This window comes from Pituophis catenifer, unplaced genomic scaffold (assembly GCF_029215685.1).
Source record: "Pituophis catenifer annectens isolate HBS135680 unplaced genomic scaffold, rPitCat1.0.hap2 SCAF_2, whole genome shotgun sequence".
In the NCBI taxonomy this organism is placed as follows: domain Eukaryota; kingdom Metazoa; phylum Chordata; class Lepidosauria; order Squamata; family Colubridae; genus Pituophis; species Pituophis catenifer.
Genome location: NW_027256882.1, coordinates 129309396 through 129597753, shown reverse-complemented (window position 1 = coordinate 129597753; position 288358 = coordinate 129309396). Strand labels below are relative to the sequence as shown.

General features: G+C 39.2%; 1 protein-coding gene across 2 annotated transcripts; it reads right to left on the bottom strand.

The window, feature by feature from the left end:
* Nucleotides 1-57290: 57290 nt before the first annotated feature.
* Nucleotides 57291-244194, bottom strand: SEPTIN9 (septin 9). 2 transcript variants are annotated; one of them, XM_070937510.1, is made up of 11 exons: nt 243879-244194; nt 159371-160012; nt 85442-85633; nt 77996-78124; nt 77680-77761; nt 75376-75513; nt 65881-65998; nt 64879-64974; nt 63717-63813; nt 60972-61023; nt 57291-60393 (listed from the first exon to the last, which is right to left on the bottom strand). In XM_070937510.1, the coding sequence occupies exons 1-11, from the start codon at nt 243898-243900 to the stop codon at nt 60255-60257; spliced, it is 1707 nt and encodes a 568-aa protein (XP_070793611.1). In that variant the 5' UTR covers nt 243901-244194; the 3' UTR covers nt 57291-60254. The 2 variants fall into 2 exon arrangements, with proteins under 2 accessions (XP_070793611.1, XP_070793613.1); XM_070937512.1 differs by lacking the exons at nt 159371-160012; nt 243879-244194 and adding exons at nt 106649-106718; nt 109046-109080.
* Between the last annotated feature and the right edge of the window lie 44164 nt (nt 244195-288358).

Here is a 288358-nt window from a genome sequence, read left to right as displayed (position 1 = left end):
AGAGTAGAATAGAGTAGAGTAGAGTAGAGTAGAATAGAATAGAGTAGAATAGAGTAGAACAGAACAGAACAGAACAGAACAGAACAGAACAGAACAGAACAGAATAGAATAGAATTTATTGGCCAAGTGTGATTGGACACACAAGTAATTTGTCTTCAGTGCATAAGCTCTCAGTGTACATAAAAATACATTCATCAAGAATCATAAGATACAACACTTAGTGATAGTCATAGGATACTAAATAAGCAATCAAATCATACTAGGAAACTAAATAAACAATATAAATCATAAAGATACAAGCAACAAGATTATAGTCGTAAGTAGGAGGAGATAGCTAATTGGAAGGATGAGAAGAATAGTAGTAATACAGTCTTAGTAAATAGTTTGACAGTGTTGTGGGAATTAGTTAATCCTGAAACAGTTCAGAGATCTTGGATCACAAAGAAATGCCTGCCAAAGAAGAAGTGGGAAGTAATATTGGGATGAAGAATCTGGCTTGTAAATCAGAAAGACTTCCTTACTTAAGCCAACCTAACAACCGACCCAATCTGGTGACCTTCAAAAGCTGGATTGTAACTTTCACATTCTCAGCTACCATGGGAGTGCCCAACACCAACTCCAGTAAGATACCTACAGTCCCTCTTTACAGTCTCTCCAACATGTTGTTTTGCACTAAACACTCTTAGAAAAATCACCACCTCTTAACTTCAACTTTTCACCAGCACTTAATTATATAGACTGATAAGAGCATAGCGCATAAGAGTGCTTCAGGATTGTTATAAGCATGTCTAGATAACATAAGCCTGTTACATTCTCAGACATTCAAGGTATATATCGTATTATAAGTGGGTATGCTTTGAATTATCTTAAATGTGTGATAAGTGATATTGTTTAGGCAGCTGAAATGCTATGCCTGTGTTCCTTGTCCATTATTAATTCTCACATTCAACTTAAATGTTAAATGCATAGATCCATAAGCAGAATAATTTTGCACCAAGGAGTTCAGGTCAGAAGAAAAATGAAGGAACTGTTCCTTTATCCACAGATGAGTCAGCTTTCTTAATACAATTGTTAAAGGTAGCAGAATCATGTGAAGATACAGTATAGGTCAAAAGATGTTTCATTCCTTAAGAATAATTGAATGTGTCTTTCTTAACTCTAATATAGTAATTGTGTATGCAGGTTTTTTTTAATACTCACTTTTCTCATTTTGATGTTAAGGTGCAGTTAGGTCCGTGACAGGACAAATGAAAAAACAAAAACATAAAAACACTGAATGGATTATCAGAATCCCTGACTGTATTTCTTATGTATGGTTTCTACTCTGAGAGAATTCTAAGAGTTTCACTCAACTCACTTGACTATGTTGTACTAAAAATTTATAGCTGGTGCCCTCAGTACATTACTGTATTAAGTTTATTAAGATACTTGTCTTCCATGTGGGCTGACCAAATTCTACTGAGATAATTCAAAGACTAGAGTAAGCTCCTGTTCCTCCCAGCCTCCCTATCAACATCTATGGCTGCCTTTTATTTGAAATCTCAAGGTGTATTCTCCCATAGCTCAATCTCGCCTTGGATCTTTATTGGTAAGAAGAAAGAGAAAGAGAAGGAAGGAAGGAGGGACGGAGGGAGAGATATTGTGTGTGAGAGAGAGAGAAAGAGAGAGGGAGGGAGAGGAAGAGGGAGAGGAGAGAGAGAGAGAGAGAGAGAGTGTGTGTGTGTGAGAGAGAGAGAGAGAGAGGGAACCCAAGTGTTTCATTTAAAGGTGGAGAAGTTTATTTCAAGTCCTCATAACACAAGAATATTTTCCAGGAGGAGGAGAAGAAACCAATAAATTTTAAAAAAGCAAATATTTCTAAAAAGAGAAAGCTTGCTGCCAGTGGTGCTACCTGGCAAAGTAATTAGGAGTGATTATTTACAACCTTGCTACCATTTTAAGGTTGTTTTGCATCTGTTCGTTGTGCACTCAGAGAACAGCCACAGAGGGGAACATCTGTTTTCATCTACAGTCAAATGCAACATTCCCCAGCCAGAGACCTCTCTACTGTTTCCGTGGGCTTTAATTATGTCTGCCTCTGTACCCAGAGTCATCTGCCCTCATGCAGACAAACAGAAGCTGGGGCTTGGCTGGGAGCAGTTGACATAGCCTGATGTCATTCCACTTGCCTTTCTTTTACCTTAAATCCCCTGTTCACCCGAGTAAGATACAAGTGATGTGGAGATGTCACCTCTACTTTCTGGAGACAGGAAGGCACAGCAGAGAATAGGAAAAGACACCACAAAGGGGTGGGACAGAAGCACTGTAATCAAGGTCTTATCTCGACTGACAAGATAAAGTGTACAAGGGGAAGGAAGACTCCTTGTGAATGAAGAGGCCTTGTCAATTCCACTCACCAATACAATCTCTATAGAAATCTGTCAGAGAAATTTGGTCAATGCTGGAAGGAAGCTTTACAGTGGTCTCTCTGACATGTTCCAGTGTGTATACGGGGATCAGTGCTGTCCTTAAAGTGAGGTCATTAGGTAGGGGAAAGAGAAGGGCCGGATGGATAGTTGAATAACTGAATGGAAACAATGTCCTTCGCTGAAACCTCAGAGCTAAAGACAACCTCAGGGTTGTCTTTAATTCCTCATAGACACTATGCAGCTCGGGTGATCCTTTCTCTGATAATTAGATTAATAATTGTTTCTGAACAATGACTTTCTGCAATGAGAATTATTTTATTTGCATATATTAGTGGTGTGCTGTTTTACTAATAGCTTGATTTTGTTTGTCTCTTGTGAAACCTTTCTGTCTCCCAATGAAGAGCTGAAACCTCTAGAAACACATCTTTATGCATGATAAATCTCATTACAAAAATTATTTTATTCACCCTCCATTCCCTGTTTTTGTCTTTCTAATTGCCAAAAAGCATCAGCCCTCCAGGGTAGACCAGAATAGGGAACCAAAGTCATGCAGAATAAGGCTGATTCAATTGCAAATTCAGAAGCAAGAGTTAAGATTAGTGGAGATGAGGAGGAATGCATACAGCCAGTCTCCCCTCCCCACCAATCACCACCAATTTTGCATTCTTCTAACTATAAGTTTTAGAATCTTGGAACGTCAGAATTCTAAAATTACAGAAAGCCAGCATAAAGTTCTCCTTTGTAGACAAGTATGTCTAGAAACATTGCAAGAGGAGAACTTTGCAAGAAAGAATGACTGCATAAAACAATGTTTTGGCCATTTGGTAATAAAGTTATCAAAAGAGATATGGTCCTTTTTTTATTTGTGGGGAATGGGGTTGGGGACTAATTAAAGGGGAGGAAGGGGAAGGCTTTTCAGAGGTCCCCTGGTCTTGTACCCAGTCTTAAAATAATTTAATCCCAGAAAATGAATAAAAAGACCCACATTGTTGAAATGGATTCATTTTGCCTTAAATCAGGAGATTTAAGAGTAATATCTTGCAAATATCTCAGCAAAATTCTTAGTTGATGGAATTTGAGCAACTGCATGCTGACTGGTGAGAAAGTGTCCAGATTAGAAATTCTAATGTGAGTATGCTTGGAGTGAAAATAGATTTGGATTTTACCATGGTCAGACTATGCCAAAACTGATTGGTACTATGGTTGCTTACCATTTGCACAGAATATAGTACTGCTTGTGATATGAGTATGATTAAGGCTGAAGCTCCCACAACTTCTGTTCCATTGGTTGATTGTACTAACTGCCAGAAAACTTCTCCTTATTTCCAGATTGAATCTCTCCTTGATCAGTTTCTATCCATTATTCCTTGTCTGGCCTTCAAATGCTTTAGAAAACAGGTTGATCCCCTCCTCTCTATGACAGCCCCTCAGATATTGGAACACTGCTATCATGTCTCCCCTGGTCCTTTTCTTCACTAGACTAGCCATGCCCAGTTCCTGCAACCGTTCTTCATATGTTTTAGGCTCCAGTCCCCTAATTATCTTTGTAACAGATCCATAGTCTGATCTTCTGATGTGGAGGTGATACAAGAAATGAAGGTGTCAATTTAATTATGAATGAAAAGGATAAAAACAGAAAGTATGCGTAACTATCACCTGAGCTATTGTAAGAAATGAATGTTTGTTGAAAGAAGCAAAACAACTGCATATAAGCCGCCCTGAGTCTCCGGAGAAAGGCGGCATATAAATTGAACTAATAAATAAATAAATAAGACCCCACTTTGTTATTTGGAAGCGAAAGATGTGAGGAGAAAGAAAAGTAAGTTGAATGCAGAGGAAATGGATCCTTCACAAAGAGTGTGTGTTAAAACACAAAGAAATAGGGTCAGGAATATATGGGTACCAAATGAATGCATACTGAATACAGGAATGAGTGACAGTTCGAAAGAAGTACAGCCAGTGATTTAATGATATCGAAAGAATGAATTATTGATGCTCAAAACAAATGCATAAAGGAAGTGTGAATAGATTGAGAGGAAGAGGAAGATCAAAAATAGTCGTGATTGGATGGAATCAACAAGAGCATGAAAAAGAGAGAGAGAGAGCTGAGAAGCTGAAAGAAAAAAGGTAATGTACGAAGCAGTTTATGGGCATAGGGAAAGCAAGGATGATTTGCAAGGATAAAAAGCTATGAAGAAATATAGTGAATGGTTTTGGGAGTTAACTATATTTAGCTATAGCTCTGTTTTATTTTTTCCTTATATCTTGCTTCTAATGTCTTTGGTTTACCATCTTTTACTAAATTTCTATATTTTGCAGATGAAGAATAGCTGTAGCTCAGGGTTGAAATGAGGGGTCCTTGGTGTTCTCTGAGCTTCTTCTTTTTTTTTTTTTTTTGACATTTCATTACCCAAACTAGGTAACCTCATCAGTGCATTTGCTATAGCCTGTGTAGCATTGCTTGCCCCCCCCCAAAAAAATTGTATGACAGGTAGGTAGGAAGGTAGGTAGGTAAGAGGAGTCTGTCTAATAAGACTGTAAGCCTCTTCTGCTCTCTTCCTATTTATTATTCTATAATATACGTTGAATAGAAATAGTCTCCTTGTTTCCTAATGATATAATTGATATAGCTAGCATTATAGTTCCCAAAATTCTTAACTGAGAATTATCTGAGGATGTCAGATTGGAAAAGTTTTATTTAGAAAATAGAAACAAAATGTGTGTTTGGGGAGAGATTATTATTCCAGCAAATTTTTCAGGAAGAAGGAAAAAAGGGATCTTACATTTTAGGTTTCACTAAGTTTCTGGCGTTTAGAACATAAAACATAGAATGATAGGGTTGGAAGGGACCTTGGAGGTCTTCTAGTCCAACCCCTTGCTCAAGCAGGAAATCCTATACCATTCTGGATAAATGGTTGTCCAATATCTTCTTTAAAACCTCAAGTGATAGAGCACCCACAATTTAAGTTATTCCTCCGATTAATTATTTTCACGTACTGTATGGTTTTACCACACAAACATTGTTTATTCACTCCAACGAATTATAAGAAGATTCTCACTGTTAACATGAAATCATTGGTAATAAAAATGAACATTTTAGTTAGAGTTGACATCACAAATATACAATCATATACTATAGAATATTAATCCTCTCAGGTAGCATGCTGGTATCTTATCTGTACACTCTTTCATGAAGCCAACTGGTCATTATGTTTCTGTGAGGCTACTTTTTTTTTTTGAAAAAAGTTTTATTTTTAAATAAAAAACAACAACATAAAAATATCATCCTTACAAACAATTAGTCAGCATCTCGATCGGTTAGAATCATTTCGTATTATTTGATATGGGAGATATTTTATCAATGGTTAGACAATAGAGCATGGAGATGAGATAGCATATATGAAATGAAATTTCGATGAAATATCTTCTGTTCGAGGTAAGAATATTTGTCATATGATGAGATTTTGAAAATCTGTGAGGCTACTTTTGACACTACTGTTATTAAAATCTATGTATCAGGCCAGGGATTATTATAAACCCCTTCCACAATTTTCCCCTACTATCACATTAACAGAACAGAGAGAGCAAACATACAATGTCCCTGTTGAAATAAAACATTTTCACATAAATAATAGTTGAACTTTCTGTAGAAATGTCATCAAGGAAACAGGGATAAGGAAAATAACTAAAAATAAAAACAGCGAGAGCCCTTCAAAAGCTTCGTTAGCTGTGCACACAAAATCAATACAAATACCTTTCACGTGGCTTTAACGTTCACCACAAGATGGCTCCCTGTGCACTACTTTTAACAGCCGGTTTACTCTCTCCAGGTGACCAAACCCGTTATCTCCATGAAAGGGAAATCAAAACTAGCTGCCTGTTTCAAAAAAAAACAAGCCTGGGAAACAAGTGAGTTTTATGTTTTAAAATTGAGGGCATCAGTCATTATGCCATTTTCTCTTTAAATACAGGCATAGCATGACAGCTAGATAACATGGCTTCAGCATAATCCCAAGGTCTCGGTGCATTGATAATTAATTTCATATGCTTTGATTATTGCATATGTTCAATGTGCCTTTTCAACAGCTGCATATTTTAAAAAAGAGAAATCTATGAAATGGGAGCAGAATAAACAGGTCAAAAGGCAACTATTGTTTTTATCATTTCAAGACTTCTAAGAAACTTTTGCATACGGATTTGAGATGACCACTATTTATTTCTCATTGTCAAGAAGAAAAGCACTGCCCTGATACAACGTGCAGGGGTAATTCTAGCCTAAAGCCCTTGAATTTTTAAAAAAATTTCTTTAAAAATATAGGGATGGTCTTAGTTGAAAAACTTAAAAACAATGTTTAAAATCAGGGATTCTTAAACTGCTATACTCATTTTATTTATATAGATTATTTCAGCTAATGCTCGGATTTTCAGAATTAAATGTATATGAAAATACAGTAATTATAAATGAAGATACGAAACCAAGTACAGGTAGTCTTCAATTTACAACAGTTCATTTAGTGACCATTCAAAGTTGCAACAGCACTGAAAAAAGTGACTTGTGACCATTTTTCACACTCACAACCATTGCAGCATCCCTATAGTCACAGATCAAAATTCAGACGCTTGGCAACTGACTCATATTTATGACAGTTGCAATGTCCCAGGGTCAAGTGATCACCTTTTGCAAATTTCTGACAAGCAAAGTCAATGGGGAAGCCAGATTCACAAAACTCACTTAACAAATGTCTCACGCAACATACATTTTGGGCTCAATTGTGGTCATAAGTCGAAGACTTATTCATAGTGGGAATATTTGCATCCAAAGCAGATTCTTAAGAAGAAAGACATTTTAACTGCAGCTATTCTACTAAATAGCAATCCTGCTTTCAGGATTGCTATTTAGTGGAATTAATTAAGCAGAATTTAATCCTGATTTAAATTCCATTTTAATCTCAATCAGAAGCATGATATTAGTACCGTATTTAATTGGTGTCAGTCCTATTTAATAATTTCTCCTAAATCAACTGGACTAGTATGAAGACTAAGAACTTCTTTGAGATGTTTTGTGTGACTCTTTATCAATATCCTTTAATTTATTAAAGGATAGCCTATCCAAATTAACGTCTAACCCTTTTACGGCATGAAATTTATTTCCTGCAGTAAATCTCTGACTAGATTTTAAAGAAAAAAAGTCACTTCGTCTACAAACACATTAACTACATGGTGTTTCTAGTCTTATATTAACAACTTGTAAGTTTTAATTTTTCCCAATAGTCTATGTTAATATTTATTTAATAAACTTAGCCATAATTGTTGGAAATGGATTTTGTTTGGAATACCTATTTGTTTGGAGGAAAAGCGCCTATTAATTATTATTAAATTAATGACAAATAAAGCTTGTGTTGAATATTACTGATTAATTATAGAAATAGTATTGATTATTATTAATGTGAATTAATCACTAATATTAATTAGCACAATAATTTCTATATTAATTATTCTGTTTTCATTACAGAAATAATATTATATTGAAATATCATTTCCAATAATACATTTTTAAAGATTGAACAATATGTAGCAGTTACACAGCAATACTCTTCCATTGTGCCCATCTAATGGAGCATCCTTCCCTCCAAAATTATACTAGTCTCATCCTGATCTGAAGTCATTAAATGAAGACTTGTCTAGATGACTCCATTGTTGAAGAGACTATATTTTTTATTCTCCCTTCAGGAGTGGCTCATATTTTTTTTATTTTTATGCTATTTATTGCAATGTTTTTAATATTTGTATTTACTGTTCTTAATCTTCCTTCCTATAATCTGACTGGGGAGATATATGGAAACATCAAAAACTTTCCTACAACTTTTTCATGCCTTTGGTTAACCCTAACAAAAGTATTGGCTGTTTTTTTTTTTTCCTTACAGAATCCCAATCCCCCCGCCCCCCCAGTTTTTATAAGATTTTCTTTTTCCAGCACAGCAGACCCAAATGGATACAGAGACATATAGATACAGAAAATGTTGGAATTTTCATTGGAAGAACTTGTTCAGCACTGTCAAAGACTCAAATGTAACTTTGGTGTGATTCAGCAAGGAGTTCATAGGAGTTTGTCGTGTGTCATTGTATCATAACCATAGAAATGCACATTAATATTTTGGCCAGCATTTATAGCAATAGCATTTAGACTTACCGGTATATACCACTTAATAGTGCTTCACAGCCCTCTCTTGCAATCTTAGTGTCCTTAAAAGGCTCTGCCACAGTTGCAAGCAAAATGGCTGATCCCTTCCTGTCTCAGTGTTCAAGCTCATGGAAAACTACTGTCCTGTGGTCTGCTCATGAGGAGCAGCTGTAAGGAGCACATGTGTGTGATCTCCTGTCCTCTCCTTGCTGGAGTGTTTCTGAGGAACCCGTCTATTCATAGTTACTCATTGCTGCAGTCATTTCACAGAAGCATCTTCAGAGTTCACCATAATTTCTGAGAAAATCCCACCCTTCTTATTTTCTAAGGTTGTTTATAAGATCTGTCTGTAGTACAAAGGTACTCTTGTACATAAACATGAGGGGAGAAAGAAAAATTAGAACTGTAAAGGAAAAATAAAGGCAGCTAAGGCAAGCAATGCACCAGATTCAAGAGAAAAGTTGCCTTTTTGTCAGTCATTATGGGACAAAGAAACACTGGCTGACCTCCCATTTTGAAAATGCATCAATTGTCTGTATCTCTTTATTTCCTACCTTTGCCAAACTGCACAAATAGGACAAGAACCTTTTTACTTCCCCGGTCACATGTTTTCCTTTAAAAAGGGTGCAAAGGAAATATAACATATAAAGTGTTTTGTTGTTTGTTTATGGAAATCCAGATTTCCATTGTCTTGATTTGCTCAACCAAAACAGCTACATGTGGTTTGTGTTATGTGAGTTTTGCACACTACAGCTGTGATCAACCCTTAAAGTAAGATTTGATTTCTATGAGTTGTGAAAATATTGGAAATATGAAACTTCAAAATACCATCAAATCTCCAGTTGTCTGAATTTTCAGATCTAACTTTTTTCATTATCCATGCTATTTTTCATCCTTCCAACCAGCTTGGTTTCTTAACTATCATATCCTCCACTTTAAACATCTGGTTATATATTTATTTTGGATGTCTCCCAAAGTTTTACAATAAATGAAAAACATACTGTATATATATATTATCTTGGAGCATATAAAGGTATTTATTTTTTTATCACTGAATGAACTTGATTCATTGTATAATTAAAAATGTCATGACAAGTTCTAAAGTTTCCAAAATCTAATAAACACTAACTCAGCTGAAGAGACAATAATTTAATAAAGCAGTTAGGATTACAGTCAACAAATTCATACAAAAGGGAAGTTGGGATCTATCCAATATTAGCTATAAATTCTGAGAACATCAGCAATCGATCTGAATGCAGAAAAACTGTCCAGCTGGAAATCATGATATCTATTTTCTTCTACAACAGAAAATTGAACATCTATGGCATCATCAAGTTTCAATAAAATTGGGCGATAATCCTAGTTCATATAATTCATTTTACCTGGTTAGGTTGGGCTGCAGAATCTTTGATGCTGACTTTCCCACGAAAAGCCATTCAAGCCCATCCTCCATGAGGAACTTCCTGGAGATTAGTGGCTCTCCTGTGTAAGGAAAACAAGACTAGTTTCAATCATTTAGAAGAAGGAATACTGACTGGATATTACATCTCATGCTAAATCATAATGTGGTTTCTTTGGTTTAACTTGGTAAGATGTGGGAACCCACTTACTGATCAATTAGCATGCTGACTGGGGAATTCTGGGAGTTGAAGTCTGTACTTCTTAAAGTACAGTAACTGTTGAGAAACCTGTTCTGGAGTATTCCTAATTATGTTTCATCTAAGATATTCACCCCTCACAGAAGCAATGAAATTTCTCTTTCCAGCATGGAGGAAAGCAATTAGTGCAGAGGTTCTATTGCTTCAAGATTTTGTCCCTACAACTTGCTGAATATTATGTGCATTGCTTTACTGGTGCTTATAATAGTTGACTGGAAAAAGTCTTGTCCAGCCTTGAATTTGCTGAAGAGGCAGGAGACCATGTTGTTCTTTAAATAGCTTTGAAGTACCTCTTAACACTTTCTTAGTTCTATAAACTGTCTTGCCCAATTCTGTACCACCTTTAACCTTGTTAAGCATTCTCTCCTGATTTTCATCAAAATTATTAACGAAAAATTTGAAAAGTATTCAAGAATGAAAATCCACTTAATACTCCAATCCAGTTTGATAAAGACCCTTTGAACTATTATTCTCCTTTGAGTGCAATTTTCATATTTGCTGAGGACCCATAACGGGTACCATATTTTTTGCACTATAAGACGCACTGGACCATATGATGCACATTAGCTTTAGTGGAGAAAAACAAGAAAAAAAAATCTGCCTCTGCCTCCCAACATCCATCCGGTATTCATCTGGCTAGTGTCCTTGCAGCAAACAGCAAACAGCCTGGTCAGCTTCTGCATGTTATTGCAGACCCAGCACATGGCTCGTCAGGTTTCTGCTCTGTTGTGCCTTGCCGCCACCAGGGATCACTGGAACCTTCATTACTGAGCAGCTGATTGCCGTTTAGATCGGCCTCTTGGAATACTGCCAATCAGCTGTTCTAGGCGGTGGCAATTGGTGGCAGCGATTGGTGGTGGTGGCGAACAGCAGCAGCGAGCAGAGGTGGCAATCCCCACCACCAAGGAACGCTGGAGCCTTCCTGGAATACTGCCGATCAACTGACCTGGTGGCGGCAAACAGCGGCGACAGTGACAGGCGGTAGTGACAGGTGGCAGACAGGCGGTGGCTGTGAATGCCGCCGCCGCACATACCCCTCTCTCAGCCACAATATTTGCTCTATAAGATGCACAGACACTTTTTTTTGGGGGGGGGGTCTTATAGTGCGAAAAATATTGAGTATATATCCTGGGACTAAAACTACTTCATGGTTGGTTCATATTTCTGCCTAATCTCTGAATTGGGTCAGTTTTCCAATTCCTTTGTGGGCTGGCTAGCTGGAGAAGTGACTTAATAATCAGGAGGTATCTTCATTTTCTCAAAAAATTCTAACTCACTTTTGCAGGTAACCACAAAATATAAATACAAACAGAAAAAAATTACATTGATTTTAAAAATACTGTATATTGGATCCTTTCACAGATCAATACAACTGTTTCTCTGTCTTAAGGTGGAATGCGTGGGGCTCTGAGTAAGATGTCTGTCAGGACACCATAAATGCTCCATTTCCCTGATTTCTTCTCACTTATTCATCCAATCCTCACTAGACAACAAGAGATGTCTATTTGTCTATCTTGCTTGCTTGAGAAAACTTTACATAAGAATGCTGTATCAATTGAAAGTTGTCTCCAGATCACTCTTATTCCAGACCACATGCTGGAAATTCAAAATTCTCCTTTTCATTTTCTTCGAAGTACTTTGCCGAGTTCACAAGTAGGCATCCAGTGTTTTACTTCTGAATCACTGAATAGTCTTCAGCAGCCTTGGTATAGCAGCTAAAAATTTAAATTGCAAACAGAGCGCATAAAATGCAAATGCATTCTTTATTTATGCTCACATTCTACTCTCACCATTCTCGCTGGGTTAACCTAACCTTGTTCCTACAGTCATTTCAGTGTTGGTGGGTAGCATATTATTCACAACCTTGAAAGAAAAAAACCCCCTCAATTCTGCCTTCCGATTTCTTTAGATTTTTGTATTTATTATTTTGCATATGATGATTATTGTGTTGTTCTTTCTTCATGTGAAAACAATGGTTATTTTTAATTGTGGATGGATGTAGAATATAGTACTTTTGGGCGAAGTAAAACATAAAAACATTATTGTCATCTGTATTATACTAATTTCCTTTAGCTGTGCTGTTTGGGGTCTTTTTTGGGGGGGGGCTGAGGGGGCTGCTAAATTATTTACATTAGATCAGAGGACTTCAAACTTGGCAGCCTTAAGACTTGTGGACTTCAACTCCCAGAATTCTCCAGCCAGCAAGTCTTAAAGCTGCCAAGTTTGAAGACCTTTGCATTAGATGTTTATGCTGGAAAATTGCATGAAAGAGTGTCAGATCCCAGAAAGGGATCCTGCTGAATTCAGAGATGCAAGCAGTGAATATTCAGCACATTTACCTATTTACATGTCTATCTGTGCATATGCATACAAACACACATGTATCAGTGGTGGGTTTCAAATTTTTTTACTACCGGTTCTGTGGGCGTGGCTTGGTGTTTGTGGCATGGCTTGGTGGGTGTGGCTTGGTGGGCATGGCAGGGGAAGGATACTGTAAAATCTCCATTCCCACCCCAATCCAGGGGGAGGTTACTGCAAAATCCCCATTTCCTCCCAATCAGCTGGGATTTGGGAGGCAGATAATAGATGGGGGCGGGGCCAGTCAGAATTTTTACTACCGGTTCTCTGAGCTACTCAAAATTTCCACTACCAGTTCTCCAGAACTGGTCAGAACCTGCTGAAACCCATCTCTGACATGTACATAGACATATTCCTTCTGTTATTCTTTTCTATTGGTCAGCAGATTCCTCCTGTTCATATTTTTTTATTGGTACTATATTCCACCTGTTTCTTCCAAAATGCATACACAGATTTCGTTTTTCCTTAGCTAGGAAGCAGATTTATGTCACCTTCCACTAGCTATGATAGATATTTCCCTCTAAAGGGCAAATTGTAAGAATTATCTCTCATAAGAGATCCTTTTGCTGTCCTGAATGATGTATATATATTAATAGGGTATACTGTATTTTTTTTTATAGAGATAACATAAATTCTGAGGTTTCAATCAGACTTCTACCTAATAAAGAAAAAGATAGTTATAAATGCAGACACACACATTAAAACTGTGCAGTGTTCATTCTCTAAAAGATGCTTCAAAATGTGCAAGAGGGCAGACAGGACATCTCTGGATAATTTCAAGCAACCATTACAGTAACAGTAACAGAGTTGGAAGGGACCTTGGAGGTCATCTAGTCCTACCCCCTGCTCACGCAGGAGACCTGTACTAGGGATTTGAACCACCGAACTGCCGACCTTTCTGATCAATAAGCTCAGTGTCTTAGCCACCGACCCACCTAGTCAGGCAAATACGTGTCCATTCCCAGAGGCTCATGAATACCTTTTATAGCTACTTCACAATCTTGAAGCAGTACTGTACTGCTTTACAGTAAGGTGGGCAGGTGCTCCATTCACACTTTGGCATATTCCAAGATATCTTTAGATGTTTGATTTCAATGTTCTGCATACTCTATGTGCATATAAAATTTGTGTCTGTGACTGCCATACCTTTCAAAACAAATAAAATAAGGGAAAATAATAAGGATTACCAGATTTTAGAGGGATAATGCTATAAGCTTTGTTGACCTAATAATAAAACTCACAGATAAACTTCAAAATAGTGTTCCTGGTTTAGCAACCACTATTGTGACTAGCAACTTGGTAATTAAGTGAACTCACAATTGTGTTTGTGATCTTACTTCAGGTTTCCTTTGCTTTATAATCCTGTAAAAGTCATAAACATGGGGATTGGTCGTAAAGTTACTTCTTTATCATTGTCATAACTGTTGCAATATTTTCAGGATCAGACTCAATAAGATTAGTGAGAGTTAGAGGTTTGAATATATTTTCTTTTATTTACAACAGGCATTCTATATTCACTGAATATTCACAGATAGAAGCAAGGAAAAGGATGCAGACAGCTCCTTATATATACAATGGGAGGAGCTAGATGTGGGAGTGGTGAATTGTGAATACATTAAGAAGTGAAGAATAAATTAACCCCTGATACCCCGTTCATATACTATTTACACATTGGAGAATAAGGCATTTACATCTGACAAATCCCCCTCTAAATGCCGATTCGTTATACAACACCAATTACATTCAGATTCAGGACAATACAAAACATACAATTTAGAAGTTAAATATTTATGCTGCTTAGAAGGTAAAGGCTTTGTCAATATGTCAGCTAATTGTTCTGAAGTATCACAATGCACTGCTTTAATAAATCCATCCTGAGATAATTGTCTCACATGTTTAAATTTTATATCTATGTGTCTGGACCTTTGTCCAATGGCGTCAGATCTAGATATTTCAATGGCTGCTTTATTGTCTTCATGCATAACAAAAGGCAAAGCAGGTTTTTTCCAAACATCTGAAATTAAATCATTAAACCATACAAGGTTATTTGCAGCTTTGGATAAACAAACATATTCTGCTTCTGTCGTTGAAGTGGCCACTAGTTCTTGTTTACCAGTGTACCAGTAAACAGGACAGTCATTTAAGAGGAATATATAGCCAGATGTGCTTTTTCTACATGAGGTGTCTCCAGCCCAGTCCGCATCTGCGTAACATGTAAGCTTTGGTTCTTTATTATCGTTAGGTTCTAACATTAAACAAAAGTCTAGTGTACTTTTCAGATATCTTAAAATCCTTTTAACAGCTTCCCAGTGATACATTGTTGGCTTGCTGACATGTCTGGATAATAAATTGAGTGGTAAAGCGATATCTGGTCTTGTCCAATTAGATATATAAAGAAGTGAACCTATGATTGATCTATAAAATGTGTTATCTTTGAATTCGGGAGAAGATTCATCAGTATTTCTTAGAAAGTCAGTTTGCATAGGAGTATCACAAGGTTTGGCATTATTTAGATTGCATTTATTTAAAAGTTCTATGATCTTATCTCTCTGAGTAAGTTTGAATCCTCTTTTAGTCTTATTAATTTGAACACCAAGATATTTGTTTACTTTGCCTAGAGATTTTAACGAGAAATGTTCATTTAGCTTAGTTACAAAAGTTTCTCTTCTCTCTTTATGTTTTCCTATGTATAAAATGTCATCCACATAAATCAATACAAATTCTATGTAATCATCACCCTTTTTGACAAAGAAACAGTTATCAGCAGTGGTAGCATTGAAGTCCATGGTTTTAAGTACTTTTACTAAACAATCATACCATTGTTTACCAGATTGTTTTAACCCGTATAAACTCTTGTTTAACAACCAAATCTCATTTTTGTTTGTGTATTGACTGTGAGGTGCTCTTACATATATTTCCTTATCTAGTTTTGCGTGTAGATACGCAGTCTGTATGTCATATTGGAATACATCAAGATTGAGTGCTGATGCTACCACTAGAGCTGTTTTGACACTCTCTGTTCTTACTGTGGGGGAATACGTGTCAGTATAGTCCTCCGGATATTTCTGTGCATAACCTTGTGCAACTAGTCTAGCTTTGTATAGGGTATTGCCTCCCTCTAAGTTCTTAATTTTATATATCCACCTGGTACCAATAATTGTTTTATCTTTAGGTGCAACTGCAGGTGTAAATACATTTAGTCCTTGTAAACTTTCCATCTCTTTTTTCATCGCTAATTCCCATTTTTCTTTTTCTCTACTAGGGAGTTTTAACACTTCCTCATATGTATTAGGTGTTGTAGGCTCACCACCCATATGCATTATATAATCCTTGTATTTACTTGGTATTTGATTTCTGGTGTTTCTAATAGTTTTTTTAGGTTTACTATCGTTATCATGCAAATATCTTGCTTCCTTTTTTGTTAGTGTATCTGTTTTTATTTTGTGTTGGCTATTTGTCCATGTTTTGGTTTTGTTTTTATATTTGTTGATATCTTGCTTTTCTATAGTCTCTTCCTCATGAGATTTTGTATCTTTGTTGTTATTTGGAAATATTTCATTAAGATGTATTTTAGACCAGTTGGCCTGTTCATGGAACACAGCTGTTCTGGAGACTATAAATTTGTTATTATTATCAATGAATCTGTATCCTTTAGTGCCTGTCTTGTAACCCATAAATCTGAGTCTTCTGGATACGTTTTCTCCCTTTCTTCTTAATTGCTTAGGTATGTGTACGTCTGCAGTGACTCCAAATATGTGCATGTGTGCTAATTTTGGTTTCCTATTATACATCACTTCATATGGTGTCTTATTTACAATGCTGGACCAGGTTCTATTCTGTGTGTAATTTGAATAATGTAAGGCTTCTGACCAGAATTGTTTGCTTAAGCCAGCATCTTCCAATGTGCATCTAATCATGGTTTGTAATGTTGAGTTCTTCCTCTCCGCAATCCCGTTCTGGAACGCAGAAAATGGGCTAGATGTGTAATGTAACATTCCTTTGTCTTTTAACCATTGGGAGAATTCTTTAGACATGAATTCACATCCCCTATCTGTCATGATTTGTTTTATTTTGATATTGTGTTGTGTTTCTATGCGTTTGTAAAATTCCTTAAATTTTTGAAAGGTTTCATCTTTGTGTTTTAATGTATAAACAAATCCATAGCGGCTATAATCGTCTACTATTGTCAAGAAGTAACGTTTTCTATAAGTGATTGATGGAGTTAATGGACCAACTAAGTCCATGTGTACTAAATCAAAAATTTTGTTGGTTGATCTAGTAGATTTTCTTGGTCTGGGACTAGTTTTTAGTTTTGTAGATTTACATACTGAGCATTCCAAATAGTTTTCACAATTTTTTATTTTAACACCTTCTGCGTGTTCAGTCATTTTTTGTACTACAGGAAAACTGGCATGTCCTAACTTCCTATGTAAGATGTGAGCACACTCATCATGAATTGGCTTACCTATTTTTGGTTTTTTTTCATTGTGTGTATCTATGTGATCATGAGATATTTTACATTCATCATTGTCACTGTTGCTAATATTTTCATTATCTACTTCAATACAATCTTCCATATTTGAATCAATGTTATGCAACCATTTTTCCTTTGTTATCAGATAAGGTAGGCCTCCTTTAATCATCACAGTGCCTATATTTATTTTATTCTTCTCCAAAGTCGCTTTTCCTTTAGAAAAAACAATGTTAATGTCAGAATCTCTACTTAGTTTTATGGCACTTAGTATGTTATGAGGTATTTCAGGTATTAACAATACCCCCTCTATTTTTCCTAGACCAGGCAGGGTTACATTCCCTCTACCTAATACTTGAACCTTTTCTTGGTTAGCTACCTTTATTACAAATTTATCTTCTATAAATGAAGACAATATATTTTTGTTATTAGTGGTGTGATTAGTTGCTCCAGAATCAATAAGCCAATTATTGTTCTCATTTTGCTGTATGTTAGTGTTGTCTTGTTTATTTAATCCATTTAGTGAACCAGATTTTCTATCTTTTGAATTATCTCTGCCCCCTCTATTCTCTTTGTAATTTGGTGGGCTTCTATATCTATGTCTATCTATGGAAGACTGTCTATAATTGTATTTGTTTCTATATTCTGACCTATGTCTTTCTTTTGAAATCTTGGGGCAATCTCTCCTATTGTGTTCCCTGGATCCACAGTTATGACATTTAAATGTTTCATTATATTTTTCTTGGAAAGCTACTTTCCTATATGGTTTGTGTTCTATGTGATTGTTAGAACGATTCCTTCTTGAATTGTCTTCTGCTATTAATTTATTGGATAGACTTTCTAAGTATCCTAGATTGATTGTGTCTAAATGTGTTATATAATTGTCCCATGATGGATCAAGTGAGTTGATAATAACACTTTTCATTGTTTGGTCTGAAATCACCTCCCCCCTCAAATGCAGCTCAGCTCTTATTTTGTTTAAAGATATTAAGTGCTCACTTATGGAAACCCCTGGTTTTATCCTAGATGAAAAGAAATCTTTAGACATCCTTGTGGTGGTAGCTACACTGTCACTGTGAAACAAATTAAACATGCATTGAATAATTTCTGAAACAGTCAGATTTGGCTTAATGCTGTGATACATTGCAGGAGACACACTAGATATTAATAAGAAAAATGCTCTATGGTGTAAACAATCTATTTTTAGAGTCCAAGGTCTTTTGGGGGGACTAGTGATAAAAAATAGTAAGTTTTCCTTCATAAAGACAACCTGGAGCTGTTGATACCATTCTTGCAAATTAATGCCATCTACCCTTAGCTTTGGGAAGTCACTGGGTAAATTTCCGACATTATTAGGTCCATTACTTACAACCTGAGGTAGTCCGTGGTCTCATAAATGCAGAAAGTTACAAAACGGCATGGGGATGCTTGCAACGAGCCTGCACGGTCTCCTCGCCAGTTCATGTCTTCCCGGGCCGTCTGCGTAGTTTTGCGCATGCGCATTGTCCATTTCTTCCTTGGAGTCGTCGTGAAAGGTTCTCCTCACTGCGGCTCGCTCGTTCCGCTCCTCCTCAGATGAATCGGTCTCTGGTTCGATTTTGGGAGTCCTGACGACGGCGGCTGTTCTTCCTTTTCTTCTGAGGGCGTTGGTGCTTGCTTCGGTCTGTGGCGTGGGGCGGTATCGGCAGGGCTCTCTGGGTTCGGGCGTCGGCGCTCTCGTAGTCAGGATGGGAGCGGGCAGGTCTTGAGGCATTGGCTTGCTGGCTCGCTTCTTCGTTAGCTTTTTAGTAATTTTTAGTTTTGGCCCAAATGCAGCAAAAAGCGTTTTCATTGCTGATTTTATTTGGTAGTTTGTTGAATCACCTTCACTTTCTGATTCTGATTCTTCTGAGGAGTTTGAATCTTCTTTTTCATTTTCGTTGTCTGATAACGTTTTTCGCGCCAGAAATTTTGAATTGAGCTTTTTGATTGGCTCTGCTTCGCTCACCTTGGAGGCCTGTTGAAACCAAGATGGCTGCCATTCAAAATTTCGCGCTGGATCACCGTTTTTCTTCTTCACAATATTTTTTTTTGCAGTCATATCACTCACTATTTTTGGGTCTTTAGACTTTTCATTAGTGATGTTTTTCTCTCTCGCTGCTCCGCTGTTCTTCAGCATATCTTGGAGGTTCGCGATGAGGCTTTCATCGTTCTTCTGGCTCTTTAATAGTTTTAATATTTCTGACCTGAGTTCGTTATTCTCTATTTCGATTTCCTCCTGGTCATCATTTTCATCTATAATTTCTTCGTCTTCAGTGGTGTATTCTTCGGATTCTCTCGAAATTGCGTTTGTGGATTCGTTGGTTATTTCTTGTTCTGTTTCCATTTCTTTGCTGTATGCCCTGGTGTTGGGCCTATCTTTCTTAGACATTTTTAAGTTTTTATTGAGTCAATTAACCATCCTCTGCTACCAGCTTGTTGCAATATTTTCAGGATCAGACTCAATAAGATTAGTGAGAGTTAGAGGTTTGAATATATTTTCTTTTATTTACAACAGGCATTCTATATTCACTGAATATTCACAGATAGAAGCAAGGAAAAGGATGCAGACAGCTCCTTATATATACAATGGGAGGAGCTAGATGTGGGAGTGGTGAATTGTGAATACATTAAGAAGTGAAGAATAAATTAACCCCTGATACCCCGTTCATATACTATTTACACATTGGAGAATAAGGCATTTACATCTGACAATAACTGTGAATGGCAGCTAAACAAGGCAGTCTCTAAATGAGGGCTACATATAAACTGTGGTAAATACTTTCCCCTTAGTGCTTCATGAGGCTGGATATTTGTCTCCTGAGGAATTCAAACCTGTTAAATAGAGTATTCCTAACCTTAACGATTATGCTCTGGTTTTAATGCAGCCATTACAATAAATGCAATTTATGTGACTAAGGGCTATTCATTAACTTTTCTAGATGGAAAGGTCCATTATATATTGGCATTAAACAGAGAGTCCTTTTGAGCTGTGCAAAATCTTGGAAACCAACACATTTTGGTCCCTGAAACACAGTTGTAAATGGTTCCAATTCCTCTTTAATTCACCCTATACAGCAGTGGTGAAATCTAATTTTTTTTTTACTACCGGTTCTGTGGCAGGGCTTGGTGGATGTGGTGTGGCTTAGTGGGCATGGCTTGGTGGATGTGGCAGGGGAAGGATACTGCAAAATCCCCATTCCCTCCCCACTCCAGAGGAAGGATACTGCAAAATCCCCATTCCCTCCCCACTCCTGGGGGAAGAATATTGCAAAATCTCCATTCCCATCCTACTCTGGGGCCAGCCAGAGGTGGTATTTGCCAGTTCTCCAAACTACTGAAGTTCTGGTATATAATTGCCAGTTCTCCAAACTACTCAAAATTTCCGCTACCTATCAGAACCTACTGGATTTCACCCCTGGTATATAGGCCACATAATATCCAAAGACAGGCTTGGGGGCACTTTCAAGCCTCTCAAAACTGCTCCATGGAGCTTTCAGTGCAAGGGATCCTAGTTGTCTGAAAGCAGCTTCCAGTGGGGGTGGGGGAAGGTGGTTAGTCATCAAAAGTCAAGATAATGTTTCTGGTTACTGCAACCGTTTTTAATTTGCATTTTATTTATTTTTTGAACAATTTTTTTTTATTTTTTTAAAACACATAAACATACAAAAATCTTTTCAGAACGAGCCATTGATCCAGTCATAAGTAGGTACACTAATTCCTCTTTAACAAAAGCTTTTCCCAAATCCCCGCTAATTACCATAAAAAAAAGAAAAAAAAGAAAAAAATGTTTTCCCTTAACTTATATCATTTTACACAAATCAATTACCTTCTATTATTTCACCACAAATCTTAATTTTCAAATAACACAACTTAATTTTCTCTAACATTATTGCTCTAAATTCTATCTCGTTTTTAATTTGCATTTTATTGTGCTGGATGCATAGAACCTATAATGAATTGTATGGCATACAAGTTTCTAAGGAGCCACATAACTCTGCCTGATAGTAGGGCCAGGTCTTTAACTTGGTTAATGAAGCAGGGTTTTAAAGTCACAGTTATTATAATCTGCACATTGTTCTTTTTTGGACAATGTTGGTCAGCTGTTGCTGGTCAGATAAATGCATTCTAACTGGCCTGGGATACCCAAACTTTTCAGCTCATCAACCCCTTCATAAAGGCGTCCGATTGTTCATTGACCTCCATTTATTCTATGAAAATAATTTAATGAATTCTACTTTATTAAACCAATAGTACAACAACGACAACAACATTGGCCCCTTGGATAGTCCCACTGACTTTTGTGGGTCAGCAATGGCCACTCTGAAGAACCACAAATTTGACTTTTGTACTGAAACTCGTGCCATTCTATAAAGGGAGAGACTGACTGAATTATTGAATCTAATTGCACAAATTAGATGGTGGCAGTAGATACACCCAGGCTTTTAGTCATGGGTGATTTCAACTTGCCATCTGTCGGTGAAACGTCTGAGGTGGCTCGGGAGTTCATGGCTTCCATGACGGCCATGGACCTGACCCAGTTAGTTCATGGCCCTACTCACAGGGGAGGTCACACTCTGGATCTGATTTTTGTCTCTGGCCAGTGGTTGAGTGGTCTTGTTATAGGGGATATAGACATGGAACCCTTGTCATGGACTGACCACTCACTCCTTCGCCTAGATCTTCGAACCGCGACCCCTCGCCGCAGGGAGGCGGACCCAATTAGATGGATCCGCCCCAGGCGCCTGATGGATCTTGATAGGTTCCAGACGGAGCTTGGGCCATTTCCTGAGGATCTAGCACATGACTCGGCCGAGGACCTGGTAGCCGCCTGGGATCGGGCGGCTGGTGGGGCCTTGGACCGAGTTGTGCCTTTGCGGCCTCTGACCCGATGCTGATCCCGGGTGGCTCCTTGGTTTACTGAGGAGCTGAGGGAAATGAAGCGCCGGAAAAGACGCCTGGAGAGCGGTTGGAGGGCCAGTCTCGCTGAATCTGATCGAACACTGGTAAGGTCGCATATTAAGGCCTACCTAGTGGCGATAAAGACGGCAAAGTCTAACTACTTTTCCGCCTCTATTGCGTCATCAGGGAATCGTCCGGCCGCCCTGTTTAGGGTGACCCGCGCCCTGCTCCATCTGGGAGTGCGGGAGGATCCCTTAGAAGGCAGGGCGGAGGATTTCGGACAATACCTGTATGACAAAATCGCTCAGATCCGGGGGGATTTGGACTCTGACTGGGTAGATCAGGGCAGGGTGACGAGGAACAGTCTTGAGAATGTTATCTGGGAGGAGTTTGATGCTGTGACTCCCGATGATGTGGACAGGATTTTGGGGAGACTTAGTGCGGCCACATGTTTACTGGACCCGTGTCCCTCCTGGTTGGTACTGGCTTCCCGGGAGGTTACACGAGGCTGGCTCCAGGGCGTTATTAATGCTTCCTTGAGTGAGGGTCACTTCCCCGCTGCCCTGAAAGAGGCGGTGGTGAGGCCTCTCCTCAAGAAGCCGTCCCTGGATCCAGCAATATTGGCTAACTATCGTCCTGTCTCCAACCTTCGCTTCATTGCGAAGGTTGTTGAGAGTGTGGTCGCGCAACAGTTTCCACAATTCCTGGAGGAAACATCCTATCTGGATCCGTTCCAGTCAGGTTTCAGGTCTGGGCACAGCACGGAAACGGCATTGGTCGCGTTGGTCGATGATCTCTGGAGGGCTCGGGACAGGGGTTATTCCTCTGTTCTGGTCCTATTAGATCTCTCAGCGGCTTTTGATACCATCGACCATGGTATCATGCTGCACCGGCTGGAAGAGTTGGGGGTGGGAGGCACCGTGTTACGGTGGTTCTCCTCCTTTCTCTCCGACCGGTCGCAGTTTGTGTTGGCAGGGGGGCAGAGGTCGACCTCGAGGCCTCTCATTTGTGGAGTGCCGCAGGGATCGGTCCTCTCGCCCCTTCTGTTCAACATTTATGTGAAGCCACTGGGCGAGATCATCCGTGGCTTTGGGGTGAGATACCACCAGTACGCTGATGACACCCAGCTGTACATCTCCACCCCAGGCCACCCCAACGATGCCCTTGAAGTGATGTCCCAGTGCCTGGAGGCTGTGCGGATCTGGATGGGGAGGAACAGGCTCAGGCTCAACCCTTCCAAGACTGAGTGGCTGTGGCTCCCGGCATCCCGATATAGTCAGTTGACTCCATCACTGACTATTGGGGGCGAGTCTTTGGCCCCCACTGAAAGGGCTCGCAATCTGGGAGTCCTCCTGGATAGGCAGCTGTCTTTGGAGGAACATCTGACGGCTGTTACCAGGGGGACCTTTTATCAGGTTCGCCTGATTCGCCAGTTGCGGCCCTTTCTTGATCGGGATTCCCTGTGCACAGTCACTCACGCCCTCGTCACCTCTCGCCTTGACTACTGTAACGCTCTCTACATGGGGCTCCCCTTGAAGAGCACCCGGAGGCTCCAGCTGGTCCAGAATGCAGCAGCGCGGGTAGTGATGGGAGCAACATGGCGCTCCCATGTAACACCACTCCTGCGCGAGCTGCACTGGCTCCCGGTGGTCTTCCGGGTGCGCTTCAAGGTGTTGGTTATCACCTTTAAAGCGCTCCATGGCATAGGGCCTAGCTATCTCCGAGACCGCCTGCTGCTACCGATGACCTCCCATCGACCCGTGCGCTCCCACAGAGAGGGCCTCCTCAGGGTGCCATCAGCCAAACAATGTAGGCTGGTGGCCCCCAGGGGGAGGGCTTTCTCTGTGGGGGCTCCCACCCTCTGGAATCAGTTGCCCACGGAGATAAGAAGAATCCAGGACCTCAATGCCTTCCGTCGTTCCCTGAAAACCTATCTTTTTCAGCAAGCCGGGTTGGCTTAAGAAGAAATTTTTAAAATTTTTAAATCCTTTTAATTAGTCTGCGATTTTAATTTTTTGGGCCAAATTTTATATATATTTTTAAATGTTTTAATATTTGTATTCTATGTTTTTTATCTTGGCTGTACACCGCCCTGAGTCCTCAGGGAGAAGGGCGGTATATAAATTCGAAATTAAATTAAATTAAATTAAATATATTCAAGAACTGCGGGAAAAAAAAAACAATGGGGATTTTCTTCTTGAGGAAAGAATAATATCTTGGAATGTTAGGAATCGTACACTTGAGTCTGGTTAGAAAAGATTGTTCTAAGAAGAATGCAAGAGGAACAAAAGTTATCCATATTATGATGCAGTCCGCAGGCATTTTTCAGACTCCGTCTCCTATGGTGCAGCAAATGAACGCTCGCAAAAGGTTCCAGTATCACATCATTAGTTAAAAACAAGCAATTACTATGCAGCGCAGGCTACAAGAATGAACTGCATTCTGCATACTTGTCTCCTCCGTTCTTCCTACCATCTTATTTTCCAGATCCAATGGCTATGATGCCTGGGAATGATGGAAGGGACAATAGAGCTGGAAGGCACCAGGTTGGAGAAGGCTACCCACTTTTCTCTTCCCTTTTCCAAGAGTCAAATTGTTTAAATGTGCTACAGCTGCCAGGTTTGAAGTGAATCACCTTCAGATTATCGAACATTGGGTGCTATACAACAAAATGAAATTCAATGGTGAAAAAAGTAAGATTCTACATTTAGGCAAGAAATTCAAAATGCACAGGTACAATATATGCGGTACCTAACTCAATAGTAGTAACTATGAGAGAGATCTTGGAGTCCTAGTGGACAACCATTTAAATATCAGTCAGCAGTGTGCTGCAGCTGCCAAAAAAGCCAACACAGTTCTATAAACAGAGATAGAATCAAGATCACGTGAAGCATTAATACTACTTTATAATGCCGTGGTAAAGCCACACTTGGAATACTGCATCCAGTTTTGGTCACATTTGGTCACAGTGTAAAAAAGATGTTGAGACTCTACAAAGAGTGCAGAGAAGAGCAACAAAGATGATTAGGTAACTGGAGGCTAAAACTTATAAAGAACGGTTCCTGGAACTGGGTATGAAAAGAAGGACTAGGGGTGACATGATAGTACTGTTCCAATATCTCAGAAATTGCCACAAAGAAGAGGGAGTCAATCTATTCTCCAAAGCACCTAAGGGAAGGACAAGAAGCAATGGGTGGAAATTAATCAAGGAGAGAAGCAACCTAGAACTAAGGACAGTTAGAACAATTAATCAATGGGACAACTTGCCTCCAGAAGTTGTGGGTGCTTCAACACTGGAAGTTTTTAAGAAGAGATTGGACAACTATTTGTCTGAAATGGTATAGAGTTTCCTGCCTAAGCAGGGGGTTGGACTTGAAGATCTGCAAATCTCTTCCAATTCTGTTATTCTATTCTATTCTATTCTATTCTATTCTATTCTATTCTATTCTATTCTATTCTATTCTATTCTATTCTATTCTATTCTATTTATAGATTAAAATCCATGTAGTGTTGTGCTGAATTTTTCTTCTGCCATTTTAAAAAAGTGTTTGTTCACTTCAGTGAAAAAACTGTTTTTTCTTCAAAAATATTGGAATTATCTAGTCATTTTTATGACTAGTGAATATAGTCCAACTGAGATCGGCATAAGTGTGCCTGATTGGGGTAGATTGCAGGGGTGATATAGAAATATAATTTTATGTCATTTTATTCTATTTTACATATTTATGTATTAAATTATTGTATTTTCTGCTATAACTATTGTATTTTACCCTACTATCATTTTAAATTGTTTGTTTAGAATTTAATGGTACTATGTGTTTGAACCAGTATGTTGATATGGCCTGTAGGCTAATCAATCAACACACACACACACACTTTGACTAGTGGATATATAGGACCTTGCCTTTACCTAGGTCCATGATGGTGAACCTATGGCAGGCGTGCCACAGGTGAAATGCAGGGCCCGCTCTGTGGGCACATGAGCCGTTGCCCTAGTTTAGCTCCACCGTGCATGTGCATGCGCCTTCCGCTGGCCAGCTGGTCATTGGAACTCTGCTGCGCATGTGCGGGGGCTGCACATGCATGCATGGGTGTGTGTGCGGGCATGTGGGGTGTATGCGTGCATGCACGGGGGTAGGGCAAGTGTGCAGGGGGTGTGCATGCATGGGGGGCACACATGTGTGGGGCCCGCATGGATTGCATTTTGGGGGTTCAGGCGTTCACATTTGCACACACACACACACGCTTTGGGAAGTCAGTCTGGAAAAGGTTAGCTATCACTAACCTAGACAAAAAAGGTGACCAGAGCTGTGGTTTCAGTCTTCTTTTTAGAAAACTGTAACCTCCCTGGATTCTAATCTTTTAGTTAAACTCCTGGGCAAGATGCTTTTAAAGAAAAAAGTCATCGGTTTCCAAGGATTTTATTTTATTTATTTATTTTATTAAAATTTATATGCCATCCTTCTCCCGAAGGACTCAGAGCGGCTCACAACAATAAAATCACAATAAAACAGCAATAATAAATAAGATTAAAAGATTCAATTAAAATCCCACAATTAATTAAAACTCCCAAAACAGAATCAGACAATTTGCTTAAAAAGCCATGTCTTCAGATCTTTGTGGAAGGAACGGAGATCAGGGGCCATCTGGAGCCCGGTGGGTAACTCATTCCAGAAGGTCGGTGCAGCCACAGAGAACGTCCTCATCCTGGGCACCATCAGCTGACATTGTCTGGCCGACGGCACCCGGAGGAGGGCAGCCCTATGTGAGCGCACTGGGTGGTGGGAGGCTGGTAGGATGTCATCCTGCAAGTACCCCGGGCCCATGCCATGAAGGGCCTTATAGGTGAGAACCAGCACCTTGAAGCGGATCCGAAGGACCACAGGCAACCAGTGCAGCTCATGGAGGAGAGGTGTAACCCGGGAGTATTGGGAAGTTCCCGTAATAACCTGCGCGGCCGCATTCTGGACCAATTGGAGCCTCCGGGTGCACCCCAAGGGCAGCCCCATGTAGAGGGCATTGCAGTTGTCCAGACGAGAGATAACGAGAGCCTTAGTGATTGTGCAGAGGGCATCCCTGTCTAGGTAAGTTTGCAACTGGCGCATCAGGCGAACCTGTGCAAAAGCCCCCCTGGACACAGCCGTCAGATGGTCTACTAAAGACAGCTGCAAATCTAGGAGAACGCCAAGGTTGTGAACCCTTTCAGAGGGAGTAAGCAACTCCCCTCCCATCAAAAGTGGTGGGGCCGCTAGATCCTGGAATGCCGGCATCCACAGACACTCCGTCTTGGAGGGGTTGAGTTTGAGCCTGTTCCTACCCATCCAAACCCCCACTGCCTCCAGGCACTTAGACATCACGGAAAGGGCATCTCTGGATTGGTCCGGGGTGGAGATGTAAAGCTGAGTGTCATCCGCATACTGATGGTAACTCACCCCGAAACTATGAATGATCTCACCCAGCGGCTTCATATAGATGTTAAAGAGGATGCATTTCTGGATTCTGAATCAAGGGCTGCAGAATAATAGACCACCTAAATGTGCATCTAAAATAAATACCACCTACAACAATGTCTAACTAAATTAACATCTCTACCAAACCAGCTCAAGCTCAAAAAGACAATGAAAAGGATCAGAAAAGAAATTCCCAAATGCCTTGCTGATAAAGACAGACTTTTTCAGAGAGAAAGAGAGAGCTTTTAAGAAGTAGAAAACACAATTTCCGGCACAATATTCAGACACTATGAAGCTGGCTCAGAACTACCGGTAGTGGTTCCAGAAGTTGGAACTAAACATTGCCAAGTCTATTTCATTGATATCTCTCACCGTGGCCTAATTTTCCTGCCATCATGTGGCTGTCATGTGGCTGTCATCACCACTTATTTGCAGTGGGCTGTAATTAAAATCCCGGGTCCGTGATTCAGCATTCTCCGAAGGCATATCCGGAGTATCCCAGGCTGTTTAAAACGTCACCTGCTGTGGCATATCATCCCCTCCTAAATAACTATGACAGTGATCAAACTTGGGCTAATTACAGTGACTTCATTATTTGTTTGTATGTTTTAATATTTAATTGCTTTCATGTTCATCCAATTACGAAGCAACAGCAAATAGAAATTAACTTTTTATCAATCTGCTCCCAGCCCAGCTAAGTGGCACTTCAAAGGACAAGCACAGTGGGAGTTTAACCAACCTGAGAGCGCTTTATAACACTTCAGTCAGTGAAGGGATCCTCTGGCTAAAGGCAAGAAGAATTGCTGAGCTGAGAACTTCCTTGACACTCTTTGACATTACTTTTCCTGAATCCCTTTTACATTAGTTCTGCACTGCCAATAATCCGCATTATTAAGTCCCTGGCCAGTATAGTGCATTTCAGCTGCAAATGGCTGCCATGTAACCGCCCCAAGTGGCCAAATATCTTCACGGAGTTATACAACTGTGCAAAACTTTTAATTAGATGTGCTGTTTTATTGTATTATCATTTTTCCCCTTCCCCAATAACAAATTACTGTATTAAACTATTTCCCTTTTTACAGGTGGTCCTCGACTTACGAACACAATTGAGCCCAAAATTTCTGTTGCTAAATGAGACATTTGTAAAGCGGTTTTGACCCCTTTTCTTGCCACAGTTGTTAAGTGAATTGCTGCAATTGTTAAGTTAGTAACAGGGTTGTTAAGTGAAACTGGCTTCCCCATTGATTTTGCTTGTCAGAAGATTGCAAAAGGCGATCTTCACATGATCCCAGGACCCTGCAATTGTCATAAATATGACCCAGTTGCCAAGGATGTGAATTTCGATCACATGTCCACGGGGAGGCAACAATGGTTGTAAGAGTGAAACCTGGTCATAAGTCACTTTTTTCAATGCCGTTATAACTTTGAATGGTCACTAAGACTGTTGTAAGTCAGGGACTTACAACACCTGGAACACCGCATCCAGTTTTGGTCACCACATTACAAAAAAAGATATTGAGACTATGGAAAAAGTGCAAGGAAGACCAACAAAGGTGATTAAGGGCCGGGAGACCAAAAAAACAAAAACAAAAAAAACATATGAAGAACGGTTGCAGGAATTGGATATGGCCAGTCTAGAGAAAAGAAGGACTGGGAATGACATGATAGCAGTATTTCAGTATTTGAGGGGCTGAAACAAAGAGGAGGGGGTCAATTTATTTTCCAAAATACCAGAAGGCAAGATGAGAAACAATGGATAGAAACTAATCAAGGAGAGAAACAACCTGGAACTAAGGAGAAACTTCCTAACAGTGAGAATAATTAACCAGTGGAACAACTTACCTTCAGAAGTTGTAGGTGATTCATCACCGGAGGTTTTTAAGAAAAGACTGGACAGCAAACTGTCTGAAATGGCATAGGGTCTCCTGCTTGAGCAGGGATTGGACTAGAAGACCTCTGAGGTCCCCCCAGCTCTATTCTGATTGATTGACTCCTGTACTGTACTCTTTTATTGTAAAGACTAGCCCGAGACCATAATAAAGATATTTGGTACTTAACTCACTCAAGCACATTGGATTGTTTGGTAGGTAAACTTTGGGTGAACCTCTCCTTTTACACTCCCTGTCCGTCCCTTTCAACCATGGTTTTGATTCCACTTGTTTAGTATGGTGAGCCCCAATCAGAGTCAGACTGAAGAAAGGAGAGGGTCTACAGAGAAATAAAAAAGGAAAGAAAAATGAAAAAGCTTTCCTTTTCTCACATTTTTAAACTTCATAATATCTATAAGACTGTTTCAGTCTGCAAAACCTGTGTTAGTTATCATTCCTGATCCTGGTATCTTACTAAATATATTAATTATGAAAATATTCAGATTGAAGCATTTCAATATTATTGTAGGTCAATACCTATTTGTTCTCTGATTTTCTTTTTCTCTATTCTTTTAGCTTACCCATGTTAATGTACTGTATGTTATAAAGGAAGCCAGAGATTTTCTTACAAATTTCAGGATGAAAAGGAATAACAAATTTCAAATGAGAGATCTGAAAGAATTGAAAAGAGTTGTATTTGAATATACCGTAGATACAATAATGACCAAATAAAGCAATTTCAGCTATTGTTTAGAAGTACTTAGCAAACATTATGATTGCATTTAAGCCTTGGGAATTTTGATTATATGAGAAGCTCTCTTTAAAAAAAACACTTAAGTTCCTTTCATAGTAAATTATTAAATACTAGACCATCAAGAATCATAGAAATATTCAGGACAAAGCTGTATGATTTCAGGACTGTTCATTTTAGCTTCTCTTCTGTTTTTGAGGTATCATAGAAATATGACCTTGTGAAGTCCAAACTATTTAAAAAAAAATATTTTTTTAAAAAAGTTTTACTATTAAAACAACCTCAGTTGCATTGTTATATATTTTCTAGCCTCTCCTAGTGTGTCTTATTTTCATATAAATATTTGATAATGTTTTGAAATATGTAAGATTTTATACAAATTGTATTTTGTGGGTTTACTTTCAATATTTTTACAGCGTACAGACTTCAATATTACTTAATGAGGATGGTGTTATCCAGTGGGGAAATCCAAATTTTTTTACTACCAGTTCTATGGGCATGGCTTGGTGGGCGTGGTGTGGCTTGGTGGGAGTGGCAGGGGAAGATACTGCAAAATCCCCATTCCCTCCCCACTCCTGGGGGAAGGATATTGCAAAATGTCCATACCTACCCCACTCTGGGGCCAGCTAGAGGTATTTGCCGGTTCTCCGAACTGCTCAAAATTTCCGCTACCGGTTCTCCAGAACCTGTCAGAACCTGCTGGATATAGATAGGTTATCTATATCTAGACAATCAAAATTCTAAGATAAGTAGCATTGCCTGGTAACAAGCATAAGAAAGATATTTGTTCCTATTCTATTGTTCCTAATGGAAAATGAAGAACTAAGGCAGGCTAATTAGATAAAATCCAAAATATTGAAAGTTTCTATGATTTCAGTTATTGTGTTTCATTGACCAAACCATGCAGTACCCTTGCACTCAAAAATACCAGAATTGTCATTTTAATGAAATATTTTATAGATTCTAATTTAAAGTTTGCCTATTTACTGTATATGGAACTCAAGGCCCAGGAGTTTTCAATCTTTCTGATCCATAAGCAGTTTAAAAGACTTAAAAAATATTTCAAAATTGGGCACTCCTAAATTTCTTACTGCAACAAAATATCCATTGCAGGCATGGCAATGGCAATACTAGAGCAGAAGAGAAATGGAGTCACAAAGACAAATAATGAAACTGTCTGGTTAAGTCAACATAACTTTCTATATTTGCCAATAGATGATCATTGAACTGTAGCAATTTGCCCAAGTACCTGACTTTTTTTTTTTTTTTAATTTGATTTATATGCCGCCCTTCTTCGGAGACTCAGGGCGGCTTACAATGCGTTAAGACTTCAAGGTACAGATGAGTTCGGAGCCACCAAATACAACATCACTTTTTAAATTCTGTTTGCTGCTTTACCAACCCAACTAATTTCCTCAAATGATCTCTAATTAATTTCCCCTAAAATTAATAAGATCATCCCAAATCAATTTTCTCCAAGAGTATTACTCAATCCAGTTGCATTTCAGTTTGCTCTCAATCCACTTATTTCTCAACTTCTTAACTTCCTAGAGTGGTCTTTTGGGAAGATTTTTATTGTAGATATTTCATTCACACCATTTGTTTGCTTCTGGGTTAACAGTTGCCCAGCTTGGTGAGTTGCTTAAGAGGTTGGATAGAAGGTGTTGGTTCCTAATTTAAGCTTTCAAACAAAAGAAATAGATGTATTCATTTATTTATCCAATTTTGAGACCACTCAACTCCTTAGTGATGCTGGGCAGCTTATAAATAAAAGAAGAAGAGGAATACATATATTGTTATGAAATGTGTGGATAAACTTGGAGGATGAGGGGAAAAGATGCTGCCTAAGAAACAATCAGACAAGAGATGGAGAGGCCCCCAATGAATTAATGAGCAGAAGAAGAAACTTAAGAAGGACCCATCCCAATTAATCAGGCAGTTACAAATGGTAGCAGGAACTTTGTACCATGAAACTTGCAAGAGTGATGTCAACTCTTCCTCGTAAACCAGACACAAAACACAATTAGATGAGTTAATTCCACTTTATTATAAGACTACGTTAACAGACTCTTGCAAGTCTGAAAGTACAAATTTCCCACCACCACTTTCACAGGTTCATATTCCTGACCGCTGTGAAGGAGGGCAGGGCTGTCAAACTCGCAGCCCGTAGGCCGGATGCGTCATGCGCTGGCCCTCCCCATGTCCGGTTTAGCAAAGGGGGGGGGAAAGTCCCAATATGTCATGTGACACTGCCGTGATGATGCGAGTTTGACACTCCTGAACTAGAGCATCTCCCCTTCCATTTTTCCTAGAAATGAGCTGAAGGAATAGTTCCTTGGTAGAAGAAGAAAAAAAATCTCCAATTTGATAGATTTGAGTGTGTCAGAAGATTCAGCCTAACTGTGATACTCTGTTATAATTATTTCTTTACAACACCTGAAGAAAAGATTGGGAAGACTTAAAGACTGCTGACAAACATTTTTTTCTGAATTTCATGGGCAAGAAAAAAGGCATTAAGACCACCTTACTTTTAAAGTCATTTTTCAAAACATGTCATATTTTGAATCAACAAAGTGAATTACCTAAGTCTTCTCAGTATAAATTTATGCAATTAAACTATTTCTTAATAGTACAATTTGAGCCAGATGTATTAGTTACTTCTGACATTTCTAAACAAATACCAGTAGAAAAGATGTTTGAAGTCCTTAAACCTACAATTTATTTTTATTCACAATTGCAAAAGATGCATTGAGATGCACCAATTTGCATGTATTGGAATAATGAGTTAGAATCTATTTTAGCAGATAAATGGGCTAAAAGTATGTGGAAGTAGTTTTATATGCCCCTAAAGCAGGGGTGAAATGCTACCGGTTCGGGCCGGTTCTCCTGAACCAGTAGTAAAAAATGCTACTGGTTCGCTGAACTGGTAGTAACAAAAGGTAAAAAAAAATTCTGACGATCAGCTGAGAGACGCGCGATCATGGGAACTTTTTTTTTTAACTTTTAAAGCATTTTTTTTACTACCGGTTCTCTGGAACCGGTAGTAAAAAATGCTTTAAAAAGGTTTTTTAAAAGTTTCCCAAGATCGCGCGCCACAGCTGATTCCTTGCTGTTCTACTTATGTTCCCAAGCCTCCTTTTGGCGTGTATTGCGCATGCGTGCAAGCACATGTTTGGTGCAAACTGTGCATGCATGTGCGCAGCACCCATGTGCAGTCACCGAACCGGTAGCAAACCGGTTCAGATTTCACCACTGTCCTAAAGTAAAATTAATTCAGCAAATTCTTGAGTATATTAGGCACCACAGAGGAGCATAGTAAGGGTTGATTCTGTATTTTGGAAGTGCAATCTATTGGACAGGACTCTGACTCATATATAGATCAATGGGCTTGCTCTATATTGATATAGCTTTGATTTATTATTCATACAATTGTACACAGAGCTTTAGAAAAAATAAAGATCAAAGATTGGAATATATTGTTGAATAATACAGTATTCCAAAACTTTGGAACCTATCAAAGTATGAAAAACTTCGGAGTTATTGTGCGTGGGCAGAAGCTAAGGTTAATACTTTACTTGGATGGAAAGTATTCATGGTGAAAGACACTCTTCCATTTTCTACATATGAATTGACTTTTTCCCACCTCTATGGGAAATTTGATCAGTTTGGAATAGATGATTCTTGTGGTTCCTTCCAACTTTATGATTCGATGATACTATGGGGACATGTGATATAAGTCCTACATGATGAAGGTTGAATGTCATTGAGTTTTGTTCTACCATTATATTTTATTATTTTATTTTAATTTATGATTTGATTTTTTAAAAAATATTTTATTTATTTTCTGGTATATTTTACTTTGTTTTTATGTTATCATTTATGACTGTAGATTAAAAAGCAATAACACATTTTTAAAAAGAAGGAAAGGTTCCCTCTTGGTAAGCTAAAATTGACCCTTTTTTAGAACTTGTAACAGGTAAACAGAGGAAGAAGCCAGCAGGTGCTATGTGTTAATCAAGCTTTGTGTCAGCCAATGAGAGTGTCACGTATTCTTCATTACACCATCTTCCACCTGCTTCAGAAGCTTTCCATATGGCTCTCCCATACTGCTTTTCTTAGCCTTGGTTAATTTGACATGTTTCTAATTTCTCCTATAAATCCCAGCAGGGGGTAGTATCTGCAGAAGGAAGTAGACTGAGATAACTAAGGAATATCAGATGACAGGCACCTAAGCATTTTTGGTGGTACTGTATACATAAACCTATCCACTTAAATAATATAATAAATTGGGTTGGCAGTGTTTCAGATTCATCTGCCAAAGATGTAGCAGTTCTGATCAAATCTCCCCACATTCTGAAGCACATTTTGGAGATCAAGTTTAAAGCACTGCACAAAACCCTAATAATAAATTAACAGCAAGTCCCTTGGATAATCAAAGCATAATGGTCATCCCTCCCAGTCCCTTACAGTAATCTCAGAAAAGTATGTAATCAGGCATTGATAAGATATTTTTTTAAAAAAAATGTCTTTTAAGCACGGGGCAAGGGAAAGGGTTTAGGAAAAGAAAATGGCAGGAAAGATTATGACCATGTTCTCTGGTCACCTAGTTGGAATGCCCAATATAGCCAATTTATTTCAAAATCTATGGTATAATGGTTAGGGTACATAATTATTTTTTTATAAAATATGCTACTTATTTATTACAGGTTAAAATTCCTGTTAGTCAAGGCTTGGATTGGAAGAATTCCATATTAATAAAAGGGAAAATGTCTTGTTGGATATTGTTCCCTTTCCTTTTCTAGGAACCTGGTCATCAGCAAAGAGATAGAGAAAGAAAAACAGAGAAAAAGAGGAAAATTGGGACAGAACAGTTAGCTAGTGTTCAAATCCATTTCATGTTCAGAAGGCAAATGGACCTCTTTTGTTCTTTCCATTCACATCTGCTTGAAGAAGAAAAGAAGGAAGTAGAGAGAGACTTAACAATATCATCATCTACCGTATATGACTTAGCAGCACAAGGAAACAACAGCCAACAACTTAATAGCTAGCCAACAGCATCCCAATCAACCAATAAAAAGCCATACACAATCAGGCACCACATAAATACTATGCATAGAGTAGTCCAAAGTACACATTCTGGTAGAGAGAAGTTCCCTGAGGATGGGCTCCGGCACAAGTCCCAAACCTTGGAAGACTTAACCTCTGGTCCTGGTGACCGACCCAGATTAGATCCTGTAATTAGAACTCCACAAACGTTATCCCTTTTCTACTAGACATACATACATTGCATATACTCTAAATCCACAATCAGGTGGCACAAAGCCTTCTTTGATCAATTTTTAATTAGAATTACATGGAATTGGGACTACTTATTTCCTTATTATCCACCCTACTCTTTCTTTTCAATAAACAATTTAAAAATATCTGTTCATTAGCTGCTTTGGTTTTTTTTTTAATCAATTACTTTCAAGAAATTGACCAAATTTTATTTCTCGACAACATTTCTTGTTTTCTTTATTTACTATTTCATATGGCCCAACTTAAACTTTAGGTTGGGACCATTCTCTGAGCTCATCATTGTCATTGCCTTCCTAAGAAGCTGGGAGTAGATTCTAAGCAATCAGCATTTAGTAATGAATCAAGCCCAACAGGCTAACAACCCCATACATTTTACAACTCATTTTCTCTTGAGGGAATTCCAATATGTCTTCATCGAGATGAGCTGTCTCCACCACTGATTTATAGAAGATATCATAAAGCTGTCCATATCCAGAATTTATTCAGAGTCATTGTCAGAATTTCAGACTCTATTTAGGAAGTTACCTTTTTAAAGGACTAAAAATTTTTCTAGACAACATCCCTGAACTCTAAGTGATAAAGAAACTCAGAAGTCTGACCACAGTAGCTGTTCTGGGACCCTGCTCAGTGCCTTATTCTTGCAAAGTTTCTTACAAAGAAATGAAGGTATGGTTCCAATTTTCAAGTGTAACATATTTCACCGGATGTGACAGCCTGACTTGCAATAATTGATCTGTGGTGTGCCAGACACCTGATGACCTAATGTTCAGAAGATATGGGTTTCTCATTTACAAATATACAAATACACACATCCCTGTGCACACATTCACAGATGGCAGGGGGGAATCATAATTAACTTTATCTAAACTTATAAACAGATCCTAAATCCAGGCAAGCTCAGAGGCTTGGCATTAGCCTCTTATAGCCAGAGCTTGTCTAATCCAGACCAACAGGACTATGCTAGGTTTATGCAGAAATGCACAGAACAGAAAAGCAGGGAAGATGCTTGCTCAGCAGAAATAATTCAGTGTACTTTTTTTTTACTAGCACCAAGATTAACAACATGAAATTAATTAGAATAAACCTCATGCTAATACAATAGGTCAAAGTCTAACCATGAAAAAGGAACCAATACTAGATATGACTTCAAGAACAGAATATAGAGGGATTTACTACTCTAGAAATATGTGATGTTAATATCTGTGCAGGATCAGTAATGATCAGTGAATATTAACTTGATTCAATGAATAATCATGAGTCAGCTACAAACTACATTTTTATTGCCCCACACATGGTATAATCTCAACAGGTAACAACATTTAGTCACACTATCTCAGCTCAGAAACTATGAGGGGCTATGCGTTTCAGTAAAATTTGATTGGGAGAATGCCAGGGAATCCCAAGGCTGGATGAGTGATGGTAGAGTCAGGAAAATATCCTGGAAGGTAGGTAAACACACCTGTGACTGTGCAACTAAAACTACACTGTTGTGTTCATATTGATATCAGGAAGTGAGTTGAGGGCACATTTAATCTCTACAGAGCATAAATAATAGGAGGGACCCGGGTAGATTTTAGATTAGATGAATTTTAGATCCTTTGGATAGTTTAGGGGTTGAGAGAAAATCTTCAGAGTTTTATGAGGAGTTTGAGTAGGTCAGTGAGGTGATTTATTTTTTTTTATTTGAAGTAGTTTCCATATGGAAGGCATTCCCTGATATTACTACCATCAAGTGGTATCTTCTAAGAGACTTGTTCTAAAATGTTTATTTCCATTTTCTGTTAAGCTTGTAGGCATTATCCAGCAAGGTAGAATCTCCAGAAATATAGTATTTAGATTATATTGGCTGTTAAGAAAGACTCCAGAAACATCATTTCTTCATGTTTATAAGAGTCTTAGTGCCAAGACTGAGTTCTAGAGAATGGAATTCACATTCTTAATTGTGAAGCCCAGCAAATCAGGTAGAGATTTCTACAGCATCTCTGAATTAGCAAACAGAAGGATTGAGATACAGAAACTGATATTTCACTTTTGAGAAATTTCCATTGGAAAATGTCAGGCTGGTTACAGGTAAATGAAGAGAGTGAAGAGTGCATGCTTTCTTCTCCCTTAAAAAAAAAGTTTTGAGGGGAAAAAAGGTTTCAGTCCTGCCTGATTTAGCTGGGTCATCATAACCTATGGTTTTTTTTTGTGTGTGTGTTAATCACTCTACTCAAACTCCCTGATTTTTGCCTCCAACTTCCTCTAGGATACAAAAGGCTAAAATTTATGCAAAGAAAGGGAAGCAAGGAAGTAGGGCCTGCTTAATGCTGGAAGAACCTGTAATTCGCCTCCTTGTATTCCCTCTTCCCTTCGGCTTTCCCTCCTATAAGGGAAGAGAAGGCTTCTCATCATGTGGTGGCAGAGTTGCCAATGGCTGGAATGACTGAGCTGTGGAGGTTGGCCATGCCATCCCTGTAGAAATGAAATACCTGTGGAATTTGTTACTTGCCAACCTTGAGGGAGAAATAACCCTCACCTTGTCAACCAATCAGCATCTCAGCCTTTCCAGTTGAGGCAAGTTTTGACTATATCTCATCATTTACCACAGAACTACAGTGACTGTGATGATGTCAGAGTCAGGGCACATTTCTCCATTATCCTGAAGGGCCCCACTGAGGAAAAATGAGACAAGAAACCCAGAGTCCTATACACCTTTTAAAAGTAAGCTTCCAATTGCATTTAGATCTCCCAGCCTCAACTTCCAACCTGTTTCCAGTGGAAATTATTCTGGGCAAACCAAATAAAAAAATCCCCTGTGCATTTGGCTCAAATGTGCTTGCTTTCTCCTCCCTCCTCCCCCACCCTCTTCCACTGCTCATCTTGAGGTATAAAAATCTATAACCAGAGAGCCAAGGAAGAGAACTTGATGAGAAATTCGTATGCCAGCCTTCCCACCACTGTAATTTCATTCTGCCTTTGTAATTGCCTGATATTACATTGTTCCCTGCCGGAAGATTAATTAGCTAGTCTTACCGTCCAACATACCATCCCTCTGAAACCCTCAAGGAAGCTGGCATGGTGCCAAGTCTTGCAGATTTGCTATGCAGGCTGGCAGCTGCTTCTCTTCTCCCTTAACAACAGTTGCTGTGCCAACATACACCCCCCTTTTTCCCCTCCCTAGCCCTCCGCCAAAGAGGTAGTGAAGTTTTAATGCCATCGGCTGGGCAGGGGTGGGGGGCGGGTGAAGAAACGAAAACCCCAAATAATACAACAGCACACAACCCGAAAGTCTGATTGGCATAATTACTCACACTCATTAAGTATGGCTGCACGGCATATGCAAATCGGGCAACTCGAGTACACGAGGCGCATCAAGCGGCTGGAGCATCAGCAATGCCTTTCAGATTCCTCAGTCCTGGCTGGGATGGTCGGGAAGAATGCGAGCGAGATGGCATCTTACAGGGATGATGTGCCAGACGGACAGAAAGCAGCCTTTGCCTTCAAGCTCAGGACCTATGACGTTCCACAGAGGGAGCCTTGAAAAAAGGAAGGAAGGAAGGAAGGAAGGAAGGAAGGAAGGAAGGAAGGAAGGAAGGAAGGAAGGAAGGAAGGAAGGAAAAGGAAAGGAAAATAGGGCAGAGGAAGTTGAAAGTGGGCAGTCATGGGGGAGCATGACCAGCCATTTTGGATTTAAAGAAAACAGTGGGGCAAAGATAAGACAAGACACCAACCTGTCAAGATAGGTATTCTGCTTTCATCTTCTACCCATCCCCCTCTCTCTCCCCATAACAAGTCACCCTCCACAGCAATCAAGAAATGGTGGGGTTTCTTCCGCAACCATTAGCTAAGACAATGGCATTTTGCATACACATTGAAACCGCGTATTGTGAATTCACTTGGCAAGGAGCCCGATCCAGCACTGAATATCTCAGCATGCCGGGCACTATATTTGCTGCTTTTGTTTGACTCAGTCTTTGTTTTTGGCAAAGGAGTTTTTTTTTAATTAGCCTTTCTCTCCGCCTCCATTATTTCCGCATTTTAATTTTTTAAAAAAATAAATCGAACCCACTCTATTTTTGCTTTATTTGATGGGTGGTAAACAAATACAATTTCCCAATGCAAAACAAGAAAAAAAAATAGAAAAAGGAAAAAGGAGGTCTTTTGATGATTTTTTTTTTCTCCAATCAACTTAAAACCACATTTTTAATCAATTAAAAGAAAAACCCTTCCTCCCCCTTCCCTTTGTGACTTCTCTTATACACTGTTGATAAATGAATTGTTGCAAAATATTGGGGAGGGGGGGAGGAGATGGGATTAATGAAATGAGAAATCACAACATACATAGATCCTAATGCCCTCGGTAGACCAATGCTAATTAAACGACAGGCAATTAGTTATCTTGAAGATTAGATGGGCTTGTCGAGGGTCTTCAAGGCTCTATGGAAGTCTCTGAGCACTTCATATTGGTCAAGATTTAAGGTTTTTTTCCCCCGTTAAAACTTCATTTGTCTTTGCTGGAGTGCTAAGGTTGGGAAGAGAGAGATGCCCATTAGTTTCTCCCTTCCCATAGGCATTTTAGCTCTGGCCCCAGTTGAGCTTGGATTATTTATCTATCTATCTATCTATCTATCTATCTATCTATCTATCTATCTATTTATTTATTTATTTATTTATTTATTTATTTATTTATTTTTCAATTCCCGAGTAGTTGCTGCTTCTGAAAATAGGTGATTTAAAAACCAGAAAAAAAGGAGAAAGGAATCCCAGCAAGACACACATGAACAACTACTAGACATATTGGGGGCTTGTTACAGTCTGATTGTGGTTTTCACTTATTTCTGCAAAGATGCTACATCCAATTACAGTGGGAAAACCTGGCAGACACTACGTTGCTCTTTGCAACACCCATTCGCCTGTTCCTGCTGGCAATCAGGAAGATTTTGGAGGCACATGTTGTCGTGCCCTTGGATGCGCAAAAGCAAACTTACCAACTCTGGGAGGCAGCAGTGGTTGTCAGATCCAGACTGGGAGGGGGTAAAATATTTCCCAAGCACATGAAGTAAGGATTGGGGATAATGATCTGATGGCATCCTACAGTCTAATTAAGCTCTGCCAAACTTCATGCTTTAAGCTGAGGTAGAAGACCAAAGCCAAGAGATACCCCTGCCAGGCATTGCCTGACTATTTGTTGTTTACCTCCTGGCCATTGTGCATCTTTGTGCACTGCGTGAATTAAATTCTGATGAATGTGGCATTAGTTAATTACACAAAGATGCACATGGTAGGGGAAAGGGAGAGCTGCACTATGCAAATAAGCCAAGGAAGCCCGGCTGTAAATTTGCTTCAGTCTGCAATGCTGTTTGCCTTTCCCTCTTGGTCCACATGGCTGAATGACAAAACTGAGCACTAATAAGGCAGCACGCCTAACCTGCAGGTGCCAAATTGGCATCCAGGAGATTTACAGCCATCTGTGTCAGGATGACAAGAGAAGAGACAGGAATGGTGTCACTGCAAGGAAGAGAGAAGAGCCGTAGACAGTGTTCAGTGCCGCCATTTTCTCGTGCTTGAGAGGAGAGGCAAGGAATCGTCCATGCATCTTTGAAATGGCTGTTTGAAAAGGGAGTGACCTCAGATTTCATCCTGGTTCATTTTCTGCAGAAGAAATGTTGCCCCTTTTTCAAAGGAAGTGGACTGCCTGCTAAGATGCTATTAGCGAATTACACATTTTAATAGGAATGCTTGAGGTGCCTAAATGAATGTTTCTGATTATAATTATCAGGTGGGTCGCATGGTTTTTCCTATGATAAGGACACTGAAATACCCAAAGCTGTGACTATGGTAGCTGAGAATGATGGGAATTATAGTTCCAACATCTACATGGGAGTTGGAGAAGACTGCCAGAGACTAAAGACTGTAGAATATCCATGCACATACTGAGATATTTTTTCCGGTTTTAATGGGAGAAAGAAATTATATCTCAGCTTTCCTCTGCATTTAATATTTCCCCTTCATGTAACAGTTGGATTACAGTAAACCAGAAAAGTACATCATCCTTTATGAAGTGTTAATATCACTTTATAATGCCTTGGTAAGGCCACATTTATAATACTGCATTCAGTTTTGGTCACCATGATGTAAAAAAGATGTTGAGACTCTAGAAAAAGAGCAGAGAAGAGCAACAAAGATGATTAGGGGACTGGAGGCTAAGAATGTTGCAGTAATGTTGCATATGAAGAATGGTTGCAGGAACTGGGTATGTCTAGTTTAATGAAGAGAAGGTCTAGGGGAGACATGATAGCAGTGTTCCAATATCTCAGGGGTTGCCACAAAGAAGAAGGAGTCAAACTATTCTCCAAAGTACCTGAGGGTAGAACAAGAAGCAATGGATGGAAACTAATCAAGGAGAGAAGCAACTTAGAACTAAGGAGAAATTTCCTGACAATTAGAACAATTAATCAGTGAAACAATTTGCCTCTGGAAGTTGTAAATGCTCCAACACTGGAAATTTTTAAGAAGATGTTGAATAACCATTTGTCTGAAGTGTTTCCTGCCTGGGCAGTGGGTTGGACTAGAAGACCTCCAAGGTCCCTTCCAACTCTGTTATTCTATTCTATTCTATTTACCTAAGATCTGCAAACATAAAGCAATAACTAGATTGGCAAAACTTTTGTTTAGCATTCATACTATTCCATCCAGTTCAAGTGCTGGGATGTAGGTGACTAAGCAGTAGTGAAGGTTGCCCATCTGCAGCTCCATCTTTTGTTGCTTCTGAACATGTTTAGAATCTGGGAGTGACAACCAAGAATTCCATGTTCCTCTATAAAAAGAGAAGAAAGTAACATCTTTGTATTTACTTTCATCTCTTCTTGCCACCCCTCCACCCACAACTCCCTCTATTTGTCTGTTATAAATTCAGCAAAAGCCCCTGGGAAGCTAGCTAGTAGGACTGCGTGAATATCCAGTTAAGAGATCCAATTTATCGAATGCAATTTATTTCCAAGTAGAATTGACTTTCCAAGCCATAGAATAATCAAACCAGGTACAGCTCAAATCATTTGGATTGCTCAAAGGTTTCTGTGCATGTGTAGCACCAGGTTTTTCTTATTCAAACTGGAAACCCACAATGAAATAATTTGACAATTTCATTCAAGCACCCAAGTTGAATTGATTTTCAGAATTGGTTCACATTTTTGAACTAGAATAATTTTCTGAGGAAAATCATCTATTCAGATTAGATTTTGCCTGATTTGTACAGACCTACTGGCTAGCATGTCAAATGATTAAATGGAAAACTGAGAAGTTCAGGGTTTTGTTGGATGGAAATGATATGGTAAGGAATTGCAGAAGTGTGGATAAACTTGTAGAGGGGAGAATACTCGGGAAACACTCCCATGGAATGGGGGAAGAAGGTCATTGAAAGACCATTTTCATAAGACTCTGCAAATCTTTCTAAAGTTACAGAAATGACTGTAGGAACTGAAAGCATGTCTCTGGGGAAAAAAAACCCTACCTTTTTCCACGAGGGAAGAAAAAGTGATACACCGAACGTTTGGATTCCTTCCCACTGGATTATGACATTGTTAAAATGATGGGGGTCACACAGGTGCTGAAAAGAGCTGTTGAAATGGCCTCACCGTGGCAGCTGTCAGAGACCAGAAGCAGAAGGAATGGTTTTAATATAAAACTCCACAGGCTGCTCTATTACTTATTGCTTGCTGGCTTTGAGTTCTCTTGGTCACAGACTTTTCTTGCATTATAGAAGTTAATACTCGTTTCATCTCAGCCCCATTTTTGAGAGGTTGAAATAGAAGGAATGTGTTAAAATGGCCTTTCAAAACACAGGTGCACTTGTGGTTGAAAGAAGTCCAGATTCCCTCATGTCCTCTAGCACCTGTATCTCAAGGTCACTTCACAGCCAATATTTTTGGCTGGAAAGTTGCCAGAAGAAATAATTATTGCAGTCGCCAGTTGTTACTCTCCATATCTGGCCTCCAACGGTTACATATATCACCTCAAAATGTTCCCTGCCTGCCATTTAAATTTCTTCAACGTGCCAGGAGAGCATGGAGCCACTAGGGCTTCTGCCCTACCATAAATCTACCAAGACTTATTGGCAGTGATGGGATTCAAATAATTTAACAACCGGTTCTCTGCCCTAATGACTGGCTGGGTGGGTGTGGCTGGGTGGGCATGGCCAGGGTGGGCGGGGGCAGGGGGCGTGACAGCACTCAGCCTCCTGCAGCACTCTGCCAGCCAAAACTGGGCGCGGGGGTTAATTACAAAATATGGGCTTTGCCAGATATCCAGATCCAGCGAGCAAGGGGTGTGAACTGCACAGACAATACACTTTTGTTTGGTTATGAAGAAATATCCCCAAAGTCAGATGTACACTAAATATAGATTGACTTTTAGCTACACACCTCCCCAGCAAACAGCAAATTTTGAAGCTCCAAGTAAAGAGGATTCATTTTAGGATGAGTAACCACAGTTTGCTTGGTTGGAGGTTCCTAAGGGAATGCTGGGAAATTCTGTATTTTAAAGAACATTTGAGGGAGAGTTTATTTATCTACCTGAGGCTGTAGAGACCCGGCATCAATCAAAACAATTTTTGTGAAGCAACTGATCAACACTGACAGGGTAAGCCCTAGTATATGAAAATAAGAGCAAACTCCAATCCCTTCTAGTACTGATGATGTTACCTAGTTTGGTAATGAAACATCTGCAGGAAAACTATCAAGCTCAGAGAGCACCAAGGATCCACAGTTTAACCCTGTGTTACAAATATTCTCTTCTATCGATAAACACTTTTTGGTTAGAGGGACTCAGGGCCTGTGTTATATGAGAGGGCTCCCAGTGGATTTCATTCTAAATTTTGATATGATTTCTGTAAATAAGGAATGTAGAATTATAATGGCTGAATATTTGATCTCTTATACATCAAAAAAAAAAAAATACAAAGCTAAGGGATAAACACTACACGCAAAGCGTGTGCTCGAAGAGAACCGGTGGTAACACTGGTCGGAACCCACCACTGAAAAGACTCCATTATTTTATAAAGGTCTGTCTACCTCCACACAGTAGGAGACTGCCAATGCCAGGATAGGCCCAGTTGCCTGCTTGACGCAAAGAAAAATTCCTCTTGCTCTCATGTACTCTGAGTAGTTTCATCCACAGGAAGAAGAGTTCCAAGTTGGAAGGCTGCAAGGATTTTGTATGAGCCATATTCCTCTACAGAAGTCTTCTACTGATATCAGCAGTATAGCACCAAGTATAAATAGAGGCTCATTTCTAAATGACTGGTTAACTTGACTGCTAAGCTTGAAGGAATCACAGCTCTGAATACTTGAACCTGTCGGAAATGCTATTGAAAGGGATAAATACGTGTTACTGAACAGCAGGGGATAAAACATTGCATTTAAGTCTCCTAATACCAACTCTAGCTAATTACACTTCATTCCTCAACATACACGTTGCAAGGTAGGTAATAATTAATGACCTGGTACAGATGTGCTGTGTGGGAGGCTCTAAGAGCTTAAGATGACTTCCTGGAGGTTACACAGCCAATCCGCTCTCCCAGCTCCCAAGCCAGACCACCAAGGACTCTAACCAAGCCTCTTAGTTTCCAGGTTGTTGGATTAATTGTAACCGTTCTCTCCCTCCAGCCATTAGGATAACAGCCAGCACTGAGTGGGTTAAAGGCAGCTTATCAAATTAAGCATTAAACTAAGTGGAGAGAAAGCACGGATAAGAGTTTGTACAAAACCATTCAAATTGCAAGTGTGGGTTACAGTAATTGCTAAATTATAGTGTGGCTGCTTCATTGCACACAACCCTGACCTCCCCCCCAACTTTAATAATAGGCAGGGGCTGACTCTGGCAGACAAAACCCAGGGAGTCCTAAGTTATAGTCTGACACTCTTATTATGATGATTATGATGATTATTACGACTACATTAGCACCTAGAGGACCTAGCCAAGGACTATTGTGCCGGGAACAGCACAGTTACAAATAATAAAAATGTTAAATCTGACAATTTAAGTAGTCACGCGAGATGCAAGGACTGGAGGGCCATGATCTGAAAGTAGCTTATCATGGAGCAATGTTGGACTCTGAAAATAGAGGTCAAGTGGCAGGCAAAGTGGAGCTACCTTGATGGCCATTTTATGACCAGTTCTGGAAAAATGCAGTTGTAGCACTCCTAGACTCCTCTGTATGCCCATCATTTGACAAGTCTGGAAACTTGCGTGTGTAAACAGAACACTAGCAAATGTGTTCTCCTATTGCTATCTCATTAGGCAGAATAGTTGACTGTCATTTGTTTAGTGACTGGACAACATATGTTTATCAAGGTTAATGACATCTTTGGACTCAATCTGCCCAACATATCCCACAGAAAAGCTTTCTCCAACTTGATGCTCTTTGGGCTTCAGTCTCATTGGTGATGCTGGCTGGAAGTTGATATCCAGTACATCTGGAGATCCCCAACTTGGCAAAGACTACCTTAACAGTACCATATGCAATGTGTGTTATTCTAAAGTATATTATAACACTAAAAGGGACAAAATTTCATACTCTCGGGTCTTGTGATACCAGAAAGAATTTAGAGTTGGAAATTTATTTATAGAATAAATAAATTTATAGAATAGAATAGAATGGAATGGAATGGAATAGAGTAGAATAGAATAGAATAACAGAGTTGGAAGGGACCTTGGAGATCTTCAAGTCCAACCCCCTGCTTAGCCAGGAAACCCTACACCACTTCAGACAAATGATTATCCAACATCTTCTTAAAAACTTCCAGTGTTGTAGCATTCACAATGCTCTGTTGTTCCACTGATTAATTGTTCTGTCAGGAAATTTCTCCTTAGTTCTAAGTTGCTTCTCTCCTTGATTAGTTTCACCCGTTGCTTCTTGTCCTGCCCTCAGGTGCTTTGGAGAATAGCTCTACTCCCTCTTCTTTGTGGCAGCCCCTGAGATATTGGAACACTGCTACCATGTCTCCAATAGTTTGTTGGTAGATCTAATTTTCAGCGGGGTTCACCAGCAGACATAGGCAGTATGAAAACTACATTCCGATAGGCAAACCTAAAAATGGGCCAAATTCTGGTTCTGAATTTTTAAACTGGGTTTACATAGTCTGATAAGAAATGGTTTGTTTTAGCCATAGTTCATTGAACAAGCTACATATGGCTGGGCCATATACTGCAGTTTAAAAACTATAATTGGGTGAGTTCATATACTAAGCCAAAACCAAACTGCATTTCAGTTTAGTGAAATATGTGAACCCAGTCACTTAGGGATAGGTACCAGACCTGGGCAAATCAGCTCCATTAAGTTGAATTGGAGAGCAAGATCTAAACATGGAATGATTCAATTAAATATTGCAATTTGAGATTATAAAGCAAACTGAGATGGTGCAATCTGCTTCAGGGTTTGACTCAAAAAATTCAGCCATATGCTATAATGGGGAAGCATAAAAATGTTTGCAGCTGCTTCACATTTGGCCAGTTTGAGTTGGAAGTATCAGCAGTGGGGGATATTTTAGAGGACATTAACCCTGCAAGTTTCAGCAGGATGCCTTCAAGGGGATCATCATAATAAATTGTTGAAATATCCCTTCTGCAGTTGTTTTGGAGGCAGAAATAGCAGGAATGATGAAAACAGAGCACTGCAGCTTTCAAATTGCCAACAAAAAACAAAACAAAACAAAACAAAACAAAACAAAACAAAACAAAACAAAAAACAAAACAAAACAAACCCCCAAACCTAAATTCAAGCAGGGAGCATTCTCCTCAGTGTTTAAAATAGTATTTTTCCAAAACCGGATTAAAACTTTTTAACCCTCTTGCTGTTCTGAGATGTCAATTTTGATGTTACATTCATGTTACATTTACCCATGTGGATGGTTGTCCACAGGGTATTTAAAAAAAGTCACACATAAAAGACAGGCAGTAGCACAGAAATAGGAAGCCCTAGTAAAAGAAGTTAGTACAATGAAAATGTCATTCCTAACCTTTTCCATTCCCTATCTTTTTTTAAGTAAATAGCCAGCATCTGAAATGTTAGTCTGAGAAGCTTTCACAGCCTTAAATCCAATCCAAATATGCCCAATTTAAAATCAAGATTTGATCCATGAGTGTCTGTTGAATTCATTCTACTGGAGCCTGTAATCTTCATGCTGCTGAAGTCTTGTTTGGGTGGAAGGCTCAGTGAAGAAGTGTCAGAGATTGCAAAATTAACGATTATGGCTGCCTTCAGTTCAAAGGTCTAAGAGGTAAGGGAGAAAATAAAGCCCATCACAAGGTAAGCCTTACTGGCCCCAAAGAGCTTTGGTGGAGAGGGTTGAATGAGATGACCTGATCTCTCTTTTTTTTTTTTAAACAAAACTTTATTATTAAAAAAAACATTTAAAACATACAAGTTTCTCTCAATCAAGAAACAAATTTATATATACAGTGCATAAACTTCACCTATTGACTAATTTCCATTATTTTATATACTTATATTATGTGTATTATATGTACATATATACAAACATACAGTAAAATATTTCATATTCTATCCCTCTGACAGTGCTGTTTTTTGTTGTATCAATTTCTTCTAGATTCATCTGATCTCTGATCTGATGACCTGATCTCATTGGCCAGCTGCTCATGTCTGTTTCAGAGAGCCCATCCCACCCATCTCTGGCCCCCACTGCGTTTGTTATATAAGGAAGTCCTGAACAACGACGCTTGATGACAGAGGTGGGTTTCAGCAGGTTCTGACCACTTCTGGAGAACCGGTAGCGGAAATTTTGAGTAGTTCGGAGAACCGGTAGTAAAAATGCTGAGTGGCCTTGCCCCCATCTATTCTCTGCCTCCCAAGTCCCAGCTGATCGGGAGGAAATGGGGATTTTGCAGTATCCTTCCCCTGCCATGCCCACCAAGCCAAACCCACAGAACCAGTAGTAAAAATTTTTGAAACCCACCACTGCTTTATAAGTATAACTTTATAAACCTCAGCAGGCACGAGAAATGTCACCGAAAGAGCAATGAGCTTTGAAGTATTTCAGAACCCTAATTCAACTCGTTGTATCCAATTGGTTTTTCTACCACCACTCCTCCAGTTCCTGACTCTTTCAATTGGGGATTCAACCAAGTCTTCATTGCACTTCAGCTTCCTTTCAAAGTTTCATACCTTGTTGATAAGGTTGTCATTTAACTTCCTGGAGTGGCAAAGGACACTAACCAAAGGCTATACTCAAGGGCAACATTTTTATATTCATTTTCAGGGAATTGGCTGATTGGATTGTTGCAGCAAAACGTTACCTTTTGGCTCTTGAAAAGCTAGCCAATTTATTATGTTTTAAGCTTTTACGGGGTACATATTGACCTGATCTGATCACAGTTGGGTTTTTTTAATGAAAACTACATTCCTGCTGTATTATAATTAATTATATTGTCTGAGGCCATGACCAGTGTGGCAAATGGCTACAGGTAGTCCTCGACTTACAACCATAATTGAGCTCAAAGTTGATGTTGCTAATTGAGACATTTGTTAAGTGAGCTTTGCCCCATTTTATGACTTTTCTTGCCACAATTAAATGAATTAGTGCAGATATTAAGTTAATAATCCGGTTGTTAAGTGAATCTGACTTCTCCATTGACTTTACTTGTCAGAAGGTTGCAAAAGGGCATCACATGATCGGGGGACACTGCAATGGTCATAAATATGAACCAGTTGTTAAGCATCCAAATCTTGGTCACGTGACCATGAGGATGCTGCAATGATCATAAGTGTGAAAAATGGTCATAAGTCACTTTTTCCAGTGACGTAAATTCGAGTGATCACTAGAACTGTTGTAAATTGAGGATTATCTGTATTTTACTGCAGATTCCAGTTGACACACTCTCTCTCTTTGCTTATTAGGAGTAACTGCTACTGTTTCCCACAAAATAAGACATCCCCTGATAATAAGCCCAATTGGGCTTTTGAGTGCATGGCAATAAGGCCAAGCGCTTATTTCAGGGTTCAAAAAAAATATAAGACAGGGTCTTATTTTGGGGGAAACACAGTACTTCCAAATCTAATCCGCAAACTTCTTACAGTCGTGCAAGCTCTGTGCTTTGTGTATAAACTCTATAAAAGTTGAGCCAACCATTTCTTTAAAAAAACAACAACACCCATCTCTATTAACTATTAAGATAGGGCATGCCATCATTAAATATAAATGATAAGTGGGATGGAGTTAGGGAAAGGGGAATGGGAGTGAATGGAATTGTTTGTGCAATTTTAGTTGTAGTGATCTGCTGCCACACTAATAATGAGTAGATGCATTATTGATAGCAGTGTTTATTCTTATAAACCCAATAGAGCAAGTTAATATTTAATTCAAAATCTATATACATGTCATCCCACTTACCCCTTTACAGAATGGAACTGTTTTTTCTTTACAAATATTTTAGATGGAGCATTCATCTCTCTCTCTCTGTCTTGTGTGTGTGTGTGTGTGTGATGTATATATATGTGTGTGTATCAGTGGTGAGTTTCTACCGGTTCGCCCCGGTTTGGGTGAACTGGTAGTGGTGGCGATGGGAGGCTCCACCCACCCGCACGGATGTCATCACAGACACTCTGTGCATGTGCAAAGCAAGCACACGCACGCATGCCCTCACAGTTCCAAACTAGTAGCGAAGATAAGTGGAACCCACTACTGGTGTGTATATATATTATCTATCTATCTATCTATCTATCTATCTATCTATCTATCTATCTATCTATCTATCTATCTATCTATCTTATTCTATCTATCATTATCTATCATCTATCATCTACCTAATCTATATCATCTCTATCTCTATCTAAGAGCCAAGGTGGCACAGTGGTTAGAGTGCAGTACTGCAGGCTACTTCAGCTGACTGCTAGCTGCAGTTTGGCAGTTCAAATCTCACTGGCTCAAGGTTGACTCAGCCTTCCATCCTTCTGAGGTCGGTAAAATGAGGACCCAGATTGTTGGGGGCAAGATGCTGACTCTGTAAACTGCTCTGAAAAAGCACTATGAAGCGGTATATAATTCTAAGTGCTATCTACTCTCTCTCTCCCTATCCTCACTACATTTGTATCTAAACTTGCACTAACATGATTTGGACCTCAAATGTACTATGCCCTTGTTCCTGTTGGTAGGAGTATACTGCGGGAACTCCCAAATGTGGTGTCACAATGGAAGTATTCTGTTCTACAGACTATCTGCCATGATGGTCCTGACTGCACTAAATACTCCTTTACCAGAAAGCCAAATGAAGATATTGTATTGTTATAATGTGTCCCCACTCTGGCTTATATTTATAGATTTGTTGGTTTGTTTCTGAGCAGATGGACAAACCTGATGGATGTCTTTGGAATCCATCCACTGTCTTTTACTTTCCAGAAGTACAGGATTCAGCAATGTGTGTGGAAATGATAGTGAGGGTTGGTGTTTTCCTTTGCAGAATTGCCCAGAACTCTCTGATTTAGCATCCCTGGCATGTATCTGTTGAGTTTGTACATGTCAGGCCCCAAGAACCAAAAATGACACACAGAGATACTTCTGAATAGTTTATCATTGTTCTGATTAATGCCAGACTAAAGCAACTCTCTGCACAGCTATAGATATACCTGAAGTGCCAGGGAGGGGATGTCTTATTATTCCTCTTCCTGCCTATCAAACTTTCCAAGCTTCCCTGTTTCTTTGCCCATTGAGAAGCAGCCTCTCCTTCTGGAAATCAATACTATATTTCATCACATTACAGGAATACAGCTATTGTATAGGCTGGCTCAGCATTCATGCTTTCCTGCTTAGTTGTCCATGCCTGTTGGGTGTTGGGATTGCCTTATTGCCCTTCTCAATTCTTAGATTCCATTCATATTGTTGGGCTTAGTTCTAAATACTTAATTTTAGCTTAAATACCTTTTAAATACTACATACGAAACATATCAACATCAGACTTTTTTTAAAAAAAATGTTCCAATTCTTCTCAAATCTTCTATAATTAGGTAAAATAACATCAGAAGGTCTGGCTTTTCTTTCCACATCTTCTCAAACATCCTTCTTAGATGTATCCAAAATGTCTTCTCCAGCGTCATGGTCTCCATTGGATGTTACACAGTTTCTAGGGAATATAATTCCAGCACATCCAGGCAGCAGAAATTTAAGGAAGGCTATATTGATACGGCAGGGGTGAAATGCTCTCGGTTCGGACCGGCTCGGGTGAGTAGGTAGCGATGGCGGCGGGCAGTTCGGAGAACCAGTAGCAAAAATCCCTTCCCCTCCAGCCTCCAGCTCGCTTACCTTCGCTCTTTGAATCCTGAGCTGCTGGTTGCAACGCCTGCCTTGCTTCGCTTGCTGTAATCCCTGGGGTTTTTTTTAGTTGTTCTTTTTTTAGACCTAGCCATTTAAAGTTTAGGAAGTTTTAAATTTAGCTGCTTTTATATAAAAATAAATAAAATAAAATAAAATAATATTTATGCAGCTTTCTGAGATTTTGTGTGTTTCTTTTTATTTTAATAAATTTTTATTATAGTTCAAAAAACAAAAACAAAAACATATATATAATAGTTTTTCTATCACGATGTAACATCATCAAAATATCTATGTATACATACACCAATAATCAGAAAGTAAAAATAGAAATTATTTACATATTCTTATATACAAATTTACATTTCCAATACTTATTGATTACCATAATTATACCATCATCTATAATTATAATCCAACATTAACCTTTATCTCTCTCCCATCGTTTCCCACATGTTCCAACTACTATAAAAATCTGAATCTCTTTTACCTTTGATCAGTTTTGTAAGTCTGTCGGACTCCGCACATTCCATAATTTTATAAATTATTTTTGAGTCCGTTGGTAAGTCCTCATTCTTCCATTCTTGTGTGAATGCCAGTCTCCCTGCAGTGATTATGTCAGCATCAGATACCATTTAATCAATCCAATATTTGCGGGTCTAACCCCCAACAGAAAAGTTTCAGGTTTCAGTTCCACTCTACAGTGTGTAATTTCAAGCAACCATCATCATATTTTCATCCAATATTTGGCTGCCAGTGGACATGTCCACCATTGTTGGAAGTAGGTTCCATTGCTATGTCCACATTTCCAACACTGTGTGTTTCTGTAGTGTTTCACTCTAACTACACAAACACACAAAATCTCACAAAGCTGTATGTGGAATTTTGTGTGTGTGAAGTGTGAAAGTTGGTTTTTTGGACTTTTTGTGGCTGTGTGAGGTTCCTGCTTGTTGCAGGGGCCATTTTGGGTCTAGCACAGCTCCTTTTACATTGTGGGTGAGCCAGTTGTGTTGTGCTATGTTTTGTAGGTTAAAAAAGGGCAAAGAAATGATGTTGACTTGGCCATGCCCACCTGACCACCAAGCCCCACCCACCCAGTCACCTGACCACCAAGCCCCACCCACTAATTAAGCCACACCCACAGAACCAGTAGCGAAAATTTTTAGATTTCACCCCTGTGATACAGGCAGTGGTGGGTTGCCCCCGGTTCGCACCGGTTCTATAGTGGGAGACTCTGCCCACCGACCCCGTCATCAGAACGCTTCTGCACATGCGCAGAAGAGCGCGCAGCCCCATTGCAAACCGGTAGTAAATAGGACCCACCCCTGGATATGGGGCTAGGTCAGAGGTGGTATTTAGTCAGTGAACTGGTAGCGGAGACTGCAGATGGTTCCACCCATCCGCCCTGGCTCTATGTCATCTTATTTAGGCACAGTTTTGAGGCCGGGCGCATGCGCGAAAGGTGCACACACGAGCAAAGCGCATGCATGGAAGGCCGGGCGCATGCACGCGGCAAAACGGTAGCAAGAAAATATGAAATCCACCACTGGACTAGGTTCTCTCTTGCACACCTTCATGCAGATGTAGTCTCAACACAGATCAGAATGGGTTCTTAGATTTAGTGTTTCAAAGTAAATCAGCAAGGGGTTTCGATTTTCTGTTGTTTAGCACAGGGCCACATTAATGCAGGTTTTCTCCCCAAAAAAGGTTCCAATTCTTGTGAGAGCACAAAATTTCATGACATTTTATGATTGTACACATGATCTTGTAAGATTTGTATATTCTCATGCCCAGGTATCACAAGATTGCACAGGCTTGTAAAATAAGACCTTGTAAAAGCACTAGCACATTTGAAATTATTTTTGGCCACCTGGGAAGATGGCAGATAAGGTGGTCCCTGCATTATCAGTCCTAGTTTCTCTGCGGCCATTTAAAGTGTCTGAATTTTGAGTACTGGGATCTCTGAATTGTAAAACCTCTGATGTAGATTTGTGGGTTTATGCCCCCAATTTCCAAAGCCACCATTTTGGATCTTACTCATTTACCAAAACTGGAGTTTTAGAAGTCAACCCCTTGGACTGGATCTACCATTTCTTCCCATTAAATTTCAAACTTGTCGTTTTAAATGACAGAGAATTTCCTTTTGTGTCATTCCACATCATAGTTTGACACCCCTTTGTTCTGATAGTGAGAATACTGGCTGATGGGTGCCTTTAAAAACTGAAAACCCCTGGCTCCTAGATTGTTATTTCTAGTGAGGATTTATTGCTCTTTGACATATGACTCCAATGAAGTTATTAATCAAGAGATGGAAGAGTCAAGTCCAGTTTATTGTCTGCAAGCGATAAAAGATAATCCTGAATACTGATGTCCTGGATAGTGATTAGGGGATAGAAGGATCTGGCAGGAAGGGAGGAAGGGAGGGAGCGGGAGAATGGCACTGTGGGTAAAGGTATGCAATTTCTGGTGATGATTACCTTCCAAGTAATTAGTTTTTAAATCAGGCAGACGTTTTGGGAGCCATTTTAATTATTTATGTTTTCTTTCACTCTTTTTTTTTAATCATAGATTCTCACATACAGGCACAGTGTGGTGCAATGGGGCCACTCATCCTGAACTGAGAACCATCTCCATCACATGTCGCCCTCTCTCAGAAATTTTCTCCCAGAATTTCCCTATTGGCAGTAGCCACAAGGTAGGATAGGAATTCTTTGGCCACATTTTCCCTATAATCTCTCCTTTGGGACTTCCATCAAGCTTCTTTATCTACATCCGCTTCTTACTTTCTCCCATTCATTATAGGCAGCAATCAGCAAATTGGGTCTCTCCTCCCACTCCTCAAAGCTACTTTCCTTAAACATATGCTTAAATATTCCAGCCAAATCTCATGGCACTAAAAACACTTTTCATTTTGTGAAACTGCAGTTATAGGAAAAAAAGGGGGCAGGGGAAGAAATGACTTGAACAAAGTTGTCCCAGGGGAGAAAAATGCACTTCAGCAAATTACTGGATTCTCATCCTGAATTTCACTTATGGATTGTCTTGTGTGTGCTGTTCCCAGCATCTGCTCAAGTGCAATACAAATACCATCTTTACACACATTTAACAGTTTTCCTGTAAAGAATGTAATGTTCTGTGAAATTTCTGTTGGCTTTCTGTTGCTTGGATGGTTTACCCTGGTTTGTTTATTCAATTTAGAGAGCCACCTTCCTTCATGATTTTGAGAAAAGCAGTTTAAAATGTCCTAAAAAAGGTTCTAAAAGTCAGCAGACCTTATAAAGCCAGTACACAAAGCCCAGTGAGAGTATAAGTGATGGTGTGCTAGGAGACATTGTTTTCTAGTCTCAAGTCATCCATGAAGTTCATTGGATGACTTTGGGCCAATCACTCTCGGCCCCATCCAGAGTATCGTGATAGGAATAAAAGTTCCATTATCTTGAACTCTTTGAGAAAGGTTTGAATATTCATTCATTCATTTTTCCTAGCGTCTCATTTCATCAGCTTTTGGTGACTAATGAGGAAAAGTTCAACTAACACAGTGGCCTCATGCGGCCTCGAGTGTCAGAAAGAGCACTAACAACCAGATTATATAGGATGGAAGGAATATAAATCCTTCCATCCTCCATCTTTTAGTCAGAACTGAAGAAGCTTCTTGGATGTCTTCAAAGAAAAACAAAGTCGAGATTTTAGGCAACCATGACCTTGAGTGTTTGTGAATCGCCACAAACATTCAACTAATACAGCCTTTAAGTGATGGTAGTGAACATTTTTACAGTTCAAGGACAAAATACAAGAGCCTTTGCTATTCTAGAGAAACCAACATTTTCTTCCTTTCTTGCAGGCAGGTTTAGGCCTCAAGGCTTGTGAGCAAGTGAGGTAGAGAGAAAGCAGGGGTAGATTTATTTTTTCACTGTACCAAGATGGCTACATTTCATGCCACAGCAGAACTCTACCTCTAGGCCCTTTACGAAAGCTATCCCATGCTTCCACAGTTCACATTTCTCTATAGGGGAAATCACGTGTTGATCACCAAAGCTAGGCTTTAAGAAAATACAAGGAATTCAGAATATAGCCCCAAGAAATCTGTAGAGCTCAGTAGTCCACTAAAATAACTTGACCTGAAAATAACTAGCACTAGGGGGTGAGCCTACAAACCTAGCTGTCAAAATGGATTAGGTAAAGTACTAAAGACTTAAACTCCTATATTGATCTTATTAAGGTTATTTTAGCAGGATTTGATGCCTTTGACTGAAAAGCAACGTTATAGAGGGTAAGTTACTTTGTTCCTGGAAAAGCAATCATGAGGCTTCATAAAAGACTTGACCGTGTGGCATAAACTTTCATAGACCAGTCTACTTTGCTGACATAGTGGGTGCTAACTCAGGAAAAAGTTTGCCACAATAAATGTACCACAGGATCTTTTGCTGCTTGTATTAATCATGAAGGGATAAACCAGTGGTGAAATGTAAAATTCGTTACTACCAATTCTGTGGGCGTGGCTTGGTGTGTGTGGGGGTAGTGTGACTGGGTGGGCATGGCCAACTTTTTTTTTTTTACTTTTAAAAGCATTTTTTCTACAACCTCTTCCGCTGAAGAGGTTGTAGAAAAAAATGCTTTTAAAAGTAAAAAAAAAAAGCCTCTGATGATTGCTTGGCTCAGCTGGGCATGGGGGGGGGGGGGCGCACAGGGATTTTTGCTACCAGTTCGCCGAACCATCCGCTGCCATCGCTACCGGATCGGGTGATCCGGTCCAAACCAGGAGCATTTCACCCCTGGGATAAACACACCCACTGACGATTATTCCTGGAGTCATATTTGAATGGTTCAGCTCAAGTCGGCAAAAAAACGTCTACAGCGTTGCATATGACAATTCTGAACATCTTTTCTAAACTTTTCCTGTGGAGGGCAAGGATACCTAGAAATAGACTGGGACATTACTGTAACAGCTAAGGCTCTGTTTGGTAGCTTTATCATCTGGCTATCTTTTGAATTTAGCTGAGTTGGGTCTATGAACCCATCTGATTTGTAACCTTGGATTAGCTTTGGTCTGTTAACCAACTGTGGAATCATGGGATATGGAATTCAAATTCAGGCTTGGCAACTTATCGTTCAAGAGCAGTTTGATTTTGAATAAAGGTATCTTTAAACTGGAACTGAATACCACGTAAAGTGAATAAACAACAGTTGGATGATTTATATCTGTGCAGTGAGGAGAATCTTCTAATCTTCCTGAGAGTCAAGATACTTTATTCAAATATATGCTCTGTATCCATGTGTAAAATATAAAGCACTTCCAGCTTTCTCTTCAGTTAAAACATAATTTTTTTAACTGTCCTCCTTTAATGACTTACTTTCTTCTTCTTTTTTTCTGGACAGCCACTTGTCTGGAATGGTCTAGGGTCTTTTACTTGCGCAGGGGGTTGGATTAGAAGACCTCCAAAGTCCCTTCCAACTCTGTTATTCTGTTATCATACCGTGCCTGTGCATCCTGAACTAATGTATGTAGAAGTGTTGGGAGAAAAAAGGATTTACATATATACCCTTTGAGCCCAATCTCCCCATCACCCCAAAAAGCCTCATCTGATTATTTCCATTTGAAACATTTATTTTTGGAAATACATATTAAACACTATTATTATACAAAACAGGACTAAATTTATCATAATGCATACTGTTCTCAAAAAGGCCATTTTTAATTATTTGGGTGAACTTTTTTGGTTTTACTCAGTAAACACTCCTCCAAACATACAATATAAAAGGAGAAAGCTGTTTTAGTCCTGCTTTTGCTGGCTGAAAAATACTGGCAAACATGGTATAATGATACAACTACTTTTAATTTTTGTTTTACTGAAATGCATGAAAAGGGGTGTGGAGACTTTCTCCGTTTCTTAGTTATCCGTTTCATAAACACTTGAAATATAGATATTTATATATATTTTTAGATAATGCACAATTTTTATTTTGCTAAAATATAGCAAGTCAGCAAGTAAAAAAAATATTTTTTTTCCTCAGCTTAACACAGCTCAGTAAAGTTTTTCCATTTTTCTTCTCTTTTGGCTTGGGAGGGACAACTTAAACTTAAAAAGGGTAGTTTAGATTGACTTGCAATACCAAATGCGTAACAGCCTCAGAGCAAAGAGTACTTGAAGACATATTCACCACGGGCAGAAATGACAGACAGACAAGAATCACATCTCCTGACAGTTTGGATTCAGGGGGGAAAAACTGCTCTGGGCAGGAAGGACGCAGTAATAGCTCACAAGAGGTCTGGGTGGAAGACGACTTTATACGCTCAGAAGACCTGCATGAAGATGTGTTCATCTACTGGCATCCTACAGCTGGTATTTGATGTCTTATCCTGAGGCATTTCTGCCTGTTAAGAATGGCCACATGGGTGCCCAAATAAGCAAGAGGAAATCAGAGCACTTAATGTTGAAGGAAGTCAAGAATCAATACATAGGCTGTTCTTTTCAGTGTGTTCCACAAGAGGGCAGTATTGCTTCCTGGTTTCAAAAAGGAGCAATTGGGAGTCTTAACATCATGTGGTCCTTCAGAACTGTCTCTTTTGAGTCTCTGTTCAAACACTATAATGCTATAACCTATGGACTTCTTGATTAATCATAAATACTGGCTAAAGCCTGGATCAGATTAGCATTCAGTTCTCACCCCACATTCATTGTTATGGAGAAATTGCCTCTGTCAGCTTCCTCAAAGGAAAACATTTCCCCCATTAGGAATATAGATATCCCTCTCTACTGCATAAGGACTGGTTGGAGAATATGTGAATGACTTCTATATTAAATGAACTTCCTCACTAACTTTCAGCATACAGCATGAGAGAGATTTTTACGCAACCTTTTGCCCACGTTTGCAGAGTCATGAGCGATGGGTTGGATATCCAACTTAATCCTTAAAGTTTGGAGTCATGGGGCCCGAAACCCAATAAATCCGGATGGTGCCAAGCCAAGAAAAAAAAAAAAATGCAGAGTGTGGCTTTTCAGACTGAGATGAACTTCCCGGATGATATGATTTCGGATGCATACCTGGGATGCTTTAAGCGTAAGTAAAAAGATTACACTCAAAAACTGAACCCTGAGATAGTTTAGCCTATCCGGATCTCAAGAATGTCTTCGGTATTTTGAAGAGAGGAAAAAAAGGAGTTAAGCTCAACAACATTAATTATTGGGGTCTTCAAAGCATATGGACTTCCACCATAGGAAAGCCTACACCAAAACTGCTTGAACGGAAGTCTAAATCTAATGTATGATGAACCCCTTCACTTCTGGAAAGTCAAAAGTTTTGGGGTTTCAGGCCTGATGAAGGCAGAGATGGGATGAGGGGGATGAAAAAGGAGCCTTTTTAAAGTCAGGGTGATCTATGTTTCCAAAAGGTGGCTTACTCTTAAAATAGAGTCACCATATTATACCATAGTAGATCATCTCTTTCTATTGAGTCTACTAGCTCTCTCTACTATTGTTGTCATTTGAAGGGAAAGGGGGAAGAAATCAGGCATGCTGGAGTAAGAAATGTATAGTGCTATGTAGAATTGTGCCATGCAACCATCATACATTTTTCTATCCACTCTACCATGTCTTTGAAAATGTACCTAGTCATAACAAATTTCATCTGAAATGGATGGAGTTAAGATACATAAACCAGAAAAAAAAAAAAACAACCCAAAACAAAACCACCCTCTCACACTGGAAATAAAACAGAAACAACTCCCTGTTCTTTCCAAGGTTTAGAAAACAATAAACTTTGGCACGAGATAAACCAAGTGGCTTGCAAAAGATTTGTATGGATCCGAGGCACTGAAGCAGAAAAAGAATAGATTTTTCTTTAATTATCTTCTAGTGAAGAAGATGATCCTGTAGCGCATTCATCCAGTCTGTTTGCTAAAGAAAGCTGCCCTGCCCAGATCTGATTTTGCCCCTTTCAACATTGTTCTGATATACCATTGCTTAATTGGGAACAGAAGCTGCATGGAGAGAGTAAGAAATGCATAGCACCTTCTTTTCTTATTAACATAGCTATGCTTCATATTTACTAGATTGGCACAATACTAGCAATCATTTCAAATAATTGGGCCAATGATACTTGGCTTAAACGATAGCATAGGAATCTATGAAAAAGATCTCTTGATTCCCGATTAACAGAAAAAGAAAATTTCAATCATTGCTCATCTCAGTTTCAGGAAACTCAAATTACTGTAATTGTTTGAGACTCTCTTCCTTAGCTCCAAGGAAGGAACATGGACCAGTCCTGGTCAACAACCTATGCTAAAGTGGTCACCATTCTATCAAAACTCAAGAAAAGCCCCACCTGTTGAGTTCATCCTGAAGCTGCTGTCCCTATAACAATTCATTACTATATCTTAAAAGGAGAGATGTTTCACATCACAGAGACTGGGAAAGAGCAAGATACGATGTTTGTTATGGAAAGCACTGTTATTTGGTCAATTAACATCAGCAGCCTGGATACCACTGGCAAAGAGGAGGAAAAGGACAATGGCACCAGCAAAGGATTTATAGAATCGTGTTTTAAAGAAAGTAGGGTGGAACAGGGAAGGGGGAGGGGCAACTACAGAGCATTACATTTCATTGGCCACCAGTTCTTCCTTGTCAACCACACCATTGGAGAGTGCGTTCTGGCTTTCATTTAAACGCTTAACTCTGTAGGCTTCAAAATGGATGCTGCTAGTAATGTCTTTGATGTTCTGCATGTGTGTCCTAGGAAAAAGAGAAATAATATTTTTAAAATAAAGGCAAACAAGAGAGAGATCTTCAGGTCCAAAGTTGGAGGTAAAACCAATATTATACTGGAATGTAAAAGAAGATCTATAGTACAATAGTTTTTTTTAAAAAAACCATATGTTTTACCATACCCACATCTTGCCATTTTCAGGAGATATGAAAATTAGATGTGTTAAATTTTTGTGTATCTTAAAGTTGGCAAGATTGCAATAAATTGACAAATGGTGTCTGATACTTTTGCAAATTTTGACTTGTTCACACACCATATTTTAAGTCATGATTTAAGCAAGGTTTATTGAATAAACCACTGGATAGCTGGCTATAAGCCATGGATGGCCAATGCATACAGAAAGAGGCAGACCACGAATGCAAAACCAAATCCCACTACAGTATCTTGAGTTACATGTACCATATCTCCAACTTTGATAGGAAGAAAACCAGACTGGAGGATCTCTGATGTATCTATGGAATGGTGCAATCTTCCCCACAGTCCCAGTCTGAAAAGTAAATTGCCTTGACGCATCCAAACTGCCTTTTAGGAAATTGGCACCCACCTGATCAGGAGATCTCTCAAGTAAGCAAACTCGCAGTGTGTTGTGTTCTCGACTGTCAATGCAGAAGAAGGAACAAACAATTAGCACAAACTCTTTTACCTGCTAAATTCCAGAGCAAAGACAGGGTTCAAAATGCCATTCAGTTCATAAAGTATCTGCAGCACTAACCATAGTGCAGTTCCCTAATTCTAATAGATTAGAAGAGCTGGAAGGATTTCTTTCACAGTGCTCCAATTATATTGTCTTATGATAGACTGTACCTCTCGCTATTCCACTGGATGACATGTTTCCAAAATCACAAAGTTTGGCCTCCCAACACTAATTTCATGAGATACAAGAACTGGCCACAGGGTGGAAGCAGAAGGCTTAAAATAACTTTCCTTCCCCCCCCCCCCCCTTTCAATTAAAAAGTGCTTTATTTCAGTGCCAGGTTGCTTGTCCATTCCAGTCCTCTGACGTAGGAAATCTTCTTTTTCCCCCCAGTTCAACTTTTAACACTTGGGACTCCTTCACAGGATTTTAAAAATAAACATCCAAACCTTGTAGTAGAAGCAATATATGCTGACATAGAAATGCCAAAAGTATTTACAGCAATTGTTGGAAAAGCTTCTGCCATTCCTGATCAGCTAAACAGGCTTAGATATGTTTAGCAAACATGCTTCTGCAATCCTGTCCTTTCAAAACTGTTTCAAGGAAGATGGAAGATTATTATGATCTCAAAGATTCAAGGAGAATTAAAACACAGATATTCCTCGAGTTACAACTGTAACGGAGCCTGTCCATCAGGATCGTAACTTGCGATGCTCATATAATGTGTCACTCATGTTACTGACCTGATTTTTATATTTTTTGCACTGGTTGTTAAGCAAATCAATGGTTTATTACGGACATAGTTTTGCTGAAAAAATGGAATTAATGCTGATTGACAATCGTAAAATGCAATCACATGACCACAGGATGTAGCAGGTGTACTTGGACTGCAGTCACGTGACTGTGTGGGATCCAGATAGGTCCAGTGGAACTTTGAATGGTTGCTAAGTAATTGTTGATTACCTATACATCTTTCTACTCTACATAAAGCCATAATAGAATCGCAATCCAGTTAAAGAAAGTAATAAAATACATAGTACAAAAATAATATAGACTCTCTTTGTCTCCTTTGCTTGACTAGACACAAGAACAGTTTTTCTCCGAACGCCATCACTCTGCTAAATAAATAATTCCCTCAACACTGTCAAACTATTTACTAAGTCTGCACCACTATTAATCTTCTCATCTTCTCATCGTTCCAATCACCCATCTCCTCCCACTTATGACTGTATGACTGTAACCTTGTTGCTGGTATCCTTATGATTTATATTGATATTGTTTCCTGATTGCTTATTTGTAACCTATGACTATCATTAAGGGTTGTACCTTATGATTCTTGATGAACGTATCTTTTCTTTTATGTACACTGAGAGCATATGCACCAAGACAAATTCCTTGTGTGTCCAATCACACTTGGCCAATAAAAATTCTATTCTATGCTATGCTATGCTATGCTATGCTATTCTATGCTATGCTATGCTATGCTATGCTATGCTATGCTATGCTATTCTACTCTACTCGCTGCTACAGAAAATGGGATAATTGTAGTAAGTTTTACTGTCAATAATTAGAGAGGTAAGGGATGCTACCCTGAAACATCTTCTTCAACTCATTTGGTTCCACAGCTGCCAGTTTTAATATATTAAAATCTCTACAGAGCATGGATTAAATCCTACTTATGCATGGTTAATAGTCTGCATGGCACTTCCCGGTATAGAAGGAGGGGTCTCTGCCATGAAAAATTAGCAATTTAAAATTCAGCAGGAGGGAAAAAGAGGAAGGGAAGGGAAGAGGGGTGAGGGAAGAATGAATATGGGGTTATTGAATCTGTTGCATGTGCTTAAGATCATATGGCAAGTCTTCACATAAAATATAATGAGGGAGAGAGAAGAAAGAAGAGATAAATGTTTGGAAGAAAGGGCATCACCCAAATGCCCTGGGAAACCACTGCAACCACTGTTCTTTTAATAATTATGCTTGCTCTTTAAAACAGTATTTATGGAGTCTTTCACAGAATAATTGTGTTCTCCCCTGAATGCAAAAAATTATATTATAACTTGGTTTTAAATTGCTAAGATCTAGCCAACAGAATGGATATAACTGTTTACATAAACCCAGAATGACTGCCACTTGCAGCTAACGTATGTTGATCCAAGCTACAACCCACAACTATCTTTCGTCTAATCTCCAAAGACTGCTGCTACTGCGAGTGATCCATCAGAAGAAAACCTCTTGTGCTTTCAGAAAGTCTCAGGATGCTGTTTCATTTCAACACCGACACGAAGTCATTTTATCTTCAATAGTTTTGGGCCAGGCTGGGATTCTGAAAATCTCCCCTTTGCGTCTTGTATTTCTTCAGCTTCTAAAAGCTGAGAATTTGGGTGAAGATATAGAATTAAACGTGAGGTAGTGGAGCTTTCTGATGAAGCAACAAATCAAAGTTGTTTTCTCCTACTCTGACAATTCTTAAATCCCTTTTCAAGCGATCACCGAGCAACCCAACCCACAAAACATGACTCTTATTCTGCCCAGCAGAGGGCAGCAGAGCATACAGTCTTGTAAAAATGGATGCACACATTGCCATCTTTGCACATTCAAGATGTTACTTTAGCAAATCACAATAATGGCAAGAAAACAACAAACAGGAATTCTTACCTTCGATTGTGCCCCATTTTGTTTTCCTTCCCAGAATTCGTCTTCCATTGATCTGGTATTCTTGGTCACTGCCCACCACGGCAAATGGAATCATTTCCTACAGTGAAATGTTAGGGTCAGAATGGAGGGTGAAAAAATCTGGCAACTTTTTATTGCATTAAACAATGCACATATTAAACAGCTAAAGCAAATATCTTTATGTTCTCCCTCTCTCACTTTATTTTTGGGGCTTCAGTCTTTCTACAAGAGTTGTCCTATAGCTGGGGATTAACAAAAGTCCAGAGTCAAATTAAATATAAGGCGGTTTTATTTCTAAAAACTAAGCTTTTCTTGTGAAGCAATGATGAGGAATGGTAAATTCAGAGAAAAACCTCTTATTTTCCTCGGATTAACAATATGGTAGCAGGACTGCTAATCAGAACCAGGCATTGTGGCTAAATTAATGACGGTCTTTTTTCACTTGCAGTAGCTCACCATCTAATTTAAAGTTACGTGTTGTTTTTAATTTGATATTTATTTGTATAGTTTATTCCCAATTATATATTGGGAAGTTGTACAACACTCCAAGTCAGCTGATTGGGGTAATCCTAAAGTCATGTAAATAAATAAACCAATAAAATATGTCTGAAAGAAAACTTAGATGGTCCCCCAATGTAGAGGGCAGAGGAAATGGCCATGAAGGACAGGAGGAAGAACCTCTTACTAAGTCAGGTCAAGAATGTTATGTGAGTAAACATCTTAGAAAAAAACCCTTCCTAGTTCACCCAAAATAAAAGAAAGGAGGAGGGAGGGAGAGGGGAAACACATTATAGCTTTACAATACAAGTAGTACTCATCTACATGACATTGATTTGCTAGTCTGATCTGCCCTGGAGGGCTAACATCCTCTCAACCATAATTGTGAACATGTCTTCCACGATCTTCCTTGATGCTCACTTTAGTGTGTTTCAATGTACCCCTAATTGAAAGATCCCTTAAATCAATATCAGTTTTATATCAATCATAAGGAAATAGACCAACTTGCATATTTTTAAGAGTGATTCAGAAATCTAATAGGCAGAAATAATTAAATATCATTGAGATGAATTCTTGGAGCCTGAAAGTCTGCTGTAAATCTCTGACCACGAACAAAATGTGTATTAAAAGAGATCTCCACACTTACTCTAAATTTTTCATTTATTAATCGGTCTTCAGAATCCTCATCAAACTGTTTCTGGGGATATACATCTATGCCATTAGCAAGAAGATCTGCTGTAATCTAAGAGGAAGAAAAAACATCGAACATAATAAGACTGTGATTCAGACAGCTATACCAGTAAAAGATTTTTAGTGACTGAGCTATATAAAAAAGAATGGCATTGGCCTTCATATCTGGTCACATTCTTATCACCCACAGTGAACCTGCAAAGTATAGACTAAGGCAATTTTGCTGAAGTTAAGAAGGTGTGAAATTGAAACAATGTTTAAATAGCCTGGGATATTGAATACACTGCCATCCAAAAAAAGAGATACAAACTGAAGTAAAGACACCAACCAGTCAAGCATGATCATTTGTGAATACAGTTAACTAGATAAACACTGGAAAGAAACACACAATATTCAAAGAGCTCTCAGTACGCCTCTTGGATTTAGGTTGTTTAGAAAAGTCCTTGTGCACTGACATGATAGTACACTATGGTATTTAAGCCATCCACTCAAAAACATCAGTGTTGGGAAACTGGTCCCAAGACTCAACTTTCTCCTTTCAATTACAGACAAACTGTAATTCATTTGTAGGCTGGCCCTAACTTCCTTTAGGCTGTCAAGTCAATGGGTAAAATATTGAAGACTAGCCAAGTTATTTTTGGCATCTGTGGTAGAACCAGTGGCCATCTTTTTTTCCATGTTCATAAGGATAATGCAACGATTAAACAAATCAGAAGCCCTTTAACAGCACTGAACAATATAACCATTAATGACAGGGTCAGAACAAAGCAAATAAAGACAGTCAGGATGATTAACTCCACAGGATGAGAGCAGAGATATATCTCTTCAAACAGGGCCGGGCATGTGGGTGGTACAATTATGAAATGAGAATTGCTACTGACCAGTGGTGAAATCTGAACCGGTTTGTTACCAGAAAAATCAGGAAGGGCCTTGTCCTGTCCCATCCCATCCTGCTTACCCTTTGCTTGAAGGCATCCCTCTCCTCCAGGGTTAATGTGTCTGCTTTGGCGATGACAGGCACAATGTTAACTACTTTGCTCAAGCGTCTCATGAATTCAATGTCAAGCGGCCGGAGGCTGAAAACAAGATAGAGAAGAGATTTCTCAAATGAGACCAGGAAAGTGGGAACCTTCTGGCTTCAGAAATGCCAGAAAGAAATGGCTCCCTCCCCTGATAGGACCCTTCAAAAGTGTGTGTGTATGTGTGTGTGTGTGTGTGTGTGTAAAAAGTCAACGAGCAGATTTGAATGTGAACACAGCCATTCCTGTTTCTGATCCATCCACTCAATATACAGTCAGACCAAGGTCTCACAAAGTCATGGAGATGCCTAAGAAAAAGCCACGTGAGAGCAGTAGTTCATGTTCATCAAGAATTGACACCCAGAGGCAGGCTGCCTAGAACACTGAAATAATATCATCCTGATTAAAAAATTATCCTGGCAGCAATTGTTTGGTAAATTGTTTGGTAAATGTCTTCAATCCCATTTTAAAGTTGTCCACATCAGAAGCCAGAGCAATATACTGCTAACTCTCTCAGCCTAACTCATTGCAGCAATTTAACAAGTGAAATCAAACGACAAGTCCTTGGATGCTGCCCTCAACTCTTTAGAGTTAAAAAAAAAAAAAAGCAAGCAAATACAATTTTAGCTTCCTACGTCCCCTTGTAACTCAGGACATATCTGCATTCTGTGAATATGTCTATGCATGCATGCTTGTACAAATACAAAAATGTATACAAAGCTTACATTGTATACCAGCAAAAATAGAATGCAGACAGTTCTTCTTTGGTCTGTGTTGTGATTTATAGTGTGGTTCCCTGCTCAAAAATCAGATACAGAAATGCACACAATTGCATGCAGAAGGAATTCTTAAAAATGTTTTTAATATTGGCAAATGTATATGGAATCGGATATAAGAGCTGTGGTGGCGCAGTGGTTAGAATGCAGTACTGCAGGCTACTTCTGCCGACTGCCTGCAATTTGGCAGTTCGAATCTCACCAGGCTAAAGGTTGACTCAGCCTTCCATCCTTCCAAGGTGGGTAAAATGAGGACCCAGATTGTTGGGGGACAATATGCTGACTCTGTAAACTGCTTAGAGAGGGCTGTAAAAGCACTGTGAAGCAGTATATAAGTCTAAATGCTATCGCCATTAGGATACATTTTATACAAGAGAAAGCAGGGGAGCCAGTGTGGTTGGAAAAACAGGCATATTGTGACAATATACTCCAGAGAAGCAGCTGGCAGGGTTAAGCACCTTGGTCTAGTGATTAAGGTGCCAGGCTTGAAACCTGGAGACTGTGAGTTCTAGACGTAGAGCCAGCTGGGTATTTTGGGCCAATCATTTTCACCTCAACCCACCCATAGGGTTGTTGTGGTGGGGAAAAGAGGAGGAGTATGTTTACTATCTGGAGTAATTTATAAAAATAATAGGAGGGATTAAAAAAATCTAAATAATTAAATGTTCTGACTTCAGTCCACCATATCGCAGACGGAGAAAGACGGAGCCAGTTTCTTGTGGAAATCACTTACCTCTTGCAAAGAATGCTTTTAAAAGCTTTGAGAGGCTTAAAGTTCCAAGTTAGCTGTATTTGGCTTTAATTAACTGAACAGCAGCTATTCTGCCAAGTAATTTCCAGGTATTTCATATTATAACAATTGCTTTCTCCCCTGAGAACCATGTTCTGGAAGGTGGGTTGTAAATCTCCCCAGTAAAATAAATAACTAAAATGTTAGTGAAACTCCTATTTGCATTCTGCTACCTATGACAGAGCTTCCAGCCCAACTGCTGTGATCTATGTGGGTATGCTGATTGATTCCAGCATTAATCACCGTGATATCTAGAAAATATATATTAAGACGCACTCTCTTGTGACACAAAATGCTCTTGGTTAAGCTGATCATTGGCTCTTTAAGAACATGCTGGAGTCCTGCTTAACAATTGCAGCCTTCATTTCCTTTCCATGTTAACGTGTTACATTCACAAATGAAAGTAAATATACGTGTCCCAGGATAATGTTGCAGGATCCAATCTGGGTTGGTCACCGAGACCAGAGATTTTGTCTTCTGAGCTTTTGGAATTGTGCTGGAGCCCATCTTCAGGGAACTTCTCTCTAGCAGAGTGTAACACACTCTATGTAAACACATAGAGAGAGAAGTTCCCTAAAAATGGGCTCCAGCACGAATGGTTTGTCGTGAATGCGACTGCTTGAGGGCTCCTGGATTGGAGCTGAAAGGCAAAAGGGATGCAGTTTGCTCCCTCCCACATGCTGGGGTAGACCAGGTGTCTCGATAGAAAAACACACACACATATATATATCTCAGGGGTGGGTTTCACTTACTTTGCTATTGATTTCCTTGCTCGCGCTTGCTTTACTCATGCACCACGTCTATGCATGCGCAGAAGCTTCTGCGCATGCACAGACCGTATTTGATGATGTCCGGGCAGGTGGTCACAGCCTCCCGCCACCGCCGCTACCGGTTCGCCCGAACTGGGGCAAACCGGTAGCAGCTCACCACTGATATATACATATATACAGACACACACACAACCCAAGTTGCCTTCCTACTGGAGAAATCAGCACAGTGACAGAAACCATGTTACTTCTCATTTTTGTCATAGTTATCTGCATCCATATGCAAATGTGAAACACAGACATCCAAGAAAAATCACGAAGCTGAAATAGTTGCAAAAGATTCTCCCGAAGCATGAAATTCTACAAAGTAAACAATGATAGTGTTTCATCTCTTGCCAATAAGCAGCTTTCTAGGCCTTGCTGGGTCAAAAGGGAAGCCTGGGTGGGGGATGCCAGGATGCTAACTAACGGCAGTGGCCAGTGAAATAAGATTTTCTCAGTATACTCAATTTAGATTACACGCATGGGCATTTAGCTCTTCGTTTTAATTATACAGATCACTTGCTTGTTCCTGACCTAGAACAGGAATTGGGATGGGTTGCTGGAAGAAAAATAACTTGTATTCATTCCAATAGAAACCCAGAAACAGAAGTGCTAAGGGTAACATCAAGCAATGCTTGATGGGAAAAGTTTAATCCCGAGGAAGCAGATAGAATCCTTTGCAAGATGAGCTCTGTCTCATGTAGGTTTGATCCCTACATTGCCAGGGAGATGATAGGAAACTGGGTTTTGGTGGTTATAAAACTTTACTGTGGGAGGGTAGAGATGTCAGTATACTTGGAGAAGGCTTTGGTGGAATCAATCCTTAAAGAACTGAGTCTACAGTACCCACCCAATATCTAACTTCCCTTTTGGGGTAAAGGTTATTCATAAGGTGGTGGACCTTCAACTGCAAAGGACTCTGAAAGAAATGGATGATCAGAACTTTTTCAATCTCCATTCAGGCATGGGCATGGGATGGAAACTGCTCTTGCTGAAAACACACAATGGATCTTAGATGGAAGATGCATGCTCCAGCCTTCAATGAAATGAACTATGGTATTGTTCCAAATTAGCAATGAGTGATATGAATTGAAAGCAACTAAAGGCTGAAGCAAAGGATTCAAAAGTTCCATTTGGAACATAGATTGATATGCAATAAATATATGACTGTTGAAAAAGAAAGTGTGTGTGTGTGTAAGAGAGAAAACTAAAGGGAACTAAATACAATCCAAATTTGAATATTACACTGCAAGCTGGTCTCCATGTCCCAAAGAAAAAAATATGTATATTAACCATAGTAGAGTAAACCCAAATGCTGTAGATAAAGTCAATATTTTTGGGTGACTTAATTAGAACCGAAAGAAATCTAGAGTATGTCTAGAGCTTATTGGGCACATTGGGCTTTTGTTCATAAACCTTAAGTTCTATCTCCTAATTGATGGAATACAAAGAATGATATGCTGGCTTACAAAATAGTTTCTATGGTAGAGAACCCAGCTTGCATAAAATAGTGTGAGTTTGGCATAAAACCTGGGCTTTGGTGTGCATATAATATATTGGCCCAAATGTGCTCAGCCATCTTTACGGTTAGCAGGCAATGCTGTATATGGTAAAATCAAGGCTGGTAACCACCTCCTCTTTCGTAGTAAAAACGTCATGAGAGAGCCTCAATTGACCAAAGACACAATGGACACCAGTACAAGTCAGTATTTATGGACCCTTCTGAAGACTGTAATGATCTATGGAAAACAGGAAGTTTAAAGGACTAAATGATAAAAAAAAAAGAGTATAAGTTAGTATAATGAAATGAAAGCAAGAAAAGCTGTGAGTCAGTAAAATAAAAAGGTGGAATATGTAATGGGTTTGAATATTCTGATCTTACAGAGTAGTGTTGATGAATACAGGCAAGAAAGTGAAGATACAGGTTTAATTATGAATGAAAGGTCTAACATACAGTTCTTTCTGGGTTGGTGGCCCAGAGCGGGGGGGGGGGGAGGAGGGACAGGCGCCTTTCCGAGTGCAAGCACACGAGTGAACAGGACTGCGAGTGTGATGCTCGCAGCACCAGTAGCGTGCTCACACCGATAGTAGCACCCAACATGGTCCTCGTGGTGATGGTAGGGCACGCACGATGCTAGAGCGAGTGGAGGGGTGAGCATGCACACACATGCTCACTGGCCACCCAGTCATGCGGCCCTGTGGCCAAATGGCCATGGCCAGTAGTGGGCCATGGCCAACAGGTTGGAGTCCCTGATCTAACATATATGAACCGATGCATTTGGATGTATGTAAGTACAAAATCCTAAGTAGGTGATATCAGTATCTTACACCCCAATGAATGATGATAATAAAAGAATCAGGAGTGAATTTGAGAGGAAAATTGCACAGTATTCTGAATAAACATGATCCAGAAAAAAATGATTTTTTTGGGCTATATAATAGGGATGGATGAATGGGAATGCAATGAACAAATATAGAAAAGCTAATTGGGACATTCAGAGACTCAAGAATGATTAATAATGTTAAACCAAGTGAGTGATAACTTAAAAATAGATCTCTTTGTTCTAAATACTTTGCTTATTTATAGGTCTATTAATGAGTACACATGCAAATGAAATGAATATAAATTTAAAAACATGATGTATTTGATGGTTAATTAGAATTAATGAAGACAACACAGGAGATGAATCTGAAAAAGAACAAATTTAAGTAGTGTCAAAGGGAAAATATTGGGAGAAAAAAAAGTGCTGTGCTAGAGAAGCATCTGTACGACTTGAATGAATTTTTAAAAGGAGAAGTGAAAAAAAAATAAAATAAAAATTATTGCACTCCCAGCAGAATGAATACAAAGTGGGTAAAAGGGAAAAAAAGGATAAGCTGATTGGCACAAAGTTTGTGGAACAAAACAAATGGGAAGTATGAGCAAGGAGATTTAGTGGAACGATAAACTGAAAGTGATATAGTGCATCAGAAAAAAAAAATCCATGTGGTAGAATAAAGGAAAAAACCCCCAAGAGAATGATAAATGTGTGTGGAGATATAAAAAGAGCTGCAAAGAATATGACCAAAGTTTCCAAGGAAGAGTTAAGCTTGAAAAAGGCAGAGAAAATGCAGAGCAATTTTAATGGATTAAAAAAAAAAATCTGAAGAGGACTAAACAAAAAGTCTGAATGGTAATAAAAATTAAAGCAATGGAATCATTTAGGCTGAAGCTGAAATTTTTCAAAAATGGCAGAAAGAATATTTTAGAAATCTATATGTGGGGGCTAATGGTATCTCGAAGAAATTAATGCCATAAATATTCATAACTGTAAACAGAATGATGAAGGGTAAGTCATAGATACTGTGAGGGTACTGGAAAATGTTACAGTCACAGCTGTTGATGATGCAACTAGAGAACTTTTAGCTGATGGATGTGATGGAGTGGCTCTGTGACTTGTATAATATGCATATGTAAAAACTTCATGCATGCCCAATGACTGGAAAAACGTTATTGTTCCTTTCTACAAAGTAAAATGTAATAAGAGTAAATGCAAAAGTTATAGGAGGATTAGCTTCTTAAGCATGCCTAGGAAAGCATGTGGCAGAATTCTCACTAAATTTTGACCAGAAGTACCGTCTGGCTTTACGTTAAGACAAGGAATGTGCTGACCAAGTTGTGGCTCTTTAGCAAGTCATCAGAAATCTATGTATGTGTAGAATTATGTTTACAACACATTTAGTGGTTTAGAGAAAGTCTATGATAGACTTGAATTATGGAATATAATTATGAAATATATTGTAAAGGTAAAGTCCAGTTGTTTCTGACTCTAGGGGGCAATGCTCATCTCCGTTTCTTAGCCGAGGGAGCCAGTGACATTTCCGTGGTTATGGGGCCAGCATGACTATATGCCAAGGTGCATGGAACGTTGTTGTATATTATAAGAATATATTGTATATTGAGGTTTGGTTACTGAGTACAGGAAGCATAGTACACAAGAGAAGCACAGTACTGTAGGTGTGAGAATAAGTGAAATGTTGTGTTAATAGTTGAACTTTGAACAAGGAATAAGAAAAGTACGATTTTATGCACGTTCTAAAACACTGTTTATCTCGAAAGTCAATAACATGATGAGCAGGCATGCAAGTTAATACGGCTCATATCTTTTACCTTCTTGTAGAAACCTCCTAAGGAAGAGTCATGTTAAACTTTTAGGAGTAAGAAAAGAAATTCCTGTTCATAAAACAACATGCTTGTCTCTATAACTCAATGAACTGAACTGTTTGTTAGTGACAACAAACTCTTTGCTATAATGTGTAAGGCATCCTATTTGTCTTATATACATATACACTAATTCAAAGGCCTAGTCGTCTTAACGTTCTGCCATCCAACTCGACAAATCAATGTGCAAAGTAACATCTAAACAGAGGACCATCCCCAAAACAAATTCAATTGTGTTAGGATGTACGGCACAGAGCTGAATATACCAAATAAATAAACAAATATCAAGAGAGGAATCAAGAAAAATATAGTCTTTGGCAAGAGTATACTTCCCTCTCTAGTACACCTAGAGAGTATACTTTGGGGGAGTAGATTGTCCTCACTAGGATTTAGTGGAAACGCCTGCAAATCAACTCTTACCCATCATTTTAATGTTGAAAAATACACTCGAGGGACAGCTGAAGGAATATATAAGTGGTGAAAAGAATTTTGCTCTGACCTCAAGAAGAAAATGAGATGAATGATTCCTCAGCTCTGGGAAAGTAGGAAGGCTGAAAAAATGCTCAGAATAACCCTACCTTGACTCTGTTCTCTTGAAAAAGGGGGCTTGTGAAGTGAAAGTTATGTACATGCTTTCAAGATTCATCTAATATATCCTGCAACAATAAAGTAGCATTCCTGGAATCTTGCAGTGTGTTTCTTGGCCTGGCCAATCTCAAAGGGCTGATATTCCCTAAATTATGGCACTCAAAACTTCACCCAGTAAATTTCATTATGAATAGTCTTCAATGTATGACCACAATTGGGTTAAAACTTTTATTATCTTTTTTTCCATGCTATTAAGACAATGACAGCGGTTGTTAAGTGAAGCATGTGGTCAGTGAGTGAATCCAGCTTCCCTCAGTCAGTTACTCTACTTCTTGGGAGCTGGCTGGGAAAGTTGGAAACAGTGATCAAGTGACTCTGGGACACTGCAACCATTATAAATCCAAGGGTCCGAATTTTGATCACATGAGCATGGGAGATGCTGCAACAATGGTAAGGGTAAGAACCAGAGGTGGGTTTCAGCAGGTTCTGACCTGTTCTGGAGAACCGGCAGCAGAAAGTTTGAGTAGTTCGGAGAACCGGTAGTAAAAATTCTGCCTGGCCCCGCCCCTATCTATTCTCTGCCTCCCAAGTCCCAGCTGATTGGGAGGGAATGGAGATTTTACAGTATCCTTCCCCTGCCATGCCCACCAAGCTACGCCCACCAAGCCACACCCACAGAACTGGTAGTGAAAATATTTGAAAGCCACCACTGGTAAGAACCAGCTGTAAGAAACTTCTTTCAGTGTTGTCCTGAACTGTCAAACTGTCACAAAGCGAATGGTTGCAAGTCACTGACTATCTGTACACTGATGCAGTAGAGCACATGCAAGCAGGGTACTTCCTTGTGTACTTAAAGGGTCTGGATGGAACTCTGATGGAGGTGGGGAAGTAAAGCTTTAAAGGAAAGTAGAACAAAGAGCAGACTCAGCTTCCCCATCTCCTCCTCCCTGATGCACAAGAACAGAAAATTACACTGACTGGAAGACAGTGCCAAATCATTTCAGAGTGGAAATGGGTGTGGGCACACGTGTCATATATTATATATGCTCACAGAATGTAAAGTGCCAAAATACACCCAGAAAATTGGGTTTGGCTTATCCATGGACAGGCTTAACCACAAGTATATTCAGTAATACTTTTAAAAAAGTATTCACATATTTTGCATATGCACATGGATAAGCAGATTTTAAAAAATTTTTTTAAACCAAAATACCATGAAAAAAACCGTGCCACCACATATAAGCTGATTGTGAAAATTAAAACACAAAAAAATTCCAAGGATTGGCTTACTTCATTTTAATTTTTCATGGTGTTTTGGTTAACACGGGATCAGTTTATCTGCAGATGGGTTTATACACGAGTATATAAGGTGCTTAGTTAAACTTGAAAGTTTTCTCAAAAGCCTTACGACACTGAGTACAGTATCACAGACCAGAAAGACTCACAGTGTACCCTTAACTACCAGGAGCAATTACGGAAAAGTTTAAAAGGAAGCAGAAAAAGAGAAAGAGGGGTTTTTGGGGTGGGTGGGGGACAAAGAGAGACTGGGGATGTCCATGTTTTTTCCCTGACTCTTCCCACATCCTTTACAACCTGCCTGCAAACTGCAACTCGACCGGCCCCATAAACTTGCTAATTCTTGCCAACTCCCCTTCCCCCCCACTCAATCCATATGTCTTTCTTTGACATGGGATAGGAAAGCAAAGCCCTAGAATGAACTGTCTGGGGCAGAGGCCCAAGGAACACCTAGGCCTAACCTCCAGCAGGGATATCAAGCTACATGAAAGTCAAAAATGATGTGTCTCACAGCTTCAAAACCCTAGCCTTATATTGGAAACACATGTTTCTGGGAAAAGAGGAATACACTAGGCAGACTTTTAGGCACCGCTTACCACTCAAGCAGCAGGGTGAGAGGGAAACCGTGGGGCGCAATTAGAAAGCCTCTCCCAGGCAGTCTAATGTTTCAGCGGCTATAAGAGGGGAAGAGCTAATACGTGGAAGTATGTTGGTTCTCAAGGAAGGATAGGTCTCCTTGCCAGACAAGCTGTGAATCAGCACCTATGTCCAGCTGCAACTGAAAAGGTGGGTTTGTGTAACTTGCAAGGGGGAAAGGAAAACAAAGCTAGTAATGATGCAAGGCTTATTTGAAGGCAGGGGCTGAGCAAGCACATATTTTCATGGATGTCTGGTTCCAGGGAAAGGTGGCAATCTGTGCCACTGAGCTCGTCTACAGAAAATTGGGGGCTATAGTTCGGAAGCAGAATACATACGAGTGGCCAGTGGCAGGGATGAAATATATACAGCAGTGAACTCTGCTATCCGGGATCTGCTTCTTCCGATTAATATTTAGTTCTTCCTGGAGATACTTTTCATATTGGTCATTGATGAACTTCATAATCGGTTGCCAACTGTTGCAAGAAAGAAATATGACATATTAGAGGCAAATGTCTCTAGGCAGAGATTCCCTTAAAAAAAATCAGTTCATTCACTTTCTCAAGCTTTGAAGCACTGATTGATTGCCATCGAGTCGTTTCTGACTCCTAGCGACCACATAAATTTTCTCCTAGATTTTCTCTTAAGTACGTCGAGTTTAATAAAAGGAGAAGATGTTGGCTAATTATAAATGTTTGTTTGTATGCCTTTGTATTTTTGCTAGCACTTCACAGGAAAAAGTGCATGGGCAAGGAATCACAGAACCAACTCACAGCCTGCTTTAAGTATACTATTATGAGCAATTACAAAAATCAGCCCCCTTCATTTTGACAGAATTGCTAGGAAGGATAACATTTCCATTTTGGACTTTTCCAGGAGACACAGCAGATTATTGCTTGCTGGCAGCCACCCAGTGTTGACAAACAGAAATTCTCAAGTGCTTGCTATGAAAAGTTAGACAGGGTAGATACACGCCAGGTCCCTACCCTTAATGTTATCATTTGATGGAACCTTGAAGGTGCATCTTCATGTTGGCCAGACAGCTCTTTGGACCAGCCCCTCACCTAACATCCAAGAGGTCACTATGCTTTTAGCTTCTAGAGGGCTGTGAAGCCCTGACTCTTGCCTTGACCATTGGGATAGGAAGGGGGTTTGAGCTGGGAGGCTGATTGGTCTTACCACCTGGATGAGGAAGGGAGGTATTTCTATTTTAGCTGTGTTTTTATGGACTGACCTACCTAGAATCATATGAGATAGATGACCATATAAGTTCTCTAAATAAGTAAATACAATATATATTCAAATAAAGGTAGTTTCCCGAGCATGCAGTGTTCAGTATCAGGATCTCTTTATAGCAGAAATATACAGCCTTCAGCTCTCCCTTGTATTTCTATTTATGTTCTTTGACAGGCAGGCCCCCTTAAAGTTAAGAGAGGAATGAAATCTGAAGCTAATTTGCATTTGCTGTATTTGGAGGCATGCCACCATTGTTTTGTTGACTTTGGAAGGTTGATGTCATTTGATATTCCTTATTCCAGATGATCCCTTGCAAAATAGTAAGGAAACAGTAAGATGTATTCTCAAGAGTCCTTTCTTTCACTCATATAATTCACATCAACCATGGAGGTGACCCTTTGCTAATAGTGCACCATGGCATCACATTTTCCTACACATTATATAAGGCATTCCATTGTAGTTCTTTTCTGAGTAATTTAAATTGGTAAGCCAATCCTCATGAGAAAAGATGTATAAGTAACTGCAAATCTCCATGTCTGTAAACTACAGTTTGGTTTAGAAAATTTCCTAGCTTTTGAAGAATCAATACATTTTGGCATAATTTTTGCTCTTGGTCATCTAAAGCAGAGTAATTCCATTCCATTCTTCCGTCCTCCTAGGTGAAACATTTCTTGGGAGGTAATCAACAAGACTAAATTCAATTGAAAATAATTTTGCAATATTGGCAAATATCTATCCTAACTCTCATCAAAATAATCTCCTTATTCTTATCCTGGTTAAGCTCTTATCTTGTTGTTTCCAGCCCACAGATGGAAGAGTGTTTAGCCTGAACTGGTTTGGCACCAAGTCAGTCAGTCAGTCAGTCAGTGTCAGTCAAAACAAAACAATATCAATAACAGCAACAAAAGCAGACTAGGCCACATTGTACTAATAGCAGTGGTGGGTTCCTCCCGGTTCGGTAGAGCCGGTAGTGGTGACGATATGACGTCACCGAACCGGTTCTCCCCCCCCACCTACCCACATTATTCTTACCTTTTATTTGGTCCCACCCCCAATCTATTGCTGCCTCCTGAGTCCCAGCTGATGACTAGAGGGAAAAAACTGTTTAAACTCTTGCCGCGGGGCTTCAAAGGGCCGTCCTCAGCTGATCAGTGTTAAAAGCAAACAAATGAGTTGGGTCGTAAGTGCGAGGACTGGTCGTAAGTGCGAGGACCTTCCAGAAATGACTCTGACCAGCTAGCCATGCCCACCTAGTCACATGACCTCCAAGCCACACCCACAAAATAAGCAACGCCCACAGAACCGGTAGTAAAAAAATTTAGAACCCACCCCTGACTAATAGCTAGAGTTTTTGAAGTGCCAAGTTCCCCTTGTCCTGGTGCATTTCTCCATTGAAAGTCCCTTACCAATTCTCATTGTTAATGTGGTCCCCAAATCCAGGAGTGTCAATGACAGTCAGTTTCATACGAACACCTTTTTCCTCAATATCTGAAATGGAATGTGAAGACATTAAATAGCAACATATCACTTTGGGATGAACACAATGAGTATGTGGGAAATCCCTCTTTACGTGTATGCTTATCAAAGATGGTCTTGATAAAGATGTACATTTTAACATTTCAAGGATCTCCTAGTCAACCAAAAGATAACTCCCTGGACCCTCTTTCCTTGGCTGCTAACTTTCCACAAAAAACAGACAGACAATCTCTTGACAACACTTACCATGTGTAATGGACTTGATTTCAATTGTCTTGGGAATACGCTCTTCAGAACTTGGTTGCACTGATTTGCGACTGATCTTGGATTTGAAAAGGGTATTGATTAGAGTTGATTTTCCCAAGCCACTCTGACCTAAAAGGTAGCAGGAAATAAATTTCAGAAACCCACATTTTGTTACTGAAGCCACCCCATAACCGTGAGGTCCCCACAGTCTGAGCACATCCAGACTCACCTCGGAAAACATGTGATGATACACACAAAGATTGCTATTGTTTGATTTCTGACTGGTTTATATTTTTATGACATTTATTTTGTTCTGTTTCATGGACAAAATGATTGTTTCCACAAAAGAAGCATTAAGGAAAACTGTACGCCAGATATAAGGCATAGGAATTACATATAGAAGACCACATTACAAGCAGCTCTTTGTTAAGTTTGCTTTATGGGCCCGAAACAAGCAAAAATAAAAGGAATAATTAATAGGATAATTAAGAAGCAAAAGGGAATCTATTTTTTATAATACATGCTTAATTTCTGGTCTTTGCTTCTGCTTACAACCTGGTTTATTCTCTTCTTTCCAATTCTGTAATTTGCATGACTATCTCTAACCCTATTTTCAAAAAAGCAAACAATATTCTCTCCAAGTTTTCTTACATTAGGAAAATCATTTCAGTCTTCCCATCTCTTTATGAGAACTTCAAAGCGAAAGAAGTACATAGTTTATAACTCAAAAAAGGAGTGTGTTTCTGTTTGAGTTATATCTGCATGCCTTCTGTTATCTGAGAAGCTCAAAGTGGCACTGGAATTGGTCATGCCCAACTGGAGCTCTTAGTGGCTCTTCAGCAACATTTGGAGTCCATAGATTTCCTGCTTCAACTCTATGGACTAATTTTAGAAGACAAACAGTAATGTCAGTTTGGCTTAAATTAAGTAGGTTGTGCTTAATTCCCAGTTAAATCGATAACTTAAAAAATCACAATAGCATTTCAAATGAAGTTCATGTTCAGCTTCTTCCAAGTCAATATCCCACCTTCTTCATAAATGAGCACCTTTTGACTTCCAAAATTTGTATTTCAGTGCCCCACATTGGTTGACAGGCATTAAATTATTTTCTCCTAATGCTGACAGATTATAACCTATGGAATTTTTACAAGAAACCCTACAAAAAACATCTTGCAATTTATTCTTGCCATTTAACAAGAATTTCAGGCAGTCAATTGTGTGCCACCCTGTCTCCAATTCCCATTTTTTTTCTTTTCCAACTTAGAATGCCACAGTTGTCCATGTATACTGTGTATGCTCAGTATTCATGGAGTTGATCTGAAGACATGTCATTCCCTGCTTTCAAGGGAAATTTAGAGATTTTATATAAATGGGGAGTGCATCCAAATTTGCTTGTCAGTTTCAGAAATCCCATTCTATCTCTGTTGCTATCGGCATGGGAGCACTATGTTCGTTATTAGTGGAAATAATATGCATGGATGACAAATAAATATATCTTATTTTTCAGAGAACGGTCTGAGATGAGTGATGGAAAAATAAGCTGTCTTTTATTTAAAAAAAAAAAAGGAATGCAAAAAACATTGTTCTCCTTTCATTGATACTCTGCTTGTATAGTAAACCTGTGCTTTTAAAAATGAGAGAACACAGCTCATGTTTCTGAAAATTATTCATGAATTCTGTTTTTTAGCAAGCTGAAAACGAGAACTAAGTGTTAGACCAAAATGCTAATTCTGGGTTTGAAAGTCCAGACATTCTTTTAAATGAATTCAACTGTCTTCTGAAACCACAACTTAAACCAAAATTCAAAGAAGTTAAAAGATCAACAAATGTCAGTGAAAAAAAATACAGGAGCATGCCATTATTTAGATAAGAGGTGTTTAAGGCGATTGCCGTAGTGGTTAAGTCTTGCACAGAACACAGGAAATGCAATCTGCATGTATGAGTTACAAAAATCTCAACTGTCAGGTCCTTTTAACATCAAAACCAAGAAACGTTTTAAAATGCCTAAGCTTTACTTCTCTCTTCTAATTAAAAACAAAACAAAACATTATGAATGTGTATTACCACACCTTGCTGGAAAAAAGCAATGATCTGGAAAGCACTAGGTGGAAGAAAGTTGCTTTTATTGTTTTTCATTGTTAGGTTATTAATGCGTGAACGCTGAATACCAGTATACAGATTTCCCAAAGGGAATGTGGTTACAAAAGTAAAGAAATATTTGGTCTAACTCAATTAATCACATAAAATATGTTATACTTTAACTAACGGCACAAGTTTTATTTTACTATAAAAAGTGGGTGGGGAATGAAAGGAGTGCAGAATGGTGAGAACAGCCTCAGTCACAGCAGACAGAATACCAAATGGGAGATAAGGAAGATAATAGACCAGTGTTTCTCAACCTTGGTAGCTTGAAGATGGGCGGACTTCAACTCCCAGAATCCCCCAGCCAGCGCTGCTGGCTAGGGGTTTCTGGGAGTTGAAGTCCGCCCATCTTCAAGCTACCAAGGTTGAGAAACACTGTAATAGACCATAAGCAAATGAAAACAACACTAAAGCTACCCCAAGAGGCCCTGTGCTTATAAGACATGAGCCCAAGGTCCATATGTTGTTTTAACGTTCGATTGGGAGCCACCCAGAATTTGTTAGAAAATGGGCAGCTACATAAATGGATTAAATATATAAATAAATCATTCTATGTGAAAGCATGACACAGAAAGGTTATAAAATAAATGAAAGCCCCGTTAGGAATAGTAGATTGGATATTTAGTTAAAGAAGTTTATTTTTCATCTTGCTTAGTTGCAAAGGGTAAGCCAATAAATCACATGTTGTTTCTAAAACTGTAATATACAGTATTTGTCCTTGCCATGAGGCATAAACTGCTATAACCAAGCACTCATTTTTAAAGGGCCAGCAAAACTCTTAATTCTTTTGCAGAGACATCCTACAGCACAAGGCCAACTGAGGAGTAATAAAGCTTCATACTTTAATCCAATTTAATTCCAACCTTCCTCCTGTACTTATAGTTATGTTTATATTTATTTATTTAGAAATTTACATGGCTGCCTTATATTATGCAAGATCCTCTTACATTTGCTAGGCTCACTTGTGCCCTATCCAAAGCCTGGGTGAAGTGCCAAGTTTTCACAGCCCTCTGAAGGGCTAATAGGATGGGGCCCATCTGAAAACAGCCACAGAAAAGTTGTCCTGATTCTATAGCCTGATCTAATACACTGTACATGTACATAACTATATAGTATAAACAGTGAGAAGATTATAATGGAAGAAATGCTGGTATAAGAATTGTACAGTTTTAATTTTTCACACAATTTTGTTCATCCATAAAAATAAGCAGACACAGAAATGAATCCAATCTTCCTAGGAATATTAAAAAGCAGTAAGAGAAATGAAAAGTTTATGGGTGTCGAAGAAACCAGGAAACCAGATATACGGCTAGATTTCCGGCACTGCCTTCCAAACAGCCACAAATAAAGACAGAAAAATTCTACACTGAACGCTTCACTTCCTAAGCATATTGAGTCTGCTTGAGCCAGGACTTTTTGAGATTTTATTAAAAACAGTGCACCAACCCCTTCAAGGAAATGAAACAAAATACCGTATTTTTCGGTGTATAAAACGCACTCACCCCCCCCCCCCCAAAAAAAATGGGTGGAAATGTCAGGGCGTCTTATTGAGCGAATGTTGCCAAAGCTCTGCCCACCCCCACCCTTCGACCTCTGCCTCCCAGCAATTCTTGTAGCAAACAGAAAACAGCCTGGTCAGCTTCAGGACAGACTGATTTAGCACAAACAGCTGATTGGCGGTTGGATTGGCCTCCCGGAATACCGCCTAATAGCTGTTCCAGGCTGCGGGAATCATCACCGCCCATCGCCGCTGTTGCTGCCACCACCTATTGCCACCTCCATGCGCCCCATTTTCGGCCTTTGCATGCCCCATTTTTGGCCCATTCCAGGTGGCAGGGATAGGCGGCAGTGGTGATTATGGTGACAGGTGGTAGCGATCCCCACAGCCTGGAACAGATGATAGGCTGTATTCCAGGAGCCTGATCCAACCACCAATCAGCTGCTCGTGCTAAATCAGGCTATACTGAAGCTGACCAGGCTGTTTGCTGTTTGCTGCAAGGAGGCAATTGCTGGGAGGCAGAGGCAGATTTTTTTTTTTCTTGTTTTCTTCCCCAAAAGCTAGGTGCGTCTTATAGTCTTAAAAATACGGTATTTTTAACAGTCAAGTATTCAGTTAATATGTACATCAAAACTGCAGTTTTAACCACTCTCAAATAAATGTCAACTGTCTACATCTGTTAATCTGCTAACCATCTGGAGCTAAATATTTGTCAAATAGTATATGCACCCAGTCTGCAATAAAATCCTAGAAAAAGAAGAATAATTTTTTTAAAAATGCACTACAACTCTTTTTAAAGAAGTTTAGAAAGATGGCACTGAACTATTGGGCTATAAAAGATTGGGGGAACAAAGCAGGAATTTTTAGTTATCTTCATAAACCATTTCACTGATAGGTCAGGGTGAGCAAGAATTACCAAAAGGCAATCAGGCAAAGTAGGACTGATTTATAAGTTTGGAAATGAAACAATTCCTTCTGTTTCCCCAAAAAGCAAATTTAATTATTTTGTAACAGAAGTTGCAGCTCATCTGTCTCTGTTCCCTGCCTTGGCCTGTTTTCACAAAAACATTTTGACCTGTAATAGTCACAGTTCATCATAGTCACAGTTCATCATAGTACTTTCATTCTGTATCCCCAGATCATTGGGAAGTTTTAGCCATCATTCCATGTTTGATCTCTCATTTCTTTTTCACTTGATAACTTCATTCCCCTCCAAAGACCTGGTATGGCCAGCCACAAATCATCTATTTTCCGAAACAAAAACTAATGAGGTTGCTCAATTAAACTGGCCATAAGGAGGTAATAAAGGTAAAGGTTCCCCTTGCACATATGTGCTAGTCATTCCCGACTCTAGGGGGCGGTGCTCATCTCCGTTTCAAAGCTGAAGAACCAGCGCTATCCGAAAAATGTCTCCGTGGTGATGTGGCCGGCATGACTAAATGCCAAAGGCACACGGAACGCTGTTACCTTCCCACCAAAGATGGTCCCTATTTTTCTAATTGCATTTTTTATGTGCTTTTGAACTGCTAAATTGGCAGAAGCTGGGACAAGTAACAGGAGCTCACCCTGTTATGCGGCACTAGGGATTCGAACTGCTGAACTGCCAACCTTTCAATCGACAAGCTCAGCATCTTAGCCACTGAGCCACCGCGTCCCACAAATTGCCCATACAATACCAGTATCTCCTGTTGTCTTTTTAATCATGATGAACAATGTGTCACTGTAACAATCATGAGGGGGTGTCACTTCAGAAGATTTTTTTTTTTAAGAAAAACCCTATTTTCTAAACAGATATAGACCTGCTTAGGGAAATTATTATTATAATATCCCACTTTTTTAAAATCTATAACTCCAAGGTAGCAAACATGCTTAATTTTTCTGTCTCCTATTTTCCACACAACAACCCTGAGGTGAGTTGGGCTGAGAGGAATTGGTCCAAAGTCACCTAGCTGTCTTTTATGCTTAAGGTACAACTAGAACTCACAGTCACCTGGTTTCTAGGTCAGCTCCTTCACCACTACACCAGACTGGTTCTGGCTCACAGTCAACCACTCACAGTCAAGAATGTAGGTTCTGATGCAACAAGGGCTCTTTTTATTTGTTCCTATATTAGTCCTTAATTCAAAGTTGAAAGCATTGAATGTAGAAGCAACACATTTCCTCCCCCTCTCCAAAAAGTGAAAGAAATCCTTTGTTCCCATGGAAGAATATTGGAAGGAAAATACTTTCCCTGAACTAACATACACAAATGGGGGTGATGTTATACTTAGCAGGCCAGAACAGTCAGTGATCAGCAGATTCTTCTTCAGCAACACTTACTCTTCCTACTATGTGAAGTCTAACTATAGAGTAAATGCATAAATTGAAGGATGTCTTTATTCAGGCAAACACTTTTATCTTTCAGACCTTTTCGGTCATTGGTCTTTGCTATTGCCCTTAAGAAACATGTTTTACCCTATCATCAAAGCATCAGAGAAAGAACTAGCTGCAAGCCACAACCTAACGAGGGAGTGGAAATCAACTTTTGCAAGGAGTGTACCATGTGATCTTCAAGAATCAGAAGTTTGATGTAGCATCAAGTGCTAGACTTGCTAGATTTTTGCAAGCACTTTAAAATTCAGGTTCTTTAAACATACCCTTAATGTTGAAGGAGATGAAGCATGAACAAAAAGAACAAAAAGTGTGGGGTTTAGAACAGAGGGGCAAGAATGAAGTCAGAGCTATGATGTTGGGTCAACAGACTTGCATCTAATGAGAGCAAACTTTGAATTAACTATCCACTCTGCCTGGTTAAGAAGGGACTAAAGCAGGGGTGAAATGCTACCGGTTCGCATCGGTTCGTGTAAACCGGTAGTAATAAAAGCTACTGGTTCAGGCAAACCGGTAGTAAAAAAAATGCTACTGGTTCGTCTGAACCGGTATTTCCGACAATCAGCTATGCCACGTGATTTTTATTCCCTAGAAAGCAGAAAATCTTGCTTTCTGGCGAATCTAAATCGCACAGCACAGCTGTTCCCCCCCCTTGCTGTTCTACTTACCTTAAGCCTCCTTTTCGACATGAAGCGCACATTTGGAGTGCACTGAGCATGAGCACACATGCAGCGTGCATTTGGTTCACACTGCACATGTGCAGGAGCATGTGTTTCATGCACACTGCACATGCACATGTGCGGTGCGTGTTTGGCACACACCGCGCATGTGCGCACAGCAAATTAGTGGCAAACCTTGGAGGATTTCACTACTGGACAAAAGGAAGTAGGTCATTGTTTAGGTAAGAAACGCTTATAAGCAGTTTTTTTTAACAACCTCTGTTACTTTTAGAAGATTACAGAGTGATTTTTTTTCTTTTAAAGGAGAATTATACAGCACCTTCAAATAACCTTCAAGAATGGCACAGGCAAGCAGGACTTTGTTTTGTTTTTAGTGGAAGAAATTCAATGCCAAGCAACATAGCTGCTTATCAAAGTTAAAATGGCTGATTAAAAGCCACATGTCCTTGATGTTTGATGCTCCAGTCAGGACAAAGAGGCTTATTAGAGAAAACACATAATCACCTTGACATTCAGAGTATAAAGTATCTATTTTAGTAATCTACAGAATATTTTATCAAACTGCATTACCTAAATAACAAATGCTAGTTACCGTTGTTCATACACATAGGTAAAACGAAAACCACCAGGAGTGGACAGGTAAAAATAGAATGGTGGAAGGAAATCAAAGTACATACTTTTGGTACCCTTGTCAAGAATCTTACCTAGCATGACTAATGTAATCTCTACCCAGTCAACCAAGGTAAGGAGACTTACCAACAACCATGATGTTGAATTCAAAGCCTTGTTTCATGGCTTTCCTTCGCATCTGTTCGAGGATGGCATCAATCCCAACATAGGCAAAATCGGCAGCTGGCTTCTCTGTCCTTGCTGGTGCAACTGGCTTGAGGCCAGCATCTCGAGTGGCATCCATCACACTGCTGGGATAATTGGGAATGGTCTCTGAACCTGTTAGTGAAAAATCAAGCCACCAGTCAATAAAGTATATCCACTGGTCTCTTAATAATGCACATAACTAAAATAATCAAAATATCTTCATAGATAGAGGAGGAAAGGAAAGGAAAGGAAAGGAAAGGAAAGGAAAGGAAAGGAAAGGAAAGGAAAGGAAAGGAAAGGAAAGGAAAGGAAAGGAAAGGAAAGGACAGGACAGGACAGGACAGGACAGGAAAGGAAAGGAAAGGTTTAAAGGATAGTGCTTGTGAGAAAAAATAGGAGATGCATTTCTGTACAATACTTCACTTTATATAAAAAGTGGGATATAAATTTAACAAATGGGATAACCACCAATAATCTCTTTTCAATCTCTTTTCTCATTCTTTTCTCTTAGTTTAAGATTTTAGCTTGCTTTATCTTGTAGCATGTTACAGACCAGCTTTTTTTTTTTTTTTAAACTGTTTTATCTCTGGGTATTCACATCACTTACTGAGGATAGTTTGCAATCTGATTAGCTCGGTACCATGTTAAATGCTAAGTTATCAAAAGCATTTTAAAATGTGAATTGATAGAAACCCAGGTCCTCAACATGCCTTGTGATTCCAGATTTATAACATAGAGTGGTGGTAATACTGTTAGATCAAAAAATGAGGGAGGGAAGGAGCTATTGCCAAAATTCCTCTCAATGATTGCTGAAATAACTACATTTTAGTCATTGGTGGGGTGGGTGGGTGGGGTTTCTATCTATTGATTAAAAAATCTGGAAAGTATAAGAATAGTTTTGTATCTGAAAATCACACTGCAGGTACTAAGCTTTTGACACAGAGCAAGGTTAGCTGAGTTCCTACTTGCCCAGTTCCTGATGCTTCATCTCTATCCAGTTTGCCACTTCCTGGCCTTCAAATTAATCTTCATGCTAAACCATATTTTGATTTGAACCTTTCCAAATAGTTGTGGATTCTCTGGCAATGCTGGTGGTGATTCCTACTGTAGTTAAGCTTAGCTCTATTTTGGTTCTCTGTAGCCCCTGTGCTACAGAGGGATGAACAGGCTCCCCCAAGTTTAAAATATAAAGGAGACAAAGTCTGAAAAAACAATTTTCATTTTTTTCTCTTTGTCTATATACCTAAGAACAGTTATTTACTCATCACTGTAAAATTAAGGGCCTCTTATTGCAAAATGACATAGTATTTTCAGGTTTTTAAAAACTTTGCAAGTTGTCATGGATTCAGCTAACATCCTTAGTTCTTTTCCCCGTTGTTGGCAAGGCCTCTTTGTCATGATCTCATCTTATTCCTTGATGCAAGAATTCGTCTATTCAATAAAAGCTTTGAAAGACTTGGCTCCTGCAATATCTTAAAACAGGGCCATTCATTACAGCCACTAGGGATGTGAAAATCTATAAGCCAATAACATGAATTTAGCACCCAAGGTTCCAGAATAAACTGAGTGTAAAAGCAATAAATGACTGTATGGACATCATGCCAGACTCTTCCATTAGGAAGAAAAAAATATATCGCTGTTGTTAATCACAATAAGGATGCCAATATATTTCCAAAATGCTTCACACCACCCCATCAAATGAACATAATTGTAAGGATATTTACTCAAAATTTTCACATCTGATAACCCTTTCTCCCTTACCAGTGTGTTATGGATCAAAGTCTTGATGCAATTCATATACAGACAATTTTTAACCCTGGTGAAAAATTTTTATGGAATTGTTGTCCCAAACTAAGAAATTGACTATTAGCTCTTCATCACTGGCTCTTGTAATTTCTAATAGTATAGTTAATCCAGGCTAGAAGTTGTATTGGTCTCAAATTCAGAAACTTTGTGAAGCCAATGCAGGATCAGATCAAAAACCTGTTGGAAACCTGAGAGCTGTCCTGTGGCACAGAATTTCAATTTTAACCTCTTGATGTACCAATAAGAACTTTCTAATCTGTTCAGTATCTCCCAATCTTCAGGTTCATTCAATGAAGTTTCATGACTCCTTTTTAAAAATCTTACATTGGCTTCTGAGACAGGAAAGGTTAAATCTGCAAGCATCAATCTTCCCCCAGACATCTGTGTTGGTGGCCACCAAGCTCCCTGCTCCTGTTTATTACCAAGTTTAGCTTAATTCAAAATAATTAATAGAAAGGCAGCATTTGCAAATACCTGCTTTAGTTGTTTGGACCCCTCTGTAATGGTAAAGAACATTCCAGGGGCTACTTTGTGTTCTGGCAAATGGGTATTTTATGTCTATGATGGCAATCATTCTCAGAGTGTCTAAACCCTCTGAACATTTCAGATGTGCCTCTGGCCCTAATCTTGTCTTCCTTGCTAACCTTCAAAGGTTTTCTCTCATGTGGAAATTGTTCCAGCAATTTGATTACCAGTGTTTACTTAATTAAGTCAGTTAAGTAGACCTAGTAGTTGAATACACAAATTCTGTAAAATCTTTATTAGTATTAATCTGGTTAAATGTTTCATGCATGCTTTTTTTTTAAAATTCTACTCTCCCTACATAATCTGTTTTGGTCCACAAAATGTGGCCGTCTCCTAGCTCTTTCTTAAATCCAGATAAATTTTGAACAAATTAAAAAGCACAGGTTCCAATCTAGATCCTCAGGGAACTCTACATTTACATCTACCTATAATGAGAACCATTCTTTTATCCCTATTCTTTGCTAGTTGCTGGTATATGTCTACATGAAACTCTTGAATAAATACTCATGCATGACATAAAAAGACAAGGGGGAAGTATTAGGTATTCACATAACTTTTTATTTTTATCTGTGCCTTTTCAGAACCTGACTGCAAAGTACAGAAGAATAATGATTTCTACTGAAAGTTCCAGGAAAAACTAGGCCAAAACAAATGTAGGCCATTTAGGCCAAAATTAAACCATATTTTAAAAACATGGCATCCATTCAAACCTGCTTAGATTTCCCAATTTCCTCTTGGGAAGTCAGCTATGCAGGTAACTATCCAGAAAGGTCATCAACAAGAAGTAAAAATACAAAAATTTGAAACAGATTTAGAAAATGATGTTAACACCCTTGCAATATTGACATCCAGGAGACAACAAGGACATCCCACATATCTCGTTGCCACAATGTATGGAACATTTATAGCCTTAATGGCACAAAAATCACTTTCTCAGAATTAAACTCAGTTTAAATGTAACGTCAGTAAAACCTTAGAAGACCAAGAAAGCTTCTAAATCACAAGTACATTTCTCTGTCCACTGGCTCAACACTGTATCTGTTGCCATGGATGCATTCTCCACATTGTACCAACAAGACAGTATCTTTATAACAGGCAGGATTCTCTGTTTGAACTCTCATCCAGTAAGGAAGTATTGAGGAGATTGTTTTTACGTGATCTATTGAGGACTGTCTTACATTACATTATATAGAGCAATTGCAAGGAAATTCCATGTAGAGAATAACTTAGAGTCTCAAGAGCCTCAATCAAATCCCTTGCACATAGGATATCCACATAGGATATCCACTGTTTGTAAGGGGGAGTTATTCTTAACTTGCTAATTTTCTATATGAAAGGAATTCTGGGAAGTAAAAAAAATGTAGATGTGTACTCAATCATATGAACAAAGCACTGCTTGGAGGCCTGTAATCCAGGCATAGGATTAATTCAGAATTGTGATTTAGGGTACTGTAAATGGAATATTAGCAATCCCAGCAGAAACACATATCTTTCCTTCTCTCCGTCACACACATAACACACTTGAGACATGAGCAGCAGAAATTGCTGTTCAGGGAAAGACTGATTCCAGCTGGCTAAGAAGAAAACATTCCACCAGAAAGGAAAAGGGCAAGCAAGAAAACCTTTGCATATCCTGCCTCTAAAACATTGAGCCTACTTTGGATTCATTATCAAACTACTGTACAGAGAAGACTGTAGTGCAATTACATTAGTCTTTGCCGCCATGCATTTATTCACCAGTTTGGGATGGAATAAATTGCTGGAGACATCTTTAACTTATTAAAAAATGATATATATAAGCAGATAACTCCCCATCTCAATTGATCATCATATGGGAAATTCTACCCCATATCTTTGCAGCAAATATGTGTTTAATAGTGAAGGCTGGGTAGAAGCTGTTTGTTATAGAGTGAGGTGTTTGCTTAAAAAAAGAATAGTTTTGCAAAAAGTAGAAAATCGAATCCTTCTACTGTTCTCTGTTGATGGTAGAATTTCCATCGCCTCTCCCATGTCCCATGAAAGGAACTCATTACTAACTAGCATTAGCCTCCAACTTAGAACAGGAAGTCCCTGTGGGAATTTCTTTTGAGTCTCTCCCACTCACCCCAATTTTATAAGGAGTGTATATACATCCTTAGTCTCACCCTTCCTGTAGGCTTGGAGATCCCTGTTGTTCGGGGCTGGGATGTGTGAGCGTGAGAAAAATGGGAACTGAGAGAAAGGCACTCTGCAACAATCATGCGAGGGAGAGATAATGCAGATGCAGAGCAAATACTGGCCTCTTCCACATGTTTCTCCTCAAAGTTGTGGGACTTGATTGGATGTTGGAAAATTAACTAAGAAACATTGCAAATGCCTGATTGAAATGCCTTCTCTGGAACTATGGGGAAGGGCAGTTTCCCACTATCAGGAGTTTCTGCTCATCCCATCTCCTGGGAATTATATCTCCAACTGTAGCCAAATGCAATAATGGCTTGCTACTATCCTACCCCACCTTTCTTAACTGCTCCAAGGAGCAATTTTCCCCCTTCTTTCAATTGGGTTTCTTGAAAATTTTGTTCTCTTATTACTAAAAAACGTTGTTAGGAAACAATTGTGGAGAACAGAGTACCAGCTGGTTGCTAGTTTCCTACATCGATTGGCCAGCTAGAAGGAACACTGGCCAGGTTTCATAGGAGAATTTTATAGGGATATTAGTACAGAAGCTTATATGCTGATGAAAAGGGGGGAGAAGGAAGGGATTTTCCCCATTAAAACTAAGCGGCCCATTGGATTGGTGAAGCTGTAGAGTGCACAGGTTGCAATACAGCAAAGTCACAAACTGAATCAGAGGCTGACTGCAAGCGCATATGTTCAAAGAAAATATAGTTTGAATATTGTGTATGTGTGTATTTATATATGCGGGGGAATCTGGAGGTTCCAGTGTTTTAGTCAGTGATAAAAGCAAGGTTTTTCCCTCACAATGCACAATATAGTCCTTCTGTATGTGCACACAACACCACAATATATATACAAAAGAGGTGGAGCTTGCATTACATTGGTGCAAGAGAGTACTGCTTTCATCATTTGTTTTCTCCTGGGTTCTCCTGCTGATGCCTCTATTTGAATGTATAAGAGAAAGGGTCTCTGATTAGCACAGTTAACACCACAACAATCCTTTGAGTCATTAAAATATAAGTTGAGTCATCAAAATATGAAAGATCTCTGTGAGGTGAAAGAGCAGGTCCATTTATTACAGTTCAATTAACTGATTTATTTCTAAAAGTCTACGTACAGGAATATTGACACTAATGGGGTCAACACCTAGTGAGGGTTAGATAAGGGTGAACAGCACTCAAGGGGGACTTAGTTCACTTGCGGCTATAAAGAGATTCTAAGCTAATCCCCCTTTTCACTCTGCCAGTCCTTCTCCTACACCCTCCTTTCCACTCGTTTTTTTCAACTTCAGTACAACATATTTATTCATTAAACCAATTTATATAGCCACTCAGCTCACAAACAGTCACAAAAAGATAAACAAAACAAACTAAAACTAAGCAGAGACTAGAAAAAGACAAACTAAACAAAGCCATTTATATACCTGCTCAGGCCTTCAACTCAAAGGCTACAGTGTGTCAAAGATGATACAAAAAAGAAAAGGCTCCTTCAAATTGAGCTTGACTTAGGAGACTTCATGAACAATCTCATTAAGCTTCTGACAACAGCTAAAATCAGGCCAAGCAGTGCTAGCTTCAAGAGTCTTTCTTTGAACCCATAATAATTAGTACACCAACTAATTATTCTACAGAAAAAGCAAACCACAGCATACCAATTAAATAAACTGAAACGTATTTGGTGATTACATCCCAAACCCACAATTGCTCCCATTTATCACAGCTGCCTATTTAAAAATTAAGCAGGGAACACATTGCAACAAACAAAACTATTTCCCTGACCCCATGAGTCTGGATTTTCATGTGCGTTTCATTGTTATACACAATGAAACACATTTTCCCTCTTCAACCTCAAGAAAATACTTTCAAACCTGAAAGAAAATAGGAAGAATAATAGTACCTGCCCACATAATGCAATTCTTCGCCTACTTCCATGCTCTGGCTATTGTTCTCGGAGAAACTGAAACTAAGTAGAATCACTGAGAATGCATTTGGTAATGATTTTCCTAAATATTGTAGGAAGTTAGCACCCACCCCTCTCCTAGAAGAATGAAATATTTAGGAAATATTAAAAAGGCAGAATATATTTCCCTGGATGAGAAATGGAGAAACATGTTTTAAAGACAAAGCAGCTCCCATCTTCCTGCCTCCCCCACCACCTCAATGGACCATCATCTGCAACACAATAGGACCCATTTGGAACTGAAACTCATCACATGGCACCTGGGAAGATTACATCAGCCAGCAAGGCTAGCTAAGGCCCCCACCCACTGGGAGTCTGACAACCAATCAGGATACTCTTCCTGTGCCCCAGGAAGTTCAAGGCCCAGAGAGTATAAAACCCAGGGATTCGCAGCGTCTCTGCCCTTTTCTGTTCAGGAACTCAAACCATGTGATCCTGTCCACCATTAAACCATCTTTCCAAGCAGTCTCCATGTTTCCAGTGTCTTTTTCCCCACTTGGAGCTGAACCCAGATGGATATTTCTTCCAACAATATCAAGCAGCCAAGTTTAGCAAAATCATAGGTCTGTATTTAGGAATTTGGACACAATGGTCTTTACAGATATTCTACCTGAATACCTATTCTTAGCAGCTCAATTAACCATGGCAGGAATGTTGTAAGAATGAGCACATCTTTTTATTTGATTTGAAACAGGTTCTTTGGAATGGACAGGAGGACAAATAAAACACCAAATCTGTGACACTTCAAAATAGCATGGTATTTTTCTAGGATCAAACAACTAGAGTGGAAACCTCTCCATGGCAGTTGTGCTACTTGCCATTATTTTAGGGATTTTCAGCAAGGTGATGCATTAACATTCTTGCACATTCTGAAGCACTTCTTTGATATCAGATACAAATAAGAACCCTGATTCTAAGCAAAATGAACAAGGTTAGACAGTCAGAAATAATTAAAGTTGACAGCAAGATAAGACAGGCTTTTTAGTCAAAAGAGCACAAAGATGGGCCAGATGAAGGGAAGACACTACTCTCCATGCAGAAGAGTAGACATGACTAGAAAAGACAAGTGACTATCCAGCCAAATCCAAAGTCACCATGCAACTTTTTCATCTTTGCCACTTCAACAGACATCTGTGGTAAAGGAATATATGAAGGAAGTGATAGGAAAACACAACCGTAACCCTTCACTAAAATCATAGGATGAGACAGGATGACCAATAATATTTTATTTGCTTACAAACCTAATATTTACTCTCTCAGAATTCAGTCCATGTATGACAGGATTGTGGAGAAACAAAGAGGGGAGGAGAGAATCTTCTACGACACTTTGAGTGACAAGAGAAAAGGCAGGAAATAAATATATGGATATCTATAAGAATGCCTGATGTGTGCTAGTAGAACACTCTTGTTAAGCGTTCCTCCCCCAGGAAGATATGATGGGAGAAGACTTGGAGATGAGCATTCCTTGGCAGGGTTCCCCTCCCCTCCTATGCAGCCAGCTATCACCAGAAATAAGAAGTGCATCCTAACTACTAACATCCAGAGAACAGTTAAAAACTTGGCTCTTTAAGCAGACATAGGGAGATAAAGGATGTAACCAATAGACATCTGGGATGCATCAATGCCATTTATTACGGTTTATGAAGATTATGTTTGTGACTGAACTGTAATTTAAATTGCCTGACATAATTTTGCCTGTTCCATGCTATATAATTTGTTTTATTAATTATTGTAAGCTGCTTAGATTTGCTCAGCCCAAAGCAACCTAAAAGTGGAAGGAAGGAGCAGAAATTGCTAACCTGGCTCCAATTAAAACTGAACTATATATCCATTTGTTAAAGATGTAAGACCCAGATCTGCAGTCTGGCTAGAGGCTTCTTCAGCTCAAGTGACTGTATTTGTAAGTAATAGCTCATTTCATTTACAAAGAGTATTAGACTCATGTTTTGTAATATTCTGTGTGAACAGAAATGGCTGATAAAATAGACACACGGGGGGGGGGGGGGGGAGAAAGGATTACAATGTTGAAGCAACTATGGAGTTTAAAAAGAGAATGGGTGCATGCAGTCTGCCCAGTTCTGCCTCACAGAAAAGTGACACAAGCTAAGCCACAGAAAGATTCATGACCATGGTTGAAATCTCTAGAAAAGAAAAGAATTGGATTGGAACCCAGAAGGGAGGAGATAGAAACCTTGCCTGGGAAAGTTACTCAATGGATTTTACTTTCTCTGCTTCCCAAGGTACTGCTGCAAGAAGGAAGGAAGGAAGGAAGGGCATGTAGGAAGATGATTTAGAAAGCAAACAACAGAATTTTGGTTCTAACTAAAGAAAAGTCACAATAATTTTATATAGGCAAAGAGGGTACACTTCCATCACCCCGGTTCAGGCCTCCGCTTCAGAAAGTATCAATCTCACCATTTCAGAAATGTAATACGTAGGCTGTGCTTATTAGTAAAGAGTACTAATGCTAGGGTAGCTTTCCACAATGCAAACCCACCCAGTTAAGTTTATTCATGAGAAGCCATGAATAGCTGGATCTCAAGAGGTTTTCTTTTGGTCAAGAGTGGACAGCTATTAATTGACTAATAGAAGTTTGGGATAGATAATGTACTTCAGTTGCTGTAATGCTTTACATAGGGCACCCACTAACCTCAAAGCAGAATCAAAAGTAGAATTTAAAAACTCTGAATTTCCCCTGTAGACCACCAAAAATAAAAGATATAGAAAGAGTAAGATGGGGGAAAACTTCAAAGGAGGACTCCTTGCCATTATTAGAACTGTACCAACAGAAGTGTTGATCCACTGGCTATTTTTAGCCAGCACAGAGGCCCTTCTCTTTTCCTCTGCCAAGGACACAGACAGCTCATTCATTCCCTGGTAAACAATATGGAGCATCTAAGCAAGCCTTCAACCATAGGGGGTCATGGATTGGGAAACAAAGGATCTTCTTATGGTGCTGGGGAAATTAATTATATAGACAAGGCAAGAACAAAAGAGATGGAGCTTAAGTACTCCCCCCTCTTGGATCTCATGTGTAGCTTGATGGATTTTATGTGTGACATGTGACAGAAAAACATTGAATGCTTCCATCTGGGTTACTTGTTCCTGGGAAGAATTCTAGATTAACAATCATCCCATAGTTTACTGACCCAAATTAATATCCATTGTACTGTCCTTTAATGTGGACTCTTCTTTTACAAACAGAATTGCCTGGGATACATTACTTTGGATAGAATCTTCTTTTTCCTGTCCTATTTGTGTATATCTTCTATTGGCCTGCTGATTTGGGTTTTATTTAGATAACACACTTCTAGATTATCAGATATGCCAAAGATCCATTGCTTAAGGCTAAAAGCATGAGTTATTAGAAAATAAGATAGACAAACTTGCTTGAACTCTTCTATTTTGACAGTTCGGAAAAGGACCTCACTGCCCCAAGTTCCAGCAGAAATTGGTCAGAGGGCAAGTTCTTCTATGATCTGGAGTGATGGCTCCAGTAACTGGGATAGTAATGGGAAATTGCTGAACTCCAAGTTAAAAAACAACAATGGTGCAATGGATAAACACTGAACCAACAACTCCCAATTCTAAAAATTGTGAACTCAGCAAGTCACCCTGACTTCTATAACAAAAGAAACAACAAGGTTAAAAGGGACAACTAACAAAAGATAACAAACTAGTTTAGTTCAAACTAAACACGGAATACCATATGGTAAAATGTTACATACTGGAAACTTTTTGTACACTTTTTAAGCTCCCTGAAAGGAAAAGTGTTGCTACTAAAGTTACAGAAAGGGGTAGACAAATTCCATAAGGTATTTCTACTCATTTGTCTACAGAGAATCAAACTTCAACAGCAGATTACAGTACCATTATATCAGTAAATGTGTTCCTTTAACTATATAAACATACCACTGCTTGCAGTGGAACAGAACACAATCTTTTCACAATCTGCTCAGCAAAAACCATTTATAATATCTTGATTGGTACCAATTAGTATCTGGTAAAAGGATCCCAAAAGATGTGATACACACTTTGAAATCTTCTAGAAAAGCTCTAACAACCTCTCCTAATCTAGAAGGGTCAAATAAGATTTTATGCTTCTCTGTTATTTTAGAATATGAACCTTTTTTTATCATTTTACCTCCCTAACATAAGAATGGACTGATAAGTTGCCATATTAAATCTAATTAATCAAAATAATTTTGGAAATTGCAAAATTGGAACAGATGTTGTATATCCGATAATAAGAAGCAGCTAAGGATACAGTATTGAATTCTATCTCTGACTTCTTATTAATAACATCCACCACATTATTCTGAAATAAATTGGGGTCCCATTGGTTTACATTGGTAATAATGCCACTATTAATTTTGGGGCCAATCAGCCTTATTAAGTATTGCCCAATGCTGATATTGATTGCAAGGATGTTTTCCACAGCTGATGGGTTAAAAAAGCAAATTGGGATGGATATCCCAGTGTTGAATGCATAAAACCCAGCTATTACTCTGCAATGTCTCCATTCTCAGATGAATATTGTTCTGACCAGATTTCTTGACATCTGGTCAGAACATAAATCAAATAACTAAATGTATAAATAAATGAGTTGTGGGCACAACTCCTCTAGCAATATGAACCTTTCAACACTAACAAAGCTGGAGATAATCTTAGATGACATACTCAATAAAAATTCAGAACTTACAAAATTAGATCAAACATTTATTTTTTTCTCAGCAGTCTTTTAGGAAGTTCAAGATGTAGCCTGATATCCTATCTGCACCTGATAAATTAAAATTCTGCACTTCCTTGTTCCATCCATATAAATAGTCCAAACTATAAAATTTAAATATCAAGCTCTCTCCTGCTTTTATAACTAATCTTATTTCAATGAAAATCTTTGGAGAATTTGAAAGCCTGAAATATCATGTTGGCTTAGTAAATATAAACACCGTCCTTCATTCAAAAAGTAACTATTTCAAACATTAATAGGAGCTTTAGTTTACATAGTATCTCAACAAAAACCTTGACTTAGTATTTTCATTTTCACTTTCACATGTATCCTGAACTTCAGTTTACCTGCTCAGGTGTTTACTTGGAAATCTGAATAAACTAAATAGGGTCTTCCATCTCTAGAGTTAGTGAATGCCATCCAACACATATATGGTCAAGATGAAATTTGGACACTAAATTCAGGCACCCAGCTAGGTTACACCAAATGAGTTGGGTCACTTTGCAATACTAAGTGCCACAAACTGTCTTACCCCTTTGTATATTCAGAATTTGCATTCCTTCTCCATGATGAACTGCTGTTAGCTGTCTTATTTCCCATGCCCACCCGGGGCTCTACTTTGCACTCATTAAAAATTTGGGTCAGCTCAATTGGATGTTTTCCTTTCCATCGTTTTGTTGCCAAGAGTTATGGCATTACAAGCTTGTCATTGTTAAATAAATTAGATCTTATTTTCTCAAACAATAAGGGATCATATATACAACAAATATAAAATCCACTGCCACTGTGCTGTAAACCAGACTGGAACTCCAACTTCAATCTGGCCATTGGCATTGTTGCAACAAGAAACTTTTAGATGAATTACAACCCTTTTTATGATTTGACAGAATTTTATCCACTGCAATGGGCATTAAAATTTATAATCTCCTTAATCTTAATCCACTCAATGCCAAATATGAGACTTGCCTACAAGCACCTGGTTTCACTTCTTTCCAAACTTGGTTTAGGCCAAGCAGGAAAATAGAGGAGCTAGTAACCCAGATTTTATTTTATTTGCATTTGACTAACCAATCCAATAGGTTCTTGCTTGGACAACCATAAGCACAAAATACTACCATTCAAAAGTCTCCTATCCTACCACCAGTTACAACAAGCTGCTTATTTTGCTGAAATATGGAAACAAATGGGTAGATAAAATGTTTTAATAGGAGCTTTAGTTTACATAGTATCTCAACAAAAAGAGTCTCTAAGTCTCTTGACTTAGTATTTTCATTTTCACTTTCACATGTATCCTGAACTTCAGTTTACCTGCTCAGGTGTTTACTTGGAAATCTGAATAAACTAAATAGGGTCTTCCATCTCTAGAGTTAGTGAATGCCATCCAACACATATATGTTGAAGAAACTGGGTTCCTTCAACATAGATGATACTATGGGAATAATCTCTTTTCACAGTGATAGGCTCTGTGCAAACACAAATTTCCTTTTGAATTATGCCATCAATTTCTATGTTTTTCGTTATTGTTGAAAAAAAGTTGAAAAAAATAAGCTTGCTCCTATTCTGTATTTTACTCCAAAGCCATCTGCAGTAACTCACCCATATAAATAAGTGGATCAAAGCATTTTCAAACTTACATGCTTGTCCTGTTCACACAGCCTCTCTTCTGTCCACTGTCCATTTACTTCCTTCCCAAAAGAAATTAAGAACATGTATAAAGCTGTTTTATTGAGTGCAAACATGTCACTTTCATTATTTTACATTGGATTTCAAGAATTTCTGAAGTAGAAAATGCTAATCTATAACACTACCATTTTATAAAATGACAAATATGCATTTTACTGTGTTTTTTTTTTAAAAAAAAACATGGACTATAAATTGTGAGGTACAGCTGTGGTGCAAATTTTGTTTCATTGTTTCTTTACTGAAACACTATACAAAACAGCCGTTTATACAGCTGAGGTTATTATATTTTTAGTTGTTGCCACATTGGCACTTTGAAACCCTGAAGCACGAAATCATAGTTCATTGCTGATTAGAAAAATAAAGCACCTCAGCTGGAATTCAGTGTTATGCAAGTTCATCTCCACATGTGTATAACTCAAGCTCTATCTCCATTTTTGTCTATAGCTTTTATGAAGATATTTCAAAGCAGTTTTTAGGAATCACTGCTCCCACTTTAGACTGGGTAAAACCATCTGTTTCTCAAGATGGAGAATTTAGATTCTACTAGGGTTACAAATGACTAATGGTTTTTGGTTAATAATCTTTTTTAAAGGATTTTTTTTACAGGATTTTTTTTACAGGAAGATGGGGAAGTGGTGGCTTAGTTGCTAAGATGCTGAGCTTGTTGATTGAAAGGTCGGCAGTTCAGCGGTTCAAATCCCTAGTGCCGCATAACAGGGTGAGCTCCGTTACTTGTCCCAGCTTCTGCCAACCTAGCAGTTCGAAAGCACGTAAAAAATGCAAGTAGAAAAATAGGGACCACTTTTGGTGGGAAGGTAACAGCATTCCGTGCACCTTTGGCATTTAGTCATGCCGGCCACGTGACCACGGAGATGTCTTCAGAGTGCTGGCTCTTTGGCTTTGAAATGGAGATGAGCACTGCCCCCTAGAGTCGGGAACGACTAGCACGTATGTGCGAGGGGAACCTTTACGTTTGCGTTTTACAGGAAGATTTTCCATTTCCCAGCTGATTAACAAAATGGGTCTTAAACTGGATCTTAAGATGGGCAACTATATAAAATTAATAAATAACTCTTAGTCGCTGCATCTCGGAACTCTCCATCTTTCGTAATTTTATAATATTGTTTTACATTTTTAAAAGTTTCATCTTAAAGTATTCAATTTGTAATATTTCATTGTATTAAATTGTACACTGCCCAGGACCCATTTGCGAGGGAGATTGGCAGTTAAAATGTTTGATATATAATCAAATAAAAGCTAAACTAGAAGGGTGAATAGATTGACATGAATACAAGGTCGATTTCAAAATTGCAATATTTTTACCACACCAAAAATCTTGTATGAAAAATTATAACATGCAAATGTTGACATACGAAACTCTTTTGCACATATTTCAGAGACTATTAATGTTTTTCTGAGGAAAGAAGGAAGGGGGAACACATTGACTGTTGACATCAAGACTAACCCTTTTCCAATGTCTACAAAACACCTGTGCTTTTGAAGAGCTGTATCTTTAGTTTTTCTGCCTATCCCTGTTCCGTGGAGAAAACTGGATCGAAGAAAAGTACAATGTGGTCTAATAATTAAGTAATAGCAACATCACCTGGAGACCCTACAACACTGCCAAAAAGAACACACTGAATGTTAAACATTCCATCTGGAACAAGCTACTGTTACTTTTATTTTGTCCTAGACTATGGATATGCACACTGCAAATCATCATATCATGCATTTGTCCGCATTCAGAAACATTACAATTTTGACAGAGCACTTATGTTAATATTTCAGAAACAAACAAATGAACAGCTGTGATTGCATCTCAAGCATTCATTAATTTTTGTCTTTCATTTTAAGTAGCCAAACCCTCTAGAATCTAATGGGTTTGATATTTGTTGTACTGATTTATTAGCTTTATTTTTCACATTCTTATCACTGAGGGATTATTTTAATAAATTCCTTAGAAATATTTTAAATAAATGAATAAATAACACTGTGGAATCAATCACAAATCACCAAGAAGGAGTGGTTTAATGCAACTATCAATTCTGGACCAATACATTGCCATGCAGTAATTAATGCAAACCTTAATTGCAAAAGCTAAATCTGTCCATTCTAGCCAATAAACACACCTATCATTCTGCTAATGTTACTTTTAGAACCAAATACACACACCCAATCCAGCAGTATTTATCTTTAATGTAAGAAAATAACAGTAGAGTGATTACATCATCCAATAGTAATGAAACTGGCATTACTGTACCAAGATTAGTTTCATAATGGGACTAAGGCTGTACCTTGGACAACTTTGTTGACTTATGCTGCTACTTAAGTCTAAAAGGTTACACTATAAAGTCTTTTCTTTTTACAGTATTGCTATAGAAATGTTATCAGAACCAGCAGCAGCTATCAATTAATTAATTAACCATTAATTAATTACTTAACTGTTTGTTTTATTTTAAAATAAGATTGGAAAATAATCTGTACTTCAGTTAATTGGCTTTACCCAGGATATATAATAAATAGATTTAACTAATCTAATTCTGAAAAATTACTAGGTTTGCTCTTAGTTTCTAGCCCTTATATCTTCTATCTCTAAACATTAAAGAAGATGAATATAGGTTAAAAATGTATTTTTCTGTGACCTTTTCAAGCTTTATTGTCAACTATAACCTAGGAAGAAATTTTAAACAAACTGGAATGCAGATTTTTTTTTCTGGGAGTCTACATTGATAATTACAGCAGTAGTGATTTTGAGACTTTTGATTTTACACCAAATATATTAAATAGCACTGACTTTCCAATCTTTAAATCTGTTAATTTCAAGCAAATTATCTTCTGCTGCATCCATCCCTTCCTAATAACATGACCACTTTTTATTTTCTTTACAGGTAGTTCTCAACCTATAACCACAATTGAGATAAAAATGTTCATTGTTTTAAAATAACATTTACAAAATGGAAACAAAAATAGAATGCATTGACCGCTTTCCCACAATAATTTTCTACTTGTCACTATTAAAAACAGTTTAACATTTTCCATATTAGATTGTCTACAGTTTTCTATAGCTAACAATAGAACATTTTTCTATGTAACATATGTCCTTTATCCTTGGCCCAATGCAGCCATTGATATTTATGGGACCACAATACACAGATTGAGGAGCGAAGCCTAAATCTGAACTGTGTAATCATGTTTACAACTGTAAATCTACTTCTGGAACAAGCAAAATTGCTTAAAACATTTAAAGGCTATGTTAAGAGAAGGAGAATGAGGAAGAAATTAATTTCTCTTAAACAATCAGAACCCAGAATGTATGACAATTGAGTGTTAGTAAATGTGAGGTCAACTTACCCAAAAATATATTACAGTTGCTTGGAAAGTTTGAATGTTGAGGAATAAAACAGAAATTTGGGTGGTTTTATTTTAATGTTGCTCTTATTTAGGGATAATATAGCAGCATTTGGAGTCAGATAAACTGCTCGGGGTGGATAAAAATCGATGATTTAAAAAAAATGGTTTTGATTTAAATTGATTCTTTTTGTTTTTTATCAAATTTATTTTAATAAAATGCTTTTGGAGTAAATATCTATATAAATATAGTTTTCTATTTAAGATACATTAATAATTTAGTTTATTCAGCATGAAATGGAGCTTAGTTGTGTAGCATGAGGCTGTATATTCTGCAATATTGGGACTGTCGGTGAGTCAACAGCGAGTCAGAGGAGGAGCCGCTGCGGGACAGAGATGACAGTTGCTCTTTAAAAATTATGATTTAAATCGAGTTGATTTAAATCAAGCCTTTTTACTAATGATTTAAATCATGATTTAAATCGACTTGATTTAAATCAAATCTACCCTGAAACTGCTAAACTTGGATTAAAGAGTACCCCTATCTTACCTGGGTTTAATTTCACTTTATTAACCCTCATCCAAATCATCACTTCTTACAGACATCAGTGAAGTATATTTATACTCCCTACTACCATGTTTTCCCGAAAATAAGACTGTCCTATATTTTTTTGAACCCTGAAATAAGTGCTTGGCCTTATTGCCATGTGCTCAAAAACCTAATTGGGCTTATTATCAGGGGATGTCTTATTTTGGGGAAAACAGGGTAGGAGCTGTAGAGAAACAAGATATACACCTAGATGTTATCTGCATACTGATGACAACCTAGCAACTTCATATAGTTGTTAAATGTTATGATAAAGCACAGATTACTGTGCATCCAAAGCCATTTCAGTACTGAAGGAAGGGCTAAATCCTAATGGAAATACACTGCTCAAAAAAATAAAGGGAACACAAGCAGAAGACATCCGAGATCTGAATGAATAAAATAGCCTTATTAAATACTTTGTTCGTTACATACAGTAGTTTCGTGTTCCCTTTAGTTGTTTGAGCAGTGTATAAACTACTGTATGTAAAGAACAAAATATTTAATAAGGCTATTCCATACATTCAGATCTCGGATGTCTTCTGCTTGTGTTCCCTTTATTTTTTTGAGCAGTATATATCCACATAATCAGTTTCATCCAGAAACAAAAGGAACTGTGATGTCATCATATACTGCATGAATTTGCCCCTGAGACAGGCTAGAATCTGTATTTGAATTTAAGAAGAGTTTTATTTTAGGGAGGGATAAAAAATATCCTCCCATCTCTAACTACTTTAATTGGCCAGGATTGACAAGAGTCATTTGGGACAAGGACCCAAACAGTTAGCCTCAGAATTCCAAGAGATCTATCTGTAACCTCAAATTCAATGAACTGAAAATAATCATATAAGAATGGAGAGGGGTAGCCATTATCATTTTCCTAGATTTGGTTCAGAACCACAGCTTTCTGATATGAATATAAAGTCTGGGGCTTCATGAATGAGCTTTGCCACGTGTCTAGCTGTTTTCATTTGCAATGATAAATTAGTTGTTATATGTTTCCTGTTTATCTTTATGGGCAGAACTGAATGCTGAATTTGTGCTGTCTTGCGTAAAACATTTTTCCCACCCAGTTCCTTATTAAGGAAATGCTTCCCTGGGAAACCAATATAGACTATCCTTATTACACATTTGGTGCCAAAGCAAATGTCTCTCAAAGCAACCTGGACCTAACATGGCAATGATGTAGAATATCCTTGATATTTGATAGATTACTCACTTTGTTTTCCTCTCTAATTCATGAGTTGCAAATGCATACAGTTGGTGGATTTTCACTTTATCCAATCCTCTACTTCAGGGGTCTCCAACCTTGACAACTTTAAGACTTGTGGACTTCAACTCCCAGAGTTCCTCAGCCAGCAGAGCAAAGCTGGCTGAGGAACTCTGGGAGTTGAAGTCCACAAGTCTTAAAGTTGCCAAGGTTGGAGACCCCTGCTCTACTTGTCTTGAAAGACCAAGGAGACAAAAAGCAAGGGAAGGGCCTCTTTTTCAATTGTACTCCAAATAGCCACCTTGCCTCCACCATTGAAATATACTGGAGGAAGGAACAGCATTAACATTTATTGCAGTCTTTTCTCTTCACAACTTCCAAACACTTCTCATTTGAAACAGTAACAGAATTGTGCCTGTATTTGCTAAATGAACATTTTTTGTGGGAAAGACTTCACACCCAAAAAACCTGTGTTCTTAATATCTGAAATCAGAGAACCAGACCCAGGAACAGCTTCCTCAGAATAGCCATACAACCAACTGTAAACATGGTCAAGAATCCAGGTTCCAGATGTTCCAAGCAGCCCATAGAATTAAGAGTGGAATCCATTCTATAGTACATCAGTTAAGATCTACATTTGACATATCATGTTCAGTTTTCTTCCAAAGTGAGCAAAGCAAGATGTCCCATACTTTCTCAAGATATCTCATTCCATACCTTTTCACAACCTGAAAAGTTTCACTTAACTTGTAACTTCTGTAATTTGAACTCCCTCATTCTTGTTCTATCTGCCTCACAAACTGTCAACTCTCAATACTGAATGTATGCATACATAATAATTTAGTCCTTCTCCTAAACCCAGGTACCTAGTTCCCAATCCCAAATTAATTAATATCCTACCTTTATTATTTTTGTAAATAACTCAAGTTGGTGAACAATGCACTTTCTTCCTCCCATTTTCCCCACAATGGGAGGAACAATCCTGTGAGATGGGTTGGGCTGAGAGAATGACTGGTCTGAGGTCAGCTGGCTTTCATGGCTAAGACAAGACTAGAATTCACGATCTTCTGGTATTTAGTCTGGTGCCTTAACTACTAAACCAGGGTGTCAAATTTACGTCAACACATTGTGGTCACATGATGTATTGCAACTTTTCCCCCTTCACTAAAATGAGGGTGGACATGGCCAGCGTGTGACGCATCTGCCCCTTGGGATGCGAGTTTGATCCCCCTGTACGAGACCAAAGTGGTTCTCTAATTTTTGCTCTAAAATTACAAGCACTTTTTAGCCAGCCCTTCTCCTTTCCTTGCTTTAGAAAGGTTAGCAAATATAATAGGTCCAGCATTATATCAAACTTTATGTTCATTTTTTTATACCCACTCTTTTGTGCATTTGGTTCAGCTAATACACACAATTAGGTTGGAGGTCAGAGTGTGCATTAGGTTTATTAAAATATATGTATTGTCTATATATTACTTTTTTAAAATTTTAGCTGCCTATATATGTGTGTGTGTGTGTTTTAATTATTAGTTGCCCAAAGTCATTTGTTTGAAGATGTATAGTAATATAAACCGAATGAATAAATTCTTATCTTTCTAATCTTATTTTGCAAGACCTGAAACTTTCAGAGAAAGACAGCTACCTAGCCCACTTCCTTTTTGCCCGACCACAACAGAGTTGTCTTTCATTTTAAGGCCGAAATGTGACTGTGCCTTTACTAATACAGCTTTTGTGGTCTTCCCTGAAGTTGTCATTCATGTTCCCATTTGGAAAACTCTGCTGGAGGCTAAAGCACATCTGTGATTTAAGTCTTTGTATATCTCAAGCCTCTGTTTAGGTAAAGAGTTTCCAATGAGTTTGTATCTTTGGGTTCAGAGATCCAAGTTAGAAATAATCAAGGCAAACAGAGTAGCACTATCATCTTGTGTTCCTGCTTGTACCATTTCCATTGCATTCCTACTTCATATCCACACTGTGAAACAAATACACAACACTATACTTGCATCTTCATCCCATACACTTAATTCCATTTTATCCTATTTTAATTTTGTTTGCTTCCTTTCTAGAGCACCCTGTGTAATATTTTGCTTGTCTTGTGTTTTTAAAGCACACAGAGGAGAAAACTGAAAACCACTCATGTCAGATGCTGGCCTTCATTTACGGAAGTAGCTTGCCACTTCCTTCTTCTCTGGTATTTTCTTTTTTCATTTCTCACTCTAGTCTATAGCCCTGGTATATCCTGGGGGATAGTGTCACATTCTGAGTATTAACTTGTTCCAACTCCGCTTAGCTTTTCAGATCAGCCAAAGTTATACCACTCACTTATCTGGGCAAGGAGGAAGATTTAACTCAACTGCTTGTCACCACATGACCTTTCCATGCAGTTTATTTGGCAAAATAAGGATGAAATTCCCATCGCCTTATTCTGTTTTAACTACCCACAGCACTAGGATTTTCTGAGTTTCCCATCTAAATTCAAACTATTTTCAACTCTGCTTAGCTTTTCTGAGAGCCCATTAAGATTAGCTAAGTATTATTGGAAAGTAGTAACGTTTCACAAAGAATACAGATAAATATATGGAAAAAGTCAAGGAATGTATTTTCTTACCGCTATTAAATGTTTAACCTTTTTAAAATCAGGATTAGTATTATTACTTCTGCATACTTTTAGTCAGATAAATCTGAAGCAGAATACAAATTATTATTCTGGTCCTCCCCCCTGGTAATCTAGTTTGCAAGCATCTTCAACAAGAGGTTCCTTTTCCCAGGTTATTCCTGGGCATGCTTACTGAGGAATTACCCTATGTTCCCATAGGCTGAATGCATGTTTAAAAATCCTTGATAGGAGACTGGTGTATCATGCACCAATCACTTTCAGATATTGAATCATATGGTATTTCCTGGCAGAACCTCTTCTAGTACTAGAATTAGTCTTGGAAATTATGCAGAAAGCCCATTATGAGTATTATGCTATTTGTGCCTATTATTATGGAGGTTTTCTATCTCCTGAAGAACCTGCCATTGCTGCTTTGCTAGAAAAAGTTTGTAATTATACCTGCACACTCCACTCACTGAACTACTACCAAAGCTTGGAGATTAGCATGTATGTAACAATCTTGAAATACTGTATTGCCCTTGACATGCCTTATTTTCATTCTCTTCTTTGTTCAGTAGCCCCTTCACTCAAGAGGTAGTTTCTTCCATGTACAGAAAACTGGAAAACAAAAGTGCACCTTGAGTTTTATTAGCACAGACTTGAACTATTGTTACATAAAAGAATCAGAGCATTCTCTCTGTGAGGTGTGGGACCTTCTCAGACGTGTAATTCAAATCTCATAAAATCAGAGAAATCAAGAATAAGGAAGCTAATATTTATTCCACTGAAGCATGCTACTTGAAGAATGAGCTCACTACTGCTTGTGGGGCTTGAAAATCCAGCATCTTATGTATGCCCCTCTCCTTAAGAAGGGGCAAATGGTAAGCAAAGGTATCTAGATTGTTGGAAGAACTAGAGAGGGTGCCTCAAAAGAGTAGCCTTGTTCCAGTGGTCTTTTTCAAAAAACACTCCACAGCTTTGGAAATACAAATTATGCTCCGGCAATCAAAACATTTAGGCAAATTACAGATGATGAATATACCCTAGCATATGACCTGCATCCCTCTAGGACATCCCATGTTCATGAGCTAAGTATATATTTCAAAGCCTCAAAGATCTAGCAATCAAGAATTTGAAGCACAGGAGGAAACAAAAAAATAATAAATTCAGATATTGACCTGAGCAGTTGGTCAAGATTATTCTTTCACAAGATTTAAAACTTAAAAAGATTGAAAAGAAAGACATTATGGGTTTTTTTTTTTACACTAGAAAAGAGGTTAATTGATTCAGAATTTCTCCAGATGAACTGTTTTTTTTTTTTTTTAAGGCAGAGGTATTTTAGGAACTATTAAAGATGTTCTTCTCTGGGCAAGTGACTGAAAGTGGCTATAGAATGCAACAGTTATCTCCATTTCAATAATTTCAATTAGCACATTCTTGGAAATCCCAGATTCTCTTGTCCCTGGCTCTTCACCTCACAAGTAAGAGTATTTTGTATTTCTTTGTACCTTATGCTTCTATATTTTGTGTGCCCTTTTTAAGTGCTGCACTTGAAATGTAATTTATTGCAGCTTCCATATTTTTGAGTAGTCCGTGCAACTATAAAGACTAGCACACAAATACCACCAGCAGCATCACCATCACTATGTACAGGTACTCAGTTAGGAAGCAGAGTTTTGAGGTGGAAAGAGAAAGGAGGTGAGTTGGTGGGTGAGAATCCTGCCCCTATACCCAACTAGCCTACAATAGGCCTTATTACTTCCTCGAGCATTAGATTTCACTGTAAACTTGACTCGGGACAAAATTAGTTTTGTATAGTTAGAATACTTGCTACACTGTTTAAGAATATATAAATGGCATAGAAATTGTAGCATATTAAACTGCTCCCCATTCAAACAAAAAGGGATGTTGAATACACTGTTATGTGTCCAACATTATGCTGCTGCACGAGGATAAACCAGACAATCAGTTCTAAGAAAATTTAGGGCAAACACCTTCCTTACATACTGTCTTCTTCCTTCCCCCAAACCACTTTTTTTAAAAAAGCATAGGCTATATTTCATGAAACCCCCAAAGAAATGGCAAAACCCCAGCCACACTGCTGCATTTAGCACAGCTCAATGGTGAAAAAAGCTCACAGAGAAACGACAGGATTTAAAAGCCAAGACATGTAGAAGTCCAGGGTTTACATTCGACCAAAACTGGAAAAGCCAGGCACCCATACTGTTGCTTTCTCAAAGCCAGATGGTTCATTACAGGAATAAGTAATGAAAGGGAGAGAGAGGGAGAGAGGGGATGGTGGGAAGGAATTACAGTTAAGGCTTGTCTCTCTCCTTTTTAGAATACAACACACTGGGCAGAGTGGAGGAAAGCAGAGAAAGAAAGGGGGGGGAAGCAGAAATTAGCACACTCGGCTGTATTGGCCAAATATTTACAAAGAGATAGCTGTGAGGCACAAAGCCCTTTTCTTCCTTCAGAAAGAAATCTGGTTAAGACATGGAAAGCTGCATTCTCCAGACCGTGTCTCTGGATACAGAAGTTCCAAGCATGAGGTTGTGAAGGCTTTCTGCTAGTGCAACTAAAAATGCAAGAACCTGTACATACCTTCAACCCAAACTACACGCCAAAACACCCCCTCAACCCGAATGGGAAAGACATCCAGAACCTTCCCTCTCTCTCTCTCCCCCCCCCCCACTACACCGATGGCTTTGTCACAAAAACAGCCCACGAAACGCAAGGATTTCTTCCCTTGCTCGAACCCAGCCCACCCTTCCTGCCCACCCCTCCTTTCCCTTGCACAAAGCCAGAATGGCAGAGCAACCTGAAGCCAGGGAGGGGAGGAAAAAGCTAGCAGAAACTATCTTGCAAGCAGATTGGTAAACGGGGGGAGCAGCAAAAGTTTGAATTCTATCTCAAAGAACAAAGGCAGTTTTCAGGAGACTTACCCAAGCAGCTGAAACTCTCTATTCTCCTGGCTATGTTACTACCGAAGACCCGCCCCTCACAGGGTCACATGGTTCAGGCTGCTAGTCAATGATCAAAGAAGCATTGTCATCCTGTGAATAATAAGCATCCCACAGTGCAAAAGAGGTAGGCAGGAGTTGGGAGAGGGGATAATTGCTGCCCAGGGGTGCAAATTGCAAAGCAGCCCCGTCTAAAGGGGCGGGGTGGGGGGGGAGGGAGAGAAGAGAGAAAGGAGGTTATTTAGGCTGTTCAGAAAGGAAATGGCTGTTCGGTGTAAATTGTTTCAAATGCAGCGGAGTATGAGGCTGCTATCACCACGGCTGACTCAGAAGCCCTCTCCTGTTCTTTCAGACACGTTAACAGAAAATATAAAGCTCCATGCCATCTTATGGAAAGCAAAACACTTGGGATTTGCCTGTGAATCAACATGCTCAATATCAAGAAACCCCAACTTCAAAAGGATGAGTGATAATTCAGAACAAGAATGCTTGTAAAGACAAATAGCAGGTGTGTTTCTTGCTAAACATAGCAGGGGCAAAAATGGGAAAAACACCTCTTGTGAATAACTAAAAATTGGTAGGAATTGCATTTGATCAAGGAACCCCAGATTTCAAAAAAATATCTGCTGGTTATTGATTCAGGAGAGAAAAAAATCATACCCTGATAATGAAGTTATCTAGTTGGGTACTAAAATGGCTGCAAGCAAACAACCACACTCAGAGAGCAACAATAGCTCCACAGTTCAACCTTGAGCTATAGATATCCTCTTCTATTGAAACCATTTTTGATTTACATCTAACTTTACAAAGTGGCTGTGTTGGAATGTTAGATTCAACTCCGAGCTACCCACCATCAAACACCCTAAACACACTTGTGAGTCTTAACTCTTGCACATAAAATATTGGTTCTTAATAAAATAAACTCACAAATTTCTAGAGGGCACAGTCCTGGATAGAAATCCTTCAATATATGGAAAAGTGAACAAAACAAAGGCAAAATGATGATGGCAAACCGAATAATTTTTTGGGGGGTGGGAGTGAGCAACTAGGCTTTTAGGCAGGCTGGCATTCAGGAAAGTGAATTGTACTTCCATGTATAACACTAACTCCCAATGGTCTGTGTACAGGTTTCCCATTGCGTCAACAAACTGCAATCTAAAATATCTCTGGAGAGTCCCCCAACCCTTCAGACTAAATTTTGAGTAGATGAAAGAAATAAGCCATTTGCTCTTGACTGCACTATGACAAATACAGGTCCAGCCAGTTGTGGTTGGGACCACAGGAATGCACTTTCAGCACTATCCTCCATTGAGTTTTGTGTGCCTGAACTGTTTGATATAACCAGATTAGCCATGATGAGTTTCACATAAGATCAGGTGGATCTTATTACTTCACAGAGGACTCTTGAAATCAATGTAGCTGCTTCTCTAGCAACTGTATTCAGCTTAACGTTGCAAGCATACCAAACATAAACAAAAGAGCAGATAAAATTGTATATTACGAGAAGAAGCACTAAAATGGTATAATTTGTTTTAGGAGTCTTATATTGATAAAACACAGAATGAACTGTATTTAAGCCTTGGATACTAGAATAGAAATTCATTAGGAGGAAGGAAACACCAGAAATTAGTACTGTAAGTGAGCTTTAAATAAAATGGCTCTGGTTGGTGGAGGATAATAAGTAGGTTATTTAGTGGTTCTGAGGAAAAAAATTAGTTCCCCAATATATTAGTTCAATTTAGTTCCTCACAGTCAACAATTATCAAAATGGGATTTCAAAGCTCCTTTTGAAATTCAAAGGGGAGTAATCATTTAACGTTGTTACCAGTCTATTACTAAGATGAAAAGACAGGATTAAGAAAAGTGAATGATTTTCTATTGGCAGACTTGCACAGTTGAGGGGGTTTCTCATTTTGTAAGCTTGCAATTCATATCAGACAGGCTGGTTCTTTTCATATCAGGTTTGATGGATGTTTTCCCTTAGGTAAGAGCCCTCTTATTTTTCAAGTGTCATATGGTAGATAAAATTCAACAGCTGAAGCTTTTCCTATCAGTGCCTCTCCATACTTCAAGGATGTTAAAGAACAGTACTCTGACAAAAAAAAAAAAAAACCATTTAGCCACCAGACCCTACACAATTTGGACATTGGTTTCTGAAGAATATAGTATCAAGCAACCGGTGGAGAATAAGCTAGCCTGGCATTTTAAGAAATTTAAAAGGAATGTGAACAAACCATGTTTTTAAGGAAATTATTGGCACAAAAATAATGTTTGAAAATATTTCGATCTCTGAGTTTTCTGTCCTCCTAGCAATATAAGATGGCAATGAAGAATATATAAACATAGAAGAACTATCAGCTATAAACTGAGGGAACAGCTGTAGTTAGTCAAACAGTGTTTCAACTTCAACAGCTTAACTGGAGGATCAAACAGAATTTGGGTTTTTAAAGGAGGAGGAAACTGAGGGGGTTAACTGATAAATAAGTCAAAGGCCATTAGGCCAAACTATGAATGCCATCATTCAGCTGAAACAGGAAATGATCTGCATTTTGATCTATCATGGTATGCTATGGTTTGAGATGTTCCAGAATCAGCACAGCAGGCAGTTAACATTTGGGCTACATTTAGAGATTGTTACAAAGATAGCAGGGAGCTTCAAGAAATCAACAAAAGGGTTTCTGAACCAGCTGTTGTTTACCGTCACTTATCAAGTCTGTAAAGCAAATAGGGGCAATAGGTCAATAAACAGAGGACATGCTTTGAATTTAGAGGTTGCTAAGATTCAATACTTCTCTTGCTTCCCAGCTAAAAGAATCCCAGGTAATAGAGCTGGGATAAGCTTCTCTTTCTCTAACACACCAGAGAATTGATGTCAATCAAACAGAGCACTCAATATTAGGTACTTTGGCTGGATACAAACATCACTCCACAAGCCATAAGTCCTATGTAGACAATATCTGCATACAGAACTTGTCATGAACAATGAGGAACCTCCAAATTGTACTGGAGAAATACTTGAATACCTGTACTAGATGGTGCACCTTGATCTCTGCAAGAAGAGATAATTCCTGGTTGTGTATTGGGCTTAGTGTAATGTTTGAACATAGCCAAGTTTGGCTTACACTACAGTGGGAGGCTGCCGCCGACAGCCTCCCACCGGCCAATACGCTCCCACAGAGAGGGGCTCCTCAGGGTGCCGTCGGCCAAACAATGTTGACTGGTGACGCCCAGGGGGGGAGCCTTCTCTGTGGGGGCACCAGCCCTCTGGAATGAGCTGCCCCTAGATGTGCGTATGATCCCCGACCTGCGTACCTTTCGCCGCGCCCTGAAGATCTTCTTGTTTCAACAAGCCGGGCTGGCCTAACATGAATATGAATTTTAATGGGTGTATGTAAGTTTTTAAATTTGTGGAAAGAGACATATATCTCTTGCCAATTTATCCCAAATAAATAAATTAACTCAAATTACAGACATATGAAATTTCATCTGACCCTGGAATTGGTATCTTGCCCCTGAGCCATCTAGCTCCATTCACAGTCACCCTTTCAGCCATATTTTTGCTGGAATATTCTTTCCTTTTTTTGGTGATAAACCAAGTAATCTCTCAGATGCTTTGTCTTCCTTATTGGATTATACCTTTTTTAAAAAATTAAAGTTTCTTTCTTAATATAAAATACAATGAAAATGAAGACAATATAATAAAGGAAAGGGGGGAAGGGAAAGCATTGAAGGAAAGGGGAAAAGAAGACAACTTTTTTCAGAGCAGTAAATTACATAGTAAAATTATAAACTGTACTTTGCATTTGTATAAGAATAGTAAGACACTTCTATAACTATTTATTTATTAAATTTATTAAATTTGTTTGCTGCCCTTCTGGCTTCGAAGCAATTTAATCAGCAAAACCCAAATCAAAATTTCATTTTTATCTCTTTCAAGCAGAAAGTCCAGAAGTTGTTTCCAGGTGGAAACAAAGCTAGTTATAGTTTTTTCCCCTAATTAAAAGTTAACTTTGCCATCTCTGCCAATTCCATCACTTTTTCAATTCATTTGCCATCTTCTCAGATTATGTTTTAAATTTCAAGAAATTAAATGAAATATTTCCAAGAAGAATAGAATTTCACTAGTCCAAAAACTGTTTTCCATTTATACCTTTTCCACAGAATCTTTCAAGAAGGTTCCCTAACCCAAAGGCTTTATTGATTCTTTTTCTAGGTTTTTTAAAAAATATTTCTCATAAGACTTGCTCTATGGAGGAGGTTTCTATCCTCAATGAGGTTTATATGTAAAATAAAGCCTCAATAATGCTTCCTAGTAAGCTACTCGACTGGTCTCTTTTTTCCCAAGCCTTCTTGGAATCCTTTTCAAAAACTGATGTGGATCTTCTATTGTCTTCTGGTAATAAGTATGATTTTAAATGACATCTTAAAGTTCCAGCAATCTTAAATTTGAGTAAAAAACTATTGAACAAATTGACTATCATCAATTTACTTGCTTTATGAATTGGTTTCTTTTGGGGACAAAATGGAATTGGAAGGTGGAGTGTCCAAGAGTAATGATGGAATATTGTTATCAAAACCAACGTTAATATCATTCATCTATATATATTCCATCGTTCTGCTTCTAGGAAAGACGTGTTTGTCAGTCAAAATAAATAAAAACAACATAAAAATACTCCAGAAGAACAGTTAATGTTCTACAGAGGAACTGATAAGTCATTTCCTGAGTACAGTCATCATTGCATCACCCAACCATCAGTAAGTGATATAAACCATGCCTTCATCCAGCAATGGGTGAATGACTCTCGGAGATCCTATAAGGAATCCTTCTCTGGTGGGGGAATTATCTTAGAAACTAAATGTAATGCAAGTTTCACTTGTATATTACCATTTATCTTTATCCATCCTATAACTATGTTGGCTGGTAATTCTGGGATTTTCTTTCCCAATGCTGTTAGAGATTATTTGATTGGTGAAGACAAAACGTCTTGATTTTCGGAAAACCTTCTTTAGAGGAAAATGTGTATTTTCTATTTATTTAAAAATATGATCAGCTAGACCTGTTGTCTTCAGTAGCATTTATGGTATTGTTCTTTTCAGATATGAGTCCTTTGAGCTGATATACCAAACTTTGCAAAGAGAGAAAATTCACTGATGAAATTGTTAAGCCATTAAAATAATGGCTGCCAAGAGCAATGTTTCTTCTTATCTCATCTTTCTTTTTATTTTCTTTAACTTAGAAGAATGAATGGTATTTTACATTAAGACAATAAATTTGCCTCCAAAATAAAACATACCAAAATTACGCTAATTTGTGGATAAATCTATAAACACAATTAGGTGTATGATTTGTAACTGTTCTCCTCTCATACCACCTAGATACTTATACGGACTGGCCCAAATCTTATCAGTCTTTTCCTACTTAATTTACATCTATAATTCACACAGATTACCTGTTTGCTTTCTTTTGTCAACTGCCTTTTTTTTTGTTTTTTAGTTTTAAATGACTTTTGAGAAAAATTAAAGCTGCTCAGTGTGAGGAATCACAGGATTTGCATTGACTCATAAATCAGTGCTGATTTCAAAAAAGGAAAGAAGAAGTTTCGTGACTAGATGACGAAGCCAATCAATTAATGCTGTTCAATCCAAATATTGATTCAAAATTATTTTGACCGAAAAAAAATGTGGGCTCTGAAGTTTTCATTCTAGATGAAGACAGTGCTATACAAAGCCACAAAAACTGAATGGCTAATGGCAACTTATTCTAAGCCAGAGGCGTCAAACTGATGGCCTGTGGGAGCGCCGGGTGTGTGTGTGTGTCACACGCACATGTGTGTGGGATGGGGCACATTGAATTATGGGTGTGGGCACATGTGCATGTGACACCCCCCTCAATGCTCCCCCACTTTTGGCACGTGACGACAAAAGGTTAGCCATTAGAGCCACTGCTCTAAGCCATCAAGCCCTGACTGGAACATAACTTTGCTTTTTATGAAACTATGGTAGATTATTGTTACAAAACAGGACTCATTCATCAATCAACACTTTCAACATTTAGATTATAAAATATTTCAAAACATTAAAGATCTTTAAAAAGTTTTGTCCAGGATTGCCATCCTGTAATCATATTGTAATTGATAAATTAATGTTACGGTATTCTTATTTACTTTTTGTTTTTGTGTTCTATTTTACTTTGTGAACCTCCAAGAGTTCCTTACCCTTAAGTCAGATGACCTTAAAAAAATCTTTTCCAAAAACTAGAAAAAACAAAGCAATGAAAAATAGCACCAAAATAAGCAAAAATGCTGCTGCTCTAAAGAGTTTCTCTAATTTCATCCCATGTATCAATGAAAACTGTTTGTTAAGGTAAAGGAACTGTGCACATTCCTTTCAGATTTTTTTTGATGGAAATTTCAAGTGGTAAAAGCTTGCATCAGCTATTTTGTGGATTGACAGTCTATGCCACATTTCCTTGGAATATGCACTGGATCAACAATCATAACATATATATTCTATTTTACTGTGGGCTTTCACATTCTTTCTAGGTCAGAGTTCTTCCAGGGTACAGCTCCAGAAATTCAAGATCTATTTCTTTAATACATATTTGATATAGGGAGATATATATTTGAGATAGCAAAAAGGAAAAGGACTGCCAGAAACAATAGTGGACAAGGAATAAACTGGAATTGACTTTTCAAAGAATGTGCTATTAAAATGTGATGAATTTGGTCAGTATTTAGAATAATTACACTCTCTTGAAATTAAGGGACTGGCCTTGGCATTTTGAAATTCTGGACTAGTTTTATTTAAATCAGCTGTACAGAATTCTTTATATCAGAGGTTTTGAACTTATTTTGAACTTCAAAATGCTACTATAAGTTATTATTATAAGCTACCAATATAGGTCATTATACAAGTAGTCCTTGACTTACAACAGTTCATTTAGGGACTGTTCAAAATTACAACGGCATTGAAAAAAAGTGACATGACCATTTTTCATACTTATGACCATTGCAGCATCCCCTTGGTCACGTGATTTACATTTGGATGCTTGACAGCTGACTCACATTTATGATGGTTGCAGTGTCCTGAAGTCATGTGATCCTCTTTTGTGACCTTTTGACAAGCAAAGTCAAAGGGGAAACCAGATTCACTTAACAACGGTGGCAAGAAAAGTCATAAAATGGGACAAAATGCACTTAACAAAGGTCTCATTTAGCAACATAAATTTTGGGCTCAGTTGTGGTCATAAGTCGAGGAATACCTGTATGCAGATATTTTTTCCTCACTTCTATGGAATTAATCTATAGTCTAGGTCTTCTTTTTTTTCATTTTCTATAGCAGATTCAGCTTATTCCAGAAAATGTTGGATAACCACTTGTGATGCCTTAAAGTTCACCAACAACTGAAGAGTTCTTGTTTTAAATGTTGCAATAGTAATAGGAAAGCCCATCTCTTATAAAGTCATCCAATACTACAGCTGCCTCATTTAAAGCTCAATGCTATGAATTCAACTATAAGTTATCCTCATACATGACTGCCGATGATTTGGGAGTTGTAATCGAAGCACATCTGGACAGCACCAAACTGAGGGAGCCGTCAAGACAATCTGAAACTGGGAAGTAGTTCCAATGCAATCTGATGTTTGTCTGGTCCACAAGGACTATCATAGCTTCCTTCTTCATACTCATCCAAATGACCAGATTGACAGGGTTAGTTTGAGTTTCCTAAGTGGTTTGCTAAACCGGGCATAGGTGTGGTCAGTGTGTGATGCATCCGGCCTGCCAGCCACGAGTTTGAGACCCTGGTCTACATGGTCATAGCTCAGCCAGTCAGGCTAGAAAGTTTGCTCTGCAGAAAAGAATCATAGATATGCAATGCTGCTAATCAAGAGTGCGTAGCATTCTGCTTTGCACTGTTGCTTTGTTTTTTGCATGCAAAATTATAAATGGCTTAATACCTTTACATGCTTACATGAAAAACCAATAAGAGACAGAAGAGATGAGAACAACAGTTGCTCTAAGCAACTAGACTGGTGATACCCATACCTCAAACTGGCTTTTGGCTAACTTGGCTGATCCTAGATCCTAAGCAGGCTCAGATCTGATGAGTATTTCAATGGAGAGGTGCCAGGAAATGTAGACAACAATGGGAAGTCAATAGCAAATAATACATGAGTATATATATGGATATGACTATTAAGTCATTAGAAATTGCACTTATTGATTGATTTGCTTCTAAATTAAAATGATATTTAATTTTGTGCAGGTGCGCAAGGCAGCATATGAAATAATCCCTCCACTCATTTTCCTAACAACCCTGTAGGTTAGTCAAATTGCCTATTACTGGTTTCCATTTTTCCTCATATGTCAGTGCTGCCATCATATTTCACTGCATTGCTGCTTCAGTGATGCCAGACTGCCATGAATTGTGGGGGAAGGGAACTATCAGGTGGGAAGGGGGAGACAAGTAACAGAAACTACTTTGAGTGGTTTGGCTGACGGACCCCAAGGCCACAAGCCTGGGAATGGAATGCGAACCAATGGCGAGGTCACCAAACACCAGAACAATTACCAAAACAATATCTTTGAATCTAATTGGACATAACGGGGAAGAACCAAAGAAAGGGGGGAAATAAGTAGGCAGCTTTCGTATGCAAATCTCAGATCGAGGATCTTTCTCTGCTTTGTAACCACTTGCTTTAATAAAAGTATTCCTTTCATTACAAACATCATTGAAGGCTCTTCGTTTATGAATGGCCAGATTGGGACAAGCTCGACACCAGCGATGCTCTACAGAAAAGCAATTTTCACCCAATCAGCAGCTATCTTATTAAATGACAAACAACAGAATAGTAAATGAAGCTTGGAATGCAGATCTTCTTTTACACCATGCCTATATAATTCAACGGAAATATAAATATATTTTGATTGAATTATATAAAAAAATATAAAATATAAAAAAGTGGGAGAGACTTTGGGATGGTCTAAAAGCTTTTAATAAAATGAAGTCAAATTCCAGACAGGTCAGCAGTGAACATCTGAGATTACTGACCTGTAATTCCATTACACCTCTGTGGGACATAGCTAAGCTATGTGTGCTCATGAAAAGGTTAAAAAAAAAAAAAGTTTATGAACTAGGATATTCTCTCACCTCCAGAGGGCAGCTCGGTTCTTCCTTTCTGTTCCAAAGAAGTGCCAAGTTTGTGAGCTATAGAGGACAGCCTGGTTTTCTGGACACTGGGAAACGTTTGAAGGAATATGTTTCCCACCTCACAGAGGGGAATGAGGTGAGCAGTGTCTGTATATACAAGGACTTCCTTAGTTTCAGAAGATATACAGAGTTTCTTTATCCTGTAACTGTCTAGCATCTTGAAAATCAGCAAGTCAGTCTTTGAGAGAGAGGTTCTGTTTACTTGCTTCAAATGGTGTTCTTTCTATTCATTTCAGATTGGAAAATTCCCTTTCCTGTACTGGCAAGATCTGGAATGCTCCCATAGAGATTCTGAATTGAGGATGGCAGAAGATTTCCAATATTATTCCTGTTGAAGGAGACTGAATAAAGGAAAAATGCTATAGCTAAATGCTACATGTTCCGATGCTAGTGTCAAACTGGAAATATTGGAAGATGTATTTGATTCTTCCTCCTTTAAACAAATTGGTCACTGTTAGCTCCAATAACAGAGAAATCTATGAAGTTCATGTTCCTAGTTAAATCACACACACACACACACACACGCACGCACGCACGCACGCACACATATACCTTCCTACTTTCCACATCAATGTCCATAAAGTATAAACATTAAATTTGCTCAGTGTAGTTATACTTACACTTACTACGAACTCTTACCAATTAGAATTGTGTGCCCTTGACAAGAATTTCAATAGTGTCATGCCAAGTAAGATAAAAAAGAACAAAAATATCCATATTCATATATGGATATGTCAGAATGACATCAAGTGTAACCTGTTGTTTAATGCATTCATTTTTACCAATTGGAGCTGGCATGTTTTCAGTTATTTTTAATTTAACAACAGAACATCCAGTTTAAAACAGATAATTATGTTTTTAAAATCAGGGAAGAGCAACCGAGAGCCCTCTAGATGTTTAAGTAATAATATTGGTGATGCTTGCTGGAACTTATGAGAGTTATAATAAAAACCACATAGGTTGCTCACTTTGGTTTATGTATCACCCCCAGATTAACATTTTGCTGAAGTAAATGAATCTAAAGTGTCTTAAGGAAGAATAATCCATACAACACTCAGAAGGTGCACTCATCCCATCAAGTCGCCCCCCCCCCAAAGGTGCACAAATCTCAAGAGATTTTGAAAGCCTCATTTAAGAATTTAGGAGATTTTAGGGATTTTTCTTTCAGTTTGTTTTCCATGCTATGAGACTAGAAAAAGTTTTATTTACAGACTTTAAAAACATTGATTTTCAAATATGTCTGGGTACTTTATACTATGAAAACTAGAACAGGAATGTAACAGGACAAAGAAATATGCATCCAGAGAAAGAAAGAAAAACATGCCAGACAAAACCAAAATTTACGGAGCTCACCGTCATCCTATTCAAAGTCTGGGAGAATAATTTAAGTTTTCTGGAAAGTCTTCACTGTGGGATCTCTAGGGGGATACGGTTCCAGAGAGCAGGCTCCAAATCAGTGAAGGTATGTTTCTCTTCTTTTCTACATTGTTTAACTGAAGGGGTCTGCCAAATCTTACTGGATGGGCAGAAATGCTGAGACAGGCAGGCCCTCAATTAACCAGGCTTTACACCATTAAGAGGTTTATAAGTGATAATCAGCACTTTGAATTATACCTTGAAATCAACTGGCAACCAGAGTGCATACCATGGCATGTGTGTTACTGTCACAGTCTGGATCAGCTGTAGCTTTTGAGTGGTTTTGAAGTTGCTACACAAGCAAACTCTGATTTTTAATCCAAGCTAGTTATAACTATAGGTTTCAGTGAAAGCAGCTAAGCAGAGTTGCTACTGAGTATCAATGACGTTTATGAGATTCAGACACAGAATTTTCTAACCCTGCTTAGAAGTATCTGGGGGGAATGTGGTGGCTCTGTGGTTAGGATGCTGAGTCTTAGACCATTAAAAGTCTACAGCTTGGCAGTTCGAGGCCTAAGTCCTGCGAGATGGAATAAGCTCCCGTCATGTGTCCTGGCAACCTAGCAGTTCAAAAGCATGCAAATTCAAGCAGATGAATAGGTATCACATATAAGCATGCAGCAGCATTCCATGTTTTGCGGTACTCTGTGCTGCAGTGTGAGGTCATGCTGGCCACATGATTGTAGAAACATCTCCGGACAATGCTGGCTCTTTGGCTTAAGAAGCAGAGGTAAACGTTGCTTCTTAAAGTTGGTCACAACTAGCAGGATAAAATACTTCACTTAAAAAGTATGAACAATTAAATATGAGCATTTTGGCATGCAAAACAAGGACCTAGCCACTGAGCTGTGACACCAGGGCTCAAACCCCACTTCTCTGCTTGAAGAACTAAACAAAGGAAAGAGCTCTCAGATCTTGTCTTCTATACAATACATGAACAAATGGTCCCAGCTTTCTTTACCCTTGTTAGGGCCCCGTGTGCTGTTGACGTTGGAGAATAATGTTACCAATTGAATTTGGGAGAAATCAAACTTTCTTATACCAGTATACTTCTGTTTAATTGATTTTGGAACAGAACTGCATGTTTTGGGAGACTATCTCAGAACAAACGTAATAACTTTTGGCAGTTACTTCCCCTTTTAGAATTTGAGAGCTAACACAGAACAGCAGCAACTGCAGGAAGACTGAAATAACTCCCATTCGAGTATCACCTCAGTTACAAATTCACAGTCAGCTTTTATAAACTATTCTTCTCTCAGTGCCAACGTCCCAGCTGCCATGTGGAATTCATTATTAAGACGCACTATATAAATGTTAAGCCTGATTATTAATTTAATGACTGGACACGTTTTGGTCCGGCCAGCAGCTTGGGTTTAAGACAGGATCTGAGCTATAGAGAGAGATAGAGGTCAGCAGTGCTCTACATTTGGGGTTTTTAGTTGCACAGGAAGGATGTAGCTTCCTTCCTGATGCACTCAGGTTATAGCCAAAGGCAACATTCATTTCTCAAAGCTATGCTGCAAACTCAAGGCCTAATGCTTACAGTGGAGCAGCCAGATGGCTTTTATTTTCAAGGAAACCTTTTCTTGCGGAGCACTTATTCCCAGAGCACCACTACCCACAGCGCATCACAGATGTTGTCCTGACTCCACAACATTTACAGCTTCAAAGCAAACACAACACAGTTCTATAGGATTTGTTCTGTTGACACTGTGGAACCAGGGAGCAGCTCGAGCGTGCAGTGAAACAGTGCCAGACTCATTCAAAACCTTTCATTTTTAAATAGAAAAACATTTTTTTTATAAAAAATGATGAACCAGCTTCAGTTTTGCTGGCTGTTAGCAATCCTGTGGCTTGACTAAGTTTTTCACCACTTCTCTAGTCATTTTAGGAGACAGCTCAACATAAAGAAATTCCTTCCATTCTTACCCCTTCTAAAATCTCCATTTCAGCACATCAAGTGACAACAAAATTGTGCTGCCTACTTGCACAGACAATAGTTCCAATTTGGTCCACATAGAACAACATTGAGTATCAGTCTGGTGCAGTGGCTAAAGTGTTAGGCTAGAAACTGGGAGATTGTGAGTTCTAATCCCACCATGGGGCTCTAAGCCAGCCTGGTAACCTTGGACCAATCACTCAGTCAAGACAAACCACTTCTGAAAAATTCATGCCAAAAAAACTACAGGAAATAATCCAGGCTATTACCAGGAGTGAAAAAACTCAAAGACATAAAACAACAACAACCAAGTATACCATTAGAGCAGAGAGAAGAAGCATCCTGAAGGTTTGAAGAGTGTTGATGGACAACAACCATACCAGTTTGTTTTTTTAAAAAAGGTATTTTATAGCTGACCATAGCTACCATATCTGACTATATAGCTGACCATAGCTAGTCTAATAAAATTTTATTAGACTAGCTACAAAAAACACTTTTAAAATTCCAAATATGCCCATTTGCCCAAAATGGCTGGGAATTCCAGCTATTATACTATTCCAGCTATTAGATCAGCTGTGAAAAATACGAACCCATTTCAGTTTGTGTACCTGACGCAAACAAGTAAACAAGTCACGTAGCATGTGATAGAGGAATGGGTGGTGGAAATATCAGCAAGCCCAATCTGAGGGACAGGTTTTCTTGAATGCAAATATTAAACTTCATCTTATAAGCAATCTAGCAACTCTTACAACGCACCACACAGTTGTGGATATTTTTGATGTTTGACACTAAAATGGCAATCTATCTTCTGGAAAGAACCAATATATTGTTGAATATGTTATTGAACTAATATGTTATTGAAAGACTTTGCCAATGCATTTTAAATCCATATCAGAGAAAACATCATACTGTGGTCTAAAAATTACTCCCTCTATCCATGATGGGGAACTTGGTGGCACCCAGAGCCATGTTGTCTGGCATGCGCAGCATCTCCTGTTCCTCTTCTGGGTTTCTGGTGCACATGCGCACGTGATGATCAGCTGACCTTTGTGCTTGCGGCAGTGCTGGAAACTGGAAGAGCTGGTCTTCCGTTTTCCTGCATGATCATGCTGTCAGCATTCTGATGCTGCCATAAAAAGGAGGAGTCGAGGCTTGACTTTTCACCTACTTATTTTCCCTGTAGATAATATCCCCTAGGAGATGGGATTGGGGGGGGGACATTCTTGTGGGGTGAGGTCAGAAGCTGGGGAGACTGACTTGGAAGATGACCAATGAGGAGATGAGAATTGGGGAACGGAAAGGGAAGGGTTTGGGGTCAGAGGGTTAGTATCGGCTACGACGAAGTCGGGGCCAGATCTGTCATACTCAATAAATGGAATATTTCAGCAAAGATTAATTGTTTGGGAGTGCAATTTATTTGAGATGACATCGAAACCTGACACATGCACGCTGGCCAGCTGATTGTCGTGTGCGCATGTGTGTCAGAAACCTGGAAGACTAGCTGGCCGGTGCACATGCATGGGCCAGAAACCAGAAGTTCATTTTCAGGGGCGCACATGTGCCCTGGGCAGCTCCTCTTTTGGGTTGTGACCCAGACGAGCGGACTTACTGCTGAAAAGGTTCACCATCACTGCCCTATACTGTTCTATTTACCAAAGAAATGAAACAGTTTTTGGGCCTTCCATCTGAATGCTTAGAATCTTCTGGGCGTCATTGAATGAATGTTGAAAGGGCCCAATTTGATAAACTTGGGCTCCGAGCTGGTCAATAACTTCTGTTATTATAATGCTACTGACATGAATGATATGGCTGGTCCATCCTTGTATGAATCAGAAGCAGAACTCAGGCTATTGCTCAGGGACCAGATTATTTACTGACTGACTGACAGATTTATTCATTTATTTATATTCCACCTTATTAGTTTTACAAATAGCTCAAGGCTGCAAACATATCCAACACACCTTCCTCTTCCTATTTTCCCCACAACATCTCTGTGAGGTAAATTGGGCAGAGAAAGAGTAACTGTCCCAAAGTTACCCAGCTGGCTAAGGCAGGACTTGATTTCACAATCCCCTGTTTTCTAGTATGGTGTTTTAACCACTAAACCAAATTGGCTTTCATGTGTGTATCTATCTATGCAAGGTTATCCCAATTCTGGTATTTGCATAATCAAGCATATTTCTCAAATCTACGCCACCACCACCCATCTCTGTAAGCAATTCTTTCAGTCTTAAACTTGGTTTTCTTTATTTGATGTAAAAGTGATATATACTGATCTCATACAATATCAAATCAGATGGATGAATTGTGGCTTATTACATGCTTTATACATTTCCTTAAATCCATGTGTTCCAGGTTAGTTAGAATACAGATTGCTGCAGTGGTGAAATCCAAATTTTTTTTACTACCGGTTCTGTGGATGTGGCTTGGTAGGCATGGTGTGGCTTGGTGGCCATGGCTTGGTGGGCATGGCAGGGGAAGGATACTACAAAATCTCCATTCCCTCCCCACTTCTGGGGAAAGGATATTGCAAAATCTCCATTCTCACCCCACTCTGGGGTCAGTCAGAGGTGGTATTTGCTGGTTCTCCAAACTTCTCAAAATTTCCGCTACCGGTTCTCTGAACCACTCAAAATTTCTGCTACCGGTTCTCCAGAACCTGTCAGAACCTGCTGGATTTCACTCCTGGATTGCTGCTCTTAAAATAGTACATAAAAAAGAAGACTAGTTTCTGAAAAAGGAACAATATCATATTTAATAATTCAAAGTGAGTTGCCTTTTACACAGAGGCTGATCTTCTTCAGTATTGTACAAGCCTTGATTCATTGTTAAATATTCACATTATTTGAAAATTTTCTTTTCATATAATGTGAATTTGGATTGACCAGTTGTCATTGTTATCATCATCATCATCATCATCATCATCATCATCATCATCATCATCATCGTCATCTAGAATACACAAATGTTTCTGGGGCCCTTGCAGGAGTTTTTCATGATGAAAAAACATTGCAAAATGTTCTAAATCATTACAGGGAGTTATTTTCTCTGAAATGCAGTTTCTAGCATCAACAGGATATGAAATGAATGCTCGAGACCAGCCTCTTTAGTATATCAGCTCCTTTCCCCATTTCCTAATGTTCCTTGCCCAACCTTCAAGTTTCCTTTCACAATTTATCTTCACAGAATCCACCGGAAGACATGTTTAAGTAATACAGTATTTTTCTGATATTAAATTCTAGCGACTTTGTGCAGACTTAAAGCTAGAAAAGCTTTAAAAAGCTTTAAAAAGCACAAAGATAGAAAATATGCAAACGGCAATGAATTCCATCTACACCAGGCATCCTGTCAAAGTAGCTATATGCTAATTACTATGTGACAAGTAACAAACAGGAAATCTAATGATGCAACATGACAAATGCATAATGTCCACATAGGATAACCAAATAGAGAAGTAGCGTGTTAAAATGATCAGTAAGAAGCAAATGGAAATAACTGTACAGGCAATAGTATTAGTAAACAATTGAGAATCCTCAATCAAATATGACCTGCTCTGCATCTCCCAAAACTTGTGGGTCAGAAGACACTTTTCGATCCTGCCCTGTTAAAATGTTTATTTGCATTTTTAGCATAAAAGAAATACAAATTGTCATGCATAGGTTCCTTGACCCCAATTTGGATTTATGCTGACATGGGCTGAAATAACTCCATCCATCCATCTATCCGTCCATCCATCAAGCCATCCATCCTTGAAATGATATTGGATGCTGACAATATGAGAGCAACTTAGGCTGTAGCTGGGAACAGATTGTTAAGAGGGAATAGTCACTGTAACTTCAAAACTAGCCCAAAGTTTTGTCTAGTCCTAGTTTGCTTCCTGAGTCACACAATTTTGCTGAACTCTGTGCATCAATACTGAAGACATAGAAATTCATGAGAGCAGGGCCTTTGGAATTTATCATTTCATTAAAGGTTTTAGCTCCAACAAGCTTGGTAAAGAGGATAATCTTACATAAGCAGAAAGGAACCTATCCTCCTAATATTAAGTAATACCTTTAGAATTTGAATCTGTTATCTATTTTTGAAAAGTCTATAGCCTAAAAAGGGAAAGATGAAGAGTTACATTTCTACATGATGATAAATTTATGGATTGAATTAATTCCATATTGGTACTGAATTGGTATTATATGGATTTTTTAAATTAGCATTTTTGTTACATTTAGTCATTTAATAGAGTATAATGTTGGTTGTTTTTTAGTTGAATAACCACTACTTTATTTCTGATCACACCATTGTTCATATTCTTTTTTTTAAAAAAAATATAATTTGAATAATTACAAAAGGTTTGTACCAATGGATAACTAACTTAAAGAATGTGAAATTAATATCTTTGTATTTTAAAATCAGGCTAATGCAGCAGAAACTTCTATTCTGTGTATATTGGATAACTCAAAGAATGTTTAATAAGGTTTGGATGCAGTTGACTTCTGCTGGAACACTGATTCATAAGAGTTTGGGCTCATCTTACTCTTGGCATATTTGGGGCTGAAATCCAGAGATTGTTAACATGATTTTAGATTGATTACTGCTGGTTAAAGATCCATATGTTCTGCTTGGCTGTTTCCCCAGCATTTGGAATCTATCTAGACATCAAGAACTGTGAATCTTTCATACAACGGGGATAGCCAAAAGAATTATTAAATAATATTGGAAGACAAAATCTATGCCAGACATGCAACAGTGGACTGCTGATAGAAGCGATCTCTCAATATTTGAATTGGGGTTGGAAGTTTTCAAGGGAGCACCAGAGAAGAAGACTTTCAAGCAAGTTAATTAATTTTTGGAGTTACTTTGTGCATTGGATAAATTTCTAGGCATTATCAACACGTTTTCTTCCTTGTAGATTTCAATATTATGAGTTTGATGCAGTCAAAAAGAAGAGATTTGAAGTTGTAGTATTCTTCACCAGTTCAGCGTCACTCTTGAAGGGAGCTGGGTGACAAATAAATTTCACAAATAAATAAATGAACTGTTTTTAAACAGTCATAACAGACAGCCACAAAGAGAAAACCACACTGGCTCCTAATCACCAGTGGTTGGACAATTGTGAAGTTGTATTTTGTTTCACTAACAATGAAGTTCTATGAGTACCACCTTAGCAAACCTAGATAATGTTTTTTGCTTTTCCGTTTCCCCTCCTCCTCTTGATAGGAGCGGGTTTGAAAGTGGACCCATTCCTCATGACTTTTACTAGTCATCCACTTTGTAAATGGTAAACACTGTAAATTTGTCAACTGGTTGTCTTTTTTGGAGGGAGATGGAGTATTGTTCTGTTTTGGAAATCTGAAATCCCCAAGCAACAGAAATACAAGAAAAATAGACCTCCTCATTATGCGAAGGGAATCACTTTCCACTCTCCTAAAAGCAATGGCTTGTGTCTTATCCTTGCTAGTAACTCTTTATTCTTATTTATTCTATGGAATTTATTTCCCCGATACTATGCTTCCTGTAATTTGGAAGCAGTCTGCTGAGGTACTTCACTGAATTATTCTTTCTGTGTTTCCAAATCAACTTTATTAAATTTCAAAAAGATACAAAATACAAAATAAAAAGGGAAAAATTGGGGGAAGAGGGAAGGAATTGATTTATCCTTTCTGATCCCAGGAAATTTCAGAAGCTGTCAGCAAGTCCCCCTTGGATGCTCATAATTACCATATCTATCTACCAACATGGCAACCTCCTTTACTTTGGAATGAAATAGAACAGGACAACAGAGTTGGAAGGGACCTTGGAGGTCTTCTAGTCCAACCTCTGCTCAAGCAGGAACCCTATACTATTTCTGACAAATGGTTGTCCAATCTCTTCTTTAAAAACTCCAGTGTTAGAGCACCCAGAACTTCCGGGGCAAGTCATTCCACTGGTTGATTGTTCTTTTGATTTCAGGAAATTTTTCCTTAGTTCTAGGTTGGTTCTCTCCTTGCTTAGTTTTCATCCATTGCTTCTTGTCTGGCCTTGTCTGGCTTTGGAGAATAGATTGACCCTCTCTTCTTTGTGGCAGCATCTTAGATATTGGAACGTTGCTATCATGTCACCGCTAATCCTTCTTTTCACTAGACTAGACGTACTGAAACTGTTCTCCAAAGCATCTGAGGGCAGGACAAGAAGCAATGGGTGGAAACTAATAAAGGAGAGAAACAACTTAGAACTAAGGAGAAATTTCCTGACAGTTAGAACAATTAATCAGTGGAACAACTTGCCTCCAGAAGTTGTAAATGCTCCAACACTGGAAGTTTTTAAGAAAAGATAAGATAACCATTTGTCTGAAGTGGTGTAGGGTTTCCTGCCAGGGGGTTGGACTAGAAGACCTCCAAGATCCCTTCCAACTCTGTTATTCTATTCTATTCTATTCTATTCTATTCTATTCTATTCTAGTCTAGTCTAGTCTAGTCTAGTCTAGTCTAGTCTAGTCTAGTCTAGTCTAGTCTAGTCTAGTCTAGTCTAGTCCAGTCCAGTCCAGTCCAGTCCAGTCCAGTCCAGTCCAGTCCATCCCATCCCATCCCATCCCATCCCATCTCATCCCATCCCATCCAGCCTCCAGTTCCCTAATCATCTTTGGTGCTCTTGTCTGCACTTTTTCTAGAGTCTCAACATCTCTTTTATGACATGTAACTAAAATCAATTGAATGAAATCAAGGTATTGTTGTGAGTGAATTTTTATTTTCAAAAAAGCAGAACCTGTTCACATGTGAATGACATTGAGCCATAAAAGCACAAAAGGGAAATAAGATGATGGCACTTAGCAAAACATAGAATTTTAAAGTAGTATTTGGACTTTTTTATGAACTTATTTTTCCATTTGCCAAAAAAACCCAAAAAAACCCAGATTCTGCAATGATGAACTCAAAATGAATAGAACAGAAGGAAAGAATGCAAACCATTTCTGCAGCACTAACACAGCTTTTTCAATCACTTCCCCTTTTGCAGTATTTTGCAGCCCAGAGGGCAAAAGAACTTTATAGAAAGCCTGGGTTTGATCTGAACATTTTCAAAATTGAACTGGTTCTGAACAATTTTGTTTTTAGGAAAAAAAAACTTGCGGTGTTAAAAAGAAACTAAGGTGACTACATTTGAGGAAAAGAAGTAACAATCAGATGAACAGAACCTATCACATGAGTTTCTTCCATTGTGTAAGGAAGCTTCTCTCACACAAATGCAGATCTCAAACCCATGCTCACTGGTTCACCAGAAAAATACCCGCAAAAGTATAAGGAGGAGTTCTACTTCAATCATATATGTTGTAAAACAGACATTCAAGGCAGTGGTGAAATCTAAATTTTTTTACTACTGGTTCTGTGGGCATGGCTTGGTGGGCCTGGCAGGGGAAGGATACTGCAAAATTTCCATTCCCATCCAACTCCAAGGGAAGGATACTTCAAAATCCCCATTCCCTCCCCACTCCTGGGGGAAGGATATAGCAAAATCTCCATTGCCACCCCACACTGGGGCCAGCCAGAGGTGGTATTTGCCAGTTCTCCGAACTACTCAAAATTTCCACTACCGGTTCTCCAGAACCTGTCAGAACCTGCTGGATTTCACCCCTGATCCAAAGAAGGAATGGTGAACTGTAGATGTCTGCAAAAACAGAGATGATGACTGCAGCAAAAATCAAGGAACCAGGGACTAGACTTGGTCCTTAGAACCTCTCCAAATAAGGAGAGAATGGGAGATTGCCCACACATTCTGGATGGCTGCTCTCTATGAGGAGACTGCAGCCCAGTGGTATTCTCTGGGTTTGAACACTGGTATTAGCCATCTTGTTCATAATTGTGGCAAAAACTTTTAAGTAGCACTAAACTCACAAACCTCACATTTTAATTACTTTCAGAAATTGCTTATTAACTACGGTACTTCTAAGCTATTGGAATAACCCTTTGGTCCTTTGGAATAACAAGTTTGAAATTTCCAGGTTTTAAACCACTTTAATCTTGAATGAAAGAAACTTCAATTATAAAGTTAAGAATTTAAAAAGTATGAAATAAACAGCAAAAAGTGAAATAAGAGTTTGATCTTAGAAAGTTAGAAACAGAGTAAGGATTCAGATAAAAATGAAATAATAAAACTTTTACAAGGTATTTGAATTAATTATAAAGTACAAGCAGCTTCTCATGGGAAATAGATCATGTTTTGGTTTTCCCAAGACACAACAGAGATAAATAATTTCACAATTTCAAAAACTGGACACTAGAGGGGACTAGAGGTTTTAGGTAGAGAAAAAATATAGTGGCCTGCAAGATGGTCATGACAATAGCAATAGCAATGGCACTTAGACTTATATACAGCTTCATACTGCTTTTACAGCTCCCTCTAAGTGGTTTACAGAGTCAGCATATTGCCCCCAACAATCTGGGTCCTCATTTTACCTCATTTTACCTCAGAAGGATGGAAGGCTGATTCAACCTTGAGCTGGTGAGATTTGAACTGCCGAACTGTAGCTAGCAGTCAGCTGAAATAGCCTGCAGTGCTGCACTCTAACCACTGCACGACCTCTGCTCTTTAAAAAAAATACTAAGGGACACTTCTGAAGAATGGAATCAGAAAATAATAGCCACGTAGTGAACAAAGTCAGTAATGATTTTTGCTTTTATCCATAGACTAATATGTCCAAAAGATGATATTGATTTATAACTGACAGGCCAACAGAATGATTTAGAAAAGGATATTTCACTGATTCTACAAAGGAAACTGATTGGGATTTTAAAATTTAAAAAGGAAATACAATTGGCAAACCAAGGATATTTTTTTCCCTACTGGATTTACAACAAAGGCTTGTTAAACCCTTGAAGAACTCTGTGTGATGGGCTAAACTAGAATTGAAGATAAATCAAATCCTGTGACAATATTTGGATGAACTGAAGACTAAGACTGTTAGAAATAAAAGAAAGGAATTTAAATTTGGTTTATTTGTTAAGGATTAAAATAAGATATATAGTTATTTCTGGCTACACTTTTTAGACTTTCTGCTGACACTAAGATTGAAAATATTAAGTTTTATGAATCTGTTCATAGTTATGAGATGGGATAAGGGATGAAGAGATAAATGTAACTTTAGAGAGGGTGAAGAATTCATTCATAATTGTTGTGATGAAGATTGGAAGTAACTTCATTATATATATTTTTCTCTTTTTTATATTCTTTATTTTTATTTTCTTTTTCTCTTTTTCTTTGCACATTTTATTCCTTCTATTTTATTACTTTAAGTTTAATTTATATAATGGAATGTGTGGATTCCATTGGGGGATGAGGGGAAGAGATGCTGTGTAGGAAGGAGGAGCACCCAAGGACTTAATAGTCAAAGAAAAAAAATATAGGAAGAACCCACCCTAATTGATCAGGTTGTTAAAAGTGGAGGTGGGAAGTTTGTACCTTCATACTCGCCAGATTCTGTTAATGATGTAACCTTTGTTGTTGTTAGTTGCAAAGTCGTGTCCGACCCATCACAACCTCACAGCCATACATTGCAACTGGGAAAACCATAACTTTGACTATACACACTTTTGTTCGCAAGGTGATGTCTCTGCTTTTTAGAATGCTGTCTAGATTTCCTCCTTCCATAGCTTTCCTCCCCAGGAGCAAGCGTCTTTTAATTTCTTGGTTGTAGTCCCCATCTGCGGTGATCTTGGAGCCCAGGAAAATAAAATCTGTCACTACCTCCATTTTTTCCCTATCTATTTACCAGGAATGTAGCCTTATAATAAAGTAGATTTAACTCAGCTAGTCAAGTTACCTTGTTTGGTTTACCTGGGCGGGCTGACATCAATCTTGTAAGTCTCATAGTACAAATATATACACACACACAGAGAGAGAGAGCCAATTTTTAGCATTGGGTAGAGCAGTAATACAACTACAAATTAACTTTAAAAAACCTTTGCCATATAATTTTAAAAATCCTTGCTAGTATCAGTGTTCTTTCTGGGTACTATCCTCCCAAATCTGAGCATCCACTGAAGCTACAGATATCTCCTATCTAAGTCATGTTTCTTAATGCTTTCTGATCTTCTCAGTAGCCAATCAAATGCAAGCAGGAGCTGGAGACATATGTCCTCTTCCACTGCTATTCTACTTCCACTCATCAACTGGTATCTGAAGGCATGCTGTCCCCAATGCAGAGGTACAGTTTGTCTTCAAGATTAATAATTCCTGATGGATTTGTCCTCTATGAATGTATTCAGTGTCTTTTCAAAGCCATTCAACTTTGTGGCCATTATGATTCTAGAGGTAAATTATACATAATACATAAATATGCCTAAGTTGTTTTATTGGGAAACAATATAAACATAAAAATTGTTTGCCAGGAAGTAATCCTTTTATTATCCTCTTTGTCCTAATAGGACTATTTTATCTTTACCCTTGAATCTGAACAGATCACACTTGGAATAACAAAGGTTCAGAAAGGTTAAGAGGTTTCTTCCATTTTCATCAACATAATGAAAGCAGTATCATGTTTTTTTGCTGCAAGCTCAGTCCCTTTTGTGCATGCAATATTATGATGCACACACAAAATGAGTGGGGCTAGTCATGACAACATGATGCAGTATTGTTTTCATCATCCTTGCCTATTTGATCCTTCCTGCAGATCCTGTTGCTATATCCCTTTGGCATATCTGACAATCAATAAGGGCAGTCTTAACATTGAAGGATTAACAAAACTATCATCAGGTTGAATGTTGCCCATCATCTTCATTGGTTTTGTATTTTAAATTCAGAATCTGTATTTAAGCAAGCATTTTTGTTTTCAATTGAAACCAGTAAGGAAAAAGACAAGACAAGAAAAGTTAAAATATTACAACTGTATATTAAAAAAAGAAGACATTGTACTGAATATCTACTATTTGTCCTATAAATTCACAGATTAAGGATACATTAGATTTAGATACTTAAAGTAAACAGATACTTAATTCGGTGGAAGCACCTACCAATCTTGGACTAATCTCGAAAAGCTAAGCAGGACTGGACTTAGTCCACTAGGGCTGTCAATTAGATTGTGTGTGTGTGCATGCTTTGAATGAGCCTTGACTCCTGGCAATTATCTGGATTAGTCCCTGTCATTTCCTTGACAAGATTTTCAAAAACAATTTGCCCTCACCTTCTTCCTCAGGCTCTTGCTAAAAAGATCACTCAGCTGTCTTCTTGCTTAAGGCAGGACTAGAATTTACATCTTCTGGTTTCTAGCCTGTTGCCTTAATGCATACATCAAACTGACTCTTGTAGACTAGATTGCAAAATCAAAAAATCATCCCCAGAAAGACAATATAAGATCACTCCCATTTTCTTGCTCAGAAAACTGCATGGATGTATCAATAAAGTCACCAGGAAACAATTGTGTTAAAGGAGACATTTTATAATATGAAAGGCCTGACCACCAATTCTTCAAGTTTGTTTGTTTGTTTAGAACATGCATGGCTGCCTATTTTACATTGTGATCCTAGGCAATAAAAACAAGAATAAAAGGAAAGATCAAGCAAACTATTAATCTGCTGATTCAACCCCCATTCTAGTTCTTGAAAGAGATTCCATCTATCCTGTTGATAATTAAGGCCATAATTACTTTTTTGGGGGAAGGGTTACTATCCTTTTAATGGTTTCATGAAGATAACTTCAACTGGTCCAAAATGATCTTCTGAAGCCAGTCATGAAGCTGGAAAAAATATTCTACATCTGCATGTAAAAAATACTAATTCTGTATGGTGACAGTCTAATTAAAATGTCAATTTTCTACATATATTATACAATCACAGTATAACAGAGACATAGCTACCAGTATTAGGTATAAACCAGATCCTTTAAAATTTGTTCTACAACTATTATTTTATTGTTTTTATTCTTTTTCCATTTGTTGCATAAATTTGATGATAATAGAACTACAATTGGAGTCAAATTGATTATATTTTATATGAATTTCACCCCTGAACTATTTGCTTATCTATCACAAGAATGAACTAAACAGGGATGAAGTAATTGAGTCACATTGTTCCCCAATTCTTGAAACTCAGATATAAATATCCATAAATTTTGTTTTAAATAAAAAGTACAAATGCCTAAGGAAAAAACATGTGCCTTTCTGATATGCCTTTATTTTATATGAAATCAAATTCCTGGATATTTCTGGAGAGTTACCATCTCTAGAAACACCAGAAACATTATCTAAACTGTGTTGCCAGTTGACAGAAGGAAATTTTATCAATGCACAGATTTTCTAAGTGTCATCCAAGATTTTTTTGATATGGCATCCAATGTGCCGATAACCACTGGGATCATCACAGCAACTTATATTATTATCTTTCACTTTTGGTTTTCAGATCTTGGTACTTTGTCACCAATTCTTTATTATTGCTGCATATACCCCAAACTGTGAAATCACAGTTGCTAATTTTTTCATCTAGTATGGCCTTCAGATGCATTGAGTTTTCAAGAACCAAGGATATCATATTGTACTGGCATAGTATAAGTCCATATTCAAGCAGTGTGGCCCTTTAGAATTCAGAATTTATTTTTAATTCACAGATTATCTTCAACTTTATTATTATATTATTAAAACCCTATGTACAAAGCAAAAATGATTGGACCCAAAAGCTTAATTTGGTTCATTCCAAGATGTATTTTTTTCCCGTTTATTGATATACCGAGTGTGTTGCAACATCCCGCCACTAGGAAATAAACTGTGACAATATGTACAGCTTTAGAGAACGATGAAAGGAAGAAGAAATTTAGAAACTGGCTAATTGTCAAGGTATCTTGTCCAATCATCATGAGATTTGATGTTCCTGGAAACAAAGCAGTCTCTGTGAAGTCTTAATCCAGTGCTTTAACTCCTTTCCCTTGATTTATTGCGTTTGCATGTTACCAATCTTTCATCCTATTACATCCTGGCCAAAAACAGCAAGGCTTTGTGCTGAGGCAGAACCAGATCTGTATAATTAGTCAAAAAGAGTTTGTGACAAAACCGTCCCTTTCTTGTTTTTTTTGTAAACTACAAAGGAATGTATTGACTGAGTAGTTGGACACCATCAAGGCCTCACCTAGGACACCAAGCTGCACTTGAAGGCTTATAAAAGGGGACTGAGTAACAGAGACAATAATCTCACCACCACTACCACCCACCAAAAGAAACTGGGCAAGGGAAACAGACCAAGTTATCTTTACGTTATAACTGCTGACCATGGGTGTTAACTTAAAAACAAAGAAACAATTTTAAAATCTTGAACACTTCAGTTCTTTGAGAGTAAAAAAATACTATTTAAGGTCTTCTCAGGATTTTTTTCTGGAACTGCTATAATGGGCTTACCTGCAAAAGATTCATTCTGTACATATATTTATTACTTTTAGGCAAATCAATTAATGTGCATGCATTGTAAATTCAGACACTGTATATAATGTCTGTATCAGTGGTGGGTTGCTTCCAGTTCGGACTGGTTCGCAAGAACCGGTGGTAAACCGGTGGGAGGCCCTGCCCACCATCCCGGATGTTGTCATCGGTGATCTGTGCATGTGCAGAAGCCTGTTGCGAACCGGTAGTAAAGGTAAGTAGAACCCACCCCTGGTCTGTATATAATGTACAGACATTATTATTGTAAAGCCAAAATCTTGAACCAAAATTTCTGCTATATTCATGCTGACATATTGCAAGCAAATCAGTGCTTGTAATATCACAATGCTAATCAATGAGAATAACCAGCCTTTTATAATGGAAGGATAAAAATGGGTAACGATTATTACAAAAGGTTATCTCTTTATTATATATCAGAAAGTTGTTTACATACATTGAGAATGATTTGGCATAAATATATTTCCATATTGCCAAACTTAAATGATATCATTAGTAGAATAATATATTAAGGAAAATTACAAGTTTGTATTGTAATGTCTCTGGATCCTAAACAATGCTATACTTATTTTGAAAACATGATGTTTTTGGATTGAAAGGACTGATAGCTGTAAAGATGGATGGATATCCATGTAACTTCATCTTAAAGGGTAGTTTTGTGAGCCACCATTTGTGCTTTGTGGTCAGAAGAATTTACTATGTAGTCTAGATATGTCTTCCTCAATTTTGCTTTCTCCAGCAGCGTTATCAGTTTGATAAGATTTGGGGTTTTTATCTCTAACAAATCTAGAAAGCAACAGGACTGGGAAGGATGTTCTAGAACGCAAGAACAATGCTTCTGTTCTGTTCTAGTTATCAATTAATCAAGAAAATCAGCCTTTTACAAGATAAATACCAAGCACCTTGGATCAACATTCCTGAGAAGTCTGATGGCTATACATCTGATGGGTTCCCAGCTTCGGTAAGACTTAGGTAAATTGTGCTCATACAACATTGTTTATGGGACCATTCAACTTTACATTACAGTTGTGTCCAGTGGCAACTCCAACGGGCATTCAGAGGGCTGAGTATGGTCTCTCCAGTTCAGTGGTGAAATCCAAATTATTTTACTACTGGTTCTGTGGGCGTGGCGTGGTGGGCGTGGTGGGCATGGTGGGCGTGGCTTGGTGGGCATGGCAGGGGAAGGATACTGTAAAATCCCCATTCCCTCCTCACTCCTGGGGGAAGGATGTTGCAAAATCTCATTCCCACCCCACTCTGGGGCCAGCCAGAGGTGGTATTTGCCAGTTCTCCGAACTACTCAAAATTTCTACTTCCAGTTCTCCAGAACCTGTCAGAACCTGCTGGATTTCACCTCTGCTCCAGTTCCTTTCTGTATTATAAACATGTTATGTACTTTAACTGTTACTTTGAGGTGTGCTGGTAATTCACACTCAGTGAATAGAAATTCACACTTCTATTATTCAGTTAAAATTATTAATAACTATCGGTATTTGAATTAGTTATGAGGCCTCACTAGTTCATGTCTCTGTTGAGATAGCATTATCTATACCCCAATTTTTATTTAGAGTATGTTGATACCACCACTATTTTCACCCCTCCCTCCAAACTTTCAGAAACAGTTTAAAGATAAACTATTTATATTTTCATTTCTACTGCTAAAGGAAATTCTTCCAGAACAAGAAAACTGCTTTCTGATAGCTTGAAAGTGCTAATCCTCATCTACTATAACTGCTGCCTTGAGTATACAGTGAGCACCCAGTTAAGAAAGAGCTGACTTTTTCATCAGCTCAATTTTCCACCAATCTTTCCATGTTCCAAATGAAATTCCTATTGTCCTTTCCAGATTGCCAATCAGATCTTATTCTTAAATTTTTCTCTCCTTTATTCCACCGTTCCCAAGGATATGTGAAGTAGTTGCCCAGATTTGATATTCAGGCACCTTGCTTTCACTAGACTGTTATGGCAAAGATGAAGGATGGAAAGGAAAAAGTTCTGCAATCACCACCCACACCTTGACCTCTGTATGTTGATAATTTTTTAAATTTTCCCTTTCGTATGCTCCTCACATGACTTTCTGGAAAGATACTGAAAATCAATGTGCTGTTCAAAAATTTCCTTCTTGCCTTTTCCATCCTCATTCATCTATGAACAATTTGGAAAGGTCTACAAAAGGTCTACATGAGGATGTACTCTCTTAGCCTAAAACAGGGGTGTCAAACTTGCGGCCTGCAGGTCAGATGCATCACGTGCTGGTCCCACCCTCATCCAGTTTAGCAAAGGGGGGAAAAGTCCCGATACATCACGTGATGATGCCGTGACGATGCGAGTTTGACATGCCAGGCCTAGAAATACAATCTACTCATTTAATTCCATTATTCCAGATGATGCCATTACTTTGCAACTCCTGTTACTTAAATGTAGCTATCCAAATTCCTGAAGAGCCTTCTACCAAACTGACAGTTCAGTCTGGGCATTTTCCAAATGCTTTTTGAAATGGGACCTCACTAACATCATTCTGATAAGAGCAATTGGAACAGGTGTGGCTTAGCTGAAATCAAAACAGTGAGGCAAAAAATACCCCAATCCACACCATATTTCCTCACCAACATTTCTCCTTGCCTCTTCTGCCTTGGTTCATTCAATCTCTTTCCAAATTGAAAACACTGCTTTTTTTCCTCTCTCAGTTTATCTTCCCTGCCTTCCCTGCATAGAAACAGACTGCATGTGTCCCCCCCTCCATCCATCTGTCCCCCCCTCCCTGTACCACACACACACGGCCTCTCTGTGAATTAGCATTTCAGGACTGAAAGCTCTTTCCTGCTTAAAACAATATCAACACACATAATCTAGCCCAAATGTGTCATCTGGTTTTAAGGAAACATTTCCCAAACAGCTTTTAGTTTCTCAGTGCAATTAAACTGCTAAGTTGCTCAGGGAATTGGAAAGGATTACTCACTGTTAATCCACAGCTTTTTACCTGGTTTCTATTTTGATAAAACTTGTTGTGTTTATTGTCCTTTAAATTTCTTTAAACTGCTGGCCACAATTAAGCAATCATGATTGAACATTAAAAGAAAGAGTCCAATAAAGCCTTGGAAAATATATCCTTGAAAGTTTGATCAGCATGTTTTATTCCTACCACCTCTTAACAATACTAGACAATACAGTATCAACAGTAAAATCCTTCAAGTTTCTAGGTTCTATCATATCTCAAGACTTAAAATGGACATCTAACATCAAAAACATCATCATAAAAGCACATCAAAGAATGTTCTTTCTGCACCAACTCAGAAAGCTCAAACTGCCCAAGGAGCTTCTGATACAGTTCTACAGAGGAATTATTGAGTCAGTCATCTGTACCTGGATAATGGATAATTAGAACTGCAGAAAAAACAATTGCTACCAACTTGCCTTCCATTGAGGACCTGTATACTGCACAAGTCAAAAAGTGGGCTGAGAAAATATCTACAGACCCCTCACATCCTGGATATAAATTGTTTCAACTTCTACCCTCAAAACGACGCTATAAGGCTCTGCACACCAGAACAACAAGACAGAAGGACAGTTTTTTCCCGAATGCCATCACTCTGCTAAACAAATAATTCCCACAACCCTGTCAAATTAACTATTGAGACTGTATTACTATTCTTCTTCTCCTCATCCTTACTAGTACCTATCTCTTTCCACTATATTCATGTTGCTTGTATCTTTACAACTTATATTGTTTTTATTGTTTCCTAGTATGATTTGATTGCTTATTAGTATCCTATGACTATCACTGTTTTGTATCTTATGAATTTTGATGAATATATTTTATTTTTTCTTTATATACACTGAGAACATATGCACCAAAGACAAATTCCTTGTGTGTCCAATCACACTTGCCCAATAAAGAATTCTATTCTATTCTATTCTTTTCTGGCAGAAGATCATACTTCAAAAAGGAAATAGCCACGTAGATGTTTTGATTCCAGTTCATACCTGTTGCATATCCTTTAGCAAATTTTCTTAGCTCCTGATACTAGTGCTTTAACAGAGTGAACAATACCAATTTGGAGATGTTAGGAAGAGGACCATCAAAAGACATTGGACATATTTTGTTTTGTTCATGCCAGTCCAAATTACAGCAGAGAGCCAGTTTGATTTAGTGGTTAAGGAACAGGCTAGAAAGTGGAAGACCACTAATTCAAGTTCTGCCATAGCCATGAAAGCCAGCTAAATGACCTTGGGCCAGTCACTCTCTCTCTCAGCCAATCCATCTCACAGGGTGGTTGCTGTCAGGAAAACAGGAGGAGGAAAGTGTGTTGGATATGTTTGCCACCTTGAGTTATTTGTAAAAATAACAAAGGCTGGATATAAACAAACCAATAAATAAAAAATATAAATCTTGGAGAAATCTCCCAAAATGAGAAAAGGAAACACTGGTATTATGTGATGGTTGTAGATGTATACACATCTACATACACATCTATAATTACAGTATATCACAAGAAGTTCAGAGAAGAAGAACTAAGATAATCAAAGGCCTAAAAGACTAAAATATATGAAGAACGGCTTCAGGATTTGGGTTTGGCTAGTCTAAAGAAAAGAATAATTAGGGGTGACATGATAGCAGTAGTCCGGTATTTGAGGGGCTACCACAAAGAAGAGGGGGGGGGTCAAATTATTCTCCAAAGCACCAGAAGACAGGACAAGAAACAATGGTTGGAAACTAATCAAAGAAAAAAAGCAATCTGGAATTAAGGAGAAACTTCCTAACAGTGAGGACAGTTAACCAGTGGAACAGCTTGCCTTCAGAAATCGTGGGCTCTCCATCACTGGAGGTTTTTAAGAAGAAAATAGACAGTCACTTATCTGAAATAGTATAGGTTCTCCTGCTTGAGCAGGGAACTGGACTAGAAGACCTCCAAGGGCCCTTCCAGCTCATTCTATTCTAGATTCTAGAAGACAAGAATTAATGAGCAGAGCTTGTGCAATATAGTAGCTGGAGGATATAGCTGGATTATGAATGGAAAGACCCAGATTCAAATTGCAACTGAATGATTTTGGACTACAGTGGTATCTTGCTACTCAACTGCTTTGAAACTCATCAAATTTGGCACTCAACACATTTTGATGTGAAACTTTTATCCTGGTACTCATAGTTTGTTTGATACTCAATGCACAAGCTAGAACTTGTCAGTGTCAGCTGCCTTGTGACTCACATTATTCCTTATGGGAAAAAATTGTTTGGTACTCATCATTTTTGATATTCATTGTGCCTCCAGGAAACAATTAATGGTGAATACCAAGTTACCATTGCATTTGTTATCTCAGCTTAGGCTCATATGGTTTTTGTGAGTGTGAAATTGGAGGAAAGACTAAATGAATTAAAAACAGCAAATAATCCATTGTGTTTCTGCTGAAAAGATGGATGTAATTAATTAATACTTATTAATAAATAATAAACATTTAGTATTTCTTATTGCTACAATTAAAGCAATATTTAAACCTCTCTTTAGAGACCATACCACCAATAACTGTAACAATTTAATCTGTATGGTGTTTTGTTCCATCTGATAAATGGAACATAAAAAAAATATTCACATGCATCTACACATGCACATACCACATTAATCTCTGCTTTATCTATTATGACAACATTAAAAAAACCAACTACAATCAAGAAGCCAGATCTGTTGCAATAGCTGCCAGGATGCAGCATTTCAAAAATTTCCACATATGGTCTTAGTATATAACACAAGGAGGAAATATTACTTATGAATTGCTTTGTGCAGCACATGGGCTTAATGCAAGAGAATTAAATTGCAAGGATAGGAAAATCCCAATAAATGAAATGATAATGAAATGTTTGCAAGTAAACAACCAAGCATAGAGAACACCAAGGACACCACAGATCCCAATGATGGTTGAGAGAAAATCATTATTCAATAGTTCCCTTAGCACATGTGTCAGCAACCTCTTGCTGATGCGGCTCAATGCGGCTCTTTGGGCCCTCTGCTGTGGCTCCATGTCAAGTGATCCCACCACTGGCTGGCCCCGCCCCTCTCCCTCCCCTCCCAGTCACTCCTTGCCTGGCCTAAGAAGGTAAGGGCGATGGCAGGGGATGGAGAAGTGACCAGGGCAGAGACAGAGAGATACAGAGAGAGTGGGAGAGAGACAGACATACAGATACAGAAAGAGGGGGGAGAGAGGGGGGAGGGAGGAGAGAGAGAGAGAGAGAGAGGTAAAAAGGGGTTTTGTGACTCCCGGTGTTTTTTAACAACCAGTTCTCTGTCCTAATGACTGGCTGGATAGGCATGGCTAGGGAGTCATGTGACTGGTAGAAGTGAGTGACGTCGAGTTGACCACACACACTCAGGTTTTGTGGCTCCCGGTGTTTTCTTTTCTGTGGGAAATGTGTCCAAATGGCTCTTTGAGTGTTTAAGGTTGCAGACCACTGCCTTAGCATAAAGTTGTTTGTTTGGGAAGCACTACATGTGGACAATTTTCAAATTCTCACAATGAGGAAGACCTTTCCATTCTTTCTTTTCTTCAAGAAAATTCTACATACTTAACTGCTTATTTAAAAAAAAATGTGAGTGGATGGTCAACTTTTAATTTGAGTAGCAGCTCTATGTTGCTTCTATGATATAACAGAGCACAATGTACAGTACATACACTTTTTTTCAGCTATGCATTGCAGACTGATTCTGGCAAATAAGCTTTCTTGTTAAAAATTAGGAGGACCCAGTAGCATATTTTCCAATTAATAAATTTTATGAAAAGTTTTAAGTGTTGCAGCTCACATACATTGATACTTTTAATGAAATCTATCAGAAAAGGAGCTATCGGATTCCTTCTAATTTTTGGCAACTATAGACTGATAAGGCTCTTCTCCTACAATGTACATTATCTTTTTGGGATTTAATTTTTCTGATTATTTGGTCAAACAGCCCCAATAGTATCTATGTTTCCTCAAAACAGAGCTTCTATGATATGGAATAGTAGAGAAGATATACACATAAAGTGTGGGCATAATGAGAAATTACTTCATCTAATAGAGGTGGGAAATTCTAAGTAAATTTTCATAAACTGATAAATATTTTCTTGAGATTGGAGGGAATCAATGAAAGTTAATGGGCTGAATCCCTTGGAGAACATATCCCCAGTTCTAGTTATTGCTAAATGTATAATTTCATATCACAGTAGGCTCTGTAACAAGCAACTGCTGCAGAACAAAAAGAAAAGAAAAAGACATAAATTTTCATGTAAAGACAATATAAGACTTTTCAAGCCTTGTTTAATGAAGAATGTGAAAGGTGCAATGGCCTGATTCACACAACTGGATTTTTTGTTGTGATCCACCAGCAGCCCACGGAGCTAGCAGCAGAGTCAGACAGTGAGGCGGCCATGGGCCAGTCCTGGAGTCTGGGGAAGGCCTGGATGAGGGCTCTGCGTCGGAGGCAGACATGGGGCCAGGGCCATCTGGGAGTGATGCGTGGACTCCGGTGCTTCCAGAGTCGGACAGCAGAGAGGCAGAGGAACAGGAGGAGCCTGTTCCTAGTGCACGCATGCACAGAGCTGCCAGAAGGCAAGAGCACCTAAAGCAAAAAGGATGACTCAGGAGTAAGGCCAGGAGATGATTGGTCATTCACCTCCTATAAGGCTTAAAAGAGCAGCAAAGGCTCTTGTGCTCTTTGTAGGAAAGCAACGTTGCTAAATCTGTTTTCCAGTCGGTGTCTCTTGTTTCTGAACTTCGTGGGGCTTTGCCAAGAAAGGCCTTTGGCAGGGTGCCAAAGAAGATAAAGGCTTGTGATAAGCTGAAGGCCTTTTTCTGAAGTATTAGTTTTAGAATTAATTTGGACTAAGCTGGGAATGAAGTAATTCTCAGCTGTTATAATAAAACAGTTTTGTTTGGGACCAATTGTGTCTGGTAATGACTAAGTGAGCCTGGGTCACAACATTTTTATATTATGGCAGTTAGATGTAAACATACCATAATATGATTTAGTGTGTTACGTGAAGCCAACCAATTGAGGACTCACAATAAATAGAAACTGCATTAAACATTAACAGAATGTCCTGCCTGTTATTAGACAGTAGACAAAAAGAGGGGGAAATATGGGGCAATATGCCACCCGCCCTATTAGCCCCATAACTGCATGATATTATAGTCTCCCCATCAGCAGATTATTCTTTGGCCTTCTTGATCTCTGGCTGTGGGGTAGCTCAGTAGTAAAGACACTGGGCTTGTCAACTGGAAAACCTGGCAGCCTGGCAGCCTGAAACCTGGCAGGTTTGAGATATGAATGCTACGTGACAGGGTGACCTTCTGTCCTTGTCCCAGCTCCTGCAAGCCTAGCTGTTCAAAAGCATGCAAATGCAAGTAGATAAATAGGTACCACTTCAGTGGGAAGGTAAGAGTGCTCCATGCTGGTCACATGACCATGGAAATGTTTTCAGACAGCGCTGGCTCAATGGCCTTGAAATAGAGATGAGCACTGCCCCCTATAGGCGGTGTCTAAAATCTGCAGAGACTCCTTTATCTTTACCCTGATTTTTATCATCCCCTACTTTTTCTGGGCACATTTACCACAAAGGCAATAGGGCACCTGATACCTTAATTCTTTTAAAACAATTCTGTTAAAGTTCATAAAAGTAAGAGTAGCAGGTAAACGAAAGCACATCTTAAAAAGTCGGTGAATACCTGCATTTGCTGTGCTCATAAATTATCTTTGTTCCTGCCAGATATCTGCTGGAAGAAGCCATTTATATGAATATCATTTCTTTGAATTCAACATCAGTTTAGCCCCTGAGAGCTTGTTAGGAGGAGAAGGAATTCCTTCCTGCGCCAAATGAAATCCAAATATCACCCTAGAGACAAAGCAATAGCAAGTACAGCTTTCTGTGCCAATGATGTTTTAAAAGGTAGTTTAACTCAACTACTAAATTTGAAAGTTTTTAATATTTTTTTAATTTTAATATTTTTTTAAAAAATAATAATATTGAAATACCTGCCAAAGCCAGCTTTCTAGTCATGTCATGCATTAAACTCCAACACAGGATACTGAACCTGCAATATTTAATTTATTGACTATTCTCGTTGAATTGGATTTTTTTTCTACAGGTAGATGTTGAACTAGTATGCATTCATATCCAAAAACAAAGTGCCTGACAAGATATCAATCTTCTGTTCAATTGTTGTTCAATGTGGCAGGTGAAGCTGTCATTAAGGTGCTCTGAGAATGTGGGAAGGACCATAAAATTGTAATTTATGGGGCAAATATACGCCATTAAGATGGCTGCACATTTTAAAGAAATCCTGTAGAAAAAGTGACATCCTATAAAAATAGACTTAGGAACCAGGATAGATTGTGCCTATCACTTTATAGGATATATAATATGTGGGAGGGGGGAGAGAGAAAAGAAAGCTGCTACATAAAACATTTGATGAATTTCACCAGGATCTTTTGTACAAGATTTTGTCCTTCACAAGCGTTTACTGAGAATAGAATCTGACATATAGTATTTCCCAACATAAATTAGGATACTCAGGACCAGTTCCTTTTATAAGAATTATGAAAGTGTAACAATGTGGTAGAGAGATAAAAATGACATTCTGTATCTGATCAGTACTTCAGCTGATCAGTATTAAGCATTTTAAAACATGGCATATGCATTTCACAAGCTAAGGTTAGTGTGGTTGTCAGTAAGAACCCATTAAACCAGTGCTTTCTAAACCTGGGTAAAAGTGGTTTTTCCTTTGGGTAACGAATTACAATACGGACATTTAAAGTGACTTAAAATGTCACTGGGTAAAAAGGACTGTCTGATAAGCAGTTTTAAAAAAATAAGTTTAGAAAGCACTGCGTTAAGCCAAGAAACTCAAGTGCTGGAAATCAAGTAAATTCTTCTGATAGCTATGAAAACCAATTGTTCACTGGATTATCTACAACTTGAGGTTCTAATAAACATTTTACAAGCAAAACATTTTACAAGCTGGCGTCCATCGATAAAGCTCTCTGTTACATGAGATCATTATTGAGTCATCAGCCTATGGAATTAAACAATCTAGGAACATAAAAAGCTTTAAAATTCAAGATTAGTTTAAAATTCACTTAACTTAATGCTCGGGGCAGAGAATATGCTATTATTTGCTCTCAGACCCAATTTTTGGTGAAAGCGATAACACATTTTAGCAAATTGTCTAACTGAGAAGAGAAAGATCACTCCCAGTTCTAAACCACAGAATTGATCCTTTAAATGATCAGCATTTGTACAAAACAACCATCTTATTTTCTACCCTGAAATAGCAGAATTGAGGAAGGGGGAAAGTATTATGAGAATCACTATTGACTTCAACTTTGGTTGATAAAATGAGCACCCCTGATTTCCAAGTCAATAGGGGAAAGGGGAATTGAGTTGGAGAGTTCATCCCTCATTATTTATCACCCACAAAAGTCACTTTAATTACAACTGTAATTATCAGAAGGGTTCCGATTTTGTTTTACTCTTCTTGAAATTTTTCAGTTCAGGTGAAGGGTTCTTTCAAACTCAAAACAACCCTGGAATGATCAGGATAGCATTGGGACCCTTCTGATAAGTTCAGAGCTTTTGTTAATTTGAAACTGGGTGTTTCAGTTTAAAACATTTTGCTCATCATTATATGTTTGTGTTAAAAAAAAAAAACAATCCCAATGCAAATCTTGTAAGTGAAATGTAGAAGCTCTCTTTTCAATCCAAAAATAAACTAGGGCAATAAAATGTTAGTAGCATTTTCTCCTTATCACAGCTAGGATTCTATCAGTTGTCATCTCCTGGCAACCATATTCAATCTCTGTTTTTCAATTGCCCCCAATACACATTTCATCCTTAATAATTCATAGCAATTGCAATGGAAATATCCATCGTAGAATCCAAAGGTGCTTTTTCATCAGACAACTGGACTTTCTTGTTTTTTTTTTCTTTTGAAGATGTTTCACTTTTCATCCAAGAAGCTTCTTCAGCTCTGACTGGATGGTGGGGAATGGAAGGATTTATATTCCCTGCAGACAGCTGGTCATTTGCATTCTTTTAGAGAGTCATTGAGGCCACTTGGAGTTTTATCTTTGTCCTCAGGGTCACCCAAGTAGTGCAAATGGGTATGGAGCCTTCTTGGCTGCAGGATGTTTTCAGCCCCATGTCCCTTCACTGTTGAACACAGGAACAGGCTGTTGGGGATGAGTCTCTGTTGTCTGCATCTCAAACTGACGTGCAAATGGTTCCTACAGTCTGCAATTTTTCTGGAAATCCGTTCATATTCCCATACCATTTGAAGGGTGTTCATCCCAAAGTGCATAACTAAAAGTCTATGGAGATTCTCAGGCATCCAGGTCATGGTTGTCCCAAAGGGGGACAACATTTGGGATAACCATGACCTGGATGACTGAGAATCTCCATAGGCATCCATCCTAGAAAGGTGATTAGGATCTTCTACAATAGTGGCAATTGAGATGCTTACTGCTAAATATTCGTGATTGCTTTGATACAAACTATAATTTTTAGGGATGGGTTTATTTGCATTTGTGCATGTGCCTGAGTGCAAAGCTTGGTTATAAATAGCTTCAGATAATAAGATTCAATTTTTGTTGCTATTAGAAAAGAAGAAGGAAGGGATCACCTACTTTTTCTATAGTCAGCATCCCCAAATCTAGGACAACATAAAATAATGTCCAAGGTATTTAAGGACACTAAACTTCCAGAAACTTAAAGCAAAGAACAAAAATTGTTTTAAAAAACATGAAATAACTTTATTGATTTATGATGACTGGGCCCCTATAGTATGCATATTAATCAATAATATCATTTATTTAAAGAGCTTGTCTGCATCACAAATTTCCATAGATGCATAATTGGGAAGGAAATTTAAAATAGACAAAATAAAAGCTGAGGAAATCTCAGAAAGGTTTCTGTTACAAAAGTTCTGGTTTGTTTTTTTCAATTGTTTATAGGTTTTTTTTAAAAAAATTTGTTTCTACTCTGTCATAAAAGTTGCATGTATATTTTAATCACAATGGGACACAAATATCAGTAGCTTATGATTGGATTTTATATTTTCCAGGTAAGCAAGTCATTACCTCCTTATCCAGGCACACCTTTGTGTAACCTTCCAAAGCAAAATTCTAATCTAATTAAAATCCATATTAAACTACTCCATTTCCATGTTATGATGGAAATTACAGATTACACATTAACAGAGTTGGAAGGGACCTTGTAGGTCACCTAGTCCAACCCCACACTCAAACAGGAGACCCTACACCATTTCTGACAAATGGCAGTCCAATCTCTTCTTGCAAGTCTCAAGTGATGAAGCTCCCACAACTTCCGAAGGCAAGCTGTTCCATTCGTTGATTGTTCTCACTGTCAGAAACTTTCTCCTTATTTCCAGGTTAAATCTCTCCTTGATCAGTTTCCATCCATTATTCCTTGTCTGGCCTTCAGGTGCTTTGGAAAATAGCTCGACTCTCTCTGGGAGCCCCTCAAATATTGGAACACTGTTATCATGTCTCCCCTGGTCCTTCTCTTCACTAGACTAGCCATGCCCAGTTCATGTAACCGTTCTTCATATGTTTTAGTCTCCAGTCCCCTAATCATCCTGGTTGCTCTTCTCTGCACTATTTTTAGAGTCTCAACATCTTTTTTATAGTGCGATGACCAAAACTGGATGCAGTACTCTAGGTGTGGTCTTATTAAGGCTTTATACAGTGGTATTAGTACCTCACTTGATCTTGATTGTATCCCTCTGTTAATGCAATTTAGGATTCCATTGGCTTTTTTGGCTGCCACTGCACACTGCTGGCTCATATTTAGCTGGTTGTCCAGCTAAGACTCCAAGATCCCTCTCACAATTACTGCTATTAAGCCTGGTTTTACTCAGTCTATATGTGTACTTTTGGGGTTTTTTTTGTCTAAGTGTAGGACTTTACTTTTCTCCTACATTGAATTTCATTGTTAGATAGACCCAGTGTTCAAGTCTGTCAAGATCCATCTGGATCTTGAGCCTATCTTCTAGGGCAGGGGTGTCAAAGTCAAGGCTTGGGGGCCGAATCCGGCCCACAGGATGTTTAGATCTGGCCCATGCAGCCACCCTGAAAACAGTGAAGGACCAGCCTGCAATGCCTCTGCCAGCGAAAAAAAGAGCTTGAGGAGACCCTCCCGAGCTCTGTTTTCACTGGCAGAGGGTTGCATGAGGCTGTCAGAGCTGAAAATGGAGCCCGGGAGCCTGTTTTCACTGGCAAAGCACTCGGGCAACCATAGATGCCCCCGAGATGAGTGATATCAAACTGGCCACACCCACCCTGGGCACACACCCCAGCCTCCCCTCCCCCAAGGTCAAACACAGCCCTGATGCGGCCCTCAATGAAATCGAGTTTGACACTCCTGTTCTAGGCTTTTAGCTATTAGAAATAAGATAGATGTAAATGAAAGGGTATCTTACCAGTAGGAATTTGTAATATTTTGAAAGGAAATTATAAATCTATTTTTTAATATATAACTTTATTAAGTTTTTAAAATAAAGGTTAAAAAAAACTAAGAAGAAATTAGTAGCTAGGAGGGAGATTAGAAAGTAAGAATAGAGGAAAAATGGAGATCCAATAAAATAAAAAAATATGCACAAAAATGACTTCTGACTTTTTACAGCAGCTATAAATAAAACTTAAGTTTAACTCTTGTTCTACAATTACAGCTTAGCATGCATTTTTAAAAATAATCTACAAATATTACTAGTAATCACATCCATATGTCATTATTTTATTTTATTTTTCTGTTTTGCACAAAAAAAGGGGTATCCAGCTGCTATTAAATTTGGCCAAGGTCTTTTCTCTAATCACAGCCATCAGTTCCAGAAATTGTAAACTGTAAAGAAATTGTAAAGGGGAGACATGATAACAGTCTTCCAATACTTGAAGAGCTATCACAGGGTAGAGGATATTAATTTATTCTCCATAACACTTGAGGGCAAGACAAAAAGCAATGGATGGAAGCACATCAGAGAGAGATCCAACCTGGAAATCAGGAGGAATTTCCCGGGAGTAAGAATGATGAATCAATGGAACAACTTGCCTCCCAAGAGTTATGGGTGCTCCAGTTCTCCAATTTTCATGAAAGAAGTTGGACCACCATTTGTCCGGGATGGTATAAGGACTCCTGCTTTGGACTAGAAGACATCCAAGGTCCCTTACAGCTCTACAGTTCTATAATTCTAAACCTTGAAGGGCTGTGACTACAATACTGACACTTACCTAACTGAAAATGAGGGTTCTAACCAGTGGTGGGTTGCCCCTAGTTTGGACCGGTTCGCAAGAACTGGTAGTAAAACAGGCAGGAGGCCCCGCCCACTTCCCTGGATGTCATCATCGGCGATCTGCGCGTGCGCAGAAGCAAGGCGCACATGCAAGCGAAGCAAGCATGATCCCGTTGTGAACCAGTAGTAAAGGTAAGTAGAACCCACCCCTGGTTCTAACGGCTAAAACCAAGGGCTTAATTAAGGTTGAATATTTGGCTCCAATAAACTGTGGTCCATGTAATTAAGGAATTGCTCCAAAACTTAACCAGATGGGAGTTAGATGGGAAGAAGATGAGGGAAAGAGGTGAGGATATTGGAACTAAGCTAACATCAGTGCCTTTCCACTCAAGCTGGTACTCATTAAATTGGTTGAGGCTGAAGGCACGGAGTTCAGAGAGTTTCAGCCTCAAGACCAGGGATGAAATTCAGCAGGTTCTGATAGGTTCTAGAGAACCAGTAGCAGAAATTTTGAGTAGTTCAGAGAAGTGGCAAATACCACTTTTGGCTGGCCCCAGAGTGGGAGGGAATGGAGATTTTGCAATATCCTTCCCCCAGCAGTGGGGAGGGAATGAGGATTTTGAAGCATTCTTCCCTTGCCACACCCACAAAGCCACGCCCACAGAACTGGTTATAAAAAAATTTGAATTCCACCACTGCTCAAGACATTTATGTGGAAGGCACCAAGGTAGAAAAGGCTGCTAGAGGAAAATAACACTTTTCTTTTGTAGGGATTGTAAATTTGAGCAGAGGAAGGCAGATAAAGGGGTGCTATAAGAATCTTTCATATCTATTTTGTTTTTTGTTTTTATATACAAGACTTCATTGGAAGTGAAAGACCACTGTGTTATTGATTGCACTGAATGTGGCTGTCTCCTGCTTTAAATCTCCCAACAGACAGCTGCTTTCATTGTTCAAGTCTTATACTCAGCAGCTGTCCCAGGATGCCAGAGTTGGTTTTAAATCAACATCTCTCCATCTTCAAGCAGCTGTTACCAACTCTAGCATTCAGGGTCTATCTTGAGTCCTGAATGAGCAATGATGCTATATCAACCCTGGTGGTAACTTAAGTTGATGGTTTGCCTCAGATTAAATTAATTATGTCTCCATGCAGTTCGTTAATTTGTAAACAGAGATGAACTAAATGGTCTCCTGAATCATTTTTTTAAACTCAGAAGTGGGGGTGGGGGGTTAAAAACCCACTCCCTTAACTTTGCATCTCTTTGTGGCTGTTTGGCTCCAAAGTAAAGTATCATGTGAACAATTGCATCCTTTCCTGTTTGTTTCTTCTACTTTTTCTTTGATAATCTGACAAATCATCAATTGTGATTACACAGTTGTGATAATATGATGTTGCTATACAGACACTTAGATGATGACAAAGGCAAAGTCTTCCCTTTTTAGGGAAGATGGTTGACAAGATGATTGTGTAACAGCTTCAGAGGGTTCAGAATGAAGCAGATTATCTGGACTCCTTTCAGTTGGGTTTCAGACCTTGGTAATGGTCCTGTTTAAAATCTACATGAAGGTGCTGGATAAGATCTCCATAGCCATAGAGTAAGCTATCATTAGTATGCTGATGATATCCAGCTATATCTCTGCCTTATTGATGCTGCCATGTCTTGGTATGTTGAAACAGAAGGGGGTTGGATGGAGAATACCAAGCTCAATTCTGACAAGACTGAGTGGCTTTGAGTTTTGGAACCACCTGGATCTAAGAATTTGTCATCTATGGTTCTGGATGAAGTTGAACTTCCCCAGACCCAGTGCACAATCTGGGATTCATTCTGGATTCATGAGTCCTACTCAAAAGAGCAGGAAGCAATTGTGGCTAGGAGGGCCTTTGCAAAGCTTTGAGTGATAAACTATAAGGCCCTACATGGCATGGGGTCCCCCACCTTGATGGCCTTCCAGAAGGACCTGAAGACCTGGTTTTGCCATCTGGCCTGGGGATCAGAGAGGGGTGTAGAGCCCATAAAAGGGCTATACTGTTCTTGATGGCTGTGCTTTCCTGGTGATCGTACTGTACTGTATGGCTTTTCATTGTTCAATTGCTTTTAATGTTTTTGTTTATATAGCTGTTTTATAGTTAATTATGTTTAGTACTGTTTACGTTTTAATTGTGTAAGCCACTCTTACAGATAGGAAACTCTATAAATCAAATAAATAATAAAATGTCACTACAAAGGAACAAAAAAGTTCCATTAATGGACAAAGCTTTGTAGTCAGAGATAAATTGGTAAACAACATATTTGCATCCTTTTCTAAAATGTTAGCTTAAAAGGTCCTTTTTATGCCAAGAAAATGCTTCTCCTCATCTCCTTTCTGCTCTGATTTAACTTTGATATTTATTTATTTGTTATTCAGCTGCTTTCATCTCTATGCGACCTAACAGGTATAAATTGGCCAATCAAGGTCATTTTATTTTACTTTATTTTAATGTCCCACTAAGGATCTCCTCTTCTTACTAACTGAAAGAAATAGATAAATAGGGTATTCATGTCTTAGTTTTACAAGTTTCAAAGCTTTGTTTTTTTCTGACTCCAGCTTGCTATTCCTGTGAAAACAATTTCAATGCATTTTAACCTTTTCATCATCTACCTTGTTAGAATCTTAGCTCAGCCGGTGGAGATATAAGATCACTTTCAAAGCTCTATCTAAAATAATATCCATATCCTTTGAAAAATTATTCCTTTCATAAATCTTCCTAGTAATTCTTCTTATGCTCAGCTGCTAAAAAGGCTGAGGATAGAAAAGCAATATCGTGATGCCTATTCTGTGAATGGAAGCATGGATGAAACACATGTTTTGCCTTTCCAATTTAAATGGACGGACATCTTCTTAATTGTAAACAACGGTATAGAATCCTTCCAGTCTGTGCTTTAGTATGGTTTGTTTTGAAGAATTCTGTGTTATCGCACTGATTTATTACACATCTCCAATTTCAAAGGTGCTTTTTCAGGAGGCAACTAGATTTTCTTGTTTTTCTTTGAAGACGTTTCACTTCTCATCCAAGAACCTTCTTCAGCTCTGACTGGGTGGTGATAAATGGAAGGATTTATATTCCTTGCAGACTTTATATGCTACATATTATTATATAGACTTTATATTCTATATATTATTATATATGTTTCCAAGGAATATAAATCCTTCCATTCCCCACCATCCAGTCAGAGCTAAAGAAGCTTCTTGGATGAGAAGTAAAATGTCTTCAAAGAAAAACAAGAAAGTCCAGTTGCCTCCTGAAGAAGCATCTTTGCGACAACCATGACCTGGATGACTGAGAATTTCCATAGACATCTCCAATTCCAGTATATCAGCGATGAAAAAAGTTCATGAGCTATGAGAATTCAACAGTCACAACCAAAAACTGAAAGTTGGTAATAAGCCATTCTTTCTAGGGTTTTTGTCATGCCTGTATTATTTGTGCTTTCCTCCAGTCCTCAATTTGGCAAAAAGAAATATGCCAGCATAATCTTTCAGTGCCCAAAGGTTTATCTTTAATTCATCTCGGTAATAAGTTTTGTACTTACAGCTCTACCGCAGAACAATTTAAGGGCAATGATTCCCCTGGCTTTTCCATTCCCACTCAACACCAGCAATCAGTGGAAAGAATCACACCCTCTTACATGCCTTAAAATATGTGGTGCTGTCTTGGGTGAAGGTGGGTGGATGCCTGGGATTTTAGCCAGCTTTCAAATGACAGGTAACCAGGGTGGAAATGTTCTGTGATGGCAACCTATCACTTAGGCCATTTCTAAATAATGATCTCCCAGTTTGCTAGAAGACATATAGGCCGGTGACCAAATATCACCCAGGTTGGTGGGGCCGAGAATGTGAGAGGAAGCAAAAAGAAGCTTCACAGAATATTTGAAGAACCATCTTCTCACTTCATCCCAGTTATCTTCCATCCCACCAACCTTTCAGCTGGACTACTTTACAGTCTTCTAGTAGACAGTTTTGCTGGTCTTTCTGTTCCTGAGGCTAGAGGATGAAACTGGCAGACCTCTTGTCACTAATAGCCACTCTCAAATAATCCAAACTGGCAAATGTTGCAAAAGAATGGCAATACTGGCATCATGGCAACAATTCAAAGCACCTGGAAAGATCCCATTAAGATTGCAAAATGGAACTAGAGTAACAAAACAAAATTGCCTTCTTCCCAAGAGAGAAAGCACTATTTTAGAACTGGAACAGCTAAGGACAAATTTAGATTGCCTCCGCACTTAGCTGGGGAATGAGGCAAAGCTTGAATCATGAGGACATGTCCTCCAAAACTGGATGTTTATGAGCTATAGTGAACAGTTGCTGCAAAGGAGCCCTAAGTACTGCTAAATCAAGCTAGCCACAATTCTAAACTATTTTGTATACAAGAAATAAAATGGATATTTAGCACCGTGCAGTTTCATTTTTTTGTATCCCAAGATGTTAGGACGATATGAGACAACAGGCGGACATTTTATAAAGCTGTCTTGAGTGCTAGGAATATCATTCAATAAAGCAAAGAAATAACTGGATGGAACAGAGTAGAAGAGCTGTTTCTATCACGTTTTAATATCTTACTTAAAAGCTCCAGCCTGGCCTAGAACATGTAGCAATGAAACTTGGAGTATGAAAACATAAGATGGACTTTGCTTGATCAAGCTAATGACAACAGAATGCCTGATTTAATTCACTCAGAAAACTTACAAATGGATAACTCACTTTTCTACTTCTATTTCTACTGTTACTACCTAGCCACTGGTATACCAGAGGTTACTCTGAACGTACTAAGCAGCCATGAAAACCATTTGCCATTGATAGAGTCATATGACTTTGACTCCTCTAAAAACCTTCTAAACTGCCACTCACTGTCCATTGTTTTATTATATTTTATATGATTCTTCCACATCAATCCTATATTTCACTTCAACAAAGGACTAAGTTTCAATACTATAATTGAGGAAGTTAAACTATCCATACCATGCATAAGTTTATATACAGCTTTCTTGATCCCTCTTATCTATTCTTTTTCATAACTAAAAAAAATGGAAACACTATACATAATATTTTTCCACAAAAGAGCAGCTTTCTAGTAATTTGAATCTATTCCTTTTCACAATTTCCTTTTTTTAGGCACTGATCAGACCCATGCAGAGAAGCAGAATCACACACATATATACTAAGGGTAGGAATCCTTCTCAATACCTCACTACATGTAAGAAAGGGGAAAGTAGGACCTTGTTAGCAGAAGAAGGTAGAAAAGAGAATCAGTGACCTGGGACTCAAGGAAAGTTCTCTATATTAGAAACAAAAAAACTAAAAATGACACTATGGCACCTTTTTTATTAGGTCCAACTAAAATATTTGCAAACCTAAAAAAATAGAAGTGCTATTTTGGGCCTTGAAGCATTAAAGAGGGTCTTGTAGAAAAAAAAATACGAAATTTTCAAGAGGAGAGTAGGAGATTGAATTCATATAAACTGAGTGACATGGAGAAAGAACAACGGTACAACAAGGAAGTAAATATAAAATATAGAATAAATAAAATACGCTTCCATCTAGGACTGCAAACAAATAGTCCTAACACTGCATCTCCTTTTTTGTGACACCAAAACCCTGCTCTGTGTCATCTTACTATGGCAATATAAAAATCAACATGTTTTTCTATTATTTTATAGAATACTTAGGGATAATTCCAGTGGTGGTATTCAAATTGGTTTGCTATTGGTAGCACGCGAGTATGCGCTTTGCAAGTGTGCGGCACTTCTGTGCATGTGCAGAAGATTCTGCGCATGCACAGGGCATTTTTGGTGACGTCTAGGTGGGTGGAGTCTCCCGCCGCCACCACTACCGGTTCACCTGAACCGGGGTGAACTGGTAGAAACCCACCCCTGGACAATTCACATCCTGGTCAGTGTCTTTTCTCACTTTTACCATCAGGCAGAAGACACAGAAGTATAGCCAGCTGGACAAACAGGTTTAAAAACAGCTTTTATCCATGGGCCGTCAGACTCCTAAATACAACTACAATCACTCCATGCACACATGGAAAGATATGACTGATTTCTCCCCAATTGCTTGTATAAGGTCCATTTTCTATATTGTTCATGTTCTTTTGTATTTTGTTATGGATTGCACCAGTAGAGGCTAAATCAATTTCATTGTATATATGTACAATGACAATAAAGGTTGTTGTTGTTGTTGTTATTATTATTTTAAGATACAACATGCGAAAATAAAGGTAGACTTAAAACCATTGAAAGAACAAAGGAAAACTCCCCAAATCTTAACAAAGCTCCTATTCCCAAGTTGCAGAATTCACCTTTTGAACACTTATCCCTCTTGGGCAAATTAAGTATAGTCCAACTACCTAAAAGTTGCTTTTGTCTGCAGTAAAACCATTACTCTTCAGCTGCAAGAGACCAGAAAGCTCTGGATCTTCTTAAACAGAATGTTTTTTTATTTGAGTTGTTTGTTACTATAAAATAGTTCTGCATACCAAAGCATCATAAAAAGGGAACACAATGCAGAGCATATGCACATCACAATGTTTGATTGACTGCATTCCTTCATAGTGTGTTTGCAACACTACAAAAAAAGAAAAAGAAAAGAAAAAAAATTAAGAGCATCTATGAAATCCTCTCTCTGGAAGGTCAAAACACGGCAAATGCCATGCCAGAAATGTTCTCATCCTGTTAAACTGCAAAGTTGTCTCTGAACTGCCATCTGAAAGTCAGGCAAGATCTCAGCCTCATGGCTGGCACCAAATAAAGTGCCAACACGGTTAAGATAATTATTCATAATACTAATTATATACAATTGTGGTTGATTTTAGAATTCTGACTTACTAGTCAAAACAAGCTGGACAACTGTAATGGAAATCTTTCAAAAAGTGTAGGTAGCTATGTGGGTGTGTTAAAGAATAAAAAACCAAAAACCACACCATGCTAACATCTTTCTTAAGGCCAACTAATGTATCTGCAAATCATAAACAAATAATCATGCTATTACAATTGGGTCTGGATTAAAGATCTGCAAATTTAGCCCCACAACCCTTTTCTTTCTGGACATAACAGCTCTTTGAAGAAGAACTCTACTCCAAAGGTAACACACATTCTTGCATTGAGCACTAATCCTGGGCATTCATTATACAGTCTATTTTGGATCCGTAAATGCAACTTGGTTGCAATTCTGAACGTTTTCTGTTTGAGTTGTCTGTATGGGGCCATATAGTACAAGGCTCAAGAAATGCAGTCACAGTTTGGGTAATGCTACTGTCATATAACCACTAGAAACTATACTGTTCACATAAAATGTATCTAGCTTATGGATTTTTTTTTAAAATGGAAAGATCCAATGATTTACTTTGCTAGCAATGAACTCAAATCCAATTAATGTAATGTGTCTGTTTTGTCCATTATAAATCATAAAATTCAGATTTCTTTAATTGCAAAAAAGAAAAACCAACATAGAAATCCAATGCCATTTCAGAAAGACACAACTAATCCACAATAACCTAAAATAAATATGAACACAATTGCATCTCACAATTAATATAAAGCAATAATAGTGATTATTACTTTAAAATATTGGTAATCAAAATCTTATTGCTACCCCAAGAAAATAAAAAAAATAATCCAGACAAATAATAAAAGCCAATGTAGTAGAATGTTAAGGTGTTTGACTTGAAGTGAGAAGATAGAGGTTTTATTCCACTCTCAACCGCAGATGCTCCCTTAGGTTACTTTGGGCAGATCCCTCTTTCTCAGCCCACTATACGGTAGCCCTTTATGTGTTTCTACCTTGAGCTCCTGTACCAGTGATGGCGAACCTTTTAGACTTTGAGTGCCCAAACTGTGCACACACATGCCCAAACTGAAATGTGTGCCTGCGTGGACATGCGTGCAAACATGCCCGGACATGCTGGCCGGCGGGAGGCAGGGCATCCCAGCACTGGCAGTGTGGCAAGAAGTAAGATCTTTAGGAGTTTGATCCTGTGACTCCCGAGGATGTGGACAGGGTTCTGGGTAAGATTAGTGCCGCCACGTGTTTATTGGACCCGTGTCCCTCCTGGTTGGTACTGGCCTCCCGGGAGGTTACACGAGGCTGGCTCCAGGGGATTATAGGTGCTTCTTTGGGTGAGGGTGCCTTTCCTGCTGCCTTGAAAGAGGCGGTAGTGAGGCCCCTCCTCAAGAAGCCTTCCCTGGACCCGGCTGAATTAGCCAACTATCGTCCAGTCTCCAACCTTCGTTTTGTGGCGAAGGTTGTTGAGAGCGTGGTGGCACGACAACTTCCCCGGCACCTGGATGAAGCTATCTATCTAGACCCGTACCAGTCGGGCTTCAGGCAGGGGTACAGCACAGAAACGGCATTGGTCGCGTTGGTGGATGATCTCTGGAGGGCTCGGGACAGGGGTTGCTCCTCTGTCCTAGTCCTATTAGATCTCTCAGCGGCTTTTGATACCATCGACCATGGTATCATGCTGCAGCGGTTGAGGGGGTTAGGAATAGGGGGCACCGTTTTGCGGTGGTTCTCCTCCTTCCTCTCCGACCGCTCGCAGTTCGTGTTGGCAGGGGGGCAGAGGTCGACCTCGAGGCGTCTCGCATGGGGAGTGCCGCAAGGGTCGGTCCTCTCGCCCCTCCTGTTCAACATTTATGTGAAGCCGCTGGGTGAGATCATCCGTGGTTTTGGAGTGAAGTGTCATCTGTACGCTGACGATACCCAGCTGTACATCTCCACCCCAGACCACCCCAACGATGCCCTTGATGTGATGTCCCGCTGCCTGGAGGCCGTGCGGGCCTGGATGGGGAGGAACAGGCTCAGACTCAACCCCTCCAAGACCGAGTGGCTGTGGCTCCCGGCGCCCCGATATAGTCAGCAGGTGCCATCGCTGACTATTGGGGGTGAATCTTTGCCCCCCACGGAGAGGGCTCGCAATCTGGGTGTCCTCCTGGATGCACGGCTGTCTTTAGAAGAGCATATGACGGCCGTGGCCAGGGGGGCCTTTTATCAGGTTCGCCTGATTCGCCAGTTGCAGCCCTTTCTGGATCGGGACGCCCTGCGCACGGTCACTCATGCCCTTGTTACTTCCCGGTTGGACTATTGTAATGCTCTCTACATGGGGCTCCCCTTGAAGAGCACTCGGAAGCTCCAACTGGTCCAGAATGCGGCCGCGCGGGTGGTTATGGGCGCAACCCGTTATGCCCATGTGACACCCCTCCTGCGCGAGCTGCACTGGCTCCCGGTGGTCTTCCGGGTGCGATTCAAGGTGTTGGTTACCACCTTTAAAGCGCTCCATGGCATAGGACCCGGGTACCTCCGAGACCATCTTCTGCCACCAATAGCCTCCCACCGACCAGTTCGTTCCCACAGAGAGGGTCTCCTCAGGGTGCCGTCAGCCAAGTTATGTCGGCTGGCGACGCCCAGGGGGAGGGCCTTCTCTGTGGGAGCCCCAGCCCTGTGGAATGAACTGCCCCCGGAAATTCGTAAGATATCTGACCTCCGGGTGTTTCGCTGCGCTTTGAAGACCCTGTTGTTCCGCCAGGCCGGACTATCAATACAATAGTTTTAAATTGGGGTATTTAAATTTATTGGGGTTTTAAATTTGAGCCATTTATTTAATTATTTTAAATTTTATATCATTGTTTTGTTTGTGTTTTTAAATAGGCTGTACACCGCCCTGAGTCCTTCGGGAGAAGGGCGGTATAGAAATAAAATTATTATTATTATTATTATTATCTTTCGTGAGCTTCTGTTTTATCGTTTGCAGGGAAACAGAAGCTCACAAAAGAAACACCCAGAGATCTGACCTGTGGCGATGGCGCACCCTCCGTGCCACCTCTGGCACGCATGCCATAGGTTTGCCATCATGGCCCTGTACAAAAGGAGAGATGTAAGTTAAATAAATAAAATAAAGCTGTGCTATAACTGAAATAATACTCATGAATCAATATGTTAATTTTTTTTCTCTTTTTTTCTTTAGAATAGTAACTGATTATAATCCTGGGGACTGGCAAAAGATCTCTGAAAGGAAGACAAGGACAAAGAGCTAAAACGAGATCATCTGCTTACCTTCTTGGCCTTTGTGTGGTAGTTCAGTCACTGCTGGCTGTATCTTTGGTTCTGGTGGCAGATGCTGATTGGTTGAAAAATGCTCCACATTTTCAGTCTGCCTGATCGGTGGCACTGGGGCCTCAGAAGATTTTGTTACCTGGATTTCCACACGTTTGGTAGCAACATCAGGCAAAGATGGACTAGTGGGTTCAACTCTGCGCTGGGTTGGTTCAGGGATCTTTGAGGGGACTTCCATTCTGCGAAGAGCTTGGTCCTGGGGCTTACTTATACTGATCTCAGTCCTTCTGGGAGGAGTCTCAAGAGGCTTGTGTCCCAACACATCTGTTCTCTTGAGGCCAAATCTTGATGCTCCTGAGGTGGAATTTTCCACTTGCTTTGATGATATGTCAATGGAGATTTCTGTTCTTCTGGACACTGGTTCAGGATGTTTTGGCCCAGAAATATCAACTCTCCTTAAAGAGGACTTGGGAGACTCCCCATGTCTGGAAGGAGTCTCTGAATTCCTGGCCCCAAGATCTTGGAATTTCTGTGTGGAACTGGACACTGTGGACCTTGCAAGAGGATTGGGTGCCCGCCTTTGTGGAGTAGAAGAATTTGAAGGCTGATCTACTTCTTCAACTTCAAAGGATCTCTTCAAAGCTGAAAGATATAAAAATGGAATTTAAAGACTACTATCAGAATTACATAGTTACTGTCCTCAAGTTGTAAATTATATATCAACATTGGATGATATCCCTCATATTGGGTGATATCCCTTTTGTTAATTCAAATACTTAAGAAAGGTGGGGGGGATGACTTGCTGAGTCTTTGGATCTTTAGGGAATTTGTGCTGAAGTGTTGGGAAACTTAATCTGATTTTCAAGCCTTCCCAAAAATAGTTGAAAAAATAAGGAATACCTTACTCTTCTTGGCAGTCTGAAAGAGGCCATGGAGTCTCACAAGATTTCTAGATTCTATATAAAAATGTATACCACATGCTGTAAAGTCCCTTCATCTTTTTGAAAATCTTAGTTACATTTACTTTGGGATTTCTTCTTGCACCCAACTCATTACATTTATATCATGGCATAAAAGACACCTAGAATGCCTTTGGAGGTAAACACCAAGTGAAACTCACCAAACATAGGTTATAGCCTTTCTTAAAGATTGTCTTGTGGCAATAAGTGAGATTTCTTATTTCTCAATCCTTATTATATCTACAAAGTGGATAAGAAGGGCCACAGAAAGACTCTTCAAGGCATCTAGTGGATAAAGTCACTCAATTTTGTTTGGAGTTGGAATCTGGATGAACAGATCTTTTGGAATTGTCTGAGACAGTTATCCGGGAAGAGATTGAAGGTATTCATTCTGATGAAATGAGCAGAGTTCCCGGTGAGTTCAGCCACCTGTATTTTAATTCCTCTCCTCCCGGCTGACTTAAGGTGCTTAACGCACTGTAAGCCGCCCTGAGTCTCCGGAGAAGGGCGGCATATAAATCAAATTAAAAAAAAAAAAAGGTTTCCTGGGAGGTGACAAATGGTTGGGTCCAGACACCAACCACTGTGGGAGACTGTTGTCTGCCCTCTTCTTAAGAGATTGTTGGTGGACCAAGGAATCTGGACAATTTTCATCCACCTTCCACCTTGGCCCTAGAAGAAACAGATTATCTGGGGCCTTTCCAGTTACGATTCAGGGCTGCTATAGTACTGTGAAATCATTGACTGTACTTATTGAGGATCTCTGGTGGGCTCAGGGTCAGGCACTGACTGCATCCTCCTTGATGTCTTGGTGGTGGTCAATATCATTGTTCATGGTATTCTTCTGGCCCAGCCAAGGAAAGTGGGAATTGGGGCTACTGTATTGTTATGGTTCTCTTGTTTTATTCATGGCTATTTCAAATTGATGTTAGTGTGTGTTGATGGCGGGGGGGGACTTGAACCTGAGACTCATGCTTTGTGGAGAAACTCCAGCTTCTGCTTTCTCACTACACCTATATAATATCTACATGAAACTGCTCAGTAAAGTCATCTGCGAGGATGGGGTGCATTGTCACTATTGTGCTGATGATAAACCAACAGTGCTTCTCTAGACTGGGCTCACTGAGGATGCCACTGAAGTTCTTTCCTAATGCCTGGAGGCTATGAGGGTCTGGATAGAGGAGAATTCTGGTTCAACCCTACTAAGATTAAGTGGCTGTGGTTGTAAGTCCTGCACCCCTCCCCTGGTTTTGGCTTTGCACATGACAACTCACATCTTAATCATCTCCCATTAGTAATGCACTGAATATGGGACTTCTATTGAAGAACATTTGGAAGCTGAAGCTGATCCAGAATGCAGCAGCACAGGGAGTTTTGGGAGTTTCACATACTCATATAACACACTGCTCCAAGCTGCTCCAGTAGGCTTCCAAATACAATTCTTGGTGCTACTTATTGTCTTGTCACCTATAGAGCTCTACATGGCATATAGTGAGCTATCTGGGTGACTGCCTTTCTCCCATTATTTCTACTTGCCCCACCAGATCTAATAGGCTCCAGTCCCCTTTTATCAAATACCATCACCTTGTTGGACCCCGGAGTTGTGCCTTCACTATGGCAGCACCTGTCCTATGGAACAGCATCCTGTCAGAAAGCCAGATGATCCTGCCCTGACCCTGTTAACCTTTCAAGTTCTGAATACCCGATGTTTCCTTAGGCATTTGGGCCAGGATGTTAGGCAAGCTCTGTTGCTGATGTGGTTTTATGCTTGGGATGTATGTATATCTTGGGTGTCATGGGTCATTGCTCAAAGCTGTTGTTTTAATCCTTGCACAAAACCCACAGTCACCATTGTGAGATGGGTGGCCATATTACATTATTAAAATAAATAAATAAATATAGTCCCACCAAAATATTGGATGCCTTCCAAAACAACAGAAGCCTCAAAGTTTTCCAGTCAAATGATGAAAATAATTGTAGGACATTGACTAGAAAAATAGCTCAAGATCAACATCTATAAAACGTAGACAGCATCAGGCACAAGTCTGACACATCAATTTGTCCAACTCCCAAGAGTGAGTCGGCCAGACACATGGCTTAGATTCATTGACTACTTGGCATGTTTCAAAAACTGCACTGTCAGCCTCTTGCTTGTACTTAGCCCTTTTAGGTTTTATTACAAAAACAGCAAAGGGAAGCATTTATTTATTAGGTCAGTTGAGCTTTCCACACAACACAAATTTCAGTAGTGCTCAAACTAAGAAAACATTTTGGTATGCCTTAGAGTGTGGTTTCTACCACATAGAAAATTAATCATTTACAAAATCCTCATTCTAAACTTTATGAAACACCAAAGACACAGTACAAGATGACCTATTGGACAGTGCCCATGTTGCAAGACATTACTTGGGAATAGACAATAAAATCCATACAAGTAATCATATCTACAGCTAAAACAGGCATTCTCGAATTCTCAAAACACAACAGACCATGACAGACCATGGGCAACAGAAGAGTTTGCTCAAAATTCATAGTCAGGGGCATATATAGATTTTTTCCCCCTAAGGAAAAGGTCAAAATTACTTCCTAGTCATTTGAGAATGATTACTTTGGTTAAAACATTAAACTCCCAGGTAATTGTGAAAGGCAACTTTTAATTTATGGACATTGGAAACCTTTTGTATTTATAATAAAAACTGTACTTTTTAATATTTGTCATAAATTGAGAACCTTCTGGGACACTAAGTGAGGCATCTTTTTTGTAAAATACAAACAATATATATATATTTCCACAAATTACAATAATCATGCATTTCATCTTTTTGCTAATTTTCTGTCATTCGAGTTTTGTCTCTTCTGGGACAAAAAATCCCATTCTTTAAGGTTTTGCAGCCTAAATAAACTGAAACTACCTGATCTAGTGAATGGGGAAAGCAGCTGATTGGTGGTTGGATCTGCCTCCCGGAATATTGCCTATCAGCTGTTCCAGGTTGCAGGGATCGCCATCGCCTCCGTCGCTGCTCATCACTGCTACCACCTATCACCATCTCCATGCACCCCATTTTCAGCCTCCATGCACCTCATTTTCATCCTGTTCCAGGTGGCAGGGATAGGCAGCAGAAATTCCATCGCCCATTGCCGCTGCCGCCTATCGCTGCCTCTGCGCACCCCATTTTCGGCCTCCATGTGCCCCATTTCTGGCTGTTCCCAGGCAGTGGGAATTCCCGCTTCGGCATCATTTGCTCTATAAGATGCACAGACATTTCCACCCACATTTGGGGGGGGGGGCGAAGTGTATATTATACACTGAAAAATATGTTAGATATATAACTGGATCACCTCAAGAGCATTGTCATGTTGGCTGAGACTACTGGAAGTTATATTTGAGCAACATCTGTGGGGCCAAATATATGTTGACATGTACAGAGAAGCAAGTACAGCCCAGTGTGATCATGCATCTACCACAATACCCTTTTAATATTGGTATGTGTATAGGGTAGGGGGAAAAAACTGGATGTAGGCAACACATTGCTGCTCTAATTATTTTACTTGGGTTCTGTTTAATTATGAATTACCTTGCTATTACAATCAATTTTATATCATTTCACAGCACTTGAAGGTCTGAAGATTGTTTCAGGAAGGCTGAAATGCTTAGCATGCAAGACCACATCTGGTATACTGACAGCAAGACTGTTATTCTAAAATTTCAGTGGCGTGTTGCTGGCACCAGCAGCACAATCACTGCAGCCTGCAAACATCACAGTGGGCTTGCAACATTATACTTAACCTTCCTGCTTTCTGCATTACCACCAATTAAGATAAATAGCTGTTTACATGCTGTAGTGCATTTGTTAGGTAATGAGATACATTATCTTTTGAAAGAGGTTAAACGTCTGCTCTGTTAAAACTAGCACTCAGAAAACATCAGATCTTTATTGCTATCAAATGAAGACAACAGTACCATGAGTAACAAAAATTTCAAAAGCACTGAGCAATAAACTCAAAAGAACTCCAAGGACAAGCAGCAAACAAACAAGGTAATGAAACAAAATGGTATTGCATACTCTTACAGAGTAAGGGTTAACTAACCTAACCTTCCAAATCAATACGAGTTCTTCCAGTTAATTTTGAAATGTAATCTGAACATAGATTTCAGGAGGGGAAGAATAACATACAAGTGTGGTTTGTGGTTGTGGGTGGAGTCTCAAGAAAGAATAGCTTTGTCAGCAGATTCCCCAAATTATCGGGAGGGTTGGGAAGACACCTGGAAGATGCCAGATTTGGAAAGACAGCTGCAGAACCTAGAGACCCCTAGAAATGTCACATTCTTCCAAATGGAAACAGAAGATGGGGAAAATGATGAGAGAAGGCCAATGGTCTGAAGAGTTGAGTAAATGAGAGGCTGAACAGAAGAAGGAGAAAAAAATGTGTGAAACAAGCTGCAGACGATGTAAGGTCTAGTGCAGAATGTACAACTTCAGAAGATCACAAAGACCTTGACTTTTCAACCCAGAACATGCCTCAGTCATCACAAAAAAAGTTCTGCTTGAACACATTTCCTTGAGATCTACAGTTCTTTAAGTTAAATCCTGCAATGCAGATGCAACACCGTCTACCAGTCCATAGTGATTGTGATCTTTGTCTTGCTCCCACAGAACTGATTTCACCATGCATAATGCCTTCATTAGTGTCCTGATAACATCTGCATCTTAGCAAGCATAAACAGCAGACATATACATTTATGGTGCGTGCTCAACTTCTAGGTTCAGGCAGACCACAAAGGAGGTTAGAGAACACATAATAAACTTTGGTTTGAAAGAAGACAGGAAGTTGTTTTCTAAAGACTTTTTAATCTCTGTTCATTATATTGTTTTCTTCAGTTTGGGGAGATAGAATGCAGATAAATATTTTTCTGACAGTAGTGTGAAAAGACAAATCCCAACTAAAACTTCAGGGGAAAAAAAAATCAAATTTAGCTTAGGGATACCTTAGCCTCTTGAGCAAGTTTTTCCTTTTTTCCCCAATTTTCTATATCTGCTAAATGTAGGCTTCTTTTGCCCTGATCATATTTTCACCTGCTGTTATCTTATTTTCATTTAAGATAGTTCAGTAAAGATGACTGAATGAAGAATATATATTATAAGAACTAGTAATCTAAATTGAGAATTTAGTAACCGAAATTGAGACTAAGGCATTAGAAATTACCTAATATGTCCTGAGTCAAAGAAAGGTAAATATTGTGTGACCCAAAACACTGTATCTGTGTTTGACCTTGGGATAGGAAATGTCCACTCTGCAGAACAAAACAACCTTCTATCCCATTTGAGTCTGAGGCCACCATGATAGAAAATTTGTTCTTGATTTTTCAAATCAAGGACAACAGAGCCACTTTAAAAGGGATGGTAGGAAGCAGAGGTGGTATTCAACAGGTTCTGACCAGTTCTGGAGAACCGGTAGCGGAAATTTTGAGTAGTTCAGAGAACCGGTAAATACCACCTCTGACTGGCCCCACCCGCATCTATTATCTTCCTCCTGAGTCCCACCCGCATCTATTATCTGCCTCCCGAGATCAGGAGGAAATGGGGATTTTGCAGTAACCTGCCCCTGGATTGGGGAGGGAATGGAGATTTTACAGTATCCTTCCCTTGGAGAGGGGTGGAAATGGAGATTTTACAGTATCCTTCCCCTGCCACGCCTACCAAGCCATGCCATGCCATGCCATGCCATGCCCACCAAGCCACATCCACAGAACCGGTAGTAAAAGTTTTTGAAACCCACCACTGGTGGGGAGGACTGATCTTGTCTCCACACATGAGAAATATATTTAACCCGTAGGCCACCCAGAACCTGAAAAAGGCCCAATAATAAGAGGTGATAGGTGAACAGGACTTCCACTATTTTTAACTTTAAAGCAGTTATACTATATTAATAGGGGTAAATGAGAATCAGTTTGGTGTTATGGTTAAGGCATCAATTGGGTGACTGTGAGTTCTAATCCTACCTTAGGCACAAAACCAACTAGATGACCTTGGGCCAGTCATTTTCTCTCAGCCCAAACCATCTCATAGGATTGTTGTTGTGTGGAAAATAGTAGGAGTAAGGTGTTTAGATATGTCTGTCACCTTTCCCTCAGCCCTAGAAAGGAGGCAATGGCAAATTACTTTTGAAAACATTGCCTAGAAAATTTCAGGGACATGATTGAATGGAACAAAAAAGAAGGGGGATGGATATAAATACAATCAGAACTATGATGATGTGATTTTTTAAAAAAGTATATTATGCCATTTTAAGCCTATTCCCTACCTCCCACAACCATTTGCCTTAAAGAGCAAAATGTATCTTAAAAGAGTTACATTTTGTGTTTGAAAAGAGACTAATGAAAATCTTCCCGGGTTTTCTTTTTATTTCTTAGCATGGCTAAAGATAGAATTTGCTGGTTGCTATAGATTAGGTGTTGGCAATATATGGCTCTTCAGATGTGGTTTGATTCCCAGCATCCCTCACTTTAGACCATGGTGGTTTAAATCTGGTGGGAGCTCAAGTTCAATAACATTTGATCTGCATAACCACTTTGGTGTGAAGCAGGAACAATTTGAACAACTATCTCTAAACCAAGGCAAAAAGAAAGTCCTATAAACATTGTCAAAGGGCAAAAAACAAACATATGTGGTCAGAGGCAGCCTGCTGTATTGCCTTTCAAGAGATTTAAAACTACAAATAAGCCAATATACCTCAAGTTTGTTTGTCTGCAAAAGCCACTTCAACAATAATATGTGGAATGAATAAATCAACACAGAATCTTTGCAAACTATTTCAAGTTGATGAATGAACTAGCCTCTTTTGCAGTACAATCCTATAAATATCCACTCATAAATAGACTCAGCTGAGTTCAATTGACTTTACTCCCATATAATTATGTATAAGAATACAACATGATTCAACCACAAATACAAAGGCAAGCTTTCTAACTGCTTCAATCTTAAAATATTTTTATAATTATTGAATGTCTACTGCTGATTAGCAAACTGAGCAATCTTGACTTAATTATTAGCTTTGCCTCCCTTGAAGGAAGGCATCTCAAAATGTGCCTGTATATGAAAAAATCATTCCTGAAAGCTTAAAGAAGATTATTTAACATCTTACACCACAAGCTTGTCTTCTTTCTCCCAAGCTTTGTCCATTTACAACAGAAACAAAACAAAAAGCTGCTTCTTCAAAGTTATGGCTTTTATTTAGTCATGCATAGTAACAAACAAGCTTCTATGCATTTCCAACCTTAAAGTTATATTTTCCATCAGTAAATACCAAACCATTGTCAAAGTTTATTGGACACTATCTTGAAAAAGGGGGATTCTAATTAGGAAAACAAGACAGGAGCCTAGGGAAAGTTTAAATGAAGTTATGTTTATTTTAAAAAATACCCACTGGAATATTTCAATTTCATCTTTTCTTTTAAAAAATGTATTTTTTTTAAAAAAAAGTACACACTGAATTATTTCAGTTTAATCTTATATTGGGACAGCATAACTTTTTCATGATATATTTTAATATAGACACGTGGAAGTAAAAAGTATTTCCTAGGTCAATATCCAGAACTTTTTATCAAACACCTTGCCTTCTTTCAAGCAGAGTTAAATACATGTTGATGTACTGTAAGTACACATTACATCAACATTCTGTCAGAACTTCCATCCCCCCACCATCCAGTCTCAACTGTCAGTACCTATTGTCCCAAAGGTGCTTTTTTTCAAAAGGCAATTGGACTTTGCTTTTTGGCTTAAGACATTTAGCTTCTTATTCAAGAACCTTCTTCAGTTCTGAAGAAGCTTTTCTTGGATGAGAAGCAACATGTCTTCAAGTCAAAAAACAAAGTCCTGTTGCCTTTTGAAAAAAATCAACTTTGGGACAACCATGACCTGGATGACTGAGAATCTCCATAGACGCTGTCGGTACCTATCCTTCCATCCTCCCCACCATCCCAACTGATGAAGCTTCTTGAATGAGAAGCAAAACGTTTTCTTCTATTTCTTCAAGGGAAAAACAGTCCAGTTGCCTTTTATAAAAGCACCTTTGATACACATTAGATCAGTTTTCTTCAACCTAGTGCTTTCCAATTCCAGTTCTCTAAATCCCCAAATCATGTGGGTGGGGGAAAGTTGCATTTGATCATACTATATAGATCGCTTTCTCCTCCAACATACACACACATTTCAATGATGCCTAAACGGCGATGTATTTGACTAGGAGAAGACACGTGCACCAAAACAAAGGTCTCATATCCATATAAAAGAGATATGGGCAAATGAAACTTTGATTCAAATATCGACTGAAATCCAGACAAAGCCTTCCCTTTTTTCACAGGATGCATAATCTTTGAGGCAAGTTTCTCTCTCTTCTAGCTTGCAGTTGAAGTATCTGATACTCAAGGTAATCATGACCAAAAATAAACCCACCTTCACATTTAAATTAGTTTCAAATATTTCCTGTCTGTGTTACAACACTTTTCTGTAAGCCTTCCCAAGAGAGTCCTTCCATCTGTTCAAGCTGGATCAAATAAAACTTAATATCAGTCTCTTTATTAACTTCATTGCAAGAACAGCTCTGGCTAAAATCCACAGAGAACAAAAGAAGTTAAGTTTGTAAAAAGCCCACTCAAATGATACAGAAACCATATGCAAGGAAGTTACTACAGGAAATCAGTGATAAAAATGGAGGAACGGGGATTTACTTCCTACAAAATGTAAAATATGCATAATCTGAATAAGAGAACATCCCCTGCTTCATCTGCAAGAATTTTTTTTTTTTTACATTTTGGATTGTTTTGCATTCATGAGATAACACTGAGAATGATTCCCAAGGATTTTGTACAGTAAGTCAAGGGCAGGACTGTAGGCAGCTGCCTGAGATGCATCATGGGCCAAAATTTAAGCCAGGGAGGGGGAGCCATGGGAACAGGGAGGAAGAGAAACTGAGGAGCAGTCCAGAAATGTGGAATAATAGTTTAAACTAACGGACCACCAAAATACACAGAGATGCATGACAGCTTATAGGATCTTGCTGATCAGATAAAGTCTGAGTCAAAGACGAAACTTTTCCATGCAATTGTCTGCTTCAGTGGAGAGAGCTAATTCAAGGATGTGATGGTACCTACTTCCACAAATATATGCTCCAGTCAGCAATTCTATTACTTATTACAATGATCAGCTACACAGAAGATACGAAAGTCCCTATTTGATAGTCACTCCTATCAGTTAGACCTAAGAATTTTTGTTCAACCATTAAACTCATTAAGTAAAGCCTATCATTTTATAACCTTTAGAATATTAACAAAATATTAGAATAACAAAGTTGGAAGGGACCTTGGAGGTCTTCTAGTCCAACCCTCTGCTTAGGCAGGAAACCCTACACCACTTCAAACCAATAATTGTCCAATCTCTTCTTAAAAACATTCACAACTTCTGAAGGCAAGTTGTTGCACTGGTTAATTGTTCTGTTAGGAAATTTCTCCTTAGTTCTCTGTTGCTTCTCTCCTTAGTTTCCATCCATTGCTTTTTGTCTTGCCTTCAGGTGCTTTGGAGAATAGGTTGACTCCCTCTTCTTTGTGGCAACCCTTGATATCAGAACACTGCTATCATTGCACCCCTAGTCCTTCTTTTCATAAGACTAGACATACCCAGTTCCAGCAACCGTTTTTTATATGTTTTAGCCTCCAGTCCCCTAATCATCTTTGTTGCACTTCCCTTTACTCTTTCTACTCAACAACTTTTTTACACTGTGGTGACCAAAGCTGGATGCAGTATTCCAAGTGTGGCCTTACCAAGGCATTATAAAGTGATATTAATCTTTCACATGATCTTGATTCTATCCCTTTGTTAATGCAGCCTAGAACTATGTTGGCTTTTTTGGCAGCTGCAGTATATTACTGGCTAATATTTAAGTGACTGTCCACTAGGACTCCTAGAGAGGCTCTGGAGGCTGGGGACAGCAAAAAAGTCACTTCCTGTCCAACCAAAAATTGGAAAACGGGCCATTTCAGGCCTCCGGAGGGCCTCTGAGCGGGTGAGGAAGGCTGTTTTCACCCTCCCTAGATGCATAGAGAGGATCTGGAGCCAGGTGAGAAAGAAAAACGGGCCTTCCCCACCACCCCCAGGCCCTCCGGAGGCAGGAAACAGCCTGTTTCCCTACTTCTGGTGGGCCCAGAAGGCCCGAAAATCAGCTGGCCGGCGTGCACGTGCACGCCGGAGCTGAGCTGGCATGCCAGGTGACATGACTCTGCGTGCCACCTGTGGCACGTGTGCCATAAGTTTGCCGTCATGGACCTATACTATACCTGTGCATTGCCTTAGGGCACGGGTGTCAAACTTGCTTCATCTCAGTGACGTATAAGGACTTTTTTCCCCTTCACTAAACCAGGCAGGGCAGGGCCAGCACATGACGCATTCGGCCCACGGTCTACGAGTTTGACACCCCTGGCTTAGGGATACATATCCAAAGGTAAACTAATATAAGAAGAATGACAATTTTTATCACAATCTGGAAAAAGAAAATCTGAACCATATAGGAACTTATTCCGCTCATCAGTCACTATAGTGTATAGTACAGACTATACTGGCCACAGATACTTGCATTTCAATAGAATTCCAATTCATTTAGAGGACTCCAGATTGGAAAGTCTTTTGCAACAGATACACAGCAAAGGAATATGAACTGCAGTCCCTCAAATCCCTAGATTTACACAGAACTCTTCTGGCTACTGCTTCTCCAGGGGAAATCCTGATGAAGTTATGCATTCCCAAGACAGCTTGATCATAGCAGCATTAAAATATAAACATTTCCCCCACAATGACAGCTTGATAAACACACTTTTAGATCATTCTCGGTAACAGCAGCAACTTGATAGGAAACCAACCACAGTTCTCTTTGCTCCAGAAAGGATGGGGAGGAGGAAAGTGACAGCAAATGGCTGACCAATCACCAGTGCCGTTCCCCCAGCTGCAAGGGAAAGGAAAGGTCAGTAGGACAAGGGGGACCCACTGCCAGCAAGCAAAGTTCAACAAATACAAGCAGTGTGAGGGGCAGAGAGCTCTAACAGGAGCAGTGATGGGAAAAAGAGTCATTCCTCCCACTGTCCTTTCACTCCCCCGCTTTCAATTTTCACATAGTGAATTCAAGAGATTACAAGGAAAGTCAGAGCCATTATTTTTTAAAGAAAATCACCTATTTGCATAGGATTCTTGCTGCATTTCTCCTCATACCTTAAAACTACGGGGATGTTAGAAAGACAGAACATTATAAAAACAAGACTGGGCAGGCAGGGAAAGCACTCGGAAGGCACCCACTTCATGAATCTTGACCTTGCAATGAGATAAAAGAAGTACCTTGACATACTACTCTTAATGTTGATTGCAACATCTGGGAAACTTGCAAGCTTAGCAGGAAAGGCATATGTAATGTCAGGCAGATATGTCTTTTGTTATCTCATGTTTATCCAAGTATTAATTTTCCTGGGTAATTTTCCAAGAAATAATTTTTCTATAAAGGTGGCTGACCCCGATAGAGCCCCTTTTCAGCTGACTAAAACCGGGAATGGCACCTAGGAACACGGGCCAGCTGAGTGTGTAAGGTTTGCAAGTACCTGGGGAGATACACTATCAGGAGGAGGAGCACAAGCAAATCAAACAAAAGACAAGCAACTAGCCCAGGGGGTGTCAAACTCGTGATGATATGTTGTCGTCACATGACTTTTTGCAACTGTTTCCCCTTTGCTAAACCAATGGGCGTGGCCAGTGTGTGACACATCCAGCCTGCGAGCTGCAAGTTTGACACCCCTGAACTAACCCCTAAAGTATTGTTTGTTTTCAGTGTTTCTCAGCCACAGTGAATTCTGGAAGTGGAGCAGTGGTGGGATTCAAAAATGTTTACTACCGGTTCTGTGGCCGTGGCTTGGTGGGCGTGGCAGAGGAAGGTTAGTGCAAAATCCCCATTTCCTCCTGATCAGCTGGGTTTCGGGAGGCAGAGAATAGATGGGGGTGGGGCCAGTCAGAGGTGGATTTACTGGTTCTCTGAACTACTTAAAATTTCTGCTACTGGTTCTCCAGAACTGGTCAGAACCTGCTGAAACCCACTTCTGTGTCATCATGTATTTTGAAGACTCCAGGCTAGGGAAGACCCAAGCCCAGACCTTTAATATTTTTAGGCAATGAGCTAAAGCAGAAATCCCCCAAGATACCATTTGATCCTAAACTACTATAACTCTTCCGAAATCTCTCTCACCAGCTTGTCAGGCAGTTCTCTGCCAGACACACAACGGACTTTTAGAACTACAAAATAAATTCAGTTACAATGGAATATGTGACTAAAGAGGCCAGCACCACCCCCCTTTCATGAACCTCAAAGGAATCAAAAAAGCAAAGAAAGTAAGACCTTAAAATATTTTGCATGCTTCCAAAAGAAGCTTATATTGTGAAATTTATCCTGTCCCATTTAAAGATTTTTATAGGGCTGTCACATGCCACTGTGATACTTCCATATTTTCTGACTGATTCTCCTTTCTTTTTAATTCCAGGGACAAAAAAAAAAGTAATTTTAAAAAAAGATAGATTAGCTTCCAGAGTTTTCAGTGATAGTGGTTGACGCCATCTGTATATTGGGAGCAGCCTTTTAATCAGATCCCCAGCCCCTCACATAATCTATTCTAAGAGCCAAGCACTGATCTCTGACAGTGAAAATATAATTACTGCAGAAAACTGAGTCATAACAATTCAGCAAAACAAAAGCTCATGATTCCATGTAAGGACTTTTGAGATCAAATCAAGACTAAGTAGCTCTACTTTTTATCCTTTTTTTCGCCCCTTCGTGCTTCTTGCATTTTTTTTGAACAACAAAAAATGTGATCCACTACATTCGAATTTCAGAGAATAACTACTAAATTGGGCTGTTGGCACTTCTATGGGAATGATGATTAGATTAGTTACAACTGAGCAGACAAATTTTGCAGCATTTATCCACTGAAATAAATATCCTCCCTCTCTCCCCCCCTTTGGAAGAGCACCACTTCAGGACAGTTTTAGAGATAACTTATATTTCACGAAAAGGGACATTGGGCAGGACAGTCTTTCTCAATACACACATTTGTGTTGCATTATAACTCTCATAGTTCCTACCAGAATATCACAAGACATTTGGGGATTATTGGGGCTATAGTGGAACACATTGGAGGCTGACAGGATGGAGAACACCAATGTAGGGAAAAAATATGTGAAGATTCTGCTGGACTAATCTGCACTATTGTCTATTCCAATATATCTGTCTTGTAGTCCCTATCCTTTTTGTGTTTCTTAACACACTCACAATCACATATATACAATACATCTGTTTTTCCTCCTCTCATGTGCGGAGCCAAAAAAACTTCAGCCCACTGCAGTTTCTTTTACATTATCATGTTATCATACACATTCCATGCTGGAAAAAATAATGTGTGAAATACCTCTTGGCTACCAGAAAGTAAAATTTAGTGGGAGTTAAATGTTTAGAAAAGTTTTTTGTTTTTTGTTTAGATCTGTCACCCACCTCTGATCTAACAGGAAGCAGTTTAAATGTTCCCAACTATAGTATGAGTTGACTCTGTTTTCCTCAAAATACATCTCTATGAAAAACACGTTTTAGGATCAGGAATCATTCCTTTTTGTTGGAACTATATGGCAGAAGGAATTCTTAGCAATCTAACCCAAGCCAAACTTCCAAAATGAAGTTTTCTCTCCCACTGAGGCCTTCTATTAGTCCCAATGGTGATATTCAGCCGGTTCTATCTGGTTCCAGTGAACCGGCAGCGGCAGGAAGCTCTGTCCACCTGCCCAGACATCATCACGTCCCATTTTTGACGCTCTGTGCACACACACACTCATATTTGCGAACTGGTAGCAAAGGTATGTGAATACCACCCTGATTAATCCTATCTTCAATCCTATTTCTTTCTCTTCCTCTCTCCCAAACCCAAAATTGCTTTTTGATGGGCACTACTTGTGACGTTCAACTCAGACCAGATTGGAATCCTCTTTTAATCTTAACTTACTAACAGAAGACAATGACAGGCAAAACTATCATTAATTAAGTAGTCAACATTTTAATAGTATAAGAGAGCTGAACAGTAAAAATGAATTAAAGCTTCTAACCGGTATAGAAACTTTGTAATAAACATTGTACGCAGTGGTGGAATTCAAGTAATTTAACAACCGGTTCTCTGCCCTAATGATTTCTTCCAACAACCGGTTCACCAAACAGCTCAGAAAGTTAACAATCGGTTCTCTCGAAGTGGTGCGAACTGGCTGAATCCCACCACTGATTGTATGCTTTCCAATTTCACCATCATTTCTGCTGCCACAGAGTAACGTATCTGTCCCTTTGGAAACTATGTAAGTTCCTATTAGGTAAAGTCAGAGACTGGGAGATTCCTTCAAATACTGACTCAAGCAAACAGACATAACAAAGCAAATTTTGGCATATTTTGCAGCACACGTTCTGTTCCTTGGCACGTGCAGCTCAGCCCAGTTTTAATTCTCTTGTGATAAACAAAATGTTCCTTAGAGAGTGTTAGTTATGTTACTGTTATGGTTATTGCATTATAACACACGAGTCCCTTTCCAACTGTGGCAGAAAGGATTTCATCCCCTACTTTACGATACTTTAGAATTATGAGACAAGTTAAGTGTTCAGAAGTTTCCATTTTGATCCAAGCTGTAGTTTGCATGCTCCGAACTGAGAGTGGTGCTGGATTTTTTAAAAAAATGTGTAATGAAGACACACAGAACTTTCATTTCATCAAACAGTGTAGGGCCAGAAGTAGCTATTGCAATTGCAAAACTGAAATATTAAATATTGCTACAAGTGGCCTCAAATTCAAAAGAGAAGAAGCATGAAAGTAAAATGTACTTCCTATAGGTGGGCACAAACATTTTTCAGAACAATGAAAACTCACTTCACACCTCATCTCCATATAGGACTGATAGAAGGGCTCCTGATTCACTTCATGGGGGCTTATAAGACTTGGGCAATGTTCCCCAACAAGGCAAGGCCACCCACCCACCCATAAGTACTATACAGCAATTCCCCAATTCCTTTACTAGTCTTCTAATCAGGAAAGCAGAGAATTATATCATGCCTTCAATCATCTAACCACACCAGGGGTGAAATCCAGCAGGTTCGGACAGGTTCTGGAGAACCAGTAATGGAAATTTTGAGTAGTTCGGAGAACTGGCAAATACCACCTCTGGCTGGTCCCAGAGTGGGGTGGGAATGGAGATTTTGCAGTATCCTTCCCCCAGGAGTGGGGTGGGAATGGAGATTTTGCAATATCCTTCCCCCAGGAGTGGGGTGGGAATGGAGATTTTGCAATATCCTTCCCCCAGGAGTGGGGTGGAAATGGAAATTTTGCAGTATCCTTTCCCTGCCACACCCACAATACAATGCCCACCAAGCCATACCACGCCCACCAAGCCACAGACTGGTAGTAAAAAAATTTGGATTTCACCACTGAAACATACGTTCAAGAAAAGTATTAGCCCTTCTGGCTGTTCATCAATGAATATGGGAAAGAATTACAAAGACATGGAGGCCAAGCCATCCAGGTGAAGCCTCCTCTCCTCTGATGCAGTAGTATGATTGGGACAGAAACAGTACCCAGAGAAAGTCCTACACATTCCCATAGTTATCAGCATTCCTAAATGAACCTCTGAAAAGAATAATTCTTATTCTCTCAGAGAAACATCTGGCAGTTCCTTCATGATGTGAAGCAGGAAAAGAGAAAAGAAATACAAAGAAAAAATAGCACTTCCCAGGGTCTGTCTCTCCATTCCACTTCAGGCATTCCTTCTCATAATTGCACTATCATTTATTTATCAGTTAGATAAATATTTGGAATGGTTCTGAGTCCCCAAAACTCTGTTATTATCTTTGAATTCATAGCATGCTCCCAATGAACCTTGATAAGTATTGAGAGAGAGAGAGGGGGGGGGGAGGGAGGATGGATGATAGATAGATAGATAGATAGATAGATAGATAGATAGATAGATAGATAGGATGATAGATAGGTAGGTAGGTATAGGTAGATAGGTAGATAGGTAGATAGGTAGATAGGTAGATAGGTAGGTAGGTAGGTAGGTAGGTAGGTAGATAGGTAGATAGATAGATAGATAGATAGATAGATAGATAGATAGATAGATAGATAGATAGATGATAGATAGATAGATAGGATGGATGGATGGATGATAGGTAGGTAGGTAGGTAGGTAGGTAGGTAGGTAGGTAAATAGATAAGATAGATAGATGATAGACAGACAGACAGGCATCCTGTGTGTGTGTGTGTGTGTGTGTGTGTGTGTGTGTGTGTGTGTGTGAGAGAGAGAGAGAGAGAGAGAGAGAGAGGGAGAGAGAGAACGGACTCTGGTTTATTTTTTTAAAAAAATATTTTGTTTTATTTTTTATTTAATTTTAAAAATTTATATGCTGCCCATCTCACTGTCCTAAGCAACCTTTGTTCATGATCCTTTCCAGATGCAAGAGGCACCTGCCCTTGAAGTGCTCGTAATGCCATGGTGCTTCTGATGACCTCAGAAAGTCACAGGTTAATTGCCTCATTCTTGCTTCAGAGGAAATGCTATGACCAAAGTTATGTAGTGCTTCCTATGAAGACTCACCTCTTCCTGCCTCCCATTTTAAGGATTTCCAGAATGAGCTTCTTCCTCCCGTGCTTCCCCTCTAAGAAAGGGAAGGGGAAGGCTGCTTGTTTGTACAGCAATGAGAAATTTATGCTTACAGTTAAGCCAAAGGCTATATGGAAAGAGAACTATGTTTTCCAGTGATTCTTCCAGTACATTATTAGTGGTGGAGAAAATGACTCTCCACCCCTAAATTGCACAGCACCAACATGTTTCTGCACAGAAGAAATTTACAGAATTTGTTGTCTATGCTTTTAGACTGCTAACCTTTTTTTTTCTTATAAGCATACAATCAATTACATGTTCTCCCTCCTCCTTGATCAAGATTTTCCATCCCTAAATATCCAATGGAATTCTGCAAGTCCCAAAAGCGCATATAAGAAAGTGAAGGGAAGTCAAATCTCAGTGCCTGAGTTCAAGGCTTGCATAAATTTGTCTATTCTTTGAATCCTTTATCACATGCATCCAAGGACACCAGAAGGGCGAGAAAAATGGATTTAAAAGAGCAAGTTATAAACTCCAATTCAGCTTGTCTAGGATTGGGTGGGTTTTTTTAATCTTAGTATTTCATTATTTCCTTCATTGTTTACTTTTGAATTTTTGTGCTCTGTTAATCTTTTGTAATCTTGCTATTTTTTTTTTTAAAGCAATAGAGTTGGAAGAAAAAGAAACAACCTTCAAACTGACCTTGGTCATAGACAACACTCCTTTCCAATTTCAAACCACTCTCATTTGCTAGATGAGTACACTGGGAGAGTTTTTGTAAAGACTTTTTGTAAAGACCACTCAAGAATTGGATAAATGCTTTTTTGAACACTCAAGCCCGCTATCGTTTTGTCAAGTGGTATTAATGACTCATTGTTAAAATACCCCTTTAAAAAGACAAAGCGAACATGTCCTCCTTTGAGATTTCAGAATTTTAAATTATGAATGAAATTATTTTGGTTTTGTCAGTATATTCGTGAACTGGAATAGGGATAGCAACAGGTCAGCCAATGGGGGACTGTTTGGTAACTGAAATATAGTATTTGTTGTATGAGACCATAAGAGACAGTTTGGAGCCTGGGCGTGGCTTAACTGTTCTGTATATAAGCTTGAGGGCACTAGCTTCTCTCTCCTCCATTTTGCCTTCTCCATTTTGTGCTTCTATTTTGGCCTGTGTTTGTACTTGCTATTTCTCTTCTCTACAACATGGAAAAACCTACAAGGGTATTGTATACATGCCTTATATGTTTAGTATTGTATATAAAGGAGTTTCTTATATGTAAGATGAATCCTACAGAATTATTTAAATGTGTGTCTGATTGTGTGTGCTGCAACAAACTCTGACAGGTTTGTCAAGGAGAGACCTGACAAAGTTGACTAAGACAGCTCTAAAGGCCACCGATCACTTGCATCTGACCAAATTCAAAATACATCATTACATAACCCAGTGAAGGAAGCTGAATGAGTTTAGAAAGAGAGAACTCAGAAGAACTCTTGCCCTCCTGAAAGCATGGCTGAGCAAGTGAGCATCAAAACCTATCACTTCCTGACTCCAAGACTTCTCAATAGCAGCCCACTGAACTTTAGAATAGGCAACAAACATTTTCTCTCCAGCTTTACAACATACAGTAAAGTACAGGAACATGGGTCAGGATCCCTGCCACAGCTCAAACACCCCCCTCCCCCATTAAGGCCCATCCCCAGACTGTGGTCATGTTCAACAGATGGTTTCATGTCTTCTGGTGGCATTCACACAGTGGGAGGGCAGCAAAGATGAAGGGGTTTCACCAGTTGCTTTGCACATCTTGGGACACATGAAATCCAAACACCATGGACCTGCAGCAAGCCAAATCTAAGGCAGCAATTAAAGTATATGGATCAGGAATAGGGACTGGAGTACCAATACAGTTTCTACAATTCAAAGATGGGTAACTAGTCATTTAAACTTGGCAACCCTGGAAATACTGAAGATCAGGACTTCTGGTCTGTTCTTAGAGAAGACTGGAATTGTTCTTGGAGTAGTAAAATTCTCATCCCTTTTCACTATCCTTCAATATTGCTATACCCTTCAATGATGACTGGGCTACTAGAGCAGTGGTGGGTTTCAAACATTTTTACTATCGGTTCTGTGGGCGTGGCTTGGTGGGTGTGGCATGGCTTGGTGGGCGTGGCAGGGGAATCTTACTGTAAAATCTCCATTCCCACTCCATTCCAGGGGAAGGTTACTGCAAAATCCCCATTTCTTCCCAATCAGGTGGGACTTGGGAGGCAGAGAATAGACGGGGGTGGGGCCAGTCAGAATTTTTACTACTGGTTCTCCGAACTACTCAAAATTTCCACTACCGTAATCCAGAACTGGTCAGAACCTGCTGAAACCCACCTCTGTACTAGAGGGTGGGCAAGAGAAGTGGCTTGAAACAATAAAAGGCAGAGCAAAGTTCCCTTTTCTGGTTCCCTCCTCATATTACAAACCATTTGGGAGGCACTCATTTAAAGAATTTTGAAATGCAATCATGGTCCATTCAAAGATAGTTAACAGAGAAGCAGCAAATACTAGATCCAAGAAAGTGTGAGACCAGAGCCTGTCACTGCAACACTTAAAAACATAGAAAGAGAAGGGAAAAAAAATAATAACTTTGGCAATGTTTTGGGTGGAAACATCTGTTACCTCTGCAAAAATGCTGACATTAGATTGTTACTGTTTAGAACAGAGTATAGAAACCAGCAGAGCAAACAGCATTGACCCAACATGGAACATATGTATATTTGTAAAATACTTTGGGAGGATGTTGTCAGAGGAAAGGAGAAAACATTTACCTGACACCATATACCTACTAACTTCACACTACATTCTGTGGGATATGGTACAGAAGGTCACGAGTTCAAATCATCTGTTTCCTTCCTTTCTTTCCATTATGCCAATGTCCCATTGCTAGAACATACAATAACTTCCTTGGACTAATAAACAAATAAATATATGGAATATGACAGTAGGAAGACAGTTTGCCTGGCATGTGACAGGCTTACATACCTAACTAATGGCTGGCCTAGTCAGGTGTCTCAGAAACTACAGATTTTAACTCCTGCAATGCATTAGAATAGGGGAAGCTAAGGTTAGCCCTGCCTTGCAACAGAGGAAGCAGCCCTAGAAGGCCCCAAAAAAGGAGGCTAATGCCCGATACTGGAAGACTTTTTGAGTACAGTCACTTCTCAACTTATGACTGGTTGTTTGACAAACACCGGATAGTGGAAGACTTTTTAAGTACAGATAGTCCTCAACTTATGACTGGTGGTTTAACAACTATTAGTAGACAGTCAAGGAGCAGATGCTTTATAGCCCATAAATCATTTCTGGATAAAATGTTGTGCCACCCTACTCTGGTGGTTACATGGCCACATTTTGGATACTTGTTTGAATTTACAACTGGCTGCCAAATGATCCCTCTTTGCAATAGGTGGCCATGTGATCACCATCTGCAATCTTCTCTGCTGGCTTTCCAAGTAAACTGTTGCAAATGGAAGAGGCAGAGGATTTGAATCTATTTCCCCTCCCTTCTGTGTATGGTGGAATAGGCCTCAAATCTGGTAAAAATGCTAGCAAAACCAACATTCTGAAAGGGTTTAAGCCTCAGCATTTCAGAACACTGAGACTCATAGCCTCTCAGAATGCCAGCTTTATCCTCTCTGGAGGAGAAAATGCTAGTGAATGCCATTATTCTCATTATGGTTTGGAAGGGTCTTCTCCAAATCATATGATGTGGTGGGGTGGAGAGAGGATCCATGCACTGGTGGGCTCAGCTAGTCAATGCCTCCCAGCCTGCAGCAGCTTTCTATATGGAATGGAATGGAGTGGAGTGGAGTGGAGTGGAGTGGAGTGGAGTGGAGTGGAGTGGAGTGGAGTGGAGTGGAGTAGAGTAGAGTAGAGTAGAGTAGAGTAGAGTAGAGTAGAGTAGAGTAGAGTAGAGTAGAGTAGAATAGAATAGAATAGAATAGAATAGAATAGAATAGAATTTTTTATTGGCCAAGTGTGGTTGGACACACAAGGAATTTGTCTTGGTGCATATGCTCTCAGTGTACATAAAAGAAAAGATACGTTCATCAAGAATCATAAGGTACAACACTTAATGATAGTCATAGGGTAAAAATAAGCAAACAGGAAACAATCAATATCAATATAAATCATAAGGATACAAGCAACAAAGTTATACAGTCATACAGTCATAAGTGGAAGGAGATGGGTGTTGGGCAATGGGTCCCCCAGGGCTTTCCACACCCCATGAGGCACAATTACAAAGGAGAGAGCTTGGATTGTGGTCATTGAGCAGGGCAATCATATGAACCCCTCACTTAATGACCACAATGACTTAAGACTAAAATTCCAGGCTCAATTGTAATCAAATGTTAAGGGCTGCATGAATTGGTTATGAAAGACTTTAAATGGACACCATCTGGCCTTCATGCTGAACAGCATTCCTAAGGGAAGTAAGTGATATTATGTGCAAAGCATCGATTTCTATCTCAGAGAGCCTTAAAGAGGCCTCTGATTGACGTAGATAAGGCAACAATATGCACCTTTGACTTCTCAGCTGCCAGTCCTGTCTATCCAGCGAGATGAATATTCTATGTACGATGTTGCATCTCTTTTCACTTCTAACCCATCCCACATTCTCATCTCTTCTCCTACACATACTGAATTTGGTTCTCTAGGGAAATATTTTATGTATGAATAAAAGAAGGAAGTGATGTACAACTTTTCTACTATTTTCCCTCCCTTCATTTGCACTGACCAGAGAAATTCAGTCCAGCCAAGTAATTATCAACTTTTTTTCCAAGGTACTTCCCTTCCTCTTCCTTTGGCAAGTTGGTTCATTGATTTTATTCTGTAACAGTGTACTTATTTAGGGGAAGGGGTAGTTTTAAGAATGATGCATTCTGCAGAACAGGGAGAGAGAATCTGTAGCCCAACAAAATTTCTTTCCCTGAGTGCCTGAGTGTTCTCCTCAAAATGGAGCAATAAGTGTCATGTGCCATAACAATGGGACAAGGATTTTGAAGACTCACATTGAGCACAAAGTTCTGCAATGGCTCCTCCTTACCAACTCATAATAAAGACAGAAAGTAGGTATGGGATGGCACAGGGCAGACTGGTTTGACTGTCCCCTCAAGCCCATTTCTGAAGCCTCAGAAGACCAAATGAGCAAGTGTTGATAGCATGAATATTTTGAACAAGATGCTGCACTGCTTGCAACAGTGGCTCTAGACTCTTGTGCGTGCAGTTTATATCATACATATTAACTGTGAACAGCTGCTCATACCAGACCAAATTAGTACATCAGCCTTTTGCCATTGATGGTAGTGACTAAGGGCCGCTTCAACTTAATGATATGTAATGCAGTCAGAGGCAATAAGTGTGCAGATGACCATTGTAAATTGGGAAATCTAAGTTCTTCTCACAGCAACTACGCGATGCGTGATTGATAGTACAGACCTTTGAAGGCAGGAATGATACCCACAAATCATCAGTACAGTGATGTACAGGAAATTCAGTTCCTATGTCAAGCAGAACAATGATTATTTTCAACTGGCTAACCCATGCTTTGTTAAATAAGACAGAGCGGGGGAGTGCATATCTTGCTAAGCCACAAAATATGGGCTACAAAACAAAATGATAAGGTGTACACAATATCTTAAGGGACGTGGCTCAGTGGCTAAGACACTGAGCTTGTCGATCTAAAGGTCGGCAGTTCAGTGGTTCGAATCCCTAATGCCGCGTGATGGGGTGAGCTCCTGTTACTTGTGCCAGCTTCTGCCAACCTAGCAGTTCGAAAGCACATAAAAAATGCAAGTAGAAAAATAGAGACCACCTTTGGTGGGAAGGTAACAGCGTTCCGTGCACCTTTGGCGTTTAGTCTATATGACCATGGAGACATCTTTGGACAGCGCTGGCTCTTCAGCTTTGAAACAGAGATGAGCACTGCCCCCTAGAGTCGGGAACGACTAGGACATATGTGCAAGGGGAACCTTTACCTTTTACACAATATTTAAGATAAAACCAAAAAGTTCATAAGATGACTAAGTATAATGCACAAATTCAGGCAGCGTAAGGAATCAATCCTAATCTTCCAGCCTTGGCAATATCACATTCGGATTATTGAGATCAAAAGGAGTGAGTGTACTTTGGATCTGAAAGAAGGACTTTGTGAAATTAACCCTTACTCTTCAGATAAAGTGGCACAAACAAAAAGCAAGGGACAACTACAGTTGATCAAATCTGGAATAAAATCTCCATTCTGCAATGAAGATAAACTTCTTAAACCAGGAGACCCAAGGTTCTTTCTCAAGTGCTATCTTAACTATAGTGTGAGATATATGCATAGTATGTGTTTTTCAGAAATAAGTAACCGTAAAACTATAGTTACAGTTAATGCAATATGAAATGTAACCCTGATTATCATTTCATGGTTTTGCCACCTTGCTAGATTTCTGCATTTGGATATATTATCGCCCTAATCTTGCTTCTCCAATCTTCTAGAACAAATAGTGAGAATTCTATGCCTCCTGTGTTTTCTGCATAACAGATTATGTAACTTATTGCATCCAGAGGCTGACAAAATATATGACAGCATGGCAGCCTGATTAGCCATGTTAAAACTTATACAATTGCCTATATTTTAAATTTAGTAGTCATGGAATTGTAGCCAAGGCAGACTTAAGTAGGAGAGTGAAAGCCACATGGAATTGAATCTGTTAAATGGCAGTCATATAAATTGAAGAGGAGAAATAAATAACTCAAGAATGCAATGTTGCATTATCAAGAAGCCCAGGGATATCCTTATGGCATTCCATCTAAGTTTTAAACAAGTCTGTTTCTCCTCCTTGTTCCTTCAAGTCAGTTTGGATCAGTGGTGGGTTTCAAATTTTTTTACTACAGTTCTGTGGGTGTGGCTTGGTGGGCGTGGCATGGCTTGGTAGGCGTGGCTTGATGGGCATGGCAGGGGAAGGATACTGTAAAATCTCCATTCCCTCCCCACTCCAGGGGAAGATTACTGCAAAATGCCCATTTCCTCCTGATCGGCTGGGACTTGGGAGGCAGAGAATAGATGGGGGCAGGGCCAGTCAGAGGTATTTACCGGTTCTCCGAACTACTCAAAATTTCCACTACCGGTTCTCCAGAACTGGTCAGAACCTGCTGAAAGCCACCTCTGGTTTGGACTCCTAATGACTGATAGTACAGAACAAGTCAAAAGAACAATCTTGTTGGCAAAATTTATGGGCATGGCTTGTGAAAGTGTAAAGTTTCCATGCTGACTTCATTCCTAAGGCAGAGCTAGAACTCCCAGGTCCCCCAATTTCTAGTGTGGTACCTTTAACCACCGCTCCAAACTGTCTCCAATTATGTTTAGCTTTTTGAAATTAATATGCCATAAAAAGGACGGGGGAAAAGAGAAATGCTTTGCACAGTACATATTACTTCCTTCTGACGTCTGGCTCTCCCAATTTCCTCTGCAGAAAAGCTATTTACATCATACCTCTAAAATAACACCAATGAATATATCTAAAGAAGCTAAGCCTGATGGTACCAGGAAAATGGAGAAAATGAATTCTGCCTTTTTCAAAAAACACTTTCTGCTGAAAAGCTGTAATGCAGAAATCAATTTATTAGATGCAAGGAATGTCTCATTTCCTTCTCCAAGAGTGATAAGAAAGTCTCTTCTGTTCTATAACTGCATATTGACTCTGTAGGAGTGAAATGATTCAAAATTTTGGGCAGTTTTCACTTCCTTTCTTAACATTTGTGTCATAGCAAATTCAGGTCCTCCTGCCCACCTAAACAATATACATTCCCCACAGCACTGAAATTACTAAGTTTAGCACATGGATGATATATAGAAGCACTGAATCAGCAGCTGTTTTCTTCATACAGCAGATAAGTGGGGAGAGAATTCCAAGGAAGTATTAGATGTGTGTCTTCAATAAAACTCCAGATGATTTGTTTTAAAATGCAACACATTTTAAGGAAGGGTGTGGGTGGGAAGTAAAGCAGGATTCATGGCCCTGAAAATAATATATATATACTGTATGGTTATTGACTCTCATGGACAATGGGTAAGCCTGGAGTAAGATGTTTTCCTCTTGACATTCCTAGCTTCTGTGTAAACATCTGCATATGTAGACACTTGAGTTCCTCCTATACTATTATTATAAGACTTTAATTTTTGTTGAAACTATACACAAGCACTGTGCAAATACTATCTATCATTTGGGAGATGCTAAGTCAGAGCCAGTTTCAACTTTATCAGATACCCACTAAGATTCTAAGTCCTTGTTAGGTTTTTACTATAGGATTTTAGCTCAGCCACCCTTGGACAATTTTTCTCTACCTCTTTCCTCTTTGTGGAGAGGGGTGTATGTGCTATGATGAGTAAAATGTCAGGAAATGTTCCTTACCTACATTACACAATTTCCTGAATGACCTCCAGGAATATGGATCTCCATTCCCAAAGATGTCAGGATACTGACTCCTGTGGAATTGTAGGAATTGAAGGCCACTTCTGGATGGTTTGCAGGTTGGGGAAGACTACTATTTGTGAAGTCTTATGTGTCAGCAGCAGTTCTTCTATCCCAGATTCAGGCAGACAAATAAACTATGGCTGCTCTTCCTCCTTAAATCTATTTGGCTGATCCAAAGAGAAACATTAGTATGGACCCTGGCTGAACTGTAAAAATAGAATTGGCACAGGAAGGTTGGGCCCCACTGCACAGTTGAATGATGCCAAAATGACACATGTACAATGGCATTTACACAAAAATTTTGCAATAATACACTTGCATCATTACGGGTCATCATTTGTGCCCCTCACAGGATGTCCACAGGGTTTCAGGTAGCCTAATTGTCCACCAGCTGTGTGTGAACACTGGAAGGGTCCATAGTTGATTTACTGCCTGGGAGCTATAAAATTAACCAGTTAATGGCTGGGTTCATAATGTTACACCAGTGGTTTTAAACCATTGTTCTTGAACTGCTCACACACCCACTAAGCCAAGAGCAGAACAAATTATACGCCCATAGTAACAATTATTTTTCAGTTCTAAAAGTAAATTTCTAAAATTCCTAATCTGAAGAACTCAGAGATAAATTTATGTGTGTATATTTACCCAAAGTACGATTCATCGGTAAAGCTATAGACAGAGTCAGTTTCTATTTGACCCTATTTGGTGGATACTCATGCATTATCATGAGTATTACCTCACAGTCATGTATTACCTTCTATTACTAATCCAAACTTTTAGCAGTTCATACACATAATTTATTTACTTGAGAATAACAGAGAAGAAAGAAAAGACACATAGTATTAGAGATCATTTTTCATGAGCAATATGCATTCCCCTGTGCCAATGGCCAAGAATTAATCAGTGCTGAACAAGAGTATACCTGATAAATCTTTTAACTACAAACTTTGCCTAGGAGAAATACATCAGAATACAATCAGAATTGCAAGGTTAAGCAGAAATTCTAGTTTACCTAAGTATGAACAAATTTTAACATATTGCAAAAGCTCTGTATGAACTCATTAGTGCAACCAAAACTTGACAAATATTTGTATTCCAAGAAGAAGCTGCAGCAGTTCCTTACCCTCCTGCAAAGAAATGAAATGGTGCCAGTGCGAGACACACTATCCAAATAAAACTCCATGTCATGCTGTCACAGAACTTTCCCATGCCATGGTGCAACTTATTTTTAAGATGTGGCTGTCTCCTATATTTCCTGTTTGGTGCTTAATAAAAATGGAACCAGAAGGCAAAAGGTTTCTTTCCACAGAGTTAGAATCATCAGAGTCACATACATCTGTCCCAAATGACTAAGAATCCAGGAAACAAATCAAGACCAACAATCTTTGCTTTATTACAGTTTTTCTCGCTCTCCATTTCTGATCTTCATCTGCACAGAAACTATGATGCTGAAGTGGCCATATTTAATTTGGATTTCACTCACGTAATTACATTAACTGTTATTCAAGTTGACTGCTTTCTATGGCATCATCAGAAAATGTGCATTGTTACAAATCCATGCTGAGCTATGCTTTATAGGACCAGCAATTTCTCAGACACCCTCAAAGTAGATGCTGGCTATCGGAAGCCCTCACTGCACAACTTTTAACCTTGGGTCAATGCAGTAGTGGGTTTCAATTTAGTTTGCTACCAGTTCGCTCGTGTGTACGCGCACTTGCACATGTGCATGGCGCTTATGCGCATGCGCAGAAGCTTCTGTGCATGCGAAGAAGTGTCCAGGCGGGTGGGCGGAGCCTCCAATCCGGGGCGAACTGGTAGCAACCCACCACTGGATGAAAGATGTGGCTGTGGCATAAACCTTGGATTGAATAATCCCTCCAGTTGGCAATTCTTAATAAATAATATGTCATTATATTTACTATATTGTTTACAATATTTCTATATCGGTTCAGTGTTCTAATATGAAATTATTGTAAGATTATATATCTTTGTGTGTCAATAAGATTTGCCAGTATTGATAGTCTGCATACCTGGTTCTCCCTCATCAACAGGATGGTGCAATATATATTAAAAGGAATAAGGAAACCCCTTTCACATCCTTGACAAAAAAAATATTAAGCAACCCAATTTTCCCTAAACATCTTCTCCAACTTTGCTATTAATATGTACATTTAGATCTTGCTTACCCTGCGTCAAATACCATCATGGAAGAAAAGCAAAATATTAATAAACTTCTTCACCCATTATAAACTCCCTACTTGGACATTTATTGTCTAGTACACATTTTTTCTACAGCCTGTCATTTCCAAGCACCGAACTGGGATTAATATGATTTTATTGTATTTATATTGAAGAGTCAATTAACAGACAATCATGGATTTTGATCCAGGAAAACCACAGCCTATGACTTCAAGGAGAAAGAGGACAGAAAGGTGTTCATTCTTCTAAATATTCATTCATTCATTTACTTACTTACTTCCCGCCCATCTCAATCAATGATTCTGACTGACTTACAAAGTTACTATGTTGCTACTCAGGGGGAGTAAGGGAGGTGAGGATGGAGAAGTCTGGCGTATTTTTCAAAAACATAAGAATCCTTCAGCAATGAAATATTTGAAATGAACATCTGTTACTTTTTATGGAATATGAACAAAGTTCCTGGAATCTCTATGCACGTCCCGAACACTTAACAATATACAATATATCTTCATGCTAAGCCAATTGCAGAGATTGAATTTCAGTTCAGGGCATGACTAGAACAGAAAAGAACAGCATTCTGGCGTGGTGTGGCAATGGATTTCACATCAGGAGCTTTGATTTCTTTGCGGTTGTGTCCAGCCTATCTAACACTCCAGAGCTTGTGAATACCAGCACTGGGAAAAGCTCGGCTAATGTGAAAGGAAATCCTTCAAAGCCTTGCCATCCTATGACTGCAGAAAGTTGGAGGAAAAGAGAGATGCCCATTCTTGTAAATCCAAGATGGGAAAGGAGTGTCCAAATTAGCTTTCCTCGATTCAGGGATCTACAAATGTGCTGGACTACTACTTCAACTAGTATTTTCATCAGGTTTAATGGTTGGGAATGACAGAGTCCAGCACTAAAGATCCTGGTTTGAGAATAACAGTTCAGCCTAATCTGAATAGGCAACAGTTATTCAATAACAAGATATCATCACACAAGGGCAATTGATTAGCTAAAGTGTGGCAGTCTTAATACGCAGCTAACAACTCAGTTCTCAGCCTGGGTCAAGTTCTAAGCAATAAGCACATACTTCAGAGATCAATAGACTGAGAGCATAAGAGAAAAGTTTTTAATTCCAGTTTAATCCCCTATTAACTAGTTTTATTTACTTACTTACTTATTCGGTTAATACACTGTTTCATTTCCAAAGACTCTTAGGATTAGGATGGCTACTTCTGAAAAAAATGAGAAAAATATTCTTGTACTTCAAATACAGCATAGCAGCCAAACGCCACTGCAGGAAATTGTGGAAACAAGATTAATTTTCTCCAATAATGTGTGTTGTTGTTCCTTAAATTCCTGTCAAGCTGTTTTGAGGATATCTTTATATTGCATGTTAAGAAACAGCTACATATTTTTATGGCCTGTCAAGTGCTTAGTTTTACATGTATAGCTGAGCTGGCAAGACTGGATTCTTACACTTTAACCTTAATTTATTCTTACTTTTTTGAAATCAGTCTCCAACATATACATCTATGGAATAATTTTATGGAATAATACATTAAAGAAATGTACCATAACTAAGGGTACCAAATGCATTGACATGGAATTATAGTATGTGTGTGTATGTTTATCAATGTATCATACAAGCAGTCATGTCTCTATTTTGTATAATCAAAGCCAATAACTGGTGGTTGAATCCAAACTCTAGTAAAAACTGGGAGGGAGGGAGGGAAGGAAGGAAGGAAGGAAGGAAGGAAGGAAGGAAGGAAGGAAGGAAGGAAGGAGGAATAGTAGTGATAAATGCTGGGGAAGAAGAGTGACAGAGACATGCTATGAACTATTCTAATTTGCACGGAAAAAATCTACGACTCTCCCAAAAACAATTTACAGCATCCCTTACCACTACAGTATACACACTGGCTAGGGATTCTGGGAGTCACAGCGTGTAAACATCTATACAATTTACTTCTGGGCTAGACTTTAAGATTATAAAAACATATGAAGATAATAACCCATGCACGTTATCCACTAATTCAAGTTTGGCATTCAGTCTATTCCTATATTGAGCAATAGTATAAACACAACATGAAAGTTGGCTACAGAGTCCTGAATCAGAATATAACTTAAGTGAGTAGTCCGTGCTGGATAAAATCATGCACTTCTAGGTTAAGAAAATAATAACATAATACAGTTCTGATTGTATCTAAATGGAAAATAATACGCCCTGAACTCTGCTGAGTTGCCAAAGGGATGTGAGGCGGTGGCCAACCACCTCAATTTTTCCAGCTTCCCTCGCTTCTGCTCCCATCCTCCAGTTCAATGTAACAAAAGGAATGGTGGATCTCTTGGACTCCCAAGACAAAGGTCAAATCCTACTCACACCTGCCCACTGAACTTCTGAGTAAGAGAGCTCCAGTTGTGGCCAGAAGCCATACTTCAATGAAGATGCAGCTGTTTCCATACTTCAATAATCTCCCATTGTGTAGATGAATTTTTTTTTTAAAAAAAATGCTCTACTCTTCTGAGAACAGAGCATACCACAGTTGCGGCAGAAAACATGGCAGGGGGTGGGCCAAAATCTGTGACCCAGTACACCTTCTGTTTTGTTTCCAGGGACAAAAACAACAGCATCCTGAAAGCTTCCAATCAATGCTGTGTAAACCATTCAACTGCTTTGCACTTTTAATCATCTCACTTCATGATGGAGCTTGTCACTGCTAGGATTTTATTTTCTGTTCTTTACAGGCAGAGAGAAGCCTACCAATTTATATCTAAGGAAATACAAAGTCAAAATCTTCCAAATACAATCCCCACAATGAGATGAGTCCCCTTTCCTGCCGCAGCCCCTGTCAGCCTAGCAGTTCAGAATCATGCAAATGTGAGTAGATTAATAGGTACCACTTTGGTAGGAAGGGAAGTGTGTTCTGTGTGCCTTTGGTATATAGCCATGCCAACCACATGATTACAGAAAATGTCATCAGACAACACTGGCTCCCTTGGCTAAGAAATGGAGATGAGCACTGCACCTTAGAATAGGGCAGGACTGGACAGGGAAACCTTTACATTTTTACTATTCCCCCAGCCAAACAAGTTTTGCAATAGCGAAACTAAAGGAGAAAAAAAAATAGGATCAGAGGCTATGACCTATCCCCTGACTTCCTGAGTGAGGCCCAACTTTACAATTTTGCAACTTAAAATATTAGTTGTAGCACAGAGATTGAGAGTCCTACCAATGCCCTTCATTGAACTTCTTTGTAACTTCACAGAATAGGAATGAATTAGTAATCCTCACATGTTTCTGCAAGTTATCTAAGAGAAAGAGAAAATGGTAAAGCAAAAAGCCATTTATCTACCCCGGACAGAGTTGGATTTCTTGGTCTTTCCTAATTCTCAACTACAACCTCTCTGTAGTGCTGATTCACCCATTGTGCTTTGTTTGATTTGACTAAACGTGATGTTTGGTTTGTAAACCTCAATTTAGAGCTTAATCCCAATCAGCTGTAGATTTAATAAACATGCAATAGATCAGTGGTCTCCAACATTCACAGCTTGGTGGCCCAGCTGGTGGGGGGAGAGGGGAACCGGGCTGTACGAGTAGCAGGAGGGCACACATGTGCGCTTGCAGCTCAACTTGTGCAAGTGGTGGGCCGGCACCCATGCACATGCACACGCAGCTCAACTAGTGGTGTTGTGCATACATGCATGTCTGCACCAGCCCACTGCATGCACAAGTCCAGCTGCCCACCGTTCACGCAACAGCCCAGTTGCAAAAAGGCCCGGGGATTGGGGATTCCTGCAGTATATAGATAGCTAGATAGACAAATGTTATTTATTATGGTCATTGATCATTGCAAAGTAAATTAGGTAGGCAATAGGGTACCATATTGGGCATTGGCTTATTTACCTTCGCTAACTATAACACAAAACTTTGTAACATTTATGGAAACTTTACAGACTATAACACAAAACTTTGTAACATTTATGGAAAGGGATGAATTTCTGTTGGAAAATAAATAATAAAAAAATCTGAAGCTTTTGAGAATTTTGTTATTAAAGATTATGAGGCCAGAGGAGATATTCCTGTAAAACTGACAATATATAAGAACTGTGGTCTCCAATAGTACAAGAGCAAAGTTTAGTGGCATATGACATTTTCTTAAGCTTCATCTCTATGATGGTTGTGAGGTGAGTTTTAAAGTAGCCAAAGAAAAAGACTCTTCTAAATTGTGGAACTATAATTGGATATAAATATTAAGTAGGTATAATTTGTGCAGATTGATGATTTTCAAAAATAACTCCAATCAGGAATGTCTATTCCATTTCACTTTCTATATCGGTTGTTTGAGAAAGTGGTGTTTCTGAGGGAATTAAAGTCAAAATAGTGCTTATGTGAGGAAAACCCATTCCAATATGAAAGGTTTCAACCATATAGCCATGATACCATCTTGCATCTTTTGAACTCATCTGTATCTCTCCCTCTTTCACAAAAGCCCTGATATTATCCAAAACGAGAGAAACTATTGTATTTCAATTTCTGAAAGAGTAATCTTTTCCATTATGAGATGAAGTTGTTGATTAACGTTATAAACCAGATTCATGTGGGAAATGGATAATCTTAACCAATAAGCAAATATATTTCACCAAAATTGTTCTCCACCTTAGTGATCCCAACTCCTGATAGAGTACTAGTTTGGGTAAATAAATCAGAAAATACTATGCAGAAACATGGATTGCATGCCGTCTAAACTGGCTGTGTTGCTATGTGAATTCCGTATGTATGAACTTCAGGTGTGAATAATTTTAATATGCCATGGTTAAAAACATACCATAAAAGAATGTCCAGATTTGGACCTGATTATGTTCAGTTTGGAGATTTCTTGCTTGTTTCAGTGCTAGCTAACATGTGAGATATGTTAGCTTTAAGTCCAAACTGTCCCATGGAGAATCCCCCAATCTTAGTGCCCATTTGGTGTGACTGTCTTTGCTGTAAATTCTGGGAGATGATTTTAACTCTCAATCAAGGTTCAAAATTCCAACACTGAAGTGCACAACTGAATGATGCCCAAGTTGGCCAAGTCCGTCTTACAGCTCGCTATCTTGTTCCCCAGATTTGCCCATTCTTAGACTTTGTCCTTGTCCTTGGATCCACCCTGATTTCATTTATAGGCCTAGAAAAGAGAAAGCTTCTTATTACCAATCAGCAGTTTTTTGAATGTGAGTTTTTCCTGCCTTTCCATCTATGTCAGTATATGTGGTTTTAAGTACTCATAGCAGACAGGGAGAAGAATTTTTAACAAGGAAAGACCATTTCTGGAAAGGAATAAGACTGCCCTCCTCAGTTTGTCAATCCTCCTCCTCAAAAACAAGGCTATGCAACAACTGACATCAGTGGAAGCTATTTTAAAATCTCATTGCCATGTAGCCATGTTTTCAAATGCTACCAACAAAAAGGCCTACCGTGTTTCCCTGAAAATAAGAGCCTGTCTAATATTTTTTTTGAACCCAGAAATAAGCGCTTGGCCTTATTGCCATGCGCTCAAAAGCCAAACTGGGCTTATTATCAGGGGATGTCTTATTTTGGGGGAAACAGAGTACTCTCCCTTCTCATGAAGTCACTCCTATTTTTTGTTTTAAAAAGTCACTTCAGCAAACTTCAGCAAGGCTTTAAAATAACTTCTAAGATCCCGATAGAGGCCATTTTTAAACCTCACAATAAGGCAGGGTTGGGGAAAAAAACAATGAAAGGAAGTAGCAAAAGATCAAGGCAATAAATGTAGTATCTAGGGAAAATTGCTCACAGTAGGTAGCTCCTCTGACCTCATTTGGTGCGCACCCCCTCCCCCAAAATATTTCCATGGGTTGAAATACATTTCCAATTCCTTATATGCTATAATTTACTATACATGGAACCGAATACAAATATAACCTCAAAACTGCTATTACTATGCAGAAATCTACTGGAAATTGGACCTGTCTGATCAGATTTACTTACATTGCAACCATGCTCATCATCCCCTTGATTCTAAATAACTTCATTGGCTTCATATTTGCTTTGTAGTTCAATTAAAATGTTAGTAAATAGGACCAGCTGCCCTTAGCTACAAGAGAGAATGACTTACTTTTTTAGCAGTGCCTCCTTAGAGACAATCATCTAGCACAGTGATGGCTAACCTTTTTGCTGTCGCGTGCCAAAAGTGGGGGCAGTGTGTGTGTGGGGGGTCGCGCATGTGCATGCCCACACCATAATTCAATGTGCCCCCCTGCGCATGCTCGTGCGACCCCCCACACTCACCCCACTTTTTGCATGGCCCGGTGGGCCCGGTCGGCCTGTTTTTTGCTCTCCCCAGGCTCCAGAGCCTTTCTAGGAACCTGGGGAAGGCAAAAACGGCCTCCCCCCCCCCGGAGGCCCTCTGGAGGCCGGAAACAGACCATTTCCCGCACGCCGGAGCTGAGCTAGGCAACACTCACATGCCCACCAATATGGCTCTGCGTGCCACCTGTGGCACATGTGCCATAGGTTCGCCATCACAGATCTAGCACCTCTGTTGCACTTCTTTTGGTACTGGCTACAAATATTTTTATTGACTAAAAGCACTTTCAATTCCTTAGTTAACTCTTGGCTTACACATTGCTTTTAATTGGTGTCTTTTCTCTGTTTATTACTATTGCACTATATACTGCATTATTGATATTGTTATATATTGCATAAATCATCATTATTATGCAGAAGGGCCAAGGAAATAAAAGATGTTATATACATTATTTACATTATGGACAAGGAACCTATGCTTATCGAAGGCCAAACTGGACCTATTTCAGATACCAAGGTTAGTACAGAGAGATGCTGGTACTTAAAGTTCAGCAATGCCTGGAAGATCACCAGTTGCCCATTCCTGGTTTGCATAAGCCAGTAAGCAAAAGGATCTGCTTTGACTAATAGCAATTTTTCCAAGTTCTCATTGGAAAAGCCTCCCTCATTATCTGCTTCTTCAGCTTCTATTCACTGGGAATGGTGAAGGTTTTGAATGCTGGACCATCATTGTGAAGAAGGGCTGCACCCAAAGTTGCAGCATCAGAAATGGTAGCATCAATGCATTCTCTCCCCCCCCATTCAGTTCTATGTTTTAAACTCTCTCTTTCAAAGCTGAGGTTTTCAAGATACAGCATACCATATCCGCTGCAGAAACAGCAGAGGCCCTAAAATTTGTATAATCGGCTTTTTACAATCAAAGGGGGTGGGGGAAGAGATGTGTTTCCCCCTCCCCTTCCTTCTGTAGTTTTGATTCTCAAGTTACCACAACAGTGTGAAAGCAACAGTGCAAAAGAGTACCAGGCAGACCTGACATGGCTCCCTGCAGACAGTAAACAAAAGAGGCCATTTCTGGGACTGGGATACATTTAAGTTATTTAAAAAAAACACCTTTGAGTATCAAAAAGAGAAAGGAAACATTTACATGCCTCCATTAGTCACAATAATGCAGCAGAATATTGGATTGAAGCCAGAAGGTAAGCAGATTTTACATTCTGATAACAATCCAACAACTGTACCTCCAAAGGACCCCGAAAGACAGACAGACAGACAGACAGACAGACACAAACTCTCTAAAGGCCTTCCTGATTCTCTGCCTTGGAAAACCAGAAGCTATTGGACAGAACAGGGAAAAGTACACACACACACACATACACACACAATCTTGAGCCTTGAATTTTCAGAATGGGTGGGCATGCAAATAGTGCCAAGCAAAACAAACCAGGAGGGAGAGGGAGAGGGAAGGGACCTTCCAGCCTCATTTTGGTCTGGACCACAACAAATTACAAGGCGCTGCCTTAGCTACAGCTTGGAGGTGGGGGTCCCTGTCCTCACACACACCCTGAAACAGACGCTAGGGTCATACTCTCAAGAAGTTCATGGCGCAGCACACACTCTTCCAAAGCCAAATGAACATTTACCAGGTGAGATAGGTGGACAAGCATCTCAGGACAAGGGGTGCCTCATTTTGCTCTCTGTATAACAGGCAAGGGTTGTTGTTGGAACCGATAAAGTTAGAAAACAGGACTTTTCCTGATTAACAAATCACTTTTTCTTTTTCAGCTGCAACACAAGGAAAGTGGAAGAGAGCGCCAGGCCCAGCCCTGCCTGCGTGAACGGGACCCAAAGCTTTCTTCCGAAGAGGGGGGAGAAAAAATGTGTCTCACATTTATACATCTTTAAATTAAAACTCCACTTTAAAACGGGAGCATTTACCTGGCCAAAATAGAACCAGGCAACTCACACGCCTTTATGCCTCACCAACCCGCATCTACGTCTATTTTACTAGAGTCCCCCTTCCTGCCGCAATCCAATATAGCCTGATCGCATCCCGCCGGGGGATCGGCTCCGCGATCCGACCCACCATCCCAAGAATAACATCGGCCTCTGCTCCGGGTGTTTCCGCTGGCTCGTTAGCTACCGCGAGTGAGCTACCGCGAGTTGTCTTGGATCTGGAAACACACGAGCGGAAAACGGCGCCCGAGTAGCCGCGGGAAGGGTGGGGGGATCTGGGGTCGATCCCGCTTCCTCCTCTTCCCTCTCCCTTCGCGATCTACCTACCCTCGAAGTCGGAGATGATCCCTTCCAGGTGCGCGTTGACCGCCGGATCGGACATTGCCTCGCTCAGCCGGTCGCCGTGCGCTTGGGAATGCCGCCCTCGCCTCCCCCGGTTAAAGGCCGGAGCGCGGACGGAGAGCAGGGCGCCCTCGGAAGGCCCCCTAACAGCGAGAGGGGAGGTCGAGAGTCGGCCGCGAGGCGCTCGCAGGCAAAGAGCCCCCCGCCCCGTGGCTCCGTCCCTCTGAAGAGAGTCGAATGAATGGAGGAAGGAAAGGGAGCCGCGGCCCTCCCCGCCCCTCCGCTCTTGGCAGCCCCGCTTGCGCACAGGCTGCGGCGCACGCCTGTCAAGCCGAGCCGGAGCAGGGCAACGCCGACCACAGGCTGGCGAGGAAGCGGCTCGGCTCTTTGGCCCGGAGGGAGGGAGGGAACGAGCTCGCTCCGTCCTAAAGCGTTCCCGGTCCGTAAAACCACCAGCCCGGGGGAGGGGACTGTCGTCCTGCCTCCAAAGAGCCGCTGGCATCAAGGAACAAACTCGGGTCACTCCGGCCGGTCCGCGCTGCGACAGCCTGGAAACGAGTTTCTGGGAATACGCAGCCTCTTCCATTAACGTGAATATACCCTGTAGCTACACATCCAGGAGAAAAAAAATGTACGTTGGGCGGTGGGAGTGTATTTTTATTACACTAAAGTACTCTAAAACCCATCCTTTCCTTTCACTACAGGTAAACTTGACACCTATTGTGCAGCTTGAAAAGTCCAGACACCCTGTTAAGCAAAAGGGAATATTTACAAGTAATCATCTCGTAGCTTCAGGACCCAATTCGACACCGGCCCACCAACAGACCAGCGCCGTTTTGTTTCCCAAGCGAACCATCCCTCTTCTTTTCATCTCAAGGTGCCTTCAAGGAAATCAAAGTAGCATTACCGAGAGCAATCCATTGTTAACCATTAAAACAATCCCGGGTGGGAGGTTGAACTAGAAAGTCTGGAAAAGCAAAGAGGGGCAAAGGGTGGAGGGGGGAACTAATTAACAGTCTTTAAAGACTGAGCAAGGGATAATTTTAAAGGACCTTCAGGCCAATGCATGGCGTGTTGCTGGAGAAAGACAACTGGGCTAGTAATTAGGAATGACTACAGCAGTCTATCACCCCTCCCTCCCCTCCCTAACATACAAGTATGGTGCCCTTCAGGGCTATTGAGCTACACTTTCCAGACAGACTGGCTACCCCAGAAGAATTCTAAGTAAGGATCCAGGAAATGAGTTACGGTACTTTTGTTAGATTAAAAATCTAATAAATAAATAGAGTTTTGCAACACTCCAATGTTAGGATAGAATCAAGATCACAATCATCAATAGTGGTGACTGTGGATCTTGGGAGTCCTAGTGGACAACCACTTAAATATGAGCCAGCAGTGTGCTGCAGCTGCCAAAAAAAGCCAACACAATTCTAGGCTGCATAAACAGAGGGATAGAATCAAGATCATGTGAAGTGTTAATACCACTTTAGAATGCCTTGGTAAGGCCACACTTGGAATATTGCATCCAGTTTTGATCGCCACAATGTAAAAAAGATGTTGAGACTCTAGAAAGAGTACAGACAAGAGCAACAAAGATGATTAGGGGACTGGAGGCTAAAACATAAGAAGAACGGTTGCAGGAATTGGGTATGTCTAGTTTAATGAAAAGAAGGACCAAGGGAGACATGATAGCCATGTTCCAATATCTCAGGGACTGCCACAAAGAAGAGGGAGTCAAGCTATTCTCCAAAGCACCTGAGGCAGGACAAGAAGCAATGGGTGGAAACTAATCAAGGAGAGAAGCACTAAGGAGACATTAGAACTAAGGAGACATTTACTGACAGTTAGAACAATTAATCAGTGGAACAATTTGCCTCCAGAAGTTGTGAATGCTCCAACACTGGAAGTTTTTAAGATGATGTTGGATAATCATTTGTCTCAAGTGGTGTAGGGTTTCCTGCCTAAGCAGGGGGTTGGACTAGAAACCTCCAAGGTCCCTTCCAACTCTATTATTCTAAAGATTTAATTAGGTGAGCCTCCCACCTGTGTCTGGCCACTGAAAGGGGGGTGGGTTTGTAGTCAACACATTTGTAGGATGACAGTACTGGGAAAACTCTTTACGCCATGGCCATTCTGTTCTTATCATTCCTCTTCTGCCCAATGCATTTCCTGGGCATTTTTTTTATTTTACACAAAACGAACTTTGCTTCCTACTGTAAATGAACAATCGCTGTTGATCAAGCTCAGCTTCTGGTGTCTTCAGGGTTACATCCATGCTTTCCCCCCCTGACAATAGCACAAAAGTACATGTAGCTCTATTCCTCATTCATGCCCTTAGCTCAACTACCCCACCCCACCCCCTCATCTTCAACCACCAGCTTGCTATTTTTGCTTTCATGTGTAAGAAAGTCAGTTCTTTGTCACCGCGGTTACTAATTAATGAAAAGACTAGTAAAAGTAGCAACTTATTTCTGAAGAGTTTTAAAATGTTATCACATGGATGTAAGATGCTAATAAAAGGCAAACCTTTTCAAGTGTTTTAGAGTGACTGGACTACAGCTGGGGAAATTCAGCTGCAAATTTGCCTTCAACCATTAAATCTGAAGAATGACACTTTCTCTTATCCTAGCCTATTTCAAAGATGATGGTACATTTGCCTTGAGCTCCCTGGAGGAAATGTGACTGTGAATGTAGCAAATACATGAAAAGAAGTTAAATCTCTCTGCGCTTAAAGCACCACTGTGCATGGTCCTTTAAATAGAAAAATAGGATAAAATATTTTAAATAAATAGTTACAGAATTTAAGAAGATATTTAGATAGCTTTTTCTCATGCACTCTAGCAAGCTGGACAAATCTGATAGGGCAATGAGTTTCTGTTACATGCTTACACATGTTTTCAACATACTAAGAACATCTGTTTGTTATTTATTAATTACATATTAATGTTAACTGAAGGTGGGTCTGAGCTCTCTATGGTGACACAATCTTTCCTGCACTGGTGAGACTTTTCCATGTTTAATGTCTGTTTTTATTAACAGCATGACATAGAGGAAATTTTAGATGAGACAAAATTGTTTTATTTTTTAAAGAAAAGCTATCAGAATAGTGCCCTCAGCAGGATACTGTTTAATCTAAGGTAGGAAAAAATGTGTCTGCCATACTTTATAAGATCAAAAAGAGCAATAAGGAAACTTTGCCTGCCTTGAATGTTTCAAGCTGTTTCCGAGCTTGATTTTGGGACTGTTGAACTGCAACATTCTGAATAGCTTCTTGCCATCCAGCTCTGTTTGCAGTCAGTGTTTGTGAAATACATAGTCCCCATTTATATTAACAGTAGGCGACTATTTGAAAACAGGTAAGAGCCAGAATTCTCTCCAATGTACCATGTGATGTATTTCAGAACAAAATTAGCATTAGGCCACAGTAGATTTCTAACTAGCAGCATTACTCTCGAGTGCAAAACTGGCATCACTTCCTTAATTCTAAAGAATTGCTGTGATTAGCATCTCTTTATCACCACTGATAAATGCGGGGCTAGATGAATCAAAAGTTGGAATTAAGATTGCGGGGAGAAATATCAACAACCTCAGATATGCAGATGATACCACTCTAATGGAAGAAAGCGAAGAGGAACTAAAGACCCTCCTAATGCTGGTGAAGAAGGAGAGTGCAAAAGTTGGCTTGAAACTCAACATTAAGAAAACTAAGATCATGGCTCCCGGCCCTCTCAATTCCTGGCAAATAGATGGGGAAGAAATGGAGGTAGTGACAGATTTTATTTTCCTGGGCTCCAAGATCACCGCAGATGGGGACTGCAGCCAAGATATTAAAAGATGCTTGCTCCTGGGGAGGAAAGCTCTGGCAAATCTAGATCACATACTAAAAAGCAGAGACATCACCCTGCCAACAAAAGTGTGTATAGTCAAGGCTATGGTTTTCCCAGTTGCAATGTATAGCTGTGAAAGTTGGATCATAAGAAAGGCTGAGTTCCAAGGAATTGAGGCCTTTGAACTATGGTGCTGGAGAAGACTCCTGCGAATCCCTTGGACTGCAAGGCAATCAAACCGGTCAGTCCTAGAGGAGATCAACCCTGACTGCTCTTTAGAAGGCCAGATCCTGAAGACGAAGCTCAAATACTTTGGCCACCTAATGAGAAGGAAGGAGTCACTGGAGAAGAGCCTAATGCTGGGAAAGATTGAGGGCAAAAGAAGAAAGGGACGGCAGAGAATGAGGTGGCTGGATGGAGTCACTGAAGCAGTGTGAGCTTAAATGGATTCCAGAGGATGGTAGAGGACAGGAAGGCCTGAAGGAAGGTTGTCCATGGGGTCATGATGGGTCGGACACGACTTCGCAACTAACAACAACAACAACAATCACCACTGAATCAACCAGGGGATGATGCAAAGATGCCTACTGGTTGGCAAATGCCCAGTGCTGCCTCATTGCTGGGACTGAAAGGAACCCTTTAGCATTCCTTCTCCTGCAGTGCTAAAGAGAAACCACACAATCCCTTTTGGATGCTGTTTTTCATTCTGTACGCTTATCCAAAAGATGAATGGAATGGAAGAAAGAACCTGAAAATAATCTACCTGGATATTAATTTAGACTAAGTGTTATATTAGTCCCCTCCCCCACTAGCTTAATGCCCACTAAATGTGGATTATCCATCATCCCCCAGGTCAGCATGGCAGGTAGGGGGGAGGATATCCATAGATAAACATAGTGGCAATTGTAGTATAGATGACTGGGGAATGGCTTGATTTTGGCTGCTGAGTTTTATTTCAGAAGATAGTCCTACATTTTTGTGTTCTTAAACTCTGCCCAGCCCACAATTAAAAAATGTATAATAGTCCTCCACATACAAACATTTGTTTAGTGACTGTTTGAAGTTATGATGGTGCTGAGAAAAGTGACTTACAAGCAGCCCTCCCACTTTCAACTGTCCCAATGTCCTGTGGTCACAGATCAAAATATGGGTGCTTGGCATTATATTTATGTGATTTACATTGCAATCACAATTGCTATTTGTGACCTTCCCAGCCAGCTTCTGACAAGCAAAGTCAATGCGGAAAGATGGGTTCACTTAACCACTGCATTATTTGCTGAATGACTGCATGATTCACTTAATAACCATAGCAAAAAAGATTGCAAAATCTGGTGTGATTCACTTAATGAATGTATAGCTTCTGGTTCCAATTGTGGTCGTAAGTCAATGACTACCTGTAATACTGACCTATTGGACCGGTGCATTGCCACTGTCCCTCCCCTCCTAATACACATTTTGATTACTCATTTCTGCATTTCAATTGCAATTTGAAGAGCAACTGTGGGATAAGAGTCAATTTGTACATGTTATTGGTGCTCCTCCTCCTCTTTTTTTTTTTTTAAAAAAAACCCTGCTTATCATTTTATAAAAACGAAGGAAATCCTAGTTTGTATTGAGACCTTGTGCTACTTTTTAAGACATCAATCCAACTCCCTGCTGCTCTGTGCCTTCAAGGAGAAAGAGGCCAAGTAAGGATGGCTGAACAGACACAATTATCAATAGAAAATTGATGGAGGAACCCAGACAACACTGAAAACAGATGCCAGGTTAAGATCCTCGCAACACTTTTTCTTTCAAAATAATAATAATTTTAAAAGGCCCATGCCTTTAAGTCCCTATGTGAGATGTGTGGAAGGGGGCAGGCAGCCCTGTTTATTTTGAGAACCTAGTGTTTCCTTCCCTGCTGATTTATCCATAATGTGTCATCTATGCTGCACTGCAATGCTGCCACGCAGAACTAGTCCACAGCCACATACTGTGAAGAGCATGATAGTCATGAGGCAGGAATGAGGAATCTCTGGAGGGCGTCTGACATGACATTTTCAAAAAAGGCCAAAACACAAATCGGATGAAACAATAGTGCAAAGGAGGTGGAGTGTGTCATACACAGATAAGGGATACAGATTCTACCCCTTCCTACCCCCCCCTTTTTAAAAAAAATTGCTTGAGCTAATTTCTAAAGTCATGCTAAGCTTCTTTTAGCATTTGCACAAAAAGACAGGAAACCACACTGACTGATTTTGGTGACTGTGCAGATAAAATTCAACAACCTGGGCTAAGGAAGTGGGAAGGACCCTCACATGGTATTTGGGCCACCGGTTGTTACACTTGATCTAAAGGAAGAGTCTCCAAACTTGGCAACTTGATGACTTGTGGACTTCAACTCCCAAAATTCCCCAGCCAAGTCATCAAGTTGCCAAGTTTGAAGCCTGCTGACCTAGAGAACACATTAAGTTAAAGCCTCACTGTACTAACCCCACCTCCCCCGAAAGGGAGAAGAGAGTGGAAAAGTGATTTGAGGAGGCAAGAACAGGATGGAAAAGTTTGTTTATTTATCTATTTTAATAATTTACATAACCATCCACTTTAAACTAGTAACTCTGGGCAGTTAAGAAACAATACAAAAACCCTTTTCTAAAGCCAATATAAAAACAAATTCAAAATAATTATATCATAATCAGGACACCACACAAATAATTCACAATATATATGTTGGGCTTCAGTAATAACATGGCCCTAACATATGAAGGAAATGATAGATCTTCACAGTTTAACAGAAGACCAATAGAGGCAGATCTCAGAGGGAAGGCTGTTTCCAATAAAAGTATGGTACCTTATTGTATGGTACCCCAGGAGAAGTTAGATCTTCTAAGTCCTATCAGATGAGATTATTTCAGAGAACAAATCCAGAGCATTCTCATCCTGCCAGATTTGGTGGGATAGGCTGGGACCATTAGAGACAGGTGGTCCTTCAAATTGTTGTGCATGACTTACTTTTCCTTAGCAAATCATTTTATCTTAGGACAATACTTTGGGCTTTCAAATACTAACACTTTAAAAGTAGGCTGTGAAAATATTATTTCTCCCCCACCTTCACAATATTTATTCCACTAGACAAAATGTATCTTGCTTTTAAGCCAAGGATTCCAGTTCCCCGAAGTACTGTTCTGCCCATTGTTGCAGAAAACTTCATTATCTTTATGAATGCATTTTCTGAAGGTAGGTAGAGCTGGTAGCCATTTTGGGTCAGGGAAATCTATAAATTGAGGCAGAATACATTTCTTTTCTTTGCTCTGAGTGGGACACAGGTTTCCACTCAATTTCCCCTCACTGCTCTACTGTGTTTGTTCATCATCCTTTTTTCTAGGTAAAGGGTTATTGTCCATGGCTTCAGTATCTTCTGGTAGCAAGAACCCGAACTTCCTGTTCCTTTCTAGACCTTTCCCAGATCTCTAGCTACCAAACACTAAGAACTTCCAATTGCTGAAACATGCATTTTCTGGATGTCTCCAGAAGATGATGCGACATGCTTTTTTCTGGATGACTTGAAGCAAAAGATCCACCTCTATTCTTTCCACCTGCTTTCTACTTAAAAAGAGGCCAGACTGTGTGAAACACCATTTCTTTTACATTGATTAGTGCTGTGTTTAGTCCTCCAGGACTGAGACTGGAAAAAGTATGCAGGATCTTGCTTGGGCCAAGGTGTCACAGTTAACCTGAAGTGTTTAGTACCCAAAGATGGTCCTACTCCTAGACTTTCTCTTGTTGGGGGTATTTAAACAAACACCAGATTGCCATCTGTCGAGGATGCTGTAAGAATGGATTTTAAGCAGTTGGACTACATAATTTCCAAAATCCCTTCCAAGTCTTTTAAATGCTACCTGAAGATGCTGGGATTGGATTTAGAAGTTTCTTGGAAAGCATGCGCTCTACCACTAAGCTACATGAGTAGGATGATGTAATAACACATCTGATCTCTATAAAAGACAGACAGCCATGTGAAACTCATAAATTACATAATTTTGGTCAAAATTACCTGTGTCTTCTATTGTTTTGTGAGATCGATCTTCCACAGTAATACAAAAAATTAAAAATAAAAAGGTACAGTACAACATCCTGGAAATTTCATAATTGAAAGGGATGAACTGGCAAGATTAAAAGGAAATTAAGCTTATAGTTTCTCTATATGTTGATTTGTGAAAATGACATTTTGGTTTGCAAGCCATCAGAAAGGGAGAAAACAGAAAAATCCTGAATCTTTTAGAGCCCAAATTTAAAAAAGAGAGATGGAGGAAGAGGGGACTTTTAGAGAAAAAGCTTTGCTCTCCAGATGACATTCTGGAAATGTATTTTGGAAGAGAGCATATGTGGGAGATTGTTCACCTTGTTCTCAACAGTTTGTATTTAATAGAGTATTAGCAGACAATAGAGAAATATTTCATAAGACAAGCAATGGTGTTGATGGACCATAACTCCCAACCTCCTGCACCATTGACTAAGCAGAGTTCCTGGGAATTAGCATTCAAGCAAATTAGGAGAGTCACAAATTTCCCAACCCCAGATTTGGACAGGTATATAATACCTTAGATAACATCTCTGCAACACTATCTCATTTTCTTTGTGGAAAAGAAAAAAAGACCACAGCAGCTATTTAATTGAGTTTTCTTCCTGGAAACAATAATTAATCTCAGAGCCAACATGATTCAACTTCATGATTATGTCATTCAGCACAAACAAAGCAAATGTCTGTGATGGCAATTCCAGTACTTGTAGTTGCTTCTTTGGTGACTTTATTTCATAGTCCAATTTTGACTCATTTTCTAAGGAAAAGAATGAGTGTTGGAGGTTATGATTTTGGCAAACACACAGTCTAAAGATTTTTGCACTCCCCAAGATGCAGCAGTTAAGCTGGATTTCCTAATGAGTAATTGTCAAGATTTAAATATATAAGAACCTTAATTTACAGTGTTATTGGACACACACACTATTATCTTGTAAAGTTAAAGTGCATCATTACCAAAACCTAACATTGTTCCTGGTGATTCTTCACCGAACAGTAGCAGATCACGGTAGAAAACATAAACTAGAATACCTATAACTACAGCAAAAATCCATCCACTAAAAAGCCTTTGGGGTTCACAATCCTGGTTGAATCTCCTGGCCATGAGAGAAATCTCACTGAGACCTTAGGCAAATCCTGCTCCCTATATTCTCCCTCCCCACTTGCCAATATGTAGATAAGTGCCACAGAACCATCTTAAAGGTTCCCTGAAGAGTCACATGGAAGTGATACCTTTTCTATAAGAGGACCATACATACATACATACATACATACATACATACATACATACACACACACACACACACACAACCAACCCACCATAAACTGACATGGCAGAATTCTGGACTACCAAGTACCTACTGTATGTTGCATTCAACTTACTTTTATGTTTCTCTTCATATATGCAATTCTCATTCCCATATAACAATGCATCTGAAAGCATACTTTTTTGCACAGCCACTTTCATTTCTTTCAACAGTCATTTCACATAACAGATAACAACTACCTTTTACTTTTCACCTAGTGTTTCTGTGGTTCAAAATTTCTCCAATCATTTCCTCACCTTTAGAAAACATTTTACCAAGGTTGATGAATCCAGTTATTTCTCCCTTTTTTGCCATTTAAGTCTAGCGAATAGGCTGGGTTTTTAACTTCCATGGAGCTGTTCCCAGAATATCTTCTGTGCATTGCACCAAAACAAAGTCAATGCAATTAAATTTGTTTAGGTTTTATGCAAGTGGAAAGAAAGCAGATTCTTTCATTGTGTGGAATCCTCAAGATGGATTCCTGCTGATATTTCCTGAGGAAGATGTTATAGAGGAATGGAAAACGTATGGCTCTCCCCGATGTTGCTAAACACCATGCTGGCTGGATCTGCTGAAAGTTGTAGTTCAACATTTCTTTTCCCTACTTGGATTCCTGTGTTTGATTTTTGAAGACAGGTGCATTTCTAATTTCTGGAATTTTTGAGAGGCTAAGGCTCTTATATTAGGTTTAAGTAAAGATCAATAGAAATGTAAATAAACATGTATCTTGTGCTAATCTAAAACAGAGTACTAGCACATGGGAAGAGCAAGAGCAAGTATCCCCTAATGTCCATGATTAAATAGACACCACAATAACATTAAGACAATCTCCAAAAATGGTGGGCAAAGAATTAGCTTGCAGTGATAAAAGCTGACATACACACTTTGTGTTAATTGCTCACTTCCTAATACCTTTAGCAAACATGTAGCACACTGGTTTTCTCCCTCACTGAGTTTTTCCACATGTATGTAAGATTTAAAAGGTAAAGGTTCCCCTTGCACATATGTGCTAATTGTTCCCGACTCTAGGGGGTGGGGCTCATCTCTGTTTCAAAGCTGAAGAGCCAGCACTGTCCAAAGACGACTCTGCAGTCATGTGGCCGGCATGACTAAATGCTAAAGGCACATGGAAAGCTGTTACCTTCCCACCAAAGTTGATCCTTATTTTTCTACTTGCATTTTTTATGTGCTTTCTAACTGCTAGTTTGGCAGAAGCTGGGACAAGTAACAGGAATTCACCCCGTTACGTGGCACTAGGGATTTGAACCACTGAACTGCCGACCTTTCAATAGACAAGCTCAGCGTCTTAGCCACTGAGCCACCACATCCCTATATGTAAGATTTATCCAACTCTTATTTTAAATTAGATTCAAGTACTCTGTCTCAAAGTCTTGGCGCTTTCATGGGAACTATAGAATGAAAAATATTAGGATATGAAGTTCAACCCTCTCCTCTTCATAAAAATCCAAATTAAAGCATTCTTTTAGATACTGTAGTTGTCCAGCTTCTGCTCGAACATACCAGGGAATTTGATTCTGATTTTAAAGTTCCCCTGTCTACCATATTCATTCCATCCTGTTGTTGTTTTTTTAATTCCCACCAGGACGGTGTCAATATGGTAGACAGCAGAAAGAAATGCACATGAAAGCCAGCCCTCATTACATGGTTTATTGGGAAAAGAAATTAGTCAAGGTCCTGCAATGTGACTTTTCATTCTCAATATTAGAGACTTGGAAATTTGTTCATCTCTGGAGGAGGGAGAGCTGGAGAGGGAAAAAACCTTCCTTTTTATAAATAGTGGTTTATGTTCTTGCTGCTTGTCTCCTTTGATAAATAGGTGCATCTTCTGTTCAGGCTGACTCAAATTCCCTTCCCTATCCTGAACTGATCAAGGTAGGGTTACACCATCATATGAATGCCATTCCCATCAATAATCCCATAGGCACTTTGATTGGTACTTCCCAAGCAACTTTTTTTTTTTAAAATCTACTTCCTTTTTAATTAAAAAAAAGAAAAGAAATAGGAAATTTCTGTCCTAAAAAAAAAAAAAAAAGTCAAGCATTAGTTTACGGGCAAGAGCACTTCTGGGGCTCTTGGTATTCTTAGAAATTTTTTAAAAAATGGTATGTGGGTCCTGGATGCCCAACTGGTCAGAGTAAAGTCAAGTAACTGGGGCAGCCCGAGAAGCCTAGGTAGGCCAAAGGGTAGGGAGTATCACTAGTATGTTCTGATGATAATTTGGCATCCCATAACAAACATTTTATGTTTACAAAGCATTTATAGCATATTATGCTTGGCTTTAAACCTGTATGTGCAGCCCAGACTCACCATTTATACAATCTATAAATACTGTATAGATTATATACAATCCAGGGGTGAAATACAGCAGGTTCTGACAGGTTCTGGAGAACCAGTAGCGGAAATTTTGAGTAGCTCAGAGAACTGGCAAATACCACCTATGGCTGGCCCCAGAGCGGGGTGGGAATGGAGATTTTGCAGTATCCTTCCCCCAGGAGTGGGTTAGGAATAGGGATTTTGCAGTATCCTTCCCCTGGAGTGGGGTGGGAATGGAGATTTTGCAGTATCCTTCCCATGCCATTCCCACCAAGCCACACCCACCAAGCCACACCACGCCCACCAAGCCACACCCACAGAATCGGTAGTAAAAAAAAATGGATTTCACCACTGATACAATCTATAAATAGATTAAATAAGCATTTCCAAATTTCCACTGTGTCCAATGGCACCAAAGCAGTTGTCTATCTGTGGCGGAAGATGATGTTGGGCACACACTTTTGACTGCTTATATATAACAAGATGGTGTAGCTCACCTGCTGAGCAGGACAGGGATCAAAAGTCAGTATGGTAGTTTTTATCAAAGCCCAGACTTCAGAAAGTTCTCTAGTTTCCTCAGGCTCCGTGGTCTTTACTTCCCCACATCCTATTTCCAATCCTTGCCTGTTCATCTCTTTTCCCAGGGATACAAAGCAAAAGCCTCCCCTTGATTTTAACAGATCTTCAACTCTCACCAGCCCACTAAGATATAGAACCAGAGATATTAGAGATAGTATCAATAGCAGTGGGAAGATGAGATGAGATGAGATGAGATGAGAGCCCAGGGAAGGAAATCCAACCCTACAGAATGGCTTGCCCAAGTGTGGAAGAGAAGCAGTAACACACATAACAATTCCCAAACACACTCCCACCCACCACAATTCCCCAACCACCCAAACATCTACACAACAGACCAAGTAATGCTGTCCAACAGCTCACTGATGGTGGCCCTTTAGTTCATCGTTGAGTTCAATTATATCTATAACTATTCAGAAAATGTGTGGTCCAAGTTTTAATTGTTCTGTATCTCCTGCCAGAAGGCAACAGTCCAAAAAGATTGTAAGCAGGATGGGAAGAGTCTCTGAGAACGTTATGCAACTTCCTCAAACAGTGAGATTCGAAGATGTCATCCAGGGCTGGTAGCTGGAGCCCGATGATATTCTGGGCAGTTTTAATGATTCTCTGTAGAGTATTTTTGTCCACTACAGAGCTGCTCCCATACCATGTAAGAATGCCGTATGTCAGGACACTCTCAATAGTGCTGCGATAGTAGGGCAGAAGTAGATGCTGAGATAGATTTATCTTCCTGAGCATTCTCAGGAAGTACAGCCACTTCTGTGCCTTCTTCACAAGCATGTTAACATTCATAGTCCCTGAGAGGTCCTTCGAGATATAAACGCCCAGAGGTAATGGAGTAATAATAACTAACATAGTGATCTTTCATCAATAACAATATCAGGTAGATGCTTATAATCACTTCATGCGTTGCTCCTTCCTGGGATCTCTACTTCTGTTTGTTTTCCAAATTAATGAAAACTTCCCAGTTTCTTTTAGGGTGTGGAGCTGATGGAGCAAGTAAGTTCCCATACTCCATCATAAGCACCAAGAAATTCAAAGTCTAAATAAATGCACAGAATTGCATTTGATTTAAACCAAGTTTCTTATCTTTTACTAAGTCACCATAGAACTTTGTGTGTGTGTGTGTGTGTGTGTGTGTGTGTGTGTGTGTGTTCCTTCCTACATTTTAAAACAATGCATAGTGCCATCCTTGTGTTGCTAAGTCCTCTTCAGGGCATGAACTCCACCTAAGAAATCCCAGGGAAACTGAAAAGATAATTTAAATTCTGCCCTTCAGTTGAACAACTAAAGCCCTTCAGGAGCAATTTCCAACACAGATTAAAATCATTCACCATGTGATGTAGCATTTGAATACTAAGCAACTGAGTGCTAAATTACAAGTTAGAAATCACATGGAAGCCACTTTGAGATGCTCCACTAACTGCAACCATATCCTGAAGCTCACCTAGCAGTTTAGACAGTTTTCAATCTCACGGTTAAAAGAGAGAGACAAAGTCCCATAATGCTAACAAATATTCAGTTATTAACTTTGATGTTTAGGAATCTAATCACAAAATGTGATAGAATAAGTCCTGAGTCAAGTCATTACAGATGTTTCTGGGTCCATAATGCTATTTAGTAACATCAGAGGACACAAAGCAATGGTGTGATTAGCCAGCAAATCATAGGGTTGTCAACAGACCAGAATCAATGGCCTTGTTATAGTCATGAAGACAATGGCGGTACTTTTCTCCTCTGACTATGCGTCTGTGGACTGAACAGTACACAATGAATGACCAATCATAGTCTGTGCCCAAAATTCACTGAAAGCTACAGAATAAAAATCTATTCCAATTTATAATGTTCTTCTTGTATGAAACACAACCTTATGTATATTTCCTTAGATCAATCCTTCCCAGCCTCATGCTTGTAGATCTGTTGGACTGTACTTATCATTGGAGAATATGGCTGGCTACCAAGATAGGGGAGGTTGTATTAGGGAACTTATTTTCATAGATAAAGAGCAAAACACTGAAGCATTAGGGTTGGGATCATGGTGCTCACAGGAATTAGAGTTTGCCCCCTCCTGCTCTTCTTTAAAGAAATTATTACTGACTGAAAGTTCACAAAATGTTAGTGTTATTACATGTGAGTTCATGAGATCTCATGAAGAACTTGCATAGATACACATAGAGTTTATACGTGAGACTATATAAATTTTCATGAGATTTTGGCTTTGTGGGAAGACATCTGGGCCATCATAAAAGCTCACAAAAATCTATATGGCATCTAAAAAAATGAATCAATCTCTGATTAAGACTTACTTAAAATTTCCACATAAATAGGCATTAGGAGTGAACTAGCCATCTTTTTAACATATACAACATCTTTCTTCTTCTCCCCCTGATTGTTGGTAGTTGCTAGAACTGCACCCAACTATAGAATTCATCTTCCAATTCCAATAAAATTCAATTTGTCTCCCTTGGGAACTGTCAACTGATAATCTCATCAGTCATGTTCTAATTTTTAACATTCTGAGCCTCTTGAGAGATTGCATCAAAATGTTTTAATTTATGGCATCAAATTATTAAAGTATATTTTCTTGTTTGCATGAAAATGTAAATGAAAAATTAACAAACACATTTGTTAGGCAGGACGAGAACAAAACTCATTCATAGAATGGAAAAGAAATGGAACAAGTTTCTCCCAATGCACACTGCAGGTTTCTGGAAGTGACTCTGCAGCTGCTGGGCCTATAGAGTTGCAGAGAAAATTATCTTAAGAACTGAAAGGAGAAACTTATTCCATAGTCTACACATTGAGAAAGACACCAGCAGCTTTTTTTTCCACCAGAAGTGATGGAACATAAACTCATTTACTTTTTTTTTTTTAAAAAAAGAACCATTAAGAAAGCAAAGAGAAGAGAAAACTAATTAAAATTTCATAACTATCAAGGATTTATGGCTGGGGAGGGGGGCTTCCTCTGTTATGTTAAAAGTTGTAAAGATATATAGTATACCTGTGTTAGGAGAAAGGAAGTGGGACAGTAAAATCATGGAATGGAGAGAAATGGAACCAAGCAACATTTAAACATGGGAAGAGGGAAAGAAGGAAGAGCAAGGAAAATGGAGAAAAGGGCTTTACGGGAAAGGGAAGAGAAGCAATTAGACAGTCAGGAGGAGAAAGAAGGAGAATCAAAATGTAAGCTGAATTCCTGGCAACTGATTTACATACTTTCAGCTGTTGGCAATAAAATGAGCATGAGTGAGGAAGTGGCAAGTCAAGCAGTATGAACTTGGAGCCAACCCAAGCATATTTTGATCAAAAAATATCAGGCCATTTTATTTAACTCTGCTTCTGAATAAAATACAGGATGTGATGAGAGGATTGGTTAGATCACCAGAATAGTGCAATGGAAAAGCTGAGTATTCTTCATACTCCTTATAAAACACCAGTTCTTGTTCAGATCAAGTAGACTTTGGCTGAAGAACTTGTAGTTCTCTCACTTGCTGTATGCCACCCAGAGTCACTTTTCATGAGATGGGCGGCTATGCTGTATAAATGTGATAAATAAATAAATTTCCTTTAGGATTGGACTCAAGAACCAAGATTCAAATCCTGGCACCTCTGAGAAGAAAGTTTAACTTAATTTTTTTTCATACTTTTTTTTTAAAGTCCTTCTTGGTTTGGCTCTGCTGTTCCACAAACCAGGTCTTTTTGGTCAGAACAATCTATTGAGTTCTATGTATATTACTCATACCAGTTGATGAACAGCTATAAACGTTTACAGAGGAACATGTGGAAAACTTTATTGTTGCAATCAGGAAAATATGAGCAAGGAATTCTCCATTAAGTTGTGATATCTGAAAAGCCCTCTCATAAATATGCACAAATTTAATCCTATGGCACGTGCACATTCGTTGCTGACATGTCAAATAAGGAAATGTGACTGAACGCATTGTAAACATCTGGGAAGAAGCAGTGATCATGTCATTGCTTAGAATCTCATTTAACTTTGGCAAGCGACTTAGCAGAGAACATGTTAAATTCATTTTACTAATGGGAGGGAAATTATTTCCAAAACTGTACAGCAGAATCCAAGATATGGGAACAGTACAATTAACAGAGCACCTGAATATAACAATGATAAGTAGACAAGCATGCCATGGTCTACAAGAAAAATTATTTCCAGAAATGTGGAACAATGTATGTTCTTTAAGGGTGGCATACAACAATGCCAAGTATTGATGACGAAGGTCTGTAGTTAGCACAGCAGCTTGTAAGCAAGTTTTTTGAAATATCCCAAGTCCTGCTGTTGGAAAGAGCGTTAATTTCTTGCCAACTTCAAAAGAAGATGGCCAGCTGATGCCACCTTGGATAAAGGGCCACTCGGGCACTCTTTATAACAAAGCAACCAATTCTCTTTGTGTGAAGCAACTCTAGCTTTCAAATTAACAAGGGAGCAACAATTACTGTTCAGCATATGATGCAGCTTTTGTGCCTAATTTGCACTTTGTCCTTGGTGTTTTGGTTTTGGCTTCTGCTTCTGAGCTGTTCTTTCCTCTTAATGTTATATACCACTGACTGGGATTTGGCACTTTTCCCTGGCAAGAAAGTCAGTTGGAGCCTGGAGAGAGAGAGACAGCCTTCTCTGGAAGGTGCTCACCCTTCCTACTTGGCATCTGGTACCCCTGCAACAGTTACACGTCTCTCTTGTTTCATGTAATTTCAGGGTTAAAAAAAACTGCTGGCGATCAACAAATGACCTTCTTACACTCCAGCAAGAGAGGTTGGGTGAAAATAATTTTTTAAGCAGTTCATAGAAGTTCAAGCATAATTGCTGCTCCCATCCTTCCTCTTCATCTGGCATTTGGCCAGAAAAAAATAAAATAAACGGGCAAAGGATTTCATCAAGGCTGGAGGCAGTGTCATTGGAAAAAATTGCCAAGGGGAATATTCAGCCCACTTAGTTGGGTTCTGATGATCATGTGGATTTGCGGGTGCTGATTTAGCTGGCATCCTTCCCAGTATGGACTCAAGATGGACTCAGGTGGAAGCTAGAAGAGTCTCAGATGATACAGCTGAGCCAGGCGTGGGTTGCTAATTAGGAAAAAGAGAAAGTGGAGTGGCAATTGTTAGCCATTTAGTGCTACGTGTTCAGCTTTCCCCTGTTGTTTTGAAACTGGAAGCTCCAAGCTTCGTTCCATTCCTGTTTTCTGCAAGCTCCTAAGATTTAATCAACAAATTACTGTTGTGCTTGAGGTGCTGTTAATGACTGGCAGCAGAAAGTCATGCTTTTTTCTGCCAACAATGGAGAGCCTCCCTCTCTGTCTCTTGCAGAGCTCAAGATTTCAAAAGCTCTTGTTCTTCCAGAGGTGTTTTTTTCAAAGTACCTCTGAGCTATAATAATGCATGATTTGTCCAAAGCAGACACATTAGCCAGTCCACATAAACTGGTTTAAGGACAGAGCTACCCATTGAAAGAAAAGACCGTTAGCTCGTAAAATATCTTAATTGACATTGCATTAATCTGATGAAGTGATCCATTAGCTTTTGAAGGTGCAGCTGAAGAATACAACTTAGACTTATATACCTCTTCATAGTGTTTCACAGTCCTGTCTAAACAGTTTACAGAGTCAACCAGAGGTGGGTTTCAGCAGGTTCTGACCAGTTCTGGAGAACCGGTAGCGGAAATTTTGGGTAGTTCAGAGAACCGGTAGTAAAAATTCTGACTGAGCCCACCCCCATCTATTTTCTGCCTCCCAAGTCCCAGCTGATCGGGAGGGAATGGAGATTTTACAATATCCTTCCCCTGGAGTGGGGAGGGAATGGAGATTTTACAGTATCCTTCCCCTGCCATGCCCCCAAGCCACACCCCCAAGCCACACCACAGAACCAGTAGTAAAAATTTTTGAAACCCACCAATGGAGTCAACATATTGCCCCCAACAATCTAGGTCCTCATTTTTTATTTTTTATTTTAAATTTGATTTATATGCCGCCCTTCTCCAGAGACTCAGGGCGGCTTACAGTGTGCTAAGCAATAGCCTTCATACTTTTGTATATTTTATACAAAGTCAGCTTATTGCCCCCACAAACTGGGTCCTCAATTTACCTACCTTAGAAAGGATGGAAGGCTGAGTCAACCTTGAGCCTGGCAAGATTCGAACTTACTTTAATTGCAGACAGCTGGTGTGAAATTACAGTGCCTTTTTAGTCTGCAGAGCTATCCAGGCTCCCTGGATAGCTTAACTAACCTTTGAAGGATAGAAGTCTGAGTCAACCTTGAGCAGGTCAGGATCGAACTCCTGGCTGTGGAAATGCAGTCTGCAATAATGCATTCTAACCACCGTGCAACCACATCTCATCAGTGTTGCTCATCAAAGGGATCCAAATACAGGCTGAAGAGGATCCATCTAGTTTGCATGAAGTGCAGTTGTGGTAGAAAGTGCATGCTGGGATATTTCTGAATTTTCTTGACCCAACTTTAGAGCTGCCTAAACCAGTGAGCAGCAAAGACGCAGACAATTCTGTATGGCTTCACTGCCCTGGAATTTGGCAGCAAAGCTATAGAAGTCCTTCCACAGCTGCTCTTATTTTGCAAGGACCAGCCATAACCCAATCTGAATAAGTTATAAGCATATAAAACACTTTAAACTCTATGCATGCCTTGGGAAAAAGCAAGAGGATTTTATCTTCCAATATTTTCATGTTTTCTAGTCAGTAGAAAATGTTTCAGAATTTGGCTGAAACTTATTTTACCTAGCGTACCATCCTAAATAAATCTCCAGTTTTGCTAGTACATATAATATTCATCATCTTCCGTTTGTCATTTGCTCTTCTTACTCTCCTATCCAGGAACTCATACATTTTACTAAGCCCAGGGCCAGTTAGGTAAGAGCGAACCACATTTCAAAAGCTGAGATGGCAGTGATTGCTTCTTCATGCAATAACAATAACTTACAGGAACTTTAAGAGCTGAAGTGATCCTGGAGGGAACAATAACTCCATCAAAATGACAATGCACGTGATATCATTATATTAATGATGCATTAAATGCTAGTATCGTGACTTCTGATACAAAAGTGTAAGTTGTATCATTTGCATGGTGTTATGAGAACGTACAAGTCATAGTTTCCTCTCTATATACAGATGCCATTGTATGGGGCTATGCTCCTGTGCCCCTATGAAACCATAGGATTTTCAAAGGTTTTTGTGAATTGAACCAGTTAACTTATGGTTCTGCTGCTACTGCTTGTGAAGGAAAAAAAAAAAAAGGTAGTGGCTGTTCTTCCAGAGTATGGAAGGGACAATTTCCTAGTGTCGGAGCCAAAATTATTTAATTTGATTTTATTCTACTTTTAAATTTTGTATGGATGTGTTTTATTGTTTGGCTGTGCACCGCCCTGAGTCCTTCGGGAGTAGGACGGTATAGAAATAAAATAAAATAAAATAAAATAAATAAATAAATAGTGGAAATTCCAACTTTTGGCTTCCGGAATTCTCTTTACTCCATAAGCCAAGATGTTAGAGTGCTTTCTATCATCCTCTTGATCTTCAAGACAAAGCTTCATCATTCCCTTCTTTTCTTGGTCCAAAATAAACATCAAAAGGAAACAATGAAGCAGAGGGAGGTACTGGCTGGAGTTCTGGTTTTTCTGCTCCCTCATTGGTCAACCATCCACCTAATACATCCATGGCAAACTGAGACTGCATCAAAGTGACAAGATGTGTGTCATCAGGTCATGACTGAGACAGTTTCCTTATTTGCAAGCCCTCATTTCAGGGACATATAGTTTCTTTCACCTGAAGGAATAGCAATAGTACTTAGACTGCTTTATAGTGCTTTACAGCCTTCTCTAAGCGGTTTTACAGAGTCAGCATATTGTCCCTAACAATCTGGGTCCTCATTTTACCCACCTCGGAAGGATGGAAGGCTGAGTCAACCTTGAGCCTGGTGAGATTCAATCTGCCAAACTGCTGGCAGCCGGTGAGCAGCAGAAGTAGCCTGCAATACTGCACTCTAACCACTGCGCCACTGCAGCTCATGAATGGAACGCCATTCAAAGTGCTTGATTTCATGGACACTAGTATACAATTAAATCAACATATGTTATATGATTATGGTCATGTTGCTTATTTCATAGTTCTCTTTTTTGCCACATTAAATATGTGCATGCTCACTCCTCAAGGGATGCCCTCCTGTCTTAAAACCATGCAGGATATATGGATACTACTGAATGGCCTAAATGACATTTGCCTTGAAATCATGAACTGGATAAGAAAAGTCTTCTTTTCATTCTAATTAACAGCTACATTCCTCCTTTTTTCCTGATTTGACTTCTACATCAGATTTATTAAAGTGTATCCAAGGAGGAGCCAGACTGAATCATCTGTGTCTACTCATGCTTAAATGTTTTTGGTATATTGAAAGCTCCAAGGCCAAAGATATTCATTTAAGGAACTCAAAACTCTCCACATGCCAAGAAAACAGGACCTTACTCTCAGATCTACAGTCACACTGCCCCTATCAAGAGCGTCAGAAAGCTTTCTGCACTTGGAAGCCATCCTCTCTCCCTCACCATCCAGACTTTCCATTTAGCCTGTAAAAAACAAAATCCTGGACCAGTTACATAACTCTTGCAAAAGGCCAGATTTTCTAAATAATGCCAAATATAGACATATGAGAAAAGCGCCTGGCTTCTTGGATAGGGTTCCCTGCAAAATAATTCCCTCAAATTGGATCAACTCTTAAAATCTTCAGCAAGATTTACAATCCAGTATTCCTCAACTCATACTTTTTCAAATACTGAACCAAATCTCCCAGAATCCATAATTAGCAGGCTTCTTGTGGATTATGGTCCCGGCTATAGGAAAACATATAAATGACCTCACAAAAAAGGTGCCTGGCTTTGAACTACCAGATCAGCAATGGACAATCCTGAACAAGATTCGCATCTCACATGGTGTTTGCTGGGACTCTCTGTATAAATGGGCATAGTATCTTCCCCTTAGTGTGACTCAGAGGTGGGTTTCAGCAGGTTCTGACCAGTTCTGGAGAACTGGTAGCGGAAATTTTGAGTAGTTCGAAGAATTGGTAAATACCACGTCTGACTGGCCCCGCCCCCATCTATTCTCTGCCTCCCAAGTCCCAGCTGATCGGGAGGAAATGGGGATTTTGCAGTAACCTTCCCCTGGAGTGGGGTGGGAATGGAGATTTTACATTATCCTTCCCCTGCCACGCCCACCAAGCCATGCCACGCCTACCAAGCCATGCCCACAGAACCGGTAGTAAAAAAATTTGAAACCCATCACTGGTATGACTGTAGTGCAGGGTCCCATGTCAAACTGTTGAGCACATTGGAATCAACTGTAAGAGGAAGACATATTTATTTATTTATTTATTTATTTATTTATTTATTTATTTATTTATTTATTTATTTATTTTTATTTATTTATTTATTTATTTATTTATTTATTTATTTATTTATTTATTTATCTATCAAATTTCTATACTGCCCTACTCCCAGAGGACTCAGGGCGGTGAACAGCCAAGATAAAATACAGATAATACAAACATTAAAATCCCTTAAAATTATTAAATATTTTGGCCGAAACACAAATTAAAACACCCAATTTATAAAACAAATCAAACGATTTAAAATTTTAAAAGGGAGAGTTAGGCCGGGCCAGCCTGCTGAAATAAAAAAGTTTTGAGAGCACGACGAAACGTGCGCAGATCCGGGTCCAGTATCTGGTTTTTTTTTTAAATATGAACAATGCTGTGTTTCAATGGTTAGACACTGATATTTGAACATAGCTCTTTCTAATTTTTATATTTTATGGGATTCTATTAATCTGGCTGAACTGTTAATTTATGTTGCTAGTTCATAGTATGATAAGCCATACACTAAATAAATTATTCTTGGACCCAGCAATCTCATGTGCCTGGAGAGCACCAAGCTATTAGAGTGAAATGTTTCTTCAAAGCAGTTTCCTGTTTTCCTTTTATAGACCTCGGCTCTGACTGATATTCTGTGTGATCCAGAACAGTTTTACTTCCAGTTAAGATGTTTTCCAGGACAGCAATCAGATGAGTGGCTGGGACCCAGATTTCAGAGGTAAAAATGATATGAACTGGATATCCCTCTGGCAATTCTCACATGAGATTAAACCAGAGTCTTGCCCATAAAAAAAAGACGAATGCTGGGTAAGTGTTGTACCCTTCTGGCAGGTTAGGCATATATATCTTGATGACACATGGGGAGAGGGGAAAAACTGAGCAATTTGTGTAACTAACAGCAGCTTAATAAAGACTGATGAGAAAAGCATGAGGCTAACTAGAGATGCTCTTTGCTGGGAAATGCAGCCATGCAAAGGGGAGGGGAGAACAGATGGGAGATAGTCCAAGGAGCTTTTATCCAGTTCTCTGCAAACTTTTCACCATCTACGGAAACTGCCTCAGCTCTGGAGGATCCATTAAAAGATGAACTGGCTTCTACCTTTAAGGTTGCCTGTCTTTGAAGATACACGGAGCTCCTGGCACAACTGGCCAGTGGGAGGAACAGAGATGTGGGTCTGTCATTTACATTAGCCTAAGAAATCGGAGCACTGGCTGATGGCTTCCAAAGAGATCTTGCCTGAAGTAACGGAAAATGTAATGGAAAATGAATTAGCCCTGGGTTTTCCTTTCCAACAGATTGCCATCAACACGTTTCATCCTATTCTTTTTGTAAAGTCACCAGGTACTCCTCAGTGTGTAAAGTCATCAAATAGTTTTGTTTTAAGCAAAGGCACTGCCAAGTACAAACAGTACTACTTGAAAAAATAATAACCTACTCTTGGAATTATAAGCCTGTTGCAGGGAGGCAGAAGGGAGACTCAATATAGAGAACTTGGTTTGTACTGAAAACATCCAAGAAATAATTTATGACTAGTCTCTTCACATAGTTCTTCACTCATTTACTCCTGAGGATGCAGACTATGATTCTTCCATATCATTGCCTTACAGGTTAAATCCACATTTTAAAGTGCTAGAATATGCATTTTAATTCTACGTATTTAATTACTGCATTATTAAGCTACAATTTGATTTACTATGGTAGGTGAACCAGGCCATGTAGTTATTGTATGTACTGCATGAGCACCTCTATAAGGGGGTCCTTGTCTACTTGAATGACATCCTCATCTACACTGAGACCATGGAAGACCACATACCCCTAGTCCGCCAGGTACTGGGAAAACTGGTGGCAAACCTGTACATCAAGCTGTCAAAATGAGAATGTAGCTAATGTGTGAATCAGAACGTGTGGATCATTAGGTATAGATGTAGTTATTGTCTCTCCTGCTTACTATCCTGTGCAAGCTTTTGGTGTCTTGTGCAATTCGTTCATTGAATAAACGGACTCTGCACAATTTTCTGTCTAAAATGTTGCTTTCTAGTTAAAGAGTTTCTGCTGTTGAATGTAAGGAAAGCTGATTATATTTCCAAGAGAAAAGCTTGGCCATTTAGAAGTAGAAATATATACCATTTGCAAAAAGTGGCTATGTGTAAAGCAGGATGAGGGTCCGACACCTTTCATAGGTACAATTAACTTTTTTCAACTCAAAATGACCACATACTGTATACAGGTTTTCCCTATGATGTTCTAACTCAGGGGTGTCAAATTTGTGCCCCCAGGCCAGATGTGTCACGTGCTGGCCATGCCCATGCCTGGTTTAGTGAAGGGGAAAAAGTCACGATACATCATGTGACAACTGCATGATGATGCGAGTTTGACACCCCTGCTCTAACCTGTTCTTCCAAGTTTTCCAATGGTGCATTCATTGCCAATATAACTGAGTTCATCCACTTTGTTCATCCTCTTCTTCCCTTTCCCAGACTTACAGCCTCTTCCAGAGACCTGGCTCTTCACATAATGTGTCTGAAGTGAAACAATTTGAGCCTGGACATTTGCACTTCATATAAGAATTCTGGGCTGGCTTGTTCAATGACTCATTGGTTTGTTGCCTTAGCTATCCATGATATTCTCAGGAGCCTTCTCCAACAGCAAAGTTCAAAGGCACCAATATTCTTCCTATCCTGCTTCTCTCAGTTCCATAGGGCGCCACAGGGAATACAATGGCTTGCATGATTTTGGTCTTTATAGGTATAGACATATCACAGCATTTGAATATTTTTTTCCCCCAAAAAATATTTCAGACTACCACTTCTAAGTGGTAGTCTGTGGCATTTCTTTTTATTTGTTTCTTTGCTATTGGTGCTCGATCCTACAAGATGTAGAAACTATAGACCACTTCGGTCTCTTTTCATTTCTAAGGCTGATAGTTCTAACTGTTGTCATTAGTTTACTTTCTTTATATTTTAATTTTAGTTCTATGTTTTTCATTGTCCTTTTTGACTTTTAGTACTATGGCTTCCAGATTCTTTGGCATTTTCAGCTACCAGGAGAGCATCGTCAGCATAGTGAAGGTTTGATGTGTGTTTTTCCAATTTTAGAATCGCACTCATCTTCTTCCAATCCAGCTTCTCTTAATATATATTTGGCATTACAGTGGTTGAAATTCTGTCTACGGCACAACTATAAAAAGTCCACACGTCCTCTTATGTTTTACACAAAAAACTTATAATGTTGAGGCCATGGAGATTCCCTAAGGCTGCTTAGAGCGGGGGAGGGCAACTATAGCCCTTTTACGACCTGTGGACTTCAACTCCCAGAATTCCTGAGCCAGCCACGCTTCTGGGAGTTGACGTCCACAGCTCATAAAGGAGCCATAGTTGCCTATCCCAGCTTAGAGTAAAAATGAATAGAAATAATATGAGTTTCTGCAACAACCTTTCCATCATTCCAAGGCAAACAAACCAGAGAGGAAGAAGGTCAAATTGATGAACATATTGTCCATTCCATTTCCTTTCATCCAGCTTTGAATGGAGCAGCAGTAGCAGGAGCTGCCGCCAGCCTCTCAGAGTGGACAGACCAAGCTTCCCTCAAAAGCATTTGGATGCCATTAAAAAGCAAACACAAATCACATTGCTGTTGAAAACTCCAGTAAAGTCAAAAATAAAGATATAGATCAGTCCACAAAATTAGAGGACATCTGAGCAGAAATGAAAAATTGTTCCTTTCCCTTTGTTGGATTCTCCCTGGTGAAAACAATGACTTCATCCAGAGGAAATTACATAGTTTTGGTTCTACAATTTTGTTTTAACAATTTTAATAAACAAATATACACTATTCAGTGCTTTATATGCAGACACTAAATCATGACAAAGTTGTGGAAAGTCCAGATGCAGAGATGGTTTGGCAACAATTCTACTTAATTGAAGCTTACACTGCTTGTTTTTTTCTCTCTCTGCCCCAATATATGTTGAAACATATGTCCACAAACATTTGCACATTCCAGCTTCATCAGGCAACTCCTTTCCTTTCAGCCCTGGCTACACTGAGGATGGCAGAGACTGTGGTCATCATTTCAGTGAGTGCATAGTCATTACTGAAAGCCCCAAAATGTTGCTAGCATCTCAGAGATAGGAAATGGGCTTAATACATTGCATTCAAACCACTTGCATATCCTCTTGATGTCCATGGATATAAATGGACAGGCCTACAACAAATAACTTTATAGACATTTGCTCAGGAAATTAGGCCTAAACCACACAACCTGGATTTGTGTGCACTTTGAATTCTTTCATGCAATGAATATTCACATGATTTTTTAATTTATTTTTTATTTTATTTTAGTAGAAAATCAGAAGGCATGCTTGTGAATAAATTCTTTCAACTAAGATTGCAATCCACATTCCATTATTTGCAATGTTATTTTCAGCCAAAGGCTTGAAAGTTATTTGGACTTTTTAAGCTTGCAGTGTCAACATTGGGCCACAACCTGCTACTACAGTATGGTCCAATACATTTGGGAAATAATAGATGGGCCTGTTAATCCTTTGCTATTGTCCATTCTGAATGACAGGGTTACAACATCAATTTGCCTTGGATTGCCTTTGCTAAACAATGCTGTTATAAATCACGTGACTGATCCCTTAGCATGATTTGGGGGGAATCCTGGGGAGGGCTGGTGGAGGCTGCATGTGGATTGAAGGGGTTGGTGGAGGCTGTGGGAAGGAGAGATGCTATGGTTGTGTGTGTGTGTGCCACAGAGGGTGTGGGTAGATGGACTGTACTTGTGAAAAGCTAGCAAGGAAAGTCATTATTGGCAATCACACAATTGTGGCACTTGAGTGCTTGGATCATGGTCACAGGACCATGAAGGTAACCTTGGAACACTGAGGATTGATCCTAAATCCGTTTTCTTCAGGACCAATGCACCACCGAATGGTAGCTGAGTGAATGGATGTAAGCCAAGGACTGCCTGTAGACTCTCTCTTATCAACATGGAAATGGAAATGATACTTCATGCTATATCAGACGTGTGAGAAGAACCTCATGTTATATCAGACATCATTGAAAGATACTTCATGCTATATCAGACATGTGGGAAGTAGCACAGCTAATATTTGCAAAATATGCAGGGGAAAAGAGTTTATTTTCCTGTGTTTTGCATTATTATTGCCCAATTCTTGGAATACAAGTTTGCTCATTGACTCATATACAGTTCCACTCTTAGCAGACTCTAACCAATGCACAGCACCAATCAATAGCATAAGCAACATAGCAATTTAAACAAAATAATACAAGTTATTGACAGCAAAATAAGGGGCAATGTTCCTTTGAAAGATGATACATACAGTAGTGGCCAAAATTTGTGGAAACCTTTTGGGAAAAGTGTATTTTTGAGGTTTGGTGGCTAATAACACCACTTTATTTCGAGTAGCACAATAAAATTATATATCAATGGAAAGATAATTTAAACAAGAATGTAATGCAACAAAGTTTGTTCAATTATCTGTATTCTATGAAAAGTTACAGCCAAATAACCAAAAAAAGGAAGCACAACTTGCTCAGGTAGCTTTCCTTCATCTAATTGTAGCCAATGAGTGTTTAGAGAGCCAATCAGGTGTCATCTTGTTTTGGCAATGAGCCAATCAGATCACAGTAGGATTCAGTTATTGATGTCATGTATTGAAGCTACAGGAAGACATTTGTCAGTGTGTTATGTGATCGCTATCAAGTTGGTTGGGGTTTTTTTTTGTGTGTTCTTTCATTTAGTGGGCTTGTAAAATGCAATAAAATTAAAGTAATGGTGCAAAGAGTTGACTGGTCACCCAGAAAGCGATGTAAAATAGTATTATTAAGTGAACAAGGCTACAGTTATAAAGAAATTAGAAAAAGAATTTGTGGAAACTTGGTGGCATTTCTAAGTTTTTGAAGAGGTATAAGGAGACTCAGTCACTACAAAACCACACTGGTAAAGACAGGAAAAAGTGCACAACAGCAAGTGATGATAGAAGAATTAAGAGGCTGTGCCTATGTGACAGAAGAAAATCATCTGGGTGTATACAAGTGTATGCAGGAATTTGGCCTAAAATCTAGAATTGCATGTTTATCTCTGAAACAAAGGTTAAAAAGACTAAATTGGGTTAAAACCCATGTTACCTGGACAGAGGAACAATGGGACAGTGTTATTTGGAGTGATGAGACCAAGATCAATAAAGTGTTATTAGCCATCAAACCTCAAAAATACACTTTTCCCAAAAGTTTTCCACAATTTTGGCCACTACTGTACTTTTCAGGGCCCTCCAGAGTAAAATTAGTATTAGGATCAGCACCTGAGCCAAGAGAAAGACCTCCCAAGCATGGATACCACCGAGAAGGCATGATCAGATTTGCCCATATCTCTTGCACTTAATTCTCAAAGCCCCTCCTCCCTAGGTGTTTGGACTGAAGGGGCAGAATAATTGGCAAAGTAGTCCCTGAAAAATCCCAATGCCATGCTGCCATGCTGCCAAGTTGCCATGCTTTGTAGAGAAATGCCAAGCCTTTGAAATCAGCTCCAAAGCAGACTGACTTCCATTGCAGTGATGTTCAGGAACTTCAGCCTGAGAGTCATTTCTTGGTCCCTGCAAAACTTGGCCCCTCCCTGTCAGGGTGGATTTGATTTAAATCGAGTTGATTTAAATCACAATTTAAATCATGATTTAAATCACTAGTAAAAAGGCTTGATTTAAATCAACTCGATTTAAATCATAATTTTTAAAGAGCAACTGTCATCTCTGCTACTTCTTTGACTCACCGATAGTCCCAGTGTTGCAGAATATACAGCCTCATGCTACATAACTAAGCTCCATTTCATGCTGAATAAACTGAATTATTTATGTATCTTAAATAGAAAACTATCTTACGATAGATTTTTACCCCAAAAGTTTTTTATTAAAATAAATTTGATAAAAATCAAAAAAATCCGATTTAAATAAAAAAAATCCGATTTAAATAAAAAAAATCTGATTTTTTTTTTTTAAATCATTGATTTTTATCCACCCTGCTCCCTGTACTCTATAGCATTACAATTGTGGGCAAGAGTTAACCCAGAGGTAAGGAAGACTAGCAAGGCAAACGAACTCTGTCATCCATCTGATGTTGTCTTTTCCTAACTCTATGATACTTTTTGAAAGTTATGATTAGGGCTGTCTGTGATTTTTCTTACCTGCATGTAACCCCAGCTTTGAGAATACTTCAGAGGCATTCGGTAGTACTACTGAGGAACTTAAATCTATTGAGTATATATTTCCCTTGTCTGGGAAGCATTGTAGACCAAGAAAAGTCTGGGCAAATCTGAAGAAAATCTGATGAAAAAGTTATCCAGGCAGATGTACATACTGATCACACATCTGCTTCATTTCAGCACTGCCACCTGGATATCCGACATTCAGCTTTGAGAGACGTTTTAATAAAGCAAGGTGGGCTGGAAAAGTTTATGCATGAAAAAGTGTCTGATTACCAGCAATCGTTTTTCCCCCTTTTTTTTCTTATGGAATTCTCCATTTTAATCCTCCCTAATTCTCTGCTTCTTTTCTATGTCTGCAGGCCTCTAATCCTCCCTGCTCTTTACCAGGGATAAGTAAACAAACCCACAGCTGAGGAGTAATGAGAGTATTTAAAGGGATTCAGAAACTGAAACTCCGGGATAAGATGGTACAATGTTTCTATGCAAAGAGCTTTGAAGCTGCTTTGCCTATTTTTTGTTCAAATTTCAGCATCCAGCAAGTTGTGAGGTGCCATATGATGCTTGTTGCACTGATCCTACAGAAAAGCACTTGGTTTTTCTTGTTTCTCTAGTTTATGTGTCGCTGCGCAGCCCTTGCTCCCATCCTAAATATTTTGCATTTGAAAGCTAGCTGCATTCCATAGCTCCATGGAGGGGAGCGGGGAGACAGAGCCATAAAGCACATAACATTTTATTAATAAAAAGGCCCAGCAGAAGCCATTTCCCTGAGATGCCCAATTTGCAATATGGGATTTAACTGAAAAGCAAATACTGCCACCTAGTGGAAAACATAATAACATAACAGAATGAAGGACGCAAGAATAATGCTCCTTATTTTTCCAATATAGTTTCAAAATACTATGGCTGTTTCATAGCACCTAGCTCTTTGCAAGAATGTATTTCACCTAACCAGAAATTAACAATATCTCATATTGTATAAAAGCATCTGAGATGGTAGAGACTTCTAAATAAGTAGTCCTCAATTTACGACCAGAATTGTGCCCAAAATGTATGTTGCTAAGTGAAAAAATTGTTAAGTGACTTTTGCCCGATTTTACAACCTTTTTTGCCACAGTTGTTAAGTGAATCATGGCACTTGTTAAATAACACAGTTGTTAAGTGAATCTGGCTTCCCCATTGACTTTGCTTGTGATCAGATGACCCCAGGACCCTGCAACCATTATAAATACAAGTCAGTTGCCAAGAATTTGAATTTTGATTATGTGATCATTGGGATGCTGCAATGGTTGCAAGTGTGAAAAATGGTCATAAATCCCTTTTTTTTCCAGTGCCATTGTAACTTTGAACGGTCACTAAATGAACTGTTCATTTGTAAGTCAAGGACTACCTGCACAACTACGCACATTCGCACATACAACTATACATGCAAAACAGGGAACCAGGGCATAACTTTCTACTTAGTTAGTGGAGGAGATAGTTCACCAAGAGGGAGTTGCCCCATTGCACAATTTAGCTGGGTGCCACTGCCTTGACAGTAATTGACACTCCATCAACACATATTTCCTTTTCTTAAAAAAACCTAGTATGTATATTTGGCAGTACAAGAGTGTAACATGCACCATAGGCTCCTAGTTAATGCTGAACAGGACTGCAGACTGACATTTCATCTAGATCATCAAGTTTTCAAAAGGATTTGCATACATTACTCCAATTATACTCACAATTGCCCTGCAATTAGCCTGGCTGCATCTTAATCCCCTTATTACTATGAATGAATAATTGTTGGAGCCGCTCCCTGCTTATTCCCATCCAGGGTAACTGAGGGCTTCACAGTCTCCCACTGGCTTCAGGAGCAGAGCAGCATCTGAGAAGAATGCATTTGCACCTCGTGGGCCTTCCAAAGAGAGCACGCTTTCCTCCCTTAAACCACTTCCTGGAAAGCGCTTGGGTGCTCTGATGAACCAAGTCTCCCTCCTCCTTTGTTATACCCTTCTAGTGTATAAGTGTACAATGTGTAGTTCTTTGTCTATTTTCAGAAAGGTCTCAGCAGCGTTAATGACAATAAGCCTGGTAACATCAGAAAAAGAGATGAGAAGGATGGGAAAGGTCAAGAAGGGAGGAAGAAACGCATTAAAAATGACATTTCAGTTCTGACTTTCTCTGACCCAGCTTCACAACTTGAGGCCACTGGGCTTCTCCCCTCCCCTTTGTTGCTGTTGTCGACAGCAGACCGACAACGTGTACCTGACCTTCTCTGACTTTTCAGTAGCTAAGCTACTCTGGAATGAACTGCCCCCAGGGATACGACTAATCCCGGATCTCCGGACCTTCCGCCGGGCCCTGAAGACGTTTTTATTTCAGCAAGCCGGGCTGGGTTAAAAAAAAAAATTTTTTTAATTGGTGAATTTTATGGGTAATGGGGTTTTAAATTGGAGAAGCCTAAGATAATTTAATTCTGTTTTAATGTATTTTAATATTTGTATTGTGTGTTTTTAATTTTGGCTGTTCACCGCCCCGAGTCCTTCGGGAGAGGGGGCGGTATAAAAATTTAATAAATAAATAAATAAATAAATAAATTAATATTGGAGTAGGGGTGGCCACTAAAAAAATCTCAGCGCTATTGGCTAAAAGGGGACAGAAACAATTGAATTCATTTCTGTGCTGCTAACAAAGATGCAACATTATAGCCCCCAAAAGGCAAGATTAACTCAAACTCACCCATAGGATCAGCCAAGCATTAGCCAAATGGACTTGACAGCATAAAGCAGACTCTCTCACCCAACTGCTCTTCAAACATACCTGGGAATAATATGATTTTTTTTTTACAATGCATATGGAAGGTACCACCTGCAGGAAAGCTAATCTAAGTCTCTCCTGCAAGAGTGTAGAGTGTTCCAGGATAACCAAAGGAAATTCTTGATGTTGTTCCTCAGAGCAAAAGGCTAAGCAGTCAACAGATTCTGGCATTGCTCAGTAATTATTGCTTATCAGCTAGACAGGAAAAAATAATCAGTCCAACCTAAAGAGGCAATCCTCAGTCAAACACAAGTAATTCCACTGGACGGCTCACGATATAGCTTTTTTTGCTTACCTTCAAGGAAGGGAAAACTTTAGAGATTATGAGATGCAGGAGATCTCTGTGTGTGCATGGAGAGATAGAGAGACTGTGCAGTCATGATTCTAAAAACAGGGTTTATTTTTTTCACAATAGTAAAACTGCTTCCATTTCTACTACTCTGAGTCCAGGATGCCCAACACTGCAAGAGAGATAACTGTTTCAATTATTCAAATGGTGATTAAACCATCAGTTTTTTGTTTTCCCCAGCCTAGCTTTCACTTTATAATTTCTCTACAGGGTGCTGCTTATCAGTTTACCCAAACATTCTTTCATAACTTCTGCATGCACAGTGCAGGCTCTGAAGTCATAAACATTCTGAATGCTGCCATTCAGGCCCAAGGCTTTTCCAGTTTGAAGAAGAAGAAAACATCCCCTTCTGCCCGTTACATTTCCACAAACCAGCTAGATTAGCCATTGACTCCACTTCAACACTGCCTGTGTGAAAGGTCAATACTCATTTCATATGAAACATAAACCCCAGCTATTCAACCTTACCCTGCCACTCTTCAGCTCCCATTGGCCACCTAATGATACAGGTGGTCCTCTATGGCCAAAAAACAAAATATGAGAAGTGGTTTTCTCTGAATTTGACCCAAATCTACATTCAGTGAAGAAAGGGCATTTCCAAAATAACTCTTCCATTCAGTAATATACATCTGTACACAGTTCCATTAAAAAAATAAGAAAGAACCTAAAAATTTCTGGTTTTTCTTGCCATATTTGTAAAATAAATAGGCAAAGAGATGTTTTAATCTTCTGGTATAGTGAATACAAAGCCATGTCTGTTGAGTACATCTGAAACACACTGTGCTTTGTCCACAGGCCAGAAGAGGCCCTGGGATTTAAAAGAGTTTGCCAAAGGTACATGAGTCAAGACACTGGCAGAGACCAAAGTGAACTCTTGACACTCTGTGACCCATTTATTGATGATCCTAAAGAATAACATGAGAAACCTCAATATTTGATTGAATATTTTCATTCTAGTATCTATGAGCCAGTTCAAATATTCTTTGACATTCCAAATTCTGTCTGGGGTTAGAATGCTATACAACATGGTTAAAAAATGATATTTGCAATCATAAGAAATGGAAGTGACCACCAATTTAGATGACTTGAGTAGATTATAAGATTACCAGTGATTGCTACTCATGACAATAGTTGTGGCCTGCTTGTGGCCGGTCAAAAGCCACCTTGGTTGGCCATTGTAGACAAAAGCAATGTCTGATAAGATGGCTCTTTGGTCACATCCAACAAAGCTCCCTTAGATCCTTATTTTAATGGATTCTATTATATCAAGGATGAGAGAGATTGATGGGGAGAAGACATGAAAGTGGAAAGATACATATTCAAGGTCACCTATCCACCAATTCCCCAAACAGAAACCAGTATCAAGTGACCAATGAATGGATTCAAAAAACAAGAAAGTCCTGGGACAGAAATCAAATGAATTAAATAACATAATCAAAACAATTACATGCTTTACTCTGAGGCCAAGTCCAAGCTTCAGCATGGCAAGAAAGCTAGACGTCAGCAGAAATGCAAAAAAAAGATGGATTATACTTTCCTTATGTCCTCCCCCTTACTGGAAAAACCCATGGACCTTTCAGATGCAGTCTGGCTGGATTAGCCATTTCCTTTCCACCACTGACTCAGTCCCCTCCAATCCTAACTAAGGGCATAAAAAGTTTCTTGTGCTCCATTATGCCCTTCAGGCCCCAAAGGGCCTGTGATCCTGAACCACACACTAAGGCAATGAGTCATCACGTGGACCATATACCACATGGGCTGGGAAAGAAAAGAGATTTCTCCTCTTGTCCTCCCTCCCTGGAAAATCCAGAAGTTCTCTAGCCTTCTCTACCTGCTTCTTCCTCCCCAGCTCTGGCTTCCAGACTTGACTTGACAACTGCACTATTTATATTTTCTGGCTTGCTAGAAGGTGGTTCCCAGCAGCGGACCTTCCCCAGTCTAGTTCAATTTTGAAAAGGCAAGCATCTGAAATAATGTAAAACTGAAAAAGTCCAGGGACACCTTTCCTGAAAGCTGAACTATTACTCACTTGAGAGTGAGGGATGGTCGTCTTGGATAGTCAGGACAAGGCCCGGATCAACCAAAGGGACTAGGAGGAGAGATGGAGGCAGAGCTGGGTGAAACAGCTGCTTCTGCAAAATGTAAGCTGGAGTATGAAGTCCGAGGGGGTAAAATGAAGCCCTCGGTCTTTGAAAGGAAAGGAATTGGGGTCTGAGCCTCCTGTAACGGGTGAAAGGGCATGAGAGACAGCACACAGAAGTACACGGTGTCCATTATTTGGAGCTGGAAACTTGAGGCTGAGTAAAGAAATTCATATTGTGATAAAATGTTTTAAGTCATTTGCATGAACATCTCCTCCACTTTCTCCTCTGCATTTACCCACATGTGGTCAATCACTCCACAGCAATTTAGAGTAGACATTTCTTTCATGGCTTGGGTTTCACACCCAAGTAAATTGCTATGGGAAATTTTTTCATAGGATACCCCAGAATTTACAGCAGTATTTTTGTGAACTAAACACAAGAGCAGCAGGAAAGGCCCCTTTAGGATAGTAAACCCCGAGTCTAGGGGTTGATGCAACAAAGGTATGCTAACATCTTCAATATCCTCTGAAGGTTCTCCAGATTCACACAACTCCCATCAGTTGCATGCTGTCTTAGAGAGATGGGGACTGTAACACTTCCAGTGATGGGAGAAGGCTGTTATAATCAGTGCTGTCTTTCCTGCTATGCAGGCAGTCTTCAACTTACAACCATTTTAACTAAACCTTTGAAGTGACAAAGCCACTGAAAAAAAATGACTTACAATTGGTCCTCACATTTACAATTGTTGCAGCATCCCCATGGTCATGTCATCAAAATATTTTGGGCACTTGGCAACTGGCACGTATTTACAATGGTTGCAGAGGAGTGATTTGCTTAACAACTGTGGGGAAAAGGTCAATAAAATCAGGCATGGCTCACTTAACAACTGTCTTGCTTAGCATCAGAAATTCTGGTCCCAATTCTGGTTTTAAGTGGAGGACTACCTGGACTTCCCATGAATATCTAGTCATGGGGCTCTGAAATAAACAAATAAAAAACAAACAAAAACCTGGTATACAGAATACATTTTCATTTTTACAAAGCCTTGGGCTTAGACCAGGATTCTGGCCAGTGATTTCCCATTTTCTGCTTTCTCTGCCCTTCCCCCAAAGCCTCCAAGGCAGAGGAATAATTGCAAACATACTTACGGCTGGAATGGCCATAGAGAACCCTGCCTGGATCCCTTCCCCCTCCTTCCCACCTAATCACATTTCATTGTGTTAACATGATATGGGCCCTCTTTATCCTGCTGCCAACATCGCAAATGCACTGCAGTTGGACGGGGGAGAAAAATACACAGCTTCAGACCCTGAAATACCCTTAGTGAACTCTCACACACATACGCCAAAGGCAGAAAGAAATCCCAGTATAACGATCAGTCTCACAAACACTATATAAGGACAAAGGAAAAACAAGAGGCTGATAATGACATTCATCAGGCAGCACACACAGACACAAACTCCCATTTTTAAAATCACATCTGCCCTAGGCTGGAAAGAAAAGGGGGAAAAAAAAGAAATAAATATGTGTAGGGGGAATTTTTCCACAAATGGGGCGGGGAAAGAGGGGGCTGAACTGTCAGATGCAACACACCGTGAGTTATTTATCCGGTATTGGTGTTTACGTGCCCTCAGCAGGAAAAGCATAGATAAGAAAACATACATTATTGATGTAATTTGTTTAGGTTGCAAAAGGCATCTTTCCTTGATTCACAGCTTTGATTTCTTTCTACAGAAAGCATGATTACACTATGGGTCTTTGTGCTGCTCTCTTTCCCATGGCTTAATGAGCAATCTGCTGCTCTTTCGGGGGTTTGTCACACTGCCCAAATTTGAGCCACATTAGCAACCCTTTTTGATTAGGCAAGTGCTTGCTTGATTCAGTAAACCCAGGGACTCTAATCTGTCATTTCTGTAAAAGTTGCTGATGTTTTGTATACGGCAAGAAAATATTTTGATTGACAAACATTAATAATTAAAAATGAAGGAGGGAGGGAGGGAGGGAGGGAGGGAGGAAGGAAGGAAGGAAGGAAGGAAGGAAGGAAGGAAGGAAGGAAGGAAGGAAGGAAGGAAGGAAGGAAGTCAAATCACCTCCACTATTGCATTACATATAAGCCAATATTTCAGAATAGGGAAAAGGGACATGTGCCAAATATTATTCACTATTCTCTCTCTCTCTCTCTCTCTCTCTCTCTCTCTCTCTCTCTCTCTCTCTCTCTCTCTCTCACACACACACACACACACACACACACACACACACACTCAACCTCAGTATTTGTTTGTTCTTCAAGCCCTCAAGGTACCTTCAAAAGTATAACCAAGCAAGCCTTCAAATAACTCACCTTGTAAGGATACCGTTAATTGTTCATTTCTAGAAGGTTGCAAGGGTTATATTCCAAGGTTGAGGAGGCCAAAGTTGCTCCCTTTTGTAAAAAACTTTTCCAACATCAATAAAAATGCTAGTTACATATCGTTTTCCTCTACTCTACTATGCAAAGGATGCAAAGGGGATTAGACTTGGCATGACTTCTGAGAAATGAGTTACATTAAACCCTGTGCAGTTTATTCTTAGGAAAGCAAGTATAATGGCCTCTTGCAGATAATTAAGTAATAACCTGCCCTATTAATTATGCAACTTCTTCCAATCTCTCCTCATTTTCTTTTTGGCCAAGACAAAACCATCTATGGAAGCCCCCCACCCCCACCCCCCGAGAGTTGTGAGATAGATTGCAATTCTATACATACTTACCTAGCTGCAAGTCCAGTGAAATTCAATGAGGCTTGCTTATCCAGGTAAAAGGCCAGAAAGATAATAGGCTAAGATTGCAGTCCTTAAACAGAATGAAACAATGCAAGCAGAATCTGACCGCAGTTTTAAAACAAAACAAAAATGCCTTCTCTACTTCCCTTCCACTCTGTCCTGACAAGTGGGTTATCAAGTAATAGGTAAGTGAAGCGTTATCAGGACAAAACATATTTCTTTGTTTTTGTAACTCAGATTATCAATTGGTGACAATAATGTCGCCTTTATCAAAGATAGCTAGTGTCAGACACAAATCTCTCTGCATTAACCATTGCTCAAGCAAATAGTAAATTTGAAACTGGGATACAATGGGAGCCATAAACTGCGTACAGGAGGCAATTAACCAGGGTTGTTTATTTACCACAATTAGGTTGACTTTGCCCTTAATTCATTACAAAAGGATCACAAGTCCAACAAGATAAATCTTCCACTGATAATGTGCATAAAATGAGGAAATCTAGATGTTCCCTATTGGGAGGTGGGTAGGAGAGAAATAGGGCTAGTACATGTAGTCCTAGATTTACAACAGTTCATTTAGTGAATCTTCAAACAACAGCATTGAAAAAAGTGACGTTGTGTGTGACCATTTTTCATTGACCATTGTAGCACCCTGATGGTTGTGTGATCAAAATTCAGACGCTTGGTAACTGACTCATATTTATGACCGTTGCAGTGTCCCGGGGTCACGTGATCAACTTTTGCGAACTCCTGATCAGCAAAATCAATGGGGAAGCCAGATTCACTTAGCAAACGTGTTACTAACTTAAAACTGCAGTGACTCACTTAAGAACTGTGGCAAGAAAGACCATTAAATGGAGCAAAACTCACTTAACAAATGTCTCCCTTAGCAACAGAAATGTTGGGCTCAATTGTGGTCGTACGTTGAGGACTACTTGTATCAAACAGCTGATCCTAGAAACTCTACGGTGGTTTTGTAGATCCCATGACCACATTTTCTTGGAAATAATAAAGGACAAACCTGAAAAGTGGACAAATCTAAAAGAGGTTCATATGATCATTGTAGTGATAGAGTCCTGTTTAGGGGAGTTTTCTCTAAATATTATTGTGCTTAGGTTCATCTTTTGAAATGACAGTCATCTCCAAAGGTTAGTAAGCCTGCAAGCACTGAAAGGCTAATCTAGGGCATTATAGCAGTTCCTGAAGCAAAAAGGGAAATAATCTCTCCTTCCATTCCACTTGAATGAGACAATTGGATTAAATTTACTTCAGCACTAGGCATGGGATAAAATTCTCCATCCTTTCCTGTAAGAAATGTCAAGCCAACTAGCCTAGGAAAACTATGCAGTGCAGTTTTTCCTCAAAGGGAGCGGAGTGGCTAGGTAGCTCCAGTGAGTTGCCTGCAGTTGCTGCTACTGCTGCCCAGTGTCTACCTCTGGGAGAAGTTCTCTCATTTTGCCTAACAATTGGCCAGGGCCAAGTGTGGAAAAATCCCCACCAGGTCTGTGGTTCAGCTTTGGCAGCTACTATGTCTGAGTCAGAGCCAAATTGGCTCAATACTCTGGGGCTCCAGCGCAGAAGGATTTAAGCTTTGACAGATGTGATGTGCTCAAGATGGAGAGCTCACTATAGCTTGGATGCCTCTTTCACTCCCTCCCTTCCAGACATAATTACAATTGCATAGGCTTTTTTGTATAGCGGTGCATTCAGTACAAAAGGGCAACACATACTTAAGAACTTACTGTGTATGGAAAGACTCCCATGACCACAGCTTGTCCAGGTGGCATAAAAAAGAGAAGCCTGTTTCTGTAAAAATATTTATTTCTACAAACTCCGGGGCCCAACTGTTTGATGAAGAGGAAATAATTGCAAGGATATGGCAGTTATTCTGTATTAGGGTTAGGGCCTCCATGTGATGTTTAGTTGCCATCTGTCCAGAATAAGGGAGAAAATACAACTTTAACCCTGGAAGAGGTAAATTCTACCAAGCTTGTCTTGCTCATGGGCTGAGATCAAGTGAAGATGACACCGTGCAGATATGATAGGGAAAACAATTGTTGCCGGGACCAGTTTGTTCCATGGTTAAAGTTCAAATGGGGAAATATCCTTAAGGTACTTTCTTCCCTTATTCCAATGTTGTGTGAGAGCAACTCTCTGGGGCATAAAATTTGTTAAGCTTTGCTGCTTTGGAAGGAAGACAAACAACTGCAATGATCTGAAGCAGATATAGGCAGGGTAGGCATCAGCAATGAGGATTGCCAATTTAATGCCAGTATATTTTTCTGTTGACTCAAGAATGTGTGGAGAAAACTTCATTTTGGTGGTAGGAAAGGGCTATAAGCGAGTCCTGTTGGGACTTCTTAGTGAGAAATGGGAAGTTAGTATATCTGTGGTCTACCATAGGTATTGCCAATCTTTTTCTACAGAAGCATATCTGCGGATAACTGCCAGGCTCATGATCATTCTTGGAAATAAAGAATATATTTGGGTGGTGGTAGCATGCTTGTTCCTAAAATCTGTATGTGGAACATACAGTATAGAAGATATTGGGGGATGATGGAAATCCAAGTCTCAATAAAGGTCTGGAAATTCTGTGGTTTCCCAAAATGCTGATATTTTCCCACAAAGCTCTTCCATAGCCCTTTTATATTCCCAGCAATGGCATTTCTATCTTCAGTCTTGTAATAGTTATCTTTTAGCTTTGCCTATCCACTGCATAGGAAGAAGGAGAAGTGTTTGATGGCACATCTCTTGCAATTACATGGGATTATTTAAAGTTACTAGAAATTTGTTTTTCGAAAATCTAGGCACACATCATTTTCACTACATAAAATATTTCCACTCAACCTCTTTAATTCAAAAATGCAGACCGAAATGTTCTCACATCAACTATCGTGCCCAATGAAATGGTCATTAGATTATCTCATCTATGCAACTGAATTATGGGTCATCAACCACATCTAGCTGCAAAGGCATAATGCAATCACTCATGTCCTGCCATATTTTTAAAAAGTCTTGATGAATCAGCCTATACCTTACCACAAATTATGTGCTTTTACAGAAAAGCAATTCGCAAGTACTAAGAACCTATGATATCACAAATAAGGAACAGGCAAAAGTTGATGAATCATAAACCCTTTAAAATGTAATGCTTTACCTGTGTTTTTTCTACAAAGCAAAAGGCGAGAGGGAGAAGCATGTTCTCCAGATTAAAAAAAAAACTTTGAAACTGTAATATAACAATACCCTTGAATAACTTTGAATTTTCAGAATGGTTCACACAATCAGAAGTAGAATTAGACTTTTCCACACATTAATTCCACATGTAAATTGAATTCCAGGGACCAGATTTTTCCCAGGAGTCCTATGCTCCAATTTCCATCTAGCCATTCAGTGCAAATACAGCTGTCTGGATAAAGACTGTTCTATGGAAGGTACAATCCTCCATGCTTAAGATCAACATCAAATGGATAGACCACTGCAGAGCTGAATAGGTGTAAGAATTACTTTCAAAGATTCTGCTGAAACCATAGAGGTCAAGGGGCAAAGCCAGAGAGCTTAACTTTCACACAAGTTCTCTTCATAGGGAGAAGCTGAGTAGAACTAGAGAGTTGCTGGCAAAGGTGCTGCAAGTTATTCTAGTGGCTAGTACTAAACCGCTGCTTATTAAATAAGCCCCAATTGTATAATTAACATTAACATTTCTGAATTAAAAAAAAAAAACCTGGCATACTGTAGCCTGCAATCATTAGAAGTACTGCACATCATAGAACTGTATCCAATATTAAGTTCTAAAAGTTCTAAGATTCCAAGCCCAATATTTTAGTCAATGCTTTAGTTGCTCTGTTACACCACTTCTCAAACCCTAGAGAGCCTGTGGTTCTAATGAAAATAGGTAAATACCCATTAGGTTCTTCAGAGCCATGACACTGGGGGATAGTGGTAAAATCTTTAAAATAAAGGCTCCCTGGCAACCCTGATGTAGACAGGACAAGCTTACTCCATTGTATGACTCAGGAGTGGACTGACTGAGGAATGCTTTGAAGTGGTTCAAACCAAGAGAGGCAGAGTTTGAAAATGAGAAAGTCAAAAATACATCACAGTTGCTCTGCAGCACACCATATGCCTTAATTTGTCCCCATCTCTGAAATATCACAGAAAGGCCAAACAAACCCAAATCTTTGGTTTGCTTCCAATTTGGTTTTGTCCTTTCCAAGCGCACACCATCCCAAAGGCCATATAGTCTTTAAAGAAGCAAATGGAACAACAAAGCATATAAAATGAAAGTGCCTCTCCGGTGATCTGTAGGGCACTCTTCTCAAGAATAGAATAGAATAGAATAGAATAGAATAGAATAGAATAGAATAGAATAGAATAGAATAGAATAGAATAGAATAGAATAGAATAGAATTAGAATTAGAATTAGAATTAGAATTAGAATTAGAATGTAGAGTAGAGTAGAGCAGAATAGGAACAGGAACAGGAACAGGAACAGGAACAGGAACAGGAACAGAACAGGAGAGAACAGAACAGAACAGAATTTTTTATTGGCCAAGTGTGATTGTGCACACAAGGAATTTGTCTTGGTGCATATGCTCTCAGTATACATAAAAGAAAAGATACGTTCAACAAGAATTATAAGGTATAACACTTAATGATAGTCATAGAGTACAAATAAGCAATCAAATTGTATTAGGAAACAATCAATATAAATCATAAGGATACTAGCAACAAGGTTACAGTCATGCAGTCATAAGTGGGAGGAGATGGGTGATAGGAAACATAAATAAAACAGAAGATCATACAAATGTCCAAAGAAATTATAGATGGTATAGGGTTTCCTGCTTGAGCAGAGGGTGGACTAGAAGACCTCCAAGGTCCCTTCCAACTTTGTTATTCTGTTAAATCACCCAAGCATACTTTGTTTTAAGCCACAATCCAATATGGAATGAGTGAAACTTAGTACTAAAATATGTGGTGGAGGAAGGTGTGCTGTGGTGGCCCAGTGGTTAGAAGGCAATATTGCAGGTTAACTCTGCCCACAGGCAAGAGTTTGATCCTGATGGCTGAAAGTTGACTCAATTTTCCATTCTTCCAAGGTCAATAAAAAGAGGACCCAGGTAGTTGGGGGCAATATGCTGACCGCTCAGAGATGGCTATAAAGCACCATGAGCGGTATATAAATCTAAATGCTATTGCTACCTTTAGAAAGAGCAGGAAACGCCTGTGTGAAATCTTGGAGAATAACTACAATGAAAAACTACTGACCTGGTCCTCAGCATGTCAGTGTGCTAAAATTAGTCCCATCACCTAAACAGCAAAACATGCCAAAATTGTGCTTGTAGAGCAGGACAGATTCAAGAAACTACAAACAGTTGGTCTTATTTTTCCAAGGAACATTTCTGCACTGGTTTGCTCTTAAGAATCACAGCACACATATGATAAAGGCATCCTAATACAAGATTAATGTTTGGAGCCAAATTGCCCACACCTGGGCCATCTTATGGCCAGCAAGGTCACATTTCATTTGCAATTTGCAAACTTACTATTTCTCTCATTCAGAGCAAAAAAAAACTAAAGCTGTCATGGAGTGGATACTGTTTTCTATATGTCAATATCCAAAATTACATCTCAGTTTCAGATAACCATACTAAATGAAACAGGGAGACGCTGAATCTCTCTCTTACAGGTTTGTGCTTGTTTACCAGTTGCACAAGACTGCACTTCCCTTAAAAGAGCAAGTTCACAAACTGGGAGTTCCTTGATTCTCAGATAGTACTGAATTTGCAAGTGGAAGTTGTGGAGAGAGTATCTTGAGACTGATGGATTATTATATCTCTTGGCTGCTATTTATTTTTAATTTCTTTTTTTGCATTGTATTTTAACTGCTTTGTTTTATGATTGTTCGCCACCCAGAGTCACTGGTTTGAGATGGATGGCTATACAAATTGAGTAAAATAATAGAGGCTTGTGTGCCAGCTGTGATCCTTCCCAAATGAATATTTGGTGACGGTGATCTTTCTCTTGGTTACATCCTGACTTCCCTACTGTAATATGCTCTATATGGGGTTAACTTGTAAAAAAAAAAAATCTGGAGTGTGAAATTGTACAAAATTATTTATTGCTACTAAACACTAAAATATACCATTAAAAACATTTAACATATGAAACACTAAGTAATCTACCATGACAATTTCACTCACTGGGTAAACTAAATTTCCAAAACATCTCCAAAATCATTCCTGAAGGGTCAAGTTTTTACTGTCCTTTGAAAGCTTAATAATGTAAAGAGTACTAGAAGTAAACTGTTCCATAAATGGAAGGCCATCACCAAGTAGGCTTACTCCCTAGATCCCAATGCTATTTTCTTAAAGGGATCCTCAGCAAACCCTCTCTTCCTAATCTCCATGGGTGGTAAATTTTAATATAGAGAATTTAACATATATATATCTGGCTCCTAAGCCACTAAGAGCTTTAGAGGTGACAGCCAGCATCTTAATTGCACTGGGAGACTAAGTGGCAACCAATGTAGTTCCCAAAGTGGCATGTTACCTGAGAAATTTTCGAACTTTCCATTACCATATGGACTACTTGTGCCAATTGAAGCTTCTATATGATGTCAAGGTCTTCAGGGACATGTAGAGTAATCACCCCATGTAGAGTGAAGTGAAATATTGAAAAGGGCATGAGTTATCATGCCCAAAGTTTCAAAATCCAGAAATGACTACAATAGGCACATAAGATGCAATTGTATTAACTCTCTCCTGCTACAACTTCAACTTGCTAACAAATTAAAAGAATCACATGAAGACTGTACTGAAATACTTAGTTCTTTCCTGAGCAGACTGTTTAATTGACTCCTGATATGGATCTAAGGAGATACTTCTGCTGTCGAAGGTGTTTGATCTGGCACTAGGAGAATGTGGCCTTATTTCTGGCTAGGAAAAGCATTAGAGGACCAATTCTCTAAGCATTTCAAAAATCTGTAAATCTCTCTCTTTTTCAGCAAGATTTTAACAATTATTTGACCACGCTATTCATAGCATTTATTTTCACTTGTATGACATTAAGTTCAGTTAGCCATCTTGAGTAGTCATCTAAGCAAAAGAATGAGTGAATGAAGGCTTCATGATTTCTTAAATATTTCACAATGTCTTTGGAGATTACGGCCGCAGTACTATGAACTGGTGCATTATTTATACAGCTCCTCTGTGTGGTGAACCAGTGAACTGAACTTTTTGGTGAAATATTTCTACGCCTTTCCTGGACTGATTCTGGCTATGCAGATTAGTCATCAGATTCTTTTTTTTTTTTATTTTTTAAAATTTTTATTAATTTAAGAAACCACATAATACATTTATAAATGCAAGTAAAACAATTTACAACAAACATCATCTTTATAACATCTACCTATAATATCTGAATTGTTACAATATCAATATCCTATATTCTTCAATATACAATATTTCTATTGAACAGAAAAATTCAGTTTTAATATAAATTAGGTAATATAATTATGTAATATCTGAAACTCTGAAACATTCCTCTTACATTAGCATTACTGATTTGCAGGACTGTATATAGGACGTGATTCTAAATAGGTGCTATGGCATGTGCCTTAAAGAGGCAACTGTCTACAATTAAATTAGCCACATCTTTTTTCCCAGATTTGCTTTGGTACCTAATGCAACTGTCATGTGATTCTGAGAGAAGAGGTTTTTGCTTTTGAAGTGTATATGCTCCTTCTGTTCCGAAGCATATTTTTAGATCCGAAGCTGATTCATTATTCAGACCTCCTAATTTGTCATTAGTCCTAGTTCAGACTTCCTATCTTGTCTGCTATTGCTAATTTACTCTTCAGATTACTAAAGATTACTGACTACTGACTCATTCCATAGCTCCTCATTCCTTGTTTATCCCATCCATGATTCAGTCCTAACAGACAAGCATGTAGTAGAATACTAATAGGGTTCCTAATAGGAGGTGCTTAGATTAATAACTCTCCCTCACAAATGATGGTCCAGAGTAACAGCTAACGAAAGGATAGCAAACAGCCCCAAGCTCAGTACCTTAATTTTTTGGAGGGCAGCTATGGCTGACGATGCTTATTTTTCAAGATATTTTCCAAACATGGAGTGGAAATATAGAGGTATAGAAATATCTGCACTATTGTTTCAATAGAATCTGATCAACACAAAGGCATTTAAAAAATTAAAGCAGGCGCCAGTCTTTGGAGGTCATACAAACAAATGCTATCTATTGCAGATCCTTGTATTTTATTAAACAACTTCATTTGTGGAGTGTGGGTCACAATGAAGAGCCTTGGTGGCGCAGTGGTTAGAATGCAGTACTGCAGGGCTAACTCACTGCTTCACTCCACGAGTTCAATCCTAACCGGTTCCAAGGTTGACTCAGCCTTCCATTCTTCTGAGGTTGGTAAAACGAGGACCCAGATTGTTGGGATCAATATGCTGACTCTGTAAACCGCTTAGAGAGGGCTATAAAAGCACTGTGAAGCAGTATATAAGTCTAAGTGCTATTGCTAATGCTGAAACATTTATGGTTACAGCTTTATTTATATTTTGTACAATTTTATACTTTTGCAAATTGGCAGAACAGGATTTATAATGCCTTCCTGAAGATGAAAGCATATAGGAAAAAAACCCCCCACAAAATAGGATATTTAATACGAGGCGTATTTACCACATAGGACTACTTAATTCTCCCTAGTACTTTGAAAGAGGGAGAAAGGTTAAAGTAAGATGGTAGCTAATCAATTTAGTGTTGTTTTTTTTCTTAGTCTGATATGCTAGCTGGGAATTTTGGGAGTTGCAGTCCAGGACATATTAGACATTGGAGAATGGAAGAGGTTTATTGGATGTATTACTGCTGCCTAAATCAGAAAGAAAAGTAGTGTTCTCTTAAACAATAAGCCTGCTGTTAGAGCCATGTAAATGTGCAACTCAAACTTTGTTCTTCTTCCACAGAGCCCAGATTAGACCAGGGCTGAGTTCACTTTTCCTTTGCCACTGTTGCACTCCACCCTTGCTTGGTGGTTTCCTCTAGAACATGTGGTTTTGCTTCCAGTGTGAGTACCAAGCAAAGTTAGCAACGCCCAGGAGAGTTGAATGGCTTCCCAACTCCTGTTTTCACCCATGCAGGGAAAAAGACAGGTTTTGAAAACTGGAGGGAGACAGACAGAACATTGCCTACCCTGCCATCGAATGCATCTCAAAGGTAAGTTGATTACAAATCATTGGAAACAGTAAACAGTAACAGAGTTGGAAGGGACCTTGGAGGTCATCTAGTCCAACCTCCTGCTCACGCAGGAGACCTATACTAGGGATTCAAACCACCGAACTGCCGACCTTTCTGATTGACAAGCTCAGCATCTTAGCCACTGAACCACCTAGCCAGGCAAGGTGTAGCGTCTTCATCCGGAAGAAGAGAGCAGGAGCTTTCCTCAACAGCAATTAAGTGGCAGAATTAAAGGCTGTTTTTTTGACTTATTTTCTTGCTAATCCAGGCTAACTCTCCTACTGCGGTTCCCCCCAACAATGGTTGCGTTGTTTAATGACTGAGGAACCAGCAGCAGACTCTCTCCCTTGAGGCATTGGCCCTGATATGGGCGCAGCCATGTTGAATATTGATTACAGTCCCAAGTTCTATTCTCTAGACAGAGCTGAGGGATCACACCTAAGGCTACTTGGTAAATGCAGGGAAATAATGAGACGTGAGCAACAAAACATCTCCGGCTGTTATCTGCTGTGTCACATGAATTCCATCCCTTAACTCTGTTGTTTACAGGTAAGGTATTTTTAAGACCTCAAGAGACCAGCTCAGAGATTCTTTCAAAGATACTAACTGCTAAAAGTATTGCAAAAACAGACGTCTCATAAACCTGCCATCAGTCCGGGGCTGAAAAATAATGAACAAAGTAGCTTCAAGGCTCTCAGGGAGAGTCAATAGCTGGTTATTGTGTCTACAGTGGTGACAGATACACAGTGGGCCCATTGTGAGTGTCTTCTTTTACTTAGCAATCAATTTACACCTTGTCTCCAGCAAGTGGACCTCTGTGGAGAATGGTGGTTTCTCAGGCACACGCCATTAGCAGAAAAGCACCATGTCAAATATACTTGATGATGAAATACAGAGCCCAAGGGCAGCAACCTTCTCGTATAATGTTTCCTACCCAGGGAACATGCATATATCCAGGATACTCACTCTCCCCTAGCAACCATGCCCCTCTTGTTTATCAGCCAATCCTCCCTGAAGCAATATAAACATCTCCAGAGGACAAAGGAGTAGGCGGGAGAGCTTCTGCCTTTCACACAAGTTTTGGCATGAAAGCCAGTGCTAAACCACAACACACAGGCAAACAAAACAAGCAGCCAACTTCCAGGACATAAAGCCATCCTTGAGCCACCAGCTGGGATAGGCTTTCCCACTCCTCCCACTCCCAAATTCCACCAAGCCCCCCCCCACCTCCAAACTGTCAAAGTTCATGCAAAGATGTTCCAAAAGGTCCATTCCTTTCTCTGGCAGAAGGGGAAAAGCCAAAAAACAAAAAACAAAAAAACACCTGAAGGAAGCACCAATAGGATCCAGAAGCCCAACACTGCCTTTGACCTGTGGTGGGACTCCTGCAGCAGCATCTACTTTGAGACCATTCAGGAGAGGGAAAGGAGAGTAGAGCTAAACCAAGGTCATCCGGGATTGTGGCCGAAATGCCACAAGAGTTGTGCTGAGATTTTTTTTCCAATACAGCCAAAACCACAGGAGGGGTGAATGGGGAGAAAGGCAGGAAGGAGGCACCACGTCTACATAGCCATAGCCAAACTATTCCAGCCACTCACCTGTAATCCGGTCCCTGTCCATGACTGGGAAATAGATTTAGCATCCACGTGTCCCGAAGTGTATTTAATTACTTTCCCTGCTGCTGCTTTTTTTTTTTTTTTTTTCCCTCTTCGTCAAAACCAAGCTAAACAAACGTCCCCCAGTCGAATTTCTTCAATGGGTTGCAATCGCGAGTGCCTTCCAGATTACCACATTTCCGTGCGCGGATCAGACGTTTCTGCTCCTAGCTGAAGCAGCTTTGTATCATTGAAAGAAAATGAGCGAAAAAAGAGAGATGCCAGAAGCATGACCCAGAAAAAAAAAAAAAAATCGGAACGCAATTTCTCTTCCACCACCACCCTATTTCTCTCCCCCCCCACCCCAACCAAAAATATATTCCGCCACGTGCAGGACTACTGAGAAACCCAATTCCCCCGCAAGACTCTCTTAAAGGCACAGCGCAAGCACTGCCTCCGGGACAACGCGGCTCGCTCGACTTGTCATTTAATAATCTGCCGGAAGGCGCTCGGCAAACTCGGCTCCTTGAAACAAAACAAGCCACTGACTAATCCACCGATATTAAACGGCGTCTTCAGATTTCTTCAGGCTTAATTCGCTGCCGCCGTTTCTCCTTCTCCCTCTGCCTTTTCTTTCTTTTTCTTTCTTTCTTTCTTTCTTTCTTTCTTTCTTTCTTTCTTTCTTTCTTTCTTTCTTTCTTTCTTTCTTTCCTTCCTTCTTTTGTTTTTTGGCTAGAGCATATGAAGCCCTCCAATCGGACTTACTCCTCCAGTCAGTCTGGCTTTCAAACTACTTTTTGCTTTTTTTTTTTTTTTTAAAGTCAGTTTCTATTTGCTCTTCTGTTCTGCTGACTTAAGTCTTCGGCCGAATGACAAGAGAGAATCTCGCCCGTCTGCTTGCTACCAGGGAGGATTGCAGCGTTTCTTTGCTCCCTGCTGGAGAGGCTTTCTTCCTCCTCGGTCTTGGCCAGAAGCCACAGGGTTGCCTTGGCACAAGGAACTGCCTGTCGGACTTTCCCTTGTCCCACGGGCCAATAAGGCTGAGCGGTTGCAGCTGGCCTAGAAGTGACAGGCTGCCTGGCTCTTGGGCTGCTCCTGCAGATATTCCCCCCACCACCACCCCCGCGCAAATTGGCCTTACTGATTACTGTCCAAAGGGCTCCGGGTGTGGGCTTTGAAGGTAGAAATGCAATTGTGCAACCACTGTGACCTTATCCACAAGGCTGGATATTATGGCCCATTTCATAAAGGGGTTACTGTGAGTTGGGGAGGCTCCGCTAGGCAAAACAAAAGGCACTGAGGGGGATTGTTCTCTCCTGGGAGTTTGGGATATATACATTCTGCAGATCTTGGGTGTTTCTGCACCTGACAGGAGAGCAGGTCCATCAAGAATTGTTTTCAGAGATTGAATGAGCAGAACCATGCCTCAGCTAGGCCTACACAAGTCTATCCAACAGGAGGGGACCAGAGCACTCCCAATGTGAGTTAGGCTTGTATGGACCACATAGGCAGGTCTGGAAAGAACGGTAGCTTGCTAGGGGGAAAAGAAGTCTTTTAAGGTTCATTAGCAACTTGGGACTCACTAAACAAAACGTGGGGCTTGATAAAATGCCCCTGGTTCAGCAAACTGCCTCGTGAGATGCGTAGCTGATGAGTCAGGCTAGGAGTTATTCAGTGCTTTGTTCCTTTTTCAATGCTACAGTTCCTGTCAACAAACTTCTCTTAAATTAATTTTAAAGATCCTCTGTCATAAGCAATCAAAAACATCCCTGTAAAAGTTATACATGTTTTTTAGGAAGGACTTATGGAGTAAACACAGAGATTCCTGCCAGCTGCTACTTACGAGAGATTGCCCTAGAAAAATTCAACATGAATAGCCAATACTAATAAGTAGGCCTCTACTGGAAACTCTCCAAAGGGAGCTCTGGAAAAAGTAAAATATTTGCAAGACTTGCAGAACAATGCTTAGAAATCCATTTCTGCTTAGCTAGTCCATAAAAGAGGCAGGATCCTCCTAACAAATAACTCTGACAGTTTAATTGTATCAATCAATTCATTAGAAGTGATTGATACATGTGGGCCTCTTGGCTCCATCTTTTTAGAGGACAGAATTTGTAGTGTTTTATTGTGCTGCATATATACTTTACAATGCATTCAATTTGAAAAGGTGCCTTCTTCAACTGTTTTTTTCTTTTCTTTTTCTTTTCTAAGTCTTTCCATGACTTGAGAACATTGACCAAGGCAGGAACTCTAAATTTAGGGCTGCTCTAGCCTGTTTGACCTGTGCTAAGTGGGATCATTGTCCATGTTGGACCCTGTTGCAGCTACTCCCAAAAATGGCATTCCTCTTTGGGTTCAAGGGGATGATCCTGCTGTATTGAGTGAGTCATCTCCATTCCAGATTATTAAAATGGATGAATCATCTTCCCATGGAAGCAGAAAGGGCTGATAAAATCCCTTTCAGTATTGCAGCCTCCACATTTTGCCATGTACCGATCTACATGCATGCTTGCCTTTATACATTTCTCCTAAATATAGTTTTCTGGTTACTCAAAACCCAGGGTGGGGGAGTCAACTAATGCTGTTCCTTCAAAGAAAGAAGGGGAAAACGTTGAGCTGCAGCCACATTGAAAACAAATAATTCTAAGTTCTGGATAATAACAGAAGCCCTTCATATTGTGACACTTGCATATCTTCTAAACTTTTAGCATATTCATTGGACAGAAAGGACCATGGAAGTCAGCTAATCTACTTTGTGTACACTGCAGGCTCTGTAACATCATCTCTGACAGATAACCCAGCCTCTGTATCCCCCAACAAATGTGATTTTGCCACTTCATGTGACAGCCTGTTCTTCTCGCCAACAGCGCAAACAAAAGTTTCTCCAGAACCAACTTCCTTGTGGCTTTAACACATTGTTCCTGTCGCAATCATTTGTTTGACTATTTCTTTTTTTTTTGATGTATTGTTTTAAATAAATAAATAAATAAAATAATAAAAAAAAAACAATGAGGCAACCCAAGTACTGAGATTATTCTTATAAAAAAAAAACACATTGTTTTTTTGTTACTCTTTCTTCTATGTGATAACCTTCAGATATGTAGAGTGTATCCCAGGGGTGTCAAACTTGCGGCCCGCGGGCCAGATGCATCACGTGCTGGCACACCCACGCCCGGTTTAGCGAAGGGGGAAAAAGTTGTGATATGTCACGTGACGACACAAGTTTGACACCCCTAGTCTATCCTATCAACTCTTGGTTGTCTTTAAACATCCAGATCCTTTCATATGGCTTGTTTCCAGACCTCCTACTATCTTGATAGCCTTCCTCTGATCTCACTTCCATTTTTCACTGCCTTTTTGCACTGTCATACCCAGAATCGTTTACCATCACATGTTCTTGCCTATAGTTTATAGACTCATACTGCAGGATTAGTTAGTAGATCCATGGTGATGCAGTACTGCAGGCTACTTCTGCTGACTGCCAGCTGCCAGCAGTTCGAGTCTCACAGGCTGAAGGTTGACTTAGCCTTCCATCCTCTATCCGAGGATCAGTAAAATGAGGACCCAGATTTTTGGGGCAATATGCCGACTTTGTAAACTGGTTAGAGAGGGCTGTAAAACACTCAGAAGTGGTATATAAGTCTAAGTGCTATTGTCCCTGTTATTCTCTGTCTCATCAGTTTGAAGATACATGGACTTCATTTCTCAGAATATTGGCTGGGAAATTTTGGGAATTAAAGTCCACATACCTTAAAGTTGATAAGATTGAGAAATACTGAGATAGAGAATGGAGCATATGATCTAGTGGCCTCACTGTTTTTGATAAGAGCCACTTTGGCCATTAGGCCAAACTAGATTCCCTTCACTTATTTTGGGACGAATCCTTCCTGGATGACATAGCACAAAACAGAACCATAGTGGAAAATGCTATAAAGTTAAACAATTTAAACCCATTGTATGATGTAATAAAACATTGCATCAACTTCAAGCTGTTCTAAGAGCTGAATTTCAGTAGATATTTTGTGAAGGTGAAATGAAATAGTCCACCTAGTAAAAAAACAAATCAAAACAGCAGATGCAGGGTGCTGTGTGTATGTGGATTCTTTGTGCCCATCAGCTATATTATTATTCTAGGAAAGTACACCAAGAGCTTATTGGAAATTTTAAGGTCATCTTGAAATTACTACATTGCAGCATGTTCATGACTTTAAATGACAGTATCCGCAGGCATGCTCTTTATATGACCTGACTTTGTTCAACTGAAGGTTTAAAGCAAGGGTGTCCAAACTTTTTGCAAGAGGGCCAGATTTGGTGAGGTGAAAATGTGTGTGGGCTGACCATTCAGCCTGACATTCTTTGAACCATTAACATTAAATGAAAATGAACTATTTTATGAAAGACTAAACAAATAATTGTCCTGGAAGTGGTGGCCCTTGCTGTCAACTTTCCTTTTTTTAGTTACAGTCGCCATTTTAGAAATGGGCACACAAGCTCACAAGGGTCACTCAGGTCTACTGCCATCTTCTGGTGAAAAATATGGCTGAGATGCTCTGCAGAGTAGGGTGGCTGTGGAGCAGGAGGCAGCAAGGGACAGCTGTGGGAACCGCTGTGCTGTGAAAGGAAAAGTGCCAGCCGCCGAGGATGAGTGACAGGCTGAGCCGGCGGGGAGAAGAGGCTGCGGGCTGCTCGAAATTTGAACATGGGCCGCAATTGGCCCCTGGGCCGAACTTTGGACATGCCTGGTTTAAATGCAGCATCTTAGTTCCATCCAACCCAAATGTCACTGGAACAGAACTCCCAAAAGTTGAGATTTGTGGTTATTTCTAGCATTCTAGGGGAATTTTGTGATAGTTGTCATGAAACATTTAACCAGTCACAAGACATCAATTTACTGAAAGATGGATTAGTGAGGTTTAACCACCACCACCACCACCACCACCACCACCACCTCCTCCTCCTCCTCCTCCTCCTCCTCCTCCTCCTCCTCCTCCTCCTCCCAGCTGCTGCCACCTCCCAACATCATTGTTTTCTAAGGAGTACATGTTCAAATAAAGCACTAGCAGAAGCCAGCCACTATTTTTATCTTCTAAGGCCAGTGAAGCTGGAGCTTGGAAATAAGAAATTATGCCACAGGCTCACGCTCTGCTTTGCAGCATGCCCGTTTCCCTCTTCTTGCATCCTGATAGGGAAATAAGTCAGAAGGGAAGGAGTTTGTTACAAATCAAGACAGAACACTACAATGTGGACTCTACCCTATAACATAGAACAGAGGTCTTCAAACTTGGCAGCTTTAAGACTTGTGGACTTCAACTCCCAGAATTCAGCATAGCTGCCTGGAGAATTCTGGGAGTTGAAGTCCACAAGTCTTAAAGCTGCCAATTTTAAGACTTCTGACATAGAAGATACTTGCATTAAGGCCCATCTTCCATAAATGATGCTGTTAATGCTACATTATCCTACTCCAGTGAAGAATATTCCCAGTTGCTACCATTCTCATCACCACCTGAGCTTCACCAGTTCATTCAAGAATTGTGGGGTAATGAGAGTTTATTTTCTGTCTGAAATGCAGAGGACCTTCCCTTTAGCAAATGAAATTTAGAGGGCCTCCTCAGCAAACTTCCTGCACTGGTCAAATGAGACAGTCATTTCTTCCCTTATCTTTCATCATCTTGAGCAGCTGAATTGCATTGCTGCAGTAGAAAATCTTTTTTTTTTCTCAAAGGGGGTGTGGAGACAGGAAGAAAAGCTAAATCCAATTATAGGCTAGGAGCTTGGGTTTGGACAGTGTTTGCCTTTTAAAAATAAATTTCAAGGCAACCAGGACAATGCTTGCAAGACAAATGAAGCATCCATTATGCAAGCATACTCAGACATTCAAGTAGTTTCAGAAATACAGAGAATACCACAAAATTCCAAATTTGAGAATTATTCTCCCTATACAGATTATACTGGAAGAAAAATGAGCACAACTGTTTTCAATAGCTATGATGTGTTCATTAGTCCAGTCATCACATATTGTAGTTAATAAAAGTCATTTATGGAGAATCCTTATGGGAAGCCAGACAATGATCACTAATAGTTTAACATTGTCTATTCTGAGATCCACGTGTCTGTCCTAACCGTTCCCTATTTTAGTATTAACTGGGATATGTTTTTTTCTCCTGTGCGTTGTTGGTAATATGACATTTATGTAAGCTTCTAACTTATGCTTTTAATTTTTTTTCTTTCTTTCTACCTCTATTGCAAGGCACTGTAGTCAGCTAATTTCATTCCAAAAATTGATCGAATCGATTGATGAAACCTAGCATATATTTTTTTCCAAAAAAATTGCTGGCTTCATCAATCAAACTTTTAACCAATCATCTTTTAACAGTGACATAGCTAAGAATAATTTAGCTTATCTCACTTAGGGGCCAAAAGAGCAATGTCATAGGAATATGGCAGAAAACATCCAGTACTAGAGAATGTGCAGGGTCCTTGATGCTCTCTAAGCTTGGTTTCTTTCTTGCAGACATTTCATTACCAAATTAGGTAACAATATCAGTGCACTAGAGAATGTTTATGCCATGGTTAGATGCAAGGGGAAATAGGCCAAAAATGTCACTCAGCCAATTGCTGCCCCAATATCTCATATCATATGATATGATTCATATCAAGAATCAGTCTGGTGTAGTGATTAAAGCATTGGGTTAAGAAATCAGGAGTCCTGCCTTAGGCACAAAGGCAGCTGAGTGATTTTGGGCCAGTTGCTCTTCCTCAGCCCCAGGAAGGAATCAATGACAAACCACAAAATATTGCCAAAAATATTTTTATCTTACCCAGCCAGTCGCTAGGAGTCAACACTGTCTCAAAGGCATACATTTATATTATATTAAATGAAGTCTGATGAAGCTGTGAATAAATGGTATAAAGTTCTGTAGGTTCTATAACATATGCAATGTTAAAATGCAATGTTAAAATGTTCAAGTTTATGATGTAGCATGTTGGTGGAATTGCGATGCAGTTTATTCAGTGGAACGGTTAAACAAATCATAACATAGTGTTTGAACCCAACCACTGGGTTTTCTCCCCACTGCTTAATTTCACATATAGACACAGAAATTCATTTGGAAATTATTGCTTTGCCTTAATACACACACACACACACACAAACACAAACACAAGCACACACAAACACACACCTTGTTTCAATAATGTTAATACATGTTTGAAGAGAATTGTGGTTCCTCAAGGGACAATTCACAAAGAAAAGAGATGAATACCATTTCACAGTCTGATCTGGACCAAGTTCTAAAATCATAAAACAAAAAAAAGAAAAAAAAAGAAAAAAAAAGAAAAGAAATCCTGGGACAGGAAGGAACAGCCTCGACTCCCACACCATGAATAGCTATGCTCAAGGACGGATTTAGAAGTGGTATGTTATTCTGTGGCTAAGTTACACAATTAGAGGTTTTGGAATGCACCAGAGAGTCGTTGAAGATCTTGTCTTTACGGCTCTTAAATTGTGCATGACCATTAAGATTGCTCTTTTTCTCTCAATCTCTCCCTTCTCCCATTCCCCTCACAATTCTGGAAACTGTTATTCATCTAGGAAAACAACATAGAACAATGGAGAAAGACAGAAATCAGATGAAACATCAGTAAACCTGAGGAAATGTTGAAAGCCAATCCCAAAAATTAAATCTTTGCACGTGAGAAAATTATCTGGAATCTGGATGAAGGGTTGGGTTGTCAGAAGGGTTCAGGAGATAAGAGGACAAGCCCTTCTTCCTAGGGCTGAGAGACAATCAGCTAGATTTGTACTGAATGAGGGATTGGAACTTTCTCCCATTTTTTAATCCAGAGCCTTCAACCACTGCCCCAAATAGGCATACTTGGTATTATTTTCAAATTTGGCTTTCGCTGGGCACAGAATTGCATGCCTCAGAGGACATAATCTTATTTCAAATTTACACTGACCACCAGGCTGTACCACATGATTCATTTTGGGACACTTCAGAGACAGGGAAGAGAGATATATTGGCTCTGATGCTGAAGATAACATAGATGTTAAATTCTGAATAACCAGGAAGAGTCTGGAAAGATCTGACTCCCTGGGTTTTCTATTTCAACTTCCTTGTTTTTAATCCTTTCTTCAATGTGAGATGTTTTCTGCAATCAAGTACAGCTATGCCAGACCTCAGTAGCAGTTTTTCATTTCAGTTAGATTTTGAAAGCACTATGGTCATTGCTTCCAAGAACAGTGGTATCTTTTTGCTAATCATCCTCATCTGAAATAGTTAAACAGTAATATATTTCTGCATTTTCTCACACAGATATGACTCTTGGCTATTCCTATAGACCCCCTATTTATCTGTACAGGTAGTCCTCAACTTATGACCACAACTGAGCCCAAAATTTCTGTTGCTGAGTGAGACATTTGTTAAGTGAGCTTTGCCCCATTTTACAACCTTTCTTGCCACAGTTGTTAAAATGAATCACTGTAGCTGTTAGGTTGATAACATGGTTGTTAAGTGAATCTGGTTCCCCATTGACTTTGTTTGTCAGAAGATTGTAAAAAGTGATCACCTGACCACAGGACACCACAACCGTCATAAATATGAACCACTTGCCAAGCATCCAAATTCTGATCATGTTACCATGGGATTATGGTAACATGGGGTTATGGTAACATGGTAATATAAGGATATTTGCAAGAGGGATCTAAAGGCCTTGGTAATGGACATTAACAACTGGGAAACCTTGACTTCCGATTGTTCAGCTTGGAGGCTAAAGACGCAGCATGGCCTTCTCCAATTCAAAGAGACACTTGTTTGGCAGGTTGAGGCAAAGAGCCAGTCCTGGAACCAGTGAAATCTGGGGGCTGGGCAAAGGACAGAATATATCTGCCCTCAGTGTGGAAGGGATTGCCACTCTCGAATTGGCCTTTTTAGTCACACCAGATGCTGTTTTAGGACCTCTTTCCAGAGCACGATATCATAGTCTTTTGAGACTGAAGGTTGCCAATGTATGAATGTACCATGGGGATGCTGCAACGGTCATAAGTGTGAAAAATGGCCGTAAATCACTTTTTTTCAGTGTCATGTAACTTTGAACTGTTATAAAATTGAGGATTGCCTCTACGTTTCCTGTCACTTTTTCTCACTTATGCTTAAGTATATTTTGTTTTAACCATAGCTTACTGAATAAATCATTATGATCTCACCTCATATAACATGCATATTCATCCACCATAATTTATTAACAATGGTAGACTGTTGTTTGTATAGATATGTTTTTTGAGGTGATTATCAGCTCCCAAGTAATATTATATAACTTGGCTGCTTTTGATAGATATTTCATTTTACCTCAGTTTAAACTTGAGATAGCATTTATAGTTTGCAGCCTTTGCAGTGTATTCTGTTTCAACAGTTCTTCAGGGAACTGTTTATTGTTGTAACACCAGAAGATGCCCAATAAACTGTTAATTATAATAGACAGAGGATCTGGTGCTCTGTACATGTTATACCAGGTTTATGGAAAAGAAGTTAAGCTAGGAAGAGCACATATTTCAATAATCAAGGGAACTGATGTCAGATGACCCACTTATCAGAAAGCTCTCCAAATAAAGGCCTGGGATGAGATTGCCGTTTTGCAAAAATCCTTGATCGTCCATTGATGTTTCACACTTTGAAAGCAAGATAGAAAATGGCTTAATAGCTTGAACGTAAATAATCCATATTAAGTGGATTGAGAGACAATTGGACCCGTTTGCTTAAGCAGATATAAATGCCCCTGCTAAATCAGCAGAAAGTCCATCCAGCATAGAAGAATAATACAATTGAGCACTGAGTGCCTTAACAGAAGCTGATTGACAAATAGCTCACGGACCGCAGTCTACCGTCTTAAATAACTGTAAGGTAGAGCATGGGAAATGGTGAACAGCATCCCTTGTTTTGCTTTGTTTTTTCCTTAGACAAAGCTATTTCAAGATACTTGAATGCAGAGGAAAGGTTATGCAATTAAACACAGCACAGATCCAGCACCAGCACCAGGCAAATCTATATATGCCTATTCTGACTTCATAATGTGAACGAGGAATATTTTTCTTCACAATAGATCCTACACATATGTACGCTATTCCCTGCTCCCTCACCCTTTCCTCTACACCATCCCCTCTGTTTTTTTCTGTCATACAGTAGAAGACACTTCACTCTAAATTTAATATAAACGGAGAGACAGTCAGTTATTCCCACTCCCTTCTTCCTCCTCCTCACACAGACATAACCTACTCCAGATCTGCTAGCAACAGGACAATCTTTACCTTTCAACACCTTTGCAGTGAATTGTTCACCTCTGCTTGTCTGAATGCTGAAGTTTCTCAGAGTAATTCTGTTTGTCCAGCACTGTGGAATTAGCCTGGTCTCCCCCCAGTGTGTCTTCCCCTTTACTGCCAAGGCTAAGCATTCCTGAACAGATACATATTGCTTGGCATTAAGAGATAATGAATGATTTATCTGTCTGCTGCGGTATTGTACCCAGGCAAAGGGTGAACTGGAATACTACCAAAAGAATAGCTGGATACAATTAAATCCCATTGTCCTTTGTTTAGTGTTCAATACTCCATGGCATCACAAAATGGTTTTGTTTTTAAACGATAACATCTCACCCAAAAAGTTTTCACTTATAACTTACACTCAAGCTCCACCTACTTACCGACTCTCTGAAAATGTCATGAAAATTTAATGAATGGTTGAGGAAGCCATGGAAAAGATACAGTGCAGTCAGGTAGCACCTTCATCGATTTCCTGAATGGTATCCCAGTGCAAAAGCAAATGGCAAAAGCAAATGTATCACAGTTATGGGGGGAAAAATCCACTAACCAAGAAAATAAAGCATATAGTCTACAAGAAGTATTCCTTTTTGTGGGGCATAATGCTAGGTCTCATTTTCCTTTTTAACAGTATGCAGTTATCCCAGAATGCCCTCCCCAAAAATAAGCCCTCCCCGAAAATATTTAAATGCACGTGCAGCCGGTCCCCACCATTTCCTCTGGTTAGGGTTAGGGAGACAGAAATCAGGTAAGACAGCAAGAGGAACCCCGTCTTGCTCCATGCACCCCAAAATAATAGGACATCCCTGAAAATAAGGCCAAACACTTATTTCAGGGTTCAAAAAAATATAAGACAGGGTCTTATTTTCGGGGAAACATGGTATTTGTCAGTCTTTTCATGCCTTTGTCATCTACATCTGCACCTCCACTTTCCCAAATAGGCTGCAACTTTATCTACATTTTCTTCTGTGAAATAGGTCTTTTACCGCATTTGTCGTATGACCTTAGAACAACATAACAAATGCATTGACATTTCACTCTCTTATTAGTCTCGCTCTGAGCAGGAGAACAGGAACAGACAAATTGGTTAATGTTTCCTTCCTTATCATGCCATGCTGGGGAAATGGTTGCCTCCAAGTGTTACATTGCAAGGCTTTTTTCTAGGCTGCCCTTATTCTCACATATAGATGGGGCAAAATGTATATGAAAATATGCATTCTACTGATGTATATCAGAAGCAGGGATGGTAATCACTTACTTTCCCTACCGGTTTGCAAATGTGAACCTTCCGTGCATGTGCTTTGCTGGCGTGCATGTCTTCCGCGCATGCACCTGGCCTCAAAAACATGCCTAAATAGGATGACATAGAGCCGGGGTGGGTGGGCAGGCCCACCCGCAATTTCCACCACTGGTTCAGGCAAACTGATGTTGTGACCTAGGCTTACTGAGTCATTACAAGACAGTTAATTCCCAAAAAAACTATTTTATTGTAACAGCTTAGAATTACGTTCATTCCCAGCTGAGTCCCAATTAGTTGCAAAACAAGTCCTTCGGGATAATCACCAACCTTTATCTTCTTTGACACCCTGCCAAAGGCCTTACTTGGCAAAGCCCCACGAAGTTCAGAAGCAAACAAGAGATGCTGACTGGAAACAGAGTTAGCAACATTGCTTTCCTGCAAAAGGCCCAAGTGCCTTTGTTTCTCTTTTAAGCCTTATGGGAGGACCCATATCATCTCCTGGCCTTACTCCCAAGTCATCCCTTTTGCTTTAGCTGCTCTTGCCTTCTGGCAGCTCTGTGCATGTGCACACTAGGAACAGGCTCCTCCTGTTCCTCTGCCTCTCTGCTGTCCGACTCTGGCGACTCTGGAGTCCGTGCATCACTCCCAGATGGCCCTGGCCCCATCTGTGCCTCCGATGCAGAGCCCTCGTCCGGGCCTTCCCCAGACTCCAGGACTGGCCCATGTTCCTCCCTAGCCTTTTCACTGTCGGACTCGGCTGCCAGCTCTGCAGGCTGCTGGTGGACCACAACAACCGGTCTGAACTGGCTGAATACCAACTCTGATCAGAAGGTACATCCCCATTCCCCTTTTGCCCCAGCTGATGGGCTCCAAGTGAAGATCATCAGAGGACTTGCCTCTGCAGCAACAACTATCCCATTTTTGTAAAGAAGTACAATTTGTTTTGCAGTAAATAAGGGATGCATTTCACGGGAGGTGAGAACATTCACAAAACACACTCTTTATTATAGACTCTGCAGTAAAATTACACTGCTTATCATCACCCACCAGCCCTGCCATCAGCAAAAAGAACTATAGACTTTTGGATTAGGTTTCATAAAAGTTCTGGACACGAAAACAGACCTTGTGTCATGGAATTTAAAATTTATTGGCACTGGGAAAGAGACCAAGCAAAATGTATTAATTCCATAACTGTCTGGATAAATGCTATTGCAGTCACTAGATGTGACTGTTTCTAGCCTTGAGAAAATTACAATGTGTGTTTCAGAAAACAAAAACAAAAACAAGGAAAAGCAACTTCTTAAATATATATGTGCTAAGAGTACATTGTGTTGCCCAAGAATAAGGTAGAAAGCAATAGGAAAGCTTAAGCACGTGTCCTACAAGCATGGTGTTAGCCGTATACACAGAGACAAAGAGAAGCAGTAATTTAAGCAGAAGAATGTAAATAGCCATGTCTATTGTACTGGACAGCCTATCAAGAGTCTAATTCAGAATGTAAAAGCAGATGTATGGCCACCAACATATTGAGGATCTTAATACCCCAGCATCCTTTATCATTGCCTATGGTAACTTGGGTTGAAATGAAGTTATCCCTTCAACTAAAAAGTGACCAAGTGGGTTTTCTCTTTAATTTGTCAATGAGCAAAGCTGAGGTAAACCCTAAAGCAACCCACTGGTGAGATACATCTGTTATGAAAGAACGTAGCATGTCATATGATTTTGACAGAAACCTGGATGCACTTTGGTCAGTGCAAAATGATAGCCAGAATTTGTGCACTTAGATTATAATAAGACTTTTCCAACAAAAGGAATGCCTAATATCTACTCCACAGAAGTTCCCACAGAACTTTGTCTATCTGTCTGTCTATCTGTCTACAGTATCTCTAAAATGCTAGCTGGAGCTTTATGAGACAAAAAGATAAATGACTCAATCATCAGTTGTGGCAATTAGCTAAATGATGAGAGGTTTGGGGATCCCACTATGCAGTAGGTCAATAAAGAAATGAATTCTGTGGTTTGGTGGTTTCTGGAAGGCTGTAGACTCACAGTGTAGCAGATGCTTTCCATGTTGACAATTCCAGGTTTAAATCAGAATTAACAAGAAATAACTTAAAACCACCTCAAAATCAAGAATATTTTAAAAAAGAAGCTGAAAAGAGAAAGGTAATCTAACCTCATAGTGGCAAGGAATCCCATCCTCAAGGTTACTCAGGGAAAGCCCTTTCAGCCTTCTGTACAGTACAGTAGAATCTCTGGTCACAACCATAATTCGTTCCATAACTTTGGTCATGACCGGAACCTAATTTTGGAAATTTGGTGCTTACAAAATAGTGCCAAATTTGCCGTTGGAAAAAAAAGTGAGTTTTTTGATCAGAACCCGATTTGGTCATGGTCAGAAGCATTTGTGACCAGAGGTTCTACTGTATACTGTACTATACATGATATTGTATGCAACAGGATGAGATGCCCTATCAAGATTAAATGAACTATCCTATATTCACTTGCATCCCTAAAAATGCCAAATCCATTAAAAACTGTCATATATATCAACATTTCTTAACCTTGGCAACTTTAAGATATGCATACTCGAACTTCCAGATTTCCCCAACCAGCAATTCAAGTCCATACATCTTAAAGTTGCCAAGGTTGAGAAACACTGATATATGCTACAACATGTAGAGAATTGTGTTTGATGAGTGCCAGAATGAGAAATGATTGCTTGGGAGGAAAGTGCTGCTGTAGACTAAGGAGCTCAGGGATACATACTGTAATCCAGACTTTTTTAGGCATAGATAAATAAAAGAAAGCAAAACAAAAATAGGAATATCCAAATCAATAATGCAGCCACCAATAAACAAAGAATAACTGATACAAAAATAATAAACTGGGTTAAATCTGGTTAAGGATGGGAAGTCACTAGGAAATCCCAGGGCTGTATTCAAGATTGGGAAATAGACTAAATATCCCAGATGACAATGGAAAATCCCTTCCTAGAAATCCCTAAGATTTCCAGCATGGACTTGTCTATGAAGTCACAAGAAGTTAAGCTCTATACTTCAGAAAATATAGATATTTCAAAGACATGTAAAGCAGCCATTCTTAACCTAAATATATAGAACTTCATCTTGAATGCTCTTTCAGTCAGAGTAACTGTTGGTTGGGATTATGGAAGATGGAAACAGACATACTTGAGATGTGGAGATTTGGAAATGGCCAAACTTTCCTCTTTTTGGTTGTCGATAACCTTTCTCAGCATAATAAGTGTGTATTGAGCAATGAACAAGTTTTGTTGCAGGGAAACTGACTGTTCATGAGGTGACTCACCCAGCTAATGAGACAAAAGGAGCAGACCAGCCACAGGAAATGCAAATGATCTCAGCTAAGAAGGCATTCAAAGCAGATGGGCAGTATCAGCCAACATGTAGCTAATTTGGCCATTGGCAAAGGAAAAAAGCACTGACTATGGATTAAAAATAAGGAGATAATCCTTGCATGATGTGGTCCCATGGCAGTTGAATCAAATGCATAATTTGCATTGTGTCTACACTTGCCTTTCTAGTCAATTCTCCAATTCATAAATATTCCACATTTGAAAAAAAATCTGGTTCCACCAATGTTTGAATGGGAATGTTCAAAGCAAAAGTTGAACTTGAGTTTTGAAGTGTGTGTGTGTATATGAGTCTGTGTTCATTCAAAATTGTAATCCTTTGTGTAGGATGGCCCCCTTGCTGATGTTTATTTTGGTGAGCAGGGGCTGTCAACCATAAAGTACGAATTAGCTTTGCATGCTGATCATGTGCTGCCAGTTATTAAAAATAGTGCATTTTTGTCTATTATTAAGATGGCACGACTGTCTTCCCTGGCAAGAGAACAGTGCAACTCCCTTCCATCTGTTGCAGCACCACAGTCTCACATCCTTCATAGCAAAAGTTTTCATTAGATCACAGAATGTCCTGTTTCAGGAGTGGCTGATATCTACTCCCACAGAGAATCCCAAATGAGCCTGGGCTAAGGTCTTCTTCTGTCAATATTCTCCTTTTGTCTCTCTGTTCATGGGGCCACTGGCCTCCTTGCATTGGAGAAGCTTGCAGAAAATGAACCTTTCCATTTTACTTTGTTTTAAAGTGTATGTACTACCCACAAAAGATTTCCCAGGGTGGTTTACAAAATAATTTAACATTGCTATCCAAAAATGTAATTTAAAAACAGCAACTAAAAATACAAACCAGAGAGGACCAATGATAGGTTTGCCTTGCTTGAAATATATTTTTCTGGCTACCAAGTCTTTGTCTGAAATTGGATGATTATAAGCATCAAGAGCTTGATTTAAACATACAAATTAGATAAAGTGTGCTGCTCTCTGCAACATCTGTGTTAGGACCTCCTACTCCTAAGTCCTGACGGGTCAGGGAAGAAATTCCATAGCACTAAACTCCTTACTCAACAGCTGGCAATGTTCTTCCCCCCCCCCAGGTTTCTCTTTAACATCCCCCTCTCCTGTTCTTCTCTAATCCTCTCTTTCTTCCATGTTTCCATCAACCCCATGCACATACTGTTCCCATCACTTCATACTACATTTTTTTCCAGTGTGGGTAGCCTCCAGGTAAGTGACTTCACCTCCCAAAATTTTTAATAATAACTATTGTGTTCTGAAAATGCTGGGAATGCTGGGAAATGCTGAAGTCCACACTGGGCAAATATGATTCAGTCTACTCAGCTAATTCAAGGCCATGACGATTTGTCCTTTTGGGGTGATATAAACATTTGGACCAATACTTACAAGTGTTAGCTTGGCTTTTTTTCACCTATTATCAAAATGTGAAGCATTTCGCTAAGCTACAAAAGATTTCACAATCATCTGATTCTATTTACTGCTTCAAAAGAGTCTCCGTTTCGATTTGGAAGTATGCACTGATGGGATAATATAACTGAAGTTTCACTGAAACCAAGTTCCATTTAGCCCTATTAAATTTCACCTTGAGCTAAAACATCAAATACGTGTACCAAAGATTTTCAAATTATTTTTAAAAGGAATTTTTGTTTTTGGTTTGGAAAACTATGAAACAATACTCTGCAAGAGGGAACTGATAAACAACATGTATTATTTGCCTTTCTTTATAGGTAATCCTCCACTTACGACCACAATTCAGCCCCAAATTTCTGTTGCTGAGACAGTTAAGTGAATTTTGCCCCATTTTAAGACCTTTCTTGCCACATTTAAGTCAATCACCGTGGTTGTTAAGTGAATCTGCCTTCCCCATTGACTTAGCTTGTCAGAAAAGTGCAAAAGGTGATTTACATGACCCTGGGACACTGAAACTGTCACAAATAGGAGTCAGTTGCCAAGAGTATGAATTTTGAATCACATGACCATGGGGATGCTGCAACGGTCATAAGTGTGAAGTATGGTCATAAGTCACTTTTTTCAATGACACTGTAACTTTGAACAGTCATTAAATGAACTGTTGTAAGTCAAGGACTACTTGTACTTGGGTAGGGCACACTTTTTCTAACATAGGATGATTTTTGTAAAACCCATAAATATACATATGGATGTGAATGGCTGGGCAAAATACCATACAAATTTTCATCCCATTTATCTATAAACACGACAAAGCAGAAATTCAGAGGAAAGGAAAGGGTAGAAATGTTTCTTTTGATTCTGAGATGTCTTTTTAATGGAAATGGAAATATAGATGGTAAGGCAGAAGTCCTCAAACTTTTCGGCTTGGTGGCCCAGCAGAGGGGGAGAGGGAACTGGGCCGTGCGAGCAGTGGGCTGGTGCACATGTACACAGACAGGTCAATGTGTCAAGCAACAGGCTGGCACACATGCAGTTCAACTTGAGCAAGTTGAGCTGCACACACGTGTGCACGTGCATCAGCCCGCTGCTTGTGCAAACCACTTGTGGGGCCCGGTTCTGAATAGGCCATGGCCTGGTATAGGGCCACGGCCCAGGGGTTGGTGAAGAGCATTCAATAGTTTTAACCTAATTTCTCCTTGACTTCAAGTTTTCTAAATATACTGATTGCAAAGTGTGGCGGAGCATTTCATGATTTCTGCTCCATTCTGTGATGCCAAAGAAATTCACAGTCATAGGGTTACCGTATGTGAAAATGAAGTCTTCGTTCAACATTTGGATTCTAAGGTGAACCAAGAACAAAATGTGACAGAAACAACAGATGCATCAAAAGGACAAACATCTGCAATTGAAGTTTCCCTGCTGTCAGCAAAAGTACATGATTTACTGTTAATGTCTCTGTGGTTTTATTACAACACAAGTTATGTACTCTACATCCAAGAAGCCTCAAAACAAGCCATGATCGGACAATGGCCAGATGCTGACAGTGCAAAAATGGGGACACAAACCTGCTGACATACTCTGAGCAAATGGTAACATTGTAGTTGGTTCCAACATAAAGCCTTTCTTTTAATGGTTTCATATTGCAGCAAGGAAGGAAAGTAAATAACCTTTTATTTTCTAAAAAAAAAAAAAAAATCCCTTCCAGCAAGGTCTGAATGCTGTTTTTTTAAAAAATCATCTGGTCAAAGAAAAATTAGGACCCGTCTTTCAAAATTGAAATGTTTTTCAATTCACTGTGGAGCATATGACCCTACTTAAGAAGCGCTCACAGAGAAGTACAGAGATGTCTAAGGGAAAACAGATTTGTGGCATTATCTGTGAAACAGTTTTGTCTACTTCTTTTTCCATTCAAGCAGAGTTATATAAGAGAAAGAGATATACTAACAATTGGGGTAGACTTACAACATTGCATTTTTCACACACCTCTTCTCCCCTAATGGGAAAACCTCACTAAACTGCCTATTTTGTTTGTTTGTTTATAAAATTTATTGGCCACCCATTTTACCTCAGGGTAACTCTGGGTGGCTTACAATCATAAAAGATAAAAATTGTATAAACTAAAAACATAAATATGTTAATTCACAAGCAAACACTGTTAATTGTGTTGCTTTATATTTATTGAATCAAGAATCTTTCTCACTTGCATTAATTAAAAAAGTTGCAGAAGGATGATGTTAAAATTGCTCCTCAATGTCTTATTTTTGTAAAAGTTATTTAAAAAATGATCAACTAGTGGCAATGGTGTGTCTGTAACTTCCACTAAAAACAAAGCATAGGATTCCCTATATAGTAGTCAGAATTACGGCTGATCTTGAAGGAGATGATATGATATGGGTCTTTATGTTCTCTTTTGAACCTTTTCACAAATAAGAAACTGGACATCTGCGTTGCCATATCATCATCAGTCCAGCCTCCAGTTGAAGAACAGCATTCTATCAAATAAGTATGGTCCTTTGGAATGTGCAAATTGCAAAAGGGCCTTTGGAAAGATTTTTTTTTTAAAATCTATTTGGACACACATACATTCAAAAGGGGTGGCAATCTGTCCCTGGTTCTACAAACACAAAACTGGCACAAGTCGTTCTTTGTTTCCTTCTATGATGCCATATTATAGAAGCAGCAGCCTGGCAATCAACTTCTTAAGCAGGCCTATGCTGAGCTCTTTGTGCCTCAGCACTATGCTGACAGAGTCAGCCATATTTGGAATGTTACTTTCAGAGCTCAAAGAGCCACCTGCGGTTTCAATCCATCCAAGAGACGTAAGCAGTGAGTATACACGGGGCATATTATTGAGTGACGTGATGTGCCATCTGTGCCAGGCAGCCTCTTTCACAAGGGAATGACATGCTTCAAAATGCACTGAGCAAACAAAGTAGACAAATGAGAATTGTAGCGGACTATTTATTGAACCAGCCGATCAAACGATGAGTCAGTAGGTCTAATGGGTACAGCTCCACACACAAATTATCTTAGGGTTGTGCAAACTGTCTTAAGTTTCTATTCCTTGAAGACATCTGAGAATGATTACATCTTTTATGAAAAAAATGATTTTCAGAGAAAACTATTATTATAGGTTTTTAATTTATTTATTATAGTTTTCTTTCATCAGCATTTCACTTTTCCTATGAGAAGGCCAGTGGTGGGTTGCTCCCAGTTCTGTTTGGTTCTTTAGAACCGGTAGTAAAAGTGGTGGGAGGCTCCGCCCACCTGCCCAGATGTCATAATTGATGATCTGTGCAAGCGCAGAAGCATGTGCACGTGAGCGAGCGAAGCAAGCACACACGCACGCTCCTGTTGCGAACCGGTAGTAAAGGTAAGTAGAACCCACCCCTGGAGAAGGCCAAAGCTTGAGAGAGAAGAAATACCATGGCCCACAGAACTACAACTCTTAGCATCTCTCTATGACCAGGTTCAATGAATTGCTGCGGCTTAGAATTAAGCAACGTCAGGTGGTTTTGATCTAGGCAGAGTACATGATCCGCCCTATTCTGGAGCCATGGTGGCCCAGTGGTTTGAATGCAGTATTGCAGGCTGACTCTGCTCACTGCCAGAAGTTTGATTCTGACCAGCTCAAAGTTGACTCAGCCTTTTATCCTTCTGAGATCGGTAAAATGAGGAGCCAGATTGTGGGGCCAATATGCTGACATTGTAAACCACTTAGAGAGTGCTGTAAAGCACTGTGAAGCGGTATATAAGTCTAAGTTCTATGCTAGTGCTATTCTTGTATCCTCAAGGCATTCCCATGAAGTAGCTTAGTCATGATAAAGTCAAGTTAATCCAAGAATTTCATAACTGAGAAAAGCAGCCTCCCTCGCTGTAGTCTGGCAATCTAAGCCTCTGTCTCAGATATATTTAATTCATCTGAAGCAAAACCTGGAAGGTACAGCTTCCCAACATTAACAAAAAGAGATATCTATTTAACCTTAAAAGAGAAGAAGACTTATTACACGTAGTCCTCAATTTATGACAGTTCATTTAGTAACTGTTCAAAGTTACAACAGCAATAAAAAAGTGACTTATGACTATTTTTCACAGTTATGATCTTTGAAGCATCCCCATGATCATGTGATCAGCATTCAGATGCTTGGCAGCTGGTTCATACTTATGACCGTTGCTGGGTCCCAAGGTCATGTGATCCCCTTTTGCAATCTTCTAATAAGCAAAATCAACACGGAAACCAGATTCACTTAACAACTGAGTTACTAACTTAACTGCAATGATTCATTTAACAATTGTAGGAAGAATGGTCATAAAAAAGAGCAAAACTCACTTTACAATGTCTCACTTAGCAACAGAAATGTTGGGCTCAGTTGTGGTCGTAAGTCAAGGACTACCTGTAATATGTTATTCTTGCTCTGAGGAAAGCTGGAAGTCTTTATATATTCTTTTTTTTCTTTACTATAATTTATTTTTTGAGGGGTCCTTGGTGCTCTCTGAGCTTGCTTGTTTCCTTCCAGATGTTTCATTATCCAAACTAAGTAACATCTTCAGTGCTAGCATTTCTTTTTTTTTCTGCACTCTTTATTCTTTTTCCACCATCTAAGTTTAGTTTAAATTAGTTTTACTATTGCAATTTAAAATTCTTAATAAAAATATATTTTCAGAAAAGAAACATAACAAAGCAATTAGGAGTCCAACTTTTTGTCAAAAGGATTAATCTGTACAAGAATTCCTGTGCAATAAATATAGTTGCAAACCAGAGCAAGTAAGGCTTATTGTTTTGGCTATAACTTTTTTTTAAAAAACCCAATACTCTTCTGATGTGGAATATAGACTGTCTTTTTTTTCCATTATCTGTTATCTGATCCTTTCATGGAAGCTATTGTATGAACTTCACTGCATTACTTTACACTTCTAAAAATTACTGAGAAAGATCCTCAAGGCTTGTCTCTTTGTAACTGATGCAACAATCATCAGGGAGTCTATTTCTTTAGTCTAATCCTATCCAGGCAGCTTACTTGGACTTGTTGGATCTCCAAATCTTCGGAGTCTCCCACTGGAGGTCCTTGAGGTTCCTGGGACAAAGAAGAAAATGCATGTGGGTGATTAAGCAGATATTAGATTCAGGGCATCCTCTGGTTGTTTTGGCAAAAGCTAACAGTAAATAAGCTTGGAATGTCTACATATGCAGTTATAAATCAACTGAATGTATTCAGCACAACATAGATTGTGGCTGCAATTTCATCAACAAAATCATAAATGGCAATGATGACTAAAAATATACATTTATTTTATTTTATTTATTTATTTTGTCAATTATATATAAGATAACAAGTAAAAGTATAAACATAATTTGGATACATGAAAAGAGTAAGTAAAAAGGAATATTAGGACAGGAACGGTAGGCACGCTGGTGCACTTATGTACACCCATGTTGAAGCATAGATTTGTTTTTTCCTCCTCCAAGCACAGACCAAGAGGTACTAAGATGTCTCGTATCTCCATTAGAAAAATAGTTAATTTAGGGAGGAATCATCAAAATACTGTTTCTCAAAACTCTTGAAAGAAATTATGCTACAGTACTCCAATCACTGACTTTATTTTTCACAGAAGGACCTCTGAATGAGAGGCAGCCTCTAATTTTTAACATGGCACATACTTTTAGAATGAATATTCCAAATACTTACATGCATATTAGATAGCAAGATGGGCATTTGAAGCTATCATTAAGCAAAGTATTTTTGGGCTACTGATTATTATTCAAATGCTATTTATGTAGAAGAAGCAAAACAGAATAACAGAGTTGGAAGTGACCTTGGAGGTCTTCTATGCCAACCCCCTGCACAAACAGGAGACCATCTACCATTCTGGACAAATAACTTTCCAATCTCTTCTTAAAAACTTCCAGTGATAGATTACTCACAACTTTTGGAGGCAAGCCATTCCACTGGTTAATTATTCTCACTGTCAGGAAATTTCTCTTTAGTTCTAGGTTGGTTCTGTCCTTGATTCTATCTGCTTCTTCTCCTGCTTTCTGGTGCTTTGGAAAATAGATTGACCCTGTTTTCTTTGTGGCAGCCCTTCAAATACTGGAACACTGCTATCATGTCACCCTTAGTCCTTCTTTTCGCTAGACTAGACATACTCAATTTCTGCAATCATTCTTCATATGTTTTAGCCTCCAGCCTGGGGAAGGGGTCAAAAGAAGAGCCAGGCTAGAAGCATTACAAGTCCTCAAGCCTTTTATAAGCATATAGAGAATGTGTATACGTAACTATAATTTGGATAAAGTTGCAGCATTTATTTTCTCAAGGGGGCAGAAAGTTCACCCAGTTCCAAAAGTACTGAAACATGCTATTAGTTCTATTAGAGACGTTCCATAAATAATTTAATGCTTTGTACAACAAGGGAGAAGATAAGTTGAGAGAAATATCGCTCTATATGACAATTGTCTCTTTTTTTTCAACACTGAAATGCAAGCATTGGAAAATTAAAATATGATCATCCTGGAACATTCCACAGCATAACTCTCTGCAAAATTACAGCATTGAGGAAGGCTAGTTGATTTGTGGCTAAACATTATTCCTTGTGACTTTATTTTTTTAATGTTTTTTTCTTACTCCTTGTGACTTTATGACATATGACTTGGCAAGCTCCAAGTCCAGTTTCCACAAGTCAACAATCCTGATAATTGACTTCCTTTTAACGGATGCTTTTATTTGGGGTCAAGTATTTAATATGTAAATCAAAATACTCTTGAAGCCTCTCCTACCAAAAGCCTAGACATATTTTTCTTCTGCCCTATTCTTAAACTGTTGCACTAATTTCTTTATTATATTATGAGTGAGATAACCACAAGTCATCCTTACTTCTACTAGTGCAGCATTTTCCCCTTTATTCCCACGCTATCCAAGGACAGCTTCCAGGTGCATTGAATCTGCAAGTGTTTGTTCCCCATTAACCTTGCAAGGAAGTCAAGTGACTCTCGGAGGCTAGGGAGTGAGGCCATAGAGGCAGGAGAAATATCCGCAGTTTCGCTCTATAATTCATTGCTGGTTCAAGGATGAGTGAAAAGCATTTCAACAGTCAGAAAAGGACCACAAACTGTTATTCAATCATTCTAGTCCATTGGGGGTAATTTTTTATTTCTTGCTTCAATTCTAGCAAGAAATTAAACACTGGACAGCAGCAGAGAACTAGTGCCATAAAATGGGTGATGATGATTATGATGTTATCCATTCAGTCGTGTCCAACTCTTGACAATTCTACCGGCCAGGTCTCTCTACATCTTCCCATCATACACTACTTCTTTGCGTTGTTCTATGTTCTGGCTGGTATCCAGCTACTGTGTTCTTTGGTGGCCTGGTTTCCTTTTGCAGCTAAGTTTTCCAAACATAATTGCTTTCTCCATTGAATTTCTCCACATGACATAGCCAAATCTTACTGAACCCAGCCCTTTGCTTGACAAAAGGAAGATCTGTGATACATTGATGCCTCTGACTCTCCTTTCTGGTATTTGAGTTTTGCAGCAAGTGAAATACTAGAAAAAGGCTGCATAATTCATGGTCTAGATATAAGATACATTAAGCAAATCTGGGTTTGTCAGTGACGGTGCAACAAACTAATGAAGAAGAGTTCTTAAGGCAGTTAAAGCAGATGGTGAAAATTGGCTATTATACAATTACTAAAATAAAATTCCCCTCCTGGAAAAGAAATTGTAACTGCTGATCTAAGAATGGCCCCGTCTGGAAGTTTATTCTGGAATGTTTTCTGCTTCCACCACATGAAAAGAGAATCCGTAGTTGGAGGCTTCTGCTTCCTATTGGGGCATAAAGCAGCTCAGCTTTCTTTTATATATATATAATTAGAATTTTGAAAACAGAATAAAAACTAGCAAGAACTAATATTGGAATGAAAAGGGATGAAAAGAAAGAAGAATGAAGACCAAAGTGCAGAAATCAAAGAAAAGAAAAAATATGGGGAAAAAAAAAGACTTTTCTTTTACAACAGTTATGGGAGGAAATTAACCTTCTTACATTATGGTTACAGCATTATTTTTTTTCTATAATCTATTGTTTTGATTCTAATTGTCAGAACCATATCATAACTACATTTTTTTTCCTACAAAAAGTCAATAAGGGATTTCCAGTCATTGTTAGACAATGTTCTCTTTCTAATTAAAGTGCTCAATTTGCTCATCTCAACAAGTTCACCATTCATTCCCCCATTGTGGGTAAAGTTGAATCTTCCCACCTTTGTGTCTTTAATAGCCTTGCTCCAATTGTCAGGTATTAAAACAAAGTTGACTTTTTCCCCCAGCTGCTTTCCCCAGCTGCTTTTCCATCAATCCCAAAAGAAAAGTCTCTGGATTCAATTGTATATGAATCTTTAAAATCTTCTATATTATTTTATGCAGACTGAGCCCAAAATTTTGTAGCTCTTTTACACATTCACTAAGTATGATAAAATGTGCCTTCCTGTTTATTACATTTCCAGCATAATTTTGAAGGATCTTTATACATTCTAGCCAATTTTTCCAGTGACATATACATCATTTTATAAGAATTCTTTTAAAGACTACAACATAGTGTACATTTTAATCCTTTCAACCCTATATTCTTTCAGGTTAATTTGGAGAGTTTTCTACTGCTGCAAAAACATCATCAGAAACAATTTGTCAACTTGACAAATACCATCTCCCCTCTTTGAAAAATCCTTTTCTGACAATCTTTTTCTGCAAGCTTTGTTGCATGCTCTGAATGTATGTCCAGTTCACTTGTTTTGTGAAGTTTTGTACTTTACATATAATTTTAGGAAACATATATATTATGTTTTTAAAGTTTTGAAACACCAACACAGCATTTTATAAAGCCACACAACAACAGTGTGACAATCCATCATTAATAAAGATAGGGTTTAGATTGCCACATGATGATGTTCTGACTTCATCTCATGTTATAAATTAATAGTGAGTGGAAATATCCACTGTAAGCAGAATTCTTGTGGGCAAACCTCTGAACTTCAACCTAATTCCAGCCAGCATTTCATATCTCTCTGCCGCTCTGTCTTGTCTCTGCCTTTCTTTCTTTCTTTCTCAATCTCTCATTTTCACTTTCACTATCTATAGTTTCATTTAAACAATGTCATCAATGATAACTAAACACAGTACTTAAAAATTCCAGTGTAAAAAATTCAAAAATGTTGAAAAGAAACAACAGTTAACAAAAAGGCAGAAAAAAAAATAACTCCTCTAACCCATGCCATAAATGTTTCAATATAATAATCATTTGTCTACCAAAAATAATATATTTACATAAATTATTTGAATCTATATTTGAAAAACAAATTAAACCAAGACCATACAGTTTCCTTTTTCAGGTCAGTCTCCCATTGCTGCACTTAAACCAAAGGTATAAATCATGGTTTCTTGTTTTTACCCCTACCATTCTATTATTATGTTGTCATTTCAAATATTCAAAAACATAAGCTGCTCACAATTTCAAGAAAAGATAATATATATTACTACAATATATGTATATAACAGGAGGCAAGAAACTAGGATTAATGGGAATGCAGGATTAGAGTTTCCTTTAATCACTACTTTGTTCTACTTTGTGAAACAAACTCACTGATCTGAGGTAAAAAAAATATTAAGACCGCCTTCCTGGCTATGGTGGTTTCCATAATTGGATTGTAAACCCATTGTTTCCATTTGTCAGTTAAGGCTGGGCTGGAGAAAATAGGAACCGCAGTCCAACGTGACCCTATAACTTGAGGGCACTGGATTAGAAAAGATTCAGGTAAGGAAAAAAGGGAGAATGGATAAAACGCTGCACCTGCCAACATTCCCTATTCAAGCCAGTCACGAGGAATTTGTGGTCTGCTCTCCAACTTTCCCCTAAGAATAATAATGCAATAAGAGCAGAACCACATGGAAAGCAGCATCTTTCAACAGTGGTATATTAAAAATATTCCTGCTGGGCAAAATTATACAGTACATTGTGCCTGCTTTTTTTTTTTTTTAAAGCACACACTTAAGCCAGCGGCTTTCATTTTGAAGGAATAGCAATGACATGAAGCTCTAATCTAAAATGTACTCCAGATACAAACTAGGTTTCTATCTTTTCTTTTATGTACACTGAGAGCATATGCACCAAGACAAATTCCTTGTGTGTCCAATCACACTTGGCCAATAAATTCTATTCTATATCAACTTCTTACTAAAATAACCTTACTATTTGCCTCTTGATATACAGTACTTTTGTCGCAAGAGCTGCCAAAAAGGTCCTTAATATTTAGCTATTTCTCCTAATGCTGCAAACAATCTGACTTATTTCTTACGTTTGTAATTAAAACCATTTCTGTAGCACTCCCTTGCCAATTTTTCCCCACTGCAACTATATGAAGTAAATTAAGCTGACAATGAATGATTGGTCCAACGTCACCAGTGACTTTTTATAGCTAATGATGGAATTGGACCTTGCTGTCCTTACTCCTAGTCCAATATTTTAGCCATTACATTACCCTGCAGTGCTGCAGTTTTTTCCAAATCTTTTTCAGTCCACCCTTCCTTAACCTGATTTAAAATCATCTCAAATCCTAGTGGACACATCCATATGGTATGGTGGTCTCTGAGCTTGGTTGTTTTCTCTCTGAGCTTGGTTGTTTTCTTGGAGACAACCAAATTTGGCAACACATCAATGCTAGAAGGGAGGGGGATTTGGTCTATATACTAGTGGTTCCTTGATTAGGTTGTTTACTGTTATCTTGTTTGTCCGAATTAGTAGCTCCTTGATTGGGGCATTTACTACTTGCATGAGGTTTGTTGTCAACAATACAGAAGTGGCTTTCTGTTGCTTTTTCCAGAATTATTTTCAGCTTCCAAGCCTATTTATGAGATTTCTTCATGGATTTCCATCCATAACTTACCCAGATCCAATCCCACTTAACTTTTAGATATCAGCCAAGGTTGGATATGTATTGGCAACTGCTATGATACCTTGTCCTAGAAATTCCAGAATTAATGACAGGAGCTCTTTCACAAAATGAAAAGAGGATCTTCTTCAAAGCAAGTCTTTTTCACTGGGTGGTTGAATTGTTTATTTTATTTTATTTTATTTTATTATTTTATTTTATTTTATTTTATTTTATTATTTATTTTATTTTATTTTGTTTTATTTTATTTTATTTTATTATTTTATTTTATTTTATTTTATTTTATTTTATTTTATTTTATTTTATTTTATTTTATTTTATTTTATTTTATTTTATTTTTTATTTTATTTTATTTATATACCGCCCTTCTCCCGAAGGACTCAGGGCGGTGAACAGCCATAATAAAACAGTGTACAAAATAGAATTTAAAAGCAGATTAAAATAATTAAATCATAGGCCGAATTTAAAACTCTCATTTAAAACCAATTTTAAAACCCCATTAAAACCAAATTAAAACCATTTAATTTGGTTTAAGAAGCTATTCTGATCCTCTCTACTTTTCACCCACCAATAAATAAATAAATGTGGACTGTGTTGTACTCTTTGCCCTCTCTTTATTTAATCAACTAAAGATGCTTATATTGTCTCAGTGTGCTGATTTGTTATTTCATGCTTTTTATCATTCCTCTACTTTGTAAGTACCCAATTTCCCCCCTCTTTGTTATATTCCTTTTTAAAAAAATACCTTTAATTCTGTTTGGATCTGTGAGTCAAGATTTTTTTGGGTAGAAATTTTATTAACGATTGTAATTACAAATAACTGATATACATTAAAATAGAATAAAAAGAAACAAGGTACAAAAAGAAGGAAAACTGGAAAAAATAGAAAAGAAAGAATATAGTAGAGAAAAAAGAATATCAAAAGCGGCTTCCCACTTTAATCACAAATATAAACAATTTTAGCAATTCAGAGCTTCCTCTTAAACTACAACAAATATCTTCTTTCCATATTCCATCTCATATTTACAAACAAATTTACAACACATTATCATTTCAGTCCTGGTGTCAGCAAAAGTCTATTAACAACATCTATTTTAACCTTGATCAAATAAACTAAACTTATATTCCTTTTACTTCTAATAATCTTAATACTTAGTCATGCAAATAATGTTGTAGAACTTGAGGTTTTTTTCATTTTTTTTTGTCCCTTCTCACAAGATTATTTAAAACTTTAAAAAGCCTCTCTTTAAATCTAATTTAGGAAAATTATCCAGTCACTCTCTTGCTTTATTTGTACATCTCTTTTAATTATTAAGACCACAAATAGTTCTTTATAATGTCCAATATAACATTTTTTTCCATGTCATTCTTGTAGCCTGTCATTTTACATCCACTTTCAACTCAATCCCAATCTTGTCAGGTAGAATTTATCTTTCCATAATATATTTTAGATACTTGTAGATACATAGAGGTTTTTGACACTATTAAGTTACTTCTGCACCCAATATTCAAAAATGTCCTTCAGTTTGTCCAGTATTCAAATATTTTGCTTCATTTTCTAATTGTAAGATGCGTTTTATGTGTACTTTTCCTTTAATTATTATCATTAGTTCCCTCTAGTGTTCAGTTATTAAAAACTTAACTTATTGTATTTTTTAAAAACAAAACAACACTTTTTCCCACAGGAAGGATTCTTTATCATTAATTCCAAAATCTTACTCCAAAGGGATCTTTAGTCCCTTTGTAACTTTCTAAAATCAAAGTTTAATCACCCCTTTGCTGTGTATTCCAAAGTAGTTTTTTAAGACCTTAAACTTGTATTTAAAATTTATTTCACTAAGGATTGAAGGGAATTCATCTGCTGCTGTAAAACATGTTGATCCAAAGGTTCCTGGTGGCTGAAAAGCAGCTAACAAGCAATTTCCAAATGAGATTAGAAGTATGCAAATGTATACTTCTGGTGTCCTTTCAAAGGCACCAACTATTTGAGCGAGATGGCTTTCCCTTTTCTCTCAGAGGTCTAAACCCACTGGAGACCACTGTGGGCTATCTCAAGCCCTCTCTTTGTCTGGAGAGGGATTATTATATTATTATTACTATTATAAGAGCCACGGTGGCACAGTGGTTGGAATGCAGTACTGCAGGCTACTTCTGCTGCCTGCCGGCAATTTGGCAGTTTGAATCTCACCAGGCTCAAGGTTGACTCAGCCTTCCATCCTTTTGAGGTCGGTAAAATGAAGACCCAGATTGTTGGGAGGCAATATGCTGACTCTGTAAACCACTTAGAGAGGGCTGTAAAGCACTGTGAAGTGGTATATGAGTCTATGTGTTATTGCTATTATTGAAAAGCTGGTTTACATGCTGGCTCTTCATTCCACTGTGGTCATCAGTTCTGCTTTTCTGAGTCATCTTCTGTCCACCACTTTTCTTCTGGAAGTAATCTGGACCTGTGATTGAAGCTTGGATTTGAACCACCCTTATACAATTTTCTAATCTGCCCTAATTGGATGCATGGTGGCTCATCTGGTTAGGACGCTGAGTTAATAAGATGCAAGCCCTTTGTTCGAGACCCAAATGCTGGGATAAGATGAGATGGGATAAGCTCCCACCTTTCTCTCCAGTTTCTATTGGGGACATGAAAGAAGTCCACAACTGGGCATTCCCCCAGGCAACAGTGATGTCACCAGTTAATCCTTTCACACTGGAAGTGCCTTGGTGCTTCTGACACACGTGTGATGCAATCTGCCTAATCCTCAATTCAGCTATTGGGGTTTCCTTGAAATAGAGCAGGCAGCTGCAAACTGACTTATATCTCAGTCCTAGGCCACCTCTTTGCATGGTCAGTGGGAAAAGGGTGGAGGTCAACTCCCAGGCTGCTTTGAAGTTTTACTAATCTGGCCTGCCTTGCAAGAGAGTTGGATTGAGTGTGGAGGATTTCTTCTCAAAGGTGTTAGTAATCTGATGTAGTTTAGTTTTAAAACAGATAAATGAGAAAAGCAAGGGGTGAGTGCAAAGTTTGTTGCTTATCTCTGCTTGCTATCATGTAAAAAGGCACTTCCCTTTTATTAGTATTGAAATTAAACCAACAAAAGGAATTGGCAAAGCCACAGATGCTTTCCAACATTAATCAGAAACACTCATTGAAAAAATTTATGGTTTCTCAGCCTCTGTGGAAGGGAGGCCCTTGTCAAACATAAGCCAAGCACAGCTGCACTGAAAACATAAGCCATGTGTTGGGATGTTTTGTATTTCTTTTTGCCTGGCAGCAGTGAGAGGCAGGCGGTTCGCTCCACAGGAGGGCAAAGTGCCCTGGCAGCTTGCTCTTCAGATTGGCAACAGCCCTCTGTGTGGCTTGAGGCCCCCATTTGCAGCCCATTGATTTACTTGCCGGTAAGATTGCCAGAGCCAAACCCTCTTCCTGGAGGACATCAGCCAGAGCTCCGATTGACTTTTGTGGCATATGTGTCTGGCTTTGAATGCCCTCTTTCCTGCTGCTGCCATAGATTGATTTCAAAGACACATATATGTTTCCTTTCTCCCTTTGAGCCCTGAAAACAAGAAGTTCCCCACAGAATCTGGAGTGCATCTGTTCTTCATTTGCAACCCAAGTTTCATCCCGTTCATGACACAGTGATTCGGCTTATTTATTATGTATGCTAAACCATAGTTTGTTTTACTATCGCTTATTAAATGAAACACAACTGGCTGGGCTTATAAAAGATGCTAGGCCATAAACCATGATTCACAAACCACAGTAACTGGATTCACACAATACACTAACACGTCTTGCCTTAATTCAAGAGGTAAAATCATTGGGACGACTTCAGTAATGGGATAGATACATTCACCCTCCTATTAGCAAACCCTGGGAATTTTGGTGATATATCTGTTCCTGATCAGAAGCAAAGTAAAGAAAGGAAAGCCCCATGTTATGAATACAGACAAATTTTCACTCTGTTAACATAAAGTCCTAAGAATGTACACACATATGTAAATAGAAGGAAATGCCATTTTTCTGTGTATATATAACTGATGGCAGAATTATATCTGCTATGTGAATATGTATGTTTTCTTAGTGTCTTCTGTGTATAATTTAGTAATAGAAACTGCACCAGGCCTGCAGGCAAAGCCTTTCTTCCTTAATCCTTTTTTGTAAAAGTAGCTAATCTTTTCCCAACAATTATTCATCCGCAAGCACTGTCACCATACATAGGAGCTGAAAAACAATTTGGAGTCTTTAGGATTTCTAGGGTTTACTGCTAGGGCAATTCTAATCCAAGACAATGATATTCAGAAATGTCACTCAGAAAAGAAAATGAGGATGGGATTGCAATTTAGCCAGCGTATGAATCTCTCAGGGATTGCTTACTTTAATATTGACTGCATGGTTTGAAGGCTAAAATGCATAGCTTGTTGTGCTTATCAGGTACAGCCATGGTAATGAAAAAGGAGGAAAGGCAGTTTTTATGGTTTCATGCACCAATTTTCAAGGAGAGTGGTTGACAAAACAAATGGAAACTGGGCAGACAAGCTGACAAGGAGAAGTAAATATGAATTATTTATTTTCAAGTTCCCTGAAGACCAACACTGATCTTGTTCATATCATCCTATAAGGGTTTATCTTTTCTATCTCCTATATAACTTTTCTATCTCCTATATAATCTTTTGCCAGGCTATTATCCGGGCTCTGTTCATCTCGGCTTAGAGACCAGTGATCAGAGTTACCCTGTGGTAAGATGGGCAACCAATAAAATTTATAAATACATTCATTCATTCATTCATTCATTCATTCATTCATTCATTCATTCAATTTGTTTGCCCACAAGGTGACATTGTTCATGTTATTGGATCATAGAACCTTAAATTATAGTGCTGGAAGAGACTTGGAGGTCTTCTAGTTCAACCCCCTGCCTAAAGCAGGAATTCTTATACTATCCTGGACAAATAAATGCCCAATCTTTTCTTGAATACCTTCAACAATGGAGAATCCACAACTCTGGAAGGTAAACTGTTCTGTTGGTTAATTGTTCTCAATGTCAGAAAACTTCTCCTCAGTTCCAGGAAGGATAGCAATAGCAATAGCACTTAGACTTATATACCGCTTCATAGTGCTTTTCCAGCCCTCTCTAAGCAGTTTACAGAGTCAGCATATTGCTCCCAACAATCTGCTTCCTCATTTTACCCACCTCAGAAGGATGGAAGGCTGAGTCAACCTTGAGCCAATGGGACTCGAACTGCTGAACTGCAGTCAGTCAGCAGAAGTAGCCTGCAGTACTGCATTCTGACTGCTTGCCACCACAGCTCAGATATTCCTCTGACAAGCTTCCACCCATTGCTTCTTTTCCTGCCCTCAGGTGCTTTGAAGAATAGGTCAACCCCTCATCTCTGTGACTACCCCTCAGGTATTGAAAGTCAGTTATGGCAGTTGCAGCATACAGCTGGATTCATACTTAAGCGGTGGTCCACTAAGACATCTAGTTCCCTCTTACAGTTACTATTGTTGAGGCAAGTACTACCTATTCTATACCTGTACATTTTGTTTTTCCTGCCTAAGTAGAACCTTACTTTTCTCACCACTGAACTGCATCTTATTAGATAGGGCCTTTTTTCTAGTCTTTCAATATTTTTTTGAATCTTGAGTCTATCTTCCAAAGTTTTAGGAATTTTAATAGTGTCCTTACTTCCAAACTCCATTGTTTTAGTTCATATTTTAGTAGATCATTATTTTTTTCCATAACAGACTGGCATAATTGGCACCCACCCACCCACCCACCCACACACACACACACACACACACACACACCAGTGATGGAAATAAAAGCAAACCATGAAATGGGGTCAAAAGAAAGTGAGGAGACATCAGCCCCAATCAGGTAGAAATCAACAGAGTTCACATTCATTTTTAATATGGGAACTATTAGTCTGGTCTTGTGCCTTATAAGGCTTTATAAGTGAGGACCAGATCTTGAATCACACGCAGAAGCCTGATGGGAGCCAGAAAAGCTCATGAACAGGAGTGTTATGGGAACATACCATGGTTTGTTCACTGCTGCATTCTGGACCTGCTGCAGCTACTAATTGCTCTTCAAGAGCAGCTCTATGAAGAGCACAGTGAAATAGTCCAACCAGGAGGTTACAAAAGGATGAGTGACCATTAGTATACATCATGATCCAAGAATAGGCACACTTAATATGTGAGATTAATCTGTGCGAAGGCCTTCCTAGCCACATCTGTTACCGTTTTTCAAATAAGAGCCATGAGTCCAAGACAGACCTAAAATTGCACACCAGCTTTGTCTTGGAGGAATGCTAACCCATCCAGAGTCCAAGGTAAAAAAATATATATCCAATTTTTGGAGTCTCTAAAACACAACCTTTCTTGGCTTTCTCCAATAGGTCTTCCCCATCCACAACCTCCAGAATCCAGGAAAGAATCATGACAGCGTCACTTGGGAAGCCTGGAGCAGACCTGCACAACAGTTTATCACCAGCATGTTTCATGTAGATGTTTAATGGGAGTTAGGAAACAGCAGAGCTCTAGGGCCAGGAGCCTGGAGCCAGACCTCTCCCCACCATACCAACAATGGCTGAAATCAACCTTGAAAACAGAGGACAACCTCTTCCATCCCAATCCTTAAAATGGACCAGATGGATCCATGGTTGATGGTACTGAGAGATCCAGGAAACCAGAATGGATCCCTGCCAAGACCATTGAGAAGTGTGATCAATGCTTCTCAGTACCATAAAACCCGAATGAAAAGATTCAAGATAATCAACTTCTTTCAGGTGTCTTCCCCCTAATTGGACTAAAGTTCTCTAGTACCACTGGATCCAGGATGGCTTTTTGAAGACAAAGTACAGTATTGATTCCTTCAAAGTAAGCAGAACCTTCTTTGAATCTGTGAGTAATCAAAAGACTCTAACTGTTCCCCCAGCAATGGCTTCTGCTATTTACAATCTCAGCAAGTGACACAATCTGGCTGACTTTGGGTTTAGAAGTTAAACAAGGTCAGGGCAAATGGGTATTCTGGGGGTATTTCCTAGACTGGAATGTTAAAAAAAAAATCCCCAAAATAAGCAATGGATAAATAATTTCCTTTTGCTTAAAAAAAAAAAAAAGATTTGCACTCTGCATACTTAACTGGAGAGATTAGTTTTAGCAAGTAAGCCATGCCAGACAAATTTCAGTTTTCTACATTAAAAGTTTTCTAAGTAAGGGAACATCTGAAAACTACCTCCTGCAATCTTGTGATGGATCAAAGCTCTCAAGATGATCATTTCATGATGCAATTCATTCCAAAGCCTGCTGATTTCACTTGGAGCACATAAACCAGTAGCTATCCTTGAATAATACAGAACTGACAATGTGCATAGAAGAAAAATATCTTCAGAGGTTCCCACAACCACTGCAATGGAGAGGGGAAAGATGCACAAGAAGTGGGAAGAGCGATGAGAGATTCTTTTTTGCTTAGAGACATAGCTTTTCTAGATGTGGGAGAAAAAATGGTTAATAAATTTAAAAGGCCTCTTTGGAAAAAAAAGACAAAACCCTATTCCCTAATATTAAGGGAAGGTCATAATAAATGGTAAAACTTAAAAAAATCAGATTGATTTGTGCTAAAGCAGGTGGCAGCCAGCCCATCCAGCACAATTCTTTCTCAAGAAGGAAAGCCGAATTTTAAACGAACAGTCTAGTATTTGCCTGGAAGCCTTAGCTGTCCTCAGACTCCCTCTGCTGCCCTGCACTTTCATTTTTCTCTCTGTCCTGAATTTTATGTTGGGAACATCACGTTCTGTGTGGAATCTCTTTTATTCCTTTGGTGAAAACCTCTTCATTTTGACACCATGGAGAATTTTCTGTCACGAAACAGCAATATGTTTTCTTAAATCCAACACTTGCTTTATCAAAGACATTTCTTTACATATCTGCCAGGATCTTTTAATCAGATGCTCTTGGCTTTCTGGCTGCAGAATTTCCCCTGTGACCCTTGGTTACTTTTCTGTTCTGATTTCAAAAACACTTCATTTGTGCGTTTTATTTAAAAAGGCTCATCTTCCTCGGCATCTCTCAAACTTTCAAATGAGGCTTCAGCATTAATTACTCCAATGCTGCAACTTCATGAACTCAACTGTCATGAGGATAAACGTGTGAACCGCTGTAACCCTTGTTGGTCAGATTCCAGCCATCTAATGTTGGATTTTCCCAGAAGATGATCTATTTAGAGAAAAAACATTGTCAGTTCTATTTTTCCCATGTGTTAGAGGCCAGTGAGAAATGAAGAGTAACTCAAATACTTAATTGTATCTTATCAAAGGCCAACACAAATTTAGATTGGTATACCATATCAGAATATTCCCTGAAGGCTCTGTGAAAGAGAAGATTTTCCCTTCACTGTCCCTCTGAATATTAAAAAAAAAAAAAAGAGCCATCCTGACTGGGGAAAACAAGTTGTTCCTGAGGGAGGAGAAACGTAGTACAGAACAGTGCCCCCCCCAACCTTTTGGAACTTAGAAATTAGAACTGCAGAAAAAACAATTGCTACCAACCTGCTTTCCATTGAGGACCTGTAAACTGCATGAGTCAAAAAAGAGGGCTGTGAAAATATTTACAGACCCCTCACATCCTGGACATAAACTGTTTCAACTCCTACCTTCAAAACGACACTATAGAGCACTGCACACCAAAACAACTAGACACAAGAACAGTTTTTTCCCAAACGCCATCACTAAGCTAAACAAATAATTCCCACAACACTGTCAAACTATTTACTAAGTCTGCACTACTATTAATCTTCTCATCGTTCCCACCACCCATCTCCTCCCACTTATGACTGTATGACTGTAACTTTGTTGCTTGAATCCTTACGATTTATATTGATATTGTTTCCTGATTGCTTATTTGTACCCTATGACTATCATTAAGTGTTGTACCTTATGATTCTTGAAGAATGTATCTTTTCTTTTATGTACACCCAGAGCATATGCACCAAGACAAATTCCTTGTGTGTCCAATCACACTTGGCTGATAAAGAATTCTATTCTATTCTATTCTATTCTATTCTATTCTATTCTATTCTATTCTATTCTATTCTATTCTATTCTATTCTATTCTATTCTATTCTATTCTATTCTATTCTATTCTATTCTATTCTTTTGGGCACCAGGGATCGATTCCGTGGAGAAAAGTTTTTCTGTGGATGGGAGGGGTCGTGGTTTCGCATGCAACCTACATCCTGTGGATGGGGCTTCACTTGTTTGTGCCTGGTTTCTGGCATGCTGTGGCCTAGTGCCGGTTCATGGACCGGGGATTGGGAACCCCGATATAGAAAGCTTATTTTTTACCACTACCTCCAACAACTTGTTATACACCTAAATCTGTGGCAGATTTCTCTTTTAGGACTTCCGTTACACACCTGTCTTATTTTGGGGATACTGTACATTCATGCACACCTATATAAACTTCCCGTATTTCAGGATCTGATTGTTAACTTCTAGTTAATTTAGGCTTCTTAAACCAAAATTATAAAATTAGAAGCCCCATTTATAAGATGTATCAAAACTTACACTGAAAGGACAGGCATAAAGAGAAGGGAAAGACCAATGCATTATAATAACCAATCTTGGTCCTTACCAATTAAGTAAGGATGGGCAAACTGAACCCCAGGGCACTCTCGAAACCTCCATTGGTGCTGACCTTAAAGCCTCCTTTATCTGGTAGCACCCAGATTATGTACCCTTGCCACCATCCCTGCTCAATCAATCTATCAATTAAATAGTCATTAGTTTAATAATGTTCCACTTCTAAATTATTCTCCTTAAAGATCAGTGTCTCACCCTTACTAGCTAATTTAATAATAACTGCTCTGTCCTTGATTAACTAAATCATACATTCCTTGTCAAATTTTATTTAAATATATCAATAACTGTTCCATGCAGCACCTCGGTCCAGCAGTTCACAAATTAATACCATTCATCCTTAATTAAGGTTCACAAGGATGTAGGGTTGAATGTATATGATCATGTAGTGTTGTCCGTGAGAATTCAGTTCTGTTTATAAAGCAGAGAAGTGAAGAACAAGTAAAATCTCCTCCTGAGCATTTTCCATAAAGGTCTGCTCCGGGCTATAACCTTTGCATGCGTCTCTTTGTATTTATCAAAATAATTGCTCACTGAAGTATGAGATCACGGGAAGACATGTGGTCAATTCACTTACAAACAAAGTAGACTTTCATACTCCACTATTTAAAAAGACTCATTATGCTATAAAGAAGCTGAACTAAAACTGCTGGAGAAACCCTCAGCCCTCAAATATAAAGCACAGCATAGACCAAATTGGGATTTATTTAACCCTATGGATTTTATCAAAAAGAGTAGCTGCAAAAAAAGAATAGAAGCCACAAAAAGAGTGCAGATTGCTGGGCTGCGGAAGATAGAAAATAAAGGCAACTCTAACAATTGAGAAACAAGATTTATTAATAGACATGTTCATTATCTTTCTCTTGGTGAGGCTGAAACTCATCAGGTTATCTACTTTGGCATACTCAAAAAGAACCAATCAGCTTCCTGGTAGTGGCTAAACACTTGTAGTTCTAGTGACTATGCTTTGGGTATTCAAAATTTATTTAGGTATCTTTTTTTCAAAATTTGCTTGAGCTTCTTTTTCCACTTAAGGCTGCAAGTTCTCTATCCAAATCATAGTTTAAAACTATGAAATGTATGATAATGGAAGCATTCCTTGGCATACAAAGAAGTCTCCCCTAGATGCAGTTTATTCTTGATTTTAACAGAAAACAAGAGCGTTAAATCTTCATGTAGAGAGCCAGTTTGGTGTAGTGGTTAAGGCACCGGGTTAGAGACTGGGAGTTCTAGTCTTGCCTCGGAGATAAAAACCACTTGGATTACCTTGGACCAGTCACTCTCTCTCAGCCCTAGGAAGCAGGCAAGGGCAAACCACTTCTGAAATCTTACCCAAAAATTCTGCAGGGACTAATCCAAGCAATTGCAAAGAGTCCACTGACTTGAAGGCACCCATACCCAACCTTCACGTGCTCCATCCTCCTTTGATTGGGAGACCTAGATTCTTCTACAGTTCAGCTTTTAAGGTTAATGTGAAAGCAACTCCAGCTGAACTGGGAAAATATCAGGGCAATTTCCTTGTGCATTGTGTATGTGCATTCCATGTCACAACATCTGGGTTACTCTCTGTGGGTATTGTTTTCTATGCATGGCTAATGTAGGGTACATCTCTAAGCATCAGTTTAGTAGATGGTAGCAGAGTTTCCTGGATCTCCACAAGAATGGCTATCAGTGTTATTATCTGGAGCCTTTCTGCTTTGTGAGTATCCATTCTACTAAAGCTTCTGTAGCTGTTGCTAGCAGAGAGTGTAAGATGCAACTACCATGTTTCCCTGAAAATAAGACCTTGTATTATATTTTTTTGAACCCTGAAATAAGCACTTGGCCTTACTGCCATGTGCTCAAAAGCCCAATTGGGCTTATTATCAGGGGATGTCTTATTTTGAGGAAAACAGGGTAATTAGTTACTTACTAATTGTTTCCATAGAATGAACTACAGTGAAACTGTATCGCTTTAATCCACAGTGCTATAAAATGTATCTTTGAAAAATTAGATTTCTTATTCCTGTTTGTTTTTGTTTGCTTGTTTGTTTTTTGTGGTACAGCTTCAGGTGACTACTATGATCCTCATGCCATAAAGGAGGAAGAAATTGCTTCCAGAGAACTAATATAGGACAAATGCATATATACACAGATTGTGTAGTAAGTTCAGCATCCCACTCAAAAACCATATGACGATATGGTGATTATTATAAAATGTACAGTACATTAGATAGGAGAAGGGAAAGAATGGAGAAAGAAAGAAAGAAAGAAGAGAAACACATAGCTAAATGTAATATAAAGCAGAATAATACAAGATATAGTCAGGAAATGCCAAATTAAGATGGTTTAGTAATAGGAAGCGGAAGAGAGCAATTACATTTTCAGAACAGAACAAGGCAGCGTTAGTTCCAGATTCATTCAGCTCCCTGAAAAAAGAATCTTCATAATGACTAGATAGAATCAAGTATCACCCAATAGTTGCTTTGCTCTTAGTAATTCATTTCTTACATATGCCTAGAAAAATGACATCTATTAGGAATGGGTGGTTTTAAAATGTTTATTAGGAATGAATGGTTTAGAAAAAAGAAAACCAAATTTCTTTTTATCTGAAGGTATTAGATTCAAGAGACTTGCAGAAATCAAATGAAACCAGCTATGAAGCAATCTGGAAAAGTATCAAAGGATTATTTCTATTTCATAAAGTAAGTGAAAGCCAGAATTATAGAGGAAGATGCTAGTATTTATCCTGACCTGTCAAATCATTCTTGGCATGTAAATCATTCATGTCCTACAGGAATGGGAACCTTATGGTCTTCAGTTGTTCTATCAATAAGATGAGATGTTGGACGCTAAGGTTCATATGGAGGATTGAAAGTTCACCATCCTAGTTTTCTACCTACATTATTTCTTAAAAGCAGGGAAGCATTTTTAGTTCTAAAAGCACCCTTGCTCCTATTATTTAATTCATTTATATATCTCCTTTCTTTTGTCATGGAACTGAAGATAATGTACTCATTAACTATGATAATGTAGTCACAAACTAGACTGTTAGGTAGACTAACAGTCACCAGATCTGCTTAGCTTTAGCAACATGGCTCCATCCCAAGTGTTCACACCCTATGTGTCATCCATGGAAGTGATACCTTTGTAAAGCAACTACATGAGACAAAAGGTTAATTTGCCCCTATTGTGTCTTGCAGCTGAAGCATTCTCAATCCCAACCTTTTTTCAGTTGCTACCTGCTTTGCATTTTTTTCCCCGTAGGAGCAGACTACCAGATTATGCAATTACAGTAGTTAATCTAACCTCCACATTAATGTAGAAACATGTTCCTTTATATATGATGAAGAACTTGCATCCTGGTCTAAATTGCTCAGCAAAATACATAGATATTTTATTAGTTGTTTTTAATGGCTTTCCTATTCATTTAATAAGTGTCAAAGGTGAAATTTGGCCGTGCAAAAATGCTGCCAATTGGTTAATTCATTAATATGGCAGTCATGCACATTTAGGCCATGGGACTGAGAAAGTTATCAAAAATGCCACCCAGAGTCATTTGTTGAACTGGACAGCTATAGAAATCAAATAAATAAGTAGATCATACAACTTAATTTGCCACAGTTTTCCTTTCTACCATTTTAGGCCTACCAGTTCAAAAATCCAGATGACCATGATCTGGCAGCACTGAATTATTCTGCCATCCTAATTTTTACAGACCAAATCTATTCTACTTTAAGAGAAAACAACAGTGTATAAGGCTGCCTACCACAGATGACTCTGCAGACATTCACCTGTGAAAGAACCTAAATCGGACTTAGGATGGTCTAAGGGAGCAATGAACCTATACGGTTCATTAGTTTATGAAAATCTTACTCAATCCTGAGAAAAAGGAAAGCATGAGACAGAAACTTAAAACTGATTTTGTTTGGTATAAGGTACATAGAAAGAAATAGATGGGCTTTCAAGATTCTCTTACTCTATTCTATAACATCCCAGCTGCTTCTGTTTCTTCACATTGTTAACCTCAAAGTGCTGACAACACCAGCTCATATCCATTTGCTTGACAGCCACTTAAACATGTCATCACATAAAGACATCCAGCAATGAGCTCAAAAAGCAGGGGCACCAGGAAATTAATGATAGGACAAAAAGAAGCAACAAAGATATATCTGCATTTTCCTTCTCTAGTCTTTATTCCCTGTGTTTGTGTCACTCTCTCCATTGCTTTTAATCAAAGAAGTGGCCATGGCCACTTAAAATGTACCCTTTCTCATGAATGGAGGTCAATGTACGTGTCCCAGGATAATGTTGCAGGATCCAATCTGGGTCAGTCACTGGGACCAGAGGTTTAGTCTTCTGAGCTTTTGGACTCGTGCTGGAGTCCATCCTCAGGGAATTTCTCTCTCTCTCTCTCAGGGAACTTCTGGTGGTACTCCAGCATGAGTCCAAAAACTTGGAAGACCAAACCTTTGGTCCTAGTTGGTCCCAGACCAACCTTGATTGGATCCTGGGAAGAACTTGTGATCCTTTCTGAAGTTGCAGGTTTGTAACTCCCAATCATTTTTGATCATTGGTGGTACTAATTGAACCAGGAGGAATTGAGAGTTCAACTGTCTCTGACAAAAACACTGTCAATGTAACAACTTGTTCCTTCCACCCCGAATGCTCCTACTCAAGTACCAAGTATTTTGAACCTCAAGGCCCATTAAGATATAGCATAACAGAAGCCCATAAAATGTTTGAAGTACATTTTATAAAACTTTCAACCTAGCTTTATCTTTTTTTTCTTCTGCCTTAAGCAGTGCTCTGTATGGGTGAATTTCTACCTATAACTTCATAAGATCATCAATATTCCCTTTCCAGCAATCCCTACCACAACAGGATATAGAAAGAGGGGAGGAAAGAAGTCTTTTGCCAATTATTTTGTCTTTTTAAATTGTATTCTTTGAAAACAAGGTAACAAATTGAAATCAGACTCAACCTCAATATTCCCAGAAAGGGAGTGGATTGGGAAAAGCAGGGGTGGGGTGAGATGGGGAGGGAGTTACACTATATCCAGTTTGGTGGGAAAAGTTGAGATCAGACAGCTGCATCATTGAAGAAAAAAACCCAGCCTGGCTCCCACAATTTCACCAAAATGCTGCCTTCAGTCATTTTGCAAATCAAAACCAGAACAAGAAATTATATTTTGGGGAGTAAAAAATAAAATAAAATGAGAAACACCTTGCTTTACTTAGAAAAGGATGAATAATATTCCCCAAGAAAAGAGTGCTTTCGTGGGGAATATTATCATCTAGAAAATCCAACCATTTTGCTAAATTATCCTAAAAGAATCTTTTGGGACCGCTCCAACCAATCAAGGGGTGGATAGATCGTAGATATCTAATATTTCTCTCTCTCTTTTTTTTCTATTTCTCTTTATATATGATAATAATCAATATTCTTAAATATTGAGAAGACATTAAAAGACATTACCAAGAGCCTTGGTAGTACAGTGGTTTAATGCACCCTGTTATTAACACAGCTGCCTGCAATTTCTGCAGGTTCGAATCTTACCAGGCTCAAGGTTGACTCAGCCTTCCATCCTTTCTAAGGTAGGTAAAATGAGGACCCAGATTGTGGTGGCAATAAGCTGACTTTGTATAAATATACAAAAGAATGAAGGCTATTGCTTAACGCATTGTAAGCCGCCCTGAGTCTCTGGAGAAGGGCGGCATATAAATCAAATAAAAAACAAAACAAAAAACCCAAACCAGTGTGTTTGTAACCATGGATAATACATTTCTCTATGCAAGCATAATACTGGTTTCCATTGTAGATAAATGCACAAGAACGTGTATCGTTCACACTCCAATTGACTCCTGGAGAATGCCTGGGCAAGTCCATGCAGGTTTTTTTTTTTTTTTTTTTTTAGCCAAGATTATGGAAATGGTTTGTCCTTACCTGCTTCCTAGTTTCATGCACCTTCCTGGCTTCATGCCTAAGGTGAAACTATAACTCTCAGCCTCCCAGTTTCTATCCTTCACCACTGCACCCCAGTGGCCCTTAATATAGTAGACAACTTTTAAAGGCACGTTTTACATTTTGAACACCATGCTGTGGGCTCACTCACAAAATGGTTGCACTGGCAGACACAAACAATATAATAATATAAAAGCAGTGCTTCGCTGGATCAGACCTTGGCTCATCGAGTCCAACAATCTGTTCTCATTAGTGGCCAACCAACTGCAAAAGGAAGCCCACTAGACTTCCAACAGATGGCCTTTCGAAGCAGTCAGATTGCCATCAAAGCTAACAGCCATTGTTGCCCATAACTTCCAGGCACTGGCCCAACCCTTTCTGGACGACACCCAAGCTGATAGCCAGCTATCACAAGCATGTCCAATAAGAAAAAGACACTGCTAGAAGTCAAATCATGAGATCCTTCTTTACCACCAAGTTAGGCCCCCTGGATGCTTTCCTGTTGTACTTATTGTGTGTACAACAATAAGTACAACAGAACTTATTACTAAGCAACTGTGTCCCCCCACATAGATGCTTAGAAAACAAAGGCTCATTCCAAATTCAGCATAGGGCTACCAGATCTGCAAAGAAGTGCATAAATCTATAGTGTTTGTATAGGTTTCTGTAGCCCTGATCTAGTTACCCTACCAAAAAAACCAAACAAAACCCCACGTCAGGATGCAACCACCATTTTTATTTACTATGAAAGCATATGGGATCCTATGGACAGATTGGCTTCCAATTAATAGTAAAAAAGTTGGGATAAGTGCCAAGAGAGGTCTCTATAAAAACTATATTAGCATTAGTGCACTCACACAAACCATTAATTGTAAATATGCTATACTAATTCTTCATCGAAAAGAGCCCTTTTATGACATTATTGTTGTTATGTGATTTAAATGGTTGGCAGAAGCTCTTAATGAGTACTAGAAGGTTTCACTTAATTTCCAATTTAGTTTTAATTTTAAAACAGGTTGTGCAAATAAAATAAAAGCTGCTAACCTTTAAACTTTCCTTGGGGCCATTTTTCCTTGTCTGAGTATAAATTAGTGCTTTATTTGAGGAATCAATATTATATACCAAAAATAAGCTAGAGAATGTAAATCCTATTCACCAAGGTCACTCCTTCCTTGAGTGCATTGCATTATTTATGCTTTGGCAATCACTCAATAACCTAACGGTGATCAAGCAGTCTGCAAGAGTATTTATTAGCATGATTTCTTTCCAGCAAAATCTCCTCACTTCTTCAGAATAGGTGAGGAATTGCTCAATTAATTTAAGATTAATATAGCCAAATGTGAGCCTTGGTAGTACAGTGGTTTAATGCACCCTGTAATTAACACAGCTGCCTGCAATTTCTGCAGATTCGAATCTTACCAGGCTCAAGGTTGACTCAGCCTTCCATCCTTTCTAAGGTAGGTTAAATGAGGACCCAGTTTGTGGGGGCAATAAGCTGACTTTGTATAAATATACAAAAGTATGAAGGCTATTGCTTAATGCATTGTAAGCCGCCCTGAGTCTCCGGAGAAGGGCAGCATATAAATCAAATAAAAATAAAAATAAAAATA

What these genes read in the sequence shown, in the direction of transcription:
- SEPTIN9 (XM_070937510.1), bottom strand. Translation starts at nt 243,900, where the DNA reads ATGGACAGGGACCGGATTACAG. An exon ending in TAATAAATGAAAAATTTAGA is followed by an intron (nt 63,814 to 64,878) that starts GTAAGTGTGGAG and finishes ATTTCACTGTAG; the next exon opens with GAAATGATTCCATTTGCCGT. An exon ending in TTGAGAGATCTCCTGATCAG is followed by an intron (nt 60,394 to 60,971) that starts GTGGGTGCCAAT and finishes TCTTTTTCCTAG; the next exon opens with GACACACATGCAGAACATCA.